Below are 262,120 nucleotides of genomic sequence, written 5' to 3'. Positions count from 1 at the left end.
GTTATTGTTGACTACATTTTGAATGGAAGCATCTTACTTAGGGACCTTGGAAAAAAATTAATCTGTGTGCCACAATCATGTGCCATGATCAAATTATTTAAAAAAACCCAACAACAACAACAACAAAAACCAAAAAAAATATGAAAACCTCACACTCTGGGCCTGTATACTAAAGAATAATTACCAAACCAGTGTCTGACACGTTGACTGCTTGATCATGCAGATTAGGACTGAACCAATTTTGCTATAAGAAAATATGGCAAATCTGGAAATTAAAAAATTGGGAGTATTCAAAGCTGATCCATTGGTTATAATGACAGGTATTATAGTCTATATGGGCAGGCAGATGAAGGATAAGCAATTGTAAAGAAAAAGAGTAGCCTATGTCACTAAATAATATAAATCAACAAAATACCATCATCCGTAGTGGAGCAGAACTACAGTCTGAGGAAGAAATAATGATGAAATGACTGTGCATCTCAAGTTGTTTCAGGTTATGAAATACCTGAAATTAGACTGGTTTTGGCATAATGTTGCCTTACAACTCACAATTAATTTCCCATAGCTCTTATGTGAATGCTATATTTGGTTACATGAAGAAGCAGCAGTTGGTACTACAGAGATAAGCTGAAATTCACCACAAATGGAAAGGCAGTGTCATTTTGTGACCAAGATCTTGTTTTCCTTTCTTTGGGCCCAGAGCTTCATATTAGTAAATGTCAAGCATTTCTTTCATTGCGCGTTCTTCTGACTACGGTTTATTATATTCATTTTGCAGTTTGATCCTGCATCCCGGTGAATTTGAAGCCTCCATATTTTGGCAAGGTATATTTTAATGTAAGTTAGTTTCTACCCTGAACAAAACCCAAACGAGGCTCACACAAAGACATGCTGACAAACACCAGAGGAGATATAAGATTGAAGATTTTAAGAGGAAAAGATCTTTAGTTTACACTTTTTCCATTTACTGTGTAGAATATAAAAGTCTTTTTTAAAGGCTTTTCCCAGGCCTCCTTTTCAGTTACCATTTCATGTTGGTTCCACATATTAGAAAAGTAGGGTTGGCTATGAAGAGCTTCATGAAAAATGCTATAGATAAGAAGCCAGTTAGTGAGAGGCTTCTCATTTACTCCTCCTACAAACTTGAGGAACACTAACAGATTTTGTCAATTACCACCTAGTGACACTTTCCTAATGTGATTATACAAAAATAGGCATCTGAGAGGCCTAGCTTGCCACAGATGGGTTTGCATTTGCTTTGTGGCTCACTTGCTAGTTTCCTTGTGAGGGGGCAAGTTCTTATCCTTCTTGTGCCTCAGGTTCTCCAGCTGGAAAAACTGAAATAACAGCACAAACCTCATGCACGAAGTACTATGAAAGCAATGATCATAAGTGCCCTGTCCCAGCTATGGAGAATTACTTTTTCTCATTCTTTCTTTTTTAACACCTATTTACAGTAATAGCTATCTGGAAAACTCCAGAAAGACTGAGGAGCTAGTAAAATGACAAGATACAATAAAGAACTGACACCTAAGAAACTCACGGGGGATGTGTTTTTCATTCAGACTGATTTAATCTCTTGATTTCAGATTGTGCCTTTTGAGGGGGTTTTGCCATGCATATTTTCTTAGAAAACTTTAGGAGGAAGTTTCTTAATTTTATACATGTCATGGTTTAACCCGTTCCCCCCTTCCTTCTTCTTCCCACACCTTTACATTCTGAGCGTGATGTCATATGGCATGGAATATTCCTTTGGTTGGTCGGAGTCAGCTGTCCCAACTGTGTCTCCTCCCAGCTTCTTCACTCTCAGCCTACTTGCTGGTGGGGCGGTACGAGGAGCAGAAAAGGTCTCAGCTGCCTAGCAACAACCGAAAACATTAGTGCACTATCAACATGGCTTTCATCCCAAATCCAAAACATAGCACTATACCAGCTGCTAGTAAGAATGTCAACTCTATCTCAACTGAAACCATGAGAACAGCACAGATCCTCAAGGTAAGAGCAGCTAAGAAAGCATACATCTTGCTCTAAGTTATTCAGTTTTCATTTTGCTTATATTAGTAGACACACAGAACAGAGGATAATTTAAGAAAAAAAAAATTAAAAGATAAAAAGCAGCCTGTATCTACACTTACAGACATACACATATACGGCAAGCAACTATGTAGGAAGGCAAAAATGCAGAGCTGTACAAGACAACCTTTTGTGAAGTGACCTAAAGGCTTGTCTGGAAACTTCCTAGGGCATTGGGCCAACTCTTGTTTCAGTTGTTCTTGCTTCACCATTTGGACAGGTGCAATTCATCACATCAGGCTTGAAATCTCATGAGCTAAGCACTATTCCATTGAAGTGAAATCTGAAAACCAGGGGCAGGCTTTTCACAAATACAGAGCTGAAGATTGAAATTGGGAGTCATACCAGTTTAGATTCTGTGGACATGCCTCCTGAGTGCATGCCCCAGATACCTTGTCTGACCTCCTTCATTCTCCAAAAGGCAGAACTCCAATGTTCAATTGCTCTCATTTCATATCCTGGTGCATTCATCCTTCTGTTTCCAGCTGTGTCAGCTCTCGGCATATATCTATACTGAAGGCATTATGGTGACAGTATTGGGTGAAAGTTATTCAAGTCAGGTTTAAAATATTCAGTTCAAATGTCCCGCTTGAGAAACAGAGAAATTTAACCCACTCTGATTTCTATTCTGCTGGGCTAATAGCTTTACAAAAAATAGTCTTCAGTGAAGACTTCAAGTGGGAAGCCCTGCTGCAAATATCTAGATGCAAGCCACTAAGACCCTAAGACTAAAGATTGAAAATTTTTTATTATGTTTTTGAGTCCTTACAGTGTAAAGGCTCCTTTTATGACAAGGTAACATTTTAGGCCTCTAGTAATTCACTGATACAGCCATCTGTAAGGGTCAAGCTTTTTGGTAGGCTTAAACCCATCAGGTTCCAGTCCTAGACTAATAGATAAATTACCAACTGCAAGGAAACACCTACTATAATAATTAAAGTAAGATGCAACAGCTTGTGATTGGTTGAATAATATAAATAAAATATTCAGCAAGGGTTTCTTAATGTCACTTGATATCACAGCTGTCTATGTAAAGAATTTGAGCTTTGAAAATAATTAAAAAAACAGTAACTAAGTAGAATAAATTTGAAGGTAACATCAGCGTTGTGACATTTATATACATTTTCTCTGGTATAAATAGAGCATTTTGCAGCAGCAGCAGCAGCATACCAGAACAGCAAACCTACAGTATAATGAGAGTACGGAAATCAGTTTTACCAAACAGGAAACACTTGAACCTTCACTTCCTAGCTCTAATCTTGCATTACTCTTAGCTTTTAATTCTCTTTTTTCACTGCTACATGATTTCTACATCCTTGCAAGTAGTTCAAACGCGTTAAAAAAAAGAAAAAATGCCCACAAATTGAGGCTTTCATATATTGAGGTTTCTACTCCTGCACAATGAAAAGACTTCATAACTGAGATCTCTAGGCATCCTTGGCCTTTTCAGGAGGCTGGATTTCAGTTGTGTATTCACAGTAAGTGGCAACCCATTATCTAGCCTGGCATACAAGCAATTAAGGTCGAGCCATGGTTCAGGTACTCACAATTCTGCCTTGGCTCCAAGCTCCCAGTCCTATGCTAGCCATTCTACCTCTGCAGCTTCATCTGTCACTGGAAGAACTCACCATCAGAGCAGCTGTGCAACTCACAGATCTCTCTGGTTTGCTGGAAAAAGGAAAAATAAGGTATTATTACTTATTAACCTGGACACATTTCGGTAAATCTGGAACTAACATTTACCCTTTTTTTCTTCTCCCTTCCTTTTTTCCTCCCATAGCATAGCTATTCTATGCATCTATGAAAATATGCATCTATTTCTGCTCTGATCATCATCTATTTGTCATCTGAGTATCTTCATACAGATTTAAAACTAAGAGCAACAATGCTACTGCCTGATATAGTATGAGTGTTAAATATATAACTGAACATATGCTAAGTGGTCACAATTCTCTATTCACTCCACATAAAAGGCTGAATTACTACTTTGTCATGAACTCAAGGTAAACATAGTGCATCGCTACTATGCTCCACAGGCTGTCCTGGTGGAAATTGTGAGATTCAGAAATTAAGTCAGAGGCTTCCTCTGGGCTCTCCCATTTCTTTGGAAAGAGACTGTGTGTCTACTTTCTGCAAGTGTCAATTCAACACACCACGTATTCTCTAACATATGAAGGCAACCACATAGGTGGCACACTGGATAAACCCCCTGCCTCATTTCACCTCCTTCTGTTCACTTGAAATAAGTAGATGAATCATAGAGTCATTATGGTTGGAAGACACCTTTAAGATCATCAAGTCCAACCGTTAACCTAGCACTGCCAAGTTACGACTAAACCATGTCCCTCAGCACTACATCTACATGTCTTTTAAATACCTCCAGGGATGGTGACTCAACCACTTCCCTGGACAGCCTGTTCCAATGCTTGATAACCCTTTTGGTGAAGATTTTTTTTCCTAATATCCAATTTAAACATCCCCTGGCACAACTTGAGGCCATTTCCTCTTGTCCTATCACATGTTATTTAGGAGAAGAGGCCAACCCCCACCTCACGACAACTTCCTTTCAGGTAGTTGTAGAGAGCGGTAAGGTCTCCCTTCAGCCTCCTTTTCTCCAGGCTAAACAACCCCAGCTCCCTCAGCTGCTCCTCATAAGACTTTGCTCTAGATCCCTCACCAGCTTCGTTGCTCTTCTCAGGACACGCTCCAGCACCTCAACACCTTTCTTGTAGTGAGGGGCCCAAAACTCTGACACAGTATTCAATGTGCTGCCCCACCAGTGCTGAGTACAGGGGGACAATCACTTCCCTAGTCCTGCTGGCCACACTATTTCTGATACAGGCCAGGGTGCTATTGGTCTTCTTGACCACCTGGGCCACTGCTGGCTCACATCCAACTATCTGTCAACTGGCTGTCAACCCCCAGGTCCTTTTCTGCCAGGTAGCTCTCTAGGCACTCTTCCCCAAGCCTGTAGCACTCCATGGGGTTGTTGTGACCCAAGTGCAGGATCGGGCACTTGGCCTTATTAAACCTCATACCATTGGCCTCAACCCATTGATCCAGCCTGTCCAGATCCCTCTCTAGAGCCTTCCTACCCTCAAGCAGACCAACACTCCTGACCAACTAGGCGTCGTCTGCAAACTTACTGAGGGTGCACTCAATTTCTTCTTCCAGATCATTGATAAAGATATTAAAGAGAACAGGCTCCAGTACCGAGCCCTGGGGAATGCCACTTGTGACCAGCCACCAGCTGGATTTAACTCTATTCACCACAACTCTTTGGACCCGGCCACCCAGCCAGTTTTTTACCCAATGAAGAATACACCCGTCGAAGCCATGAGTGGCCAGTTTCTCCGGGAGAATGCTGTGGGAAATGGTGTCAAAGGCTTTACTAAAGTCTAGGTAGACAACCTCCACAGCCTTTCCCTCATCCACTAAGTCACCCTGTCCTAGAAAGAGATCAGGTTAATCAAGCAGGACCTGCCTTTCATAAGCCCTTGACAAAGCAATTCCGTGCAGAACATTTTCCTTGTTGACCCACAACCCATGACCAAGTCCTCTATGAGAAGCCACTATTTGAACCTAGGAAACTGCTATTAAAAAAAAATTTTAGCATTTACTGTCATGAACACTCCCTGAAGATACTTCAAATAGTAGAAAGCTCCATTTCAGACCACAAACACAATAGTGTCTTTAAGACAGAGCTGCTAATGTTTGATATTCCTGAATCAAATGTTCCAATCACTGGCTCTAAATTACATTTACTTAATAGTTTGGAAAGGACCCGTGAAGTACTAACTAAAAATCTGATTCTTTAAACGTTATTGATTTTTTTTTTCTTTTAGAATCTCCTTCAATTTAGAGACAGCTTCTTCATTTCCTCCTTTTACATTCAGTAGCTAATTAAGAATTGGTAAGGAAAAAGCTTCACAACCCCCCTCGTCCCTGCCAAATTGCAGTATTCCCCTCCCCCTTTGAAAAGACAGTTTTACAGATGCAATGACCAATTCAACACCGCAGCTTTTACACCTTTGCAACAAGGATTTGCAACAGAGGTTAGCTCAGTTAAAGATTATTTTAAGATCACTCAGCATAAATAGCCATAACATTTACTTCAGCCCAGAAAATCAAGCAAATAAAGACACGAAGAGCCAATAGTCTATAACTCAAAATCAAATAGGCAAGTAAAATGCTTTCACAATTTCCAGAATTCCAGGGAAAGTCTGTACCTATTAAAATCAATGGCAAAATTCCCATCAAATTCAGTGCAATCAGAATTTCATGCACCGTCTCCTGTTAACTGAACATATTTAATCACAACATCATAAAAGCACATGGTGTTTCCCATACAATTCTTTGTAGCATTCAGCCATGCCTTGAAGCTACCATTCTTGCTAGGATAAATAACCACATTTTTCTTTCCCTTGTCCCAGAAGATATTCTTTTTTTCAGAGCAGTTATATTTTAAACAAAGGAAAACCTGCATCTCTGTTCTAGAGAGGAAATGTGTATTTCCTAAACGGGAAGGCCAAATCCTCTGCTCTATAATTTTACTGAAACTCAATGAATCTGGCACACACATTCTTTATTGCTATCTAGAACTATTCTGCAATTTAGAGTGAAAACTGCTAACTTCTATCGTCAGGCCAATTTATGTATTATCAGACAAAACTGATGTCTACAGTGAATTATGGGTATAGGAGTCATTATCTTCCAGGAGCACCTTGAAAACGAGATGTCTAATCTCAATAATGTAAGTTTCTTGGTTAAATAAATCCCCTGTGCTTAGTAATTCTATGCATTTATAGAAGAGATGTCGCCCCCACACACCTCCTTAGACTTTAAAAAACATTTTACAGCCTCAAGGGGATTTGAATCCTCACTAAACAGAATTGATTTCTGTACTTACTACTTAGTATTCTTAATCACACAGTTCATGCATTTTTGTTATGTAATGGATTGGGGAATTCAAAGAACCAGCCTGTTTTGCAAACATTTGGCTTCCCATCACCCTACTTGCCTTTTACTTTGATGGCTTTTTTTTAATATCAAGATGACAGTCTTATTAAGCACACCCTGCTTGAAACAGCTCCAAACAATCAACACTGCCCTCTAAGTTTGCAGCCACTCAGGCCTTGCATGAGCATTTAAGAACAGAACTTCGAAAGGCCAGCAGAGGTTTTCCAATCCACTCTGCAAGAAAGATTGCTTCTCCACGTTTGCCTATAAGAATTCAGGTTAAGGACTTTAGTCATCTATTTCTTCCTTGAGAGCGTGATCCAAAGATAAATGAAGCCAAAAAGAATCCATCTATCGATCTGGGCACTTCTGGCAACTTAATTCAGAGCTCCTCTACCAATTTACACACTAAGTTTGATACAGCCTGAGGACAGTCTCTCTAACCTAGCTTGCACCCACTCCCTGTGTCCATAAGCACCCACTCCTGATCCCACGCACCACCTTACCTCCAGGAGATATCCACAGATGGCTGCTGACAGCCCCAAACTCCAAGTGAAACAGAAAGAGACAGCTGGCTCACACAGCCCACGGCACCCAAACGAGTAGCCTCTGAGCAGAATGTACTATTGTGTTCATACCACCATCTTATCTGCAGTTTTCTGGGCTGGAGCTGGTTCCCAGCCAGGCAATTCAGACTTGCATCTGCCTATATTTGTAGACACAATACCAGATAAAAAATATTCTTTTGACCTTCAGGAGTCTATACTGAGACTCTTGGGTCCTATCTTTGCTCTCACTCTTATACAAAGTAATTCACTGGAAGACAGTGAAGCAAGAGCAGCATCTAGAAGAGAAAAACTAAAGCCTAACAATTTAATTGGTGAGTTCCTGGCTTATGCTTTAATTTTCTTCTCAGGTTTGTGCGTTTCTCACCTTTTTGGAAATCAAGATTAGGGACTCAGATATTCCCCACTCAGTTTTCGTACATTTCATGGATCTTTAGCTGTTTTAGATATGTACTTGCTGCCAGTATCTTGTTCTTTTACAAATTATTCCAAATAAATTCTCTACAAGCACCATATTTTGACCACACTAATTCTAAGTTAGACTCAGTAGCTTTTTAAAACCACCATCCTGATAAAAAAAGCAATTCATTATACAACCAGGGAAGACCATCAATCCATATCAGTTATACACTAAAAGCTATACAGTTGCTGTTGTGTCAAATAAAGCTTTTCTCTAAAACTCTGGAACTTAGGTTTCAATCCATACTTAGTAAAATACAGTGATAAAACCCAATATGCTAGACCAGTTCTGAAGTGTGAGTACCAACACATCCAGGAAGTACAAAATTTACTTAAAATACGAAGGTCTAAATATGTTAGGACTGCAAATATAGCTGTGAGCTGGAATCAACCACATAAAATAGATCATGTCACAGCAAGAAATACATGCTGCTGCACAGAGCACTTCTTCCCACCTTACTATTTTCCATAGTTTAACAGTTCCACGCTGTTTGAACAGACCTTTTATTTTCGTTGGAAGTAATTTTGGATAGACCCTTAGCTGTTAGATATTAGCAAAGCTTCATATTTTTCATCTGAGTTCCGCCACCTCATCCAGTGTCACAAAACAGTTACAGCCGTGTGGCTAATTTTTGCGACAGTGCTATTTTTTCAGAGGCAAGGATACATCAACTAACGCAGTGGCAATTTGAGCTGTTTACATCCTTGTGCATGCGATTTGCAGAGCCTCCAGCTTGGAGTGTCCTCGTTTTTGACTATCCATGACCCTGCTATACTGTTTTACTGCCTCTCCATGTGTTATAGCACTTCCCTTCACTTCTACAAACAGACCATGCCATGTGAGAGACGAACCGTATTTGCCTCTTAGGGCCCCTTTAAAAAACGTGGCAGTCCTCATGCCCTGTGGCGGCTCATGCCTTTATGTACCTGCAAAATATGCCCTGTCTTTACCCACTATTGCAGTAATTACTGGCTTTTCTTAAGGTAATCAAATATACAGAAGAGGCTGATGTTAAGGGTAAGAAGTCCATACACTGCTGTCAGGACATGTTGTAGGAACAACACGTAGGATATCAGTGTGTTCCGAAATATTTGGGGAAAACAAAATTTAAATTTGATTATCTCATGCCAGTAAAAAATTGCATCAGCTACACACTGTCTGCACCAAGCACATTAAACCCAGGCTTATACAGTGAGAACTGTAGATGCCATCTGCAGCCCTAGAATAACCTTGGCAGGATACCCAGCGCATATTCATTTCTGTCGAGAGCAGCCTTGCTTGCTGTAGCTGAGTCCTCATGGTACTTCAGACTGCCAAATTGTCTCAGAGCTAGTAAATGGATATTATCACTCATTTAAATCCATCCTAGTTAAACAAGATGCTTGGAGTTGGCAGTTCCTGAAACTTTATTAAAGGTTGAGTAGGTAACCTTTGCTGCCTCCCCCGCCCCGATTTAGCAGAAGATGGTTACCTCGGGCAACTCAGCAAAAGTCTATGATGGGTAACTTGAAAACTGGAATGTACATGAAGAAAACAATAGAGAAAAAAGCCAGAAAACCTGTTGAGGAAATTTTGGTGGTGTTCTGCTTTAGGTAGAATGCGGTCTTTCAACAGGAGAATTAGTATCATCTTAAGGAATTACAGACAGATTGAGAGGGGAGACGGAGAGGAAACTGCACAGCACTATTTCTGTGTTTGCACAGGAACTTCTATCTGGATAGCTTAACTTTTTTTAACTTATGAGAAAAAGGAACAATCAAGACAGTTCTTGAAGACGACTGGCATCCAGAGATCTGCAGAAAGGGTACAGACCACAGATACAGTTACAGATCAAAGACTTGTACATCAAAGTGACCCATCCTCCTGTGACTCCCCCTGCTCTTATTTCACTCAGAGTCTTCAAAGTAGGATTCAATGGAATAGATGACTTTTTTATCCTGGATAACCATGGAACAGCCAAGATTTACTCTAACTCTATTGAATCCAGATGGGGTTCAACATCCTGTTACCTTAATAATGCACAAAAGAAAACACTGCTGGATGCAGAAGGTAATATCCACAAATAAGCTCCAAATGTCCATCAGGAATAGTTTAGTGAATCACACATGTATTGGTCTAGTGCAATGAACTGCTAGAAGCAATTTTACCCATACAGTGTATAAGTAGGACTTCAAAGATGGCTCTGCCTACCTTCACTGTAGGCACTTACATAGTACCATTATTACCACATCTAAAACTTAAGAGTCTTTAGCACAGCTATCCTTTGAACATCCCTATGACGGGGAATGTGGTATTATTCCCATATATTCATACAGTTAAGCCTATTGTTTATATCACTAAAAAGCATAACCATATACATGTCATCCAGTAGTCACTGATGAATCCAAAACACTGATTTTTAAATCTTTAGTTGCTTCCTCACTCTTAAGGTGCTTAAAGACACTTAGAAATGTAAAGCCTGGCTGTGAAGAAATCCAGATACTGTAGAATTCTTGACAATACTGAGCAGCTAGACAGCTACCCTACATTTAAGTTAAATCAGGATCTATAATGTGCGCATTCATGTTCCTATGTTACCTCTGTGATTAATCTGATTGTTTTCCTCAGAGCAAACTTACCCAAAGAAGCTTTGTAGAGACTAAGGGTAAAGGAGTGGATAGGACTTGCCCCTCCTGCTGCCTCTGACCTGGCAGCTCACCAATCACAGCCCAGCCATAGGTGACACATCCTTTCTCACTGTGAGGCTTAGGGTTCAAATTTTATTCTTGGTTTCTGTTCTCCTCTTCTATGTGATTTCTTCAACCAAGTGAGAGATTTTCTTCTTTTCCAGAACCTTGAATTAGCTCTTCTATGTTATACAGACTAATTATATACCAGTTGAGCTAAGGAGAGTGGGGGGTGTGTGTGTGCATATGTTTGCACATGAATCTGGTCTGGTTGCCAGCGCAGTCACTTGAGAGGGGATACAATGGGTTCCCCAGTCCCAGCTCCAATAAACATTAAATATTAATTTAGTTCACTGGAGCAGAAATGGAAATTGTTGCAGCAAGTGAAATAAAGTATTTTGAAGGACTGGTTGTAGATGCTCAGCCAAGAAGTCTGCAGAAAACAGAAATGTGAACCACACTCCAGAGTTGTAGATTTGTGTCCTGAGAACCCAGCGAAGGTACTTGCTTGTCCTCAGAATGCAACTGGAAATAGTTTAATTCTCCAGTTAGTTTGTAAGCTGTGCAGTATACGTAGTACAATCGCCAGTCTCTAATTTTCTTTAACATCTCTAATGCGTGACCTCTGGAAGGACAAAGGATGGCATGAATCTTCTTACTCTGTCAGCTGCCTCTGCTCATGGCTTACCTCCTTCCTCCAGTCTCTGGGATCTTGCAGGAGAGAAACTGTCAGGGTGAGGAAGGAGCCGTTTCATAAAGGCAGTGGGAAAGCCAAACGCAATGAGCTGTGGTGTAGCATTAACCACAGGGAAGTCAGACCATTTTGTCAACGGCACATTGCTGTAATAACCCAGTTGGATTGAGTGAATACGGGGAATCCTATCTAAGAGAAAATTATGATACTATGTGAAAATTGAATAGGAGAGGGTAAATGTATATGCATATGTCCTAGCCCAGAACTGGAACCTCTTGCTGCTACTACAAGTAGTGTTAGCCAGAGCCATAGCTTTGCTGGGTGTCAGTTTACACTTATTTTAAAAAGACATACTATACAACTCGTATACAGCAACTGAGGCATAACATATTATTAAGGGATTAGATAGTCAAAAAGAAAAAACACAATATGAGGGCTGGAATTATTTTTCTGAATATGACTAATAACAAGTTCAGTCACTCTTGGAGATGGGATACTCATCCATTCCTGTCTAAACATGTCAGTATACTGAACAGTATGTCTGCTCATGTGGTCTTAAGTACTCCAGAGATTTTTTTCCCATTTTCAAAAGGTATTCTAGACTTGCATGTTACCTGTTGATTTTATATTAATTCTAGTAGCAGAAGATAAGCTAGGGTCCAGCCTACAAAAAAGCCAGTGGGAGCAAAGATTAATAGAACAAAAGATAGGAGATGAGAAACTGATCTGTAGCAAACATTTGCAGTGAAAACTGAGACAAAAAACCCACATAACAGAAAGATGCAGCGCAGTTGTCTATGAGAGGTCCAGGCTTTCATGCAGAAGTCCTACTGAACTTGACAGAGAAATCTTACGGAAAATTTTTAAATCAATTTACCACTTTCAGGATGAAATGTATACTCTTGAGGCAGAGAAGTATATGCATATGTGTGAATACTGGATTCCATAAACTGGTTTAAAATTATGTCTAGAAAACCTGCAAGTGTAGATCTGCTGCTCTCTTCCTTATTAAAATCCATGTTATAGTAATGGGCTTATTTACAAACAGAACAACTCTGTGATGTCATCTGTTTTACAGGAAATCACAGTAAATTTGCCACTTGAGCATTATAACTTTGGATTTGTTGAAACTCAGAAATCGTTGAAAAACTAATGCAGTCATAAAGCTCTGCTAAATCTAAGTGCACAGATTAAACAGAAGTGTCTAGAAAAAATACCAAAGCACACAAGTGAAAACAAACATGGGGAGGGTATAATTACAAGGGATAATGAGACTTTGGTTGTAATCTCTTGCATGTATTGGTATTATCAGCTGAATCTTTGGATAGGCCTGATGCAAAGTCTGCTAAATGTTAATGAGGGTATTTCTTCTGATTTTAATACGTTCTGAACTTAATCCTAAAACATTTTGGTTTTGTGATGTGAAGCACGGTGTATGAACACAACCCTTGTATGACAGGAAGTATCACAAACAGTGTCTCATTATTCTTTATTTGTAATGTAGCAAAAATAGCCTTTTTAGAAATAAAGACTTGGGAAAATAAATTTTTCAGCAGTGCATTTCTTGAGTCCATGCACTTAGATTTTGGCTTAGATGTACTATGATCAATATTTCCAGGTGAAGCAATTAATTTTCTCTGTTTGGCATGTGAATAAAACTCTTGCAATGCAACTTTGACTTTCATTTTAGTTGCAGTCTGTTATTGCTAATGAAAAAAAATACTTCCCAGCTTTTCTAATGTATCAGCTAGATAAATTGTTAACACTTAAGAACTCCCCAGGCAGTAATGAATGACACAGTTTTCTGTGTTATCCCTGATAAAGTTTAGGATATGGAAAGCAGTTTAATCCTCTTTCTATACTCTCCCATCTGTGCTTTAGAGCTGCCATAGTAAATTACTACATACTGAAGCACTGCTTCAGATGCAATTTCATATTTTCAAAGCTGAGATAATTTTACTCCGCAATGTATTTTTTAATCTTTGTAAAAAAAGTAAAATGTTTAAGAAAGCTGGCTCAGATAAAACTGTTGAATTTAAGAGATGGATGGTAGTTTTCAGTGAAGTAGACCTTTCATAGAGGTTGCTTGCAATACAGAGTTAAGCCAAACTAATCACTTTGTTTACAGAAAATCTGCAATGCAAAGTGTTAAGCTTTAACTCAATTGTAATCTTTTGTTAATTATAAGACACTCTTTATGGAGGAATAGTTGCTGACAAATATGGCTTGAAGCACCCTTTTTATTGTACCTTAAATATGCTATTGCCTACACCTAATGTCTTTGATTCTGCTTTCATATTGCAGAATGAACTTACTTGGTAGTTTTGCCGTTAACCTGTTCAATCACAGTTAGGGCTCATTTCTTTCTCTGGGAGGGAAGCTTAAGTTTTGAGTCGGATTTCTTCACATTTTATCAGATGTGCATTTTGCTGCTGCCTAATCATTATGGATAAAGGGACTGATTTAGTATCTATGGGAGTAAATTGACTGACTCAGTTCAGAGGCTGAGCATAAGCAGCTGCTCCAAGAGTAGAAGTGAATACAGAGAGAGAGAGAGACTGATTTAATAAACTTCTCTCTCTTGCATTTTTCTGCATCCACATAAAAACCTACATTCAATAACACCACAGAAATCCAGTCAGTACAGTGTCTTGCTCAGGTCACCATCTGGTCGTGGAACAGCTGGTTAATGTTAAACCTTCACAAAATTGAGATTATACTTACAGGAAGCAGCAGGTACTTTGAAGAATCTGCAGCCACAGTGCGACATCTGAGACAGACAGCCACAAATCATCAAAACACTCTGACAGAGAAAGAGTTCCTCTGCAACCCTTTGTTACTTTGAATTTCAAAACGGCATCTTACCACCTATCTCTCCAGGGACTAACCTGGAGAACAGAGTTCATCCCACCTGTTGACCTAAACCCAGCTAAACAAACTTCTGTCACCTCACAACTAGATTACAGCAAGCCAAGCACTTTCTCTGAGACTTGACAATTGCTTCTAAGACTACCGAATTGTCAGACCTAAGTTGAATCTCCTGAATTCAAGGTGGAGAAAAAGGGTCTGTGAAACTTTCTGTGGGGGCAGGTAACCCAGCTCTGCAGAGGATAGCCTGCTGACAGTGAAACAGAGCTGCTTCACACTGTGTATGCCCATAAGAAACTCCTCCTGTTCATTTTATTGTCTCTAGGTCTTCTTGCTGCTGAATGAGGCAACGCACCCACTGCTGGGATTGCTGGAAGAGGCTCCCATCTTCACCGTCCTACCCACACACATCTGCTCCTCTGGTGTGGTGTGGGATGGGCAGTGAGCAAAGAGCACTTCAGCGGGCAAACCTGTATTTGTGCTCACCAGTGGGAGAAGTGACCCATGGAGTTTGAGACAGCTTGGAAGCGATGGAAAACTATCCATTGTCATTAAATTATAGCTGCATACTGTTGAAAGAATAGTGAAGAGGCACAGCTATGCTACTGCAAAGATGGAAGTTTCAGCAAGCTCTTGAAAAAATAGAAATACCTGAATATAGGGCATTCACATGGTCTTAAGTTTGCCCCTTTGGGTACCTAGTGTGATGTTATCAATATTGACAGTAATCCAAGGGATCATGTAGGAGAAGCAGGGAGGGGCTCTAAACCCTGCCTCCGGGAGGGAAGGAAAGCTCACTTCAAAGCTGATGCCTCAAGAGGCAAGAGAATGAGTTACCTTGAGCCCGAGAAGGTCAGAGAATAGGGGGAACTGCTGGCCACAGCCTGCTTCTCCCCTGCTGCTGTCCTCACCCCTGTGCCAACCCCTCCCCGGGATTCCCAATGGCAGCCCGTGAGGCTCTGCCTCCCGCACAGGCTCGCTCCCCAGAGACACCCCTGGGGACTCTGAAGAACAGGAGGGCGAAACAAAAAATAGAGGAGGAGGAGGACCTGGATACTCTTCTGCAGTTTAACCTGAACATCATTTCATAAAATTAAACAACAGATGCTTCTCAAGGGCCTCCTCTACACATTGTAGAGGCCTCCTTGAAGTAGGGGAACTGCTAAAGCCTTCCACCTAAGGTTGACAGATTTTCTCATAACAGAAAATGAAGCAGTCTAAAAATATGCTCTTCCAGCTACCCCTACGATCAGTTACAGGTAGATCATAGCATGTTTCATAAATGCCAAAGCAAGCTGTCCTGACATCATTAGTCCTTTATTTAAGACACTGATAGAAAAAGATGAGCTAATTATTTACAAATATTCAAAGTGCTATTAGGACAAACAAAGCATGTAAGCAGATTGATATGAACAGTCTTAATAACCTGATCCGAAGATAATTCATAGTTTTCAGTCCTGGCTATATTTTTTTTACTTTTTTGTGGCTGATACTTCTTGACTGTGTGCTGTTTATTGTATTGCTGTATGCAATAATGATTTAGACGTATACAAACAGAAAGCAAGCAGGTTTTGAAAAGGCTAGGTAAAAATTAGCTAGTTTTTATAACTTGTTGGTAAAAGAATAGAAATACTGTACTTGGTATAGTAGAAATCAAGATTAGACCTTGGATACAAATGTAGAGCAAGACACATATTCTTAATGGAATAAGAAAATTAGTTACCCTTTTAGTGAATTTGTGTGTTAGGTTGGAAATCTTTGTAAACAAGGTAACAGGTATTTTGGAACTGAGCATTCATATAAACTGCTAATGAAGTAATACTGGGATTTCTGAGACATGCAAAGTTACTGCTCGAATAACACTATGACTCTGCAAACACCATAATATAAGAGAGATGTAAATAAAATACTAAGTATATCCAAAATATTAAGTATTCAAAGTATATTGTGGAGCACCAAGCCAGTGGAAGTAAAGTGCGTGATTTAGGCATATAAGCATCAGGAGGTCCAGTCACAGGAGGATCTGTTTCTATAAGACATCTTTGAAAAGTCTCATGAAGCCACAGCAAGATGTAGTGGTCTTCTTAATAATAAAGAACATTAATAATAAACAGTGTTAAACTTAAATGTTGCTACGTCTACCCTGCAAGTATACCGTATTTCCTACTAATATTTAAATAACATTCATGGAACTGTTTAGAAGGCATTCAATAGCCATCAGAGAGACTTACCTGGCCTACCATTATCTGACAATCAACATCTCTTCACTGGAGTTTGGGATACAGACAACCAGAGTCTCATTGTGAAACCAGAATGTATGACATGACAAGCTGGGAGAATGTTTAACAATAGAGTAAAATTACAGGTAAGAAGGTTTTGATAAAACTATGAAAATAATTCTTTTTTCTTTTTTTAAAGGAAAATTTCTGCTTCCTCTCAAAATGCTTTCCAGGAAATACTTATTTCCTAATCACTTCTAATCATAAGTTATTATGAAGGTCACTACTCATTTTTTCTCCCTCTGACAAGAAAAAAAAGAGCAATTAAATGACACAGATGTCACTTGCTCTCATGAGTATGTCCAACTGTGCCAAAACAGTATTACCCATAAAAGACAGTGAGCAACATTTGAAACTATTAGTGTAACCAGCCAGGGACAGATTACATTCGGGGTCATAAAGAGCAAGAGCAAGAAGAAGAGGTGGGTGGGAGTGTTAGAAGAAGCAGGAGCAAAGGAGGATACAAGAGAGCTCCATTCATTCCCTGCCTTGAGTTCACTTGCAGGCACAAGACCCAGTCTATTGTTTGCAGCTTTGTAGAAATGTCAAGAGTGTTGAAAGCAGCATCCATCATTTCACCAAAGGGGACAGGGATTTTGACCCTATTCACTCATGCATTGGCCCACAGAGCTGGTTGCGTATGTACACTGTGTATGTATATGCACTCTATTAAGAAGACTGTGGCAGAGGCTACCAGAGGGCCCTCAGGAGAACTGTGTAATATTCTCTGAGTGACTCCCTCTGTTCTTTGGAGATGAGGTGTCAAAGGAGTAGCTAGCCCAGAGAGGCCCAAGAACCCTTGCACACCTTCATCTTGGTTAATGCTGTGCTTTCCACATAGCATGTATAGCCAGTCTATACACTGAGTTAAATAATTGTGGCTAATCAGTGGCAGCTTTAATTAAACTTTTGCCAAGCAAATTTAGTTAATCGCTCAAAACACATTTGTGAGATTCTGCAAAATGAGCAGCTTACCCTCCACCTTTGTGAAATTACTGTTAATGATTCACTAATGTCTGCATCATCCTATTTAAACCTTCCCCCTGTGGTTTTAGGCTTCTTTCTGCTTGCTAATCCACCACAGGGGAGTGATATGTAAACATGCAAATACATTTTTATAGGCTTTGCCTATTTGTGGTGGTAGGTTCTATCAAGCCATATTTATAGCCTCACCAAGAATTATTTATAATTCATTCGTCTCACATTCAATTGAATTAATTTAAAGGTATAATTCAATTTAACAAACATGCGGCTCAGCGTACTGAGCAGTGAGACATACTGCAGTTGTTTCAGGCATGCTGCACTTCACCCCTTCTTTCTGTTTTCAGACAGCCTCCTGGCTCAGTGGTATTCTTACATATCAAACCAAGTACCACACCAGAACAATGGACAAGACAACAGCAGCTTTTAAACCTCCAAGCTGTGTAACTATTACATAGCTGTCCCAAATTTCTCTAAATTTTCCTTTTCCATCAACAGTACATCCTTTACTGTGCAGCTCTCTATTATAAAATCCTGTTGATATGAACTACTGCACTCTTGCTCCTGACTTTGCTGAAGTCCATTATAGACAACCCTTTCCTGTGATTTACGCCTCATTATAAAAATCAAATTTCTTGGTTGTCAAAAGTAAATTGACTGCAGCAAGCTGAAGGAACTAACTCCCTGACATACAGAGCCATCACACCAGTCTAAGGGTGTAACTTCAAATGTGATGGAAGGATATCCTATAAATACAAAGCTCCTGTAGAAAGGAAAATGAAAAACCGATTATCAGGTTCAGTGAAAAAGTGCAAACTGTCTCTCTGCTAACCTTAACCTTAACCACCAGGATGGGCTGAGACTTGGCCCACACTCAGAAGCCATCCCCCAGATAAAAATGCTGTCAGAAGAGAAATTGTTCTGCAGGATACCACTCCTCTTGCCAGCCCTTTTGCAGCCCCACTGCAGTTGGAGATCTAGACACTGTCTCTCTCCTAACGCTAAACCTAATCTTCACTGTACTTTTAACCATAAGCCTAAACTGTGTTGTGTTCTGAGCCATAGCCTGGGGCTCCAAGCCATGCCTGAGATGAAAAAGTTATTACAGAAGAAATCTTTTTGTAGCCTACCCTTTCCTTTGGCAGCCTTCATGCAGCCTCACTCCACCCAAAGCCCCAAGATTTGTCTCTCTCCTAACCCTTTGCCTAGTTATAATGCTAATCCTAATGATGCACATGGACTAAGCTTCATGTAGGGATGAAGAGCAGTGGCCCAGAAAAGAAACATTTTGGTAACCTATCACTTCCCTTAGCAACTTCTCTGCAGCCATACTGCAATGGGGGCTTTTTGCAGCCTACCTCGCTCACTGATATAGCTATTGCACATCCACTCCAATGAGTGCTCTAGGTTTTGTCTCTAAACCCAAACCCAACCTTAAACCCAACCGTAATCTCAACCTTATTGCTTAGCCTTTGATGAAGGTTAGTTAAGGACTTCCTGTTGCATGGCTAGATAAAAAAAGTCAAGAGATTAATACTCTTCTAGCCCACCACACTCTTTTTCAGCTACTTTGCAGTTTGACTAGGCTTTGTTGCTATCTTAACTATAACCCTAACCCTAACCCTAAGGGCTGGCCTTTGCTCAGCACTGGCCTGGCAACCTTGGTAATGGACGGAACTAAAAAATCAGGGGAGTAAGGTTTTTGTAGCCCGCCACATTACTTGGCAGCTACTTTGCAACCCCACTTGCCTTTGTCTCTCTCCCAGCACCAAATGCAAAAAATTTTAGGAAGTTCAGGCCTGCAACATGGCCCCTGGGCAAAGCCCAAATTTTAAAAAAATTAAGTAGACTAATATTTTTCTAATCCACCACTTCTTTTGGCAGAGCTTGGCCTTACCCAAGGACCCTCAGGCATGGTCCAGATGAAAAAGTTGTCAGATGAATAATATTTTTGTAGCCTACATCTTCCCTTGACAGTCCCTTTCCATCCAACTCCAACAAGAGCTCTGTACTTTATCTTTCACAAGCCTAACCCAAGAAAGTTTGGTGTTACACCAGGATTCCCCGGCATGGCCCAGATGATAAAGTTGTCAGGGTAATAATCTTTTCATAATCTACCACTTCCCTTGGAAACTCCCTTGCAGACACAGTCCAAAAGGAAATCTAGGCTTTGTATCGCTCCTAACTCTAAAATTACCTCTAACACTAAGAGTGATCTGAGTCTTACCCCTTGACCTCCAGGAACAGCCCTAATGAAAAACGTACAGGGGAGAAATCTTTTTGTAGCCTGACACTTTCCTTGCCAGGCTCTTTTGAGTCCCATTCCTACAGGAGTTCTAGTCTTTCTCTGCTTCCTAACTCTCACCCTATCTATCCCCAACCCTACATCTTGACCTTGGCTGAACGTCAGGGTAGGGAACCCCGGGGGGACCTAGATGAAAAAGTTCTCAGGAAATTAATCTTTTTTGCAGCCTGCCACTTCTTTGGTAGTTCTTTGCTGCTCCACTCCAAAAGTAGCTCTAGATTTTGGCTCTCTTGTAACCCTAATGCTCACCATCATAGAGGGCTCAGCCTTAGACCAGGACTGCCAGGCACGATCCATATGAAAGTGCAGTCAGAGAAGTCTTTCTGTAGCCCCCACTTCCTTTGCGAGCTCTTTCCCCACCCTGTTCCAACAGGAGCTCTTGGGTTTCTCACCTAACTGTGGCTTCAACATAAGGGGTGGGATGAGCCTTACTCAAGGATCCTCAGCCATAGTCCAGCTGACAAATTCTTCCGTAGGATAATAATTCTGTAGCCCACCACTTTCCTTGGCATCCCCTTTGCAGCCAGCACTGGACTTTGTCTTTCTCCTAACCTCTCTCCTAAGCTTAGGTTTCGGCTGAGCCTTACTCCAGGACCTTGTTTTCTGTCTCTTACTCTACATGATCCCATCTAGAGCGTCTCTGTGAAAAACAAAGGAAATTTTGTGTAACTATTGTAATTGCCAATATGATTACATTTTTGTTTTACATGTAAATCACTGATTTTTATAGCTAATTATTTGCTGAATTAAAATAAGGAGCGCAGTACATGTTCAACAGACCCTTCATTATATCTTTTTTCATTGATCTAATCAACCATTCCTCATCAGCGCTGAAAACCAACTTATATTCCAAACTTCTTTCCAACCATTGGTAATTCTAGCAAAAGAACAAATTTTACATTGACAAGGATAAATCGTATGGGCCATACACTTAAAATAAAACAAAGGATCCAGGTTTATGTTTTTCCTTAAAAAATATAGATGTAATAGTAAATTTGTTTTATAGGAATTTTTTCCATTAAAATTAATGACACTAACTGCATAAAGATATGTAGTCTTTCTTACACACATACATAAATATTACAGACTCTATCCCCCAGCATATTTCTTCGTATTTTCTTAATTTTCCTCAGCTATTTTGCAACGTCCTTTAAATTTTTTATTTTATTATTTTCTGTGTATTACCAGCTTTAAAACATAATTTTCTTCTTTTATTTACTTTGAGGGCATGTAAGTTAACTGTTTGAATGGACCAATACTATTAGAGGTCCATAGGCTGCCCCATATATCCTGGACCCTTTGTTTCCAGAGGATTAAAGTTACACCGGCTTCTCCAGCAAATAGCACTGAAGGTATCACATAGGTGAGTTGTGTTTCTGATTGACTTTGACTTTCCCTTGGAAATGACCAAGAAGCGATTGTCAGTAAGGTTAGCAATAGACAGCTTTGGGGCTGAATCAGGAACAAGGTATGAACTCACACATCTAGCTCTGCAAAGAAACACCTTATCTATCTCATCAAAAGGTCAGAGTTAAATTAACTTTGCTTAATATTTTAAATGGTATATCCTTGTGATGCATGTATTAAATGGTAGTAGATGACATGTAGAAGTTTAGAAATTAAATTTTTTCTACTATCTTTCTGTATGTAGGAAATCTTAATATATTTACATTATCTACACCATTCTCCTTTATCCTGTACTTCCTTTCTCTCTTTTCATGCACATACATGCCCTTACTAGTTTTAACTTCATTCTTTTTTGTTAATCTTTGTTGTTACCAATCTACCTTAAAACTTGGAAAAAAGCATGTCCTACAGTTACTGCTCTGTGTGTCCCATACCAACAGAGCAAACTACATCATCAAAACAAAAAAGCTGAATATGTATGTCAAGCACATTGCATGAACAAACTGAAAAAGAAGAAAGCAATTTCTCCACATTTCTCTGTTTCAATACTTTTAGACTTATTTTTTACAATAAGAGGGACCATATTTTAACCCTGATAGGTGATTCTTGAGTTGACATGCCCCTTCAAGCTTTAAAGGCAACCATCCTCTTAGCACAGATTCTGACTTTAGTAAAACGTGCAATTAACAACTATACCAGGCTTTGGACCAAAAGCGTTTATTAGTGGTCCATCCCCCACCCCCATCATATCTGAAGAATGTCATGGCCTTACAATGGCACACTTTTTGAACCCTTTCCAATTTCAGATATTTCCTTTCTCTTTTAATACCTCATTGCTTTTGCATCAATTACAGCCTGACCTAAAGCCACACTGGCAGTGAATGTGATATATAGTAGAATCTATTTAAATGAATTTCTGATGAAAGAATAAAACTGTTAAAAGAATAAATTTACTGCACAGATTTATACAAATCCTGTATATGCACTGAAATCCTCTTAAAGGAAAAACCGATGGAAGATTAAAATGTTAAATGAATTAAAACTCAGCATCCTAGTGAAATATAATGATTATTTGACCTATTAAATGAATAGCTCCACTGACCATATAATGGTAAGTATTCAAATATATGTCAATTTTAAATATATAGTGAAAAAATGTAAAGCAAACAGTGATCAATGGAAATATCCATTAAGACAATAAACTTACAGAATAGCAGTGAAATGTTCTTGAAAGGTCTTTGTTCACCCAGGCATGAAGCTAGCAAATCCTTCATTTCTGTTGAGAAGAGAGACTTTTAATGATTATTAGAAGTTATTAATTGCATAGCATAAATGTAATTTTTGCTTTGCTCAATTTCAGTATTTTAAAATCTCTGAGAAAGCCGTTCTCTTTCCTTCCAGGTGGATTCTCCACTTGTGGCAAATTTTTAGGGATCCGTTTTTAAAAAGATATTGACCGACATCTGCCGTTAGGGTTGTCTGTATTCCATTTTATGGAAAGTATCTTTTAAAACAGTGCCAAGTTTGTCATCACCAGTGAAACATACAAAAATATAAATGTGGGAGCACTGTAACATTTATTTAGCTTTCGTACTTTTAATGTGTAGTCAAGAACATAGCATATAGGCATATTTCCAATAAATACTACACACATGTATTCCAATGCTAAAAGAAAAATTAAGCATTCTGTCTTTCCCCATCAAAAGCACTATTTTGTAAACACTAAAACACTGTGAAATGATCCCATTTTGAAAAAATGTGTGTTTTATTTGTATATCTTGGGTTTGGCCAGCTCTTCGAGTAACTGGTTTCAGGTTTAAATCCCAGATTAAACCACTGAAAACGTGCACTCTAAATCCCCCAGCAATGAGCTGCAAATGATTTTATACATCGGCTTCCTACCTGAGAAGAGTTGAGTTCACATTCAGTTTAGGTCATAGGTGAAATGAGTTTGTCAGCTGCAATCTAGTCTGTAATGAATTTATATCTTGATCACAAAATTACTGTACCACTCAATTAAATATTGCCTGAAGGTACTGTTCATTAAAGATGGAGACCCAACAATGGATATTGGAGACTGAAGTGCATTTTCAGTGTATGAAGAACTGTAAATCCCTTGATAGTCCTGTCTTGGCAGCAAGATACTATGCATGGAAATGGTGTCCTTCCTCTTGTCAGGTCTTCATGTTTGCACCACTTTGTGTTTATATGACCTTACAAATTTCAAAAATTTTGTACCAAGAAATACTATAAAACTTGAGTCACAGCCTTCTCTGCAGAAAATTCTTTGTAGAAATTCAAGGGACTTTTTTAGTGACTACTTATGCGACTGTGATTATCCTTTTGTCTTTTAGCTCAAAGTCTATATTTTGGAAGGATGCATGGATAAAGCAAAACCTTTATTGGAGGGGTCTGGCTGACAGTGAAGCATGATAAAAGCTAAAACTTCCCTATACTGAGGGAACAAAGAGTACGTGAGAACTGTAGGCCACCAAAAGAATGCCCATGTAATGGTACAAAAGTATCAGTCCTTCCTTACAAAAGAAGATGTCTTCTGTCTGTACCCCTCCTGAAAGCAAAACCAGATGGATATGAACGGTGGATATATGTGGATATGAATGATACTTAGGCCTCTAGGTGAGGTCAACTTCAAGTCCTTTGAGTCTCCCTGTGACTCTCCCACGTGCTTCAGAAAAATTTGTGCAAGGGAAAATTTGACTGCTTGACTGGTGAAATGCAAGGAAAATGTGTCTTGGGAGATTTGATAGTGGAAATCTTGCCAGGGAGAATTTCTCCTTGAATTTCTCTTGTTACAAGGGTGATGTCCCCCCTGTCTTCCACTCACACTGAGACCTGGGACTACAGAGAAATTTTTAATTTACCAAAACTGCATCTACCGTTATGTTTTGATAATCAATCCACAATAACAGCCATAAAGAAGAAAGCTGGAAACAACCATGCAAACACATCAGTCATCAACAACATTGTGTTCTACTGTACCTTAGAGAGCAAAAATGTACACTGAAAATACAAATACATGATAATAGGGAGACACAGAACATTAACTCCCAGAATACAAACATACTGGGTCAAGGTTTTGCAAATTAGAAGTTTGATGAAGGGATAATCACATTTGAAAATTGATGGTCATGTTAAGATAGTCTGTGAGACTACCTTGTTGAGAAATGCAATCTAGTTGAAAGCTGGGAAATAAACAGCTGCTGTTGACAAGCTGCTAGAGACACCAAACACTGAAAAGAACAGGAGATGGCTGCATAAAAAACAGGGGGTGTCCAAAATGAATAAAGAGTCAGCGAAGTCTAGATGAGAAGCTGCATGAGAAATATAGTTACAGAACCCTGTTTTGGTAATGGTTTTACTGGGCCAGATAGAAAGAGCACTTTTTCCTAATAATGTGGTGACAAATAAAATGACATAGTTGAAGTGTGGAGCATATTCCAAGAAGCCCTTCAAAGCAAGGATGGAAAGGATGCTGCACATACATGCAAGACTTAAATAAATTTTGAGATATATATATAAATGTTAATAGTTTTATGGGACAGCAGAAAAATGTTAAAGTAAGGGAGATCTTGATTGTTCCATTGCCATACATAAATGACAGATTGCATAATCCAATATTCACAGTAAATTCTTTGGCCACACTCCAGAGAAACCCACCTTTCCATCCTCACCTCTTGGGACTCCTCTTCTGAAAGACTCTTCCTTTTTAACAGTTCAACCCACATCCCTTCCTATTAGTATAAAAAGGAGAGTCAGCTCACTACAGCTGATTATCCTCCCGACTGAATACTCAGATCAGGTAGCTGCAACCTGTCCTCTAACCCCTTCTTTGCCAAACTCTTCTCCCAAATCCTTGCTTGTCATAATGGTAAAAATGACTGAATCAACACAAGAAGGGCTTAAACATCTTTTAACTTCAGGAAACAAAATAACTGAATCAGGATCTGTAGCTATGAATGATGTTTAGTGGGTTAATCTGATTTAATCCAAGAAAATCAGACTCAAACCATGCTCATTGAGAGGACTTCTACTTTTGTTTTGTGTTTTTTAAACAACCTAGGAAACAGCTGACCTCCCTACTAATAATTTTTCTGTACTATTTATAAGCAATTTTGAAGGTGCTGATTACAGTGCTGAATGTCAATAGGCTCCTATCTACTATTAATGTTATTACTATTGCTGTATTACTTGAAGTGGCAGCTATGGAGCAAAGCCTGACTGAGCTATGGACTACACAGATACAGAGTAAAAGACAGTTCCTGTCACCAGAACAATATGAGTGACATTAATAGTTAACACGGATCTACACAAGGAAAAATGTGAAACAGTGCTGGTCAGCATGACAAAGGGGAGTTGGATCACCAATGCTTTCATTGACGAAGAGAATTTTAATGAAGATTTGAAGCATGATAAGATAATGAACATGATAATTTTTCAGATATTTATTAGGATCATTGCCAAAGAATGATGGCCATCATGAGAAAGGTTTGATATGTTTGATACTTGATATGAATGTTAATTGATGTGTCAAGAAGAATAAACCCTGAGTAACAGTCCTAGGCACTTCCGAGGGAAAAGGTTTTAGTAAGTTCAGGGGAAGAGGTCTGATGGAGCAAGAGGGGAAGAAAAGTGAGGATATAACTGGAAAAGTAGACCTTCAGATTTCTAAATAGCACTTTCAATTAAATAGAAATGAAAAGGAGAAAGAGAAGGGTGCATATGAAATTTGTGGTAAGATAGGAAAGACTGAAGTGTGATTGTACTGTGAAGAGAAAAAGCTCAAGAATAGTAAGAGAAAGGACAGGGTAAAGGAGGGGAAATATACAAATACAAGGCAGATTGAGGACAAAATATGATAGTATTGGGGCAAATGGAGGTGATTAGAAAAGGACCGTGACTCAGTAACTTGTACCTGAATCAAGGGAGATGATGACACTTGCAGTAGCATTACAAAGACTGTAAGGCAATCTGGGATGGGGCAAGAAGGTCAAATTGTCATTTCATGGGAGAAAGGCATATACAGTTTTCATTGGAATAAATTGCTGTCAACATGTGCAGAGAAGTCAAGAGTAGGGGTGTAGAAGGTTTCAAAAGGGGACACAAGGTGAGAAAAATATGACTGAGGTTGTAGGCATGGGGTTCAGCTGAGCTGGAAGAGAAAAACTGTTTAGTCAGGAAGACTGTAGAATGGAAACAGGAGATAAATTATTTTGCAAAGCGGGGAGACAGGTGTGGGGAAGCAGCTTTCATTGAAACACTGCAGTGTATATGCACAAGTGCCGGAAGTTGAATGCTGAAAGTGATTCCAAGTTGCAGCTTAGTGCGTCAGACCATGCAATTAGAGAACGCATTGAGAGAACTAATGGTAAAAGAGACTGGAAAGAAAACAACACATCGATGTATAAATTAAAAAAATCCAACCGACAAACCAGACCCACACCCTTAAAAAAAAAGCCAAAAAAAAACCCCAAACCAGAAAAAAGCCTGAGACTGGATGAGAAGTTATCTGCTTTTGGCTATAAGAAATGATGGGGAAAATGATCAAGCAAGAAGGCCCATGGGTGACACTGACCTCAGTATCTTAAGAATAAATACTTTCTTACCGTGTGTTCTCCAGGGTGGAGAAATTCCACACTTCAGATCAACTCTATTGATACAGAACAGGAATGTAGAATGAGTAAATGATTTGTGTGAGGTGACGCAGAAATCAGAGCCACACATTGACCCCAAGACCCCTGAGTCCCAGGTCGGACAGTTTGTGAGCTGTCCCTTACTCTGACATCCCCCTACGTGGCAGATCCTCTCTTCTTTTCCCAGTATAGGTCTATTAAGAGAAGGTCATCTAAATTAAGATGCTACTCAAGATAAATAGCAGATTATGTCTCAAAATACTTTGTCTTTCTCAGTTTTCTGTATTCACTATGAACTCTGAAATGCTAGGAACAAAGGCACACCCAGAAATGGCTCATTTTTTAATCTGCTGATAGATGAGCAGAGAGGAAAGCAAACTATGCCCCATTACATCTCAGAGTTTAATGCTTCCTATAGCATAGAGAAATAAAAGGTAAAAATTCACTACTCGTGAAGTATCTACCTACGCCGACAGCTAATTTAGGCCCAATATGCATGCTATGCAGAGAGAATAAATTCTTATGACACATCAAGTCTGGAATCCAGGGCAGCCTGGTAGTGATATTGAAGCAACACACCGTTTGCATACTGATTTCTGTGGTACTGCACTTTGTTTTGAAAAAACATTAATGCAGTTTCACTGGGAGCATAGGTGTCCTATACAAATAAATGAGGAAATCCAGACAGAGTGACCAGTTTGTTAACAGCTCATTCTATAGCTGGGGAAAGATGCCTTCTAGAGTTTTGGGGTTTGGATTCTGTTTGTAGAATAAAAGTTAGGGATATCCTTCTTGTTCTCCTTTCAGATTTTGGAGATTGAAAATATCTCCTTGTCTATTTTTATAAATTCTGTGTACCCTGCAGAATAATTTAATGTATAATTTTGATTTACCAATAGTTCACTGAACATTTAGAAACAACACAATTCACTAGTTTCTTAATTTTTATTTGAAAGATCTTTGAGACTTTTTCTCTGCTTCTTAGCTAAGCACTTCTTTAGCCCTGTGTGTTCAGAATTTTGAGACTTGCTTTTAATAGATTTGATCTTGCATGCACTTCATCTGCAGATCTCCTCAAGAAATCTACAGCACAATAAACAAATAAAAGAACTTCACCTCAGTGGTTTTACATGACTTTTACTTCACCACTTTAACCTCTTCAACACACTGTCAAACTGACTGTGCTCTCTGCTTATCTGAGATTACTTTCTCTCCAATGAAACGCAGTTCATTACTTTCTTCAATGGAATTCTAAATCTGTTCTCTAATAGATTTCTAATCCTTAGCAAGCCTGTGCATTATGAAGCAACCACTGTGCTCGCCATATGGTTAACCTGATTTTCAGTGACCCTGCCACATAATTTTCATTTAGAGCATGTTATTAGGAAAATACCACACCAATCAGAATGTGATTCCCCTTTCCAGCTTTCCCTTATGATTTTGAGGAGATTCTGATTATCACATACCCTCCAGTCTCAATGGAGAACTGTGGTGGTGTCCCCTCAGAAATCTCCTGTTCTTACTTTTAAGTACATTCAAGAGCATCGTAAGACCTTGCTTCTCAAGCTCAGAGTGATGGGTGCATTGTTCCCTGGACATTTGTTGTTCACTTGCTTGTAGAAGAATCAACAGATCAATAGACTTTTGATCTATTCCAATAAGGATGTCACTATAATATGAAGCATGTTTCCATACGAGCACACTGTTAAAAGAAAAATGTTGTTTGTTATTTTTATCCTATTTCTGACCACGCAAAACATTCTGACAGAGGACTTCATCAAAATGTCTTTGGAGAATTCCTGCTCATATAACCGTATATCACCTCACTATATCCTATCTCATGTCCCTTTCCAAGCTGTCCTGAGATTATACTGGATATTTTTCAATCGTAGCAATGGTTAACCTCCAAAGTACAGGAATTTCTGTGTTGGAAGGAGAAAAAAAATACATACACATGTCGTGGTTTAACCCAGCCAGCAACTAGGACCACACAGTTGCTCTCACACTCCCCCTGGTTGGGATGGGGGAGACAATGAGAGGAGTAAAGGTGAGAGAACTTGGGGGCTGAGATAAAGACAATTTAAAAAAATAATGCAAAAGCCATGTGCACAAGCAAAGCAAAACAAGGAATTAATTCACCGCTTCCCATAGGCAGGCAGACGTTCAGCCATCTCCAGGAAAGCAGGGCTCCATCATGCATAATGGTTACTTGGGAAGACAAAATGCCATAACTCCAAACATCCCTCCCTTCTTTCTTCTTCTCCCAGCTTTATATACTGAGCATGATGTCATATGGCATGGAATATTCCTTTGGTCAGTTGAGGTCAGCTGTCCTGGGTGTTTCTTGTCCCAACTTTTTGTTCACTCCCAGCCTACTCGCCGGCAGGGTGATATAAGGAGCAGAAAAGGCCTTGGCTGCTTAGCAACAACCAAAACCATGAGCGCGCTATCAACACTGCTTCCCATACCAAACCCAGAACATAGCTGCTAGTACGAAATTCTACTCCACCCCAGACAAAACCATGACAACACATCAGACAATAGTGATGCTTAAGTATCTGTTGCAATATGAACAGAGTAGTCAATATGGATAATTTGTCTGCTTAGTATTCAAAGAAAATGAAGTATTTAAAAATACAAACAAAGGATATTTAGAATGACCACATTTAGCAAGGGTTTAGGGATCTTTGGGTGGAAGATATTATATAAATGTTGAAGTTTTCATGTTTTGTGTTATATTTTCTTTGTTGGTTTATTATGGTGTGGAGGATTTTTAAGTAATTATTTTAATATTAATTTTAAAGATACTTCCCAACGTTAGGCTATACCAGGCATCTTGGGAACGAGTCCTGCTGAAGAAAGACATTTAGAAAGCAATTATTAAGTACTCAGGTGAGTGAACATATTGTTCTTTTCACAATTAAAACAGACAGAGCTTGTTGTTTTCAATTAATATTCTGTTCCCATGACAGAACAACTCCCCCTTTATCTTGTATATACACAGGAGTCAGGACTAACAGCCCCAGAGTAGCAGTGACAAGAATCAGTCATGGGGAGTGCACAGGCAGTTGAGAAGAGGTACGACAACAGTTCCAAAGCAACGATACGAACATGTGATGATGCAGTGCTTGAATAAACTTCTGTCTCAGCATTTTTTGCATCATCACCTATTCATTTCAATATCCTGTATGTCATCAGTACTTTGGCAGACAGCCCATTTTATTCATTTTAATACTCCTTTTGTATAAACAGCACATATAAGAGCTCAGTTTTGGAATAGCTCATTAATCTTCACTTGTTAAAGCCTGGTTTATCAACACACACTTGGTAGCTGCATCATTTGTGTTATGACATCATCCCAACTTGTGAGGGTAAAAGAATTCAAATAAAAGTGTTATAAATCTTACATTTATATGTTTGACCAATAATTTCGCAGTGGAAATTTATCTGGGCCATCACTTTCCAGAGACACAAGTGTCTGTGTTTCTTTTCCTTGTCAACATTAGAATGCGTTCCAGTGCCTGCTCGCGTGGTGTTTTCCCTGCTGACATAACTAGCTAGACAGGACAGAACTACAAATGTTATGAGACACAGTGATTTCCACGTGTGAGTAGGGCTGATAAGCATACACTGCACATTTTAGACTGTTTTAAACTACCCTCTTTTGGCTCAAAGAAATCACCAGTATTTTTATTATACCCTCTTGATGTAGCTGTTTTTGTTGAAAGGGGAGGCTCTGACTTGCTACGACCAGAGGTTTCAGTGTTATAAACAAGCTGCATTTTAAATGGCTTTTAAAGATGCTCCCAGTTTGGGAACGTGTGCCAAATCTATGTCAGCAGCTTGGTTTACCTGTAACTTCAGTGGGTAAAAATCAGTCACCAACCATTTGAAGTGGCTTGGTTCCATATATTAAAGTGAGATAGAAAACTAGCAATGACACATTTCTGTCTGTGCCTTTGAATTGACTATCAATCTCAGCAAATAGCACTGACTGTAGTGGAGGAGGTTCTGGCACTAAAAGCTGGTTATTGAGAACCACCTTCGTCAGAGAGACAAGAACATTCTTCTGTCCCTCATTGCTTCATTAACATTTCAATGAACCCATCCAGGACAAGGGCTTCCAGAGCCCCCTTGGAAAAAGTTTTGCCTTTCAGGACCTGACATTTCCCACCTGGAACTGTATCTGTCTCTATGAAAATCAAAAAGCAAGTGTATCTCATGGCTCTTAAATCTTAATTTTTTTTATGTGCATTCATCATTCATGCTGGTGACCTAGTCCCTGTGTAGTCAATGTAAGAGAAGGAAAAAAGACAATTCACAGACCCTGAAAGACCCACACACCCATTCAGAAGCCTTCCACTATCCTCCTTACAGATGACTTAAAATGTGAATTACTTGCCAGAAAAATTTGACAAATAATTTAAAATAAAGAATAGTTGGGAAAACTGTGACCTCTTCCACAGACAGTTCATGAAGAAATGAATGAAAGAGAAACGTTCATAACTTACATTATTCATGAATAACTACCTAACCAGCTCTCTTTTCTGTCCATCCACTGCCAGTGAGGAATATGCCATAAACACAACAAAATGTTTTTCTCTTGTTTAATATTTTTGTCTCCTATGTTCTTCAGAAATGTCAGATTTGCAACCAGTGCAAGTGGGTATCGCTCACTGACTTCATTTGAGTTACGTGATTTACACCAGCCAAGGACCAATCTCCAGCTCTGTTTCTCTCCCTTTTTTCTTCCTCTGCTTGCATGCAGTTTGTTAACTCACAAACACAATCCCACTGAATTATTCACCAGTGTACGTAAGTGAAGGTTATGTGATTAGGGTCTCTGAATCAGACTTCTGATGTGACTTTAGTTACAGACTTTTTTTTTTTTTTTTTACAAAAAAAGTGTATGGAAAAGAAGATACACAATGCACAAGCATATTCTAAACAGCCGTAACCAGCTGTTTGTCCTTCCTTTTTCTCCTTTTGATCTATATCCAGCCCTCCTGACTGATAGCAGCTGTGTGTGTGGAAGCACTTAGATTCACCTAGAACCTAGGAGGAAAAGAATAATTTGAGTTCTATATATCTAATCTGAGGCCTTGAGCCTCAATAAACACAAACTGTGGTGCACTCTGGAAATCACGACTCGCCTCACTTCTCTGTATCTCTGGACAGCCAATACGTACATGTAAGTCACTCACAGCATCAATGCTGCTTGCAGGTCTTTCTTTCACTTTGCAGGGAGTGTGGCACACCTAACGTTCATTAAATAAAAGCCCCTTTCCCATCATGCCTACTGACACCATATCTGCCAGTATATATCATTCAGACCCATAGCACTGTTGCCACCTGACCCCTGAAGGACCCACAGCAGCCTGGGTTCAAAATGCTGCCAGCTGCAGTCAGCTGAGCTCAAGATGTATTTCACCTGCACTATTTGATGCCCTTCCTCCTCATTTAAGATGCATAAAAACTCCTAATCAACGTCACAACGAGAGATGGGGCTTTTATCTAATGCTCTTGGGAGAATTATCCATCACTCGGAGTCTCTGAAAACAGCCTGTCCTTTGAACCTGTAGGCACAAAGAAGCCCCAGGTACCAGGGTACTAGATATTCATGTTCACAAAAGCTGAGGCCAGAAAGAGCCATTACACTTAGGAGGCAACCCCCTACTTAGGTCAGATAACTATCCATGATTATTAAGCTATCCATGTAATGATCTCCTCCATTAAAATATTTGCATAACTGCCAGAAAGGCACTAAAATGTGAAGAGATAGTGAGCCTATTGTCCATAGGTCTTGCAGCAGTTACTGAAACTCACTTCACCAAGTTGTGACTTGTTTTTTTTTTCCCCTCCAGTGGTATTGTTCAGGGAAGAGGATCACTGGATTAACAGGTTATACACCCAAGAGCTGCTTGGAGAAACCAAAATACAAAGCTGAGCTCCAGACCCTGAGTTGCAGGTGAAGGCTCCTTATCAAGCTAGGGCAGTTTTAAGATCTCTTGAAGCTATGCTGAGTTTTTTTTCTTGTCAGTGTATCTCAGAGCTATTTTAAATTGGAGCCTGTCAAAACCTCCAAGGGTCCACTATGACAGCTAGAGATTACCAATGAATAAAAATTTCTTGTATGTCCCCTAAGTGATACTTGCTGCAGGGTTGCAGGATGAAAATTAAGGACGCTATCTCCTTAAAGCTCTCCCACATTTTCTGACTTTTCAGATAATCTTTCTCTTCTCCAAATCCCTTTATCATTTTATCTTACTTCCCCTGGCTTCTTCCATTGGCCTTGCCCCTGGTTTTTTCTATAATCTGCATCCTTCCCTTCTCATCCTGCCCTCAGCAGCTCCATTTCTCACTGAAAGCCCTCTCCAATACTAGCTTTCAGCATTGCCAGGTATGCTTTAGGCCACTGTCATCTTTCCTCACGCTCAAGGATCATCTTTTTCCCTGCTTCTCATATCTTCCCCCATCCCCCAACAAGTATGATGAGCTGCTATAAGTTTTCACATGTGTGTTTTTCCCTCATAAGCTTCTTCAACATATGAGCTGCAGTTTCTTTCACTTTATCCCTAAGTATTTTGAATAACCTGTATTTCCTCTTCCCAGACCGTTTGCACCAGTAGATGCTCTCTTCATCCATCTAAAACTATTTCTCTTCTGAATTATTCTTTGTCTCTTTTCTTCTGTAGTGATCTTTGAAATTACCAGTTCTCTTGAAACACTCCATATAGCCCTGCTGTCTTCTGCAATTGCAGTTTTCTTTAATGGATGAGTTGTTGTTGGTATAGTCTGTATAAACCTTTAATTTACCAGTACCGTTCACGTTTCAGTGGCCTCAGTTCCTTCAACAGCACTGTTTACAATAAAAAGTAATATTCTGAAGCGTGCACTGTATTTACATTTTCCTTCAAATGTAATATCTCAGCTGTAGAGCCAAGTTTGACATTAGAGAAACTTTCACTTTCATTCCCTGTTCTATGATCTAAAAGTACTCTCCCTCTTCCTCACTTTTTTTTTTTGTGTTACTTTTTGTTTGGATACAGGTGTCCTCGCAGAAAGTTGACCCAACAAACACCAAATAAACAAAAGTCACACCAGCAAAAATAAGAAAATAAAGCAGACAAATCTCTGCTTAGTTAGATACCTTAAAAAAAAGAAAACACTAAATGTCAAAAATACCCAAGGAACTCTGTGTGCCTCCTGTATCTTAGCTCCTCCTGAAGCCCTCTCTCATTTCCAGTGGTAAATACCTTACAATAGTTTCCCAAAGGTTAACATAATGCTGCAGTAATATTTTATTTCCTTCCTTCAGTGGATTTATTTTGTCAATGATTGTTCTCTGCCTCAGCAAAACAGCTTCATCTCACTTCTCTACTTAGCTTATGTGGGGCTGAATCCTGCAGTCCTAGTCCCAGTGAAGTCGGTGGGAGTGCTGACTCTGTAAGAACCAGATGTATCCCATTGAATAATTATCCAGGGCTGAATGAACTCCCAGAAGCTGTGTGTTCATAGAAGCATTCGCATCTAAAAGCTATTAACCAAAGAAGGAACCCAACTAAAACAACCTTCCCCACTGCATCCCAATGATGCCTTCACTGACTTCTTCAAATAAATATTTCCATTAAAAAAACAAAACAAAACAAGATAAAGATAAGATTTCAACAAAGATAAATGATCCAGTATTATTCAACAAAAGATTGGAGTGCTAAACCTTTCCCAACTGTAAGTCAATTTAATTTTTAAACAGAGGTCTGTTGTTTTTTATCTGCATGCAAAAATCACTCGAAGAAACTCACTTTCTCACTTTCTGAAGTTTTAATAAACCAAAGGGTGGAGCTCTTATTAATGTTGAGGAGTATGTAGTAACCACAGCATTTAGCAACATAGCTATTAAGTGGTTTCTTATTGCTGCCAAGTTGCTGCCTTATTGCCCCCTAGTTTATAGCTTATCTTCCACATTTCTCTTTCCAGCCAGTGCAGACATATTCTACAAGAAAACAAGGGAGAAAATTTTTTCTCCTGGTGAAATCACTGAAGGTTTAGTGTCCCATTTTAGTAAGAATTTAAAATTTACAATCAAATTGGGTGTTAAAGTCAAAAACAGTCTTCAAATTTTAAAATGTCCTTTTTGGTAAAAAAGAATACGGAACTATGCAAAACTTAAAACAGTCAGAAAATGTTTCAAAGATACTTTGACTAACATCTAAGTGATGATGCAACTCACTGGTAGATAAGGATGTTGTTCACATTTTTTTCCCTTTTTCTCACAAGAGATGAAAACCAACAATCTAGCAGAAGAACCCTGTGCCACTGGTGGGTAGGGGAGCATATGGAGAGAGAAGATCTAAAATTCTGGAGATTCATCCAAGGAACAAACTCCCTTTTGTAGCCTTTCTGGACAGGACACACTTTCCCAAAGCATGAGGCAGAGGGCTAGTCACTTGTGGTTGAATATTGGTGCACCAATAAACTTGTGCTCAGAGCAGAGGGACTTTACACCTGAGAATGCCTTTTTCCAAATGAGAAACAGGGCAAAAATACGGTGTTCTTTAAAAGACTCTCTCTGGGGTGGTTTCCTAAAGGAATCTGCTTGTAAATTAACATCTTTTGGCTCTGACTTGCCATCCTGAGCTCAGCTGGACGTTGTGCTGCAAACCAGAGGTTCCTCCAACTGCCACAGCTCAAGTTAAGCTGAGGCCTCCTGAGTAACAGCATCAAAGAAAAATGATGCAGGACAACAAACTCATGTCATCAGAATCTCCACACGGCAAGGGAATAAAGAAATATTTTTTTTCTTTGCACTCAACTTTTTTTTTTCATTACTGACTTTCCTGCTAAGCTCATCAGGTGTATGGCTTGGAGCCTGCCACAGGTTCTGACTCAGCTTCGGCGAGGTACGTTGGATTCATTAAAACCAAATATTTAGGCCTATAGAAAACCTGTGAAAGCTCAAACTTATGAATGCGTTCATAACTTGGGAGCTGTCTTGTTGTGCATGTCAGGGGCCTAAGGGTGCCTCCTGACCCCCACCAGGGCTCAGGGCTAGCTGAGAGCCAGGGCGGCCTCGTCCCACCAGGGCAGCGTGGTGCCCTCCCTCTGAGGTCAACCAGCCCCATCCCACAGGTCTGCTAGGCAAGCCGGGCCGGGGCACGGACCAGTAACCAGGGCTGGCCACAGCCCAGCCACCCCCAGGCACCACCTGAGGCCCCAGGCTCAGCTGAGAAGGCAGCCCCTGGGACTGGAGGGGCTGGGGCACGGCTGTGTTGGGGGTCGGAGCTCAGGCCTGGCCCCAAGCTCAGCTGAAAGCCTTCCCAAATGCTGGGGTCGGCCCTGGCCGCATCCTGCCCGCAGCACAAGGCTCTCTGGCCACGCTGCCCCATGTCCCCAGGGGAAGGGGCCTGCCCGCTGCGGCATGCTCTGAGCTGGCCTCGAGCCCCAGGAAGGGGACACTGCCGGGGCCCCGACAGCAGGACCCCAGGACAGAGCGTAATTTATTATCAAGTGGAAAAGTCATAGAAGCTATGACAATACAACAGGGCAAGACTGCTTTTTCTATGTTTTTCTGACTGGAAGGAAAAGAAAAGGAAACAAAAAAGCATTCCTGAGGGATCGTTAGGCAGCTGCTGAAGCAGGTCGTTATGTTTTATGTCTATCACTCTGACTTCTAAAGTGTTGTCAACACGAGGATGAGGGGCAGCTCTCACGTTGGTGCCAGTGGTGTCCATGCCCACCAGGACTTTACAACCCTCAGTGAAACCTTCCTGAGTCCTGTGTCCCTCTTACACCAAGGACGGCAGCACACAGGGATCTCGCTCTGTGGCCAACAGTGGGGACACCCAGCAGCTAAAAGTCCTTAGAGCTGCCACCAGCAAGGACAGCTTTGGAAAGACAACGTTTTGCACCATCAATAACCCTGCCACAGCCACCTTCTGACCAGTCAGTGGACTGACAGTCTGTAATTGCACTTGAGTTAAAACTTCCAGGAGCCCTTTGATTTTTTTTTTTTTTTTTTCAAAAAATCTCCATAGGGAAGCTGAAAAGGTAAAAAGCAAAACAGAACAAACTCTGCAGGGAGACTCAAATTAGCTCTGCTGAGAAACCCAAGAGCTTATTACTCCCAACCCTGTCAGATACTGCAGTGGGAGGCAGCAGGAGGTGGTCCTCTCACGTCATTAACAACACACCCCAATGCGATTCATACTGGGACAGGTGAGTTATAACTAGAGCTTGGTTTTCAGATGAGACATTATCAATCTTTCTCCAGCTTCCCTGAAAATCGGGGCTGAGCGCCACACTGACGTGGAGAAATAGCTCAGTGTGGAACAATAAGGCTTTGATGTTATCCTGACCAAAATGGCATCCCAGCCAAGGTGAGCAGGGGAAGGGGAAAGCTAGGTGGCTGGAAAGAGTGGTTGTGACTCATGTTCATTCTCCGATCTCTTTCTGGGGCAGGACTGGTATAATCTAGCCCTTAGTATGCAAGTTACTGGTGGAGAGTACTATAAATATGGAACATCAAAATGTCATTTGCACAGTCACTTTAAACAGATATGTCCTAGCACTCTCTTCCTTCTGTGCAGGAAAGATAATAATCTGTTAAACTCTCTCCTGGAACCATATTTTAGCATTTTAATTAGAGACCCAACACATGCACTAAACACACTCTCAATAAAGGGCACGCCTTAATAAAGTCAGTACAGCATGCTTCTGTAACCCAGCAAGGTCACTACCTGAGAGGAATCACCAACGAGGCGACTGGCTTACTGCCAGGACAACCGGCAAAGTTAGCCGGGGCCATTTCAGGAGGCCACTGCTGCTGTTGGCCAACAGAGAAGTGCAGGGAAGCAACATGCTGCCACTTATCCACACCAGTGTTCATAATGGAGAGCAAATTAATTTACATGTAATTTTTATTTCTTTCTTATAGAGGGCTGCTACTGGTTCTGAACATTATTCACTGGGTTATTACTGGTGATGAGTGGCGTGGGGGAAGCCTATGCCTTTCTTCCTCCTTTGAGCAGCATCTCCCTCTGCTGTCCTGCCAGAGCTCTGCGCTTTGATTCCAAAAGGTGACCTCTGAAGCGTAACAAAAATAAGTAAGTAGAAAATTTGGACAAATACCTTGTAAAATGTTTGCTTTACACTATTTAGTTTCATCAGAAACACTTTAATGTCAGGAAGGGTCAGTCTCGAACACTGGAGGCTTTCCAGTGGAAAATACATAAATGAAGAACATCTGGGAAATACATTTTCTCCTCATGGAGCCACCCAATCAGGTTTCCATTTCTAGTAAGAAGTAATAAGCAGTAATGTCTTTTTCTCTGTGAGGGAAGTAACATGAATTTCTAAGCAGCAGAGATCCTCTGAAGAGAAGTGAATGTGAAAAGTGTTCTCAGCTTTTGTTTTTTGATGGAAAGAAAACACGGGGCAAATGTCTGACCAAGGCAGGGGTAGTTCTTGCATGTCCCCGTATCCGTATGTGAGATATCAGGACTCAGAGGGCCAGTTCTGAGGATAGCCTATGAGGTGAGTGGTTCTGGATAGCACCTTTATTCAACATTTATTTTAGGTTTCTCAAAGGCACTACTCTGTCAGTTTTCATTGGCATGGATGATTAAGTCCTCGTGAGTTTGGTGATCTTCATCACTACTTCAGACAGCAGGCTATCAGCCTCTCCAAGAGGCTCTGGGTGCTTCTTTGTTTATAGATTGGCAGAACTCTTAAGTCAGTCTCAGTCCTGACAGGTAAAGTGCCAATGCATTTAGGATTTTTCTTTAATTGATATTTTTCCAGCATTTCCATGAGAAAATCCGAAAGTTCATTTCCTTCCATAAGCCCAGAATGAATATAAAATTCTTGAAGCAGTAAGGTGAGCTCACACTAGGTTTGCAGTGTCAATAGCTATTTTTATGTTCTTTATACCAATGGTGGATGAACCATGACAATAGTGTCCTGAGGGATAAAATGCTTATTAAATCATGGATTGCAAGCATGAGGCTACAGTCTTGACAGTTTGCTTTTCCAAACCCAAGTAAGACAATGATTTGCGATCGCACTGCTTTGAATTCTTGCAGGCAGTGTCTTACGTTCTACTGCCATTTAATGGTGGCCAAAATTTATTCTTATTTGGTTGTTAGTCCTTCAGTACAGTCAGTGTATGCATGTGAGGGCACATTTTTCCCCTTGCTATTTAATGTACACATTACAGTTCAAATTCTTCTCTTAAACGTACTTAGTGCGAGACAGTGAATGATATTTTATTTACACTAACAGTGGGTGAGGTGTCAAAATTTTCATTATTCCAATTTTTAGTAGTGTTGAAAAAGGAGTGTCATGTTTCTCAGCACCATGGTTTTTTTCTACGACATCCAAGTAGAAACACTGGGAGACTCTTGCTCTGTACAAATTAGGACAGAGACTGGAGCAGAGGTTCAGCACCATTCTGTAGCTCTGTGCAGTACCTTGTGCATCCAATTACCTAATGAAATCTGAATGACTGGAAAAAAAATATATCTTTTTCTCCATAACATTCACAGTTTGTAACATACGAGTGCGTTCAGTCAGCAGTGGCACTGCCCTGTTGTAGTTACAATGTAAAATTATAAGCCGGGGTACAGTGTCAGACTGAGAAACCTGACCCACAGATACTAAGCTGTCTGTGTGGATCCAGGAGAACAAGGAGTTTTCAAAATCCTCTGCCTTTTTATGGATCCCATTGGCTCATTGGCAGAGGTCCAAACCCACACATTAGCCATCTCAGAGCAGCTTGCTCATGTTTCTAGTGCCTAAATAACCTGATAATATTGTGCTCTTTCTGACACTACAAAAAGTCTTCCCTGAAAATAATATGGCTTTTAATTCAGGTATTGGTTAACTGGTTTAGCATTCCTACTTTTACTCCAGCTTGCACATAATTCCAGAAAAATATAAACCAAGCAACAGAAACGCAACACTTGCAATGTCTCTGATATACATGGACCCAACATCTACACACTACTGAATTAGTATACTAATGATGTTACTGCTTTAATTAACCATGCTACTGAGCCTGTACTGGAGGCTTTCCCAAGAACTGTTCGGGTTACTGCATAAGGCAAGGACACTGATTTTCTTTTAATTCTTTTTTTTTTTTTTCCTTTATTGACAGGGCTGCCAAGTTCACGGAAGAATCAATAACCAAGGATATTCACATAGGATAAGATTTACAATGCGTGTTTCACACACAGTAACAACCGGGACCTCAGAGCACTTACTGAAACCAACAAAATGACAACTGATATGTCCTCCAGTGAATCTGTGTTAAGATGTTCTGTCTGCAGTAATTAAAAACTAGGTAATCTCACCTGTGTGAAAAGCCCACTATAAAATCAGCTCCATTTAGTAGTGTAACTTGACATGTTGACTTTTTACTTCAGCAGCTATGTCCTCTAAGCCAGCCTCTGGCCTCACTATGCTAAGCAGCAGCTCCCGTAACTCAAATGAAGTAAAGGAAAGGAATGCACTATCCAGTGTGCATGTTCTTCTCAAGTGATCCCTCTTGCTTTTCCTACTATCTCTTTCCTTCAGTACTATGTATGTGATGGGCTGGTAACCCACTAGTTATACCTGACCAAATTACACCTCAGCAAACACACAAAATATTTTTTCACACTGTTCTTTTGTCATACATAAATTTTGTAGTATTTGTATCTCTCTCTCAATTCTTTGAGCTTATTTAAGCAAACGTGCCTGCTGTCAGTAAAATATCCAAGTTTTCTGTTGTGTACTAATAGCAGTGCAAGACCTAGATATCATTGAGCACAAGGATTCCCTGGGTATTCATCGTGTACAGTATAAATTAAATTGATTCTATTTCTTCCTATACTCCAGAAAGACCTTTAAACTTCATGCAAAATCAGAACACAGACTGAAACAAGGAGTCTTTTACATACTTCTTTCATACACATATTTGTACTGACTTCATGCAGCAACTTCTATGCAAAGAAATAATGAAGAAAAAAAAAGGAACTAACCTTATCATAGGTTATTGCATGTAGGAAATATTATAAATATTATTAATTTCTTGGCTCTCTTCCTTCTCTGTCATATTTCCCTCAGGTCTCTGTTCCATGCTCAAGGCCATTATTTGATGAGGGAGGTATAAAGTCATAACAGGCTGATGTAAATTTCCTTTGAGATGGCTTATATATCACAGATACCACAAGGGAGATGAAACAGCAATTTTGTTCCTGTTCATAAGTAAGGATGGAGGAAATGCTTCATCTGAAGAGAAGTAAACTGATGCCCATTCTCTAATTGAGGCCAGTATAGTATATTATTCTTCAGGTAAATCTTTGATAACACTTACTGCCTTTTTCAGGTAGATCTTTGATAATACTTATTGCCTTTTCCAAGAACCCTTCTGGAAGGAGGGCTTGTAATTCTCAGGAGGAAATGAAGAACTCCAAAACTGAGGAAGATAAAGAAGATGTCTGTGTCAAGAGTCTTAGATGTGCTCCATCAGTGTACTGAATTTTATGTTTCTGCTAAATTAAAATCAGAAACTCATTACAGAAATTGAAACAAGAAAGTAGTCTGGCAGACACTTTTTAAGATCACCATCAGCCTCTGAACAGTTCAGAAACCTTTTGTCGTTCTAGTGTAGATACCTGGGTTGCTGGTTTGAAAAAGGTGCAGATCTACAATTCTGACAGGGATACTTTTGGCATCTTGGCTTTCCTGAGCAGGCCAAGAAAACCACTTATTGACCTTAAAAAGCTTAATTAGGATTTCACCAGGGCAAATTTGCAGATGATGATGAAAACCTGGGGAGAATATTCATTTCACAAACACTATAACGAGTCCATCCAGGGAAATAAAACAGCACTTTAGGTGAGCCTGTTCCATACCATGAACAAGTCTATGTCCAGCAGCCATTTCATTCTCATACTGCCTTTAGATAATCACCCATTATTTAACATGCCAGATGACCTTTTCATAAAGTACCAATGAAGTTATATTTTAACATATCTTAACTACAGCCTCCATCATTTGATCAGCAGCACATTTGTGCCGTTCAGCTGGTAACCTGATTTCTGCCCCCTCCCCCCAAAGAATTTCAACATCCACATTAGTAACAGAGCAGATTCTGTGCAGATGCAAGTATATGTAAACCTACTGCAGACAAGGGAGGTACTGCGTTTCCTTACACCGTTCAAGGTTCTATTCCAGAAATAATTTAGGCTTTGATCCACTTGTAACTGTCACAGTTATGTTTTCAGATGAGCCAGTTCATTTGAATAAACTGGAAGGGAGATGTGACACTGTTTGTCCTACAGCTATCTTCAAAACTGGGTGACAAATACCAACTTTGCTACATCAATAAACCCTGTTAAAATTGCACAGCACAACCCAAGAGGAAAAGAATTTGATGAAATCCAGCTCTTGTTCAGAGGTGGCCAAGAAGCTGTTTTTACACATAGGCTTCGCTCGCAGCAGTTTAATTGGTGAGGCAGCAATATCTTCTTACTCTTGATGGGAAGGATTGTTACCTATTCAACATATAGATATAATCACAGTATTTTACCATCAAAATCAATGGCAGCACTTTATAAGCCGGATAAACCTAAGGATGAGAATGAGCGTCAAAATTTAAGTGGGTAAAATTGGCTGAAAAGTAGGAGGGAGGGGAACTACACAATCATTTAAAATAGAGCATCAGGAATTGATGAGGAATGAGTTGGGGAGCCAGGAAAGTGTCTCAGTAGCAGAAGCTGGCATAACTGATAATTGAGCTACATAGTCAAGAAGATAAAATATATGTGTGTGTTTCCTGGAGAATGGGTTTCCCAGAATTTTGTGTGCTATTGATTTTTTTTCACTTAAGTGACATATTTGGTTTCCTAAACTCCTTTCACAGAGAGTCTGTAGTGGTAAAACCAGAACTGGCTAAAAAAATAAAATAAAATTAAAAAAAATGAAGTGATGCACTCAGATGTGACAGAGAAATGGACCATATAAGAACTTGCATAGGCAGAAAACGGTAATGTTGTAGATATTCTTAAAATTTCAAGGGTCAGGGCCCACCAACACACCTAATCCTATTAATTTCTGTGGAAGTCTTCACTGATAAAGATACTAATCAATAAAACTATGGAGAATAGCAACCAACCCTTAAAAGGGATGGCATCACTATGAGAATTCTGCTCTTCTGAGTCTGTTGCAGGGCCATTATAACATTTCTAATACATTTATCTTTCTCACTATATAAGATTTTTGAAATTACTTTACCTTCTATTATCGAGGTCTTAACCCTATATATTTGGAATCTCAAAATTTATCTTTCGTGCTAAACATTTTTTGCTGTCTGATGCTGAACTGTAGAGGACTATTGTATGTCCATCTTCAAGACATACTTTCAAAATGTTGATAATACTCTATGATAAGACTGTCATATATAATTACCAGGCTAGCGGTTATGAGGACATTGGTATCTGATTCCCTTAGGTCTACAAATATATGACCATAATGTTGCAAACAGCTGTCCATCAACAGCTCTGCTTATCAACATCTATGTGGAAGGGTTTAAATATCTTCTCTCAATGCTTGTGAACTAATATTCTCTGCTGCCTTTTCTGCAGCATGCAAGACCAGCCTAACTGACGATCCATGCTCAAATCCCACTGAGACCAGAGGAAAAAAAATGCCAACTGCATGCCAAAACTTACTGCACTGTCTTTAGAAAGACAGTGAAGGTCAGACTAATCAATCTCAAATAAAAATGACACTTCGTGAAAACACTATTTTATCTGAATCCATATTAATTCCTCCCTAACAGAACATCGTTGTCCTGCTCTACAAAGGAAGTCTCGTTGCTGTTTCTGGGAAAGTACTTGTGGCTCTTCTATAATCAGCTGCCGAAACATCCTATTTTATTCAGTGCCTGTGCTCATTCATCCCATTCCATACAAAACATTGCATTTCCTGCAGTGTCACATAGCATCATCTATTTCAGTCACATTACTAACAACATTTTCTCCATTTTTTGGAAGCCATGTAAGTCTAAAGTCATGTAGGAATATGATCCTGCTGGTGTATAGCAGATAGGCAGCCCTTCATTTGTCAGATTTTTAGTAAAATAGTTACTCAGAACAGTAATAAGGTCAATTATTTTAGAATTACGTTTTTAAAAATGTTACATTTTTATTCTAATTCACACCTTAGCTGGTGTGAATTAGGAAATATTGACTGACTTTGTGTTAATTCAGCCCACATTGGCCTTAGTAGAGTTACGCTAACTGGGGCCCTGCCCCTGACCAGCTGATTCTCTGGAAGCTGTAGAATCACATTTGAAAAACGACAGCACCCTGAAAGACATTAAGTTTAAAAAAAAAAAAGCCACAAAAGAAGATAGTTGGGGGGAGAGAGGACTGCCACAGCGGGGCAGCTGTATCAGAATTTACCCATTAGCCTACAGCAGAGAATGGGAATCCCTTTTCACATGGGAAACACTACAAGTGTTTCATGCCAGAGCAAGGCTTTCGTTAAAGACCTTTTTAGATCCAAGTGAATCCAACCACCAGGCAGAAAGCCCATGGAAACCAGGCTTCATGGGTTTTATCACCTGCAGATCTGCTTTTTATGTTACCTTTTCATTATTTGTTTTGATCAATACAGTTTAGCTTATGTTAGTTACCATGAAAAACAGCTATTCAAGTTCTTCCTTACTGTTCTTTGAAATATTGTTCCCTGTGTGTGTCTAACATCTTCCATTCCTGTTACAGTTGCTTACAAAACTCTTTCCTGTTTTCTGAATTTTTAGTGGGGTTTGAAATCCATTTCTGTAATAACACTGAAGTCCCGGCTTGGCAATTTATGAAGAGCTTCCTTAAAATTCAGATAAATTATGAACTGTCAATGTCAATCTTGAGTGTAATCTTATCAAAAAAACTCGAGGTTAATTAGGAAGGATCTCATCCTTCTAAATCCATATAAGCTTAACATAATAATTGAGAGTTGAGATCAATTACTCATGGTATGTCAAGGGTATGAACTTATATGGTAATGATTGAGCGCTTGGCCTGAATGCTCAAAAGTCAAGGTCAGAAAGCATGCCAAATGCACATTTAAAATTTCTTGAAGTCACAAGTGGTGGGGTGGGGGAGGGAATGGGATGAAAGTCTTATGTGTGGAACTAACAGCTAGGGTGCATACTGATCTGAACCTTTAAGGCCAAACTCAAAAGACATTGTAATAGTACGTACAGAGAGAAGCTGGGAGTTACGGAGTCTGAAAATGGGATCAGCAATAGCTTAGAAGCATTTTCATTAATTCATTCAGAAATTTCATTTCACAAACAGGTATCTAGCTTTCACAGTGGGTTTAATAACTTTAACTAAAGTAACAGTGAGGTGCTCTGTCCCCTGCAGTGAGACATACATTGTGCCACAGACTGACCTAAAGATGACACTGACTGTCCCTTCCAAGCATGATCTCCAGTCCTCTGGAAACACAGTGCCACTCCTACTTCAATCATATCAAGACAAGGAGAAAAGGAGAGTCCTAAAGCAGTCCTGCTCACCCTGGAAGGCAACAACAAAAAAGGCTGGAAGAAGACTGATCTTGGTTTTCTTTATTTTTCACTTTTTGTTATTTTTCACTTTTTGTTATTTTTCACTTCTTTTTTTTTAAAAAAAAAAAAGAGAAAAACCCACAGCCTATGAAACATATTGTCACCAATACTCTTGAAGGAGCTGCCTTCCAAGTGAACCACTGAAACAGACACTGGCCTAGATGTGTACAAGTGTATCTCCCTCATTGCACCAGAAGTCAAGAATAAAATCTTCAAGAGGATGCAAAATTATAACAAATTACTTACAGCCCTGGATATGGCACTATATTGGAACTGGGATTTTTACTGTCTAAAGTAGGCTCTGTAGGCTTACTCTGCAGGTCAGAGGAGGTAAGGACTTGCAAAGAATTCATCGGAAACCTCTCAGGCACCGTGGCATTGATAGTTCATGCATAATTCCCCCCATCCTAAAAATGGGATGATCTCACAGTGACATTATGAGACTAAGCACACTGAGAGGATCTCTCCACTGATACAAGGCAGTGTACTGTAAAAGATTAAAATCAGACCTGAGCAAGCTAGCTTAGTTACCAGGAGCAATAGAAATGCGCTAACACACCGTTCCAGCAGGCTGGTTTGCACAGTCAACAAATTCCTGTTCTGCAGAGCACTACGCAGGCAGGGCTATACAGCCATGGTACCAGGCTAGCCCAGTGAGGTGCACCGTCCCTCCCAGGTAGCTCAGGACTCTCTAGTGGCAATGTAGCACTGTCATATGCTTTAAAGAGTGAGGAGTTTCTGTTCTGCAGCATATGGGTACCATACGGCAAGATGAGTACATGCGAGACTCAAAGGAACATTTCAAATCTTCTGCAACCATATTCCAACCTTTCTGCACAAGATGACTTCTGGTGAGCATTCCCTGGAAGGTAGTGTTTTTCCTTCAGTATGCTCACAAAACCCGCACCACCTGAGGCCACCACCTCAGAGGACGTTATGGCTACAGAAAGTTCAGCAACTGTGTTACTACGTGTAGGCTACTATGGCTAGAGCTGTTAGCTAACTTCCATATGGCACATTAGGAACACAGGCTGCCACATAGGAACCCAGTACTCCAGGCTTGTGACCAAGTCACAGCATGCGACTCCTGTTTGTGTGCTCCCAGCCATACAGCAGGGGTTTACCTTTGCATTTGCCGTGAGCTAGGAACACACGGTGGTGGCACAGCTGGTGCCACGTAACTTGTCAAGCCGCAGTAGCTTCATCATGTGTTTACACTGTAGGGAACATGGAGAATGAAGGAAATCTGTGGTGGAGAGAAAGTGGTACAAGTTTGAGAACAGGAATCAGGGATAAATGAGGAAAGGTATCAAAAGAAGAATGCTGCATCAGAAAAGTGAAGGGGGGGAAGTGATGAAAACTTCCTGGTAACTGCATAAGGACCCATTCTGAAGCAATATCTGAGGAGGTCTTTGTCCTCAGAATAGGCTTGCAGTTTCTTTTTGCCCTACAAATCTAGTCACAGCATTAAATTCATGTCTTCGTTTCCCAAACCATTACTTCAAACCATATAAATGCTTAGATATTTACAACTCAGACAAGGCAAAGCTCTAAAAAGGCTTTTTGGATATTCAGACGATAAATTTATCAGGTTGCTGTGTGAAAGCCTTTTTGAGAGTTTATATCCTGCTGGTATCATTACAAATCCTCAGTCTATAGCTTGGCTCACTGAAGACCTCGAGCAGGTCTTTGTTAATATACTTCCCAGACACCCAGGTCACGCTGTAGAGCAACTGTATTTTCTTAGCAGTCAGCTATTACGTATAACATCATTATGCATATCCTTTGCAATTAGGCTGAATCTTTAGTAATCACCTGTGGCTTGGTCCCCTTTTTGTCAGTTCCTCAAAGTCAGGTGGATTTTTGTCATCCACTATCTCTGCAATTGCCAACCCATAGCTTGATTGGTTATTTAATCCCTGCAAAAAGAGTTTTTGAATGCTGTCCCATGCTAAACCTTGACAACTGCAGCTGTCATGGCTACTCAGCACCTATGTGAGGGCTCTGTGGGACAGCTATTGTGTTGATTCCCTGGCATTTACCCTAAACATTAGTATCACTGCCTCAAAGTCTTCTCCTACAGTCTCTAAGAGACCGGACACAGAGGCAATCTTGCCATCCAATGGAGGAAGCACTGCAGTGTCAATCTGAAGCTGAACACCGTGCCTACCCATGAGGCTCCTGTGGGCATGGCACTGTGCTAAATGACATTTTCCTGGTAGAAACACAATGCAAAGCCCATGAACCTCCCTGAGAGCCCATATGCCATCTCATCTGGTCTGACCAGGCCTACCTGCCATATTTAGCATGCAGACTACTGGAACCAGGGAGAGGTCACAGTACATCTCTGCAAACTTGCCATTCACACTACAGGTATGTCCCAGTATATGTCAGTCAAGTTAGAGGCCTATTATGTGAGGCTTGCCCCAGAAAGATACAGCCCTTCTTATTTCCTTTAATAAGGTCAGTTGCAAGATCATCACAACCCTTCCACGTATTCTTTCCCCAGCATCCGTTCCTATCACTTCAGAAACCAAGCCCCGTAACTCACCCCACAAACCCTACCCAGGGATACACCACAGTACCAATAACCTTTGGTTCAAGATTAATATTTTGATGCTAGAAGTAACAGCAGAATTGTGCTCCACTTCATTGCTTCTAGAGCAGGTTTTGACACTAGCTTAATAGTGGTTGACTCACAAATCAAAGACTGTCTTTGAGAAAACTTTCTGCAGGGTTGATAGACAGCTAGCATACTCTAAGGCATTTTCTTCTGCATTACTTGGCAGGAAGCCTGAGACAGTTTGAACAACACTGGGCACAACGTGCCCAACTCAGTCAAAACTCATTAAGGGTCTTGTCTTCTCTTGTGCGCTTTGTGAAGCACATTACTGCACCCCTGATGGGCAGCAGTTATGCTAAGATTAAAGATCACCAAATACCTTTAATGTACCAGTCAAACTGCATTTCTCAGCTGTGTATACATAGGTAAATGTTCTGCTGCTTTACCAGATGAAGGATGAAGATGTAATGGCTGTTCTCCAGCTACTGAGCATGGTTAAGGAACTGCTCTGAAAGAGGTTTCGTGGGATGATAATTTCAGCAAAATGTGATACAGTTGCTGAAAGATGCTCACGTTCATGACTGCATTAACTCTGGTTGCTATTGAAAGAGTCCTCCCTGGTGAACAATGTAAGGCATATGCATCTTTGATCACTTTGAAATATATTTTTAGAGAGTTGCCATGGATTTTGCCCTGGGAGTCCCACTGATTTGTGAGGCAATCACTTTAGTTAAAGCTCCATTCTCAGTTAGCTTGAGAGCACTGCTGACTCCCAGCATTACAGATTGAAGGGAGAATGCACTGTTGTATTTCTGCTAAACTGGGTCTTACAAATACCCTCTTTCCTCCTTCATGTACTTTCCTTTCTCTCTTTTTCAGCTTGTGGAAGGGTTCAGTTACTGTAATATTTGCTAACTTGTTTCATTGTTTTAATATTGCCAAACAACGATCACCACCACCCTACTTTCAGATGTTTACAGAGGTCGACTTACCTATGTCACCCAGTTCAGGACAGGGGAGTCTTAAGCACAAACTGCCTTCTTGATGAGGATAGTTGCCAGATCTTGGCATGATAATTTGATTGCTTTTTTTCTAAATGCAAGAAATAAAGGAGAAACACTTCTAAAACTGGCAGTTTGTGATACCTTCCTTGGACTTACATGTTTCTGCAACTTATAGCATCTGAACCAGAAGCGTTTGTATCCACAGATCAACTGAGCAACCATAACAATGATGATAAGAATATCAGAACCTAGTTAAAGGTGGTGAACACTCAGCTCAGCAGATGTAGGTAGGGATAATAGGTCACAATATGGAGTTAAGAATGAAATAAATTTCAAAAACAGAAGTGGATGGATTTGCCTTACGTAAACTCTGTGCCTGCTAATGCACAGGACGAAAGAGCAGATGAACTGGGGGAGTGAAGAGGAGGGAGTACATTCTGCCAGTGGGATTTGCTTTACCATTCTTACCTTTCCTATTTTCACTATTGCAAATTCCCTCTCCCTCTGCCTTCCCATCTACAGCTCATCTGGGGTGAGAAGCAACTACAGGAACCATCACATTCCTAACAAAAAATATGATTTTGGAGTTATCAAACTAAAACAAGCCTGGTCCTTCACTTAATGAATCTATATTAATTAATATTGCTTAAGGCCATCCCTTAAGCATCATTCACACACAATGATGTTATTAGTGGTAAATAAGGAGAGTAATTCAATGAGTGCTTAAATGCTATGAAAATGACGATGAGATGAAAGCAGCCTCTGCTTGAGGTATCAGAGGAAATATTTTTCCCTTGACTGGCTAAATCATGGAACAGAGATATGAAAAACAGCTACAAGGCACCTAAAGCAAAACTTGCCAAGAGGTGGACAAGATTCAAGAACAGACAAGTCAAGGGGATGTGCAATATGAAAAGGATTTCAGTAAAATATGGGTAGTTCAAGAAGAGCCAGAAAGCATAACAGAGATTTTTAAGAACAGATTTGACAAGGATCTTCAGTGCACACCGCCTTTGTCAGTAGCTGATAAGAGTCCTGTCAAAGCCAAGCAGTGACAGGCTTTCTTCACCATTCAACCCAGAGGCACCTCAATCCCAGCATCAGCAGGCTGAGACAAAGTGCCTGTAAAGCTTATCAGGATAATCAACCAGTTCCAAAATGAGTCAGGTTTGAAGGAAAAAACAGCTGGGGAAGATGGTCTTACTAAAATTGTTCTAAAGCAACCAGACTAGAAAAGGAAGAGAGGAAATGAAAACATAGTTGTTTTAAAGATAAAAGCATTTTGTGGGGTTTTAGACTTAAGAGACTTTCCCTGTATTAGAGCAATTAATTAACAACAGAAGGTAAAAAGAATTAGTTGGGATTAGCAGTTGAGCTGCACTCACCAGCCAATTTGGAGTTGTGCACGAAAGCAACAACCAAGATGCAGTTTAAAAATTGTACACAAGATGGCATGAGGATGCTCCACCAGAATTAGCTTAGTATTTGGTGCACCAACCTCAGTGCCCTTATATGACTCTTCTGTTGGAAACACACGAGGACAGGAGCTTAAAGAATAAGCTGTTTACTCAGAGCTGTACCACGGTTAACAAACATACATACGGTAACATCCTGAATCTACCTTGACCTTTAACCAAGATGCTCTGTTGTGTTTGAGAAATCCAAGCTCATCTTTTGCAAGCACAGCTAACCCCAACTTGTGTTTAGTCTATAGGTTTTAAGAATGCCCTGCTGAAAGCAGAACCAGGGGATATGTTAAGCAAAGTCTTGGATGTGAAAAGCCTTAGTTTCTATATTGCACAATTATTAATGGTCCCATGAAATCATTTTGAGAATCAAGTAGAGCAAAGAGGACACGAAAATAATTGACTCCTACACTAGGATTAAACTTGGAAAATAAAACAATGAGCATCTGGAAACACGAGCAAATTTGCTGGAGCAAGAAAAAATATGTACAAAAAAAATCAGCTTTGACCACAGATAGAGCCTCCAGACAAAGCCTATTGTAGTCCTTCTGCTAAGTTCATGCAAGAACCACAGATTCACACAGAGCAGCTGAGGGAGGAAGGTACCTCTGGAGATCATCTAATTCATCCCCCACTCACAGCAGGGTCACCTACAGCTAGTTGCTCAAGGGCACGTCCTGTCAGGTTTTGAAAATCTCCATAGCCTCTCTGGGAAGCCTCTTCCAGTGTTTGGCCATCCCCACAGTAGAGTAGTGGTTTTCTCATGATAAATGAAGTATCCTTTATTTCAGTTTGTGCCCATTGACTCTCATCCTGTCATGGGGCACCACTGAGAAGAGTCTGTCTCCCTCTTCTTCACTCCTCCTGCCCCCATCAGGTATTTATACACATTGATCAGACCCTCTTGAGCCTTAGGAAGTACCTCTGAGTCTTCTCAGCTGCAGGCTAAACAGTCACAATTCTCTCCTCATATGACAGGTGCTCCAGTGGACTTGCTCCAATACGCCTGTCACTCTTGCGCTGGAGAGTTCAGAACTGGGCCCAGCACTCCAGATGTGTCTCACCGCAACTGAGCAGAGGGAAAAAGGTCACCCCTTTTTACCTGCTGGCAATGCTGGTCCTAACGCAATCCAGGAGACTGATGGCCGCCTTTGCTGAAAGGATGCATTGCTGACTCATGGTCAGCCTGGTGTCCACGAAGGCCCAGGTTTTTTCAGCAGAGCTGATTTCCACCTGGTTGGCCTTCAGCCTGTACAGGTACATGGGGTTGTTCTCCCCAGGTGCAGGACTTCGTTGAACTTCATGAGATTCCTGCTTGCCCATTTCTCTAGCCTGTCATGGACCCTCTGGATGGCAGTACAACCTCCTGGTCTATGAACAGCTCCTCACAGTTTTGTATCACCTAGAAACTTGCTGAGGGTGTACTCTGCCCCATGAATCTGGATCATTAATGAAGATGTTAAACAGTATTGGACCTGGGACTGACCCCTGGAGTACACCACTAAGGACTGGCCTCCAGCTGGACTTTGCGCCATCGATCACATGAAAGAAGAACGCACCAGTGAACAAGGGTAGGTATGTCAGTCAGTGTTGGAAAGCCAGCATTAGTGATACTTCACAAGCATTTCTGAAAGACACTTGGTTTTTCCAGTCATTGTTTCAGGGAGGAAGACTGAAAAAAGACCTGAATGTAATGCCCTCAAATATCACTTATTTTAGATCAGATGTGATAAAGGTAAACAACAACGTCCGGATTTGTTTAAAAAAAACAAAACCAAAAAGACACAAATGGATTGTGCCAAAAATACTGAGTAGAAGCATGTGGGGACTGTCTTTTATCTCAGAAAACGCTAACCTTTCAACAGAAACAAGTATGTCCTCTACAGTTTTAGGCAGTAATAAATTTGTTGGTTATTCACCAGATAGATAGTCGTTTTCTCCAAAAACGATTATTACTATAGTCAGATTAAATGACAAGACTTGGAGACCTCAAGAAACATATGGATTTTATAATAAGAGCAAAAACATCAAGTGACTTATTCACATTTAATTCCTGGTAAGGGTTATAAATTTAATAGAAAAAATAAGGTTATTAACTACAGCAACATAATTTTCCTTGTGCATCAGTGAACTGTGTAAAACATCTGAAGGGAAACTTGCTACAGAGGAGATTGCAGGCTAGATACATTGAGAAATTTTGTGCTGTCCTTGCCTACCTATCCTTTAATCAGCTCTGCTTCACATCACTGAAACATAAAATAGAAGTGTTGTTATTTAATCAGTTTGGAAATATTCGTAATCGGAGATGAAGGAAGAGAAAATTTGTAGGAAGATCAGTACACCAGAAAAGTCAGGAAAATAAGGATGAAAATGAAACCATAAGGCAAAAGCACCTTGACCTACATTATTTTCACTGCCCTTAATAACGTAAGTTATTATGAACACCCTGTACTTGCGTTGTGTTGTGAAATTTGGACATCCATGACACTTGGACATCAGTGACAAGGCCAGTTTTTGGAGCACCCACCCCCCTCACCCCTTTCCATCACCCCTGTTCTCATCCCCAGTTCAGACATACTCCTTGGGTACCTAAGATGTCCTGATACATGGGTATGTTTCTAAGGCCTTTCTAACCTGGAACTAAACAGGGTCATTTCATTTGATCCTGAGGTACTGCACATCACTCCTAGCTTTACTGAGGGGTCAGAACCAAGGCAGAGACAGGGAAAAGCAGTGACTTCTTGAGCTAAGACTACGTGTGTGAAGCTACACCTTAAGCATCAACAGGTTAATGTTGGTCACAAAAATCTGGTCAAAAAGGACTTCAGCTAACAGGTGTCAGCTCAGATCTAAGAGACTGAGCTACAATAAGACTTAACCTAAAACCTGAACCTTGCAGATGTTGGCAGTAGGCATTGGACTCTCTACATGGAAGCAGGGCACACTGAAGCAGGAAACATTCCTGAAAACACACAGGGACTTAGGCATCCTGCTCTATTCCCTTTCAGGGAGTGCTACACAGTCCTTCTTGTGCTGCTGAGAAGAGTAGGAATTAGCCCTTATTTCTCTTGCCCTCAGGTAGCTTGACTGGAATACAACTCCGTGATGAGGGAAACCCCTGTTTGAGTCTCATCTCTGACTGGAGTGGGGATTGTAACCTCAATGATCTCCCTGAAGATGACATCACCACTGACCTTCACTTATTTTTAGACAAATTGTTGTCAGTCTCGCTTGTCTGTTTTGTACAGAATACTCAAATATTTCCTGAGCCAAGGACATGTTTAGGTTAACACAGTCACTGGGCCGCTTGGAATCCCAGTCTCTGCCCAGTGTTTGCCTCAGACAGGAAAGTCCCTCTGTAAGTCAAGCCTGAAATGACACAGGCTCTTGCCTAACTGTTTCTGTAGCTTGAAGCACAGGTATTGCTACCAACCACAAGCTCCTACTCCTTGAAGATTTCCCAGATTGGGAGTACCACTGAAGAATCTGTTAGTCTTTACTTTGATTTCATACTTGGCTGAAGATTAGACATTACCCAATGATTAGATTGAGAAAAGTAGCAATCCAAAACTTGACAAATTTCTGTATCGTACCTTTACCAATCAAAACAGGATGACAAGCCAGAACTGGAACAAACTTTTCTTCAGAGTCAAACATTGGATTTGAATGAAGCTGTACTTTAGTGTGATACTTTAAACTGCTTATGATACTTACCATTATCATTACTCATGCATAAAAGCCTGCATAAAAGTGATGTAAATAAGCAGAACCTACTTCTATTTCTGTTGAGGGATAAAAAATTATCAATTGGAGTTGATGGCAGTGCAAGAACACCTGAGTTGGATCAGAATTACCTACTCTCACATCTAGGCACGTGTAGTTGCTCTTGAATTTGCTGTCTCTCCAGAGAACATCAGCAAGAAGGAATGAGCAGGGGTTTGACTTCAGCTCACACTGTCTGACTAATATATTTGAACCAGGCCAAAGTATAGTATAATTGGCTAAAGATATAGGTAAGCAGCACCACAGAAACAAGGGGGATGGAGGGGGGAAACATAGAAAATGTTGTACCTTAGAGTCATCTCCCAGAAACCACTATTCTCCAAGGCTGCCCCTGAGGGAAGATGATGTAACTTGGAGTTCAGGACAAAGGTATTATTGTAGGCTGGTTTTCCTTCTGTAGCATAGGAGAGCCCTTCAAGTATCATGCCTCAGTTTTCTTCTAGTTATCCTGGTAATTCCAAAACTTTCAACTGAACTTGGTTCAATTAGTCCTCCAGCTCTAGCATGAAGTTCCCCTGTCTCCTCACACCCTTTCCAGTCACTCAAATACAAACTCAGTGTCTCCCATTCCTCCCTGACAAAGCACATTGTGTGTATTCCCTCATTTGCAATCTCTGTCCCAGCTCTTCCTTTCCAGCAGCTAGCAACACTTTGAAGTCTATATAGTCTAGTCTTCTGCTAATACTCAGAAGTAGGAAACAGCAGTTCCGAGGAAATTCCTACCTACTCCTCTTTATGGCTCTTCTGACATGGGGACTAGGTAAAATAGGATCACCCTGATTGTCTTCCTAGTGCTAAATGTCTGGCTTGTCTCCTGCTATCTCCACCAAAGCTGTTTGTTAAGTCCTCCTTTATTTTGCTCTCCTTCTCTGGAGAGTCTTTGAAGGTCTCTTGCTCTTACTCATTTTGCTTCTGACTCTCTCCCTTTCTCTTTGGAAAGAGATAGGAGATTTCTCCTTGCTGTAACTATGTTTCACCCATGATGGACTTCTCCTCGGGTCATGCCAGTGTCAGGTCTTCCACCTGCTGAGCATTAATGCCATACAACTCGATTCCCAATGACTGCTAGTCATCTTTTCAGTGCTTTCTTTATAAGAGGCCACAACATGGACTTTCTGCCATAGAACCTAGAGGCTTTAAAGAAAATCCCGTTAAGAGACACGATTGGCAACTTAGGCAGAGTCTACTCATTTAAATTAGTCACCTAGACTTAGTAAAAATTAATGGAGTGGAAAAAAACGGTTCAGCAGCAATTCATCTCATCCAGAAATAGATATCTAAATATGGTTAGGTGATGTGCACCCTAAAAGCTCTTATTTACCACTCAAAAAAGGCACTGTACAGTGACTAGGTTAGATTAATTCCTCAATACTGCAGACATCTAAAGAGGTAAGAAATGAATGGCAGCCAAAGTAACCCTAAGAGAAGAGGAGCTCTAGCTCTGTCGTCAGCATTTTCTCTTTTGGATGACTGATGATCTTAGTTCATATTATTTCTTCATTCAGTTTTGCATATACTTGCAGAGATAGCAGAAACATTTAAAATATCTTAATTATTCAAGGAGAATAGGGACACATTGTTATAATTGTTTTTGGCCGCCTTTTCAACTAGCTCTGTACACTACTGTGTATGCAACATTGGTTGAGTACTTGTAAACACATTCACCGCTTTATTTTATGTCTTTATAGCAATCTTTATTCACCAGCAGATGTTATGTCATGTGAGTATACTAGATACCCATCTGTCCCATGTACATTTCTAAAACAGAAAAGTCAAAGGGTGAGTGCTCCCACCAGTGTGGGTACACAAGGTCATTGCTAAGATGTACTATTGTTATTTTTTAAGCAAACACATTTAGACGTAAAAGCCAATTACAAGGCACTTATGTAAAAATGCCTATATTAAGTCTAGATGCTTTGCAAATACAAGATTTTTACAGTGCAGATATAACTCAGTTCCCAAAGTCAGTGAGAGTTTCACCGAACACTTCTTGAAGGATCAGAAGTCTGAAAAACATGACCCTTGATAGAGTATAGAAAGAACCGGGCTTGTTTAGTCTAGGGAATTGAAGACTAAAAGGTGACATGATAACAGCTTTCAAATATGTAAAAGGTTGCTATGAAAAAGGAAGGAAATAAACTGCTCTTCTTAACCATTGTGGAGAGGACAAAAAATAATGGGCTTAAATTGCACCAAGGAAATTTCACTTTGACACTAGGAAAAGCTTTTCTAAGTGTAAAGACAGGTTGCCTGGGCTGGCCATGGTGTCCTCATGCTCGCAGTTTTTTAGAAGAGGCCTGACAAACATCAGTCAGGTAGTTTAGGTAGGACTAATCCAGTGTTAGGGCAGGGGGAATGACCTTTCAAAATCCTTTCCAGCTCTGTTTTCTATCAATTTATAACTCGTTGAGAAGCAGCATTAAGCAAAACCTGATTATCTTCTTGGAAAATCTTACTGGTTTTTATTCATATATCAACAATATCACATTTCATTAATTACCATATTTCATCAGACAAATACAAACCTGTCTGCAATACAAAATAAAAACAGTTGCCACAGAGGAGCCACCTGTTTGATGAACATGGAGCAACCCATGTCCATGGAGCTCAGCAGCTCTGAGACAACTTGCCTCCCTTCTGGGAATGCTCAGACAGCTCAACTAGGCTGTCAGACAAGAGCTGCTGTCTCTGAGAAGGTATATAATTCTCAGATATTATTGCGAGATCCCCTTCTTTAAAAGCCATGCGATGCTCTGCATCTTTATGCTCTGAAAGCATCCATTGTCATTTCCATAGCAAACTTCCCTAAAAGTGAAAGCAAATACATAGTACAAACCAGACTATTTACACTCATATGAATATCAGTTTGTAGTGTTCTTTGTTTTGTAGGCATCTCTGGTTTTGTAACGATGAATTTGAAGGGTAAAATAAAAACTCTTTATGCCAGGCACAGCAAAGTGCTCTGAATTTAGAGCGAAAGTATTCTACTGTGTCTTTCCTTAAGAAATGGATCACACGTAATTCAGTGATAGAAATACTGTCTCTTAACCTAATTTTATAATGCAATCAGACTGACCTCTCCTGCACACAGTAATTGAAAAAATAGAAGAGCCTTCAACAGACTAAACAGAAGCTACCCTAGTTTTTAATCAATAGTCCTATTCCCACTGGCTATGTATTTCAGTTCAGAACATTGTAATTAAATATAGTGATGAGCTGTATTTCTTTATGAATGAAATCCCTTGCTCTCATATATGTATATATATAAAAATACACTATAAAGTATTTGCTGCTAAGATCCAGTCATGATGAGTCTAAACAAAATAAAAATTTTAGGAGTCTTTAAATTTGAAGGTGGAAATCCCTTTAATTCTATCAGTGAAATACTTTACTGTCATGGGTTTTTTTGTATTTTCAGAATACTGGAAAGATATTAGTAGTATTGTTCAGACTCAATGTTACATATTATAAACATATATTATAAAATGCCACTTGAAATGAAATTCAAAAGCCTGTAGATAGTTGATGTCATATTTAACCAAGTGGTTCCACTGATTTTCTGTAGACCTACATACAAGATTATGGAGAATGGGTTTTCTGTCCCACGTAGATATTTGAACTTATTTTCCTTTGAAATATGTAGGTTTAAAGTGATTCATAAGAATGTTCAAGCCTAAACAGTAATGCTGGAAAGTTCACATACAGCCTCCCTTTTTGCCCATAGGCAGTTTATGAAATTGTAATTAGAACTACTATTGCTTAGCAATCACATGCACAGAAGTACTAAAAGATTTAGGATACATAATTGCATTTCTAATAAAGTTTCACTACTTCGTCTTAATAGGTGAAACTATGATTTCTTCTTAGAAGTAAGAGAAAAAAAATCCTTGTAATTTTGCTACTTAAAAAAAAAAAAGGCTAAAAACCCATATGAAGGTGCTATGAGGACAGAAATACACTCATTCTAATCCTCAGTGATTAGTAGCGTATCTACAGTGATTCTGCTTTGCATAAGAATATCCTTTTGCCCTTGACTTTATCGCAGGCTAAAGTTAATGGGCCAAATGCATCCGTTGACTAAAATGGTCTTACTCCAAGGATAAGTTTGGCTTACTACACAGAAACACGGTTGAGAGCAGCCTAGAGAATTATAAGCATGAGAAATAAAGCTACATCCTGGCACCCTGTCTTAAGAATGTTGCTTGCCTTAGATACATATTCAAGGTCAAACGTGCAAATTAGAACACAATTAGAAATAGTTTTCAATAGTTTTCAAACTATTACTTCTTGGTTTAGTAAGTGATATATTGATTTACTTAATTTTTCAGCTCTAAGGCTTTCAGAGCCAAATATTTCTTACTTAGAGATCAATTCTTTAAGTATTACATGCACAAAGTATCCTGTACACACACATGCACAGACAGATTGCATGAAGGAAATGAAATGGGTAGCTCTTCCCCAAATTAGACACATCGTAGGCTGGTTTCTGACACACCTAATATCACTTTAATAGTACTGCAAATTAAATAGCAGTTTGTTCCAGATGTGCATCCCATGAGAGAATTTATTCAGCCAAATCTGCCTCTGTGTTCACAGGTAACTCCACTGAAAAATCTGCAGGACTCTGTCACAATGGAAAGTTCAAAACACTCAAAGTGATACCAGCAACAGCTGCTTGTACTTTAGAAAAGAGAAGGGAAGTGTATAGAATATTTCTTTCCCCACTCTACTCATAACAAAGGAACCAATGGATATTAGACTACTTATTAAAGAATAATGTAGCATTTAAATGGGTATCTAACTTAGGACACTGAAGCCTCTATTTGCTACTTATGAGTCAGCTTAAGATTTTGTATGAAAGACAGGAAGTTTGAAGGAAGTGTTTTCTTCTTTAGAAGGAAGAGAAGCTTCTGGAAAGAGTTTGCAGAAGAATGCATTACATGGTAAAAGCACCATCATGCAAAACTTTTAGTTATGTGGGTAAGGGCGACCCTTTGCTCAAAATGCAAGGGTTCAGTTGTAACACAAAATATGCTATGTATCTCAGAGGGCAAGCTGACATAGAGGATCACCATATGCAATAATCAGCTTAGCTGAATGTACAACCAGCAGACTCTTCCAGGTGTCTCTGAGATCTGGAAAATCAAACCACCAGAGGCTATGCTCTGCCATAATAATGCAAATTACATCTATGCTTTTTTTGCAAAAACAGGTTTATATCAAACAACAGTAACATACCAAAGCTCTCGGCAAAAGAAAAAGTGACCTACCACAATATTTTTTTTTTATAAGTTTATATAGAGTTTATAAACTCTATACAGCTTGTTTACTATACATAAAAAGAAGTTTGATAAACTACCAAAACTTTTTATAACAATTAATTAGTTTCTTGAGTAAGAGGATCAAGAAATGAAAGTCACACATAGCCCTCAGAGATGCCACACCCTGGTTGTGTCTCTATTAAAGACACTGGATTACAGTGAACAGCAGTTCAACCTGATCTCCTTGGAAAAAAAAGACTTATACAATCTTTGGATGCACCTAAGAGAGGTCAGTCAGCAGGAGCAGGGCTAATGAATGTACCTTGGTGAATCAGACTGATGAGTTATATTCTAGGATGCCACATACAGGTCTAATGCTTACATTTTAAAGCCAAAACAGAGAAAGGAGACAAAAAATTATATGAGGGAAAGAGAAAGTATCTTACACTAATTGACAATTTCATCTCTTTTTCCTAGCCAAAAGATCAGGAGATGATTTGATTTCAGTTAAAATCACTTTACAGAGGAGAAGGTACTTTCAGCTTAGGGGCTTGCCAATTTAGCAAAGAAAGTCATAACAACAAAACCAAAGGCTGAGGTCTTAAGCCTAACTAATTCCAGACAGGAATAAAGAACATACTGTTAAAAGTGAAATCAGTCATGAGTCTGTGCAGCAATATGATAGATTTTCCTCCTTCTGATGCCTTTGGGAAAACACTGATTGTCCATATGGAAGTTATTTTTCATTTAATACAAACTATTGGGCTCATATCAGAAAGCACCATGGGGCCCAAGCCAGACAACAGCATTGAAGTGAATGAGCCTACTCCTTTCAGCTACCTTAAAAATGCTCAAAACCCCCAGGTATTATTAAAATATAAAAAATACAACAATTAACTTTTGAGACAAAGAAAAGTCTCAGCCACTGAGAAGGCTACGAGAAGTATTACAAGGGTGTTAGAAGGGCAGTAGAATTAGACAAGCTTGAGAAGCGGGCCCACGTGAACCTCATGAGGTTCAACAAGGCCAAGTTCAGGGTCCTGCACATGGGTCAGTACCAATACAGGCTGGGGGATGAAGGGATTGAGAGCAGCCCTGAGGACAAGGACTTGGGGGTACAGGTGGATGAAAAGCTGGACATGAGCCAGCAATATGTTCTTGCAGCCCAGAAAGCCAATCGTATCCTGGGCTGCATCAAAAGATGCATGGCCAGCAGGTCGAAGGAGGTGATTCTGCCCCTCTACTCCACCCTGGTGAGACCTCACCCAGAGTACTGCCTCCAGGTCTGGAGAGCCCAACACCTGAAGGACATGGAGCTGTTGGAGTGAGTCTAGAGAAGGGCCATGAAGATGATCAAGCACATCTCCTATGAGGACAGGCTGAGAGAGTTGGGTTGTTCAGCCTGGAGAAGAAGTGGCTTTGGGGAGATCTTATTGTGGCCTTTCAGTACTTAAAGGGGGCTTATAAGAAAGATGGGGACAAACTTCTTAGTAGGGCCTGTTGTGACGTGTAATGGTTTTAAACTAAAAGAGGGTAGATTCAGACTAGATATATGTACAAAATTTTTTACAATGAGGGTAGTGAAATACTGGAACAGGTTGCCCAGAGAGGTGATAGTTGCCCCATCCCTGTAAACATTCAAACTCAGGTTGGAAGGAGCTCTGAGCAATCTGATCTAGTTGCAGATGTCCCTACTCATTGCAAGGGTGTTGGACTAGATGATCTTTAAAGGTCCCTTTTAACTGTAACTATTCTATGATTCTAGGTGTTTACCAAGCACTCCCTCTTCCTCCTGTGTTATCTTTGCAGTCAGGTCCCACTTTCAATCTCAGTTTCAGTTACTAAGTGATCTTCTGAGTGGTGCAAACCCTGTGCAGCCCTGCTGTTGCATGGGAAAAACGTTTCTACTCCTCTAAAGAGAGCTCAGGGGATGCTCCCTCTCCAGCCAGCCTCCCTGGGACTGTCTACCCCTGAGCAGGTGCAACTGCTCATACCATCAAGAGCAAACATACTTTTTCTCCCAGGCTTTCAGTCCAGACAATTAAAGGAACATAATTCACCTATGAACAAAGTAAAATACATACATGTATGTATACACTCACACATACAATGTATACGGATATTAGACTACTCGCCTAGTTCATATACGACTATATATGCGTGTGAGGGTGTGCATACGTATACATTTGCAAGCACACACTCCTTTGATCACCAAGAGATAAGCCAGACGAAACATGTCATTCAGGTCAGACCAAATGGCCTAAGGGCTTCTTCTGGCTTCTGTTGTTGAACTCTATTGTAATTTTCCTCCCTATACCTCAAAACTTTCTGGAAATTGTTGTAGCTTGAGTGAGGGAAGAGAGGTTTTTCTTCTAACAGAATGTTTAAAAAAAAAAAGCCACTTCTGCAAACTTTTTTCTTTAAACCAAGGACTCTAAACGTTATTGCATATTGTTACATGGTATTGGTGTGGCAGATCTGCCAGAATTTCAGTAGACATATCTGAATAATTCCCATGTCATCAGACATTGCTTAAGGCACGAGCAGGCTTCACCATGCCTTCTTATTGTGTATTTTAAATCCAGAATTAAACACTGATAGTCTCTAGTTCATAAGTACTAACTACAGGAGGAGGAGAGGGTAGATCATCTGAACACTGCTACTTGTGAAGTGAATTAAAAGAACCCCTCTGTTAGTGAACAGCAGGAGTATGCAGTCATTCCTCAGTGGAACAACCACTAAATAAAAATACTATGTACACTTAGCAGGACTATTATCATAATAACATATCTAAACTTGTATACAACTATCCACCCTGGAACCCTGAACTATTTTTGTTCCCTTGTCTGATCAGAGTGCTGCCTCTTCTGCTTACTTCCCCATCAGAAGATGGCATTTCCACTGAACCATGAACCTGCTTTGGCATAACAAACGTTCCTGGATGTTTCTCAAAATGTGTCACAAAGTGAACATCCTTTGTCTACTCCAATTATATCAGCATTGTTCCCTTCTTCTAGCTGTCATTTGAATATCTTCTCTTTTCAGCCTTTCTTCTAAGCATTAAGACCTTTCTTTCTGAATCATTACATTTGTGTCTGATCATAGAAAAGAGTCACCATGCTGCATGATGAAGAAAAGGGAGGTTGCCATTTCTTTACCTTTTGTTATGTCTTTCACCTGGAGAGAAGATCTGATCCTGCATTACTAATGGATCAAATGTCTTCCAATGACTTCAGTCAGAATTTTTAAGTCTAAAAATGAATACAAGCTGAGACCACGAAGCTGCCTATTCATTTTGAATCAGCCAAGCAGAGTTCGATATTCAAGATACTTGTTGGAAGGGTATTTTCCCCTAGTACTAAAAAGAGAGGACCTGGAATAGTGCAACATTTCTATATAACTGTCATGATTTAACCCCAGCTGGCAGCTAAGCACCACACAGCCGCTCGCTCGCTCCCCACTGGTGGGATGGGGGAGAGAATCAGAAGAGTAATGGTGAGAAAACTCATGGGTTGACATAAACACAGTTTAATAGACTAAAGCAAAAGCCACGCACACAAGCAAAGCAAAAGAAGGACTTCGTTCCCTGCTTCCCATGGGCAGGCATGTGTTCAGCCGTCTCCAGGAAAGCAGGGCTCCATCACGTGTTAACAGTTACTTGGGAAGACAGACGCCATAACTCTGACTGTCATTCCCTTCCTTATTCTTCCCCCAGCTTTATATGCTGAGCATGATGTCACATGGTATGGAATATCCCTTTGGTCAGTTGGGGTCAGCTGTCCCGGCTGTGTCCCCTCCCAGCTTCTTGGGTGCCCTTGTCTTCATATTGGCAGGCCAGTATGAGAAGCTGAAAAGTCTTTGACTGCTTGGCAACAACTGAGACATGAGTGTGTTACCAACGTTATTGTCATCCGAAATCCAAAATACAGCACCATACCAGCTACTAGTAGAATATTAACTCTATCCCACAAGAAACGAGGATAATACCAATGGAGCCTTATTTACACATCCATTTCAGTCTCATTTACGTTGAACTAATTCAGTTAACTCTGTTACCAGAATATTTTATTATTTTTTTTTAATTCAAAAAGCAGGCCTAGCTGAGGTAGTACTGCTCAGGAGGAAAGGCTTTGCGACTCCAATGCCACGACTATTTCAAATTATTGGGGGCTCACCTATATTGCTGACACAGAGCTGGAGAGCAGACAGAAGGTGATCTGGACACCGCAGCAATCATTTTCCTGTATAGGGGATATGGAGGCTAATTGCAATTTTTCTTCTCTCTCCCTCTACACACCTGCATTTGGACAACAGCTCTGAGACAACTCGAGAGTATCATTGTATTTTTCACTGTAATGGTTAGTTAGCACACATCACTTCAGTGTACTAGCACTAGCCCCTGAAATCCCCTGCTGTGGGGATAACGGCAGTCCTCCTGGCAGAAGGGCTGCTGTAGCTTGCAGGCTCACAGAGCTCTGCAGAGCTATGCGACAAAGAAGGAGAAGAGAGAAGCAGGAATAACATTGCATACATTTTCCTAGTCCATACCCCTAATATAAGGAAAGCTGAATAGCACACTGCGTTTTAGAGTCATCCCACATGGCTGCAGCCTAGCATGGACTACCTCCAATGTGTGGAAATCTCTTTTTCCCTGACCCTAAGATTTTAAAGTGAGACAGGACCCTTGTTTTTACGCAGGGCACAAGCACCATGTAAGGATGCCTCACCACCCCCATAGGCTGAGAAGTGGTCCATGCACCGCCGTACACTACAGAGAAAGACCTTTTCCCGCACCAGCCATGGGGAACGCTTCACAACCCAGCATGTGGCCACACAAGGCTTCAGAACATCTGTGAGGACTTCCCAGGGTCGCTCAGTAAGGCACTCCCACCCCTCCTCTGTACCTCTGATAGCCCGAGCCCCTCAAGCTGCAGGCTCAGGCCCTCTGTTTCATCCTGGTGCACCTTGACACAAGACAGACCTGTAGCAAAACAATGGGAAGGTTTATTTAACCTGGTTTGAAGCCAAGGTTCAGAGGTACGCATGAAGGGTTGGAAACAAAAAGGCTACAGGAAAAAAAAAATAATACAATCTTGCTTGCAATACTTCCTGCTCATTAAGGTTATTCACCCAAAATGTAGTCCTTGGGCTGCTGATCACCCATTTCCATATGCTTCCCCCATTCTCATCTCCTAGTCTAGATGATTTCCTTCTGTGCCTTTTTTGACAGCTTTTCCTGGAGACTTACACTTCAGAGACTCCTTCACGTTCTTTCCCTTTTTGCTTTATTTCAGATTAAGTGCCCTCCTGCAGGCTCACATGACTAATACACATCCAGAAGAACCTCTGAGCTCAAAAGCATCTCATATATCACGTACTATGAACTGTATGTATTGTCCCTGTATTTTGTCAAACAATTCCAGACATAAGAACGAGAGTCTTGATGAGACATATCTCAAAGCAGACGGCTCCCTACGGCTCCAATTTCCTGTTAGTTTTTGGAGATTTCTAGAGAAATCAAGTAGGTAGTAGGTACTGCATAAATTCAGTTATTTCTTTTTGAAATAAAACTATCTGCTTGAGACAGTATGTATTTAATAATACTTCAAGTTTAAATTGTTTTCATTTTTAATTTATCTCATTTTTAATTCCTGTATTCAGACAGCTTCCCTGCACAGCTATGAGTTTATTTCCTTGTTTTTTAGAACACCTGAAGCATCTGTTATATTCAATTACAATAAAATGAATATGTTAACAGCTCCTCTGTGTGACATATTTCTCTAACATCCCGCTTTAAAACTAAAGAGTAATGGCACATACTCAATAAAAGACCTTTTATTACTCAGTTTTGCATTATAAACTCTGTAAAACATTTTTAAACGAAAGTAGGAGAAATTGAAATCTCCAGAATGTTAAAGGTTTCAGGCTTTCTAGAAAAGGGGTTATTTCCTGGAGCCACAGGCTTAGGAAAAGGCCCTTTTCACCAGCAGATTTAGATGTCAGTGCAGCCAACCCTGCGTCGCATTTCCTGTACTGCAAAGGTTATGATACGGCAGCTAGAATCAACACAGAGTCAAACTGCAAATTAGATTACAGAGCTGAAAATAATTAAGCAATAATGATAGAGGAACAGGGTATTTCCTGGGGCTTAATGACCTGCTGGGAGGAGCTGAGGTCCTTAATGTTACTTTCAGCTAAACATCAGGAAGAAAAGTGCTACAGCATATTTTTTCCTGGCCCTTGCATGTACAAAGGGCAATGCCACTCTCTTGCTACTCCCAGAGAATTAATGTTCACAGCGCTAGTCAATCAGATTTATTTATTTGCCACCAGACACAGTCTGGGGCACCGCAGGTCCCTGTCTATGGCAAAGTAATTGGAGACAAGACAGCAGAAAGACGGCTGTCTTGACCAGTTTCTCTTGGATAGGGGCAGAGGGATTAAATCAGTTGTCCACTGAAAGCTTTCCTGCCACACAGCATGGGTGACTCCAGTCATCTCTTCTCCTCTCTGTACCAAAAAAGTACCACTGTCCCTTCCCCAGGCACCTCATCTGACCTTTCTCTCAATCCAGTTCTTTCCAGAAAGACTCTAATTTTTCATATTTGCCTTCCCAGCTAGCTCTACGCCTCTCCCCCATGCCTTTCTCATGCTCTCCCACGCTGAAGGTCGGCAGTTCCCTGCTCAGAGTCCCACCTGTGCAAAGCAGACGGGGCTTTCCAGTCCCCTTTGCCTCTTCCCACCTCTCCCGGCAGCTCCTGGGGCTGGTACCCACACTTGGCCCTCTCTTTGTACCTCCTCTGTGGTGTGCTCGGGTGAACATATCCCTCTCGTATGCTGTTCCATACCCGGTGCTCCCAGCTCAGAGAGGAAGCAGTAAACCAAATGGACCCAATGCCTTTCTTGTGTTTGCAGCTGAACTGTATTTTCAGTAGAGAATGGTATTACAGAGGAGGACACAACTATGATATTTATTTTCTCTTCTGATTTTGTTGTCATTTACAGTCTTACAGTTATTTCTGTACGATGGCTAGAAAGCAGATAAAATGTATATTTTTTCTTTTTTCCTTTTTTTTTTTTTTTTTTTTTTTTTTTTTTAAGTAAACTACGTCTATTCTGTCTTCAGTTAACGTCAATGAAAAAAACCACCTGGCATGCCAGCAAGAATAAAACTCCACCCAAATACTAATTTTTCATCCATAATCAAAATAGAGTTATTCTGTAGACTTAATGAGCTATAGTCATCTCTTGTGCAACCGTGCTGGAGTCAAGGGAGTCACATTGGGAATGGATTTGGCCCATTCTGTGGAAAACAAAACTCAAAGGGCAGGGTGACCTGATTTGCAGCAAGAATGTAAATACAAGTGATAGAGTATTTTTTTTTTTATTTTAATCACTGAGCTGCAGAATAGTAATCTAATTTCTAGGCCCAGGGTTTTGTTCAATGAGCCCAAGGTTTTCTGTGTATTATATAACTAATCGGTAGCAAATTGCATGTCAAAACATGGATCATAATGTCTTTTTACCAAATTATTATTATTGTAAGATCAATATTATTAAGTACTTTTTACACACCTGGATCTACAAAGTGCTTCACAAACTGGTTGAACAAACTGTAGCGCAGAAATCTCATTGCCTATTCCTAAAATGCAGCCACTTCTGTAACGAAAACCAGCAGCTGTTAACACTACACAGCTGTACCAGACAAAAGCTTGGGGCATAAAATGAAGATGATGACTCTACTTATCCAAAATTGCAAGTGAAGTGTAAGTAGGTAGAAAGCATGGTAATAATCCAAATATAGACAGTAATACACTGCCATTCCCTTGCCAGAAGCGGGAGATTGTACTTACAAGGACACCAGTCTTATCCAAAACCCCTGCAGATCTTCGCCCACTAATGTCAAAGGCAATCTTCAGCTCTGTGCTGCTGTAAAGAGAAGGTCACAGCATCTAGCCTGCCAACTGCATCTTCTTGGAGCACCTCAAACTTTTGCCAAGAGGACCTCCTGAAACTGGTCCCCTTAATCTGCAAGTTCTTGCAATTCAGTTATCCAGCAGAGCACAAAAATTGAGCTTCTCACGAACAAATTGTGTCTCCATCCCCCTCTTACCACCAGCCTCTTCTTTTGTTGGTTAATTTGGATGCTTAAGATGGGACGGAAGGAGACTGCTTTTCATATTGCCCAAGACCTCTCCCTCCACAGGAAAACGAATTGCTCAGCAACAGTGACAGCATAAAGGACAGAATCTGCCATCTTTCTTCCTCGTGAAATCAGTTATCTTAAAGTAACATAGGTAGAAATTACATTAAATATTGGTATGCAGGTTAGCATGTATATACTGTAAATGCCCAATAAATACACAGTGCTTCATCTTCCAGCCAGGACTGCAGGCCCTACTTCTGATATCGGTAGTGTCATATCAGAAAAGAGGATTCTCCAGTAATTTCCATACTTTCAGATTATTATTTTTTTTAAACTGAAAAGTATTTTTCAGCTTCAGTTGAAATAGCAGCCTGCTCTATGATTGACTAAATTTTGCACTAGCACGTGCCATACCCAGATGCAAATTACATAACACAGTATTTTTCCTGTCTCTCTTCAGATCACAGTTGTCATGAAAAACTTTCAATAGGCTCACAAAAGGAGAAAATACAAAAGCCCAGTAATGTTTTCATCATCAGAAGCACAAGCTCCCTAGATGCTCCTGCAATGCACAATATTCCTTTAAGTTCCCTCTTCTCCCGTCCCCAGTGGCTCCGAAGCCCCCAGAGAGACCCCGTCCTCTCTCCATCTCAGTGACAGACATCCTCGCAGTGGGGGGTACCTAGCCATTGAGTAGCCTGTTAAAAAAATCCGCCTGCCACGATAACAAGAAGAAGAAAGGGAAAATTTGCCTAAGATCCATGCAATAGATGAAAATGTCCTTGGGTCTGTCAGGGTGCAGTGAAGAAAACACCTTACAGCCAAAAAGAGAAAAAGGGGGAGCAAGGATGCCACGCCAGCAGGTGAGAGCAAAGGCATTTTGCTTCATGTCTCCTAGGGACAGGATAGAAAGATATACATTTCTCTATGGGTTTTTTTTTCCTCCTCCCTTGTTTATGCACCTCCAGCTGACCTGATTATGTCAATGCCTCCTGAAACTCGTTACAACAACTTCTCCCCATTGCAGTGACACTTCTGATGAAAGCAACACTGAGCTGACCCGGGGAGCGGCGGCAGATTCCTGGAACTGGCTGTGGCTCCTGTGCCACTGTGAACTTTACAGATCAGGGTTTGCTACCCTAAAAGGAGAAAATGGCAGTACGCTCGAGGAGAGCACGGTGCTGTGCCCATCGCCATCGGGGAGAAAAGGCAGGCTCGGCGTTGTCCTAACAAAGTTTTCATACGGTGCTTTCTGCGTTCTGACTTCTCCCCTTCCTTGGGGAAGGCTGTTTACTTTGGGTATATCAGCGTTAGAAACAAAACGTGAAGTTTCTTATGACAGTAAAATTGCCTTTCTTCAGGGAACAAGGTACTTGTAAACAAGAACATCTTATGGCACAACATAAATGCATTTTGTTAAATGTAGTGTGTATCGGCTAATAAAGCAAGCATGTAAAATTTACAGCTGTGACTAGCAAAGACGAAGGGGTTTTTTTGCTTAGGTGGTAATGTGCTTTAAAAGGAGAGTGAATCTGCATTTCTTGGGAGGGAAAGCTGGGGTACAGCCAGAATTCAAGGCAGATGATGACTGCTGATGTTCTTGCACTGGGTCAGACTCTCAGTTCCACTTTTTGATTTTGTTGAACTTCTGCTAACTACAATTTACTTTGATTTCCTTAAATAGTGAGAAGTTAGAAAACTCACCAATCCTTCGCTTTGCTGCTTCTCTGACTTCCTCTTGGACAAGATGTGATGGTGAACAGATATTAATTCATTATAATGATATACTTCCAGAACATAATAAGGGTCCTTTATAAGAGGAAGAAAGGCTATTCTCTTATACCTTAAATATCAGATGTATTTTTGTATTGATGAGACTGTGAAATTAAACAAAATTTTATAAAAAACAAAAACCTGGTCAGTTGTGGTTCATTCATTTTCTATTTCATATGTCTTAATTTGAAGATAGAACACTTCTTTTGCTATTTGTTTTCCTGTTCACTGGCACCTCTCATTTAAATTAGTATCTTCCCCTAAAATAAATTTACGTGTCTTTTTGCCTCACGGGTCTTCACCAAGGAACATAAGGAGTAATATATTTTATTCTCTGGCTTTGGTTAGGCATGAAGCATGAGACAAGAACACACTTTGATCTTTATTCTGTGTAAGAAGTCCCACTGCTGAGAGTAAAAAAATAAGCAACTAATAAGCAATTTGGTCACAAAGATGAGAAAGACTATTAATGTGACCCTCCTTTTGTGTAGTTCTATAATTTATCCAGTGGAGAGTCAAATGGTCTCTCTTCCTGGCAAGAAAATACAGTCCAGGGGAGGAAGATTTCTCTGCCAGTAGCCAGCTTAGCCAACAAGGTCTGAAATGTAATTGTTAACCTGATTGGGATGCTCTTCTGTTAAACTGTTGGAAATGCAGCCACGGCACAAAGAAGCAAGCAGGAGTGAAGTTACCTACCCTGGTGAGCTTCAATCTTAAATTTAAACTTTCCTTTGATTTGTACACCAATATCTGCTTGGCCACTTCATAAACTTCAGGCACATCCTTCTTAACACCTGTAGCAACGGATCAGCCCCACAGACTTACTTACATTGAAAAAAGCCAAACCAAAACAAAATCTTTTTCCATCTCACCATAAAGAAAGAAGGCTTTGATGTGCATGCAGTCTGTTTTGCTAACAAAACTCCTGCTCAGCCTACATATATTCACCATTTTGTCTTGCCATCCTTCACTTTCAAGTCTCAAATTTGATTGCAAGCAATTTTCAGCAAGGATCATGTCTTCTTCATCCCTGTGGACACTAAGACGTCTTCTCTGCAGAGTCATAAAGTAATAATGAAAAATAGACACGCACATCAATCAGCTAACCTGGCACAAGTAGTAGTCACTACACATAAATCTTTGCATGTTATTAGACTTATGTATAATCTAAGAGAGCAACAGCTGAGGAACAAAAATGAGTCCAAGGTGAGATTTTTCAAGCTTTCCTTTCAGAAACACAATGAGGGCATGAACATACATACACCTCATACATACACCTTCAGAGAAGACTGATTTCAGGCTGTCAAGGAATCATTTTCTGGATCTCCGTTATGGCTCCTCTTGTTGGCAGAGCTTTCTCCTTGCGCTTCTCCTTGCAACCACTCCTCCTGTCTAGCACTTTAAATCAGGGTCTTCCCAAGGCTGCACGATCCATTTGGAGTGAGGGGTGAAGCAGGTGAAGTGGCCCAACAGCAAAAAAAATGCTGCAGGGGAAAGTTTTCATATGATCCAGCCCCACCTACAGACGTGGTGTCTGGCTCTCAAGTCGTCGGTCAGGCACTTGCAGCCATGCTCAGACCAGCCAAGGGCAGCTGCAGGCAGGGCAGAGCCGCGCAACGGGAGGATGGATGCGTTCACTGCCAGTTTTTACCGCTGTTACTGTTACCCTGACTAACTGCACACGTTTAGACCTGGGCTTGGCCTTTCCATTTAACTCTAGTAAGTAGGGTGCTACCCCTGCTAAATGCCAAAGCAGGATTTATAATTCAGTTATATCTCCTTTCTGTCCCTCACCTTGACCAGAATTTAAGCTGTAAGTATCCCTTTGCAAGGTGGAGCAGGTTTTTAATTCCTCTTCCTTCCTTCCATGCAATACATTTCAACCTTGATCATTTGGCTTTGAAGGACCCAAGGGCAGAGTGTGTGGGATGTGACATTTACCAGGATTCTTGTTTCAATGCGCGCAACCAGGTAAGAATTTTGCTTTCCAATTTTTATAAATTCTGTCTATCACATGCCCACGCAGAAAATGGAGAAAAGAAAAGCTACCTACATTCAGCATGAGAAAGGTAATGGCATATGGGCTGGGTGCAGGACTGAGAACAAGGCCTTGACTTTCTAATCCTTACCCTGACATGGTTTCATCCTGAAGTTCAGGTAAACCATTTAACTTCTGCTCTCCATCTATATACAGGCGATAGTAATTACTGGGGTTGTATTTTATCTGTTTCCATAATACCTGTATGCTCCATCCAGGAAAAAATACAGTGCAGTTTTGTCTCAACAATATTTTCCTATATCATACAGTTACCTCCTGAAGAGCCCTATGTGCGTGCTAAGTATCTCTATTATTAAGTTTTTCTGCTTGCATCTCCATCTCCGCTAAAAGCTGAACATATTCTCCATGCTCAGGAGGCAAGTCTGCAAAAACAGATGAGACACCCCTTTGCTCTGAGGGACAGCAAATGTCGATCAGCAGAGCCGAGGGTCTTGCCCCAGAGAACAGCCGGTGCCGGTTCACCAATGCTGAAATCTAAGGGAAAGCAGAAGTTCGGTGCTTCCGCATGCACCGTGGGGCACAAGGACAGATGAGTTTGCAAAGGTCTGAGAGAAGAAGGCACCCCCATTGTCTAAGCATGTGTCTAATTGCCTTCCTTAATCCATGCCTAGAGACAGGCACTGGTACTTACTTTCTCACATGAGCAGCTCTGCAGTAGACAAACTCATGCGCACGGTGACACTTTCCATCCATCCACACCCCCCCATGCATACACATTCACGCTGATTTTACATATTCTGTCTCTGTGTATGAACTGTGAGATTGCAGGAGGGGCTGGTAGCGAGGTTTCCCAACGCTTGTTATGATAAACACCCTGCTATCAATTGTCTGTAACTTTGCCAAACTTCTCCTGTCCAACTCCAGCTGAAATTTTCTGTGCCAACTACATACCACAAGCTGAATGCTTTTTGGGAAACCTCTGCACTGAAACAGCTCAGACACCTCAGTGATCTGGATCAGGGGAAAATGCACTGTTGTGTCTACGCTGGAAAAAGAAAAAATCTGGGTAACCTGCTGGTAGAGATGCTCTTACTAACCCCATACCTTGCAGCAGGAATTTAAGCTTGTCTGGAGGACTTGGGTTGTTATACCAAGAGTGCTTTTTGCCATCCACGTGAAAGATTGCCCACATTGGCCTAGTGACCAGACTTTGCAGCCTCCTACCTTGCAGCTGAAAATCTGGAAAAGCTTCAGAGCTAAAAGTTGCAAAGGGAGTAGGGGAAATCCTGCCCAGTCTCCAGATTGCTCAGTGCCGCTGGGGCAGCAGGAGGTGAACCAGCTCAGCCCAAGCATGAGACTTTGCCATGGTTTTCATGCTCTCCTCCAAGGCCAGGGCACAATTAAAGGATTCACCCTGTTCTGCAAGCGGAGCAGAAGGAAGCTGGCTTTCATAAGCGTATCTCTCCCTCTCTTTCACTGTGCCCCAAAAAGGAGGCCATGTCCCCATCCAGAAGGGAGGCGCTTGGCTGGCCAAGGCTCAAGAAGACACACTGCTCAGCTGCAGGCCCCACCTAAGAAAATTAATGTTTAAATCTACTTTTGAGGAAAAAGAAAAATTATGAATTTTCTTATATGTAGCCACTCAAGCATTCTTCCCTCCACTATGGTTTTCGACTAATAGCTGTCTGCTCATAATTTCACTTTTTCAGCATATAAACAGCAGCCTTAGCGCTTCCCTGAGTTGGGACTTCATAGACACAGGGCGACACTTCTTTCAGATTTAATACAGCTTGTTTAATTCGGACTTGCTGTGACAGTCCCACCCCAAGCAGGAAATATCAGACACCTCTGTGGAGGCTTCTGACCACTGGGCCCACACAGTCATTCAGCATCCCTCTGCTCATAGTTTTGGCCCTCACACATCCCAGTGTGGGTCACTGTGAAAACTAAGGGGCACAGACGATGTCTCTAGATGGTGGTAGTGAAAGATCAATACTAAATGGCCTCTTATTATTCCATTTGCGCATCGACCCTTATAGACGCAGCTGTGGAAGGAGGTCTGCGGGTGGCTCTTTCCCAGCCACCGGATCCTGCTGCGGGTTTCCCAAGGGTGCCCACTCCTCCAGCCCCGCTGTAGACACAGCCCAGTACACACATGCCCGCACCCATGCAGGTGCGGGCGTGAGCCTGCGCCTGCATCTCCGATTACAAACCATGAGGATGCTTTCAACGTAGTATGTGATCTGTTCACAGGGGCCAACTCCTGCTCCCTGTTGCAACGGCACCAGGTGCACCTACATAGGCATTTCGGTCCAGAACAGGACGGTGGTTTGGATGTGTGTTCCTTCATCACCTCCATTTCTTGCCCTCTGGTTCACACAGGGCACAAGAAATAGATTCTTCCAGGTTAAAAACAGACCAGAAAATAAACCTTAGGAGTACTTACGATGTGCTCCTGCCACGGTGGGTGTTTAGCCCATGGGATCAGACCAGAGCTAGTCTGAAACATGCCCTCCACCTGCATTCAGCGTGAATATCAGGTCCTACCATGCTAACTGTTACACTCTACAGATATATTTGAATTACATCACAATATCTGGTAATGTAGCCAATATTTTCAAGCAGTGGAAAAACAATGAAAACCAATAGAAAACCAGGCTAATCTGGTGCCTTTCCAAGCAAAGGTGCATTTTTGCCAAAATTTTCAAGACTTGTGTCTTTCAGAGTTCTTTTCACCAGGACATATAGAATGATCCCCTAAATAACTAATTGATTTGTGTATTTGTTTTAAAAGGGATTTTTTTTCCAGTGTTCAGATGGCTTTAATCAAGAGGTTTGAAATATCTTCCGTATTCAAAACTTTCAAGATGCATGCACCCATACTCACCATAACATCTAGCCAGCCTCAAGATATTTCTGCTAATCTTCTAATAATCCTAACACAGCAACTTCAGTCTCTAGCACATCTGCTTCCAAAAGATATTTTGCAATTTTTTCTGATTGTGTTTCTGCAAGTAAAGAAAACTGAAATTAACGTTACAATTTACATTGAACACTGTCGAGTTCCTAGTGGAGAAGACAAATGATTGCTATGATTGGGAATACCATGATATGCAATAAACATTTAGGGAACCATAAGGCATAAATCCACTTGCGTTCTTCCTTTTCTTATGGTGAAAAAATTGAGAGGACACCAATTATTGACATTTTGCCCCGGAAGCTTATAGCTTTCTCTTACGGGAAATATTTTCATTCAACATTCTTTGTATTTTATTTTTCACCCAAGTTCTTCTGTCTCTGACTACATGGATTCATGGTAATTCCGTTTTACACTTCAATAATGCTAGCGCTAGGAGGTTTAAATGAAGCTTTACTGCTTCACACATTGTTTCCCAGACTAGTTCACAGCAAATGGTATCCCTGACAAACAACTGACCACAGATAATCTTCATCTTGCTGAGACAAGGAGAAAAGATTTTTTTTCTTTCATTTATGTTATAGCCATGCGAAGGTACAATTTATGTGCTCAAATACAGAATTCAGCATGCTACTTGTTTGATTATTTCCTTGTTAATAAATCCATAATCTCCCAGGCTGCTGAGTATCGCTGTGTTTAATGCTTGAAGAAGTAAAGCCCAGTTGAATAAAGAGATAAAATACCTTCAAAACTTTGCTAAGGGGCAACACTAAAATATTGGTGTATGTCCTAAAGGTAAACCCCAACGTAGTCTGAATTACAAACCCTGCTGCAGTGTCTGGCAGATTCATGGCTGCTTCTCCCTTTTGCTTGCCTACTGTACTTGCCAGTTCCTGGAAAATAGTTGTCTCTGTCACTTTTTGTATCCAAACAATATCCCCCTTGAGTCTTAACTGCTGCACAAATAGAAATATGACATAAAGGACAAGGGATAATTCTGGCCTGCTGACATTTTTTGTGTCCATGGGTTAAAGAAAGTTAATAAGAGAGTTTACTGTGTGTACCACTTGCACACTAAAAACGTTCCTCAAGAGGTTAAAAGTTCAAAGTTGAGTCAAAGTCTGCACTGCCTCCACTCTTCCCTTTTAATTATCTGAGGTCAGGAAGTTAATAATACCAGAAATCCCCAGTAGAGACCTCTTGCTCAGTGTATGAACTTTAAACTTGTTCAGCTTTTTTCAAAGGGTAAAAAGTTCAGTGAAAACACAGTGGATTTTCCCTCTGGTCTCCACCAATTCAACCTCAAGGGTTAAAAGTTTAACTGTAAAAGAGGAACCTTTGTTCTCTGAGCTACATTTACAGAGTTCACTTATTAAAAGGTAAAGATTTCAAACAGCAGCTAAAGTCCAAAGTGATTCTTTTCCATAATGATGAAAATAACGCAATAAAAGAAAGTCCTTTGATCTGTTATCACTTCCCTTAGAAGTGACTGTCAAAACTTATTTTTCTCTTTATTTTGAACTTTGGTCAAGTAATGGAGCCACATGGGTCCCTAAGGCCACGTATATCTGTTAAACAGCAACATGCTGCATTTGTGAATTTGTCCTACGCTTTTCTGCCAGACAATATCTTTTCCCTACTGAAACATTTACGGCAGATGTTTCTCCACCAGGACTTTTTGCACAGTTTATTTCACACAAGCTCAGGTTCACCAGTTCTGTCAATGGTGAACGTGTCAAGTAGAGGTGTTTTCATTATCTTCATTCTCTAAAGAATAAGATCCCCGTGCTGACCTTGTAGCAAATGTGTTGCTAGAAAATATACACAACAGTTAATCTAAAATATATCTGGTTTTATATAACACAGTTCAGATTTGTGCTGTGGGTGTTCCCTGAGGGGTATTCAATAGGTGCGAAGAGACTGATACTAATTGGCATGGGTCAAAAGGTTTCCAAAAAGAGGAAAAGTCAACAAAAATGTTACTTTTGTTTTCAGTATTTGTCCTGTGTCTGATGGCCAGGATAAGCATTTATGAAACTAAAATAGGAAATGCCCTTGGCTTGGAAGATAATAGATTGCTATGCATGAATTCGGGATAACTGCAGTCTTGAAAAACAACAAATTCTAATTTGGGCTATCCTTAGGGAATTTCTGATCATGTCTGTTTTGGATTGCCATGGTGTGAGTGGTCTTTTTATTAAAGACCAGCTTATTAAAGTTCAAATATTCCCAGAACAGTTCAGTCTTGCTTCATTTATAAGGAAGTTGAAGCTCAGCATTTCAGTCTTGCTGTATCCACAAGCAAAAATCTCTCACAGCGTGCCTGAAAGTATTGCTCTGACCGATACCTGTGACTCCATTCTTTGATATAAACCTCAGCAAAATCAGTACGAGCTCTCACTTCAACATGCTTTAGATCTGACCATCTCACTCTCAGAACACAACTGAAGATTTTTTTATTTCCTCATTTTGCTCCACCCGACCCATGCTTTGGAGGACAACTCAGTTCTGAGATGTGAAGTTTTAAATCTATCTCAGCTCTAGAATTTCTTTCACTGGGATGCAACGCACGCTTTGCATTTTCATAGAATAGTGTTCAGTACTGTGTCTATAAAATAATATGCACTTCACAATAGACCTGCAAATCTTCACTATTAGGAAGCTTGTCCTAACTTACCCTTTTGATTTTTAGTTCTCCTACAGATTTTGCATGACCTGTTCCATTTCACCTATCATTCATCAAGCACTTCTACAAGCATCTACCCTTTATCATTTTGGTCGCTTGTTTACACTCTCAGATGAAGACTAGAGCAAAGATAAGTTTTCCTTGAATATTCTGAGAAACATTTTCTCTCTCCTTTATGTGATCAGCAATTGACTCCACATGAGCAGTTTCAAGTTCAGTTCAGTAGGAAAGGTTTGCTATTTTGGCAGAACTACTTTACTATGTCTAGCGGTCCCAAAGTTAGCTAACGGTGGTGACCTTACGGGCGGGTCTAGTTGGGCCAGCCCAGCCGTATTTACATCAGCCTCTCCGAAGAGGGTGCTTGGCACTAAGTCTGCACAACCTTCTCAGCAAGCTCCGTTCAAACCCCAAACTCACAAATTAACAACAGATTCGATAGGTTACAGGGCATTCAGATAGAGGAAAGGATGACTGAATCTGATTATGAAACCATTTACGAGACTTGCAATAGGTAGCATAGCATAATTTCTTATTGGAAGAGGTCCCTTTTGGACATAACTGTCATTTTACTCAAGTAATTATAATTATGCTTAATACAAAAAGAAAAAAAAAGAAAAAACAGACTGTTCAATACAGCTGACACTGACAATATTTGTGCAAAGCATGACTGTTTCACAAATATAATCTGAGTTCAAGTGATTCCAGGACCAAATTGAATACCTGGCAATCAGACCTCCATAAATTATCATTTTAAATGGTGCATTTTTTTTCAGCTTCAGTGAGACACGAACTATTCTAGTTCACTTTTGCTTCTCTATCAGTCTCCACATACGCCCTTTTGACTTTAACTGTAGCTGTTCCATGTCTCGGCTGTGCCTTTCAAACAGGCTTTTACTGCGTCTTCACCTTCAAGCTGAAAAATTAAGTTCGGGGTTTTTTTTCAGAAAAATAAACTTATGGGCAAAATTGTTAACACAAGCTGGGTCGTTGACCTTTTTTTGATAGTGCAATTGTAGCCACAGAGTACAAAAACAGTACTTCAGAGGCTTTCTTTACTCATCTCTGACACCAGCTCACCCCCTTCACACACATGCATTTACACGAAAGCACTTCTGAGTGCAAAACTCAGCCTCTGACAACGAGGATAGGATAAGTCCTTTCTAGAACAAGAGATCTGACCCATGAGCGTCATCAAGTTGCAGTGGGTAGAGGATTACACTTCCCACCTGCCCTCCTGGCTGGTGAAACAGTCAAGTGTTTCCACTCTCCTGTTGTCTCATTCTACTGCTCTGTGTATTAATACATTTAAATTAAAACAAATCAGCCACGAGCCGTGGTTAACTTATATCATTACACGTTCAGATCTGTTGCCTCTGCACCAAGGGTGATGACCTCCCACTGAGTAATGGGGAGGCATGCTAACCTTTGAAGTTTCACCAAAATGAGTCACTGGCACTTGTGAGAAGAGCCCCGAATGACACACCACACTGGGGGGGTGCGCGGTGAGGGGCAATTACTGGATGTTTTCATCATCTCTGCACTTTGTCATGACTCTATGGTTTGTTTCACTTGCAACTCCTCCTTTTAATTCTCTGCTAAGTCATTCTGCACCACTTGTGCCCTTTTACTGTAAACCTAACTGACAAAGCTCTGTCCCTTGCCCTGCAGGAACATACTGCCATGATAGATACTAGGAAAAATCAAAGTAATTTGAATGTCTTTCCTACAGAGAAATCTCTTCTGGAGGAGCCGCTCCCCATGACATATTCTGTATGAGAAGTGAAGGAGAGAACGTAGATTCAATCACCATATGCTACAAGAAGCCACCCACAGATAGCACATAATCTGAAGATATAGCCCCTAAGTTTAGACCTAATGGGTGCCTTTGAACAAATGGATCTTTCCTCATAATGTTACCCCTGCTCATCTGAAATGGAAACAGCCAAGAAAAGCAGCTGGATGCCAGCTGCCCACAGTACATTTCACATGAAACTTGTAAAAAAAAATCAGTCACAAGGCAGTGAACAGCAGACTGCTACCTACAGACAGCTCTAACAAGCACTTTGGGTTCTTATTATTATTTTATTGTAGCATTTTCATGGCTATTATTTTACTAGACTGGACTCACTTAATATAAGGATAATTTATCTTGTGAGTGGATGATCAGATTATCTACCTGACAGCTGCAGACAAAGGCGATGTGAAAAGGGAAAGAGCCTCCCTCTGCACCCAGATCCACCCGCGAATGGATCTGCAGATGATTCATTTGCAATCTCTGTGGCCACAAACAACAGATCTTATAGGAAGGGTAGGATTAATATTAATTTAATTATTCAATAATTCAGAGGAGAGAAAATTTCTTACCTCTTCCCTTATGAGTACAAACTCTATTCTGAGCTCAGAGGCTGGTGTGCAGACCACCATCAGGCCCACAGTTACACTTGCCAAAATTACGTCCCATGCAACCAAGAGGTCATAAAATCAGAGTTTTCAAATAATCCCTCAAGACGCAGAGCCCTGAAGCAGTGAGCCTTTTGTCCTTGCAAGAACAGCAACAAATGGAAATTCCTCAGGGTGTGAAAAAAGTCTGAAGTAAGCTTTGCAAATGAAAACACATGGCACGGTCCTTTTCCCCCATGCAGTGAGCACGCATGTAGGGAACAACTTGGTCCAGTTTGGAACGTACTGGCCATTGAAACACAGTTTCTTCTAAAGACACAGCTGAGTTAAAAGAGTAGACCTCAATTAAAACAGACGGATGAGCACAGAACAATGTCAAAATGGCTACATACACTCATCAGAACCAACTGTGAGACAAGTAGTCCTAAAACAATGGAATCTTTCAAAAAAACCCCACAAATTAAGTTAAACACAGCTTTTGCAACCAGCTTGTGCGTTAGCCCTCTTATTCCTTTTACTGACAAAGAACATTGAAGGTCATTACAGCAAAGAGCTCCAGGCAAATTTCTCAACGAAGTTCACAACCCCTCATGAAGACAATTCGCTTCCATAAATTATTGGGTGATAACTAGTACGAACATTGAAAAGATTTGGGCAGTACCCAGTGGAAAAAAAAAAAAATCTGCTTTGAACTATCCAAAAATACGAGCAAGCCATGTAGAAATAATTAATCATATACAACCCATTACAATTAAAAGTGTATTCTTAAATAGCTTCTTGATTGAGAACAAATGCCTCATTAATCTGGAACATATCGATTTAGGAACACAAGAAATGTCAAACAGAGAATGATGACCGACATGACATGGGACTCCACATGCTGCATGTGCTCCATCTCAAAGGCTCACAGAAAACAGTCAATGCAAAGGTCACTGAACATGGTGAGTTGTGAAAAAAAAACACTGACTTTTGATTTCTTTAAAGTCAAATTATTTCACTGTAGGCCACTAAACATTATTGGAGTTCTAAAGTGGCCACATTACCATCCCATCTGCTATTGTTTCCAGACATGCCTTCTACCCTAGTTTTTTCTCTGGTAATGTTTCTACTGGTATTATGGCTTTTTTAAAAAAATGTATTGTTGCAGCTGAATCTTACTATATGTCCACATACCACTTTCTAGGCAAATGTGAGTTTGCTCTGCCCATGATACGAGTTAATTAAGAGGGGTGCAACCACACTGGAACAACTCCAAACCTGATCCAATACATCTTACCTCCAAGCAGGGTTTACTGTCCTGGGCTTGGTACCATGTCATTCAGTTGGCAAGTACGTTGTTCAACACAAAGGCAAGCTCTTGGAAAGCTCCTTTCTGGATTGAAACATATGCTTTAAAAAGGCTTCCCCATTTCATTTTATAAAACTTCATTGCTGATTTTCAAAGGCCATACTCTAACATAAAAATCTTCCACTGTTACAACACTGTAGTTTAGAGGCGACATTTTCACTTCAATAATATTTTGCAATAGAATCTCTGGTGAAAGTAACATAAGAGCATTTTTCCTTGCAGATTTAATTTTGTTGGTAGATTTCATGCAGGGAATCAGAACCGGCCATCGTGGAAAAAACAATCTTTTCAGCTCTTAACGAAACTACCACCAGCAGGACTTGGTAGCAGAGCTGCATCAGCAGACCCCTTTCAGCTGTGAATTTGGCCTAAAACAATTAGGCCATTTGGTCTCAACACCAGCTTGAAATGAAGAGGGTTTATACAGCTGCTTTGCAGCTTTGAAAGCTCAGCTAGCACCTCTTCTTTCCTGTAGCCTACAGAAGGAAGGCCCTAAAGTGTCCATTAGTGGCTTGCCCTGCCACCATGTATATGCAGACATTTTCCTTCCACGGCAAGATGTTGCCTTTGACAAAAAAATGCAGATTCATGTCATATTTCCAGTTTGTCGAAAGACAGGGAACTTTCTGTAAAAGCCAAAAGATTTTGGGTTTTGCTAGAAAGTTGTTTCCTGGTTCAGAAATAAGTCCACTGTACTAACATTGTCCCTCTGGCTGAAGTGCAGCAGCAGAGCAAAGGAGTTATCTGGTGAGCTGTTTATGGGAGCCGGTGATGATTTGTCTCATATCTTTCTTCTCCTCTATGTCCCAGATTGTATTTCCTACTATACAGAGTGAAGTTCAGGAGACTTGTTGGACAGGGGTTAGACCTGCTACTGTTTCAAAATGTTTTAAAATTTATTCCAATTCGATTTCTGTACAGTGTAAACTGTACAGATACTTGTGCAATCATGTTTATATTGCCTGAAAAGGAAGAGGTTTATAGAAAAAAAAAATAAAAATTTTACAAGCATGGGGAGTGTCTTGCCTGCACCAGCTGTCCAATCAGAGGATAACACAATATGGCATAATTTACCTTTAATACGTAATCAACAGGACTTCAGAAACAACTATTAAAATCAAAATCTCAGTGAGAGTTAAGTGACACATATTGAAGTAATGCTTTGTCAAATAATTCCGAACAGCAAATGCATTAAAGAACATCAGAGACTTCACAGAGCTATTCCATGAACAGAGAACAGCTACATTTATCAAATAAAACACTAATAGCATGTAAGTCATTCTAACCTCGCTGGATATTGCGGTAGGAAGCTTTTTCTTATCACTTTTATTTTTCAGTAACATACTTAAAAATGTTTTAAAACATATTCTGAAAATAGTACTATAATTAGATCATGCTGTTTATTTTACTGAAGCTCATCTAGTTGTCCCTTATGCTTTCCCAGCCTGGCAGCTCCCTTTGGGGAGAGGCTTCGCTCCCAGCTCTCGCTCACCACCATAGAGGTTGCTGTGTTTTCACTGGTGATCGGAGAAATGGGAAAAAATTGTCAAGAATACTGTATGCTGAGAAAGCTGGGTGTAGGTGAAAACATTCTCAGAAACAGTTGTGTAGTTAGATACTTTCAGGTGAAATGTGGGACCACCACAGAGGCTAGACAGCTATTAGTTTATTGATCATATCCTCGCACTCCAATCGGTACGAGGAGCCCCAGTAACCATGCGGAGGACTGCAGGGGAAAAGTGGACAATTGGGTCAGGTGTCCAGTCGGGGCTCAACGCAGGGATGTCCCTGCCTCAATTTATATATTTTTTTCTTTTTAGCAGCAGATTACACGTATCACTCCCACATGGTTACACAACAAAGGATACACCATTGCAATAAGTAGAAGCTGGGGTCACCGTGACCTGAGGATCATCAGCGCTGGCAGGTTGTTCACTTTGTGAACTGGGACAAGATTCCGCACGCCGAGCCATGTCCTTGACTCCTCGCCAACCTTCCGAACCCTCCCCTTGCACTGGGTGCCATTGTAGAGGATATGTTTTCACATGCAGGGTAAGAAAAGTGCGCGAAATTCTGTGACCTGTTCCATATATCTTCATCTGTAACAATCCCCTCTGTGTATTGGATCAAACTCTCTTGATCAAACTCTCACTTCTCTCCTTGCAAACAACCTCCAAACATTGTTTGTCCTCTTACAGCACTGTATGATGCCCAGTGGATATGTTTGGTTTGGCTCCATTTGTTCATCCCCATGAGCTGATCAATTATCTGCCACATGACTCCACCAAAATCTAATAACATTTGTCACTAATTTAAATATGTAAGCATATTTTAAAAACACACTTCATTTTTACACATACAAACTTTACTAGGTTATAGTGAATTACAGTTTAAAATAAACCCTCAGATAATCTATTACTTCAATTAAATTTAATCCTTTAATAAAACTGCAGAAAATCAGAGGCAAAGGTGAGAAGGCTACTGAGGTAGAAGGAAGTCTACAGGGAGACGATACGCAAAGAAACTAGTAAGAAAACTTTCTCATGTACTGCCCACATGTGCCATCTGCCTGGCTATTGAATCAGGGTCTGGGGTTTTTTTCTTCTGTTATTTGAGTTTTAATGAAACCATATTTGGCAAACTTCAGAAATGCTTTCTTCTCTGTACATAACAATGCTGGGGGTGGTCCCTGGGTGGATCCAAATTTGGTCCTGCTGAATACACATCTGTGAAACCACGCAGAGTGCCCCTCAAGAAACACGTATGCCTGCCTCACCAGAAATGATCAGGCTGCAGCATTTTTAAGAGAATGGTCTGGGCTTTTCAGTTTTAGTCAGATCCTTATCATTTTGCTAACATGAATTTTATGGGGTGACACTGATTTTGTTCATATTGAACATCATTTTGCACTGAACTATCCTCTTTTGGTTGACACTGTCTCATAATTGGTCTAATCTTTATTAACGCCTTTGGTGTTCATCATGGTAGCATTAATCATGAAGGTCTCATTTGGTATTAATCTAGATGTCATATACACATTTGTAGGAATTCCATTGTAACCCAGCATTAATTAGTTTACTGTTCCTGCCAATTCTGATTGAAAATTCAAGCAGTACAGCACAAAAATAATTCTGAGAATTGTTGAAGTCTTTGGTGCACTCTGTGTACTTGGTAAGAAGTTTAATGACTATTGTTATTGCTTTTATTAAAATATTTGCTTAAAATTTGTTTCAGCTGTCTCATAAACAAACATTAAAATGTTTACCATTACTTGCTTCATAGCAACGTAAGTACAATAGCTGTCAATTATCTAATGCTTAAATCGCTTTGAACAGCAGTTTAAGCTAATCCAACTAACTTTATACTGAGGCAATTTAGAATTCATACCTCTTCCGAGATACCTCTGCTCTTCTCACTCCGCCTGGGGGGGTGGCCATGTGGTGGGCAGGAGCATCTTAAGCATGCGCGGTTGTGTTTGCAGTCATCGGCTGACCACAGCCTTAGGCTCCCAAATACTCAATTTAATTTTAAGACTGAGACTTCGAGCAACATTCTAGATGTCTTTCAGCAAATCAGGGTCTTAATGACTGATGGGCTGAAAATGGTATTTATAATTTCTTACCTTTTCTCCCGTTCGTAGCTTGCCCCTCCAAATATTAAACCTCAACCACAATTAACATTCTGCTTTAGCTGTCTCTGATCTGTTGTTTGCTGTCAGCTTCATATTCCTTGCACTACGCAGTTTATCATTTGATGCTCCGAATCTGCTAATAACATTTCTCAATAAATCCAGGAATAACATGTTTTTTAAAAAACTTATGGTATTGGTGTTATGGTGTCTCTCACTATCTTTTATATGAATTTCTAACAGGGATAAAGGAGAAGATTTCAGTTTTCTAATTAGTTTTCTTTCATAATGCCATTGTATCAGTAACAAAGCCTAGATGGCACATTATGACAGCATCACAGTAGAGTAAGGGAAGACATATCCATGGAGTAGGAATCAGGAAAAATAGATCTCAGTTACAGACTACTTCTAAGCTATGATTCATTCACCCATACAGCCCTTTCCCATGTCACAGATTTTGCCATCTAAAATGAAGAAGAAATTATGTTGAACTTGTGGAGTTTCCATGCATCAGAGTAGATGATCAAGCTTCTGCACCTAACAGAGTCCATAAAATTCAAGTGCAAGCTCATGTGGCATCTTGAAAGAAGCATGCGCCGCCTATGTTTTAATAATGCTTCTAAGAAGTCACCCAGGCTTAAATAAACCACAGTATTTCACACATAGTCCCACTCAGCATAATAAAACTCGGCACTGCATAGAGACAACAGTCCAGATTCTACTTTGTAACTTTAGAACTTAACTCTGTTGTCCTGAATTGTGCCATGTTCTAGTCTAGAGACACTAACAAACAGAACAGAGCTCCCTTTTCGACCTTCTGCTACATGATGCCCTTACAAATTAAGCATCTAATCCACTACAGGCTCAAACTTCAGAGCAAAACTCAGGTAAAAGCTTTACGTCTCAGAAAATACATCTAAACCAAGCTGTGCTTAGTAATCTCTCCAGCTCTGTGAATTAATGCCACTGCAATTTCAGTTATTTATAGCTATGTAATAGGGCAGGAATAATTGTCTCTTGGCTAGACAGATTCTTGGTAGCAACAAACTGAAATCACAAGAAGAAAGAATTCTATGCTCTTGACCTCCCTTATATTACTACTTGTGATAAATTATTTCTCCTACTTTCAAACACACTTACACTTTTTAAATACAGAAACTTGTACACCCAGGTTAAAAAAAATCACAACTCTGAAATAGAAAGAAAACTCATTTCTCTTCATGTATGAAAATATGCATTATGTTGGGTTGACAAATGTGTTTCTACAGCAGGCTCAAAAAGAACAACCAGACTATGAGGAAGACTGATATCTGACTTAGGTAGTCACTAGAAAAATATTTAGCTACACAGTTAACCTTGACTGGACAGCAAACTTCTAGATAGCCAAACAAAAAGAAAATTTTTCCACCCTAAAACTCTTCTAATATAATTCCAGATTGTATGCATTTCATGTGACTACCAAGAAAAGCGTGCTGAAAGAGAAACCTTTTCTCTTTCCTTCTGTTCAGCATTGGTTGAAAGTCCCCAGCCAGAAAGACAGTTAGAGCAGAAAAATCATGCTGTCTCGTAAAAAAAAAAAAAAAAAAAAAAAAGAAAAAAAAGAAAGAAAAATCATAGCTTAACAGGGAAAAGGCTAATGAATGCTTCAATAGCATAGCAATAAGATTTTTAGGAAGTATTGCATGAAACCATATATTAAAAAGAACAGCATTATCATAGTAATAATGTATAATTATCCCTTCACACTTATCTCACCTCAAATAGGCTTACTAAAGAAGGCAAGAACTAATACCCTCATTTTACAGCTAGCACGCCACAGAGCAAAATATCACTCTCAAATTTGTGCCGCAGAGCACATAATGAGCTGAGGCATCCAGCACAACTTTGGCTTTACTACATCACTCTCTTGCTGTAAAAAAAAATAAATATGAGATTCTGTGCAGAAAAAAATAGTGTTTTACAGATCTCTGACTGCACAATGCATCGAAGCCTTATTACAGAATTCTGCAACCTAGACTACCTGTTTGCCACTCTTTAGAGTCCAGGGAAAAGAAACAGTTTAAAAATGGTAAGAGATGAGAAGAAACATTGCATTCAATTTCTAAAGTTGTTTCAATACTAAAATTTTATAAAAGAGCACACACGTACTCTAACACTTGTACGTTAACTTAGACTTTATGTAACAGCAATGCTGGAACCCCGTTCTTAGTGTATATTAGGATATTCAGATACATCAATCTGCATGCTTTATTTCCAAAAATGTTGCGTAAAGATTTATACTTACATATTTGTTGAAACCTTAGTAAAAATCCCAGCTAGATAAATACAAACACATACATACATACCTACCTACCTACAATATTACTGAAGTAAACGAGAGGGCTAATAATCGGCTACATTCTGTAGGATTGCAAAATGCAACCTGTTTTGCATAGGACTTTGCAATTTTGGGTACTGCACCAGGGCATAGCATTATTGTTGCAATGTCTCAGCTGAGGGATGTGGGAAAGTGCCATCCCTGGGAGCTAATGCCACATCAGAAGGCATGTGCCTCACCAGCCGCCTGGAGACCCATTAGATGGCCGGGTACGGGATCAGGTCACAGTAGACAATGGACCACAGGGTTACAGGCCTGGGGAGGGATTCTGGCAGCATCACAACCTGCAAGGAAGGGCTTGAATTACTACAAGCAAGAAAACTCTAAGACTGAAATACATTTTAAGCATGTAATCTCCCATCATGTGGCATTATTCAGGAAGCTGCTTGAGCTTGGAGGTGACAGGGCTTATTCTCTTAGTCAGAGCTGGTGCGTTAGCAGGAGATTATTGCTGTGCATGTAACAGAAAAGGAAAAGGATTGCAGCGCTTGTGACGTAGGAGAGAAAGGAGGTTACGCAGCACGAGCCAGAGAAGGGAAAAGATCTACAGGCACAATGGAAGGAGCACATGACGATCCCCGTGACTAATAATGAAAGGGCTGGCAGCCTCTCTGACAAGAAACATCAGTTGTTTAAAGTTGAAATCACAGTAATGGTACCTCAGAGCAAAAACTCACTGAACATTCATTTTGAGAGAGAGGAAAAAAAAAAAGTGTTAATTGTGAAATGTATATTAGATTAGTAGCTTTGAGCTTAAGCTAAGCATTTTTGTATGTTCCTGTACAATTTGCTGTACAGGAATGATTCATTTGGATATGCAAAACTATGAACTGCTATGTTCACTTGATAGATGGCTGAAGTCCTCAAAAGCAAGCTGGATAACCTGACTCCATTGCTTTCACTAGGGCTGAACCTCTACCATCTGTTTTTCAGAATCAATACCTGGAGACGCTTCCAAGGCATCACAATAAAATTTTGGCATTGTTACAAATGAGAAAGCACCCTCTTCAGATCTGCATGTGTGTGCGCTGCCTTTCGGGTAGACTTGAGATTCTAAATCTTTCATCCCTCTTACAGCAACAAGAAGGAACTACTGTGCACTTAAGGCAACCAGTGGGGATAGGGAAGGCATTTAATAAGGTTCACTGCAGTTTCAACACCCAATTTATACTTTTCCAAACAAGATAAAAAGTAGTAAGGTTGCAAATCCCTCTAGTTAAGACTATTACATCACTGTATGCATATAAGAGTAAGCAGCTGGTAATTCAAGTCACTGATTTACATTTACCGGACGTATGAAAGGCTAGAATTTTTTTCTAAAAAAATAAATATATGAAGTAGAAAGGGTTTGGGGCATATAGGCTCTTCTCATAGTCATTCCAAGTGTTTTTTTGTCATCTTGTCAGGTGGAAATCAACTACAAAATGGTTATTATTCTTTTTTATTGGAAAAGGCAGCAACAGCAGCACCATGCCTGTTTCTTCTCTAGGGATTTTCCCACATATTTTCTATCTCTGATATTTGGTCTTTGGCTTTTGCACCGATCTTTCCTTGTAGTTCTGCTACATTCTCTGCTTTATGTTCTTCTGGGCCCAGTAAGCATTATGACATCCAGCCTTATCTTTTTTAAGGACCTGCAGAGTTTTTAATACTGTAGGTGGGTTCCAAAACTTCATTATTGCTTCTTTACTGCACTAGACTTATAAACCCAGATCATTAGCTAGATGGAAATCTGTTACCAAAAACTGTTTGACCTTTTGCCCTATATACTTCCATGCTCTGCTGCCTCCCTCTTCCAGAGATGCATTAACCCTACTGTGCTCTGAGACTGCTCTTGGTAGTTTCTCTGTACACCTGAGCTTTTATTGTTCTAGAGTTGAAATACTAGCATAATGCCACTTACTGCCTGGCTCCTGACCAGCTGGTTTTTCTTGGATGCCATGTCTAACCAGTCCAGCCTAGGGTTATTTTGGAGACTGTAAAGAAAAATGTAGAGGGGCAGGACAGCAGGGTACCATAAGCACAAACAGGAGAAAGTACGGAAGAGATACCTAACAGAGAAACTTCAGCTACTGTAATTACCAGAGCCTCAATTTAACTGTGCTACACTGATTTTTGCAAAACGAGCTTCTTATCTATTAAAGATGAAGCTGAGAGCTTCAGTACGTTGTCCTAGTTCCTTGCTAAGGCTATCTCCAGAGATGCAGCCTTCCTGGTGACTTTAACAGCATCATTCCATCAGAGTTTCTTTAAACCTTGGATATTTCATTTCATGTTACCTCCATTATCAAGTTGCTTTGTTCAGCAGCTTTGAAACATTATATAACACCAATCTCTCTTGAATACAAAATATTGCTATTAATCCTTTTGCAACCATGAATCCAGGTTATATCATTTCTTCTGTAGACTTTCGCTAAAGTTGATAGAAAATGCAGCAAAGGTCTTTTCCTGATTTAAATTTTAGAACTTGTTCCAAATGTAAAACTACTCTATAGGCCTTTAGGCAGAATATCAACTGAGGCAGACACATTTAAGCAAAACATTGGATGCACTGAAACTGATAAGGTGCTGATACAGTCTTCTAGGCATTTTCAAATGTGTAGACTCTAAATCATTATAGAATTTAGACATGCATCAAAAAGGTAAGGCTCAACTTCTTTGTGATGAGGATCTTGGGGGTTTTATGTCATGGTATTTACAGATTCTAACTTCACCATTGTATCTCTTCTCACAAACTACTCGGAAGTTACTCAGGTAGGAAAAATATACATTCAGCCTAGTTGTCTCTAACACATGAAATACATGTTAAGCTTTTGTGAAATATTGTGAAATATATTGAGAAAGTTTGTAACTACACTCTCTGCATTCACATTAAGAAGCATCATAATCTAAGCAATTAAACCAGTAATGATAAAATAAATTATATTCTTACTGACGCTGTGCATCTAAAAACTGCTAAATGAGAAGTGACGACTCAGTGGGCAAAGCTGCTAGAAGAATTTCAAGTTCTGTGGATAAAAAAAAATAATAACGTCTTATCTTTCTCTGTGCATTGAGTTTAATTCAGATCCCTGTTCAGGTCTGAATAAACTCAGCGGGCATTCTCCATTTATCTTCAGTGAGCTACAGATCAAGCCCAGGAATCATGTTACAGGCAAAGAAGAGATACTATTGTACTGCCATTGTCTCTGCTGATGCAACAGGGTCCTGCAACTGAATAAGCTTCATTTCTGAAATTTCATAGACTGAGAGATAGATCAACTGCAATACTTCTAATTTAATAACTGAGAAAAATGAAAATCAGAAAAGACCATTCTTGACATGGAAAACAAAGTGCTACCACTTTTTTTTTTAATTATTATTTATCTTTATTTCAAGGGACGTACTGTGTGAAAACAAACCCAAACTTCCGAAGTTTAACAATACAAGGGCTGTAAACATTAAGAAGGTTTACACCGATTTTGGTTTTGTTTCTGTCATGGAGCTTAACCAATATTTTATTAGTTGTCCAACAGAACTGACAATCACTGTTTGCCAGCAGCTCTAGTTGTTTTCACTTTCACCATCTATACATACAATAACAACAACACGAGCCAGTGTGGGATAAGCAGGTATGGGTTACATAAGCAGTTACAGGGTGAAAATGCAATTTTTAGGTGACAGAACATTATTATGGTTTCTCTTTGATTAGCCTTTCTTCTTTTCTGGCCAATGGCTTGGCTGGGTCCTTCATCGCAGAGACTGAGGCTCCATTCAAAAGATTTGATGGAGATACCTGAATTCAAAGTCTTTTCCTAATACTCAGTGGTTTTAATCTTACCAAATTGGCTAAAGATTTTCAGGGTGTCCTTAAAAAATTCAAGTATCATCCTCAAGGCTCTTTATACTAACAAGTTGTGGAAAAAGACAAGTTTGAAGATGCTGCAAGCCCAGAAGGGACCGCGCCATGGCAGTTTTGATACATGTAAAGTTTCTGCAAGTTAGAAGCTCAGTGTTTGTTACAAAGCTATGCTAGTGGACATCCAAAATTTGGCATTAGCAGCACTGATGGAGCTGTTTGACTGCTGGGTGTTTACCGTACACCATCCCAGAGCAGCACCTGTGGAAAAGAGCAGAAATAAACATCAGAGCCTCAGCAGAACATTGGATACATCCTTCGTTCCAAATATGATTTTGCTGATGATCAAAATAAACTCTCTCCCCAAAAGCAAAGAGATGTTGCATCCTCAATTTTTGTTGACCTGGAGAGAGTGCTACCAAGGTAAACATGTCAATCACTTGAAACCTTGTTTCATCAACTGTGGCTGTGAAAAAGATGAATAACTGCCTTGGGTCAGCTCATACAGTGACCTCTGTCTTCCATATACTAATGGTAAGACAAATATCTCTGGATGACAACAAGGCAACTGAGGACAGTCTGATGACTTCCAGTGAATAGGCACGCAATCCTGCAGTCATCAATGAATGAAGACTTCTGGATGGTTCCTCCCTGAGCTGGGGTCTCACTCTGCGGAAGTTAAGCTGGTGACCTTCAGTTCTCTAGCGAAGGTGCATTCCTTTGTCATGCTCTGGGAAGCATTGCCAAGGACAGAAATATGAATAGGCCAGGTGCAAGTATAGAGCCTTGTTTGATTCTACTGGGAGAAAAAAAAAAAGTACTCTAAAATGGAGAATTATGGGCTTCTATGTCATTATGAAAGGAATAGATGAGGTTATAGAGTCTATCAGAACAGCCTGAATTGCTGAGGACTTGCAGATCACCGAGTCTTGAACAAGAAAATTGAATAGTTTAGTCTAATTAGTAACACTTAAAGTATGAATTCTGATTCCAAGAAATACTAAGATGCTGTTTGACAGAAGCTGAGGACGTACTGGGAGAAGTAGTAATGTATGCTTTCCCTCTTACAGTAACCCTTAAACATGCACTAATAGCCACTCCAAGCCAAAATACTGGACTAAGATGAATCTTTTATCCTAGATCTAATAGAGAATTCTTCCTAACCTCTCTGTTTTTCCTAGGTTTGCCAGTCCAAGCATAATTATCTAAGGGTTACCACACACAGTCCAGAAACTGCCTGCTCATGAGACATCACTATCAGAAGGATAAACCTGAATTAATAATGTCAAGAGTATAAACTGGGGGAAGATGCCAGACAGCACTCACATAATGGACAATCACATTTCTTTTTTTTTCCATGGCTATGCAATTAAAGCATCCTTAAGGTCTTCCACCACTTCTCCTTTTCCACACGTTTGGGTGAATACTGAAAGGGCAACACACAATAGCCTTCTGCTTCCACACGTAAGTATGCTAGCAGCTATCTCACCATCCTCGTGGACATATCTTCTTGTAGCATTATTATATGTAAGATTTCCATTTGATCACATTAATCCTTGCATGAAGGAGATGAGAGGTGGATGACTAAAGACCTTATTCAATTGCCAAGATCAATTTCTTTTTCAGATAAAAAAATGCTACTCCAAGATCTGTCAAAGGAGTTAAAGCTAGTAATGGTGGGACCCTATACAGAGATCTTTGGAGAAATGTATTTGGTGTTGTATGTATTAGTACAGGAATGCATGTCCTCAGCCTTGCCTTTCTACTATGCATCTTGCGTTTCCCAAAGGTGTAATGTAACACAAGGATTTAGAATGTTCCTGCTTCTTGTAAAGTTTAACACGTGAGCTGTGCTAGTCAGAGTCTGTTTAATCTCTTCAGAATTTTAATCGGCCCATCTTGATGTCTGTTTTTAATATAGCTGATCAGTCTTTTGGATAAGGCAAGTGAGGCATCTTTAAGATGCACTGGCTTGAGACAGAATAGAAACTGTGTTCAATGTCATGCATGGGGGCTTCCCTCTGATAGCAAGGAGACAGGATGACCTGGGCAGTGGCAGGGCCCTGCCACACAGAATTATACAGAATGGTTGAGGCTGGAAGGGGCGTCTGGAAGTCATCTGGTCCAACCCCTCCTCTCACATAGGGCCGTCTAGAGCCTGCTGCCCAGGACCGTGTCCAGAAGACTTTTTAATATCTCCAAGGATGGAGATTCTACAACTTCTATGGGCAAGTTGTACCAGTGCAATGTCACCCTCACAGTAAAAAAGCTTCTCCTTTTCAGATGGAGCCTCCTGTGTTTCAGTTTGTGCCCATTGCTTCTTGTCCTGCTATTGGGCACCACTGAAAAGAGCACGACTCTGTCTTCTTTACACCCTCCTTTCAGATAATTAAATACATTGACAAGGTGCCCCTGAGCCTTCTCTTCTCTAAGCTGAACAGTCCCAGCCCTCTCAGCCTTTCCTCACAGGAGAGGGCTCCAGCCCCATAAATCCTCTTAGTGGCCCTTTGATGGACTCTCTTCAGTACACCCATCTTTCACTTGCACTGGGGAGACCAAAACTGGACTCAGCACTCCAAGTGTGGCTTTGCCAGGGCTGAGCAGAGGGGAAGGGTCACCTCCCTCAACCTGCTGGCAACATTCCTCCTAATGCAGCCCAGGGTGCCCTTAGCCCCCACTCTCCAGCCCCTGAATGCAGCGGGCAGAACTGGGGGCAGCAGCTGGACTGATTGGCAACCCCTGAGGCAGTGAGGGGCTGGATTGGGGCCAGAGCCTGGCTGGGGGGTCCTGCCAGGAGCAAACGGAGACTGGACTAGGGACAAGACTGGAAACAGGTACAGGTACACAGAGGTGGAATGGGGCTCCCAGGCCCATGGGGAGAGTGTGGGTGCCCCATGTGAAGACGCTTAAGGCCTCTTGATGCCCTCAGGGTTTCTTTAAGGAAGGCCAGAACAGCAGGTTTGTACTCATTTTCATGAGTGAAACTACAATTTTGGATTCCCATACATATGAGGTAAAATATAAAATGGATGTTATACATTTTTCTATTCCCTACTGTAGATAGTGGTGAGATCCCTATTGAAGACGCTCAGTCATGAAGAGGCTGCCAGAGTAAGTAGGTCCATCAGCCAGACAAGAAACAATCAAACTCTTCACTCACCAGTGTGCAAATTAGTTGCTATGGTTCAACTGCTTCTTCACCCTAATGTGCCATTGAGTAGGTAACCCTGGGAAAAAGAATCACCCTTCCAGGAAAATTTTCATAATTTGTTTTCTCTCTTAGGATGAACAGTCTTCAAAGTACACAAAAAACATGAGACAGCATGAAAAAATATCAGCCACAGCTAGACTACATATTCTGCTGAATAGGAAACCTTAACCTGTAGGCTTCGCAGCACCTATCAGTGTGTTGATACCGCACAACAAATGGGAAATAAGTATTTGTCCCTACCACCTGCACAGCATGGCTCACTACCCCACTGCCTGGGAAGCATGAAGGTACTTCTGGCCTTTTGCTGCTGACCTTATTATAATCCTCCATTTTCTAAGTTTTCACCTCTAATCCTGATAAATGAGATCTTACTGGGTGCCTCCAATAAGTCTAGTAAGAGCCATGGCTAATCAGGGCAAAAGTAACCTGTAAACACTAAAAATATCTCTCTATTTTTTTTGTTTTCTCTTTTTTTTTTTTTTAAAGAAAAAAATGAGATTGCATTTTCCCCTAGTATACAGGGTACTTGCTAGATATTTTATGCATCAGGCTTACTTGACGTATTTTGCTATGACCTTGGCTTCCGATAGAATCTTTCAAACAGTGGCAAATCCTTTTATTTTTTTTTGTCTGAAGATTTTCTTATTTTCACCCATATTGATAATGCCAGTGAACAAATGCCAGGCAGCTATAAGAAGAACAGCAAATGCCAATGCTTGTGGAGATCTAGAAAAGGTACATTTGTGATTAAAGTATGAATCAGGACTTTCCATACCAGGAAGGTGTGACTGGAAGTATCTAGGCGAAAGCAGACATTCTTCTCCTGAGAATTCAGTGTGAAACATATGGAAAGTGATATACCAGGCTGAATTTTGAAATACCTATACTGAAGACATCTACAGAATAATGTGAGAACCAACCAGCTGCTGTTTAATTTATACTGTGCAGCAGATAACCAGTATCACCTGGCTACAAGAGGGAAATAAAATGTTAATAAAACTCACTACAGCAAAACATTACAAGAAGGAAGCGTTCCTACGCTCCTCTATCATTGTAAATCTTGGTTATTTCAGCCCCTTTGCTTAATTGGAGATTTCACTACTGCTTTTATCAAAATACACAGGTTTGAACCAGTTCTAGAAATGAAAGTCTAACACAATGTGAACTGAAATAAACAGCAACCTGGCCCAATAGCAGTTACAGTAACTTGCCCACAGTCATAATGAGTTTCAGGAGACTATCTGAATACATACAAGTAACTTAAACTTAATAACTTTCTCAGTTACTTGAAGACTTAACAATTTTGAGAGAAATGTGTGAACACGTTAGAATTCCTCACTCTTAGTTGAATCAGTGGGCTGCACGGACCCTGGAAAACAGGTATGAAACACAGCATGAAATATTTTTTACATCTATTTGTTGAAAAAGTAATGCTTTTAAGAATCTCCATGGAAAGTAATTTTCTGGCATCCAGAACCATCAGACATCATATCTCTTTGCTTATGAGGGTATTTTCATACCAAGCTTTCACATTTGCTGTGGTTTATTGCATCCAATCCGGCAATTCCTATTGACTTCTAAGGGCTCTGGAGAAAACGATCAGTGACCTAATGTTTTCTACATCTTCTGTTTAAGTTTCTTTGAAGTCAGAAACAGATTTTTCAGTAGAACATCTTTCCTCCTTATACGTTCATTATATTCAAGCCAATGATACTTTACATTGAAAACATATACAGCTGAGATACTTTGAGAAGCTCTGGCACTCTGTTAACACAAACCTTCAGTTTCATTAAAGACCTTATTAAAACCTACACTGATTTCTCAATGCTGAATGCTAAGCTGCCTCTACAAGGCAGAGTTCTCAGGTCTATTCTAGAAAATGTGCTTCTGTAAATAGAAGATGACTGATTATTTTCCAGTTATTCTGAAACTTAGAGCACTACTAATTTCTGCAGACCTTCAACAAACTCAACAAAACAGAGCGGTTTTTGTTTCTATCGCTAAGGAGCCTATGTTGTCAACAGCAGGATAACTCTGGGAAGAAGGTTCGACGGTCTCTGTTTTAGATATATACTGACAACAAAGATCATGGTCTTACACTTACAAACTACTGATAATCTGAAATAAAGCAGACCAGCATTAGATAGCATTTGACCAGTGAATTCATATGACACATGCCACGATGCTCTCTACATAAACCGAACTGATATGCTCTGAGGATACAATTACACTTACGATCCTAAAATACATAACCTTGGAGAGAGTTCCTATGAAGGAAAACAAGAAGAATGAGTAATTAACAATTCCACTGGGAAAACGATCCCACTTTAGGTTACAGTCCCCACAAAATATTCTTACAACCAGCTTTAGCATGCAAGTCAGATACAAGTCTAAAAAGTACTTTTTTTTTAAACAGATATTTATTTTCTAATGACAAGCACTAGTACTATGTTGCTTCGCAAAATCAGAATGTATTTATAGAACTGTGAAGCACAAGTGTCTTTCTTTGGTCCCAGGATTTGGGTTTTGTTTTAAATTGCTTCTTGCTCAGTCTCAAGATTCCATTCAGACATATGGAATTGGAGAATTCATTTTTGTTTGGTCTCTAGTGTGTACAGGTGTGCTTTGAACCATCCACAAGAAGAGAGAGCCAGAAGAGCCACATGGGTGGCTAAAAGAAGTGGTCTTGGATTTGACCAAGAGTTTCTTTTGCTGGAAACACGGAAGAGGAGATGTCACTCTTGTATCCCATTCTGCAGCAGGCGACATGCAATTATTTAAAATCCTTTGTGGAAAGCCCGTGCACAGTGACTTTTTGGATGAAAACTGCCCTAGGACTAAGCAGCACAGGACTCATCGCATCCAGACTCACAGTCATAACTCAAAGGCCTTACTCAGCCACTTTCTGTCAGCCGTAGTTGAAGCCTAGGACCTGAGGATCCCTTTCTCTCCTTCTGCCCACCCCAGCAAGCAGCTGTCTCTAACTGGGTACTGACTTGAGATACATGATACAGCTCACGCATCTCTCAACAGCAGCAGTTTTGGGAAAGAAGTTAGTATCTCCATAGCCAACAGAAGCTGCAAATCTGCTGAAGTCAACCCAGGTGTGCCTGCCTAGTAACAGCAAGAGTACGTGGCATTTCTACTGGGGGCTCTCAAGTCACTCTATATGAACGAAACTACTTTTCCAACACACCAACTATATATATGCTGAACTCTTTTCATATTATACTGAATTTCCTGATCCACACAGAATTGTGATATAGGTAACAATTAATGGAACATAACATTAAAATCCAGTTTATGCTACCGTACATATCAGAGTTTGGAAAGCTTCCATCTTGGTTTCCAGCAAATTTCTCTCCTAACATTTGCACAGCAATATTTTTTTCCATCCATGAACTGTCTCTCAGAATTTTCTGCTTCTTCACTCTTTTCTATTGAGAAGTACATCTAAAATACTTAATCCAGATTTGTTCCTTGTCAAATTTAAATCTTAGTTTTCAACTGGTGACAGATTTAAAAATGCTGATTTTTTTTTCTCACAGTAAGACCAAATAAATCGCTCCTTCAATATGGTTGTTCAGGCTCAAAGTGTTTTTCAAAAACCTGAGGCAGTCTTTAGCAGGATTAAAAAACTATAACAGGATAACTCCTCAGAAATCAATAAACAAACATCTAATAATGTAATGCACACCACTCAACTTTTCTATAGCAGGTGAAACATTTCTCAGTAATTGAATTTACCTCAGATCCTTTAGGAATGTTGATGATCCACATAGCTGCCTGGAATTAAAAATTGGAATATGATTCTAAGTAATTTTATTTAATACACAATAGAAATTTATCACCAAAGGACTTGTGTCAAGGGTTCTTCAGCATCCTATCTAAAAGGATTGTGATGAATTTTCACTTGATTCAGCAGTTGCCTATATTTTTATTACTAAAGCCTCCAGAATACCTGGTAAAAGCATCACTGACATGATGAAGTATCACATGGGGAAAGTGGTGCTGCATACTAAAAGAAACCCAGACTGAGGTACGTCCCCAGTGGAAAAATCTCAGGCCAATTCTCTGCTGACCTACCACTGCTTTCACTGCACTTGAACATGAAACTGAAAAGGAGAAGCCTGCTCTTTAATTCCAGGCCTTACAAGTGGCTCCGAGGTGAAAAGAAAGTGAAATGCTGTATTAATAGCATCTCTCTTAGGAGGAAAGACTGAGACACCTGGGTCTATTTAGCCTGGAGAAGACTGAGAGGGGATCAAGAGGTGTCAAGAGGATGGAGCCAGACGCTTTTCAGTGGTGCCCAGAGACAGGACAAGGGGCAAGGAACACAAACTGGAACTCAGGAAATTCCATCTCAACACGAGGAAAAACGTCTTTCCTTTGAGGGTGGCAGAGCACTGTCACAGGCTGCCCAGAGAGGTGGGGGAGTCTCCGTCTCTGGAGACATTCAAAACCCTCCCTGGACGCGTTCCCGTGCAACCTGCTCTAGGTGACCCTGCTTTGGCAGCGGGGTTGGACTAGATGATCTCCAGAGGTCCCTTCCACCCCCTACCATTCTTGTGATTCTGCAATTCTGTGACTTTGGGTTTTGACACCTCAAGGAATATTAATTTTTTTCCTATGGAGTAACTATTTTGAGATAGGAAACCATGAAATGAACCTGGTAGGATTGCACAATTAAGTACTGTCCATTGAAATAAATCTATGCCTTTGTTTCATAGAAAATGCAGTCTTACAAAAGCTCTCCTTTCACACAGCATCAGCTTTTGGCTGGCTGCTGTATAGGATATATTTTCAGAAAACTCTATTTTAGCAAAAAGGTATATTATTGTAATTACCCTGCTAACTGAAAAGAGAGGCAGCAGAGGTACCAATCAGCTGACGTAAATCACCAGAGCTGCACCAAAGGAAAGATCATGATGCCAGTCTATTAGCTATGACTTTTATCCCAGTAAGTGTATTTCGTGACTGTGTATACCTTTGGCATACACAGAGCGAGCTGTTTAAGAGAGCTGTTCTGTGAAATTTGAAATGATTTTTGCTCGAGGCAGGAGGGATAATAAACAACCACCCTTTCAGCAGCCAGAAAAAGGAAGGGGTGGACACTGCACAGTGAGGAGCAGCAGCAAACCGGTGCAGTGGCTTCCTACTGAAGATACAGTCTCAGGTTCAGCTACTTACACGGGACGCATGTGACCGCTGTATTTCAACACAAGAGTTGACCAAAACTAACAAGGAACAAAACTGAATTTGATGTTTTTAGAAATGAAGTCATGGCCTACTTTTACTTCCTGACCCCAGGCAAATGATTGACATTGGAGCAGACTGTGACCTGTTTAGACTGGTTTAGTGTGTCAACTGCCACCTGGTTTTATGTCATTGAACATGTAATGAGGCTCACTAAATAAGGCAGACCTAACCTAGAAAACTGCATCAGTCTTCACTTATATTTTTAGGTTGATTTCTTCTCAAATAAATTTAAATACCAACCTGAGTCATTCACTGTGAAAGTCTGTACAAGCTTTCCTGTGCTATCAAGAGAGATTAAGGATTCTAGCCAGCTACATGGTGTCACTTTATTCTGGGTTTGGTTTTTTCTCTTTTTTTTTTTTTTTTTTTTACTTTTTTTTTAAACCAACACTCTTGTTTTGGGCTGAAAACCTGCAGAGAAACAGCACGCCAGAACCAGAAGTTTCCATGTTTTCAGGAGAGAAGAAATACCAACCCAAAAAGAGAGAAGTCACCTGCCAGCCCCAGTAACTGGCCAGTGCTGCTGCTCTTCCCCAATAGCAAATTAACATTAACTCCATTTTTATTACTAGCAGTGGACCCATGTGTGGAAACAGTGATCCTGCTACATGCTTTCCTAACAGCAACCGGTACCGTTGTTTCTGATAGGACTGCCCTGTCCTGCTGTATTTCTGGGTGCCCTGCTGGGATCTCAGAGAGGCATTATCTCCAAGGTACTAACCTACGTTGCCTGGGAGAAGCTGAAAGCTTGCTACCTTTTCTTCTCCACGCTCTAACACTGAATCAACCTTGTCACGTGCAGGGAGGTTTTTGGTAGCCCAGGCTGTAGGTAGGCTCTGCCCTTGCATGAAGCAGCCCATGGTGGGCAGGACTGAGCTGCAGGGAAGGATTATGGCACCCACACAAACCTCAAAGTGGGCACAACGGTAAGACGCGAAGTCCAAAACCAAGCTTCATGCTTGGCTTGCTCTCACAGGGGTGTATTCCTACCGCCGTTCCTAGTAAGCTCATAGGAGAAGTAGGGTGTGGGTCAGCTGAAGCTTAACCCTTTTAAATTTTTTTTCCCTGACTGAATGCTTCTTAAAAAAGCATGATGATTTAGTCTCATTTTCTATGTTATTGCAGCATTGGAAGGTCTTGGATCAGACTTTTGGATGTTCAGTCGACTTCTGGATCTGCTGCAAAGCAATGGCTTTAGGCAGTGCCTATGTTTTGAAAAATATGCAGATACTTTCTGTGAGTTATTCAAACTGCAGTGCTGGGTCTAAACTCACTGACCTACTTTAACTTGCTTTTTGAGTGGCTGAGTTTCAGACTTATCTTCATTTTATCTGGATGTTAAATATTGCTTGGTTTTCAGAACTATTGAGCATGGCTCTGTCTGTAGTCAGTCTCTTCTCTAGGTAGGTGGTTTCTTGTCCTAAATTTCCATTACTAATTGTAGTTGTTCCTAATGCACACAGAAAGCACTGTAGTTGTTCCTAATGCACACAGAAAGCACTGTCCCAAACTACAATATCACCAATGCATACTCTCATACCCAGGAGACCTTCAGACATCTAGGGCATTATGCAGTTAAGTACTTCCACAACTGAACGTATTAAAACATGCAAAAAGAGAATAATTGCAAATTTTTTGTTTGTTTCCTTAAAATTCTAACAGTTGGCAGGCTATCAGAGCACCCAGTTAGTTTGCAGCAATGGAAACCAAGTGTATGGGGAAAGATTAGCCACCAGCAGTATCACACACGGCTGGGCTGTCAAATTGCAGAGGAGAGATGCAAATCTTTGAGGGCTCCACATTCAAAGGCAGCTGCCCAGCCTCTGTCAGTTGTTGGAAAACGCGGCCCCAGTGCTCTGTTCCTGGTGGGCAGATGTTAATATTCTTGTGCTGTGCTCCCATTCACTTCCTGGGAGCTGTCTGTCGGCGTATCTGGTCTGTGAAGCACACCAACTGTTATCACAAGTTTTTCTTGCAAGGAATTTTCATGCTTCTCTGCAAACACAGTTGTGCAGACTGAAGTTTCACCAATGTGAAAAAAGAACAGCAGTTTCAGACACAGAAACTTCCCCTCTCTTCATTGGGCACATTTCGCTCTCAGTCAATCACTTGGTTTGTGGAGTGACTGAGATTCCTCCCTGTACTGCCATTTCTCTAGACCCCACACATCACCCCTCACTCTTGCGGAGAGAAGCGCAGTGAAACCTTTGGTCAGAAAGCCAGTATCAGCTTGTGTACCATTTCCTGTATTTCGATAGTGTCTTACTCCAGATTTCTCTGTGGCAGCTCTAGCAGTCATCAGGTTTCCTCAGATTACCTCAACTCTGTTAAGATCTGGGCACAGCAGAGATACCGTACTAGCCTCAGTATTCAGTTTTGTCCTAGCAAGACCTAAAGACATGGTGTCGGTGGCGATTCAGCTGGCTGCGAGATTTTATCAAGTTGGCAGCAGAGAAGAGCCACCATCAGCAGAACCAATCTCCTCAAGCCCCATGCCCTGCTTTCTGATCAATCTCCAAGTGCCCCTGCGAGCTCTGGCCCCCGGAAGCGCTCTCCTGAGGGTGGCACAGTGAACCTCTCTCTCCTGCTCTCAGGATAGGAGGATTTGGGAGGAAATGGCAGCTGCAGCACATTCCCACACTGGGCACCTGCTTTATTTTTACGTCTGCATCATACCTGACCTGGTCAGGGCAACAGCATGACCCAGCCGGAGCAGCACATCGGTATGCTCGGTGCCAGAATAAGAGGGTGCGAACGGGTTTGACATGATCCGAACGAGCCCAAAATAATCTCAGCTCTTGGCAAAGCTGACAGAATTTCTATCAGGAGACTTCAGGCTAGTCAGCACTCATCATAAGACACAATAGATCTGCTGCATTTTTTAAAAATGCGTTTGAAATAAAGGTTTGGAAAGTTCTTCTTCATCTTGGGGTTGTTACTTTTTTCACCACTTTCAGGATTTAGAAAAAGACATCAGTGGATGGTGCAAGTCTTGCAAGCAAATTCCATGCACCTTCCAGCACTCTCAGATACCACCACCGGACATACTGCCTGGGCCCCTGCCCTCTGCTCCTCCTAAGCAAGGAAAAGCGCCTCACCATAGAGCTTGACAGATGTTATTTTTCCCTGCGCCTGCCAGGGCACAGGGCTGCTGGGGACATAGCCTGGGCCACCCTCTCTGGCAGGTCCCGGCAGGTCCCACCGCCTCTGTAGGGAGCAAGGGTGGCTCGGAGGCAACCCCAGCCCCCACGGCCACTGTGGGGTCAGATCACAGACTCACAGAGTGGTAGGGGTTGGAAGAGACCTCTGGAGATCATCTAGTCCAACTCCCCTGCCAGAGCATGTTCACCCAGAGCAGGTTGCACAGGAACACATCCAGGCGGGTTTTGAATGTCTCCAGAGACGAAGACTCCACCACCTCTCTGGGCAGCCTGTTCCAGTGCTCTGCCACCCTCAAAGGAAAGACGTTTTTCCTCATGTCAAGATGGAATTTCCTGAGTTCCAGTTTGTGCCCGTTGCCCCTTGTCCTGTCTCTGGGCACCACTGAAAAGAGTCTGACCCCATCCTCTTGACACCTGCCCTTTAGCTATTTATAAGCATTAGTGAGATCCCCTCTCAGTCTTCTCTTCTCCAGGCTAAACAGACCCGGGTGGCTCAGCTTTTCCTCCTAAGAGAGGTGCTCCATTCCCTTGATCATCTTTGTAGCCCTCTGCTGGACTCTCTCCAGTAGTTCCTTGTCTTGAACTAGGGAGCTCAGGATGGGCCCTGCCATGAGGGGGACAGGGAGAGGTCCGCCATGGTGCTGGCACCTGTGGCCTGGCCCGGCCAGGTGGGGGTGGTGCCGAGGGGCCGATAGGGCCCTGCCCTCCCGAGTGCTGTGCCTGCCTGCTGGAAAGTGGTCACCTACACCAGAAACAGATTGTTGCAACAGCCCCAGTTGCATGGACTTTTTAAAAAAACAACTGAATGGAAGAAAACACTGGAAATTTAGGGTCAGCAAGAACTCAACCAGGTGTATAACCTGTCAGCCAAGACAAACTCTGTACAGCAACAGAGCCAGCTCCTGTGCTTCAAGCTACACCCACGTGCTTGCAGATGTAGGAGTTAATAATAAGTTTTCATCACTTAAAATTCCCCTCCTGGTAAAAGCCTTGTCAGCTCCAGTGTGTCAGCCACCAAAAGCTCCTTACAGCGTAACTGTTGCATCATGCCAGACGCCAACCCTTCCTGCGCAGCAGCCCTGATTTTTTTCTTTTTTAAATCGGGGGCTTAAACAGAGTTTCTTCAGCAAACCGCAAAGTTTTAAAAATACGCAGGTTACAAATGCATGCCCACCGCGCTCCCTCGGAGAGACGGCTTCCCAAAAGGGCAGCGTGGGGCAGGAGCTGGCCGGCTGCCAGCTCTCCCCCACAGGGAGACAGAGCCCGGTGCTGTGCCTTCCTACGGCTCTGCCCCAGAAACTTCGCCTTCTGCACTGGAACCAATTGCTTGTCTACAAAAACAGATGATGGCCTGAATAAAACACAGGTGTTGCTCAAATTCTGGGGGAAAAGACTGCTGTATGTCCCATGTGTTAGTGTAATGACCCCTAGAGGGTGAGCTTCTCTCCTGTAGCAGACACCCAAAGGACAGGACAAGAGTATTTGTACTGAAATTAACTTACACTGCTGGGCGCAAAACCAAAAAAAAATAATAAAAAAGCCTGTGGTAGCATCTGTAAATCACAGTGACAAGAAATGTACAAACATAAAAAGAAATATTACTCTTGCTTCACAACATTTGCATGCTTGCTATGTTCCCCAGTGCAGTCACTCTAAACATTGCTTTAAAATAATCTTCTCCCATATGCTATATGATGCGGATCCATTGGAAACGTACTGGATTTAGATATGCAGATTCAAAAGCCCACAGTTTCTTTTGCAAGAGACCTCTGCATCTACCTGGAATGGAGAGATGGGCTCAGGCAGCTGCCTGGGCAAAGCCACATGCAAATGCCAGGAGCTACTCAGAAGCATGCCCGAGATCTAAATTTCATAGACTTCATACTGGCAGCATGGTTGCATGCCTGACCTCTTTTAAGTCGATAAGAATCAATCACAATCATAAAATCATAGAACGGTTTTGGTCAGAAGGGACCTTAAAGATCACCTAGTTCCAACCCCCCTGCCCTGGGCAGGGACATCTCCCCCTAGACCAGGCTGCTCAAAGCCCCATCCAGCCTGGCCTTCAACTCTTCCAGGGATGGGGCATCCACAGCTTCCCTGGGCAACCTGTTCCAGTGCCTCACCACCCTCACAGTAAAAAATTTCTTCCTGGTATCTAATCTAAGTCTACCCTCTTCCAGTTTGAAGTCATTACCCCTCATCCTATCACTACATTTTATCAAATAATTTCTTGTTTACAGAGCCATAATTTACTTAGGTATAAAATTGTGAGACCCAGAAGTGTTTGCAAGTTTAATGCTAAGTGTGCTTTTCTCTGTTTAAGTTGGGACAGAAACAACTTGCATTAAAATCCATAGAAGCAATTCAGAGTGACCCTGTACCATTTAAACAAAACAAAACAAAACAAAACAACAAAACCAAACTAAACCATGGGAATTATAAAAGTTGGGGCTGGCACTGGGAGTTGAGGTTGAAATTCACAAGCACGGCTGAGTTTGGAGTTGTCATGGTACCAGTGCTACTATGTGTGAATCACAGTACCATCAGATCACACTCTGAAAAGCAGCAGTTTCGCCTGCATACAAAGCGAGCAAAACCTTGGAACAAACTGTTCTGTACCTTCAAGGAACTCAATGTTCACTCCGATCTAGCAGCCTGGATTCAAAGTTTTGAGAGTGGTGAGATTTTGGATAAATTGGCGAATTTCTGCAAGCTAGGCCTGGCTCCACACTGCCATGGTTATCATGGAGTTGCAACTCTGCAACCTGTGGATTAAGTCAGAAGCACCAGAAACATTGCAATTCTTCTCACAGCGCTGCCCCTCACACAATGCTTGCTTAGGCAACTTCATCTTGGCCATGGCAATAATAAAGATCAGCAAAATCCCTGTCTGTAATCAGTGCTTTTATTACTATTAGCCCTCTTGTGCTCTGCAGAGATCCATGCACATTGTAGCACAGATAATCCATCACTATCTCATTAAACTTATTTTGCAAAATTTTCTTGAATATGTAGGCTAAGGTTTGCTCCCTTTATTGCTATGCTCCTAATAATAGCGTGCAGCCAAGTGTAAAAGATCTTCTGTCTTCTCAATTAACAGACTATTAAGCTTTCCCCTAAGAGTAATAAACTCCTGTAATCTGGCAGGGGCAGCAGTCCACAGTTGCATTTTTTTTCCCCAAAGTGCACGTTTGTGTTTCCAGATCTGTGTGGGTTGTTCTAAACAGATTTTGCTGAGGAGACACACAGAAGGTATGCTCACACTAACTAACAGGCTAAATAGGTGAGAAGTCACCTGGCATACCATGAAATTGTAATTGTTTCAAAGTACTTCATTTCAAGAATTCCTGCATCTTTTACTCATCGTACATGAATAATCTTTAGAGACCGTCTCTCAACAGCAGACATTTTTCAACTAGGACCATAGGGACTCTGAACATCCCTGGAAAATGTCTAAGAAGCCTATGAAAGACAGCTGGAAAAAGCAATTTTTTTTGTCAGGATGGTTGAATTCACTGACTTAAAACGATTCTGCCCTGTTACGAAATAAATGCAGGAGGCCATAAACTCCAGAATCTCTGCTCCAAATCAAGGAGTTGAGGAATGTAGAAACTGAAGATAAGGGCAAATCCCCCTAAATACATAATCAGATATCTGGGGAACAACACACAGTTCACCTACGTTTATACCTAAATGCAGTGTTGTTTAGTCTAAGTCTCAATGGTGTCCACAAAAAAGGTAAGTGAGGTCAGTCTGCAGAGGTGAGATGCTACCAACGCTCATTAAGTTACACCAAAGGAGAGCCAAAGATCACACCCAAAAGAAACAAGCCTGATTTGTTTTCACTTTGGAAAAGCAAAAGCTAGGCATTCATAGCTTAACAGATCCAAGACCAGAAGCTGTTCCTAGGTACTTTATAAAAAGGACAAAGAATTCCTTCTTGAAATTTATGATCTTAAGACTTGAAGAAAGACCATCTGCCCCTTCTCTCCACAGTTTGTTGTAGAGAACAACCAGGCTCATCTTCTACCTCTAGCTGTTTGGCTCCACTCTATGTGTGCAGCCTCAACGAGCGCACAGTAATATTATGGAACAAGAGAAGGTGTAGGTAGGTTCTTCTGCAAATTAATTAGAGAGCAGGTAAGGTCATCTGCTTCATCAAACTGTATAAAACCATGGCTGGTTTCAAACCCTCCCAATAGCTATGCTATATCAGCCGTAATTTGTTATTTTCTTGTCCCTTGAAACCAGAAATCAGGAAAATTCACTAAAATTCGCTACTAGGAAAAAAATATTACAGTTTTTTCAGCTTGCAGTGATAAGATAGCATTGTCAGCACTAACCTTTAACTAAGCAAAGACTAGCCTCGGGTTGCAGCGCAGGGACGACCCACACACCAGACTATACTTCTGTGCTAGTTAAAAGCCACTAAGTATAAACAAAGGGAGCATGCAGGGACTCGGAGTCAGCTCTCTCCGCACAGCCTTTCCTGTTTTCACCTCGCTACTGCTCATTTTTCTGATCCAGATGACGCTTCACTTCTCTGCTAAAACCTCAAGGCCAGTCTCCTGCAAAGCGCTGAGAGCATGTCTGCACAGCCCAGCACGGCTCTGCCGCTGTGGCTGCGCAGATGTACCCACACGAGCTGCAAAAGGAGTTGGCGTGGACACAGCAGCATTTCCAAGAACATCAGAGCTTTTAGCCAAACACCTCCATGCATGTTTCAGATTTCTTAATGTATTAAACAAGTGGGGTTTTCCTTTTTTTCTCTCTGGGTGATTTAATAAGTAACTTCTTTCTCATGCCCCTTTTGATCTTCTTCATTTTTTTTCCTCATACTTATTTCTGGGTTGATAGAATTTTTTTTTTAAGGGTTCTCACACCTTTTCTGATTACCTCCATGACACAATCCAGAGATAATCTTTCGTGTTTCAAGTTAAGAAACAACACACTCCCTCTTGAAATAAGGAATACCAATGCAGAGGTAGCAAATCTATCAGTTAAACAAATCTTCCTCCTCGTCTACTCTTATTTACCATTTTTGTAAATTTCATAAGATATTGAATGATCTGGCTTGACTCAACTCCTGAAAATCAGCTCAGTACCATCTGTGACTAGTGTTTCTTGATGAGCTACAAACCAAGCTCAGTTGTTATCTTGTAATTGTACACGTCCAAATTCTTCCCTCTTTCCCTTCCTGCTCTCATCTTCCCCTCATTACCTTCAAAAGTAGCCTTCAAGTCCCACCATAATACCTTTCCCTCCAGTTTAACCTGTTTCCCTTTTCTCCTCCTCTCATCTACAGCCTCTTCAAATGGGAAGTCATCTTTCCACAGCGTCAAGGATAAAATCCACCCCATGCTGAGGAGCCGGTGCCAGGTCCACTTAAGTCTTCCAAAGAATTTCACCTCGGATGACTTTCCCCTCTCCTCCTCCTCCAGACTTACTCTTTTCACAATACTTTTCAACAATGACCTCAGCCAGATTCCTTCACTACTGCTAACTTGTACCAGCACTTAATGTACTTTATGTGCCTGCAGTGTTTTTTCTGAGTTTGTAATAGGCTGCAAATTCCTTGAAGCATGTCTCATTATATTTTTGTATAGCTCCGCTCACTCTGTCTCTACTTAATAAATAATGGCTACTCTACAAGAATGCTCACTATACACCCCTACTGTTTTAAAAAAAAAAAAACCCAGCCCTTGCATTGTCAGCTTTTTTAATTTTTCTTCTGTCTGCATGAGTCATTGAACCCATCTTCTGCGTGCGTTTATGTACGCACGCTCATTCACGTTTCTCTCCACAGAAAGAAACGCTAAAATAATCCCCTGCACCAAAATTCCTTGTTTTGCACATAAATCCAAACATTTTGGATTAGCTGGAGACACAGGCAGCTTTAAAGATGGTCTACTTTTTTATTCTTCCTAGAAAAGTCCCTCTTCCCTCACAAAAAAACCTAATCAGAGAGTGTATAAGCACTGTTTATGTTTGTGTTCTTCAAGAAAATCTACTTCAGACATAAGACCCCATGTTTAACTTGCCCTGCTGTTGATATGAGAAATATATGGCAGATGATAAACAAACAACATGCTAAAAATACACTGAAATCTTGAACACTGGAACTAAGCCTAAGTGAAGGAGCTTTATGTTGAGGAAAACACACTGAAGTGTGGCCCAGCTGAGAAAAAACACTGTCATCAGGCTCCCACAAGCATAGTCGCAATAAGGCACTTTCACTGCTGCAAGGACTTATTTACTTGTCCAAGCCTATTAGGGGTTAGACCTGCTACACAATCGCAAGCCTGGGGTCAGCTTTCACAGGTTCCAGGTACAAATCATAGCCAGTGCCCTACTTCCACTGAGGTTACTCTCTGACTTCAGAAATCTTTCTTCCATTTTCTTCACCCTCATTGTCTTTTAAACTTGCTTATTTAATGCATTGTAATTGAGTTATACTTCCAAAATATTTCTCTTGCAAGTACATTTTAACCTAGTTTTACTCAAAGGTCCCAGGTGAGATGACCAAAGCAGGGGCAGGGTTAGAGAGTGTGATTTAAATAACCGATGCAGATAGGAAGCAAAAGAGACCAGAGTTGTGGAATTTACCTTTTACTTTGTGATCCGTCACTTCCAAAGACATTTCTGACAGACAGGTTACCAGATCATAACAGTTCCATCATCCCCAGGTGTTTTCCCATCTGATGGAAATCTTCACATTTAGGTAAATGGGAAGGCTAAATTGCATGCTCTGCCTTTTAACACACCAAAACTTGATCGAGGACCAATGATACTCTGTGTATCTCGGGTACATGTACAGTTGATATTCGACTGGCATTAAAGTCTCCCTAAAACAAGGAGAAGTCTTTTCTGGTCTATTTAACACAGAAATCCTGACATGCAGTATGGCCATATGTCCCACCTGAAATCTCATGGAACCCCACAGTCAAGTGCAATGCAAACCTAGGGTTCCTCAACTGTAAATTGGGGACCATCCCCCTTCTGCTGGTGAGGATGGTGGTAGGAAATACAACCAGTCATGACAGGCTGCAGGCACCACCTGATAGTAATAGAGATCTACGCCATGTATTTCCAAATACCGTGGCAAGAGCAACCCTTGCTCATGGCAGGCAGGCTGCAGTGATTGCTGCTGAACTTGAATAAGCATGATGATGTAGCAGCTGTAACTTTCCCTATGGAAAAAGAAAACATAAGAAACAGGGACTTCTGCTTTTATAGAGGTTAAAGCAAGGCATCCTGGTACCACAATACTCCTCCCAAGGTCATTTTCAGCATCTCCATCTTATCCTGGACTCTTTCGGCAAGCCCAACCCAGTCACCATCCCCTCCAGGCTCAGGATACTACCTACCATCTTACCCAGATGGCCACTGTGTATCCCCCACCCCATTGAACAGCAGTTGCAGCTGTGGTCAGCAGGGTCCCTTTGTGGCATCTCCTTTAATCCTTGCCAAGTCCCAGGTAACACCAGGAATTTGCATACTAGATAGAAAAAAGCATCTTTCCAAACACTCCTTTGACCAAACTACTTCTGTAGCTGTCTCTTTCTGGACAGAGGTCTCTGTGCTTCACCGCTTTCCGATCTGGTTCCTCACTCCATGGACTGGATTTAGTCCCGTGGGTGCTGTCCTCATTCATCCCATTCTTCCCCTCTTGGTTCCCAGTTCAGAAAAATACATGCAATAGTGCATCAAGCAGAAGAGGAGACCAAACTCCAAGCATCCAGCATGGCTCCTCAAAAACAAGGAGCACTGCCCTGCCCTATAGATGTTTTGACAGTTGTCAAGAGTTTCATATCATATGCTGAATCCTCTGCTTTCCTGCAAAACACAGGACTCCACGCCACAGGCAGCCAAATTCCACATCAAAACAGACAGCACCATCTCAGCTCCAGTATAATCATGTTTGCTTTGGGCCAACTGGGCACATGCTCAAAGGGTGACACTGGCACAGCTGCACCATTAATGCAGGGTAACATGAATATAGTAGGGACCTGGAAAACTGTCTGCTACTTCCGCAGCCCATGCTCTATGTACTGCCAAAAATTTCTGTATCCCCTCGGTCCAAACTGGTAGATACAAAAATGGAACTAGGCAGAAACATATACTGTGCTCGGTACCTCACATCGCTAACGTTACCACTCACCGCTCCAGGCATCCTAGCAGTGAGGAACGACAGTTAGCCTGGGTCAGAGGAGACTTCTGTTCCATGCAGGAGGTTCCTGGTACTGTCAGGAGACGTTTTGCAGGCAGAATTGCACAGCGTTACACAGTTTGAAATCAAACAAGGGATAGCAAGACATATATTTTCTAGTGTAAGCACAACATAAACGCTTCTGTAAAAATGGAGACAAAGATGACAGGAAAACTGGAATAGCACCTTTCTTACTAAAGTGAACCAAGTTTTCAAGGGCTAAGCAGATGTGGGAAGACAATGAAAAAAAAATCTGTTGAAGCCACTTGATATAAAACCAAAACCCAAACATCTTTTTATGTAACTAGCTTGATCCTTAGACCTTCTATGCAAGTTTTAGAGAGTGGGATGTATTCAATACTGCTGTCTGTATTCAATTCTGCTGTCTGTTTCTAGACAATTATTCCTGCCACTTCTAATTTAATAATTGCAAATCTATGCTATGCAAAAATACAGGATGATTCTTTGGGCTGTTAACATTTTTCAGCGGGGGATTTCAATGCTTTCTCTTCCTCTATCAGCAGCTGCCCCTGTTTTGTCAGTGGCAAGTGCAGCCGCCACCAGCTCCTTCTTAGGCCACACCTTCTATTCTGTGTCATTTTTAAAAACTCTTAAGGAGCATTTTTTTGAGGGAGAGGGAAGGCTTTGTGACATACACTTTGTTTCTTTCTGCCATAGCAAGCAGCATTCTAAAATAAAGGAAAGAGGTACTGGGGGTAGGTGCTGTTAGAGGTCATCACCTCTCTGCACAGTATACAGGCACTGTGCAATGCCTTGGGTGAATAATTTCAGCAGGAGAGACTGATATAGGCAATGCATAATGTGCCACTTTAGGCAAATATGTATTTCAAAGCATTTTTTTTGTCCAGAAATATATGCTTTTTTTTTTTTGCCTCCTCTGCCCTTCATGGGTGATGACTGGGCTCCCATACAGTTTAAAAATGAGATTAAAGGACTCAAAATAACAGGGAAGAGGAAGGGAAAAAATGGGACGAGAGTTAGCAGTTGCTCACACAAGAGATGGACACATCCCTACATGCAAGGATTAGCTAAACTAATTCCTTTCAGATTTGCAAACATATTTACAGGCTGATCAACCGGCTATTGGTAGTTCTGCATAATGAAATGTAAGGCTTCTTTTGATTTTAGACTAGGAAGTAAGTAAACTTGCTTCAGTAACACTCTGAGATTTAAGCAGTGACACTGAACTATAAGTCAGTCAGTGTATTACCTATGACATGAACAGCTGCATGAAGTTTATGTTTCCTGGATGTACTCAATTCTTGCTGCCGGTGCTAATGGAGACTTTTCTCCCTGTGACCATGTTGAACAGAGGAAAATGTGGTGGGATTAGAAAGCAAAAGGCACTTGAGAGTAGCATCTTTGTAGCTTGCTACCCTAAGATTCTCCTTCCCTCTCTTTCTTCCTCCTTCCCTTAAACTAATTGTGGCCCAAGGGGTGAGTAATACCCCCCAAGTCGCAGGTTCGCCACAGCAAACAGGCACCCAGATACATACAAGCATGGAGGTAGCATGTAGCAACTGAAGGAACACAGCCTTCCTAGAAGACCAAAGGCGAATCACATGCTGAGCCATTTGTAAGGCATATGAGAGTCACTTAGGTTTCTTAAAAAAACAAACAAACAAACAAAACAAAAAACCAAAACCAAACCAAAAATCAAGAATTTCTTTCAGAGCCAAATCTGAATAACACATCTGGAAAAAGAACTGCACAATTCTAACAGCTAATAGAGGTATTAGAAGAACTTCCTTCTATCTTCCACAGAACCCCTAGAAAAGCTTTTCCCAAGTCATGGCATATAAGAGACAGAACGTCAGGGCATCCAGCTCCAAAACATGCTTGAATTTCACCTCTTTCTCTCAGTACCAGTGATGAGATTTGGACATGGGTTCTAGTCAGGCGGAACTTAGAAAATGATGACGTTTTGCTGGAGTTACAAAGGAGCTGACAGGCAAATATTAAGAGATAACAGCAACAGATTGGATCTATCTATGTCCTAGTGGCCACCCGCAACTCATTTGCAGAAGTCACCTTTGAGGTGACTGCAATTTTCAAAAGAATTTCTGAGCATGCAAAAGGGCATGAATTTAAAAGTCAACACCAGCTTCAGTAAAGACTGGGGCCAGGGAGCCCCCACGAACTTACAGAATAGCCCAGTTTGCCTCCCATTTAGCAAGTAAGTATCCCCACCTCACCAAACTAGACTGGTCAAAGAGAATCAAGATCATCTAATACTGCGAAGGGGTCACATCTCCCCCCAGCACACCAAGATGCACCGAAGGCACACGCCGAGTTTAATTGCGGGGGCAGGCATCAAGCTTATCTAACTGGCACAGTCACAAGCTAATAATGTTCATTTTGCATTCAGTTAAATCCTGAGTAGTTTAATCAGAAGAGTAATCTGAAAATAGTGACAAATCTCTTTATTCATTAAGAGCAAGCAGTCCTTAAAAAGGCAAAATTAAAGTGGGCTGCTGTGAGCTCAGATCAGCATATGCTCTTTCATTAGCGGCACTGATATTTACCAGCAGAGAGGATTTTCATGCCCCGAGTTTGCGCCATGCTCCCTTTGAGTCATTCTGACAATCAAAAGGAAATAAAAATATTATCAACAATTATTACCTGCATGTTGTAGCCACTGCTCGAGGCTTATATCATGTCCCTACAGACACTCCCGTGGGTGCATTACACACACCTAATGCGCCGAGCTGTGTCATACAGAAAAACGTTGTCACTGTCTTCTTCAGTTTCAAAAATCCCATTTTTCTTGACAAAGTTTACAGTCAATGAAGAATGACGGGCTCTACTTTTCTCATGTGTGGCTGTGTTTGTATTACTGCAACAAGTTTTTTCTACCCTGATAAAGGCTTCCACAATGCACAGGCCCACAAATGATCTATCAGATTACACACCTGTCCTTGATGCCCACCATGCTAGAGTTAATTTCATCGAGGAGCATAACATTGGGCTGCCAAGTCCCATGAACACAATTGCCTTTTTCTTTCTCCCCACATTTCGAAACCTCTGAAGCAGAAACTTTTCATTTCTTTATCCAGCAGCTGTTTTGTGAAAAATCATCAACATCACATGCATCTTTCATTTTGTGAGGAACAAACTGAAGATCAAGAAGATTCCTCATGACCACAGGTCTGTCTGTAAAGAGTTCACTGGCGGTTTGAGGCATTTTTGAGTGAATTTATTATGAATCACTAAGCAAATGTTGTTAATGTTCACTTGGGGTGAAACGCTTCCTGGAATATTTACACCCATTCGACATCTTCGTCAGTCCACAGACTGTTTAGCATACCATACAACACTCAACTCCGCAGGCCTGTTTGCTCTGGTAGACACAAAGCAAGTTTTACTTGGTGTTACAGCACAAAAAATTGAATAAATATAGGGAAGTTACATAAGCCTAAAATCCCCCTGAGTAATAAAACAAAAATCAGTGACATAGAGGTGCTCTAAGGAACTGTCCTAGGGCATCAGAAATAAAGGCATACCCTGTTGGTTTTGTTTTGTTGGTAGAATCAAAAGCAAAGGAACCAAGTCAGTGAGGAAGCGTGTGTTTCAGAAATTATTTCCAAGCTGCACAGCCATTAGATGACTAAATTGGCTCCTTAGGTATATTGCTTTTTTGTGTGGCTGTATTTTGGCTTAGCCATTCATCCCTCAAATCAGCGTCAAGCCTACTTACAGAGAGAAGAGTCCATGCAGAAGCTGGGTCAGGGGTCTTTTCCCTCTGAAGCGCTGCTGAGTATCACTGGTGGCATTATATACACACTTTAAGATGACATATCCAAAGAGCCAGTATTCCCAACCCCATTCCGTTTAGGATACCAATCAATCAAAATGCTCAGCTATATGCTTCATGAAGCCCTAAGTGAAATCTATGGATTTGGAACCGTTTTGAAGTTAACTTTATGGATTATGATTTACGCTTTCCAGAAAGCTTCCCAAGAACCTCACGCATGCCTATTTATTGCTAAGAGATCAGAAAATGTAGGATGATTCATGAAAATAGCTGTTACTGTTACCCAAGACAGTCATGACCCAAGTGCTTGCTTGCAACTGTACAGCTCCAGACACATCTATACACCTTGGCACAGAAATTCTCCAGAGAAACAGTGCTTGCACTGATGTTGCAATCCCCCATTTGCACTAATGTCGTAAGCTAACTTAAAAGCTGCAAAAGATGATATAAATGCACTGTTAAATCTTTGTATAGTCTTCACAGGCAAATTGTGTTCACTTTTCTACACGTTTAAGAACTTAAATTGAATGCAATTAAAAAGCGTTCCTTGTGATACCAACCAAAGTAGATTTTAAGCAGGAAAACACACCTTTCCTGCCCTGCACAGGGGACCTGAAAAATGTTTCAACGTTTGTTTAACATGATTTTCACATGAAAATTCCCATTTAGAGGTTTCCAGTTTATGGTCACTGACTTCCAATTAATAAGCAGACGGGTATTTGAATAAAACATAATACAGTGCTTTGTAAAGTAAAGCTGCTAATCTGATTTAGATGGTTTCATTTCCAGCTCCACGACTCCCCGTTTCCAGTCAGTAGCCTTGTTGAAGGCTACATGTCCCTAAGCTCCTTGAGATATTTTCGTTGTCAGAAATATATATTAATAGCACTGGTGCAAAGAGCCCGCTAACGCTCCAATAACGGAAAGTACACATGAAATAAAGCAGATTTAAAAACCATCAAGACAATGCATTTTTCTCATTTATTCAAATCTTCTGCAGGAAGTAAACACTGAAAGATTTAAAAAAACTTCACACTGCAGTATGTACAGTTTTGTGACATCACATGAGGAAATTAATTTCTAATAAAAAAAAAATGAGACCAGTTAGATAAATTACTGACGACACATCACAATAAAATTGGTTGTGGTAAAATTCTGAAATCTTATGTATGGCAATGAAAATCAATATTCCTTTGTTTTACAGGGATGGAATAGTCCTGGTATAGTATTTCAATTACGCAAAATGGAGTCCTGAACTTACGTGACTGATTATCAATGTACGAATACTTCATGTTTTAAAAGTAGTTTTGCGTTTGTTTTTTTTATTTTTTATTATTTTTCCCCAGACCCTTTTGATTTGAAGCACATTCTTTCACAAAGCTAAAATACCACAGCAGAAGTCATGTCCAGAAGTGGAATACTGTTGTGTTTTGAACTGATCTGACTTGTTAAGACATTATTTTTTTTTGCCAACGCACAGATGCACAGGGTCCCCCATGCACTTTTCATGCAGCAGGTAATCACAACTTTAAATAAAAGTATTTTTCTATACATTCTTCCAGACTTGCAACTGTATACATACATGCAAAAGTTTTTAAACCTATGTGATCATATTTACACTTATACATGGAATATACATAACAAAAAAGATTAAAAGGGTTTTTTTTTTCCTTTGCATTAGAACAATACAAAATATGTATTTTTCATTAAGGAAACCACTATTTACATCACCTTTTAAAAACCAATTTCAACATATTATAGGTGTAACAAGTCAATATATTTACATTATATATAAATATATATAATATATACTTACCAGTTTACTCCTCTGTAAGATGTGGCAGAGAACAAACTGGTAATATCATGTCACTGACGTCAATGAGAGCTGTTATACTTTCACCAACATTTAACAGGGAAAATTTAAACCATTCGTTTCTTTCTTTTAAAAACATTTGTAAATGAAAAATTTAAAAACATTACTAAGAGTAAATGGCTAAGAAAAGTGAAAGTTATGGCTGAATTCCCTTTTGATCTCGTAATGTTTATGAACTCCTCAAACTGAGCTGCCCGGTTCTGTGGTACCAGTAGAGAAGCCCTCCAGCAAAACACCTTTGATTCTGTGGTCATGCGTCACCCCCCATCGTTTCCTCAAGCTTTGGCAGAGGAGACACTAGAAATCTGGTTCTCTCAGTCCCGTACGCTTTCCTCCGGAAAGAAAAGGCATATCTGTGTGGCAATCACAAGCCAATCCCCAAATCTAGCTAGGCTGAGCACTACACCGCCCCAGTGGGTGAAGCAGCACAAGCCTGTAGATGCCCCCTCGAGCAAGGCACCGGGCACTTAGCAACCCAACTGCTGCTGCTGCAACTGCTCTGAGTTAAGCAAGGTTAAAATTAATTCAGGTATAAGTCCCAAGGGACTGCAATTACAATTTTAAGTGTAATCTTACATCCCTAACTTACTTCTTCACTGCTCCACAGGTTGGAGGCAGCTTTCTCCCAGCAGTCTCACCAGCTACAACTGGGATGTGATCTCCTCCCCTCCCGCCCTGCTCCATTGACGGCGAGATCACACAACAGCACCCACCAATCCTGCACCTCTTCGCCTACACAACTACTGCTGCCAATATCTGACAAGGCCCAATTTTCCCCCCAAGTCTGTAGTCTAAGGACCCAGCTGAAACTTCAGCCTCCTCAGTTCGCAGAGCTATCTTTGAAGCTTCCGCTTCCACAGGCTGAGAAAGCGCATTGGGGACCGAAATGCATATCCTAGTAACAAATGTTACTGAACTGAGGAGACGAGTTGTTGAGAATACCAAGCATTACTCAGATGACCTTGGTTTATCGTTCATCTATAGGGACTGGTGGAAGTCAAGGATCTTTGAGTTGCTTGGGGATACATGGCCAGCCCAGCCCTACCGGTCCTTCTGCTGGTGCAGCAAACCCAGCCCCCCCACCCCCTTTTTCTGATGGTAAAGTCCCCAAGGAAACCAATGGTGACTCCTTTTTACTCACCCACGCTACAAGATAAAAAAAAAATTATTAAAGAGCTTTTGGTCCTCAGGTTTAAAGGCTGTAAATGTGGACAGGGCAGATTTTAAAGAAGACTTCTCTTCCGTAGGGAGGGGTAACATCAGTGATACTGGAGAATTTCACAGAGGAGACTGTTGCCCACTTAGCAGCTGACTGAACAGCATTCAGTTGGCATGCCCTACCCTCTCTGCAGGGCCTCATCATTACCTTACATGCTGCTTGAGACTGCAATGTCTACAAGAGGTAAGATACTTCCATGAACAGCATGTCCTAAATTTCAATTTTTGTGTATTATTGTTTACTGACGTCCGTGAGAATGGTAATACCCTTTCATTAACATCACCTAAAAAGAAAGCTAAATCATTAACTGGTCAAGTTCTTAACGTTTTAACTTAAATGTTTTATAAAACTTTAAAAACTAAATGTTCAAAAGTATATATTATAACAATAGACTACCATAGAATAAATACATAGGTAAGCACACTCCTAGACTCCAATATTACTTCTTGTTAGGGTGAGACTCTCCTCCCTACTTTTCATCCCAACTTTGTTTTGATGAAGTTTTTCCAACCAGATTATTTCACCTCCATTCAAACTGCATTTTTCTGTGGAGCCCTTCAAGTAAATTATAGCCCTGTATTTACTCTGGGGACCATCTATTATTCTATATTGTATATATTTCCTAGCTATATACATGTTGTTTCAAGAAAAATAATCAATTAAGACTTTAAGAGACATTTAATGGATGGAACAAATACCATCTTTTTAATATTTCTGCTGGGTTGACTCATATAAAAAGAATTCAGTTCCACTGTCAATCCAAAATATACTTTATCTCCGTAATGATTATTCTATGAGACATCTGAATTGTCATTGGGCCACTTATAAATGCAATATTAAAGACAAACAAAATTTTATTTTTATATTATACTTCAGACAATGACATTTAAAATGATATTAGATTTGTGTGAAGGTTTTAAAATATAAATCTTCTTTGTACAGCCCATTAATATATTACGCTTCACCCAAATAACATAAAAATATATCTTTAAATCGCTCTGTTATTTCTTATATAAACCAGGGGGAATGTTTTATATCGGATACTGCCAAATATTTGTGTTCCCTTAAAAGAAGGTATCCCCCAGGGGGGTAAAACAGAATAGTGGTGCATTTTCCAGCTGGCAGACAGGAGAAGTCCCTCTTTCAGTAGGAAAGAGGGAGACTGATCCCAGGCAGGGGGTGGAGGACGAGAGGGGGACAACAGCTCGCTCTGTCTCAGCAAGCCAACAGTCCGGGAAAAGGATCTCCAAAACCAAACCAGAAAGGAAAAGAGCAAAATGCCTCATCGCTCATCTCTGCTACACAAACGTGATATGGGCAGAAACAGCGGTTTTGTCATATCCTTGGTTCTCAGTGGTGAAAACTGTCAAAATTAAAGCAGAGTGTAGCGTTCATTATCTGTGGAAGCCAACTATTTAGCTGTTTGCTGATAGCATAGGGGATTATCAGTGAAATTAGAAGCTACAGAGAACATTTTTTCCAGGGGAGTGAGAAGTTCAGCACAATTTACAGTTGCCAATAATGCATATAATTTAGAAGACCTGGATTTTGTCCTCCTCGTCCCCCATGAGAAATAAGGGCTGCAAATGGAGTTAACACTGACAGTGTTAACAGGAAAGCAGAGCCGCACAGCTCTTCCCCAGCCAGCAATTCTTTTAAGGTGTCTCAGCTTTGACCGCAATTTTCAGTGACTCCCATCTCAGGCTGATATTGCCAGATGTTACAAATCACAGCACAGGTGGGGATTGAGGAAAAGGGCAGAGGAGGATTTCTCAGACATGTCCCACTATCCATTACAGAACATGACAAAACCACAATTTTATCCTCAGTGCAACCTGAAAAATTATTCTAAAACCAGGTTTTCTGCAGTGAAAGGGTAGTGCATTAAATCATGCATCAGCTGTTCAGAGAGTAATAAATATTGGCAGAATACAGATTCTTTTCCCTGGTTGTAGGAAGAGGCCAACACATTTTTCATTAAAATCCTATCCCATCTTTGAGTGGAAGCCTGACGTGCTGCTTTAGCACAGCTGGTATTCTTCTGCAGGGGAAGCAGGATGGCACTAAAGAGACAATTCGCTCATCTGCTTCACAAACTTTCTACCATTTCCCTCACCAAATACATCTACTAAGCTTTCTTAATGGCACTACTCCAAGAGGCATTTTGGCTTTCCCCTTTTAAGCAGGGAAGCGACAGGAATGCGCCAACTTACACAGTACTTGCATGGCCTACGAAAAACCAGCCTTTTGTATAAAACCCTAGAAAAAACCCTTAATCGTAACTAGTAACTCACAACTATGGCTAAGGATTCTGAGGAAGGCATTTTTCAAGTGCAGGGCAAGGAAGAAAAAAAAAATAGATTTTACACCACTATTCTGGGAGGACCACAAACAAGATTTAAAAATAACAATAAAAATTTTGGAAGCACTAAAAAATACATTTCAGTGCATTTCAATTATTAACACTGACACAGGTTTTCCAATATGATGAGCTAATACCTTGGACGGACTGCTCCATTTCTTAAAAGTTATTCTTAAAATTTCACAACACATATTAAACATTCAAAAAAAAAAAAAAAAAAAGGTACACTGTCTCTATGCTCAGGCTTCCAAAAAATAAGGATTATTTTACAGGGAGGGAGGAAACGCAGCATTACCACCACCTAGGCTGTACGCTTACACTTTATGTTATACCAAAAAACTTGTAGATCCAAATAAGACTCTGATCAAAGAGTACTCATAACTTAATCTGATGCATACAGAAATGCCTTGTACAAATTACAACCTTTCTAGTTTCCTTGTGACAATCTATTGTAAAGCAAATTTTATCTACATGTATTTTAAATAACATCACCAGAAAAATAAAAAGTTTATCAAATGAAAACATGTTTCAATTAGACCATGCTTTTCTAAAATCATGCTCAATTTATACAGTAGTCAAGTTCGTATTCATTTTTATTTTTTTCTATCTCTTTTTTTTTTTTTTTAAACAAAGATTCAAAACCACTGATTGTAAACTCATTGAAGAGGCTGTAGTTTATTCTGGCTCTTTTTTGATTGTTAGCACTTTTTCCAGAAGTCCATGCACTTCTCCGTTCACACCATGTTGATGAGAGGTCTTACTCCCCATATGGCTGTTGTAAGGGCTTCTTAAGTTTCTAAAAGGAGTTTTAAGCTCTGCATCAGATGTCAACTCCTCTTTGATTGTAACGCGAGTTGAACTATCAGTAAATGAAGGTTCATTCCAGACTTCTTTGTCATGTGCTTCTTGGCTACTAACAGAGTTGCCGCCTTTCTGTAACATGTAGTACAATATTGGATTGGTTTTGGTCAGTCTCGGAGAGTCTTTTTCATAGTCATTCTTGTCCATGCCTGTGATCACCCATCTGATGGGCCCTTTTTCACTGGGCATGGGACACACACTAAACTGGTCGGACTCGAGTCTAGATACTGTACTTCCCAAATGTTCAGGGAAGGGGGAACCGGCAGGACTTTTTACTGCTACGGGATACTGAAATGTTCTATGATCCACACAACTGTTTTGCTGCACAGGGCTTCCCATTAACGCACCTACTGAAGAAATGCTGAATTCAGGTTTATTAATTGTTGCACTGGTTTTGTTTCCTTTTTTCTTGCCCTCTGTTAGTATGTTATTCCTATGTTGTGACAGATCTCTCTCACAGTTTTCTGAGAGAAGCAGCTGTTTCAACACATTAAAGCCTTTACTATCTCTAGACCAACTCCTATTTTCACTTTCGTTATTTGAACCATGACTTACAGCATATTTAAATTCAGCATCACTTCTGCTGAATTTCAGTTCTTGCTGGTTCAGCAAAGGCCCGTACAGTGCCTCAGTAGGGGAAGCGTGATTGTTTGCAGCATCAGACACGTTACTTTTCATCTTTTTTAATGGACTTTCCAAAGGCTCAGCATGAAGCTTCCTCTTCTTCGGTAATGTGCAAAGACTCTTTGATTCAAGGTGTGTCAGGTCATTGTTTCGGTGACTTCTGTCCAGCTCATCTGCAGGGTAACCGTCTTGACTCTGTCTCAGCAACCTACTTAGCAGGCCGTTTTTGGAAAAAGAAAAATCTTGAGGCGAAAGAGGCTCAGATTTTAACTCCTCGGATGCTGGAGAAGCAGCTGTGTTTCTCTGCAGTGAATGGACAAATCCTTGAAATTTGTTACTCTTGCACTCTCTTACTTGTGCATTTGAATTATAAAGAACGTTTGATTCTTCAGATGGTTCAGTTTTTATTTTCACCGTCAATATTTGCTCATTCAAAGCCTTATCCGTCTGTTCTGGAGAACTTTCATCTCTTAAAAGCATCCTCTCTTTCTTTTCACTTTTACCTTTATTGGGAGTTCCCAGAAGCAGCTGAAGGACAGTGCGCCTTTCAAGGAGATTTTCTATTTCCGAACCTGGAAGTCCTTGTTCAGCGGGTGCAGGCTGACAACTGAATATTTTGCTATTTTCTTCATGCGTACTCAATTTATTCGTAAGCAGAGGGCTGTTCAATCTATCAATCAAGCCTACAGGTTTATCTGCGTTCCCTGCTAGCAGCTGTTTGCTGGCTCTTTGTTCTTCACTTGACATGGAAGTCTGCATGCCGCACTGAGCGAGGTTCTGCAACAGCTTGCTGGCACTGAAAGCCGAAGAGTTCTGGGGACTATCGTTCCTGCTCAGCTTGGCTCCTTGAATTTCTTTGCTTTTAGAAAGGTCTATCAAATGTTTAGACGCAGGATTCACCAACCTGTCTGGCTGGATGCTGCAGGCATATGGTGGCGAGCTACGCTTGATGGCTAACGACTGGTGTGAGAGATTTATAGGAGAGTCTGCTTTTGTAGACGCCAGCAAAGGTGGAGTGCTTAACGGAGTCATTCGATTTGCACTGGGACTGTCAGTAACAGGAGTCCTTTTACCAGTCTGTACAGTGAATTTTGCCACATCAGCTGCACTGTGTGGTCCCTGAGGGTCATTACTCTTGTCTACCTTTTCTTCACTCTTATGCCCAAGTAACAGCTGAAGTAGCGTTACTTTCTGGTGAGGATTCAGCTTAGAAGCCTTCGGAGTGTCTTTGTCCTCCTTGTTCTCTGTACAGGAAACTTTTGGATCCCAGTTATGAAGCAAGGACTGGGTCAGGTTATCCAGTGAGGCAGGCGGACCTGCATCTGGTTTATCTGTCCTCTGTTTAAAGGATAGGTCGATAGGAAGACAGTTAGAATGGGAGCTTTCATCATCACTGCTGTCATCTTCTGTAAAACTAGGATTGTTGTCTGAATACTCATCAATAGTTGTTGGCGTGCTGCTGTCTTCAAAAACGCTGGCTCTCTCACTCTGTTCATGCCCTTTTACATGTTTGGTGGTATCCTGGCTTTTCAGGAGATGCAAGAGCAAACTGTTGCTGGGACAAGTCTTCAGGTTACTCCTTTCCAAAGTACTTTTGTATCCCACGTTTTTGGGAGGCGAATGCATGATTCCCACTGAGCTCTGAAATGGTGCCATATTGCTTTTGCTAGGTACAGTTTTGGTTGATGATCCTGTCTGACCATTGAGATGGCTTGTCATTCCTTTTGCTAAACCAAATTGGCCAATATCTTTCTGAGTGCTTTCTTGTAATCTGGCCATAGCTGCAAGTCTCTCACTTGCTATTTGATTTGCATTTTGTGCTTTTAAAGCATGTTCCCTGGAGTACTGCTGCAAGTGAGCTTCACTTGAAAGGAGTAAAGCTAGCTGGCTGCATGCTACGCTGGGCTTTGGGGAGGCAGCAGGACTAGATCGTTTCTCTACCATGCTTGCAACAGCTTGTAATCTTGCAGCACATGACAGTGGCTCATTTATCACTTTAGGTCCGCTCTGCACCGCATGAGGAGATTCTATAAACCTCTCCTTGGGCAGGTTCTTTGTTATGTCAGGCAGGCTGTTGTCCAGCTTCTGATCTTTTGCTTTGCTCTTCTTCAGTAGAGTCTTCAGGTGACTGGATGCGACACCATAGCACCTTAAATCTTTCTCCACTTGTAAAGAATCATGGCTAAGGGAATACCCTTGCTCCTTAAGGCTCTGCCTAATCTGCTGTGACAGAGCAACACTCTGCAGCCTAGAGCTGAATGATTGAAGCAAAGAGGCAAGTAATGTGCTATCCTGTTTGCCTTTAGGCACATTTTCAACCATGCCAGCTAACAAAGCTTCCTTTTTTCCATCTAAATCCACAATGGAATCAGACAACCGCCTTCTCTTTGCTGCATTCCAGTCTTCAGAAGACTGCAACAGTCTTGCTTTTTTGAGGTGCAGCATGCCAGATCCCTGATATGTATTTGTGTTAAGAACTGGACCATTACTTTGACAGCTGGGAAATATATTTCCAGAAATCTTAAAGTTTTGATCCTCTCCACTATGCTCAGTAGACTTTTTGTCAACTGCAGTACCTGAGCCTCCTGCTGCTTGATGCATTAGTAATCCCTCTAGGTAAGTTAGAACAACAGAATCCTGGTGCATCTCAGAGCCAAGCTCTTCTCCATGAGTCATGTTCAATAAAAGTTTCCAAAAGGGCTCTGGTTCTATTTACTTTGAAGACTAGTTTTGCTGGAGCTAAATCGAGATCCAGAGTTAAGAAATAATGGGTAGATGTCTATAGCGTTTTCTCACAAGACTTTCAGAAACAATACAAAACCGTCATATTCCAAGCAGGCTTCTTCCAGTGTATACTGTTTGACGAGCCAGGTTTCCAATCATACCAATCTGCTGATATCTAGAATATTTCTGAAAGATGTCTAGGAGGAGCGCTCAAAAGTTCCTTTAAGTATTTGCCGCCTTCTTTCTCCAGGAAGTCAGCTTGTTTTTCATCTTTTTCCATCTCCACCAAGCACATAAAATTCCTAAGTGAAAAAATAAAACAAAAAAAAAACAAAACAAAAAAACAAGTGGTCAAGAAAGAAAAGATTTAGGATAAGATCTAATTGCATAAGACTTTTTTTTAAATACATTGTCTTAGACGTTCAGAATATATAAGCAATAACCACATTCCAGAAGAAATTAGAGGTCAAATAATGGACAAAGTACATGGTAACTAATTTAAAGGAGTTTGTGAAAACAGTTCTGAGACAGAAAATTTTATATGAAAAGTAAGCTTAACTATATTAAGTATAGCTACTACAAGCATTCATCGAATTTCTCTATCCTACAGCTCAAAATAAGGAATAGCAACCATGAAAGGAAAATCTTAAAGCGCTCTAAATGTAGTTTTGAAAAAAAACAAAACAAAACACATTTGATTTTACTTCACAGTTGCATCAACCTTTCTCATTATGTAAATACACGGGACATGCAGACTACCACTTTCAAAGAGAATTAATGGGAAAACGCATGCTTAAAGTCAATGTTTAGGGTCACGTTGAATCTGTTTTCAAATAAGAGAAGAGGTAGCATCATATATGAGTACATTTTTGTTTGGCAGGTAGATGATATCACCAAAAGTAGAAACCAAGTTGCCACTGCTGCCCAGGACTATTTAGTAATGCAAAATCTAGTATGATAACACAACAGGGAGGAAAATCTGTTGTTCTTACCAAATCCCAACAAACACAAGGCATTAGAAGAGTCATGTGACAGTAGTGGTGAAAAGGGTGCTTGTGTTCCTGATAGAATATAAATCCTGACATAAAAATCCTCCCTTTGCTAGAGGATTTTTAACCTTTACATTCTTTCCATGTGTTAAACATGGTAAAAAAACCCCAAAACAACCAGGTCTTCCTTGAGGTCTTGATATTTTCAAAGAACGTAGAAGATCTCTACTCAATACCTCCTTGGATGAGGCAGTGTGCTATAAAAAGCTGCTTGAAAATGCACAACAACAATGCTTATGCTTGATGCATCTCTTCAGTTTTAGTTATATTACTGGGCAATGATAGCATGAACACTTCAGACAGTCAACACAGTTCAATATTGAGATCATTACACTGCACATACCTACTCCTTCACTCATTCAGTTCTAAAGTGGCATAAATATTCAACATGAGCAAAGCTAAGTGTCCTTCCACACGTCTAACTCTGCAATTTCCTTTCACAGACTAAAAGCCCATTGAAAACTTGTATTTACAAGTTTAGAAAAGATGTACACAGATGAAATTCTTGCCTCCTTAAAGTGAATGAATATTTTATGATTGATTTCCCAGAGGCTGTTAATTCAAAAGCTACAGGCAGCTAGAAGTCAGAAAAATACCAGATCTGAAAAAAAGTATAGAATCAGAAGAACAACTGAGTAACCATAATGTCAACAGCCCGTATAAACCCCCTGTGCAAATACTCCTTTACTAGATTTTAAGTCATTTAGAGGAAATTCTGAAAACTGAGCTATCTCAAAAAAAAAAAAAATACCAGCAATGCATTGTAGTGTGTGTACACCCACGTAGCTAAATATCAAATGAAAAGTTTGTAGCTATTGCTGGGGTCTCAGTACTTGTCTGAAATACATGTCTACATTAACATAACTACCTGCAGAAGGCACAGTGTTCATCCAAATACGTAATTACAACTTAAATGTGGATTCATCTAATCAAAAATTACCAATCATCTTACTGTTCCTTCAAGAACTTGTGCACCTCTGGGTGGACTTTTGCAGAGTTTCAACCCAAAATAGACTAAAATCAGAAATAACAAATCCTTGGGGGGGAAAAAAAAAAAAATAATCAAGGTTTCCAGTTAATACATCAAGTATCCAGCAACTGATACATCAATACAGCTAGACTTACTTCCTCAAATATTTGGGAATGCCCTTTATCCAGAAAATAGTTTTCCAGCTTCCAAAAATAAACTGTTTATCTGCAGCCACAATTTCATATTTCAAAAGGGAATTAAGCTGACAGCTTGCTGTCTTAAAAAGGAGTGAGTACCATTTGATACCCTGTGTTTTGTGTTTAAGGGAATAAAATTGAAATTTTTTCGAAGTCTTATTACTATCTGATAAAAGCAAACCTTGCAGGTCACCTTTAAGATAAAGTCACAAACAAATGCACCGTTAAGCCAATATTCAGTAAAACTTCACTCATTACAGCTCTGGGTAATTCAAAGAAGACAATGCATTTATGCAAATCCTTCGGGTACTCAAAAAGCCTCTTGCAGGAGATGACACTTGTAGCCAGTACAGTTTACATCAATAACTACTCTAAGAAGTGTTTTGTCACCTTTTTTTTTTTTTTCTTACAAATTAGTCGGGGCTAAGGAAATATTGATAATTTCACAGAAATCGGGTTGATGCAAAGGAGCCCTCATTAAAGAGAATGAAATCTGAAAAGCACTTAACACATAAGGAATGGGACATCAACAATCCTTCTAAAAAGCCTGTTCTGATCTCGCACTGCAACGGGTATTACAGCGTTATAAAGCCTTACATGACCTAATGTACAACACACAAGCGTGATGAAGTCATCTGTCAAGAACTGAAATTACATTTTAAAAAACCATACACCTTGGAAAAAAAAAAAAAAAACAAACAAAAAAACCACCTACACCTCATTTGTAATGGAAAGCCAAGCAGTAAATTTCAGTGTTTGCAGACAATGCAATAACTAAGCATTTCCAGTGAGTTTTGAACCAAGTACACTTTTCTTCCACTATCGGAATGTGGTCATGTGGAAACCAAAACAGCTTTGGAAATTAATGTTTAGTTGTACATTAAGGTAACTATTCAGTAACCTTTTAAAAACATAGAGACCGTACCAGAGAATTTCCCTAGACCCACTGAAATGTTAATAACTTTTCTCACTATTAAATATTATTCCAGAAATTACCAGAGCTGAGGAAAGAAAAAAAGAAAATACAGAAAAAAGGCAGAAGGAAGAGAAAGGAGAAGCCCTACAGCAATACATCTCATATTTCCCAGTATGGGCTGAAGTAACTTTATTGCAATGAGCCTCTAACAATAACCCCTAATGTCTATGAATCTCTAGACCTAAAAATTATTTTTAACTATTGTGAGAAAATTAGTTGATAAATTAAAGTTGACATGCTTTATTGACCACGTAACTGCTGTATATGCGCTATTTTTGATTGCTTCAACAATCTTTTCCCAGACCTCTGTATCCTAACAAATAAATAAAACACTTGTTTTGCAGAGACTATTTTCAGAACCTCCATGAACGGGCACCGACCACAGCTCATTAAGCCATGTTTACCTAGACAGAACTAAAGCAGCAGCAGGATTCACAGCACAAATGCAGTAACCTGGGGAGATGCTCCCCAAGTGGAGCGTACCATGGGAAATCAGTCCTACAGCTTTTGAAAAGGTGCCTAGGGAGAAACTGTGGGCAGAATAGGGAAGACAAGAGAATATTAAAACGTACACTGAACTATAGAAACTATGTATGCCCAGAATAGTAATTCTACTTTCGGAGTTGTTGGAGATTTATTTTATTTTTTTGCAAACTACAGATATATTTAGCCCACATGAAGATCTTAAAAGAATGATAATAATAAGTTTTAAGATCCTTTGCTTACCATAAAGTATTACTGCTGTGAACGATAATGAAATTCAAGAACACATCTTCTAATAGGTTAAACCACAACAACATCTGAGCCAATGGCTTTTTACTCCTGAATATTAAAAAAAAATAAATTCTTTGAATTAACAAATGCCTCAGCTTTAAAACCTAACTGGAGACTCTAAAAAGCCAGCAGCCTCCTAGTTAACCCAACTCCAAATCCACCAATCGGGTGCTGCCATAAGAAATTAAGAACAGTTCACAATTTAAACTAGCAAAATGACATCCATAGCCACTTTTCCAATATCCCAGACTAGTTACATCTTTTTTGCTAATGGATGCAAATGGAAGAGAGCCACAGTAAATTAACAACATTAGACTAGTATTATTTGAGTAGGAGGGCTGCACAACCTAATGGAGATAACTCATAGAACTTGATATTATCAAGGTGTCTTCTTCTGTAGGATTAATTCAAGACTTTATTAAAAAATCTTATAGAAACTATTAAGGTACTTGTTTAGGAAATCGGCAATGGCTAGCAGATCACCCACACGAACACTTATTAAAAAAGAGATTATCCAAACACATGCACATTGCTAGAATGATTAATAGAGGTTGCAATGTGTATACATGTACACAGATAAAACATTTTTATTAACCGCATTTCAGAGTTCTTTAATGACTATTAAATTCCTGCAGTAATTTTATGTTCCATTTTTAAGTTGTGTCAAAGCACGAATTTGCAGAGCTGAAATCAAACCAGTCTGTGAAATTAAAATCTTTAGTTATTTAATAAATTCAGTGTTCTACTGGTTAGAAACCACTGGAAAAGACAGAAAAAAAGTCTCTCACTAGCTCACTGCCTTCCTGTTCTCATATTCCCAAATGTAAAGGCCACAGCCCACCACATCAACCAATGGCTCAGACAGTCATTTTAATTATTACAGATTTGAGGAATGCAGTACAGTGATTACAGTGGCAGCTTGGGATCCAGGGGTCCAATTACTCGCTGTGCTGCAGACAGGCTGTCTGACTTCTGGTTTTACTTTTCTGTATCCTGTCTTCCCAGATGGAGTAATAATAGATGCAAGCTTCAGAAAGATAATTGACAATAAATATATTAAAGGTTGTGTGTTGCTCAACAGCTACAGAACTAGTACTGAGTAAGTACCTAAAACATAGTATTTTAAATGATTCCCCATCCTTATAACTGTCTGCAGTGAAACGCTGCAGAGCGCAATGAAATTAAGGTCTCCAAAAAAATTCCTAGATGCACTGGAAATTGCAGCAGAACCTCACAGTGAACTAAAACGATTCTGGAAAATGAGACTAACTGTCCCAGAATTATTTTGTTGTTAAGCTCAATTTGTACTACTTTGATTTTAGCAGGCAGGAAGGATGTGTTCAGAGACGTGGTATAAGCACGTCAGTTGACTCTCTTTGCTAAGGTTATAAGCAGCGAGACAGGCCTGATTCAACCACCCACGGTACCAAATCCACAGAACTACACAAACGTGCAGGTACTTCAACGGCACTTAAGCATGTGCTTTAAGAGAATCGAGTATTGAAGTGCTTTGCTAAATCCCTGCTTTATGTCAGAAATCCATTGAGATGAATGGAGCAGCTGAGACCTCTTCACAGTTTTGATTCAGGCTGTCAAGACATTTTGAAGGTTCCCTTTGCAAATGTTATTTAGAAGACAAAAAAAGGCAAAAGTGATCAGATGGTGGAGCAAAATTCAGCAATAAATGGATGAATTCTCCCATGGTGGCACTCAAAACAACTTGGGAATCAACATGCCTTTTTTTACAATAAATTCATTTAAAAAAATAGATCAGGCTCCCCCCCAACAATCATAGGATATCACTTTGAGAAAGCAAAAATGGGCCTCTTCCCAGGAGCTTAGCATGTTATTCACTCCTTCTGTAGGCCTACTGACTGACTCCAAAAGACATTTTACCCATGGAGAGGATAACCTATCACTTTTAAGCAGCTCGGTCAGGAGAGGGCACACAGGGAATCGTGTTGCAGCAGCAGGATTTCTGGAGGGGCTCCCGAGGCCCCAGCCCTGCCTGGCAGCCAGCATCCCCCAGCCCGGGAAGGGGTGTTCCCTCCCAGTTGGCACGGTCCTGCAGTACATGGCAGCATCCCTCCTCACCCGATAAAATACACCCTTTTTGGGGGGGTATTTGATAGCGGCAGGGTTAGCAACAGCCACAGCTTCATGGCTAAGTCCTGCACGAGTATATGGAATGGAAAAGCCTTTTCCCTACTGTTTTGTTAAGTTGCATACTGCCAATCACAGTCCTGACCTCACTGTCTGAAGTTTTAGAAAACAGAAAGGGGTGTTGAGTTTTTTCGGGGGTGGGGCGAGGGTGGTGAATGTAAGACCCAAACCAGCCCAATCAAAACCTTCTGATGATTTTAGCAGCTTACATGGTAGGATTTAGAATCATAGAATCGTTTTGGTTGGAGGAGACCTTTAAGATCAAGTCCAACCGTTAACCTCACACTGCCAAGCTACCACTAAACCACGTCCTTCAGTCCTTTAAATACCTAAGTACCTCCAGGGATTTTATTTTTTTCTTAGTTCTGCAGAAAACCCAATTCCATAACAGCTGATGCAACAGCTTGAAGAGATGCAGAATCTACCATTTTACGAAAGCACGCAAGCACTGAGTAACCAAGAAGTCCTAAGTCACATAAAATTGACAGGAACACAGAAACAACAGCACAGCAGGCAAAAGAAACCGTTTTTCCTGTGAGAATAAGGTTTGACAGTCCACTGGACTGAAATGTTAGCAAACCAACAACCGAGTGGGGAAGAAAAAGCCCCAACTGTTCTGGTGGTAGAGACTACTTAGATTTACTTTGGTTTTTAAGAGACTGCCAAGATGTAAACGCTAAGTACTGTCACTGTTAATCATGGCCCAAGAGGCACATAAGGAAGGGTAGGCTGTTCCTGCATATTCCCTCTGGGGCGTGGAAAGGGAGATTTGGACACCTCATCTCCCAGTCCCTCCGCTCCTCAGATTTCACATGGGGTTCTCCACCGTCCGGGAATCTCTGACTCACCCAGCCCATGCAACACCACCTCACGGCAACGAGGGGCTTTGGGGTGATACGTAATATATCACGGGGGGAATATAATATTTCCACTGTCTGCTTAAATGAGGTGTGGAAATGTCAGAGAGATTTTCGTGTTTATGCAGAGGGCCTTTCGGGGGTGGAGGGAGGACGGGCAGCGGGGAAGCGGCAGGCAAGGAGAACCCGCAGGAGTCAGAAGGCCTCAAACTCGGCAGCCAAGCTTGTTCACATGGAAGAGGGAAAGCCTGAGCAATGCTGGCCGCATCTGGCAGCTTTTACCCAACCCTGGGGAGGCACATTGCAAAGACGACGTCCATCTAGCTCTGGCACACGGCTCTCCCCTGAGAGGGGACAGCACGAGGCCGAATGGCAGTCACCCACCATCAGCGGCACTGGGAGAAAAAGCCATGCCCGTGCTGCGGGCTGCCGGCGTACCGGAGAGAGCCAAGACAGCTCAGGTGCCACCGTAAGCCCAGCCCAGCGGAAAGGGAGGGGGATGTCCTGCCCCGAGAAGCAGGGGATCTCGACACAGCGCTGGCCTGCCCCTGCCGCCGCTCGTCCCACGCTGGCACTTGACCCCAGCCCAGCTGCCTCTTGCCGAGAGCAGGGCACAAGCTTGCACAAGGCCGCAGGCAGGCACTTCTGCTTCACCCACACGCGACTCGTGCTTTTGAAGCTTACCTTCACAAACCTAGCAGTAAGGAGGGGGAAAAAGAAGGAAAAAAACCCCCACAAAGACACCAAAAACCACCCCAAAAAACCCCACCCAAACAACAACCTCCCCCCCCACCCAACAACACCCAAAAAACCCAAGCAAACCCCAAACCCCCCAAAACAGCTGAAGTAAGCATATGGGGAGGGGGAGATGGGGGATGGACACATGTGCCATAAAAGCTGAGTTTGTGGAAGCCTTAGTAGCAGCGCTCAAGGTTTACACAAGTACACTCAAGCACAGCTTAATCCAAATCTGGCCTACGCGTCAAAACCTCCTGCTAAGAAGTTCCGCTAAGTTCAGAGCCGAATCACATGTGTGACCATTTTCCATGCTTTTGGCACTCTTCAAACAATAGCTAGTTTCAGCCTACCTTAAATTAGTATTTGTTATTCTAACAAGTATTGAAATAATCACTCTTAGATGTGGAAAACCCCACCCTGTTCATATCAGTTACGATTTAGCCTTGTACCTGAGTACTCAGTCAATTCCTTAGCACGGACCCACACACATGTATTTGTTCTTACAAATACTACCAGAGGAATATTTCTATTTTGTTGTGTAATGTATTTGTCATGTAAAGGGCATCTTTGAGTTCATTTCTTGATCAGCATCTGCTAACACTCAGGCATAAATTTAGAAACACACTCACTACCAACTCTTTGTTAGTTGTAGCATGAAGAGGAACAGACGTTCAACCTACAAATGCCACCTGTGAAGGAATTGAGTATTTGACATCTCAACCTGCCCCATGAGTTGCTGCTCGATGATCTTCTGTGACTGAAGACAAGAAGAGCCAAAGCTAAATGATAAGGCAGAAGAGTTACACCCCACCCACAACAGGGCAGGAATCCAGAAGAAGGATGTATCACTAGATCTCAAGTAACTTGGGGCAGTGTGCTGATCAAAACTCAGAAGTACAGTGAGCAGAAAGGTTTTTGGTTAATTGAGTCATCTTATTCAGAGACTGAGAGCAAACAGGCACAAAAATATATACCTAAATCTATTTTCGGGATAGAGGGGTGGATAATATACTGGTAGATACAACAGAATCGACTGAGGTTACATCTTTCCAATCTTTGTAAACCACTTGCCTATAAATAAGCAATTAAAGGGAAACTAACAACCAGATTCCCATTCCCTCCAACACCTACAAAAACAGATCACTGATTATGCATTTAACTCTCTGTCAGCTCCCCAAGAATGAAGCTTCATTAATATACAGTGAAAAAATCAATGGCCTGTTCTGGACAATGATGCTTTTGAGTTACGATCAATGCATGCAGATAATGCATTTCCACACAACTCTGACCTTCTGCTTGTTGGAGGGATCTAAAGATACAGCCATTTATCCACAGTACTACAGTAAAATTGTGTATTTCTTGGATTTGTTGGAGTAACCATACAGTTAGGTGATCTGTCATATGGTAAGTCACTTTATGTTATTTTAACCAAGAGTTGGTTTCACAGAGGCTAAAATGCAACAAAGTAATCCACAGCTTTTATTGACATCAGTAGTTGTGTTCCAATTGGAATCAAGCATCTCATGGTTAGTTACGAATGAGAGCCACTTTCTAGACTTTTTAACAGAATAGGTTTCAGCTAACTGAACACAAATACACAGTAAGGTGATGTATAGGTTCAGAGTCCATAATATTCTATTATATGTAAAGCCCTATATATCCATGTTAAAGACCCAGATGACTTTGGGGTTTTTGGGTTGTTTCAGGTTGGGTTTTTTTGTTTGTTTGGGTTTTTGGGGTTGTTTTTTTGGTTGGTGTTTTTTGTTTTTTTTTTTTTTTTGAAGTGAGTAGAAGGACAATATAGTTTCTATTGTAATACGAGATTTCAGTTTATTGTAGATTATGTTTCTAAAGGGTACGGACACAGAAAAGGCTCATATAATTTCAGTTAAGTGGGAAAGGAAAAATCTGCATTAGCAAGAAGGTCTCTACTAGTTCAATTACAATAAAAAAATGATATTTTTTTTTTCTCTCCAAAGCAGCAATAAAACCAAGCAGAATTAAAGGTACGACATTAAGAACCAACTTTAGTGAAATCTGGGGAAAAGAGGCTAACAACATCCTGTACAGAATGTCACAGAAAGTCCTCATCTTACCACCGTGCCAGAATTATTCTGAAAACATTCATAACATAAAACCCGAAGTAAAATACTAAAAGCCTGTTAAGTCATATAGATGTATACAGAGACGACCAGTTAGTTAATAACACCCTCAAACATTAGGAATTGGGCTGCAACTCAATCTTAGCCGTAAGTCAAATCAGAACAATTAGAATACTGACTTCACTCAAAACAATGAAAACTGTACTCATTGTCACGAAGCCATGGCAGGAACAGTGTATGGTTGGCAAGAGGAAGTGTTTAACTACCCCTCGATAGAAGGGCATACACTTTGAAACAATTTCTCAAGTTTTATGTTGATAAAAATGACAAGCATTTTAAGAAGAAAGATAATATGCTGTCAGAAGGTTGTGGAAAAGAGTTCTTACTAATACGTTTTATATCTGTCTTTCATGAGTGCTGCATGAAGGAAATAATTGCAAATTGGCAAGAAAAGACTATTGTTATTGCTTGTTCCATTAATGTCAAGGAAGTTGAAACAGGTGCTTACACCCATTTAAGAACTGTATAAAACAAAACAACATGGACATGTGATTAATTTCTGAAGAAAGTATGTGATTTTCTACATATAATAGCATTACCCCAAAAATAAAAGACCTATTAAAAATAAATCTATTACTCCATACTTGTGCGTATGTATTTGCTAATTTGGGACTATCTTTCATAGTGCCTATCAAACCAACAACCTCACTAAGCCTTTATAAAGCCATATGCCCAAAGTGTCAGTTACACCGAACAACTTTGCTGCCATGTTAGCATATGTCTAAAATTAAGTCTGTGCTCAAGAGCCCTGCTGAACGCAAGCGGCACCAGCGCATCAGAGTCTAACATCGAGCTCCATCTCGACCTCTAGAAGAAAAAGACCATCTCAGTTGCCATGAAGAACAATGCTAGTAATAAATAAAATAAACTAGTTCAGGAGTTGCACGTTCAAATGTATACAAAAACATGGTTCCACCAGGATTTTTGTCTGGTCTATGTGTGAAGCTGCTGTCAAATCGTGCAGCCTTGTCTGGGTGCACAGATCTGCAGCCGCTTGCACCTGCCACCTTCCCTGCACTGACCCAAGCATTCCTATAGAAAGCTCCTACAAGGCAAGTCAGACTAAGGACCTCATCACCGTCAAATGAAACCACAAAGATACTGCCGAGTGGTTATTTCACAGTGTGACTATGAGAGCTGTGTGAGGAAGGACAAAGAGCAGGGTGCTTAACTGCACTTATGCCAAATGAAAGTGAGAGGAGCATTGCCACCAGTGAGCTTCTCTTCAAGCGTAAACCTCACCTTCCAGGCAGAAGGTCTGTGCTGAATTTAGAGGAGTTCACGGGTAAGATAAAGATGCCTTTTTAAAAAGCATCTCTTAAACAGATTTTAAACAAAAAATAAAAATAGTCAATGTGTTCTTTTCAAGCCCAACGAAAAGTGAAAAGATGACTGTAAATAGAACAATTGATTCAAATATTTTAATTTTTATATTTTACTGAGGCATCCTGTGAAGCTGGAGTATAAATCCTATTAAACTGAACTTAGTTTGTCCATCCCTAAAATAGATTTGACATACAAACACAAACACAAGGTCAAGGTCACAGATCAGCAAGAAAGATTACAAAGAGGACTGATGTAAGAGCTGGCATTTGATCAAAGCTCCTGGATATTTTTTTTTTAGTGCACTTACCAGAAATACCACTACATTTTCTTCACATTGGTACGCTACGTTTTAAGTATTCCCTACCTTTAAGGGCAGCTGCCCTCTCCTTACTTATTTTAACAGGAGATGTTAGGCAGTGTATCAAGTGAACTATGGAAGAACACTTACTTTAAATGAAAAGGAAGTGGAAGACACTTTTTGTCATCCTTGTCACTCCATTCAACTATCTGCTGGTACATATTAAATCACAAATCCAAAAGGAAAACCAACTCACAAATACAGGACATGGCAGTAAGATCACTGCTAGAGAATCAGGACCTCGGTTTTAACTTCATGCAGTCCAAGTTGCTTATCTTAATATAGCAATTGTATATTTGGACGTGCACTTCCAAACACAACGCTTGCTTATCTATCCTAATTATCTGTGTGCACAGCATATATTTCTCAATTAGAAAAAAAAAGAACTCTTAACACAAGGTCTGTGCAGAACACAATCAAACTAACCTCTTCTGTAATCAGGACAACATTTACCTCCTAGAAAGCTGCTTTAATTCTGAACGCTGAGTAAGTGAGCAGATTAAACACAGTAGCAACAGTTGAAAGACTCATTAAAAACTCAGCTGCTGAAAATAGTTAGTAATGAAAGTCATTTACTGATCTATCCATCCATCCACCCACCCACCAATACATTCTCAAAGCTTTAAACACACGCTGAAGAGTATTTAGCTTGCAGGTCACGTCCTCCAGACGTACCTTCTGACACTTAAACAAGAGGAAGCAAAGATGTCTTGGGTGACACAACATCATATGACATTCAAAGGTGTACCACTACCACGAAGTTTAGATGCTCGTTATAACAAGTACTAATTTAAAGAATAGCGTGGCGTGTACTCTTACTTTTGAACCCCCCCAGTTTCAACACCAGCACAGCTCTGATGTTAGTCTAGACATGACTGGGAGCAGTTTATATTTAGACAGAGAGCTATGTCTATAAATAGGGCTGTTCGTGTTGGTATAAAGCTTTTATTGGACCCCATTTGGGGTGACCTGCGTAACTCACTTGTATGTGGGCATCTCGGTCACTGCCAGTAAAACCTTCATGCCATCACACACCCTCCCGCATCGCGTTTCGGCTGTGTTTCAACATTTGTTTACTGATTTTCCTCCATTTAATTTTTGTATAGGTATTACATTTGCAGCACTCCACCTGCATGACTGGGTTGGTTCAGCTACTCATGAAGAGGCCTTAAATGAAAAAGACCAAAAAAAAAAAATAATCCAAGTTTCCAAGCTTAAAAAGATGCCTCCTTCTTGAAAACATCCTTCACAAGAATTAGATTGTCACCCTTTTATGCTGTAGTATCGCCTGAGCTACTAGAGCCAGATACAAATCACTCCTGAAGCCTGGGATGTGAGCTTTTCAGCGCAAGGCTGTAGGTGTTTTTAGGCCTGACAGTGATTCACCGGATCTTAAAACAGTCACCGGTTTAAGATCAAATTGAGTTAAGTTGTAGACCTCGGGGCAACACAATTCTGCTCTTCCTTAGTCCCTCTTTTTCTTTCAGCAAAATGGGAGAGGAGTGGAAGGTTGGTGGTTTTTTGCCTTTTTTTTTTTTTTTTTTTTTTGGTGGAATTTCTATTCTTCCTACTTTGTGAAATGCTGAGAAAGCTTCTCGCTGCACTGAAGTGTTAGGAAGAAAAGAAAAAGAAAAAAAAAAAGTCAGGCAATTATTATGATTTAAGATTTTTAAGAAAACAGAGGTTCATTCCAGATCCGCAAACAAATCAGCAACTTACTCTGAGAACCAAGCACACACGAAAATCTGCATATAAGACATTTCACAACCAAAAACATTTTAAGAAACAGATTAGTTTATTAGCAGTATAGCTACCCAACACTTCAAACTCTAAACCAAGTCTGTTTGGAGTCATATGGCTCATTTAAGTTTACTGACTAATGCTTGAAAACTCTAATGCATGAAAAAGCTTTTACTTTAATTGAGCTATATTACAGTGAATAACCGTTCATTCAGCATCACGTTAGGTCTTCTCTCATGCTTACGTGATAAAAAAATAAAAAAATAAAAAAAACCAACTGTCTTTAACCATCACAACCAAACCTTTAATAAAACAAATCAGCAGTTGTTTGGGGTGTGGTTTTTTTCCTGTTGAATATGAGTTCACACTCTTTACATACATAACCTGCAGGAGCAGGGGGTTTCTGCTAGTTCTGCATTTTGGATCAAATCCCCCACTTTTCAATCAGCAGGGATGTGCCAGGCTGCTGTCAGTGGGCAGTGATGGTTTTTGGTCTCTTTCTTACTGTGACACCACAGAGTAAACATCTGAATCCCAATTCTACGCAATTCCTCTTTGGGAAGCTCTAACGGGCAGAGCCAAAGCTTCCTGCACAGAGAGCCTAACATAAACCATTTCAAGCGTGCTTTCTTTGAAAAGGGGGTAATGACAAACTGCAACAAATGACTAGGTAATATAGCAACAAAAATGAATATGACAGCTAGGACAAAGAAGAGAGTACTTCTGATCAATTCAGTAGCCAAGTAGTCCACAACAATGGATTATCTTGAAGCACTTGGAGAGCTGCCAATCCCCAATCTGTAGAGGTAATATTTATTTATTTTAACAAAATAAAAAAAAGTATTGTCTGTGGTTATACTTACATGTGTGAAATGTCAAATCAGCATGTTTTAAAAAAATGTTAAAATATCATTTTGATGAATAGTTTATTAGTAACTCCTTTAACTTTGTATTTTCTTTTTACTTATTATTTATTTTTACTAACATAAGTAGATCTATGGATTTTAATAGGACAATGAAATAATGGCAAGATTATGCGCAGAAACAGATTTGTAAGAAAGAGGCATCTCATTGATGCAACATACATTAAGGTTGCAGAATTAGGCAGGTGATAGATGGACATCTACCATACCGAAAAACAGTAATACATGGCCAGTTTAAGCATCATGACTATTAAAAGCAAACTGGTTCACATTCAGAATTTGAATATTCTACTTTTATTCAGGATACAGAATAGTATTTCCTTTTCCAAACAAGATGTGCAAGATCAGTTATTCCAGCTTTCCCACTCCTCAAATTGTTCAACACGCACCAATTATAGCGGGTGATCTGTTTTCCCACATGCTGGAAGTCTGATACTCATTCATCATCTAACAGAACTGGCTAGTGGTAACAATGAAAGGCAGTGGGAGGCAGGTGGTGAATTTCCCTGTGTAGATCTTGTCTCAGCTTTGGCGGGGCAGGGGGGGGGAACCCACAGAAATAGCTCAAACTACAGTTTTAATCTGTTTACTTAATGCCTACTGATAAAGTATGAAGAGAGAGGGGAATTGTCATACAAAAAACCGAACTAAAAGTCATGAATCTAGCAAATAAACACGTGAAACTCCACTGAAGTAGCTTAAACTATGTAACACGTAGTACAAAGTCATTATCTAATAGTCATTATCCATAACCACAACGCTATTGATTCAGCTGATCAGGCTAGGTATTATTTTCAGCTTAATCTGCCACAGCAGAGATCTGAGCATGGCAGACAGGTCACAACCCATGTTCCTTTGTGTTATATAAAGCCATCTTTCCTTGATGTATCTGGAAGAGTCATTTCCCAGCTCAATATACCATCAATAAGTAACTCCAGCGTTTTCTGAATCAATATGTAGTAAGGCATTGTCAATGACCCCAAGATAAGTTTCACTGACTGCCTGTATTCTTACTAAACTGTACATTTTTTTTTGTTTCTTCTCTTTTTTAGAACCTTTATAAGAATTCTGTCATAAAGCTAAAGAAGGTGGTTTTCATTCAATGCCTGTTGCTAAATTTCACCAGTGAACGATACCAAAAGAACTTCACTGAAGACTACGTTAATGTGGTATCATTCAACAGCAGTTCAGTTCTGATATGCACTTGCACAATCTTACAGAACCACAAGATGACTCACACACACCAAATCAATGCAGAAGCGAATCATACTGGACAGGGAGGTGCGAGCCAAACAGGGCAACAAAGGAAGACCAGAGGGGGGAGGAAAAAAAAAAAAAAGAGAAAAAAAAGAAAAAGAAAAAATCCAAACCAAAAAAACCCCAAAGACCAAAGTCCACTCTTCTCAAAGAGACTTTATGCTCTAAAAACATACAGTTTGCAAAGATCCATTTGCTGAGAAAAGGCCAGAAGTTCTAGCAGGCAGGTGATCACATCTCCGGCTTCCCAGGAAACTTTCGCAGATTGTTAGCTTGGCACCCTAGTTAGCAATGTCAGGAGACAGAGATCAAAGACTATCTGGGGATGTGAAATAACCCACCCTCTGACTCAGAATTCTTAAGAGGGATAAGGACCAAAGCTAGTGTGGTAAAGTTACCACTCCATGCCTGGGGTGAGAAAAAAAAAAAAATACAGGTTCAGGGGGAGAAACGCATACCTTTCAAGTGTCAACGCTGGATCTTTGTGAATCTGCTTTTCACTGAACCCTGCCAAAAATAAATATTATAATCAGGATATAGAAACTTATGGTGGAAAACAATGTTATTTGTACCGTAGCAGGAAAGTCATTCTGTTAATTCAGTACTAGCTCATGAAAGGGAGCCTGTCTTACTTCTTAACAAGGTATCAACAGACTAAAATACAGTTTTCCCCTGAAGCTGGTTACACTTGTGGTCAGTTTATGACAGTATCAGAGCCTGACCACTGAAACTGAGCTGAGCAAGCTGATAAAGGTAACACGCCAGGAGAGGGGGAAAGGTCTCCTTGCCCAGTTAATACTACCCCACTTCGTCAAAAAAAGCTGTCATCAGGAGATTACCTTTATTCTGACACTCCCACTGTTTACCCATGATGACTTAAACCAAACAAACAAAAAGAGAAAACCACCACACAACACACCCTTGCCATTGCATTCTGCTTTTCTAAAATTTTACTCATCTTCTCTCGCTCTGATCCTTGTTACCCTCACATTTAGTCTTTTCTCAGCTCCCTACTTCCACAGCCCAGACTTTTGTAACGTTACTGACACCCAATGACCCCTCCACACTACACAAAACACAGCTGTTAGTGTAATCCTTCCCCTCAACCCTTTACTTCAAGTTTTCAATTGTTTTTCTCTTGCTCGAGATTAAGTTTAAAATTTCTCATCCGAGTTCTACAGACATTGATAACTCTTTCATTTTCACCCACATAGCCTAACCACTTATTGTGTCCTTCTTCCTTACCCTTTTGTTTCCACAAACACTCGTTTTTACTGTAATACTCAGGCACCTCTCACACAAGAAATTCCATTATGCTTCTGCACTGTTCCCCAGGCGAAGATCATCTACACTCTGGAGGCTATTTCTTCATCTCCTCCAACAGTAAATCACCATGGCAAGAATTAATCCAAATCCACCAAAATACCTCCTGCAAAACCACAAGCCAAAAGACAAAATGATGTATGTTGCTTGCCTTTCCTCACGCTGTTTGTTCCCTTTCCCTCATCATAGTCTATATGAAGTTTAAAATAAATATATCGGCACCTGTGAGATGATGAGTACATACATAACAGGAGTTCAGCTGGGAAACAATTAAATGAAGCCCTAGAGCAACACTGGCCTCCAGAATAAGTATGCTTTCCCTTCCTCTTACAAAAGAAAAAGCGCATTTATTGTTTTTTGCAGTATGACAATGCATGTTGCTGTTACGGTCTTCAGCTGATACCTTTCTTTTTCTACATATGATTGGAGGGGAAGGAAAGAGCGGGACACACTAGAAGATCAACAGAAGACAAAGATTAATGATAGGGAGAAAAGGGTACAAAAGGGCTAAAATATAACGTGAAAGGGCTCCCCTTCTCTTGAGCTGCTGCTATTAAAAATCTAGTGAACGCTCTTTTCCTTCCCTGGCTGGTACAATGACAACCTCTCTACCTTGATGCAATCCGTTTTCACTTCAGAGGGCCAAGATGGAAGAAAGACCCAAGAAGGAAAGGAAATACTGCTCCTAGGAAAATTTATTTTCAGAGTAACAACGTTTATTTGTTCATTTTTAATCATGACAGCAAACGGTGCCAAAGACGACATGAACAAGGAAACTTTTGAGGAGGAAGGTGAAGGCAGAGAAAGCACCTGTCCCAGGGACTGGTTAAACATAAACCCAGACCTCTTTCAATGAAACAAAGGACGCTTTCTGAGTCTCAGCTGCCTTAATGAAACAACCTCCTGAGCCCAAACAGCAGAATTAATTCTGCAAGTTCTCCACTTTTTCTGAACATAATTTCTCCTCCTGCTCCTCAAATCAGAGGGATTTGATTCAGTGGATCTACCTCTGATTTCAGTTTTATTGCAAATAAAACTTAACCCTTCCTTCCAAAGTCCCTTTGGTATCTCTCTACTAAATCACATAACCTGGGGCTTGCTTGTAGCACTTCTGAAGGTGAACAGTTTGGCTTACCAAGAATAACCTACTGGGATGCAAATTCCACTTGCCTTCTTTATATGCTGCCACGTTTATGAGAGCAAGTCTGTCTGAACTTGACATTTGCTGGGAAACCCTGCATGGCATAATTACTATTGTAAAACATTTTATATTCCCATAAATTCAGACTACAACCCCAAAGTGCTTACATACTAAGGCAAGATACAGGGATAACCAAGCAGAAAGGAAGGGTTGTAGGGGAAATGGAGGTATAAGGAGGAAAAGTAGCAATGGTAGCCGAAGACAGTGAGGCTTATTTAAGCTTCCTGGGACACCGTCTCACAAGCTTGAAGTCCTGAAGAGCAAGAAAAAGAAGGGCAAAACCAAGATAACGTAGGATACTGCTGACTGTTAAGGGACATAAGCAACCCGCTTCAATGAAATATAATGCCTGAGGTGAAATTCTAGGTAGCCTGGTTTCTAAAACATCAGCTGTATTTCTCCACCATTGTAGGAAGTATTTCCACTGAACTGCCATAAACACCATGTTATGATGCATGTGGATGGGAAGTCAAAATCTGCAGGGGTTCCATTGGTCAAGATCACAATAAAAATAATGTAACAAGGGGGAGGACTGGAAGATCTAAAACATCTTGGCTCTATAACCTGTTGTTGAGAAAGGGGCAGGAGGAAGGGAAGGAGAAAAATCAGCAAGATACTCCCTTATCCATCACCATTTAGATCAAAAGCTCCGCTTATACTGGGGGTCTGAGGGGGGAAGATTACAAAATTGAAAATTAGTAGACTAAATAATCCTTGTAACTCACTTCTACATATAAGCAGCAAAGTGTGCACTGAATGCAAATTATTTTTGTCTGCTGCCTGTTAAGACATGAATGACTGTAAGGAACACGGAATAACAACAGCCTCCTTTTCACTAATACATCTGTACATAATGTATTACTGAAAGCACCTTTCTTGAGTTTTCCATGAATTCTTATGTTCACCTTTAACTATCTTACTTCAAAGTAAACGGATATTTTCCAAAAGCAAGCATGATCCATGTTCCTCACAGATATGAATCATGAGAAAGGTAATAGTATTTACGACAGTTTTCCTAATGCACATCAAAAAAACTCAGACTATTTGATAGGGATATGTAAGGAAAAATCTTTGCTGCTCTAGGTACTGCCACTAAAACCTCTCTTGTTACACACTTCTCTGTTCATTTGACAAATTTGAGTCTGAGTTTAATTTTTGCATACTAAAGCTCATCCAGCCATTTTTAATTTCAAATTGGTTTGCACTCCATCATGACTAGCTGAATGCTACAAAAACCTCTGACATAGCGACCTCATAAATTGTGGAGAACAGAAGAAGTGCTCTTAGGAGTGGGGAACTGTTGATAAAAGACTTCTTCCTCCATTGACTGTAGTCTGTCAGCTGTAACTATGTGCAAGAGTCCACACTTGCACATTACACAAAACATGCATCTGAACTACCCTTCCATGAAATTATTTTCTTTGTTAAAATGATAGTCACAGGTAGAAAAGCTGAGAAGAAAGTGTCTGAAGTTGACCAAGCATCCTGGATTCCTTCGATGCAACATACAACCATCACTTAAAAACTCTGTAATTAAAAAAACCTTGATATACTCCACCACCAAGCTGAAGATGGTAGGCAACATTCCTAAATATAGAAGGGATTTTCATAGACTATCCCTCCACTACATGATTCTGGAAAAGAAAATACCAAACTATTTCAAGACTTGAGCGAACTACAGAATTCAATTCTGTATTACTTATACATAACATGAGGTCATAAAAAAAAAAACCCCACCCACAAGCTAATGACAAGTAAGTGGTATTTCAGTTACGAAAGACCTATTTTGATCTGACATCTAAATATCTGATGTTAGATGGCCGCTGCTTTTTACTGACGGATCATGGTAATTTCACTCCTCCGTTGTTCACCAGGACCTCTCATTACATGCACTGCGCGGGTCTAAACCACGCTGGAGGTTACTGAGCACTGTCAAAACTACAAGAAAAAAAGTTATCCTGTCTTTGAACAAAGCAGAACACTTCACAAACACCAATGAACACATCACAGCAGTCCTTTGGAGCACTCCCACTTTACACATGAGGAACAGCAAGCACAGGGGGAAGATTAAGCAACTTGACCAGTCACATGAAGTCCATATCCACAGCAACGGAAGAAAGATTTTCTAAATTTCCGTTTAGCCCTTTAGTTACCAGATATTCTGTGTCTACAGTCTGTGAGTGAGTTTGTTGGGTTTTTTTCCTATTGGTGAAACAAAACAACAATTGAATACACTAAACTTGAGGAAACAATGGGGTTTACTAAAGGAAAGGACCTGCACACCACAGAAAACGCCTTCTTCCAAAATAAGAAAAGCTACCAGCACTGCCATCACCCTTAGGGAGATGTGTGTCAGTTAAGTACAGTCTATACAGGTTTTCCACTATACCTGATGAAACTACATTCTCTCAAAGAAAACTCTGTCAGTACTGAACTGAAAAGTTGAATGATGGCATTAGGATCAAAAACGTAATTCCAACAACTTTTCCTATTTCTTAGAGAGCTGAAATGCTGAAACAGTCCTAATGAGCTGGGCAAGCGCTATTTAGTTGATTGGAGCTGGAAGGACCACTGCACAGCAGGAGCAAAGTTTTGCAGCAGTGGCTCTTGTGATCCACTGCCCACTTTCAGTCTCTTTCCTAACCAAGAACAATAATATCTTTTTTATTCTGAAGCAAGGATCTTTCATAATGAAGTATGTATAAACGTGCATACGCATATCTAACGACTTCCTTCCCAAACAGGTCCATTTTTATTTCCTTGCTTTAGAAAGTTGTCCAAAACCTGCTTTTTACCAGTCCAATTCAGCTGCAAGACATCCACAGCACTGGATTGCTTCGATGCGCTAGAAAACAGGATGCGCGTTCATCCATACATACACACCAGTGTATAAACAAAACTCCAGCAGGCCATGCTAGGTGCAGAGCTATGAAGGAGAGGTGACTGAAGCTGCAGTAGCAAGTGAATCCAGACAGGTGGCTTGTTTGAGTGAGCTGAACTGCTCCGTGGTGGCCGGGCTCCGGAACCCTCAATTACACCCAGCCTGATTGAGCATTCTCCGCAAGTCCCACCACCAGCTGGAACTAAGCCTGCAGAAATGAGTTTGCCTTCCCTTTAAACAGAGTCAAAAAGCACAGGAAGAATATTCATCCCTTAATAATCGACAGTAACATTTTTCCTGATGAGTTCTCACAAACTCAAACTCTAGCTTCAGAAGCTGGAAGTTTCCAAATTAACCAAACTCACTAAATAACTTGGTTTCTATACTTAGTCATTTGTAGAACTTGCAGATACCTGCCACACATAGTCTTTGCCAGAGAGAGATAAAATAGTTCAAGCGGCTGCCACTGGCTTTATAAAACACATAAGTTTGGGAGGAGGGGAAGTATCCCATACCTTGTAACTGGTAACAGTGAGTGCCACCTACGGCGATGTTGCAGAAGCGAAGATACAAACAAAGAAAAAAAGGCGTCTGCAACTTTTACGAGCCCCAGGTCTTTCAAATGGCTTCAGGAGAACAGATTAGACATAGAAGATTATTAACCTTGTCTACTCTCGATCATTCACCATGGTTGCACTAGGCAACGGTGCTAGTACCAAAACCAGGTCCCAACTCTTGCTATGATTTTACAATGAGAACACCTTAAAAACACACAAGAACTTGTCAGTTTTTTGCAACTTTCCACTTTCTTATCTTATCACACTCACCCCCTCAAGTAAGGCTGGTCACGTTTTTGTTAACGACTCCATTTCAAATCACTCAATTCCATTCTGCTGCTGCAGATGCTTTGTCCAGTGGTCAGGAAAAAAGACGCCAGAGCTTGCTTCATCAGGCCTTGTAAAATCCTCCCCCATCACCCCACCGGAGTATCAGCAACACTTTTAATTTTCAGGGAAAGTTAACGAACACAATAGACAAAATAATTCCCTCCAGAGGTTTCACAGCAGTCTCAGTTCAGTACACAAGGCCATTAATTACACAGCTGCCTTCAGCACTAGCAGAAATCTGGTTGAGTTAAGGCTGCCTGCTGTATCTGCACAGAAAATCTATTCACTTCGAGAAGTTATGCAACACCTCAGCTTCCTCTTTTCTTTACTATGGTAAAGCATGATAACAGAAGGAAGGGGGGTGGAGATTGTGAAATGCCTGTTCCCCATCTCAAGCAGGGCACAACTACCTTTCAAAAACGTACCTAAACTGGAATTTGCCTCTAAAGTCTGCCCAAATGGATGATACACTCAAGCACCAACTCTTACTTAAAACTCGACTAAATATTTCCAGAGGAAAGGCAGTGTTACACACTTAACCGATGCTGGAATCAACTGCATGCCTCCAGTGTAAAGTAAGAATGTTTTCTAAACACTGATTAGTTTTATTTGGTTGCTCTTTTGGGGTTTTTGTCTGTGGTGTCACATCTGTCCCTCCCCAACGATAGCAGTCCAGTCCAAGCCAAGTTGTATCTCAAAATTCTCATCAAGATTTTGGTGTTATCATGCATGCTCATTCCGTAAAGTTGGCAGTAAAAGTTTTAATTCTGCAAAAATCCTTCTACTTCCCATTAAAAAAAAAAAAAAAAAAAAAAAAAAAAAAAACCACCAACAAAAAAAAAAGAAACCCAGGAAAATCACATGCTCCCAAGCTGATATATTCCATGGCACTAGGAAAATCGAGTTATCAAAAAAAAAAAACCACACTCATCAGACCTCTTTTAACTGTGATCTAAAGAGTCTACCTCATATCTCTACTGAAACACTAATAATTGACCAAAAAAATAAAGAGAACAACAACAACAAAAAAGCCCCCACAAAAAACCCCCACAACTCCCAGAACTGGCTCTGCTCAAAAGAGGAATTATAAGAAGCCTCAAAGCAGTCACAGCAATCTTGACTGGTAAAATGTTTTCAAGGACTTGGATTTAATCACATGTCATTTTCTTTTCCTCTAATCATTTATTTAAAGTCATAGGTTGAATTATTTATGAACAAAAGCTAATTGCATTGAAATGCAGTATTGCTCTGTATTTATCTAACACCTCCTTCAAAACTCAACCGCCTGCCACTAACTGGTTAAAATCTACAAAAAGTCAATACAGAATTTAAGATAAGATTTAACCATTTCTGCAGTATTACTGCAATTAACTTCCAAAGTCTTGTTAGATACAGTCAAGTCTCTTGATCTTGCGATCTGCTGCATAGATTGTGCAGCTGTTTTTACTGAGTTTTGTTATCGTTACAACATGTGTTTATAATTCAAAAAGTAAAACCCGGAGGGAAGAATAGCTCACTCACAAAATATTTGCTTTGAATAAATAAGTTTTTACTAATTAGTTGTAATTAAAGTCATCATTATTTGAGTACAAACAATCATGTCACAGAGCCTCCCTATCCCAGGTTCTTCAAAATTTTCTTAGCTGTCAAAGGATCTTGAAGATCAACGACTTGCATGCGTAAGGCTGTATTCACACTCTTTGCAAGGTGTAAAATGTAAGCTCAAGGGTACTCTCATATAAATATACTGCGCATCTATAAAGTGTTAATCTTAAGTCGGCAAGGCCATACGACAGAAGTAACTATTACAGTGCATGAGTGCTCCTCAGCACACGGCATTTTCCAAGACCCTCATTTCCTTAAAGCAACTCATTTACTTGTCACCTGCCAGGACAAAGAGTAGAGAGAGGATTTCGCAAATACCTCTGTGGGTTGTGCATGGTGATAACACACCAGGAAAGATGGATTTTCATTTTCTCATCAAGTTATTAGATTAGGTTTACATGCAGATTTAAATGCCCAGGACGAGTCTGCCACCTGTCCTAAACTTAATTAGTCAGGAATGTCTGCATGACAAGAGCAGATACTTCAGATGTTTCGGAGTGACCACAAGCAAACATCCAAATAATCACCAACACAACTTGAGTGATGCCAAGAACGAAGCACAGCTCTCTGTGAAAAGAGCCTGGATTTTATTAATGGAGAGCTTCACACTTCCCATCAAACACACAACTGACACCAGCCCAGCGTCTATAAAAGCAGAGAATCAACTATGTAAAGTCTGCAACTGAGTTAGGAAATGAAGAGTAGTAGCTTTCTCATTAAAATATGGGTGTATGTTTACACATTATTGGGGAAGGGGAGGGAGTGGGGTGGGTGGAAAGGAGGGAGGGAGGGAGAGATGAAGCCTCAAATCCTCTAAGACTTTCCCTCAGCTTTGTTCATCATAGCAGCACATCTAAGATTTTCATATTTTTATACCTCCCCTCACATACTTCCCCCTCCCCCGCCCCTGTCATGTAGGACCAGCACAGCTGATTAAAAACTAGGAAAAAAAAAAACACATTTTCATTTAAAGAAGCAAACACATCCATGTTCAAGTATATTTCACGTTTAAAAGCTAAATCAAACCACCCCCACCCCCCCCCAAAAGGTTAATTAGAATTTTATCTGTGTAGGTACGCAGCAACTACTGGCACAGATATGAGTAACTGAATATAATAGAGAGAATTCAGTTATCCATCTCCTTACGTTGCCATTGGCACATACAATAAATTTGTCTCATTAGCAGGGGCTACTTAGTTCGTTGTAGTAAACAAAGCTGCCGATAACAACAGCCTCGCATACTTTTCATTCATTCACATATTTTTCTTTACTTAGACTTCTAGCATGTGCCATAGAAGAGCTGAATGTTAAACATTCCTGGAGTGTCACAATATGTAATACAATAAAACAGATTACAACCATACCTTTCTTTCACAGCAGTGGTGCCAAGCACAGGTACACTGTAGCAATCAATTTGTTCTGCAGACAGTAAGGCTTTCATAGAATACTAATGCAAAAATCTCTTTTCTTTCTCCTTCGACTTGACTCCCCAATGCCCAGGTCCCGACCAATACAAGGAGGAGGGCGGAATGTCTTCTGCTGAGATAACCACAACTACTAATCAAGTATACGTGTACAAGGGCACGGGATTAAACCTCCACCAGGCTTGACTCGGGCAGCGAGAGCAGCTAAACACATGCACAGCAAGGTCAGAATTAAACACACACACACACGCGCGCACGCATCTACTTGAGTGAACTAATTTATCACACTTTACCACTGACGGCTTTTTACCTCGGGGGAGTAAAATTACATCCTGGTGAACCGACGAGGTTCAGACACAACAGCTTCCAACAACAAATCAGATCTCGGAGAGACAGGAACCGCGCTCTGAGGTGAACACCCCTCTCCCGGCTTTACCGCCCGGTTCAGAAACTTGGTGTGTGCCGCGCGCGTCCGTAGGGGCGTGCACGTGTGCCTGCATGCGTGTACATGCGTGTGCGCACACGCGCGCGTGCGAGACGCACCATTAGGCACCAGCTACAGCAGAACAACAGCCTCCAAAGTTCAAAACCACGCACTAACTCCCTTCGAGAGAGTTTTCTTTTTGATTGTATTTATCTTTACCTCTTAACGTAATCAATCTATCAAGTCTAATTACTCCAGAAGAAAGCATTTTATTATTGTCTAACATAGCAAATGTCAAACAAGCTGTTCATTTGCCTTGAAGTTTATTAGCATAGAAATGCAAGGTGAAGATGCTCTCAAAATATTGTCACTTGTATTCACAACATTTTTGAAAACCCACTCAGCAGGTTTTTATTGCCTGGCATAGCCGGATACTGTATTAGTTCTTAAAGCAGGCAAGGCATTACCTTAACTGTATCACCCTTGAGCTAATATAAGACTTTTTCTTCGAACCTTCAATTTAAATTTAACTTTTCTCTTTAGTCCTTGTTATTCAAACACTTCTCCCACATTCCAGCCAGCCATACATATGCAGATACATGTGTTTTCATACAGGTTCATACACGTGCATTACAAGTAGGGTGAGAAGTGAAACGCTGGAATTTAAAAGCAGAAATTTTTTTCTCCCTTCCCCCCGCCAAGTTCTGCCCTGTCATGCATCCTTCCTGGCATTTTCCCTACAGTACATGCAGATGTACATTTTACCAAAAAATGCCAAGATGAACCCTATAAGTTATCATCGACGGGGTTTTAACAACACTGCTTTGGCATGTGATCTGTAATGAGAAAAAAAAAAAAACAAAACAAAACACCACCACTGTACAGATACTCCCCAAAATAACCCTGAAAATAACATTTGGCACTTTCTCTAGAATAAATTAGCAGATTTATTTTTTTTTTTTAAATATCAGTGGCTTTGCAGAGACACCAGGCAAAAGCAGCGTTAATCAATACTGATGAGTTCGTCCTTGACATACTGACCGTGTCATCAGGCTATTGTCATGTGATATCATGTCATTTCCCCACCTGGCTCATGACCTTGTCCTTTAAATGACCCAAAGCTTCCCTCAAGTAGCAGGAGGCCCCTCCCCGCTGTCTCAGCAAGGTCGAACGGGTCAGCGTGTCCTCATCTATAATCCACCACCATTTGTCAGCAGGGAGGCTGGAGGAGGCAGGCTTGCTACAAGGGGAGAATGCCCAATTAGGCAGCTGTCACACAAAGCATAGGCTGCAAAATTATCCCCTGTCAAAAGAAAGAGCAGCTGCGGGTGCCAATTACAGCAACCTTTCAACCCTTTAGGTACTGGAAACTACACAGAAGTAAATGAAGTACAATTAGTGATAACAAATCGATGAATTAGGACAGTAAATTAGAAATTACTAGCAGGTGAGCTTAGGTCTCCCATAATATTAAGGGCACGGCACACCCCAGGCAAGGGCAGGAACGTACAGATTTCACCCAGCACATCAGTTCCGTCCTATCCATCTTTCTTGCGCGGAGCCCGCTTTCCTCCTCCATCGTTTTCTTCCCACAAGCTTTGTCCATGCCAGATAGCGCAGGGGAAGGAAAAAAAGCAACCCAAAGAGGAAAGAAGTTGTAGCGCCTGATTTTCCCTCTTTACCCTGGCAAATGCAGCTTCCTCCTTTCTCACAAGGAGGTCCTCAGTGCCAGCACAGTCTCCCAAGTAAGCATACTCCGTTTCAGCCCCACATTTGACATTTGCTGCCCCTCATGTTCCAGCCGAACAAGATTTACCCCAGCAAATGAAACAAAACAAAAAAAAAAAAAAAAACAAACCCCCAAAACAACAAGTGATAAACTCTCAGTAAATTTTATGTCATTTACGCTTGAAATGCTTAAATCTGAGTTAAGTGCTAGACTTTTGTCTATAGGGGGAAGACTTATTTCTCCACGTTTCAGTTCTCTGATGCATCACGCAGTGGCATCTCTGAGCACGCATATAGCCCTACGTTTGCTAGAAAAGTTTCTATTCAGTGCTTTTTTTGCCTCTTTTTTTCCCCCTTGGTGAACAATTTCACACCCACACACACACGCTGTTTTCTTAAGCAGCCAACCTGGGAAGTTACTGTGTGCTGGTACCAAAAGGCAGGTTCTGGAGCCCACAGTAAATCTGGCTTCTCCTCGGGTGCGGGAGCGCTGGGGTCGGACCCTCCAGCAGCAGGAGCTCAGCTCCAGGGGCAAGCACTGGCCACCAGCCTCTCGGGCTCCACACTCCTAAGGCAATCACCCAAGGGTGGCCACCTTACTAGCCCCCAGGCACTGACAGAACAGGTCTAGAAAACCAAACAAGAAAAGTAAAAATAAAAAAATAGGGGGACAAGATTAAAAGGATGGGTAATTAGCATACAACCACCCCAAACCATGGTTATGACAGCTGTGCCAGTGCCTTTATATTTCGGTGCTTTGAGTCAAAGAAACAAACAAATCCCAGGAACAAATTTCAAATTCCAAGATGCCTCCTGTAGTTAAGTCTTTCCTGCCAGCTCACTGTAATTTCAAACTAAGCAAAGTTGCCATTTATCTTGTCAATTCTCTCCTTTCATTCCACATTCCCTAGTCTCAAATCCACATTGTTCATATTCTTATGCCTTGCAACCACATCAAGTACTGAGGACAGTAGTCCAATTTCTCCCAGCTGCAGTCCTGAAATAATACCTGTATACTTGCACTGTAATTCATACACGTATTCACACATACACACACATATATATCCATTCTAATACATTCACCAAAATATGAAATGTGTTAGAAATTAAGTCACTGATCTCCAGGAAGCAATTTCCTGTGGCTATCTCTTGATCTCTAGCCAGTGCAGAACATCTCACTGTTTAAAAAAAAAAATAAATAAAAAAAAAAGTCTTGCTTTCATAACTGGTAAGAGAAAGCATAACACAACCTTAGCTATAAAAAGATGTTAAAAATGTTAATTTAACAGCAGTTGCAATAACGCTCATCAAGTTTGACATTTTCTTTTGAGTAGCATATGGAAACCGTAGAGTACTGAAAGAGTTAATGTGTTTAGAATTCAGTTTCCATCATACTTGGGTGACTATCTCTTTAAATAATTTAAATCCTCTCCATCAACTACAAAGCTGTTTTGAAGCCATTTAGCTTTGTTCTTTACATGTGTTCTAATTAAGAAATGACCTTGTCATCACACACACCAGAAATCCTGGATTATTTCCTGCAGCAAAAAAATCTACGAAGCCAAAAAAAAAAAAAAAGAGATGACAAAAAGAAAAAAAAAAAAAAATATATATATATATACACACACACTTCTTCCTTTAGTGAGGAACCGAGGAAGTTGTTGGTTGGCTGAATGCTGAAGCAGTTTCACCGCATAATTTTGTGTGTGTGTGTGTGTGCGCTGTTGAATGTCACAGGGCGGGTTAGCGTGACCTTGAGCTGCATCAGCAGCACAGCAAGGGTCGAGATGCCTGCAGGCGCCCTTGTACTGGATTTGCAAGACAAAAAAACCTTCAAACTGGCTGAAGGACATCTTAAATCTCTTCAAAGGTTTTTCCGAACTAATCTGGGCTGCTCTTAGCCGGATCTGTGCCAGTGTGAGAGGCAAAATTAAAAACAAGGTCTCTGACAGGATGTTGTCTCCTCTTAACCCTTGCCGGGCAGGCGGCGGCGCAGGGCGGGCGCAGCTCCGCGCGGAGGGGCCCGGCGGCTCCCCCACCGCCGGCGGCGGCCTTGCCAAAGGCGGCATTTATGTGAGCAGCCCTTTGCCAGCGACGGTGCCGTTACCAACGCCGAGAGCTCCGCCGGCTCTCCGGCCACACAGCCATCCCCCGTCCCTCCCCTCCTGTCGTCCCCCCCCCCCCCCAACTCGCAACCGCACCTCGCGTTTCCCCGCTCTCCTCCCGCAGGGGGAGACGGAGGCTCGGCGCCTGACGGCCACGGCCGCTCCGCGCATACTGTGGGTGAAGAGTATTCCCAGTGAAAGTGGTAGCACCTACCAGGGTATGCCGTGTTAAGGGGAGGCAGGTAGGAGGAGGGTCACAGAATCACAGAATGGTTTGGGTTGGAAGGGACCTTAAAGATCACCTAGTTCCAACCCCCCTGCCCTGGGCAGGGACACCTCCCACTAGACCAGGCTGCTCAAAGCCCCATCTCTAACCTGGCCTTGAACACCTCCGGGGATGGGGCATCCACACCTTCTCTAGGCAACCTCCTCCAGTATCTCACCGCCCTCAGAGTAAAGAATTTCTTCGTAATATCTAATCTAAATCTACCCTCTTTCAGTTTAAAACCGTTACCCTTCGTCCCATCACTACAAACCCTGATCAAGAGTCCCTCCCGGTCTTTCCTGTAGGCCCCCTTCAGGTACTAGAAGGCTGCTATAAGGTCTCCCCAGAGCCTTCTCTTCTCCAGGCTGAACAACCCCAACTCTCTCAGCCTGTCTCATGCATGTTTTATGAGAAGAAATTAAAGAGCGTCCACTCCTTATCTTAACCTCTTATTTCCTTCTCAAGTCTTCCCGAGCCAAGAAGGAAGCAGAGGAGAGGATATGAATACACAACAGGCCTACCGAGAGTTTGAGAGCATGACTGTACGCACTGGGGAAACAAAACAACAAAAAAAATTAGTCACCCAGCCTGCCTGCTCTTCGTCTGACAAGTGGCACAGAGGCTCTCTAAAAATTTGAGCAAGAGCGCAGAGACAACCTCTAGGAAAGGCCTTAGGAACACACGATTACTCTATGAAACCACAAGTTTACCCAATGGATTTGGCAGCGCTATTCAAATGCAACTATCAGCACATCAAAGGGATGGACACTTTCTCCAGAAACATATTTGCACACAAAACCTCCAATTCCAACTTCAGTACAAAAGAGTTTGCCAACGAGGAGTAGCCTTCTGTCCCTTAGTTATAAAGTAACATGGATTCCCACATCTGAAAGCGGAGAAAAACCATCACTACCTTTTCCTCATCTGTTTTAGTGGTGGTGCAATTGGTCAGATTAAACTATCAAATTTCTGCAGAAAAAAATAAATACAAATGGGTTAAAATAGTCTCAGCTTAATCAAGAGGAGCCAGCATTGCACTTCAGAACTGTCTTTTACTATTTCTCGGATATCAGCCAGGCAAGCCCTTGAGAAGGAGAGGAAGAAGGAGCCACTCGTACCAGCAGAGGGGGTTGTGATTCTCTGCTTGAGCACTGAGGGCTTCAGCTAGGCTGGGTTTCTACAGTCATTTTTTTTAAGTACCATAGCCTATTAGACAGGAACAAAACACATTTAAGTTCACTGAAGAAGGACACGGCTTTGGCAGTTATGTCACAACTGCTACAACGCTACCCTCCACCTGCCACTGAAATAGATTCACTCCGTCACTCCCGAGAACCGCGACTCTTCTCACAAAATACCCTCTTTGTTAGAAGGCTTTAACCATTTTAAGTGTTAGTTTTCAGCAATATCAGCGACACTGCCTTCTATATCAGAAGAGGAGCAACTCACACCCTACAGACGCTTTTCCACAGACCTACCAAGGTTTCCAAGGCATTTGTTATGCTTGGACAGAGGGCCACGGTGTTCCCGCAGCGCCTGGATGTCAGAACAACCCTCGTGTGATTACTCAGAGATATCTCAAGGCTTGCGCTGCCCTACGGACCCTCCACAGCCCTAGAGCCATGGGAGGCGAGAGGTGGCAGGCCACCACACATGCCTTCTCCACCACTTTGGTGCCTCTGGCAAACAGAGATTTAGCAGATCCATACATGTGGTTCATTGATTTTTCTGCACAAACGTGTACTTTTCGTGGCCTTTGAATGACAGGGTGCCATACAGACAGCCAACTATGGTTCGAATAAGAAAAAAGTTTGGTCACTTTGCCTATTACACAATTATTGCAGTACTGGATCCTGCACAGTATTTCCTAGAAAACTTTCCAGTTCACCCCAGAGTTACCAGGAAAAGGGATTAGGAGAGACCAGTCTAAGTAGTTCACATGTTACATGTTAGCCTAGCAGAAAATACCAAGAAGTCTTTTCACGGTATACCCAGCTGGCCATGCAGCATCTGCGGTTTCTTAAGTTTCTCCAACATGTAGCAAGACAGAGAGATATTATGGGTTTTCCAAACATTTAAGTGTTGTGAAAACCTCCAAAACAAAAACAAAGAACTCGTGTTGCAATGTTCCAGCTGAGCAGGGTGATTTAAAGACGCAACGAAAGCTTTCAAGCCAGGTAGTCGTTGCTGCCAAGTATGGGACACATTGTGTGGCCCTGCCAAAAGTAGAAGCCAAAACCCAAAAATACAAATCAGCAGCTTTCTTCCAGGGCCACAACAGTCCAGCGAAAACTTGCCAAATCAGACCATCCTAAGAGTATCAGACAGAAGCAGGGAGTGCAGTTACTCAGCACCGAGCTGCGACTCAAAAGCTACAGCTGCAAGCTGCGCGCCCACACGCACAACCACCGTGACACCGTAACATCTATAAAGTCGGACAGTCATTCATGTCTAACCATTTGATTTAAAAAAAAAAAGATAATTTTTTTTTGGCTACAATTTCTCATCACCAGAAAGTGCAGAGAGAGAGGCAGGTTGTTCTCCACCCGCTTGGCTCCCTCCATCGGGGTGCTCGCACAAGCACATACAAGCCCTGTAATGGATGGGACAAGCATTTTACAGCCCATCTGAGTTCAGGCTGTCTGCGCAACCTTAATTCTGCCATTTTCTAACCGCTGATTCTGACTGTACAACGTTAACGTTAAGCATAAGGCAGTTATTTCATATGCAGTGTATCTCTGTGCAGCGAAAAAAGAAAAAACTAAAGATGGTGGAATTCAATATAATGTATTCTGTTCCCACCTGGGCCCCATTATTAAATAAAACCATATCTGCTAAAGCAAAAGTGCTATTGACAAAAACATTCTCTTGGGAGCAAATGCAGATTCTCCTATCAGTACTGGTATTAACAAGGAGCAGTTGAAAAACTGTCCTGAGACCATGCCACCCAACGTTGCTCACCCAACTTCCCAGCAGCATCCAAAGCAGCCCTGGGTCTAGGACAGCACCTCAGAATTTTCGAGAGACAAGTGTTGTAAATTATGATTCTTATTATTTTACTTTCTGTTACGCTGTTTATGAGCTAGCTACAGTGCAAAGCAATGACAATTTTTTTTCAAGTGCAAGTTAGGTAAGGGGGAGCTACTCATTTTAAGTAACCCGACTAAATAGAAAATTTGATAAATTGCTCTTTATAGTGCTGATATACTAATATATTAGTAGTACTAATTCTGGAAAAATAAGTGTGTTTTCATGAAAAAAGAAGCATGACCAGATACAAATGAAGTATTGAAATAACAGCTAAAATATTAGCACAGATAAACCTTAAAATGGCTATAAAGAAAAACACACCTGGAAAATGAAAATGAATACTATTATGAAATGTTAGGTATATCTACTTGATTGTCTATACGAATTCTATGCATCTAAACTAAAGTCACGGAAATTAGATGTAAAGAAGCAAAGGTAGAGAAGCCCTATTATTAGCATACTAGTTTCACGTATACTTAATATAGCTATCATTCTTCTGCTAGTATGCAATACAGGGGTTATACTATTATGTAAGAAATTAATATTATAACTACTGCTTAAGAGTAACAGTTCAGGGCAAGAAGTACTGAATAATGTAGATTGATCAAATACAGTGATTCTTTCCATATCCACAGGGGGTGGAAAAAAAGGTTTAATAGATTTTCACTGTTTATACAGTTGAAAAGGAAATAACCTTATTCTACCAAGATCTCAATTAATACCAAGGCATCTTCCACACCTTGCTAGTAAAACCAGATGTTTGATTTTGGTCTCCCAGCAACTCTCAAATACTCACAGCAACAAATCTACAGATGTCTTGCCAAAAGCAGTAACTTCCAAACCTAGGGACACCTCTCCACAAGGTGCATCTCAAAAAAGTGAGGCTGAATACTTCCACAGATAGCACTACTCATTTTGGGGGGTTCACTTCTTGCTTCAGACATCCCAGATACCCACCTAAGGACGTTATCAACACTTCATATTACACACGCTCATGAATATGGTTTACCCCAGTATTTAATTTGTGTCCTGATCAGGAATTACGCGAGCAGCCACACAAGAATAAGGACTGTATCCATGTTTAAGATTAAGTGCGTTTTGCTGAATCAGGGCCCTGAACCTTAATGCAGGTTTTTCTCATTGCAGTGCCAGTTTATTCTATTCAGTACAAAGCCACCAACAACCTCTGAGTTCTTCTGCTCAAGGTCATTTTTAGCATTCACAAGCACAGCTTTTTGGCTGTCTGCAGAGCAGAGAATTTTTTTTTTAAGTGCATTTCAGAGCAAAGTGATGTCTGGAAACATCTTTAAATAGTGAAAAAACATCCTTTAAAGTTGCCTTAATCAGTTGTCTGTTAATAATTCTACTTGGCTACCTTTGCTACTGTAGGCTCTAATTTAGCCTTCAAACTCTGCAGCCACCCATATCTGGAAGGTAAAAACAAGATGTAAAAATCAGTTTCAACTCCTGCAATCTCAAAGTCTAAACTACACCTCCCACTCTTAGCCTTTGAAGGCATCCAGTACAGAAACAGGTCCTTGAGCTCCTTCCCCTGCTCTGCCAGACACAACGTTTTCTATGTTTGCATTAAAAAAGGTGGGTGGGGAGCTACCTACATTCAACAATTTGCATACAAAAAAAAAAAAAATGCCACAAGTTTGTTTCTATTATGCTATCATATAGTTGAGGAAGACTCCCTATTCCCTAGTTCGCTTTTTTCCGCCACCCCAACCAACCTCCTTAGGCTTCTCTAACCCTTTTTCCTTCTTACAATTAAGGACGTGGGATTGAAGGTGGAAAAGTAAGCATCTATTTTACACTTTTGATTGTGCTATATTATTACAATTATTAGTAATAGTATCTCGTCTGCACCTGATTGCTAAAGAGATACCACACGCTTGAATAACGTTTTGTTTTTTTAAACAAATACATTGGTCTCTGTGTCATCACTGAAACGTTACATTGCCGATATTCACCTTGAAATACTCTTCTGTTGTCTTTGGAAATCTCCGCTATCATTACAAAGCAAGAAGCAGCATACTGATTACCGAAAATCCAGCTAGTTATGAAAAGCTAAAAACTAGAATTGTCAGGCAGGCAACTATCTTTTGTATAGTTGCACTTTATTTCCACTTGTGTGCGTGTCTGTGTTAGACATGCATACGTGGTACCCCCAGCCGTTTTGAGAAGAGAGTAAGAAGCTGGCAACCAGATGGGCCCAACAAAAGACTTAATTACACTTGTACAGTACCAGCAAGGATCACACTGTAGTACTTTCGCCGTGTGTCCAACAAAATAGCCGAAGCCAACAGTAGTCAGCAGCGATTTCTGGTTATCAAGTGTATTTGGGTACTTAGTTGCCAACTTGATTTCCTTCTCCCAAACATGCTTTATTTTATCTTCAATGATACTAATTCCTAGGTCACACAGAAACTCAAACCTCTCCTGTTCTCCAGCTAGCAAAAGCAATCCATCTACCACACATATTTTCTTACTGTTTTGTTATTTCACTTTACAACTTTCTTAATTTAGGATTGCAGGTGCTTTGCCTTACACTCAAGGCACGGATTCCCACTTCGCTGCATACACCTAAATTTGCAACATACTAGGCTCCCTTTTTTTTTTTCCCCCAACCTTAGAAATTTGAATTATTATGAATCTTTAATACCTTTCTAAGTTTTAGACCTCTTGACTATTTCCTACCACGTAAGTCAGAAGTGGTATTAAATCTCACATTAAAGTCAACGGAAGCTTTAGTAGGAGCAAGTGAGATTTTTTTGTTTTTAAAAAGGGGGGGAAGGGAAAGAAAGTTCTTATTCTCTTTCCTTTGTGAGAAACACTAGATAGACCCTTTTAGAAACAAAGCCTCTCATTTGTCTTGTAGTAAACATAAACCCTCAAACCGAACACATTGCCTCAATAAAATGAATGCACAACAGCTCCATACTCATAACAATTTTTTTAAACTACAGCAGATCTTGCCAAACTACTGGTTTAGGAAAATACGGAGCACGCTAAAATTGGTCTGCTTTTTCAGAAGACACATTAAGTTTGTATTTAGTGCACACTGCAAAACATAACTCCAGTTTCTCAAAGTGTAAAACTGTTTCTTCAAGTTTGTCTAATTCTTAATATTTTGCCAGTAGTACAGCTGTCCGTCCCGTCCACCACCCCACCCCCACCCCCACCCCCCGGGTAATTGCTTTAAAGAATCAGAAATACAAAGCTTTCGCAAATTTTTTAAATGCACCCAAAGATTTCAAAACCTTTATAAGACCTTTGTCGCTTTTCAATTATTTTTGTTTGTGGATGATTAACAAGTATGTCTGCATGCCAAAGAGACACAAAGTGCACTCTTCAAAAGGCATGAATCTACTTAAAAACACAGATTTGCTAAATTAAAATACCATGAGAGCAGTTACTTTCTTCAAACAAAAAGCAACTTAAAATTAATTTTTTCAGCTTTCCAAACTTTCATTAACATCACAAAAATGGTTTGAGCTATTAGAAATATACCCAGCTTCCATAATCATGAAAGCCAACACTATGCCATTATTTCATCTTTCCTGCTGTACAAGTGAACTACTATTGAGAAGCCACGGATAAGCAGAACATGCAATATTGGAAAAAAAGCAAACTGAGAACTCATTTCAAAAAGATAAAGGAGGTGGAATGTTTTGGTCACTACTGTAAGTATAACTTAGATTCTTTTATATAAAAGTTGTATACATAAATACCAGACGTCATCCTACAGGTTGTTTGAGCTTTCAGTGGTTAATGGCTCATCAGGTGTATTAGGGAGAGAACTGACACAAAACACTAAACCTTTCCTCGTTGCAACATTTTGCGTGTTAGTACCAACAAGCATCAAACAAAGCATCACCAATCAATAAAGTATTGACCGTTTAAAAAATAAAAAGACCAAATGTATTTGCTCACAAGGGCAAAATTAAGATTATAGTACCCCACCCCCCCAATCTAACAGCTGTACACAGAGTGCACCTACACAGACGGCTGCACATCGTGGATCCCAACGTTACCCAAAGGATCTCCCACGCTCATGAAGCAGCCTTCTCCTCCGATCTGTCGTATTCACCATCAGAATATAAAGAACAGATGAGAAATGTCTGTGGGAAGAACCTCATGGAAAATTTCCTTCCCTTAATTCTCTTCTTATGTATGAAGTTTTCCACAGCAGGAGCAATTTGGCTCTGGAATATTCATGCTCACTTCCACCTGACATCAAGGTTCATTTCCCTGTGAAAGAGTCTCTAAAGGATAATAAAGTAAAAGCCTGAACACTTGCAATTGGCATGTAATAATGCAGAGAAGCACTGAAGACTACTCCCACCCTAAGCAAAGGGAATAAATAGATAATCACGGAAAAGAAACTACTAAGATCTTCCAAAAGCCGTCTTAAGAACAGAAAAAGAACCTTGTCTTTAAACATAACAAGTATCAACTTGTAATGTACGTGTCTTTCAAGGCAAGATGGGTCAGAAATTCATAAAAAAACTTTTTTTTTTTTTTTTTAATCCAAACTGGAATGCCCAAGCTGCAGCTTGCTGACCAGATCCCATCCACTGTAACAATTTATCTGGCCAGACGCCCACTCCTTGCTGTCCTCCCCAATGCCTAATTAGATACGGGAAGGAAGCAGGCAAGGGCTAGAGGAATTACTCTCACATCTGATTTCCCACCGCCGTGTTTCATGAAGAACCTCCAGCCTCCCCTCTATCAAAAAAAAAAAAAAACAAACACCTGGGCACAGATTATCGTGCAGTAGCGATGGATCGCGTTCACAGAACTGTCACATGGAACAAAATTCACATATATTAAGAGGCACATCTGTTAGCATGACCAGTCCTGTGTCAGCATGACTGTATATTACCCATACATTTCTGTTACAACATATACATGGCTCCATCCCAATGCAGTTACAACATATACATGGCTCCATCCCAACGCTGTCATCTGTGGCCCAGACCCTCTGTAACAAATGCTGCTCCCTGGAGAGGCTGGGCACTAGTTCTCCAAATCAACAGGTTTCACGCCAATCCAGGCAAGAAATGCCTTAAATTGGGGTATGTTTCTTCCTTCCAAAGCAGGTACAGTTCACTGAGGAAGGTTCTCCACGCTCACTGAGTAACATTTAACTGTAAGTTGAGAGTGACTGCTAGCTGCCACCACAACTCGATCAGGGCGTGCATACTAATGCTCTTGGACTGCTGCCATATTATCCATATATGTTTTATTATAGCTCATCTCCTTAATGTGCAAGACATTTATCTTTGATTCTTTCAAAATGAGAAAGAGAAAAAAAAAAAAACCACAACCCTGATACTGCAGAACTGGTTTTAGCACAGTTCAGACTATTTGAACTGGGTCACTGTAAGCTCTTCAAGCAGATGTTTCTTTGTCATCAGATACGAGTAACAGCACTGAGTTATTTTTTGCCTTATTAATAAAACTTTTCTGAAATGTAAGGGCTAGAATTTCTAATAACAATCAGGTAAGCTTCTAGCCACAGTTCTTCGATTTAAACAGCAGGAGGTCTCAAATTTAAAAGCACACAAAAATAATTTTACCTGGGGAATCAACCTGTATTTTACTGAACCTTACAACAAGCACACGGATTGGTAACTACAAAGACAACAGCGATTGAACCTGAGCAGAAGAAATTTAATCACATGAATCAACCTACTGGCTTCGACAGTAGTTAGTCACGAGGCGGGGGAATGACAAACAAAACTTGCAAAATTGAGTCCATAAATTGAAGAGCAGATTAAAGACCATGACTGATGGGGGGGGGAATAAATTATAAAAAAAAAAAAAAAAAAAAAAAAAACAACAAAAAACAACACAGACACCAACCAGTCATGACCGGAAATATGAAGATCTTCCCATTTCTTAGGTAGACAGTGAAATCAAGGAACGCAAATGAGGAAGAGCATAATTTCAAGAACAATGAAGGCTTACTGATACGTGCTTTTGGAACAAAGCTACTGGACTGTATTCTGTTACTTTAAAAAACAACCCACTCCCAATATTTTTTTTTTTTGAAAATGAACCTCCTCAGATGTCCTTCAAGAACATAATTAATTCTAAAAACCTGAGTATCAGTGGTGTGAAAAAAAAAAAAAACCAAAACCAAAAAAAACCAACAACTAAAACGTGTACTTAAATTAACTTGACCAATTACTCATAAAAATTTAACAACCCACATGGAAACAGGATTTACTAGTCTTTCACAATGCTAAAGAACACATAGAAAATTCTTTAATCCACCCAGCAAGAAAACAACTTTCCACTTGTCAGTTGTTTGCTTTATTCAATTTATTTCCTGTTTCACTTTAAATGTAAGCAACTACTAAAGTCGTACTTTCTTACAGCCACCACCATGACATATAAGTGTGACACAGTGTCATTCACCATCACAGAAACACTGGTTATATATTACATGCACTATATACACTGCATTACCAACTCCCACAAGAAAAAAGGCAGGAAAGGGCCAAAACCTCTGACTAGTTTTTTTTTTCCTGTACTTACACAGTTCAGCTGCTCCATCAGAGTAGTTACGGTTTCAGTTCCTAAGTAGTAGTCTGTATGGGATCACTAAAAGCACAGTACAAACCTGGACATGGATGTGAACTCTGGTTTCTGGGTCTAGGTCTATCGCTGTATGGTAGCAGTGGGTGAGCTCTTTTCCTCCATCAGTTGAACATGGCATTTACACCCTCCTACTTTGTTCTCTGCTCCTGCTGCCCCCCCTCAATGTATCGCAAAAAAAAAAAAAAAAAAAAAAAGGTACATTGGACAAAGCATTTCCACGCTCTTTTTAAAACAATTTAAAAGTTCTAACATGTCAGGCTTACGACCTGCTGAACTTGATAATGTCCCCGTAAACAATTTTTTCCCCTTTAGTCAGATGTAACACACCATAACTTTAGTTCTACGGATGTAAACAAAAAACACGGACTGAATAGTCAGTCTTCTACTGCACACTCTCAAAATACAACTCATTTCAGAAAAAAAAAAAACTTGGCAGTGTGTAGCTCGACGTATATATGATGGTTTTATATGCAGAAAGATGCAGAATTTTTTTTAGTTATGTCTCATAGGGATGCTCTTGGGTCAGAACACTCCTGTCCTCCTGTGTGATGTCTGTGATGGAGCCAGGGAGCTTAAGAGGCTGAACACTGCTGCTCCCCAGAGAAGGGAAGAAGTTGTTCCCTGGAGAGGGAGACTATGCGGGACAAAGAAGCTCGTTCCCATGGAGGCTGGCAAGTAAGAGGTGAGACCTGGGCTCTGCTGGTCCATCCCTCCAGAGCAGCCACCAGCACAGCTGAGCACCTGGGCTACTCTCTCCCCTTGTAACAGCCAAAGAGAAAAGCAGAAACCAAACCGCAGAGTTACAGTTTTCCATCAAGTTCTGTCTTGCACAGTAAAACTTTTGCAAGGGGCATACCTAGTTGCAAATCCTCAAAGAAATTCAGATTTTTGCCATGCCAAAACTTCACCAAATTTTTCTTTTTTTTTTTTTTATAAGTTTCTGGAAAAACTTACTCTGGGAGAAGGGAGAGAGCGTATTTTAAATAACCCACACTAAAAAAACCTGAAGGATACAGCTGCTGCAGGCAAGTAAAAAAAAATTGCTGGTTCTCATTTTTGATTTAAAGAATGATACCAATGTCAAAAGACCCAAAAAAAAAAAAAAAGTGACACATGACCTCAGACATTTATAATGAAGAGGTTTAAGGATTGAGGTTGATTTCTCACCAGGAAAGAAGATAGTCTGAGATGATTTAAAGTTTTTTCAAAGTTACAGAAAGCAACTGTTTGAAAATACAAGTAAATAGATCAATAGGTCCCACAGAAGTATTTAATGCTAAGGGTGGTGGAATAAACTACTACCGGTGGTGACTGAAGCAGAAACTTTAAATGAGTTCCAGAAAGATGAAAATTAGTTTCCAAGTTAACAATGGAGCAGCAGCTTCATATCAGTCACTTTGCTTTTTCTTCATGAAAGGTAAGTCTTAATGTTATGTGCCATCATTTTAGCGCATCTTTTAGGTCTTTAATATTGTATGCTATTTGCCTTTATTAAAAAAGTAGGTTGCACATCCATTTTATTAAAACACTAAAAGGAAAAACTGACACCATACCAAATGCGCGCAGCACTCATGCACGGATCGGACCAGCCTTCCCCAAAATCGCATTTTATGCGGACTCAGGCCACCACAGGCCTCAGATATAACTGAAAGGCATCCTGAAAAAGATGCCCCCTGGTACTACAGCTGCCCCACGCTGAAACCTGCACACACAGCCAGGTCTGACGTCTTTCCCACCTCATTCCCCCCCCTCCCTTAGCGACACAAGGGGAATCATTACGCAGTCCAAGGCTGTGAGACTATTTCAGCTTTAATCTGTGCCTGCAAGATGACCTGAATACACACCTCCAGGGCTACGCTGAGCTTGGGCACTGTCAGAAGTTTGTCCTAAACTCTCAAAACATTTGATGCTGCTCTTATTTTCAAGACCTAACTCAAGAGTAGACCTGTTTGAATATGCCTTAAAAGAGATGCACAGGATATACAGGAAAGTAAATACTGCTTAGGAATACCTGCCGGGCCAAGTAGTATAAAGGGGGGGGGGGGGGTGTCAGCAATTAAAGACTTAAAAGAAAAGGCAAGGATTCCACAAAAAAAAACACACAAAACACACAGGAAGAAAGCACATCATTCCAACCAAACAAATAAAATAAGCAATAATGAAATGAAAAGCAGGAAAGCAGGGAGATTAAGAGCTAAATCAGATTTAATCCAAATACTTTAGTCAGCCATGTTGCAACACAACTGTTGCGTTATTTCCTATATTTCAATCAGCATGCACGCACCCACCCAAATAGCTGTATCTTAATCCACATCAGTTTGGTTTTGCTACTCTGCTCTAGATTACATCTTTGCCTTCCCCGGGACTGAAAGACTTTACTAAGGTTTGGCCATACAGCATGGCTCCTCACCCAGTCCACTTTGTGGACCAAGAGAGCCACCACACCTCTCCAGCCTCCTCAGTAGCATCTCCATCACACGCTGCCAAGTCAGTGCCTAGGTCGCTCACAGCCCCAGTACAAGAGCAATTCCTCAGTGGCTGAAGGTCAGGACGCAGAGATGAGGATGAGAAGACGACACAGGGCAGGGTGGCAGGAAAGGGAAAAAAAAGAAAAAAAAAAAAAAAAAGGGAAGAGCAAAAAGGGGTGGGAGGAGGGGGAAGCGGTGTTTCCAAATACGTAGTGCCAATTAGAAAAAGAGAACCACCACTCTAAAAATGTAACTTTAGGCTTTAAAATACACTAGGTGAAGAATCAGCCGTACTGTTCAATTAGCTAGCTTTACTGGCTATGAATCCAGCTGCTAGTATTACTTCAGCTTTCTCCGCCCCCGCCCTCCCCCCAATCACAGTTTCATTGTGAAAGAATTTAATTATTATTTTCATTACCAGACGCATACATTATAAAATGAGCCTGCACAGAGACAATGAGCACTTTAAGGAAATAGGTGCAAAAATTAGAATGATCTGTTTATCCTTTTTTTTCTGGTAATAAAAATGAAGTCACTCTCAACAAGGCTACCTTTTAAAAAACACTTTAATAAAATAACTCATAATAGTCATAACACTAAATTTGACACCCCTCCTTTTCGTGAAAAAGGATTAGGCCACCATCTTGAATTTTAATACAACTTAAATCAAAACAGGTGGGGTTTTTTTATTAACTTCCCTATTAAAAAGTTCCTGAAAAAATTAACTTGGAACACATTTCACATTAACAGATTATTAAAGCTTTTTTGTTTTGTTTTTGTTTTTTTTAAAAAAAAATCGGTTCCAGAGACATCATTATACTGCGTACCCAGAGAAATAATACTGCAGCCACCATATAATATGCTGGTATCCCAAATAAACAGCAGGAAAAATTGAGAGAAAAAAAATTAAATGGAGTTTGCAAGTAAAATAAAGATACATGTATTTATTTAGGAGTTCTGCAGCATAAACAAAAAAAAAATCTCAAAGTCCTGAAGTAACAAAAGCAGATTTGTATGGATATGATGGAAAACAAGCAAGAAAATGGTAGCATCTGCATATTACTTATAGTCCAAATAAAAGATTAAAATTACTGACTTCTACCAATAACAAAACATGAGTTCTTGTGTTTTATGTGGCCCTATTTAACGATACAGCGCAACACTCCAATTTCACCCAAGAACCAGCTTCAATAAATCATCTGCTTTTCATGGCCCACCAAACATGTGCTAGGTGATTTACAGGTAAGCGCCAAGCCTGTCACCAGAATGTACACTCTGCGCTCCAGTAGTGGTGTCCCAGTGGAGTTCACCGTCTGACCGCTTGTCACGTCTACGCACGCTCACCTGTAAATCAGTCACTGCTAGATGGAGGCAATTCAACCAGCTACTACTTCCAGCTCTTTGAAGGTACTTCCTGCTCCAGAGCTGGAAGAACTATAACTATACATGCACTAGCTTCTTGACTGTGATGCTGCAGGACCAGGCCTCGTAGCTCGACCCACCACTGGTGTCCATGTACACTGACACAAGAGGAGCAAGGAGTCACAATGGGTTGGCTTCTGCTGCTCCGATACGCTTCCCCGGGTGGATGGTGTATGAAGACGTGGCAGAGAGGTGATACCCTTGCAACACTTCAGCATAAATCGTTAGCCTTACCTGGGCAGATCTCTGGAGGCCCTGGAATGCCAGCTTCCATTTCGAAAAGGTGTTAAGTCTTTACTCAACTAGGATGGAGGGCATCTGACACTTAACCACAAGCCATAATAACAGAGCACCCTTGTCTTTCCATTCTTAGATGTGGATGCCAAGCCAGAATGCACTTGACCAAAGATGTTTACAGTGTAAGTGCCTGTATCTGAACAGGTCATGTCAGTCTCCCTTGGCAGCCCGTGGGAAGAACTAGGCTCTTCTACTGAACTCATCCTACGGTACAGGTTAAAGGAGGTCAAATGAATCACACCCTAAGTGCCTATTTGTCCCCTGCCTGGTAAAGAGTTCTACAAGAGTTCTGCTTCTCTTTGCTGAATATATATAGGGTCTTCCTCTCACCTTGTCACTCAAGAGGCAGGCATCTATCACACAGGTGAGATAAATCCCAAAGCACCATCTTAATCCCCTCCATTTAAGAATCAGCAACTAAGTACTGCCCGTGTAAGTTCTCAGAGTTTCCTGCTCAATACAGTGGATGCCTCCTAGGGGTAACCCCAGTCCTTCACATAACTAACTGCCTTTAGTTACATGACACCAATTAGCGTGTTTATTTCAACATATTTGGCAGCTTGCACTTACTCCTTCAGTACTTTTCCCCCCAGATGTCACAAGAATTGCCTCACTCTGGGTAGTAACTCTTCTCATTAGCATAGAAAGTTCCTCTCTTCCTTACCAGTCTTCAAAAAAGACTTAACAACAGATCTTTCCCTTCAGGTGTGACCTATATATTTTCTTCTAGTTTATTTCCTTTAAGTTTTCCATTTCTTAAGCCTTTTTTCTTTTGTTCTACAGTATTTAAAAAAAAAAATATTATCCAAAATCTGCTGAAACCTTCAATCTTCAGTTGACTTTGAATGAAGACACCTGATCAGGTTTATCTTCTCTGTTACCTCTTATTTTTCCTTAGAGTCCTCATTTTTATTGGATAGTCAAGAACCAAAATTATAAATATTCTCGAGTTCTCTGACTCTACTTCTGTTTTATTCCCTAACCTTTTAAAAAAAAAAAAAGTAACTTTTTTCCTTATTTCTAATCTCTCTAATTCCTCTCCTAAACTGTTCCCAAAGCTCTCCAGAAGCCAGACTGACTGGAAAAGGTTTAAAACGTGTTCAGGAAAGGGAGGCAGTTAGACTTTTTCTATCCGGTCCAAAGCAGACACGCAAGCTGAACTCCCTCAGCCTGTAGGACCAGGCAGTCTCTCACCTGGACAAAGACAAGCATGACGCAGCTGTACTGTCAAAAACTGGTCCAGGCTCCCTGAACTACGGTTTAGGGCTTTAGGTCAAATTTATCTCCCCTCTTCCTCCATCATATCATAGAATGGTTAGAGTTGGAAGGGACCTTCAAGATCATCTAGTTCCAACACCCTGCCATGGACAGCGACACCTTCCAGGTTTACTCACAGCCCCATCCAACCCGGCCTTGAACACTTCCAGGGATGGGGCATCCCTGGAACAACAGCTTCCCTGGGCAATCTGTTTCAGTGTCTCACTGCCCTCACAGTAAAGAGTTTCTTCCTAATATCCAATCTAAATCTACCCTCTTTCAGTTTAAAACCATTACCCCTTGTTCTATCATTATGCTCCCTGATAAAGAGTCCCTCCCTCTCCTTCCTGTAGGCCCCCTTAGGCACTGGAAGGCTGCTATAAGGTCTCCCCAGAGCCTTCTCTTCTCCAAGCTGAACAACCCCAACTCTCTCAGCCTGTCCTCATAGCAGAGGTGTTCCAGCCCTCTGATCATCTTTGTGGCCCTCCTCTGAACTCTCTCCAACAGGTCCATGTCCTTCTTGTGTTGAGGACTCCAGAGCTGGACACAGTACTCCAGGTGGGGTCTCACGAGAGCGGAGTAGAGGGGTAGAATCGCCTCCCTCGACCTGCTGGCCAAGCTTCTTTTGATGCGGCCCAGGATGCGGTTGGCTTTCCGGACTGCGTTCGCACATTGTCAGCTCATGTTGAGCTTCTCATCCACCAACACCCCCAAGCCCTTCTCAGCAGGGCTGCTCTTAATGCATTCTCCACCCAGCCTGTATTTGTGCTTGGGATTGACAAGGTTATATCCTTCTATAACCACAGTCATCTTTGTTAGCTGTTGGGCATTTGCCAATAAACGTTCAGACATCTCACAGCAGTTGTCAAAGAACAGAGTTTTTCCAGGCCAAAGTTATGACTGTATTTATATTCCAGCAGTTCACTCCAGCTTTGGTGTGCAGTAGTCATGCAGCACTAGAGACAGAACCCTTCCTTTTCAAAACTACTCTTGCTCCTGAGCATTTTTTTATTTTTTTCACTGAAATGACCAACTTCATCAGAAACAGCACGGCTAGGAAAAAAAGGCATCAAACACCTTCTTGGGGGATAAAGCAGGCCCTATTAGCATCTGTTCATCTGCGAGGCTTAGGGAGGGTACTTTAAGCTTGAAGAACTTGGCAATGGTTTTAATGGTCTGACAAATCTCCCTTCCCAGCAGGAAGGAAGCTCTCTGTGCCTGGCAGTGAACTGTAGAGTCTTCCACAAAGCTGAAAGAAAACAGCACTTATCTAAATTTAACTTGCCATACTTTCAAACTGGTCTCTGTGAGAAAATGTCTTTTGCTTTCATTTCATGCAAAACGTTCAATTAAATTCTCTCAGGAAAAAAGCCCTTTTATGTATAAAGGCACGTATGCTATTTTTTCTTTAAAATGTACTTCACTTGTCTTCCCACGTGGCTGAAGTGGAAGATCTTAGTGTACTGATTATAAGCCAACATTAACCTGCCTTTTTTTCAGGGGCAAAGGAGAACAGGAGAAGCACTGAACAATTCCTCATCTCCATAGGCAAAGAAATAAGATCGGCCTGGCGCAGCGCCCGCTCTGCAAGCTGACTCCACCGAACCAGGTTGGGAGCGCATTCCACCGTCAGAAGTCCTTCTTGAAGAACTTCCTGCCAATGGGTACTTGACATTAAAAACTAGGATGATCTAGGTCAAGTATCCTGGTTGACATTAATTGCTATGTTGGATCAAAAAAGCAGGCAGCCACTCAGCCAGAGCTCAAGTCATGTTAGGCTTAAAAGCAATCAAGGCCAAAACCTTGAACTGTACCCAGAAGCCAGAAGGAAGCCAAGGCAGCTGTTGAAGAACTGCCCGAGCATGTTCTTACCACCCATGCCCTCTCTGCACAGGCAGCTGCCTGCTTCTCAAACCGAAGCTTCATAGCACTGATGGAGTGCAGCCGCCTGGAGAACAGGCTGGCCTCCAGCCTCACGCAGAGGTCACCAAGTCAGACTGCCTCCATGACATGGAACCCCCTGAAGTCCGCTCTCCTGTCTCCTGATGCAGAAGGCTGGGAGACTGCTGGCTGCACATACCTCAGGAAAAAAAGCAAATTACAAAACACGTATAAAAGGACAGATGAAACACTCCAGTTACCAGTAAACTAGTGCCTTCAGTGCTGCTACTTTTATCTCTACATACTCCAAAGGCAAAGAACATGCAATGTCCAACTGGAAAGATGACCTGGAAAAGCAAGTCATCTTTTTGTTGACAAGAGCACAAGACTGGATGACTCTCATTTATCCGGAGAAGTCCGGTGGTGCTTTACACCACCACGCATGAGAGTGCTGAATGAAAACAGAATTTAAAAAAAAAAAAAAAAAAATCACCAAACCAAAGAAAAAAAAAAACACCCAAAAACCCACCCCAACCACACTCCCAAAGAAAAGGATCGCCTTTTTTTTTTTCCTTTTCTGTTTTTTAAACAGAAAATGCAATTCTGTTGGACTACTACATAAAATAAAAATGACTGCAGGATGATTTTTTTGAAGGCAAAGTAGGTAACAGCGCTAAGGAAGAACCTGGAGAAAGAGAAAGCAGTAGCGAGATGGATCTGAACTCCAATGAGAGCCACAAAGTAACCTACATGAGTTTTTGGGAGGGGATGGACAGACACACACCACACAGTAACAAAGTACTCAAAGCTATCACTGTTGATGAGGCAAAGACCAGAATAAAGGATTTAAAAACCTGAAACATTGATCTGATACCAAAGACCTCAGATGATTCCCCCCCCCCGCCACCAAGGGAAGGTGATCTATTAGGAACAGTAGTAATTTTGAGAATGCACCTTACTAATGCAAACAAGAAAGACAGAATTCAAATTCACATTTTCAATCCCAGAGTTGTCACTATCGCCAATGCCAAGAAGGTCCGATTCTGGAACCACTGCTCATGTTGAAGGGTATCTCCTTCCACATATTCTGCTAATTTCAAAATGTTACTTACAGTAGATGAAAAAAGGTTTAAGGTACATGATGAGTTCATGTAAAGAAGAGGCAACTCCACAAGCCCTTGCAATTAATATATTTTCCAAAGCTACAACTGAAACAGAAAACAACCAGGGGCTCATCTTACCTATCCACACAGCTTGAACAACACGGCCTTTTATACAACAGACATAAAAGGAACAGATTAATTTTTAAAGAGTAAGCGATGAAAATATATAGTTATACTCCACAACTCATAGCAGGTTTCCAAATTGTAATCAATATTTTCCTTTGCATTTAAGCACTGCTGAATCTTAATGCTTTTTAAATGCCCAAGTGCCAGAAAAAAAAAAAGTAATTTTATTATAGAGTCTGACTGTAATTTCTGAAGTTTCCTGCAAACCCAATATGGGTTAAGTGCCCATTTGTATTGTTATAAAACTTCTTTACAGTGCTGTAATACAATACCTGAAGCAACAGACCCTGGGCTAATATTCAGCATACAACCCAATAGTTACATGTAGACCCAAACACAGCTGGAAAACCAAAAAAGTCTACAGCAAGTCCAACAATATTTGTATTACTTTATTCGAAAGTTTAAGAATACAGGTGTCAAAATATACTTTTCAAAGAAAGAACAATATTTGGAAGTAGTAATTTATCAGTCAAGACAACTATTTGGCAATTACAGCATGTGCAATACTGTTGACCATTGACAGCTCAGTTAGTCCAATGACGACACAAAAATACTCCCCTCTCCCCTCCCCTCCAGAAAAAATACAATCTCTTTAGTCAGTAAAGATACCTAACTCTTTGTCCAAGCTTCCTGAACGACAATTTTGGGCCAAATGTGAAATTGTGTCAAGAATCATTTCCTAAAAATCTAGCCAGTGTCATTTAAAAAAAACAAAAAAACCAAAAAAAACCCCCACCAAACAACCAACCGACCACAAACACACACCCAATCCAAACAAACATAATGAAAAAAACAACCTAAAACATAATGCCTTAAAACGTACACTTTCTTCCTGTCTATACAGCGCATACTGTTCCAGACCCAGGTAAGGCATAAAATGTTCAAATATGTCAACAGTCAAAACTAACCCTATAAGTACTCGTAGTAAAAACTAAGCAGCATTTCTCAACGTGAGCCAACGGGAAGCACCACAGTCTGCCTCTATTACCGGGAGAAATCCTGGTCGATCTCCCAGCGATTACAAACTAGAGCAGGTCTTTCGTTTACCTATTTGGACACTGGGAAAGGGTTCCTCACAAAAAGCGTGGTCGGCCACTGGAACAGGATCTCCAGGGAAGTGGTGATGGCATCAAGACCGTCATAGTTCAAGGAGCATCTGGACAACACTCTTCATCACATGGTATAGTTTTAGGTAGTCCTGCAAGGAGCAGGGAGGTGGACTCAATGATCCTTATGGATCTCTTCCAAGTTGAGATAGTCTATGTTTTTATATTTGCAGTCAACAAAGTGTTGATACCCTATTAATACTTTGCAAGAGGCTTTTTTGATTTGGAAATAACCAGTCATGCCTTTTCTGCTCTTTCATTCGTATAAGGACATCAATACTTTGTGACAGGACTCCTCCAGCCTTCCGAGCAAAGCTCTGGACCACTTTGTATTGAACAGGTATTACGTACGCAAATCCCTGGTGCAGACAACGGCTGCACAGATTAAGGATTGATGGCAGGAACCAAGAATACCAACCAGCAAGTCCAATGTCTATGTTGAAGGAAAGATGCCTCCAGAACTGCAGAACTCGGTGCCTTTGCCCTGTTACGTGTGGCAGCCAGCTACATCCCAGCCGTCGAGAGGGGAACCAGCCAAGGTTTCACTCAGCATTTGCACAGCCTGGAACTGTCTTTCTGCATCGCTAGGACTAGTCAGGGCCCCTTAAAATGGCTAAAAAGGAGGAAGGTGGAAAGGGCTTCTTCAATTCAGTGCATTTGGGCTGAACACGCAATGCAATACTGAAACTGCAACGCGCACAACTCCACACCTCCCTTTGTGAGGCACCTCTTTGGAAGCGCCCATATCTGCTCACAGATTTCCTAGTTTAGCGCAATCTAATCCTAGAGCCCCCTACACTCATCTCTCTCACTGCTTTAAGTGATGCCTCTACACCATACCCACATGAAAAAAAAAAAACAGGAGGAGAGCATTTAAGAGATGTTTATCTCATTTTGATTCTACAATGAGTTGTTCATAACATGTTAGGGTTTTAAAAAACAAAATGCCTTTTTTTTTTTTAGGAGGAGAGAAGCTCCAGTCTTTCAAAGCACTTTTCTATGAATGTGCTATCAGCACTTCTAGACAAATTTAACATATATGGAATTAACTCCTGTAGAGAGTAGAGACTACTTGAAAAACAGACACTTCTTGCTTTTGCCATACCTCCTTAAGAACATTACTTTAGTTAAAACAGCGTATGTTTTCTAAGCTATTAAATAAATTGATACACTCTAATATTAGAAAAAAGTTACTTTTTTTTTTTAAACACAAAACCTATAAAGTGGTAAACTAAAGAGCATAATTCCATTTTGCCTACTTACTGTTAATTCAGTTGGGCTATTAGCTAAGAATGTTTTCATGTTCCTGAGTCAGAAAAGTCTCATCAATCTGAACTTACGAAACTTGATCTGCTTCTTGTGATAGAGGCCTTTTTAATCCAAGTTATATTAACATTTTCATGTATACCTACTATTTCTGCCTACAGTGTACTTCTGGATGACAGAATGGCTTGTTTGTTGTAATGGCAGTTTCCTAAATTTATTCCACTTTTTTTTTTATCCTGTAAGCAAACTTGTAGGTAACTTAAGGCCTGTCCTCTTCACCTATTATTACAAAACCTACAGGAAATGAGTGGTCTTCATAAATTCAGAGGGGTTTGTTGATTTTTTTGTTTGTTTGTTTACATTAGTTTAGACCATCCAATGCATTCAGAAGTTACTGTGGTAATAGGTGCCTTTTCATAAAACACTAGGCTAGAATGGTCACTTATTAACTATAGTACACAACTGCATTTTACGATGAAAGAATGTAACACGTATGAGTCAGACTTTCAATTTAATAAAATTTCCTTTAGCAAAACTAGAGTAGTAGAATATCTCATAAGCCTGACTCAAAAAACATCCTCTACTTCAACATCTGATTATGTTTTTTCTTTACTTTGGAGAAGTGCATTGCCAGTGCCATGGAAAAACCAGGACAAAATGCAGGGGGGGATGCACAAAAAAACAAACAGAAAACTTCCAACACTAATACAGTCTCTTGGATAGAAATACTCCTGTTCAGAGAATCGCATAACATACGTAACTCGCATTTTGGTTATGCATCTCTTGCTGCTGTTCTTGATCATCTGCCCATAGGCTCAGGTGATAAAACAAAATAAATAAATAAATAAATCATCACTTCCAGTCACTCTCTTTCCTGATCCTGCAGTAAGCTGGCTCTGGTAATGAAGACAGCAGACACACTTATATTTTTAATAGGACAAATAATTGCACCTCCTTAAACTGCTCCCAGCAGAGCAATGCCACTATCTGTGCCCGTACCGGTGAAGTGGCAGGACTGATGGGCCAGGGGTAGGACTTCCCTGCTCAGTGAAACCGAGCTGTAATATCCGTCTGTGTACTTGGTCTTTATAGCGTATTTCCATACCTAATTAAGTGAATATTTCCAAGCTTTCCTTCACATATGCAATGTCACCCTTCTGTGCAAGCAAAAATTTCACATTATTTGACACTGAATTAAAAATAAAATTGATTAGCAGAGGTTAGACAACTCCCATCAATAACAACTTTGAATCCCAAGTGCATCGACCACATATACGGGTAAGGGAGCATTTGCCTCTGTATTAAGAGGTCAAGTAAGAGAAGTACTTCAATTCCTTAAACTAAAGCACAGGTCAGGTTCTTGCTGCCTTCTAATCTCTAAGTCTAGCAAAGGAGAGAAAAAGATGAAAGCCAAAATAAGGATATTTATTCTGTTTGTTTCTGAATGACGACTATGCCTGGTGAAAGGGTTACCTGTTGTCTGCCCTGGTCTTAGTTTTGTTCCTGACTAATCCACAGGCTGGTCTAATGCAGTGCACCACTAGGAAGATGTTGCCATCCTTGCTTATGTTACAACAGCATCTTTTCTTATATTCTATTGTACTCTGTTGTTAAATAATGCCTCCATGCAACTACAGCCAGGTGTTTTGTCAGTGCTAGACTCAAAATCCACCCAGGAATGCTGGCAGAAGCCTGCAGAGTTCTGAGATGGGGAATACCCTTGCCACAGACCTCCCTTCTGGATGCTCAGGCCAACTTAAGTCCTCATGTTTTGGTCCTGCACCTGTAAAATTTTAACAACCCCATTCTTACTCTGGTTTAGTGTGTACACTCCAAAACACAGCGAAGTACTATTTCCAGCTACAATTTCTGTGCTCCTGTATTACAAAACAATCATTAGCATAGGAAACAAAAAACACAGTTAGACTTGGGGGAGGGGGATGGTGGTGGTGGGGAGAGTCACGTTTTCCTTGGATATAACCTGCTCCTTCCAGCAAAAGTAAACTACAACAACCAAACCACCAGTTAGTTCACAGGAGACCCTGCAGTTTCTGCAATTTTCATGTTGAGCTCCCCCTGGAATCAGTGCACAGTACGGCGAAAGGACCGACTTGGAAAAGGTCCTCCTTGGAAAAGACACATTTACCGCAATATAGCTATTAAAAGGAACAACTAAAATAAATGTTAGTTAGTATATTAAAAGAGAGTGTTAACTGTTTGATCACAAACTCAGCCTTTACCTCTAAAAAAAAAAAAAAGCTCACTTTCTGCAGGCATTAGGCTATTTCCCCTAACTTTGGGTGTGTTCCATTTTAGTCTGATGTTCTCTCATACTCAGTAATGAAGCTTACAAGAACGGCAAGCAGTAAAAGCAAATAGAGACAGGCTTCCCTCAGAGAAATAAATATTTTTAAGCATCAGAAATGCGTAATTTGGCATATTGAAAGAGATGCATACAGCTATTCCTTTAAAAAGCCTCTTTTAGGACCAAAATCTTTTATGTTCTCTTTCTCACAGATATATGTTCACATGCTCTAATCTATTTTTAGAGTGTCCTTCCTAGATTAATTTTTAAACTCGAATCTGGATACTTTTTCCCCTTTCTCTGCCCAGATATCCCTGTTGAGCCTGTCTGTTCTGCTACTGGCGGCAGAAAGGACGTGGAAGTCAGCCTGCCACAGGTTTGCATCCCACCTCTTTCCCAATAAGAGCAGAAACACCAAAATGGTGATATTCACCCATGTATATGAGAACAGGGCACGACACTTACAGGCCAAGACCCATAACTTCTTACAGCACGCATACTATTATATGTACTTTCTGTCACAGTAGGTGACAGAAAGCCATCTAATTTAATGCTGCAATGCTTAAAAGGAGAAAGAAACAGCACTGTTTCCCCAAACTTTATAGAAAATAGAATACATAAGCATACCTGCCTGCATTTGTCAGCTAGCCAGCCCAGGCTTAGGTTTGACAGTACTTCTGTAACAGAACAAACCCACCACAGACTTCACAGTATAAATATACAACTAAACCTTCCAGCAGTTTTCTCTTTACAAGATATAATTCAACTTCCACAACTTTAGCTATGTCTGATACAGCTCACAAATGCGACAATTTTAACCAAAGTCTGTTTATATTTTTTTTATTTAGAAGGATCTTGCACCTGTCGTATAGACCTGTTGTCTATCCAACACACACATCTTTTGAAAGGAAAGAAATGCTTCAGACAACCAGTGGTGACAGTGCGCGCTATTTGAGGAAGAAGTAAGTTGCTTTAGACTAAGCCAGCTATTCCCATTCCTCTTGCAAACAGCAGGGGAAAAAAAAAAAAAAAAAAAAAACAAAACAAAATAACACACACCAAACCAAACTGTAATGGTTAAAAGGAGGTGGGGGGAGGAATTAAACCAGCTATTTTACATCAGCTAAGCAATGAGCAATACCTGCGGACCAAAATGCAAGCAGCCACTGATGGATGTTAAAGCCCCTCTCCTGGCTGGGAGGTACAGCATGGATCCATTCCTTCATTTTGCAGCCTAGAACTACGATGTGTTTTTTGGTTACACATCACATTTTGCCAGTTTTCCACTTGCGAGAGGTCATCCCCTAGACTGGCTACCAGGCTCAATATATATTTATAACATGTTTTTCTAAAACACATTTTAAAGCTATTAATGCAATGATTACATAAATAAAGTACAAAAAAAGGGGGTGCTCTTGCCTCTCAACTGCTTAACAAGTTGTAAAATTAAAGGATATTCACCCTAGCCCAAACGGATTATTCAAAATTCTTATCATCTGCACACACTGCTAAATAACCGATTCATTTTATGAATACTTTCCTCACTTGCCGAGAGACAAAGAATCAAACAAGTCACACAGAAGTTAAGGTGCCGAATCGTGGCGATATCCTTAACTCTGCAACAAGCGGTAGTTCCAGTGACACAAGTATTATGTTCTCCGAGTTTCAAATATTTAGGACTAGCAAGCCTCCACATCTCTACTACATTCTGTACTGCAGAATGTGTACCGCATTAGGAGGCTTTCCGAGGAGCTAAGGATGTTTGGTTTTTTTTTTTAAACATCTCTAAAGAATGCCCACTGCTAGAGCCAACTCACTCCTTCTCCCATTTATCCATCCGCACTCTTCTGTACATTCAGATGGAACAGAAAAATACTGGGTTCTACCACTGGACTAGGACAGCTCAGGTACCTTCTTCTCTACATACGCTTAAGGCAGGCCAAATTCCTCTTTGCATCTTTGCTTCCAATCACTTTGCTCCACCGGTATGCCTACTGATGGTGCCCGCAAATAAATGCCATAGATTGTACTAACACATGAATTACCACATTTCTCTCACACATGTGAAGGGGGGACATGTAAGTGAGTATTATCACTTAGGCACAAAAAGACTGATTTATTTTTTAAAAATAAAAAAAAAAATGTTTTCCAGTATATTTAGCTCCTCTAAGACAAAAATATTTAAATAAAATATGTTCACCTTAAACAGAGGTCTTCAAATAACTTCAAAACGGTAGCTGAGATTTGTTCAGGCTTAGATTACGTATGCATGTAGCCCCAAGGACTGGCAAACCGCACTTGTAACTTTACAGTACTTGTACTGTACTTCACCGTACTTGTAAACTGAGGGGAAGCAATGCACATACACCACAGCGTATCAAAATATTTAGTGCTGGTCAAATCCAATGGGAGACAAGCCTCCTGGTTGTACCATGGTCACTGAACAACACAATGTAAACCACTTACACATTTCCAGAAGAACATGGTTTATGCACACATTACACACAAGTAATCTGCAAAGACTAAATAGAACACACGGTAGCCAAAGAGAGCTAACAGAAGTATACAGAAGATACTATACCTTTTTCTTCTCCTCTAATCCCATTTTAGTAATTATCAGTTATTTCTACATATCTTAAGTGACTCACTTGTAAATAACACATACAAGAATACAGTGCTGGAACACACCATTACTACGCGTATGGGGAGTCAGAATTCAGAAAAGTCAGGTTACGAATATGTTTGTGTTTACATATTTGTTTACATAGTCTAGTGATTAAATCAAAAGAGAAAATCATAGGGATATCTGCCCCTACCTTAATTAGTAAGGCTATTTATGCAGGCTGAAAGGTAACCATGTATCTGTTTCTCCAACTCATTTTTATTTATTACATCTGAAGAGCACTATATTGTTTGTACTCTTCAAATCACAAGAAGCCTCCAAATATCATTTTTGCAGAAAGGGTTTTTAGAAGTGACTCATTTAGAAATTTCACATTTGATCCATCTGAGCGAGACCTGTTTCACCCAGAAAGAGTAAGGCACTCATTCACCAGAAAAATATGAAAGCATACAACACAATCACAACTCACCCCCTCCCCAGGACTTCTATCACTACTTTTTTTTTTTTTTTCCTAAAATTTATGCAAGCAAGCTTCATCACTACAATTTTAAATATGTCATAAGGTGGTCCTCTGCCCTAATTCTTCCTAATGAGAAGGTATGAGGTCATTTGAGAAGAGGTTTTAAATATGGAATATAAGCTAGGATTGTTAAAAAAAAAAAAAACAACAGCAAAAAAAAAAAAAACCTACCACAATCCCCACCACCACCAAATCCAAAATACTCAACACCTATAAAGCTGCCCCCACACTACGTGCTTCATCCCCAGGATGGCACGATAGCTGTTCGGGAAGCGTATCTGATGTTCCTAGTATCACCAGCTCTAATACACCCGTTGTCATACCCCTTCCAACAGCATTTCTCGTGCCTGCAGTTTTGATACTGAAGCACTGTAACTGCAGCATTCAGGAATTTTTCAGTATTTTACATTACTTTCCTGAATTATTCAAACAACCACTGCTATTTCTACAATCCAGGGCACCTTGTCAGAGTTCTCTGAATCCTGCAGCTGATCTCCATGTGGGCAAAGGTGTTGTTTGGGTTTGTTTTTGGTTTTTTTTTTTAATTATTTAAATTTTTTTTAAAATTATTTTATTTAAAATTATTTAATTATTTTTTTAATTATTTAAAAGAAAGTAAGTTTTCCACAGGAATAACTGTATGATGCACGTGGAACTGCTGCATTTCCAAGCGGCTCTTTGCTCAGCAAGGAAGGGCAGCAGGTGAGGAGACAACACACCCTGACTTTGGCCATTCCACCACAGGGAAGGGACCTTCTGCAGAGGAATGGGGCAGGTCACTAAGGTCAGCAGAACCGCCATGGATAAACCTGACAAAGTCCACCTGCCACAGCACCAAGCAATAAGCTAACAAGAATTAGATCAGATAGCAGGTCTACAAGTGTTTATAGCCCATGACTCAACTTTCCCTCCTGTACAGTGACCTTTAAGGAGGACAAGAAAAGAGACGAGCATGCTTATATGTTAAATTCATACAATCCATTATCCAAATGAGTAACTGATATCTGAGGCTCTAAATCTACTTAAGTAGCAGAACAGCAATGGCCTACAGTATCCCCAAAAGGCTGCAACAGAGGAAATTTGATTGTTTCTTGTGAAGCATGCGCAATTTTCCTCAAAAAAATAACAACAGTCATAAGGTAGGAGCCACACAAATACCGTGATCATCAGCACAAAGAGGATATTATAAGACCTGCTTTAGTGCTTAAGTTCAGATTCGCAGGGAAAAAATACAGCTGGTATTTGCCTGACAAGGCTCTGAAGGCATAAGAGCTAGAGGAACCATACAGTACTGTAGCCCAAAATACCCACCCAGTATTACCCCAAAAGTCATGTCCAAATACTGTTCATCTCCTCTACTGCATGTTAGAATACTTTGAAAACAAAACCAGAGCAGGGTAACGCAAAAGTGCAATCTCCTGGAAAGCCCAAAGAGCACATTGAATGGACCCTTTTTCCATTAAGGAAATTCACAGTAGAAAATGACTAGTGATATAACTTGCGGTCCAGAGGATAAAGTTTGAGAACACAACCTTTTATGCATTTCAGATCAAAAACCAGTTCAGTCATATGCATGCTGAGATAGCCTTGGGCATACAACAAACTAGCTTAACAAAAAAAAACAAACCACACACACACAAAAAGACAGAGTTTGAGAGCAAGCACTGAAGACAGCTGTGTTGAAGAGCCATATATCCAAAAGACACGATCAAACTTTCGTTCTTGATATTGCAAGCCAAAGACAAACCAGAGTTCAGTAAACAGTAAATGCGATTCTGCACAACCTCGTTATCTTTTCATCTCAACAGTTAAACCTACGTGAGGGAGTGCAAAGAGGTTACAGAATGCTATCAGCACGGTTTATTAACATTCCTTTTGCATTTATTTTGTAGCAGGATAAAACTTAAGGTAGCAGAGAATTAGACACCAGTAACTTGAGAGGACCAGGACTGATTCTTGAGAAATCATCTTGACCTCCAGCGGCAAGAGGAAATTTTTCTTCAAGAAACTCTTACGTGGCCACTGCTGAGCGGCTCGCAGCAGATACGCTCTTCATACGTTAGCTAAGCAAAAGTGAATGACAAAGGTGCATAGATTCTTCTCTTATTTCCCATAAATACGGACTGAAGTAATAGACAAGGGACATTTTCCAACTGTTTTTGCCTTTCCACCCCAATAACTATACACCTCTTCTCCATTATTCAGGGAGTCCTAGGACTTTAACACATGATCTTGGAATTCAGGTGAAATTTTGGCCTTACTGAAGTCAACAGCACCATTCCTTCCAATTTCAAAGGTGAAGGATTTCATGCTCATCTGTGGTGTTCCTTCTCCCTAATGCACCCCCCGCCCTTTTAAATCATTATATTCTGGTTTTGAACTTTAGCTTCTGATCACCCTTCTCGCATCTCATCTAAGAGATATGTTGCTCATCTCTCTTCTGAAAGCACCTTTAGATCACTTCAAGTTATGATCGTTATTATGAATTCAAGAAAGATCAACCTGTTGTCCTAACTGCATGTTTAGGAAACACAGACTAGAACCTGAAGCCTTCAGCTCTTTTAAGTACGGGAAAGGAAGGATGCTCTTGGGTATGGAGCTATAGGGTATCTCCGCAAGCCAGAAACAGTCAGGTAAGACTATTCATTGTATTAATCAGCCTTTAAAGGATATTCTCATTGTTGCATAGTTAGTTTAGCACATAAAGTTCTAGCAAGGAGAAGTTAACTACCTCAACAGCAAGGAGTCCACATACTACTCTTGTCAGATGAGAAAGAAACGATAAAAGCAAGTACACTGCAAAGTAAGGCCAACACAGCCAGCAGCCCTTGCTGCCTAAACGGTTCCAGAAGGAGCCGTGCAGCCCAAGTTTCAGGTAGCTTTGTCCTTCCCCATCAAACTCAGCCCCGTACAGGAGTGGCAGAACACACTTGCATGGACACCACCACCCACCGGGGACGTCTGCTTCTCCGGCTGGGAAAATGGCCGTGAGCAGGAAACGATAAAGGTGTGGTAAAAGAGGGGTTTGGGGGGTTTTTTTGGTGCTTTGTTGGTGGTTTGTTTGGAGATTTTTTGTTTTGGTTGGTTTTGTTTGTTGGGTTTTTTTGTTTTTTGTTTTTTTTTTTTTCAATATGATCCTTGTCACATACTCACCTTTTTGGTAACTACAAAAACTCCAAAGTGAGCAGAAAAACAACACTCAGGCAAGAAGTTTTTTCCATAAATGATAAGCAAAACAACTATGTTCAAACACAGTTGAGGGGTACAGACAAGGAAGTGGAGGCCTGAGCCCCCTTCTTTCTACTGCCTGAGAGACGGAAGGCAGGAACCAATAACTTGATGTTCCTTCCCTGCTGTTTTACACTGCTTTTTCACCTTATTTGGGCAGCAGCAGGAAAAAAGACAAAAGAAGCACCAAAGAACAAAGCCTGAATCCCATTCTGGCAAAAAGTGGGAAGGAGAACAAAAAGACACAAGTGGAAGTAGATGGACTACTTATAGCAATTATTGTCAAATATTTTTGCACTTCCTTCCTTAATGTAACTCCTTTCCTAGACAAAGACCTACAAATAATTTTGAAAAGGTTCCCTTTGTAGAACAAGGAGAACGGAAGACTGTAATAATAATATGCAATGAAGATAAATTTTCCCAATAATGCAAGCTACAGGAAACACATGGAGGTCAAATAAAATTATTTGATTATTATTTGCCTTTTCAAACACTATTTTCTTCAGCTGCTAAATAAAAACATTATGAAGCCATTTTACACAGTAAAATTTAACCTTATATTAACCTTCCATATTAAGTAAACAAACCTTTCTAGCCAATAAGCATCTCTGTGAACTCTCCAAGATGATAAGCAATACCTTAATTACATTCATTTACATGACTTTGAAATTGTTCCAGACCAAAGTCAACGACTACAAGGTCAAAGAGTATGGAAATCTAAAATAAGGAGAAATCCATAGTCGGCCAGTTTACACAAGCATGGTACAGCATCCTTTCTACCCAGTTTGCAAAGGGTTAGGGATGCCAACCTTTTCATCAATTACATGAAAAAAGCAAACCCTCTGAAACACCAAAGACTGAGTGTATCCCTTTTTTTTTTTTTCTTTTTTAAACAGACTATTCAAAATGGAAAACAATGGACACTTTAGAATTGTTTTTAATGCCTAATGGCAAAGTTGTATGAATCTTTTATGCAAATATTTTATAATATTCTAACTGAAAGGCATAATACAAAGGAAGTTATATTCAAAAAAAAAAAAGTGCAGCTGATTCACTGACAATTACAGAGTACTTGGTATAGGGCCCCGTTGTATTCAGTACTGCTGCACTGAGTAGTTCTGCTGAGATTTATCCAATGATGAAAGTGGAACGGTAGAAGAGAAGCCACCATACTGATTCCACATCACCATACTTCATGAACTGCACAGATTCAGAGAGAAGCCCAAGACAAATAAAAAGGAAAAAACAAAACAAACAAACAAAAAAGTAAATCATTGCCTAGAGTTCCACTCTCATCAAAGCTAGACCATATCCTTAAGATATGGGGAGAAAATATCCTGTGTTCGAGTCCTGAATATAATCTCTAGTATGCTACCTGAAAACCTTTATTAGTCAATCTGTGCTATGCTTAGAGCAGAAAATGCTAATTATACTCAAGCAGCAATTATAAATATTTTAATAATACTCACTCTTGCAAGAAACTTGATAAAGTATGTTCTGCCCTCAAACAGCAGAAAAGCAGACACAGCATCCATCCCATTCCCAAGATATTAGATAATGGCTCAGGTATGATCAATAGCAATCAAATTAGCCAAAATACAGCATATATGCACACCGCACTAATGGATCATTTCAGGATTATAGTTTGTGTATTATAACCATGAAAATACTACAAATATGCATATACAAAAGTCTAAACTACAGCTTTTGGATTTAGGCAATCCCATATCAATGCACTACAGCTGACAACATTTTCTTAGCATTAAATTAGATAAATCTCCCTGCACCCTCACTTTACTAGCCAAGCACTTTTTACACAACTCTCAAGCCAACAACCTTCTGCAATTTAAGTATGATTTAGTGCAAGAGAAGCAATGAGTATTATAAAATTTATACTTGTTCACCTTCTCTCCCCACAGAGAAGGGCAAGATGTTTTTTCATGTAAATATGTATTAGATCCAAATCATTTAAATAGATATTATTCCACAGAGAACATGATGCTGCATATGCCCACTTCAGCTCCATGTTACTAAATAAACTGCAAGATAATGATGCTGCCTTGCTCATCCTAAAGGACACTGAAAATATTTCTAGGCGTTTCAAACGGAAGTAAAAGGAAGGGACTTTCACAAGAACAAAAGAAAAACGAAGGTGGCTCTTACAAAGTTAGATAAGGTGAAAACAAGCTGCTCATAAATCACAAATTAGTAAGTCTCCTCAGGAGCAGGCCACAGCTGTGGCAGCAAAAGAATTGCTCAGGTACGTAGAGCAGTCTTTATAGTATGGATATCAAGCCATTACTATCTTCAGTAGAGAAAAACTATTTTAAACTTAATGTAGGAATGTTAAATGCAAGGTGCCAAATGTTAATTTCATGCAGTTTTACTTCTCAGTTATATTTAGCTACAAGTGTCACTGCTTGAATGGAGAGGAGACAGAGAATAGGAAAACCTTACACAATGTATTTTAAAAATGAGAGCTTTAAGCATTAATTTTAAGTGAGCGCAACTATCTCACTGCTTTTCACAAAGTACAACGGAAGTTAATCAGCACATTACCGTAAAATACATTATTTTGAATTCAACTCGTATTAAATAAATGTATTTATTTAAAGTGGGAAAGACTGTCACTGGTCTTGAAGCTATCACATATCATTTGGGCCACAGTCAGTTGTCTTACAATACCGTCTGACCTCTGCTTGATTTTAAAATAGGATAATCACCTTCAACTATGCATGAACCTTGAACATTATCAAAAACAGTTTTATTGCATCAACGATTTATTAATAGTCTTATATTAATAGTAATGTAACTTTGACTTTACAAAGTCATAAAGATGACGAGAAACACAGTCGAGACTCATTGTGCTGCCTATTTTATTTTAGGCTTACTAGGCAACTCCATGATACAATCAGAAAAAATAAAACCCATCCAGAGAGCAACAGCGACAAAGGAAAAAAACAACCGAATACGCACGTATCATCCCAGTTAAGCAACTGAGGGGGAAGGATACAGAGAGCTTCATGACGTTAAGATAAACACGGAATCCTTTTAAGTACTGATATTCTCCTCCAGCCAACTGCGCCGGGAACCGGCAAACTGCTCGTCCTGAGGCAGGTAACCTCTGGGCGAGCAACCTCTGGGCAAGCACGTGAACGGTGACTGCTATAACAGGCGAGAGCCTTACGCAGGAGCGCATTGAGCTCCGTTCCCCTTCCAAGCCAAGCACCGCAAGACGACCAAAGCCTACGGGCCGCCATTCAAAACAAACCTACCGAAGGAGGAAGTGCTTCTCCCAGACCTTTTGGGTTCAAAACAACTTGCCGCAGCAGCCCTGCTGCGCTCTTCGTATCGCACGGTCACTTTTATAGCTGTTAGCCCCATTACACCACAGTTGACAGTTTAAACAAAGAGCAACTAGGAAAGTACAATATTCTATAACTGGCATTTACAGCACCGGCCTTGGACTTGTAATCTTTACCAGACGGGCACACAAATCAATCTATCAGCTCGTAAAGGTGTGCTTTTTTAACCTCTAAAACAGATGGGATTGGCCAGAAACGTCTGGCATGTCAAACTGCTAATCACTGCTGCCCTTTGCACAAAATAACCCACTTAAGTTGAGGCATGGTTGCACTGTAACAGACATTAGTCTGTGGGAAACCCATTTAACTGTCACATACTCCCGCCACTCCTGCTCTCCCTTAATTAAGCCTAATGCCTTATGCTTTGACCTTTTGTTCTAGCCTATTAACCCTATCTAGTACAAGTTCAAATATGTTAAACTTAAAAGTTTAGTGTAAAATATTAAATGCCACACTACAGAAAGAACGAGGGACGTTTCTCCACCCTGCAAGTTACCGATCCCTTCACCAGATTTCCTAGGCTGACAAAATGGAAGCACTATGTTCATTCCCAAAGACAAAATATACCCAAACACTAACCAGTTTCACAGCAAAAAAGTGAAGTTTCTTCCACTTGCGTAACTACCTTTTCCTCTTTGGAGGAGAAAGGAAAAAAGTGAAACTGCTGTTCGCAACTTCATATCCTCAGGCTTTTGGGTTTTTATCCAACAAGAAAGCACATGCTATCAGCCAAGATCACACTACGCTCATTTGCTCTTCTCTAAAACCTGTCATTAAAAATAAGACGTAATTGGTTTACAGTGAACAATTCCTCCTCAATTAAAGGCTGCATCTGCAAACCTTGCTCACACTGAGTCAGACACCACCTTGTTCTTTTGACAACATAGTTACAATTACTATGAGATTTCAATTCTCATCTGCATCTGTTCATGAGTTACATCTTTTGAAGTTTCTCAGGCTTGCATGAACTTAAGATAAGGACATAATTCATAAATTTTAGCTCGCTGCTACAGAGTTTTCTTTCATGTAAGCTCAGCTTTAGGCAGCATGACTTCCTTCCCCTCTTGTATCTCTTACTTCACGAAGGTTGCAGAGCGTCAACAAGATCAACAGCTACGTTTGCAAAGCAGTACTCTTCTGGAGAAAGACCGTCCTAATGGTCCAGAAATCCAACTTAAAACAAGAAATCCAATTCCAGAGACAAAACCAAACCTCTGACCAAGAAAACTCCACTGCACTCCACGTTAAAGCTATTTACACTGGTATGCAATGCAAACTCATACACCAACACAGGTAATCTACAATTAGTGCCTGTAACCAACAGGCAAACCTGTTCCCCTCCCCCCCCCCCCAAAAAAAAAAAACCAACAACAATAAAAAAATAATAATATCAAGACATAGCCCATAACTGTTTTGTAATGTTGGTCAGAAATGGAAAAAAGAATGCAAACTGCATCAGGATTACAAGCCACATATACGCTAACACACACATTCTCTCAAATTCTTAGCTTAAACCACCTTACTGATGAGCTGAATACTTGCTGCAAGGTCCTTATTTACAGCTTACACTTTTGCAACTCTGACTAAATCGAATTGCTTTTAAACAGAGGTGACAATCTTGAAACAAAGCTTTAAATTTAATTATTTTTTGAAGATGTGAAACATTTCGAAAAGCTTGTTGCCACAAAAGCCACTGTCTACTAAATTCTGTTAAGGCTGTACAAGTGACAATCTGCTGCTGATCACAACAATTCTCAAGTTGTAAATAGCTAATTAATTAATTATGTTTTAATTCCAAAGAGCCTATCTTACTGATTCTGAGACCAGCACGCAACATGATTAACTTTCTGCAAATGCAGTTGCTCAGACAGCTAAGAAGCACTACAGCAACACTAGACTTCTATTTTTGAGGAGTCAGATAGGAAGTATCACGGGAAAAAAATGGATCCTTCATCTCAATTTCCCTTTATTTCCAAAACACTGATTCTAGATAAATCCAAATCTCCCCAATTTCAAAAGTATAGGTATTTTCTAATGATTTCACTTTGTTATATTCTATTGTGTTGGAGATAGTCAAACTCCAGTACACAGACCAATGCTATATCCAAACGAACTTAAGCAACACATGGATTTATTAAAAAAAGAAAAATAGATCCTTGCATCTGCAATCTGTGTCATTACAACGGATATGCTACAAGTTTTGCAGGCTGGGATTTGGCATGACTGCCTCCAGCTTCTAGACCTTCCCTACTAATGCTCACAAAAGTTGCCACTGGAGGCAATGCAAATGAGTCCTAAGAGAGACCAGAAACAAAACAACAACTGCTTGTCAACCATTACATGCCCAAATTGTATTCTTTATGCTCATCAGCATTCTCAAGTTCTTAGGCATGCATGTAGGCCCACCGAGTACAGTGGGGCTACTCAAGTGAATAAAATTACTCACAAACCAAAGTGCATATACATAAGCAATCACTGGACAACACTCGGGGAATTATTCCCCAGTATCAAAGAAAAATAGGATTTAGGAAATGGGAACCAAGGGAGCAGATCCAAACAAAATGACAGCGGTGCTAAATGTCTACAAGCCACTGTAACGCAATATCTAATAATGATTTTACTGTGACGGTCCCTTGCCACAGAAGCTCAATTTGGATCCGTTTCATTTAAAAAAATAAGAGATTGCAACACAGTAAGTTTTATTTAATCTTCTCTTTCACTCAGAAATTACATGTAAATCAGGTTCTTCTCTATTTAGCAACTACCTCCCAAACAAGTAGGCTAAATCTTCAAGACTTACCAGCAAATTCCACACAGAAAGTTCAAAGGCTACTAAAATACTCATTTCTCTTTAATCAGCACACACTAGAAGTCTTACACTGAAGGAGAGGGATTAACTTGAAAATTTATCACTTTAAAACATATTATAATCCTAAAAGATTTACACATGGCAGACAGTTGTATGACAGATTTGGCAAGACAAAGAAGAAACCCCAAACCAAAGAGACAAGGTAAATAACCCAAACAAATTCTTTACCTTGAAAGCGGTCCCATGAGGGAAGCCCTTCCTTCAGGAGTCCAAGGATGCGTTAGTTTTCTTCCTCAACAATTCCATGCTTGATCTGAAAAGAACAGCAGAAATCGCCCCATGAAATTCTGCATACCAGTTTTTCCTCATTCAGTAACCTCTCGCTACTTTCTTATTGTTGGTGTAACAGAAAGCCACGCTCTATTTTGGATAGTAAGGACTGCAAATAACATTTCTATTTAAGAAGAAAAGCATAGCTCCAACCTTCAGAAATCAAAATTTCCAGAAAGAAAGGAACCATCAGTAAAACAAGCATAAACAACTTGAGTAGTCTAGACTTGTGCTGTCTAGCCAGATAGTATTTCTGCAAGAACAACGTCAACGCTCAACTGCGATTCAAAGCTGTGGTCCTCTTTTTCTTCCTTTCATTCAAAAAACAGCTGTGGCATGAAAGCCCTCCTTCCTATTTAGCAATTACAGCTTAACACTTCAAACTTGCACCTAAAAATGTCAACATCATGTTTTTTTAAAAAAGCCCCTATTAATTTAAATATATATACACACAAAGAAAAGACAAGAGCATGGTGTAACTGGTGAACGTAATGCTAAATGCCACAAAATTACTTAGAAAAATACTAAATCAGTCGAAACGGTAACATTTGCTTTTAAGATGTTTAGGAATTAAATACTGTCTAATGTTATAGTTAGAAGATGCTATCCATCACAAGCACCACCTTAAACATTCTTCTCAGCACTTCCCTATTACTCCTAACTGTACTTTTGCTAGAAGAGGCAAACTCACAGCTAGCCCAGATCATTGTTATTTGTACTATTTCAGCCTTGTTCTCGTGACAAGCCTCATTATTAAAGGTTACATTAAATCTTCTGTCACCAAGTTACCACCCAAGCAGCATGCACAGAATCAAATTTGACTACAATGAGTTTTAAAAAAAAGACAGACAGACAAACAAACAAAAAAACCCGACTTTCTCCCCTGTCTGGCTGAACTTTCCCCTCCTCTTGCTTGGCAGAGGGAGAGTTCCTCTCCTCTCTGCTTCACCTTTAGCTTCTCGTCTCACAAAACCCGTGCACAGAAGCCTTGTAAACACAGAATTTCTCCAGCAGAGAGGACCCCACGGGTGGCTATGGGTGGGCAGGGCGGAGAGGGGCAGAGGGGGAAGTGTGCGCGCTGGGGGCAGCTCTCAGCATTTCCCCCTTCTGCAAAACCACTCGGGCTAAAGCCAGCTTAGAGAAAACACCTGACTGACCGCCGCAATGGAGGGGGGGAAGAAAAAAAAAAAAAAAAAAAAAAAAAAAAAGATGCAAGTGTTGATAGACGGCTCATCATCCAAAAAAGACCCATTCAAAGCTTTGAGGTATGTGAAACAACAGAAGCATGCAGTACTACTGCCAGCATTAAGACCCAACGAAAGCAACAGATCCAATTAAGATGAAAAATAAGTAAATACACTGAAATACTACAGGCAGACACTATTTCAAATCCTTCCCCTATATACATCACAAAATAAAAAGCCAGTGTGCATCACAAAACAGTAGCAAACCTCAACATTTGGATTCAATTAGGAGGGAAAAAAAAGCTACCATTGCAGTAAAAATAAACAGATAAATGACAGGTATAGTGACAAAGGTAGTAACAAACATAGTTCAAAGCCTTCCCAACCCCATTGCTCTGAAAGGACAAATAAGCTGGATGGGGAATCTTTTGTGAGCACAGGAAAAACGGGACAACAGGTCCCTTAGAGAAGAAGGAAGCAGCACTTTTAAAAAATTATAATCACCTTTTCAAGTCACCTTAATTTGAGAAAAAATAGTTAATTCCAGTATTTCTTCTCTATACTACAGATATAGCTAAAATCTTTTCCAACAACAAGTGGCATTATATAAATATTCCCATTTCCAAGAGAAGACAGATGTCTATCTAGCAGCGAAAAAAAACCAAACAACAAACACCTCACACTGTATTGCCATCAGGTTCAATGTATAGACAGGATTTCCTCTAGGTCAGGATTAAACAGCCTTTTCTGCATTGTTCCGAGTGACTACAAAAGGTTCAGAGAAGAGAGAACAAAAGAATTTGTTATTTCTGGGGAAAATTACATATTCCTTCAATAATGTTTTAAAAGGGGGGGGAGGGGGGAGAAGAAAAAAAAAAGCTTTTCTAGAATAATATTTTATTCCCAAAAACTTCACAGCTGGATCACTGGCTTTTCACATCTCACAGTTTTTTTGAACGTTGATTTGTTCCATATTATAAGCTGCTGAAAGTGGGATAGGTGATGACACAAACAATGCCAACAGGACAATCTCCTGGGGCAAGAACGATCATTTCTTTCTACCTTGGAGGCATGCCCCGCTTTCTACATCACTGGAAAAGCCTTTTCAATTTCCCTTCCCACTCCATTTTTGTAGTGGGGTGGAGCACGGAGAAGGAGGAGAAAGCCCATAGCTGTGAATTTTAAAGTTTGCCATGAAAAAAAAAAAAAAAAAAAAAAAAAAAAATCAGCACCAGAGCAGCAGTAGCAGCCTAGCACCAACAAGAACAAAAAAAGTGTTCTTCTGCAAGCAAGATGTACTACTTAGACACATTTCAACAGGGAAATTCATTAAGCACTTTGTGGGGTAAGTTAAATACTCCTTTATTTGTTTTCAAATAATAGTTTCGGTCAAGACTGAAACACCTTTTACATCTCCAGCGCCCACTCTCCCATGATGACTCCCTCACAGTTTCCTTTCCCAGGAGGAGGAAGAGCAGCCCACCTAAAGTCTTCCCCAATATTTCCCCATTTAAAAATAAGCAGTATGAAAACAGTTTCTCTCAAGACAGGCAGTTAAACAGGAGCAATGAGCTCCAGTAACAATTTAAGTATGAGAAGACTACGTCAGGAGGGTTCTGACCCAAACGAAGATGGCTAGAAACTGCTTCTTCTCCTTTCTACACGTGAATATTTATTTACGTGAGCCTTAGCTCCTATTCTCCTTCTTCAACCATCAAGCCAAGTGACCTGCAACCGACAGCCAAATAAATTACCAAATTAATTCTTTCAAGTGCTAAATAGGTCCGTTAACATTTCTAAGTATTCGAAATAAATAATCCAGAAACACTACAGTGCAGGCATTCATCTTTACCAAAAGAATCCCTCTGCCCGCTTTTCCTGAGGCAGATCCATCAGGGAACACAAAAAAGTTTTTACGTGATCACAGATGTCCACCCAAAGTACTGCCTGCCAACCGTAGCACGTTCTTCTCTAATTTGGTGTTTTCAAATACCACTAGCAAAACCCGAACACCATAATATCCAAAAGCAACGCCACAAGCCTTTTAAATATTTTCCTCGTATTTGCCGCAGACAGGCCAGCACAGTTCAGATAGTTACTGTTCTTATTGGTTTGGCCTCTTGGCAGGAAGAGCGAGCAAACCACAAATACAAGCCATTAACCTTTTTGTCTTTAGTTTAAGACTGTTCAGACAGACTGTCAAGTTCATGGTTTTTATCTTCTTTGTACATTTGTGCATATTCTTTCACACCTTTTCCTCCTGTTCAGGCTTCATTCCCTACCTACATTATCTTTCCACTTGCCTGTCATTAAACCCCTGCTGAGCAGTAATGATTTATACTTCAAAATTTGCACTTCTCATCCCTAAAGACTATTTATCCTTTTTTTTCTAATCCATAGGATAGTTATCCTACTTATGCCAGCCCAACACTCGGCACATGTCACCCAGCAGCTGGGAGATGAGCCTGGCTGAGCCCTTGCCCACAGGACCCCCCGCCTGGGAGGGGGGTAGCCACCAAAGTCCCCCTCGTGAAGGGGCTTGTGTCCCCACGCCAGGCACCCACTGGAAGCCACAGGCTCTCTTCTGGACTCCCTCTGCTCGCTATACGTTCACATACAGGAAAAAAAAAAAAAAACCTACAAGCCGTTTGGATTTTGAGGTTCGGGCAAGTTCTGAAGAGCTATTCTAAAATTAACAAAATATTACGGTCTTCATGTCTTCTCCGAGAGCCCTGCAAGGAGGCGTCAAGCACAGCCCTGGAGCAGGACAGCTGACTGGGGGAAATGCAACTCCCTGGCTTCGCCCTGGGCAAGTTTATACATGTGCTCGGCAAAACGCAAAACATAGTTTATCTTCTAATATAGTAATGCCCCGCACCGTCACTGTTAAAATTAACAGTGCTCTCGCTGCTAACAATACTACAAGCTGGTATTACAGAAACCTTTTGCCAATGTTCAAAGCCAGAAAAATAAAGTTAGCTCTGAAAAGACAAAATAAGCTTTAAGCAAGCAAGCCTTTGACAAGTCTTTTAAGCCAATCCCACATTAAGCAAAACCTACAGGCAAATATGATCACCATCAAGTTAATTCATGTTTGAGTTCTATAACCTTTACTGAATCACTTATTAAAAAAAAAAAGCTTCCTTGGTGCCTTTTATAGAACAGATTCACCCTAGACACAACTATCAAACACCGCAGGTGATATAGCCAGCATTTAAATTATCCATTTAAGTTTACGATATAAAAACATTAGTTCACTTTTACTTCTTTATCAACATAGGTTTTATGACCATAATAAATTTGGGTTACTTTATTTTCCTCCAATTTTGATTAGCACATCTTTCACTTTAGGAAAAGAAATAAGTACGGGGAGCAGAAAGGAAGAGCACGCTTTCATACAGTAATTTTCTACCCCAAGACTACTAGGGTAAAAAAATAAAATAAAAATCCATCCAGTACGGTTTGGCACTTGACAGCATCTTGTATTCGGTGCGTGCAGGGTCTGCAAAAATCTGAAAAACATTGACAGCTCTCGCTCATTAGGTAGCTCGGAACTGTAGGCCAGTCTACCAGGAGGTCAGATTTCACCCCCACCTGAAACACGCAATGGCTACTTGTTCCCTCTGACATCCCACTCAACAGCAAACGCACACCCCGACCTATGCCTTTCACTCATGACAAACTCGCTGTCTTGCGCTGGAGCCAATGTCAGCTCTACCTCAAAGGAACGCTGATAAAATAACAAGTCAGACTCCTCAACCACAAGTTGCCCCAGACAGCAGAAGCCCCAAACCTGCCCAAACGCTTTTCTGGACACGAACTTTTGTTCTCGGAGACGTCAACTCTCGCTGCCCGGGTAGCCACAATTACTCAGATGCCATTAAATCAGATTTTAACCACAAAATATGCTCAGCTCAGAAAGCTTTTTGTCATATGGCATCTCAATGTGTCACTTTCTAGTGTGTGCAGTCAGACCCAGAAACAGTAAATTGCAATTGAATATTAAAAAAAAAAGAGGTTTTCTGCCACTCAGTCAGGGACCCACCACCCCCTTTCCACAAGTGACTGCTTCTTCCCCACGGGTCTCTGCAGGCTGGATTTGCACTCTTTGTTAAATAAAGCTTTACAGTATCTCTGAACATTTATAGTGCCATGACTCAGTTAAATTTTAATCGGCCTGTGAGCTGTCAGACACTGCAGACAGGTCCCCTCAAAACAAAACAAAGAATAATACAGTCTCCAGATTCCAGAGACATGAGGCAGAGGGGGACAACTTCCACTTCAGCTTTCCTAACATCAACATAATCCCAAAGCCAGAAAACCCACCAGTTGTTTGTGGTTTGTTTTTTTTTTTCAACGTCTTCAACACGTGTCAAGCATTTTAGCTGAACTCTTCTTTAAATTAAAAACCTCATAAACCATCAGAACCCACGACAGAGGAGGAGGAGGTGCAGCACAGAGACAAGGCTGTTGGCATGTTACAAAGCTGTCCCTTATATCACCTATGCCCCGGCACTACCTGTCCTTAGGTTTCACTACCGTCCAACTTCATCACCGACTGACACTCACGAAGACCAGCCTCAAACATGTTCCCCCAGGGAGAAAGGGGGAAAAAAAATAATAATAAAATTAAAATCACCTTTAAAGGGCTTCAGGGACACAACAACACGTCTGGAAAAAGTAACCTTTAGTCTAGAAAGGAAACAGCGACGTCCCTTAGGAGCCCGAAGCGATGAGAAGGCATCTTTTTTTTTTTTTTTGGGGGGGGGGGGGGGGGAAGGAAGTAGGGAGCCGCGGGTCCGTCGCCCGCGGCAGGCGATGGTCTCGGCGCCCCGGGGGCCGGCTGCCCGGCGGAGGTTGGGGTGGGGGCGGGCACAACCGGCCTCGGAAAGGGGAGGCGAGGGGGGGTGGTATGAAGGCGAGGAGCGGGGAGGGGAGCGTGGCCTTGCCCGCAGCTGCCGCGAAGGCAGCCGGGCGGCGAGCGAGGCCGCGGCCGAGCGGGGCCGGGGCTCCCCGCAACCCCCCGGGCGGCCGCCGGCGCCTCCCCGCCCGCCGCAGCCGCTGCGCACCGGGCTTGCGGCTCTTTAAATAATTCACACGCACACCGGGAGGAGGAGGAGGAGGAGGAGGAGGAAGAGGAGGAGGGTGTCCCTCCGGAACGGGGACCGAGGCTGGCAGCCAGCGTTCGGGAAAACACTGGCGGGTCTCGGCGGTACAGACTAGTAACTTTTCCGTCCCTCCAGCCCCTTTCCCCCCCTGCCCAGACAAACTTTCAGCTCGCACCGGGGGTGGGCTGGGTGGTGGTGAGGATGCCGGAGGGGCGATCGCCCCCGGAAACGGCCCCCGCCGCCGTGGCCGCCCCCGCACCGGGCTCACCCCGGCATTGTTCCCTGCCGCCGCCGCCGCTTCCCCGGCCCGCCCCGCTCGGCCATTTCCAATCCCCCCCCACCCCGCGGCAGCCAGCGCGGCCGCCGCCGGTGGAGCGCCGCACTCACCCCGCAGCGGGGCCGCGCAACCCCCACCGCCGCGGCGGCTGCTCCGGGGCGGGCGGGATGGCTGCTGCCCGCAGCGGCTCCGGCGGCCAGTCCCGGTGCGGGGAGCGGCGGCTCCTAAAGCCGAGGTGGGCGCCTGGATTCCCCTGACTGGAGGGCAGGACGCGCCGCCTCCCCCCACCTCCGCGTCTGTTTGTCCGTCTGTGTCGTGTGTCCCCCCCTCCCCCCCGCGCTCCGGTCCCCGCACACATACACGGCGAGCCGAGCTCCTCCGCTCCTCTCCGCGCCCCTCCGCGTCTCGGGGCTCTGCTGCAATGCCTGCGAGGCTGACTTTCAAAGCCTAACCCGCAGCCGCGAATCCTCCCCGCCTTCCACCTCGCCCGCCGCGGCGCAGCCCGGCCCCTCCCCGCGCCGCGCCATTCATCTCTCCAGCCAAGTTTCTTAACCCTTTTCTAACCCCCGTCGAGGCGGGGGAGCGAAGGAGGGACGACCCCGCACCCCCCGCGCCGTGCGGGGAAGGGGCTGCGGGGCCGGCGGCCGCTGAACGCGTCGCACGTAGGCAAGTAGCGTCGCCTCCTGCCCTCTTTAATTAATCTCGCTGAAGGCGCAGAGCCCCCGGGAACACAAACTTACGAGCGATAGCAGCGGAGGACCCGTATTTGACAAAAACAGCGGTGCCTTAAAAATAACACCTTTTTCTTTTCGTCTCTAATGGGGGGGGGGGGGGAGCGCTTCCAGTGGTTACCATTTCTTGTCGCTTTAAAGCTTCTATTTTCAGCCTTTTCTCCGAAAAACACGCGCTAGAAACTTTTTTTTTTTTTTGGAAGGAAGGAAGGAAAAGCCGAGACCCCCCCACACGCACACACACCGCCAGCGCAGGGCGGCCGTCGCCTGGGGCGGGCAGCGGGCACCCCGGCACCTGCGGCGGCTGCCGGGCGGGCCCAGCCTCCTTCCTTCGCTCCTTCCCTCCGTTCCCCGGCGCTGCCGACCCGGCCGGCCCTGCCCTGACGGCCGCCGGCACGTCTCGTTATCCCCCGGCCTCTGCCCGCCCGGCCGGGCGCCGCGGGGATGGCCACCGCGACCCGGGGAGGGGGGGCGAGCATCCCAGCATCCCTCCCGGAGTGAGGCGGGCCCCGGCAGTCCCCGCGGAAGGAGTCGGAGAATCGGGGGCAAAACGGCTCCTCGAAGCCGCGCCGTTTGCCCATGTGGCAATAAATACAATCTGGGAGGGAAACCAGCCTTGGGCAGAGCCTCCAAGAAGAGTTATCCCTCCTCCATTTTGCTAGGTGGTATCCCCACCGGTCTGAGGACAACCTCTGCTGTCAAAAATGGCATTATACGTACAGTTGTTCTTTAGACTTCGTTCCCATCAAAGATGAGAGTGTCCAGAGATGGACGCTGAACTTGGCTGTGTAGGCGAAGCTACAAAGTGCACCTGACCTTCAGCACATCTTCTCTGCACCTGTGTTTAACAAATGTATCCATGCTTGGCATGGTGTTTGCCAAATGCATTACAGAACGCTTCATGACAATTCTTCTAGAAGTTAAAGACTGAGAAAAGAGAAACAAATTTGTTTACGAGTCGCTTATAGAACGTGTGATAATATCCGCGTTAAGATATACCAACATTTTAGTTCTAAGACTCAGGTAAAATCAATCATATAGGTATAAATTATAACATTTATAATAGTCATAAATTCAAGGGTTTTTTTTAATTGAGGACTAATATTGTTAAAGAACATATGAATTTTCACTTTAAAGAAAGCAAAAGGGAGGCACGCTCGTGAAAAGCCAAAAATTTTAACCCAGAGATACCATGAATGAAAGTAGATTTAGGAGTGTTAAGCAAAACCTCTTTCGCTTTGGAATGTACAAATTGTGTACAGGCTTACAGCGGAGCTAGTAATGTATTACTTGACCTATTTTTTTAAGCCAATGAAAGATTTAGGTTAACTTCATCATCGTGTGTTTTTAACCACTTTCTTCCAGAAACACAGCAGCATTTTCTAAAGCTACTGCATGTCACAGTGTCTATACAACAGTCTATTTTTTTGAGAGCATAAGTCTCATAATATAGCCTGATCATGCTTCCATTAAAACAATAAGTTTTACTCTTCACTTCCATAGTAGGCTCATTTAGCAAATTCTGATTATTAAAAAAAAAAAATAAAATCATTTTTAATTTTTTATTTCACGAAGAAGCTTTATCTCAAAAATGTTTCAATGCTAAGCGGCCGAATTATCTAGGGAAAGGGAAATTTTCTCATTACTGTAGCAATTTAGCTGCTATTTCAATCATGAATGTCTGTAGTAGAGACCTCTCTCATTCTTAACCTTAGGGAATGTATTGTGTAGCCGAGAGACCTACAATATGAGGAATCTTGAACAACCAACAGAAAAAAACATGCATGTGGAATATCTGTTAAAAATATTTTTGTTGGGTAACATATAGTTGGCTGAGGAAACAAGTTTCTCGGGGATACAATCAACTGAGATTGTATTAAACAATACAATGTCTGTGTTTAGCAGGTTATTTCCAGCACAATATTTGTATCACACTGAATTGTGCCACTTGCTCATATTTACGTAAACTATGTGAATTGAAACAATATGCGAAATCAATTGTACTCTGTACAAGTAAAGGAAAGATTTCAGCACACCGCGAAATCAGCCTCTCAAGAAGTATGAAATTACTGATGGGTATTTGTTGGTTCTTCCTGTGCAGGCTTCAACCAAACCTAAACACATGCACTCACTCTCCAAGCCTAAAAGATGTCCGTCTACCAATGTACCTACTTATCTGCCATCTGTGGGTGGTGTCTAACAGACACCACCTTCCTTACAGATGTTGCAAAAGGGACATTTTTAATTTCTTTTTTTTCTTCAAGGGGAATTTTTCACTATAAGATGCCTGTAAGTGGAAAGCCAATTACGACAGGAAAATGTAAACTACTTTTGGATGGTCTTGGAAGAGAAAAACACATTTGTAGAGGTTGTATTGGAACTCATTCCCAGAATTGCAAGCACTTAGGCCTATTGGTACCATACTTTGGTAATATCAATGAACCACTTCCTTTTATATTTATAAATATATATAATAATACACACACACACTTTCTCTCTTTAAAGTTGCTAAGCAGAAATCTCAAGACAGAAAGGTATGGTTTTGAGCTAGTAGGAATTCTATACAAATCAAAATATAATTGTAATTCTCACATTCTTGTAGTACACAACTAATCTGTGTGACCCTTTAAAAATGGTTAAATAAATTGTTGATTTACCCACAACTTTTTCTTTGACCCCTTTGATGATTACAATAATGCATTTTGAGATGATGAATAAAGCTACAGTTCTAGTAACAAAACTTTGTCTTTATCTTGCTGATGAAAAACACATAGGTCTGTGCCATGTGGTAACAAGACACATGTTGTTTTCAAAAAGAAAATGAAAATGCTATTACACATTTCCCAAACGTTTTTAAGCTAATGCTAGCCTATTTTTAAATCACATAAAGTGCTTTGAAGAGCTTGGGTGAACTACAGTTGCTCTTATTTTGATTTTCCTTCATGGCTATCTCAGCCTCTCAAAAAACTAACAAACAGCTCTGAAACTACCTTTTTCAATCAAAATAATTAAGGCCTTGCTTTATGGCATCCAATCATGATATGAAAGGCTTAGGATGCGGTTGGGAAGCTAGCTAACTTTACAGAAACTCATTTCCAGACTAAATCTTACTCTAAAACAGATTGTCAGCCTTACATAGACAAATAATGAAATTCCATCCTTGACTCAGCCTGGTTCAATTCACGTAATATTTCAGATTACCTGCTATTTCCAAGGTGCCTTCACAGAGGATTGAATCACCTAGTATTCCAGAAACTATGTAGACACACAAAATAAATGGGAAAACCAAGAATCATTATGATTTCTTATTTCTTCAATAATTGGCTTCTAAGGGGGTTTGCCTAAATAAATGATAATCTTCTAACAGTGTTCATCCATTAATCTGGAGTAGTAAGGTGGAAAAGTCTGCCCTTCTTCAGGACTAGTTCTATCTAGGACTAACTGAAATCAATGGGAACCCTACGAGTGTTATCAGAGGAAAAACTGGTCCAGGGCAAGGGTTTCTGCAGGGTGTACCATAGCGCGTATCCTGTTTTGCTCATGACAGCAGCAAGTCTGCAACTGTTGGAGGTGGAGTTGAATTACACAGTAACATGTAAAGGGAGGAGTAATAGGCTATATAACTGAAAGATATCAAGAGTACATACCACTTGTTACTTTATCTACCTACGTTTAAAAATATAAAGGCATTTGTATGCTTACATAACTCATACCATTCCCTAGTGGGGCTGTTTTCTGCCTTTTTTTTTTTTTTTAAATTACACAGTTTACTTATATTTTTACAAGTACTTCGAAGCAGTACTTCTGAGAGAAATGTACCCTCAAGTTTTTGGTTTTTTTTCTGCATTACTTAAAAGTAGACTTCAGCTCACGACTATTTGATCTAAGAGTAATAAGAAAAGGACCAGATGCTAGGGTCTTTTCAATTACAAAAACATTTAAAGACAGCTGTACCATATAAACTCTCATGGAGGAATCATATGCTGGCAGCATCTGGTGAGTTTTAGCCATGCCTCTTAGCGCGCCGTATCTGTTCTGAGGCATGAGCTAGGGTGAAGCTTGCTTTCCCCTACACATTATTGAGGCGGGGGTGTGGATTTTTTAACCATAGACAGCAACTAACACTTTGGGTCTTCTATTTGGTGGCAGGAAATAAACACTACTTTCTGCCCCTGTAACACCTTCCACGGAAGAATCAAAGCAGTGTACGCTAAGTTGATGTGACTACTTTACATTAATTGCTAATATTTTACCAGAATAAAATACTGGTGGTTTTAGCCAGGATAAAACATCCTGTACTTGTGAATTTTCTGCAATTTCATCCCACTCGCACAAACAAATATGAAAAATAGACTTCTGAGAACGTTGCTCTCATGAGTCACGTTCCTGGTAGTGCGAAGGCATGTCCAGAAAATAACTAGGCTGGAGTTACTACTCCCAAACTGACACGAGAAAGTACTGGTAGAGCAGGTACACCAGTGTGAAAATACTTGGTACTTGTGGGTCGACAACGATGCAAAAAGAACACACAAGAAGGTTATATGCACGTAGCTGAAACCATTCAGAACATGCATATTCCCTTCAGACTTCGTATTTTCCCCTTTTCTTTGACAAAGATGTTCCCCATGCCACCAATAATGGATTGGATCAGGACTGAAGAATCATGCCCTCTCTCACGCTCTGCATTTTAGAAATTACTCTCAATAACAATATTGTTTCACAGCCCCATTTTTCTGGCTGGCTATCACAAAATCTGGATAACCCTTTGTCGTGGTTCTCGTGATGACACAAGCCGTGTTGTTGAAACAGTATGTTCTAAAATAAAATGAACAGGACATACAAATTATACATACGGTGATCTGGCAGCCTGTACCACACTGCAAATGAATAAAGTTCTGGAAAGGACCATTAGGAAGCAGCTAGAAAGGTGAGGCTAAAGTGTGCTGTGTTTGCCCTTCAAAATAATACAGGTACTGGGCAAATGTTTTACACTTAGGAACTTTAATTACCTATTAAAATTGTAATAATATTCTTTAGTATAAATGATCTTAAAGTGCTCTGACTCAAGTAAATGAAACAGCTGTGTTAAGCTAAACTGTGTATCTCATGTATTTTTATTAAATATATTTACCTACTCACATATTAGCTTATGAACAAGAGAACCTTTGATGGAAAACCACAGTACAAAATGCAACATATTTTAATAAACAAGCTATGGTTCTACCCATTACTAACTTGGAACATTTTCTTGAGTTACATTAACTCAGGTTTCATGTCTTTATACTTCTTCTCCATTTATAAGAAAAATAATAAATAATAGCTTATTTTCTTTAACAACAAATCAAAGGAAAACAAGCAAGTCCAGGTTTATTTTGTCTGATTTCAGATACACCGGAGTGTAAAGATCAAATTTCTATGATGGCACGGGCCACCTTACCTTAGCCAGCTCAGTCCTCATACTTCGTACCTCAGAAGAATGGAATGTTTATTGATGAAATAATCCAATACCAGTGTTTTAAATGCCAAAGTAGCATCTTAGCTTTTCCATTTGTTTGTAATGTGGTTTTGTTGTGGTTTGTTTTTTTTCTAAGTTGCTGATTGTTTTCTTTCTTTCTCGTTTTCATTATGAGAGCTGGAAGGAGAGGTTAAGGAAAGAAGTTGGCCTCACAAGATTACTGGAATTCAAAAGTACTGAAGATCTTTATGATTTTCTTGTTTTATAACGAAAAGAAGAAAAAATATTTTGAAAAGAACTACACTTAACCATTTTCACAAATGCACAAAAACATAACGGAAAGAACACAGACTACTACACAATATTTCCTAACATCACTCATGAAAGCCCTCAGAAAAGTAACAACTAAGAAATTCTGAAAAAAATCTGGCTTCTTTGGCTAGGTACCTAAAAGATGACTGTTTGGAAAAAATGGTCCCAGTTCTAAGGATTAAATATTGTCAAAATAATTGATGCTTACCTACCTAATGTCACAGATTTAGTCACAAGTGATTACTGGTTCTGTTTACCTATAGGTGCCTAATGGGGAAATCCATTTAAATTGTGTGTCAAAAAACTTAAGGAACTCAAATCACTGGGCCATATAAGCTTAGATAAGTTTCTGTTTGATTGTATTTTATGTGATTAGTTTATCAGAATTGAATTAGCTGGGCTTTTATAACTGATCCAACTATATATCTTTGCATATTTTTATTACCATACAAATATCTAGGTTTTATTGGGAGAAATTAGCTTCACTAAATGTTAGATACATAACAAACCTAGCTTTGATGCTGTTAATCATCATGCCAGTATTTTACATGTGACATAAAGCTGGCAGAGGCACAGGAGTGATTCAGCTCACCATAAACCAGATAGCAAAAGTTATGTTCATGTAAGTTACATCCCTTCATAGAGCTGGGAAATTTCTCTTGCTACTTTTTTTTTTTTTTGCATATATTTTAGATAACGGCCTAGCCAAGATTGCTCTTGCTTTGAAAACCAAGGAGTAAGAACATGGGGATACTTCCATATATAAAAAGCAATACTATAATCTGTTTCTAAATATACGTAATTCTAATTTTGAAATAATTGCATTTCTTCTTTCTTGTCTGTTGTATAATTTTAAAAAGTATGTGAAAATGTTTTCTGTGGAGAAGAAAATTCATTCAGAGTTTTGATGACTTAGTACAGAGACTCTCTGGGTTACATTCTTCACTTGAACAGCATTCATTTTGCTGCATTACAATGGCCAAAACAACTTTCTTGAAGTAAAAGCTGGAGTGGAGAAAAATAATTACATTTTGTGAATACTTTGAAAGTTTTGTTTCATGTTTATTCGGACTGAGAAACAACATTTGAATTGCTCCAATCTTATTATTGCCCACTGTACAATTCATTTGGGAAGTCAGGACCTTAATGGTGTTGTCTTGATAAAATACTCCAAAAAGCCTGAACTTGGAAGCCCTCTTACAGAGGGAGGAGAAGTTTGTACTCCTAGGGATTCCTGCTTCTCGCTTCCTCCCCCATCTAAGGGATCAGATGGTCAAGCAGCAGAAAAAAAGAAATATTTCAAATGTTTTTGAGTTGAATTTTGTCTAACTTGATGCTGTGCCTACTTTTTGTTGTTGTTGCTGTTACTTTATCTAAGCAGAATACTCTTACCTAATACAAAATACAAATGGATCCATGTTTTTCTGGCAAACTCTATTTAAAATTACTCCATTCCCTAAAATTCCTTCTTTAATGGAGATGATATCGAAACTCTTGATACATCAGTTCTTTAACACTATTGCTAACATTCTTAATAGAAGGGTAAGGACTCACACAACTCTTTACAGGAATCTTCTAAAATATGTTGTGTTCTATATCCCTAATAACTTTTAAATTTTTACTGCCTCTGAGCATTGTCTACCAACAGAAATTTTTAAAAAAGTTACTTGAAAAAAATTAATTTTAAAAAATGAGGAGTGTGTGCGTGTGGTTTGTCTAGAACAGATTTAAGCTCTTGAAAAAGTGATCACTATTCACAATTATTTAACAAATAATTAATAAGCCGTTAAATTTGCCAGGTCAACACAATATAAGCTAATTAAATCCATAAACATTTCTTCAACTCTCCGAAGTCACTTTATGTACTAGTTATTTGTCATTTTCTACTCATACTATCTGATTGATGTTACTCATATGGGTGCTTAAAGACAGCTAGTAAGTGAAGCAACAATTCAGATGGATTCTTGGCTTTTTGAAACAAAGTTCCCTGTGTTTTCCAGAGTAATTCTTTCAATTGTAAATGGATTTTGTTCATTTGCTTTCTATAAAGAAAAAGAAAAGGCAGAAACAATTTACTGTGTTATGACTCTCACTATTCTTTACTGAAATTCTCTTTCCCAGTATCAGAGATCTACTGTGATTCCAGTAATAAGCTGTACTTGGATTTATGAGTAAAACACAGTGTAAATCATGGCGTGAAGACATGTAATTCTGTTTTCTATGACTCATCAGCTTTTTCCCAGTTCCCACCTTCACATAAAAAAAAAACCAACAATCTATTTTTTTAAAAAATTGTGGGGTAAATTTTATGGTCTGGACCATGCAAAAGAGGAGCATATTCAGCTTTCCCTCCTATTGTACAGCTGTTCTCTTACTTATAAGTTTTCCTTTCTTCTTTCCCCTATCTCTTCACTGAGAGCTGAAATATCAGTGAACATTTTCATCAATGTTTTACGATCCTGTTAGAATGCTTCTGGTAGAAAGAAAATCTGTAAACCAGAAGATAAAAAGTAACCTGTTGAATGTTTTCTCACATTCTTAAAAATTGATAAAAATCAGATTTGCAGGAGGTTTCACCCAATTATTATGATTAATTGTCTTTTTCTTGTCTCCTCTGGGGTTAAATGAAAAATAGTAACAATAAGCATCATTTAGTTGCTGGAATCCGAAAGAAAGCAAGAGATGCACCACCATGAAAAATTCTATTTGTTATATTGAAACATGAGCTATGTTGATACACAACACAAAGCATAAAATCCCTTTGTGAATTGCTATCTTATTTTACGTCCCCATAGTCTGGCATCACCAAAATACATAAAAGATTTGCCATTGTCTTCATGTCATGGTGTGTAATCAAATTCTATATTTTGGGTGGGTTTTTAACTATTTAAAATTTTCAGCAACACGGCAATGAGATGTAACCTTCTCCTAAAGACAGGTTCTCATTCTCCAGCTACTCTCATTTTGCTAGATCTTAATGTTCTTCTTGAATGCCTGAGGGACTTTATCTTCCTGTTTGGCACAGTTCTAAATTGGCTTAAATCATATTTATCCAACAGTTACCTGCATTATATTTTCAAGGGTAATTTGTGTCCTCCTCCTACAGCATTTATTTCTCATGCTCTGTAGGGTTCCATTTTGGCCCCGTCCTTACTCAGCAGTCCAAAGCTGCCTGTGCACAGGGTTGTTCATTGGCATGATGCTGGGTTTTATTTCTGTGCTGACAAGACACAGATCTATTTGTCAACCAAACCAGCAATTTCAAACTATGCTATTACCATATTGACAAGCTGGTGACTATAAAAGCCTCTACGAGCATCAATTTTCTTCAGTTAAAATCAGACAAAACGGAGCTGTTTATGGCTGGCTCTTGCCACCAACCCAAACCCACTTGAACTTCTAACCCATCGTTAAAATTCAACCCAGGTTCATTGGTTAAAAACCTTATGTGGTTTTTGATTGCAAGCTCTTCTTTCAGTATTGCAGTCAAAAGATTAAGGCTTCCTATTATTAGTTGAAATAAATGTGCTTTCCCTATTGCTCATTCACGCTTTTATGTTCCCTAGACTAGATTATTTTAATGCCCAGCTTGTTGATCCACCAGTGAGACCGATTATCAGATTTCATCTTGTATAGCAAGTTCTGTTTCCAGGGCAATGTATTGTACAGACTAATGCATGTTTCATACCTGCTGTTCTCTCCCAGTGGCTACGAATACACCAGAAAATCTATTTAAGCTATTACTGCTCTTGTCCTACCAAGTTTTTCACGAACTTTGAGTTATTACTAAGAGATACTCGTCAGGGGTCTGATCCTACCAAGTTAAGTTAGTGGAACCTTTATCACTGACTTCCGAAAAAATGAACTGTAAACGCACGTTACCTCTATTCACGTTGTTAAAGCTATTGCACAAACACTGGGTGATGGCTTTCTGCTCATATCCTATGTATTTTTCAGAAAGAGTTGGTGTATCCCAACTGGCAGATTCAGAACCTATTTTCACCTCCTGAATCCAGGTACTTGTGCACTCTGGCTAGATCCTACACATTGAAATGAAACCTAGGTACACGCACTACTTCTTTGCAAACTCTCATTTTCTTTTGAAGGAAACCCTCAGGTGCAATCACCCTTCTGTCAGGTTGCTCAGAGGACTGGGGCTGACAGAAGCAGCCTGGTCCGCTCTGCCTGGCGCTGGAGTATGCCACAAGCTGCAGGAGATTTGCATTGTTTTCTGAGAAGTTATGGCTTGTGAAGATGTTTGGTCTGTCAGCTGCCGAGGATTAAGAAGCTGTTTACTTTTATTTTGGTCCTTGTGGTCATTTGTAGGAATCCAAACTAACCACTCTTTACTATTAAGTTATAAATAAATAACGGAAAAGCCAAAAGCCTACCCTGGCAAACCAAGAACAGTAGTGTTAGCAGCCCATTTTTTCAGGCAACCTTATCCAAACAAGTACCTTACTTCTTGGGCGGTGCTACCGAAGTCAGCAAAAATTCTCCATGAGAATACGTATCATAACCTAAGTCAGAAGGGGTCGCATGGCAGAGTCGCTAGCCCACCTGACTGGCCTTCCCGATGGCATGCATTTCTGCTGGAGAGTTGATCACTGATTCTTGTGGTCACCCAGGTATGTGCACTCAGGTAGGGTTGCGCTGATCTGAGGAGGGATCTAGCTTTAGGACTAACGTGTTTTATTACTTATGTCCACTACGTCCCTATCAGTTAAAAAAAAAAAAAAAAAAAGAAAGGAAAACGTTAAGAGCTTTGTCCCCAGGATCTGGCTTTTGAATGACTAGAAATTAAACCTACCAGAATAATGTTATTAGAACCTTTCCTGGGAACAAAGAAATTAGAAAGTGAGTAATGGGGAAAGGGAGGATCTATGACTATCTAGCCACTGACAATAAAGGTAATTTCAGAACAGACTGCAAAAGTTAATTGTTTATAGAAAGTCCTTACAAGTGCAAGAGCTGCTGCACAAAGGAGTGCTACTGTTTAAAAGAAAAAGACCAGTTGCAGAACCCCTAAAGTTGTAGCTAAGAATATGGTCCTACAGGGATTATACTGAAGATTAAAATACTTTGGCTCTAGTGACTGCTGTAATGAGAATACATAGAGAGATAAACTGACAGAGCTGAAAAGTATTTAATTTAGATGACAGCCTACAAAAATTAATGTGAAAATGAGAATTGCTTAGAGGTAATAGATTGAGGGTACAAGATTCATTTTTTAAGTGTTAACCTTTTACATGACAGTGTGATGATACTGTAATTAAAATGGCAACATTCTTTGTTTGGGGAATTTATTTTACATTTCTAAATGCTTTGTAGTTCCTAGGTTAGAAATTTTTTCAAGCAATTTCTGACTGACACAAGTCAACGATTTTTCACAGCAATACAATGGAATGAGTGAGCTTCATTGTACTGAGCAAAAAGATTAAGCAACAACTTGTATTAATTGTTGTGATTAAACTACTCTTGAATATTAATATTTTTTCTGGTCCATGTTGAATATGAACACGGAAATTCAATGAATTTCTTTCTAGTAACCCAATCCTTAAGAACTTGCCCCAAACTTTGAGCCGCTTTGATGTTCAAAGGCTTTGGCTGAGATCAGAGATGAGAAGAAAAAGAATGGGGACCTCTTCACAATATTTTTACCTTTGAAGTCTCAGGTTAAAAGTACTATTACTGTTTGCTTAAACAAGCGAGAGAATGAAGGATAAGATCATGAATTATAATAACAGACAAATGACAAATGTTTTGCATGAAGTACATTTCCTTGTCAGGAGAGAGAACGTTCTTCTAACAGGTTTCCAAAGAGATTGGCAATTTCTAGAGAGTCGATTATAGGGAAGAAAGACATATATCGTTGTATTTTGGTTTTAACCATTTCAGTGGGAATAAGGAATTCATTGGGAATTTTTCCCTTTGTTTTCCTCTACATTTCATACTAGTGGTAGCAAACTTGCACATTATCCAAATGTCAACAAATCCCCTAGACTCAAGCCTGGAATAGTACGTCCCACATCTCCCCCATGAAAGTCTTTCATGAAAGCTCCTTTGTCATTCAAAATCATACTATTCCCTCCTCTATTTATTTCTAAGTGTCACTCAGCTCCATTCCACCAACTTGGAAAAACGTCAAGAACTTTTATCTTCAGAGTCAGTTGCCAGTTCTGTTTAGTGAAGAAGCCAGCAGGGACCTCTGGTGCCATCAATGCAGCTCAGTCAGCGCCCCTCTCTTTGGGGATGGAGTATATCATTATCCCGATGGCTGGACAGAAAAAAGATGCATTTTTAGAATAGTTCTCAGGGAGCAGTTACTGGAAATCTCCTCCCTTGAGACAGTCTATTGGCAACAAGTTTTGCTGCTGTGACATGAGGTATTGCATCGAGGCCCAATCCTGTCACTAATAAAGTTAGTGGGAAACGCGCCATTCTTTTCAAGTGAAGTCAACAGGATTACTGTAGCAAGTAAGAGCTAAAAAATATACCTTGCATCTAGAAATGCAAATGGAAAGTCATGTCACACATGGGAATGTCATTTTATGTCTGTTTGCAGAATCTGGCTTTGTTTCAAATCAGAATAAGCCCCTTCCTCCAATTTAAAATGGACAGTAAATGGAAATTTTATTTTCATATTACAACATTTCCATTTTTAGTTTTGGAGGTGTTTATTTAAGTTTGCACCTGAAAAAAGTCAAGAACAGGCTGCTTCAGTGTTTGAAATTTTTTTCCCCTTAAAAAAAAACCACTTTTTTGTCGTTTCCTCTAAAACAAGGCATAGACATTGTAGAGATTTCAATTTTTAAGAAAACTGTTTTCTGATAGAAAACAGTTTGCTTCGAACTTTTCCTTAACCAGCTCAAGCAGGCTCTTTTAATTGCCAACAGCCACGTAACACAGCTGTGCTAGAAAACGTTACTTAACCTGCTCAGCCTGAATGGACAACTGTTGATTTCAGCTGTCAGACCCACAGGCTCTTGATTGCGCTAACAGGTAGTGGTTAGTCCCACTGTCTTGGCAAGTGAACTTTTCCTGTACAGAAATAACATGGTGCTGGGATATTTTTTTTTAATTTTTTTTTTTTATATATAACTGTTGGTTCATTTTTTCATAGGATATTATCATACTTGGCAATACTGGGTTTAATTCCACTTAAAATGACAGAACTGAATTGTCATCATTTTTAATGGGTAAAATCTATGCAGTTCATCAGAGGTGCTGTAAAATCTAATCAGAAATTAGGCCGTAAAATTAATAGGCCTATATTCTATATAATGCTCTTTTATAAAACTGGAACTGTGGCAGATTTGGAGTTTCACATACGGTACAATTAGGCAGAGGCAGAATCTTCAGTTTAAACAAACAACCTGTGAAATAACTGGTACACCGCGCTAAATGGTTGATGCCTGTGTTTTACTTTGTGTGGCAGGGTACCAAATCCATTAATACCACGCCTGCGCTTTCATTTTGGTGCATTCCTATACCGCAGCCATAAGCCACAGGATAACTCCCCCCCAGTTTATTTTTATGCAGCAGAGGTTAAGGATGGCTGTAAGACTTTGGGTTTTGACCACACAGCCCTTGTGTGCGGCTATTCAGGTGACAGGAGGGCAGTGCTAACCCACCCCTTTTATTCGGAGAGTAACAGGGAAAAATTAAGAGGAGAGGTATGGGGTGAGCATGGAAAGGAGCCGGCGTACAGCCTTTCCTTAGCAGCATCCCTGAGGAAGAGGGGAGCGCAGCCAGGGGCTGCTCCCCCTGGAGCATCTCCTCACTCTGGGGGCTTTGCCCACCACCACATACCGACACCCGCGGCGGCACGGAGCCCGGACCAATATCTCCCATGCCCAGAAAGCGACGCAGGAGAATCCCAAATGGGACTCCTCGGGACTTTCCTCCCCATCACAGCAGAAGGGGGTGAGGGGGGGGGGTGTTTGTTGTGTGTCCCCCCCCACCTCAGCCGGCAATCTGGCGAAACATATGTAATGTTATGTAAGGCCGTAGGAGCCGCTGCTGTTGATGGTGAAGGATGGGAAGGCGGCAGTAAGCTGATAGCTAACCTTACTTCCCCGTGCTGAAATGATTCACTTCTAATGGTAATTTGCACCATTTTAACTCCGAGTACCTCCCACGTAATGATTATACAGTGTTACTATAAAACCTCAGGGTTCATCTGCAGAAACATTTCTTATGCTGGAGTTCTCTGTGGAGACATACTTATAAAAATTGGTATGAGGGGAAGATTAAATAGATAAGAGCATAAAACCAGATTATAGAATAAATACAGTCTTGTAGATCAGCTTCAACGGGGAGGCAGGAGCTTACACTCCTGATTCTCCTACCGACTTCTGTAATGCTGGACAAATCACTTCATCTCTTTGCACCTCAGTTTCCCAGATTTGAATGTAGGGCAATGCCTTTTTCAACACTTTCTCTGCCTTGTCTAAGCACGCTGTAATAGAGCAAGAATACCTCCATTAGAGACACAGCCTGTGGAATCTGGATCTCACTTTAGTCTTCTAATTTGAAAATAATAATTATCAACATATACACATTTTTCCTTATCGTTTTGGTTTGTATTTTCTTTTCTTGAAGATCCTGCTATTCATTCCATCTCTAACTCCATCCCAAGAGAAAATTAGGAGTATTTGCCAAGAGCAAAAGAGCAAAATCAGCAGGGAAGTAATTTTTATTCTCTTCTTTTTTTTTAAACAACCTGATAGAGAATACCACACAGCGAAAAAGATTATTTTTTTTTCTAATCTAGTTTTAAAAAAAAATCTTTAGCGTTGTTACTTTGTATTGAGGCCATTCACCAAAGTAATCTTGCCTTACACCATTGGTGCATGGCAACGCAAAACAAGGTGAAAACCTTTGAAAAAGTATTTAAAGGAATAAATCTGTTACAAGGAACACACTTTCTCTCTATCATAATTGCACATTTAAGAGGCCTCTGCTTTATCAGTGAGAATTCAGAGCGGCAGTGCTTGGCTTAGTGCTGTCATCTTGTAGCTACTATTACAGACATGGTAGTTGTACAATTTTCAAAGTGAGCAATTTTAAGAAGTTAATTGTGTAACATTGTTTGTGAACTTAAACCACACAATTAATATGTTATTCACAGGCACGCATAATGGACTCTTTGTATTGAATGATGGTTTAAGAAAAAAAATGTAACTGATTTTGGAGCTACAATGATTGATTCGTGAGGTAAAATTAAAAGTGCTAAGTATGTATTACTTGGCTACTCACCAGCTAAGTGGATGGGGGTAGTATGAAAAATATCAATATATAACTAACTGCAATGTATGAATATCAAGGAATCACAGAAGTTATTTAAAGCAAAGCAAGAGGATTAACCTAGAAGTAAATAGTGAAGATTTAAGAAAGGCAATTGGCTATCAAGGGAAACTAGGCAAGAATTAGATGTTCTTGCCTATAAAAATCTTCTCTGATGTAAGGTAATGGAAGATTTATTCTTTGAAACTTTAAAACAGCTGGATCGAACAATATCAAATTAAAAGACAGCACTCCAGTAACATTTCTCATTAATATCTTGCTTTTTAAGTAATGGTGGGACTTTAAATGAAATGTTACCTAATATGAATAATGGAAACTACCTGCCTGTAATGAAGAAAGGACGTCTGTGGTACCAAGGGATCTGACTTCTTGGTACTTACCAAGAAGTACTGGAAGTACTTTCCATTTTTAATCCATTTTAAAAAAAAAAACCAACGGATGTCATTACACATGGTGAATGTCACATGAGTTCACAGGCAGTTCCATTAAAGAGCTTTACACCATGTAAATTCTCAGTTTAGATAAGAGCTATGCCCTAGCGTTCTGCTCTAGCTTTTTATACTAACAAATTTTAACCTAACAATGAATTGAAGAAGTCGCTTGGTTTATTTCAGCAGATGTCTTTCTCTGAACTGATAATGTAACAAAACTATGTAAAATCATATGAACATACATGACCGATTTGGAAGAAACACACCAAAGCAATACACTAAACCTGCTTCTTCCACCATCCTCTTCCCTTATACTAAGCAAAGGAGAGTCTCAATGAGTCACCATTAGCTCGATTCCACAAACATCTCACTATCCCTTATTTGAGCTAGCCTGCTTCAGAATAAATACATAAATATGTATTTCCATGAAAATTACTCTAGTAAAGGACAGTTCCTCTTGTCAAAGGGCAGAAGGAGATGGGTTTAGCAAGCATATTTGTATAATTTAATAAAAAAGTTAATCTAAGTGTCTCCATATTGATAGGAGATATTGATAGGTCTTGATTTAAGCTCTAAAATTAAGGAAGCTTCGCATTTGTATGAAACAGCAATGAGCAGCGGGCTATAATTTGTTTTTAGGCAAAATAGCAAGTACACTTTTCCCAGATTGACAACTGTCACATATTTTGACATAGAAGCAGGACAGATGGGTCCTATATTACTTTGATTTTAGATACCTAACTACATCAAAATATTACAAAGCAAAACCATTGCATCAACACAGAGGTTTTTATCCCTGAATTGCTGATGAGCAAAATTAAATAAAATCCACCCAGATCTTGTGATTTTTATTCTTTGTTGAGCATGTGTATATAAGTGTCTACGTTACGTTGTTTACACCCAAAGATTTTGTAACATATATAGAATACATAAAAGCATGTATTTTCACTCAGATCCACTTTACCGCCTATTCTGATTAAGTATTAACTTAAGTTCGTTTTACAACTCAGCTTTGTATTCCTTCTCCATTTATTCTCCTGCCAAAGCAACCTGACCCTTCTTCCACCTGAACATTAACACACATTATAAGCTTCAGTTCTTCCTCTTTCATCTGAAAATTTTCCTTCCTACTTTGTCAACTTTATATCTCATATTTTCGTCAAGTTTCAGTCACGAGACTATAACAGGTCTGAGTGACTACGTTTGAATGTATGTTTACATTCTTCTGTCGTGTTTGATGGAATGGCATTATGAACTCTCAGAAGAAAAAGCAGACCATGTGTACAGTATATCAATAATGTTTGTAATATTTCACATAAAAATGAAATGGAAATTCATAATAATCTGGCAGTATTGCCTTTTCTGGTGTAATTTATTAGACTTGTAGCCACCGATTTGAAATTTGTATATATGCTAACAGTTCTGTTCACCCACTCCACTGGCTGAGGTATGATTATATTCTCCCCAAAGAAAGAATGGCCATTAAGCGCAATATGATAATGGAAAGAAGAAGCTCACATTTAGCAATCTAGCGAAATATTAATAGAAGACCAGGTAAGAAATAAATAGCTGCAGTTGTCATACAAAATAATCTAGATTTCATTTGTTATTGAAAAAATTAGAGTACAGTCTACTACAGATGACCTGGTGGCCCTCTAGGATTACAGATTAGAGCATGGGCTATTCAGCCCAAAGGTTAGGGCTTGTGTCCAGAACTGGGAAAGGAGCCGAATGTTCATGGCCAGAAATCAGGAACCAGAAAGTCAAACCAAGGGTCAGCAGACAGAGATAGGAATAAGCATCTGCCCAAGAATCAAGAGCTGAAACTGGAAACCCACAAGAAGAAATTACAACCCCAGGGCACAATGCAGAGATGGCTCTGAAAATGCACAGTACGACACAGCCAAAAGACGCACTTGGGTTCTGCCTCGGAGACCTGCTTCTGAGTCACTGGCTGACGTGCTCTGGCTAACCCCTTAAAAATGGGTCCAAACTGCAGAGATTTACTACTACAGCGTGTTTTATCCCAGATAAAAAGCTTAAAAACCTCTTGGTGTAAGAGAGGTTCATAGTCACATGCATTACACGTATCTACAAGAATATCCAAATGAGCAGTAACACAAGAGCCAATAGAAGACTATCTTGCTGCATCAAGATGATTGCAGCCAGAGAAAAATTTTCGATGAAAAGTATGGCAAATAAGCCAGCCTTCTACCCTTCCAAATTGTCTGAGAGATGGAAAATCTTTTCTCAGTATCATGCCTGTTAGGTAGATTAATAGAAGGCTACCATTTCTGCTGCTGCTGACCCAGCAAGTTCCAGAGGCATCACATCTACATTCCACTTTTAAATTGTGTGCTAACATGCAACTTGTAAATCTGTTAAAAGCAGGAATAAACTAAAACAAACAGATCGAAGTTGCACTAGTATGAATCTTTAGAGTTTTGATAAGCCTTCGACCATCCTAAGGCTTTTTCTTAGTATCACTGCAGAGAGCAGTGCCAAATGGTCAGACTGCACTTCCACTTGTAATTTTGTGTGCATGAAGCGGCAGTGGAGGAAGTCTGTATGCAATAGGACCTGGTGTGAAAAATACAGATCAAAAGATAAAGAATAAATCCCAGCCCCTTGGATTTTCCCTGTTAAATTTCCTTTACCTTGGATTGATATCTTCATCCTGCCAAATCAGACGCCTGTACTCTGCTGGACTACTAGCACACAAGAGAGGGCGCATCTCCATTCTTGCACAGTTTGTGCAAGGACTAGGAGAAACGAAGGCCTTGCATGCTCAGGGACACAGTAACTCCCATGACTCCTTACGAGTGCAGTTGTCCCAAGGAAAGAAGCAGATTCTTTGTGGAACAAAATTGATGGGGAATATAAAAGCAGTTTGAAAATGAAACGCGTCTCTGGTGTGTTGGACTAGACCAGGTTCAGAGGAAAGAGTCACTGCTTCATCTGTTTTCTAGATTCACATGTTTAAAGTATGGAAGTGAACTGACTACAGAAGAAAAAGTAAATCTAAGGCAAGTAAAGAAGGAATTAGCTGTGACTGGAGTTGGAAGGGTTTCTGTGAAGGAGAACAGGTGACAGTACAGACTGAAGGATGGCTTTTTTGAGGGCTGACATAGTGACCAGCATGAAGGACTACTGCCTTGGTGAACAGATGGGGCTGAGGGATGCAATAGTCAATCACTGCCAGGAGCATGCAGCCCAGCAGCAGGGCATACAGGGCTGGCCTGAACCCTTTAGTGCACCATCATAGAATCACAGAATAGTTTGGGTTGGAAGGGACCTTTAAAGGTCATCTAGTCCAACAACCCCTGCAATGAGCAGGGACATCTTCAACTAGATCAGGTTGCTCAGAGCCCCATTCAACCTGACCTTGAATATTTCCAGGGATGGGGCATCTACCACCTCTCTGGGCAAACGTTTCACCACCCTCATGTAAAAAATAGTTTTATAGCTAGTCTAATTCTTCCCTCTTTTACTTTAAAGCTGTTACCCATTGTCCTATTGTAACAGGCCCTGCTAAGAAGTTTGTCCCCATCTTTTCTGTAGGCCCCCTTTAAGTACTGGAAAGCTGCTATAAGGTCTTCCTGGAGCCTTCTCTTCATCAGGCTGAACAACCCCAACTCTCTCAGCCTGTCCCCATAGGAGAGCTGTTCCATCCTTCTGACCGTTTTTGTGGCCCTCCTCTGGACCCACTCCAACAGGTCCATGTCTTTCCTGTGCTGAGGACTCCAGAGCTTGACACAGTACTCCAGGTGGGGTTTCATAAACGCGGTGTAGGGAGGCAGAATCACCTCCCTCAACCTGCTGGCCACGTTTCTTTTGATGCAGCCCAGGATGCAGTTGGCTTTCTGGGCTGTAAGCATACATTGTTGACTCACGTCCAGTTTTTCATCCACCAGTACCCCTAAGTTCGCCTCAGGGCTGCTCCCAATCCGTTCATCCCCCAGCCTGTATTGATACTGGGGATTACCTCGACCCAGCTGCCAGACCCTGCACTTAGCCTTCTTGAACCTCATGAGGTTCACATGGGCCCACTTCTCAAGCTTGTCCAGGTCCCTCTGGATGGCATGCTGTCCCTCAGACATGTTAACTGCACCACTCAGCTTGGTATCAACCGCAAACTTGCTGAGTGTGCACTCGATCCCACTGTTTATTTCACTGATGAAGATATTAAACAGTACTCGTCCCAGTACAGTCATAGGCCCTCGTTCAAATTCCTTCCTGCCCTGGTTCCTCAGGACTGGTGCTTCACATCCCTTTAAACAGCACTTCTGCTTTGTGCATGGCTGTGGGTCAAGACTTCTTGTCTGCACTACATTAGCACGAGAGTTTGGAGAGTTTGTGTTGGTGAGATACACAGGCATGGTTTGGTGTACATGTGAGGGAACCGTGATGGACACTTGTTACCATCTGTACTGGTTGGGCATGCAGTTCTTGTTGGAAGTGGCAGCTATGAGGTACCTCTCTATGAGAAGAAAGGTGGAGTGGGCCATGAGCTTCTCTCTACCCACATGCACAGATCTGCTCAAGCAAGTTTTGGAGCCACTGCCTCGGTGCTGTGCATCCATGTACTACTGGAGTGTTCTCCACTACAGCAGTACAGCCCCTTATCTTAACAGTTCTCATTAAACTCTTCTAAATGGTTAAATCCAGCTTAGATATATAAAATAACTTAGGCATATAAGAACTTAAATATGCAAATATTGTGCAGTGGGTCAGACCACCAACATCTTTCTTAGAAAAAATTGTGTTGAGGATTTTGCTATGACCTCACCCTATTTTTCTACATAAAAGAAAAATATTGTCTGACTTCCTTCATAGCATATTCTACATCTTATTGACAAATCACTTATGACACTAATTTATTAGCATAAAAATATTACTACACTCAAGACAGCCTGCTTTGATTTACTACATCAGGGTTTTTCATATGCCAAGGTCCTATCATCTCTGCTTGATCATTAAAAGTCCCTTGGCTTTATTTTTTTTTTTTTTTTTTTTGCGCGACAGAAGAGTTTTGCCCTGTTGCCTTGGCTGAAATCCTGAGTATCTGAATGGCTTTGCAGCTCAAAAGAGCATTCACTGACCTGATGCTTAAGAAATACAGGATGGGTTTTTCAGAACCTGCTGCTTTACGTGAGCTCCTTGCCACAAAAGTCAATGGCAAAGTAGGGAAAAAATAGGGGTACTGTAAACACAGAAAAGTGAAATCTAATGACAATTAGAGACAAGGTGCTTAAACTGCAACATTGTTTTTATCCTCCTTATGTGAATGCTACCTTTATTACATGCAAAGGGAAGGAATGAAAGTAAATATACATATCCTTTTTGCATACAGGTAGTGTTTCGGGGGTTGATATCCGCTTAGTTTTGTGAAAACATCAGCACCCCTTTCTAGAAGCTGCACCCTCTGACTGTACCCAGAGGCACCTGCTGAATTCCACAGAAGACAGAGATATGAAGAAACATAGGAATTAAACTCTTTTTGCCGACATCATTTTATTATAAGAAGATGCTAATTTAATAAGTAGCTGGTCCAGGATTTTTCCTCTTTCCCAAAGATGTACCCTTCCCTCCCCACGAGTTTCGTTTCAACTACGGCAATCATGCACAACCAGTGAGTGACTACTGGTACTAGTCAAAGGAAGCGAGCCCTGCATCACTAATATTCCAGACTACAAAAGTCCATTCAGAAAACATATTAAAGACAGAAGACTAAGACTAAAATTAAAACTTACACTCTATCCTTCACATAAATTGATTTGGTATTTTGAAAAAGAAATCAAAGTCTCATTGACCTAAAGCTTGTGGCTCAGATGAAATCCATGAAAAATCAATTGGCTTATATTTAATTCAAGGACCTTTTTCTGGAAAAAGAAAAAGAAATATATCTTAACACGTAACTGAAGATAACCAATTTTTTCATCTTGTCTCCACTTCTTCGGTCAATAATAACTGAAACCAAATATGCCAAAACAATCTCACTGTTATTTAAAAATGAGCTATCTAAATGGGATATGAGTAAAAAAATCAGACACATTTTTAAATCTTTCATACATTCTCAGAGATTTTTGTATACATCTTTCAACAAACGATATTTTAGCTGTAGCAATAAATTTGAACACCTGTTGTTTGCGTAATGTGTACCTAACAGTCTCTCAGCCAGACCAGATCGTGCTATAATATATTTCCAAAGAGCATGTTCTTATTTTGTCTGAAAAACAAACAACTCATCTGCTTACAAGGAAGCAAGTTTGCTTGTGAACACAGGAAATAAAAGCCTGGTGATGTTATATATTCAGCATAAAAAATAGTTTGGAAATATGAATAAATATGTCAGAATACTATATAGATCTAAGTTCAATTCATGTAAATAAGCAAAAGCTAATTAGCGATCATTCAAATTGCATTACAGAACATACCCTACACATGCAGGCACACCCCTTAAAAGCTGTGAGGAGTACTCTCGCTCCTTTTTGATCTTCATACCGCCCACCAGGATGGCTGATACCGTACTGAAATGCCCCAGTGTTTTCCCTTCCCTCTCCCATCTCCAACAGGTATGAAAGCACGGTATATACCCAGCTGCATCGAACTCTCATTCGGAAGCAAAATCTTTAATGGGAACTTTGTACACGTATATATCAAAAAGTCAGCACATCTCATTGTCACATACGCCGCGCATTAGAAAGCTTATTCTGTCCTAGGATTGCTGAGATGCTTGGCAAGACAGACGGCCAGTCTCTCTGGCTCCCTGATGGCGTCTGCGTTGCTGCAGATTTGTCATGTAATTCATTGGACTGAACTTAGCACATAAATTTTCAGTTATGACTAAAAAGTTAGAAAACGCTCTGCAGATGGAAACTGCGTGTCGGTACTGATAGTCAAGCAGGGAGCACTTTGGGGAGGCAAGGGCAGGAACAAAGGATCAATCCCAGAGTGCGCGAGTGACTTACAGAAAGGAAGAATAAGCTAAAAGAAACACTGACAAGAAATAAATTCTGGGTTAACTCTTAAATATCCTTCTACTTTTGTTAATTTTCCATCAAAATATCACTCAATATTTAAGTCACTCCCACCCGAGATGGCAATTTATTGAGATTATTTTTTTAAATTGAGGCCCCAGTAAACCAAATTCTTCTACCACAATCTAAATTCTGAATCTAAAACCAGCATCTCCACAATAAACTGCAGAGCTCCATCCTTAATTAAGGCAAACCAGAGCCCAGATCCTGACAACAGATGAGATCGTGCAGAGCCTTCCACTTAACACACAAGCAATACAAATCTGTGTTTTCGTTGGAAATCTCGTGTCAGACAGAAAGACCAAAAAGAACAAGATACTTTCACGATAAAGATTTGAACCTTTCACCACTATTATGCCAGAATTAACAAGTTGTAAGCAAGTCTCATGATTTTACTCAGGGTGTTGTTTTTTTTAGAAAAGAAGGCATTTCAATCATTATTTTACATAGAGTAGGCTGTGCTATAGGACTGAAGTGCAAAAGCCTGAGGTTCTTTCCAGTGAAATATTTAACCTGAATGGCAGGAAAAAAACCACTATTATTTCAACAACTCTTTTCAAGAAGTTTGTCAAAGCCCTTACATAGCATATACTGTATACCTATAGCATATATGTATACCTATAAAAATAACTTCATTTTAATTCACTCTTTCCTCCTAATTTTGTAACAAGGTGTCTCCCCTACTCTAAGCAAAGCTGTATTGGTTTCATTATTACCAATGTGTAAAGTAGTGAGCTACCCAGAGATCTCTTCTGCTTTTAACATTTACTCAGTATACATTTTTGTTTTATCTGAGATATGGTTTTTAAAATTAAGTAATTATATTACTAAAAGTCTCAGCGTACAAATAGTTTTACTGCATAAATGTAACATCAAATAATAGACGTCAGTTGGCTTTGCAGAGCATCGTAAGTATCTGTACAAGCACCATCTTACTGATATAATTCAGTCTGTGTTAGGAAGAAGCCAGAGGTGGTGGAGAGTTTGCCTTAACTACACCAGCAGAATAAAGCATTAAAACTTCAGCTGCAGACCCTTGCTCTACCACTTCAGCGTGGACAAGACTGAATGCAGTACACATGCAGAAAAGAATATTCCCGAAGTGGAGAAGAAACCCAAAAAATAATCAGAAACAAATTAAAAAAAAACAGCCAAAGGGCATCTGTGACAATCCTATTTTGCACTATTCTTTGTTTTCTTCCAGTATTCCTGCCAAAGGAAATTCCTCTGTGTTTTCTTAAGACATATGAATGTGAATGAGAAGAGGGAAGCTAAATTGAAGAAGGGCTTTCCTGATAGCCTTACCTGAAGAGATGAGAAAACAGGGGCTGTGGAGTGTGTAAACTGAGAAGAAAACAACTCACAGGCACAGATTCTTAGTGGAAAGATACTAGCTCAAGATAAAAAAACCTGCAAGTCATAGCTGCATGAGCACACCCTTTTCCTAGGATTTCTTTTTCAGAGAGGGACAGATAGCAGCAGCACTCTTCTCTTCTATTGGCCTCAGCCCCTTGAATAAAGTGATTTTTACTTACCTGTTAGGCCTCTTGATACTAGGATGCCAGTGCATCTGCAGCCAACTAGTAGCGGCACAGTCCTACTCCAGGGTCTGGTTCTTGGTTCAGGTAGGCAACAGGCAGGATGATTCTCAAACTCTCTGCTGAGAAAGAAAATAAGTAATTTGAAAGAAAAGCAAATAAACCAAGGGAATGAAAGAAAAAGAAAAAGAGCGACAAGAAAAAGAAAAAGGCGAAAAGAAAAGGAAAAAAAGTGAAAAGAAAAAGAAAAAGAAAAAGTAAAAGAAAAAGAAAAAGAGAAAAGAAAAAGCCTTGAGCTGCAAATTATTTCTCTTGTATTTCTAACCAAAGACAGGTGACATGGGCACAAAATACTGTCATAAAAAAGGGGGGAGGGGAAGGCAAGAAAGGGAGAGATAAAATCATTCACCCATCTACTTCAGTGGAGCCAACAACCAGAATAGTTGCCACCTTGCAAACCTGGTCCAAGTTCCTGCTTTGCTTGATTTGGGCTATGTACCTGAACTTCAGCCTACCACCCTAGCCCATGCAACCTTCCTAATGACAGGGCTATAGGGACTCTTCTCCTTCCTCCCATTATACCCTTCCCTACAAATATTTTACTGATAATATGTGGTCAATGCCAAGAGAGAATAACGAAAGAAGCCAACAGTAGACTGGCAGGGCCATCTTTTTGGACGAGGCAAGCCAAGGCTCAAATCTGTAGTTACCACCCGGCAGGGCTGTGTCATCTGAAGAACTTCTATCAGTACAGTAAGCAATGTTCCTGTTGTACACCTGTTAATTTCATCATCTTCTCCTCACCTTCTCTATGTTTTCAGTAATCTACAGAGCTGGGGAGAACAGTGGCACTAGTCAGAGCTTCTTAGGAAACAAAGATTTCAAGGTCAGGTGATGCCAAGAGACGCCAAAGAGGTGACAGACTTGAGTGGAACTTCAGCAGTGGGAGCAACAGAAATTGTTACTCACAGGGATGAGTACGTCAGGGATTTGCCTCAGTGCGGACCAAATTAACTAGTTATGGATGTGTGCTGCCAGAGTTACTGCTTACTACTAGTCTCCGTGATTTGATCTGTTCACTACAGTGGTTGCATGGAGACAGCAAAGAGTAACAGGAAGAACCCTGAATACTCACAAATTTCCACAATCCAGGACAGGAATGGAACAGCACAGGTGCAGTTCCTGTTATTTCTCCTTCACCATGTCCTCCCAGGAAGGGCTCAGCCATCATAACACATTATTTTGGCTCCTTTGACCTTGGCTGCCTTTTTTTTTCTGGACCTCCTGGACCCCCCCCCTTTTTTTTTTGTTTTTGGAACAGTAAGTAGCTCACATGCCCTTCTGAACCATTACAAACCATGGTCTGGAGTGTTCACTGTAGCTCCGTGGGCTCCTGTTTGGTCTCTGTTACCTTCTAAAGTACATTGCTCAGAAGTGGAAGGTTAGACCTAGGGTAATAACCAATGGATGAGACTAAATTGTCAGAGGAAGGCTCCTCTGGTGTTTGATGGACTCATGAATGTTTGCAGGAAGGGAAAAAATTGTTGTATCTAAACACATAAATCTTTTGGTCCAGAACTCATGGCTACCAAAGTCCTTCCTTGAATCCTGTTTTTAATTGTGGCTCTCAATGATTAAATTTACTGAACCAAGAGAAACAAAAGTTGTGATACAAATGGGGCCTCTGATGAAAACTCTGAGAAAGTTTTCTGAACATCCACATTCCTTTCCGTGAAGTGAGATGACAGCAGTCTGCTCGCACCTGTGGCACGCCGTGGGCACTGACCCCTGATGACTTTACCACCTGTGGTTTACCATCCTTTCCTTGAGAAAGGATGTGGCAACAGATAGGAAACTTTTCTCCGTCTGTAATACAGCTACAGCATTGCCCGAAATATAAATTCCTCCAAGGGTGTTTGTACCAGCCTTTGCTCTCAGCCATCAGCCTCTGCTCCCACTCAGGATCCGTGCCTGGGAAGAGCAGCCTTTGATATGACCACAGCTAATCAAAAAAGCTGCACAGGTGGGGTTTGCAGCCCTTCTGAATAAGAAAGTTGGGGTTAGCTTCCTAAAAAGCCTTTGAACGAGGAGAAAAAGGAGGATTTGAAAGCAGGATAGCCAGATGTATTAAGTTCTCTTCACCCCCCATGGTGTGGAACACAGTTATTGTGACACAAAGGAAACGCGTGGACTAGCTCCTTTTCTTTTCTTTTTCCTTTTTTTTTTTTTTTTTTTAAGAGAGTTCAGCTTTATCTCTTTGTATGTGGAGAATTAGTTCTTTTACTTCATTTTTCCACATTTAAATAAATCTCAAAAGGAAGGAGAATGCAACCAGGCACTACTTCCTGCGTGCATCATTTTCCTAGTCTGTTCCTTCTGTGGGGTTCGGTTAGGTTGCTCTATTATACAGCACATTATCTTTAAACAGTTCATTGACTCCTTCCAAAATGTTCCTTCTTTAATGAAACCTGACACATCAGAAAAGAGAACGGGAAGTTTTTTGGGTTGGTTTTGTTTTTTTTTTTTGTACTCATAATCTTAAACCAAGTATTGCTTATCCCCAGCGTGTCAGATAGGGCGGCAGACAGAGCCGAGCAAGCCTTCAGACACTGAACTCCGAACTTCGGCCGGACCTTGCCCCGGTCAGCGCTGCCCCAGGAAAGCAGGCAGACTTTGAACCCAGGGCTCTGGGGCTGCTGCGGGGTTGCCAGCAGGGAAACAGCTGCACTTTGCAACACGAACTTTGTACTTAGACACATGCACATTTAATCTCTATAACAGAGCCTTTGTTCCATTACTTATTAACATCTCCTCCTTGAGTAAAGTTCTTTGTCAATGAAGCTTTAAAGCCTGGGGTGGGGGGTGTTCCACCTCCCCCTCCCAAAAGAAACCAAACTGAGCACCACCCAACTTGAAAGGGTTACAATAACTATTGATAAGTACTAAAAAAAAGTTACAACTTCATGCACCTTCCTAATACTGTGGATACTTGCTGTGCGCTCTCTTCAGAGAGACTCAGTTGTAATAGCCAGAGCTAATTATGGAAATCAAGCAATATTCTGGGACCTGTCTTTGCAGAGATCACTTCTTGAGATGATACCCACAGCAATTCAGCCTGCAGCAACATTCAACCTTATTTAATAAATCAGATTAAAAAAATGAAATAGTAGAAGAGGGTCAGCCCACTCGCACTAAAAAGCCATACTTTAAGAAAGTGTCATGGGATGTTTTAAAGTTGTACAACTTTTTGCTACAGCTTTTACTCTGGAGCAGTGTCACTGCTTGGCTTCTGTGTATTTCACCATAACGTATGCTAACACGCGCAGCACGGCAAGTTCATAGAGAAGATACTTAAGGCCTAGATGCATTTGCGCAGCATCTGTTCATTAAAATAAAACTTTGAACAGGAACAGAAGCCTACCTAAATAAGGACCAAATGAAACCCTCAAGAGAGGGGCCAAATAAGATGCTTAAATCATTTCTGTGCCAGAAGAGCTGAAGATATGCATTTACTGTAACAAAAACTAGTACAAGAGAGGTACTGGAAGGTCCCAGTGATGTCTGTGTTGTCGTAACAATATGGAGTGGCAAAGAAGATTAAGAAAGTAAAGGTTTCCTGAACAATTCTTCATACGCAACTAGAATAAAACAAATACTTGAAGTATATTTGTCTTCAGCTACCACAAGTGTTTATCACAGCCTGTTTGAAAGAAATTATCCACAGACAGAGGCATCACAGTTACGCTCTTCCTGTTTTCCATCACCACCGTCTTTTCAACCTGAATTTCTTTCCATGCCTCTGTGGTTGGCTTTTTTCTCTTCCTATTTTTCTTCTTCCATTAGGCACCTGCACACATGCACCCGACCCAGCTTTCCTTCCTTTTCATTAACCGAATGATACAAAAAAGGAAATTTTCAGCTACTCTAGAAAGACAGGAGGGAAAAGAATAAACCAATTCAAGACATTTCAGACCGCACCCCTGTGTGAAGCCAGGCTGGCAGGACTCAGAAGCAATCAGGTGAGGGTGGTCAGCTCTTGAGCTGCCTTGTAAAAAGCCCATGACTTCTCTTATTTAGATCTATTTGCTTACCCACCACCTTCAGTGCGCTGCTTTGAAAGCACCATCATTTGTCTAATCCTAGAGTTCCACTTGCATTCTTTGCAGAGAGCAGACTGACAGAAAATGACAGAATTACTTTTCTTGTGTCACTACTATTTTGGGTAACAGTACCGCTAGCCCTCCACTGACTGCAGGAATGTTACACCTTATTATTTTCCTTTCTATATGCAGAAAGCCGTATTTTCTCCTCCTTGAGGTGGCCTCCATTCACATTATGCGTGCCTTATCACTTCACCCCTGGAACACGGCCCTCCCGTCACACGGGTCTACCATGATGATCATAAGATTTAGCTGTTGCTAAGAATAGACGCGATCATTTGGAATAGATCCTACTTTATTTCTGGGTAGGGTTTCTGAAGGGTGTTAGACAATAAAACCTTTAGGTTGGATTCTGGATAACTCCCGCCTGCTCTTTCCATCAGTTCGTGAAGGGCGTCAGACCTTCTCTCTGTGAGGGCAGGTAGGCAGAGCTCTGCCATGAGATTAGCTAGGGACAGTCGCAGACAGGAATGCGAATGAAGCCAAGCAAGCCATAACGTCTCTGTGAACAAAGCAGGCAAGCCTCTGGGAAATTACAGTCCTTTAATTAAAATAAATAAATAAAAACAAATAAACTTGGAAAGAGTGCAGAGAAGAGCAACAAGAATGATTTAGGTCTGGGGAAAAAAAAAAAAAGGCTCCTTCCAATGAGACACTGAACTAAATGCGTTTTGCTTCAAAGAGAAGATTATAATCTTTAAGGGACTAGACAAGGAGAAGATATTTCAGAAGACACTAAATTAGTGGGCAAACATAGAACAGAATCCAATATTTGCAAGTTCAATCTGGAGATAAAAAGCACATTTTAAGTATAATTAGCTTCTGAGATGAATTGTCAAAAGGTGCAGTAAATTCTCCATCACTAAGAAACTATTTTAATTATTGTATGCTTACTTTACACTAGAGCCCAGAAGTCTCAGTCAACACAGGCTCAATAATCTTTAAATTTATCTAGCTTCTAGCACAAGCCACCCCCTCTGTCTGAAAATTGTTCCTGCTGCTAATTCCAAGTTAGATTATTATTTCCTGAGTAATCCAAGGTGGGAGAATCGTGACAAACGGATAATTAGTGCATACAACACCAGGTCACGTAGACATTATTTATATAATACTAGCATTCCTCAGTCCAGTGCTTCCAGGGAGGGTGGTGGGGGGAAGAGATTCCCTAATCTCTAATTCAGGCTAGAAAACAAAAATAAAAACAAAAACACAAACAAAAACACCCAACCAAACAAAAAGGAGTATTGCTTTATATATAAACTTAAAAATATACAATGTTCTGTGTAGCATTGTAGTGTGTTTTATCAGATCCAGAATCCACCACAGAGAGGAAAGGTTTCAGACAGGCACCATCAAGCACTCTACCAATTCACTCCCAGAACACTTCGGTATCGTTCCATACCCTAAAAGAAAAATATAGCTAGCAGAAAATTATTTCTCTTTTTGGTCCTCTAGGAGTTTACATGGATAGCTCCTATTAACACTAATCAGAGTTAAGGGCAGAAATCCCCCATGGACAGCCATCTTGTCTGGGGATATGTCCATAATTAATACGTTCTAAGAGTCTAATTTTGAAACAAAGTAATCAGGCTTAAGATGAGTTATATTAAGACCAATAAACCTCTGACTGCATATTTGCCTATATATATATACTGTATCCAATGTCAGACCAATGTATAGTTTACAGCACAACTTCTGAAAAAACAAGCTATATCTTATCTGTACTTGGAAGTATGAAATACGAATATACAAGAAGGAAAAAAAAACCACGGTGGGGTTTGTTTTCTTTTTTCTTTTTCACTCTTCTTTGTAGCACATCATTATTATAAATTTTAACGCTCATCATCATTGTTCTTTTTCACAAAGTAGTGCCCAGGCTGAGCAAAGCTAACATAATCCTAACACTTCTGATGTTACAAACTAAAATTACCATGCAGCACCATGGGAATATTTGTAATATGAAAGATGGGGAATGGGGACTTTGTGACAAGTACATGGAGGAGAGAAGAGGAAGCTAGATGGCTTCGACATGAGCGGTTTTGCGAGTAAGAGACGTTGTAATGGGACACGGAATACAAAATAAAATTATGCCGACGGAAGTTGGTTTCAGTATTATTTAGGATTTCTGTCACTGAAAGAGACATTTTCAAGTCTGTGGCTGCTGATGCTCCAGCACAATTGACACCCAAGTCATACATAATGTATTATACAACACACTATATTAACTTAGCTTCAAAGTGTTAATATGTCATGAAACTTAATTCAGATATCAGAGATTATGCAAAGGAGAGAGATGTGGAAACACGCTCTCGTTTGTCAAAGGTGTCAGCCGGATTTTGCTTTGTGTCCCCCAGTCCAGGAGGACATAGCAGCAGCTCTCTAAACTCCTTTCAGAAGGCGAGGGCTGTGTGGCTCTTCACCCCAATATTTTTAGCAAAGAGATCCCATACCAAGGACAAAATGACGCATTCCCAAAAAAAGCAGAAGCCTTCAAATACACAAGGCTAGCCCAGGTTTTGCAGTGCCACAGCTGCACATACATTTTATACTATAGATGTGAAAATTGTATAATATAAACAAAGAAGAATTTATCATTTTCTTTATCTACAATAAACTGAAGTCCTAGCTTTAGTGCCGTATGGGTAAAGCATCCAGCTGTACTCCCTGAATGCCCCTGGGTAGATGGCAGCAATGGACATGAACTGTTTTCTTGGTCAACAGCTGGGAATAAAGATAGCAAACCATTAGCTCAGTTGGGAATGGAGTTGCATGGAGACTCATCTGCTACCTCTGTCAGCTGGGAACGGAGCCCGTGACAAGCCACAGGACTTAAAATGGAGGTGGAGACCTTCTCCCATTTCCACACACACTGTTTTTGCGAGTCTCTCACTAACTGCTCTCTCCCTGAGAACTTCCAGACTTCTTCACACAAGCTGCTACAAAAGGAGACCACAAATAACATCTGCCAAAATTGCATTGCAAGCAGGAGAGGGAAAGCATCCATAGGAAGCTTTTGCTTGTGATAGGAAGTTTTCCAAATCCCCAGTGGAGGCACTTCAGCTGAGGGAAGAGGAGTGTAGTCCACTGTCTAAGCCTAAGAGTGAAGTTTAGCTCCTGACTCTGACCTATCATTCTTGCATGACCTTGGGCCCTGATACTTTTTAAAAGAGGTTTGAAGAGATAAGTCTAATTGTCTCTGTAAGTCACTTCATGTGTAGAAAAGGGAAAATAGGAGAGAATTTTCTACCAATAAAGATGATAATATTAAGGACTGAAATATTAAGATACTGAAGAGACAAATTAAATATTTAATGTGGAGTGTCCACTAGCATTCATTTTCTTTTTATGTGTTTAACTTCAGGTAACACAGCCAAGGCTTTTAAAGCATGTAATTAGAAAATATATTTATGCAAAAAAAAAAGGTTTTATTCAGAAATTCTATAGGATTCCCATGATTTGAAGCAGGGATTCAGAACAAATCAAATATGGTTAGATAAGAGTCTTTTTCTTTGTGAGGAAAAATCCACATATTTTAAATATAATACTCAACTCTCTCAATAGCCACACACACACACACACACAAAACCACAAACCCAGAAAAACCACCCTAACTCTTGAAATTTTGAGGAGTCTACTTTCGGTTAATGAACTGTGGGGACTTAAGCCCTTATGAATATCTAGGCTATGGGGTTTTTTACTGGTTTGTACTACACTGAGAGGAAAAAGGGATGCTTCCATCATTCAGACTTAATAAACACACTCACAAGAATAGACTCAATTTAGACTAGCTAGGCAATCCAGTGGACTTAGAGACAAAGAAAAACAATCTGAGACAACAGAGGAATGGAGGATTCCCTGGAAGAAAAACCAGCTAACAGGCTCATCACAGCCTGTACACTAGCTGAGGCAGAACGTGTCCCTCAGTGACCAGTTTGGGGAAGGTGGGAAGGAACGAAATAAAGCAAAAAGATGCTGTCTGCAGGAGACGGCTTGCAGGGGAAAGCCATATGCAGGAGAAAGTCCCCACATGTAGCAGAGAAACCTTGCTATTATTTAAGAATACTGAGAAGTACCAAGGAGTTTTATTCTGTATCCTATCGTAATCTACTAAAAATGTTCTTTCTCTAAGATCAGCATCCAATGACACCAATCCCCCGAAAAAGAATTTCTTTGAACATACACCCAAGAAAACACCATTCAAGGTGTCTGACACACACTTTGGGAGCCTGTTAAGCCATCCTGTTACAAATACACACCACCAACACAGAGTTAAACATTTTAAAAAACATTATAAAACAGCACACCACATCACGAGACCATACTTAACAGTTGGCTTCTCCCTCAGCTACTTTAGGGGCCATCCAGCTCCGGCCTGTGCTCACCGACTTATGTCTGTCCCATTCCTTGGTGGCAGGAGCTCCAGGTTCTCCGCATCTCCCCTTGGCCAAGTCAGATTGTCCTGATGTCTCTTAGGTGCTCCTCACAAGGGGTCACTTCCTACTTTCTCCTCTAATGGCAATATCATTCCGGAGCACCTGCCAAATATGGCTGTGAAGGCTTAGTTTTCCCGTCCCCTGTTTTCTACAATTAAACTTAGGGTATAATAGAAGACTGAGGATATATAATTAAGGCTTAGGTTGTAATATAAGGGACGCTCTTTTGTTTAAATTCTCTGCCCTACTGTGGCTGTTTTAAATTTGTATTTCTATCATTCTCTAATTAGTATCTGTCTTCTGTCTTTAGGCTGGCTTTTCCTGTTTATAAGACTGTGGTAAAACATCATAAATCATTTAACCTAGAAAAAGTGATCGTACTAACAGTTTACAAAAGCTACAATTATCAGGTTGCTCTCAATATTACCTAGAGAATAAAGACGATGATAATTCTAACAGAAAATGGATATCAGAAAGGGGTTAGTTAGATGATTTAAACTCTTATTCCGAGACAGACAGTACAACTTCTGGGGACTTCCTCACAGTAAATAAAACGATCTCTGTGAGGCTAATTAGTTCAGGTGTGGCGGCAGGCTGATGAGTCGAGAAGGTGGTTCACTGGAGTCAGTTCAGGTATTCACCCACTACCAAACAATATGAACATATTTTCCCCATCTCTCATGCTCTTAACCTTGTTTCAGCAAGCATCCTAGCATGCAGGAAAAGCAAAAGCATGGGAGCCAAGACAGCAGGCTCACCAGGACCAAGGGCAAGCCAATATAGAAAATACAGAAGAGTGTGGTAATAAGGAACACATAGGAGTCATTTCCCTCCAATTCCTCTAGCCCGTCCATTTTCCCACATCCCTCCCTTCATTCCTCTGTGACAGCTCTTCGCGTTGTACAGTCTCTGTCCTGGTTTACTCTATCAAGTGCTTGGATTACAGCTGCCTGTCAACATGTTGCTGCGTGGTTGCACACCAAGCACAAACCTAGGGAGAACCTAAGTCTGTTTCCCCAACATCAGAAATAGCGAAAGGAAGCAAAGTCCCAAAACAAGTCAGCCATCAACTTTACAACAGGGCACCGCAAAACACTAATTCCTTCTTCACCCTTTGTTTCAGTCTGATAATGCTATCGTACTTAGTACAGTCTTCAAAGAAGTAAAAAGAATTACTGTCAAACACACACAAACTTTTTCCATCTAAAAAGCACACATTTTCAAATTCTGTCCTCTTCTGCAACAAAGAAATTGTGTGAAGCTAAGTACATGCTAAAACGGGCTTTCGATTCAAAATAACCCAAACATAGAATATATACCTTCAGCTTTATGATAAGCCAGTCAACTATGCATTAAGCACTGCTCAACAAAACCAGTCGCAGCAGAGCTCTGACAGGCATTCAAAATAGATTACACAACAAATCAAAAAATCATCATCGACTTCTGCGTCATGATATGACTCCAGGTTCTTTGAGGCTGGTCCATGCAGTAATGAATATGCTATGCATCTTTGATCCTGCACACCAGCCCCTGCCAGCAAATCCACTTCGAGGATACTCCTAATGTTCCAAGTCTCGAGAAGCTTTAGTCTGCATTAATTAATTAAAAAAGAAAAAAAAAGTAGAAAGACATTTAAAAGATATCTATGTGCCTTAGGGCAATATTCAGCCTGATCCCACTGACAGCTTTCCTTATGGCTTTGAAATCCATTACCTTCTGCAAGAATAGGAGCTTTATGGCAGCCTTCAAAAAGAAGCTTCTACCTTCAACGCAGGAACTGCAGTTGCTTCAGTGGCAGATCAAGGTCTCCGTGCGGTACAGAACAGCAATTACCCACTGAATATAACAAATGTGCCAGCAAGCATGTACGAAAAAGAGTATATGTAAAGACAGAAAGCCCTGATAACAGCTCGTCAAAACTCATCCCAGAAGCACTTTGTTGAGCACCAGTTCCTGCGAGAGGGGAGGGGAGAATTAAAACAAGTCTGGCTGCACATCTTGCAGTTGCTGAAGCCTGAAGACATTTATACCAAACACAGTAATTTACTCACAGGGGCTGAGTTCTTCACTTTGTTTGTACAATGGTTGGATGCAGGAGGAACGGAAAATTCCTGCAAAGAATTTCGTCTCCTGGGTCAACAGGACCTAAAAGGATTTTCAGAGAAATTGGATGCCTGCTCTAAGGAAAGCCATTAGTACAAAAGCGCTATCAAAATGTAGACTTAGGAGAGCTTTGACCCCATTTACAGATGCTAGACCAGAACATTGGACACAGATTCCTTTGTAAACCTTCTGCTAGAAAAGGAATCACCCCTTTAGCTAGGTAAAGATATCTAAAACCACAGAGTCAATGAAACAGATGCCAAAATCATGCCAAAATTTTCCCAGAACTTTTCATTTTTTCAGAGGAGGTGGCGATTTAGATCAGGTCAAACCTAAGCATGTCTTCTATTCATTCACTATGAATATTCATAATGAATATTCAATATACCTGTCAGACTTTCTTTCTCTCTGAGTTAGAGTGCCAGTCGTGGAGTTTACACCTCACGGTATGAATCTGTGCAGTAAGGATGAGTGGATCGCTATGGCAGCCTTCTCCCTCTGCCCATCATCCTTTCCAAAACAAAAAAAATGGCTGTAAGGTCAGTTCTGAAAGGTAGTTGATAATTACACAGACTAATTATTAGATTTTCATCTTAATAATTAGCATTTCAAAAGTATTTTATTAATCAGCCTTGTTACAGTTAAGGACATTGTACACTTTGGATTATTTTTTTTTTTTACTGCTTTTAGAGTCATTTTCATTATTAAATCACTGTTGAGGTCTCCAGAGCTGCTGTTATAGAGCTTGTAATAGCTTGACACTCCCACCCCTCGTTGAATTCCAATTCACTGTCTAGGTGAATCACTATCTAAAATTATCAGTATACTCTCCAGATATCACCATCTAGAATAATCAGGCTCCTACTGCTTAGCAGATACAGTAATAACATACCTAATTTTTAACTTTCATGATAGGGTCTCTCTGGGACAGAACAGAAGGAAGATTGATATATTATTAATGTTATAAATAATTAAAATGAATGAAATATACCAAAAGTGGAAAGCATGGACTAGCACACAAGACTTAAGGCAAACTATTGGCTCTGTGTCTGTATGATACCAGCCATATACATTCTGTACTCTTTTACATCCCTGCAAAGCATGGATAAAACCTTACTAGATCAAAATGATATCATTCCCCACTCATTTTCCACACATGGGAGTATCTACAGAAGGTGCAAGGCAGGGGAGAGAGTGGTCAGTCAGTCGTGTTTTAATTTATAGCTATTTTTGCCTAAGCCCAGAATGGCCTGCCAATTATGAATAGTACCAGCTGGGCTGTCAGGAGAGCAGGCTAAGAAGGACACCAGAAGAAGAAAATAATAATAATGTAAAAAAGAAGCACAGGAGAAAAGTTTGGAGTGGGGGAGACCTGATGCATATCCCAGCTCTGATGTTAAACTTCCTCACTATGGTCCTATCTTCCCCTCCCTCCCCAGATAAAAAGATGACGATGATCGTCATCATTATCTGGACACAGGCTTATGACACAGCTAGGACTACATCCCAGGCTTCTTGGGGCATAATCCAGATACCTAATAAGTATAAAAATTGGGAAATTTCTGTGCTTAAATAAGCAGCAAAAATAAGAATTGCCTATGATAAAGAGAATCAGACTTTTTTGAAGGGTCTTCTTTTTATTTTCAAATAAGTAGTAATAACTCACTAGCATTGTTATGTTTTTTATTTAACATAATCATTTCACATAAATTTTATATGAAATGCCAAAAAAAAAAAAAAAAGGTTTTCAATAACATAGCACCCCTATTGTTTTTAAGCCCTTTCCCTAGCCCCTGTCACGGTGAGAATATAGAAAATAATTCTTCTAAACAAAACCTGATGGATGTCTCGTGTCTTGAGCAGCTATTGAGGGAACAAAGAATAAACACTGGCATTAAAAGACAAAGATTTTGGTTCCATCACCATCAGGATGTCAGTGCTGAATCCACACTCGTGGATAAATAGAAATATTGTGTTTGGCAAAGCAGTAGTTCTGGAAACTGGTCTGCTTTTCATGACTGCTGTTATCCATGAAAAAATTAAGAGATTTAGCCTGTGCTTTATTGTAATCTGCTTATTTGTGGATGTAAATCAGTTCAAAAAGGAGAAGTGTATTTATACTCATGCATTTCACTGTATATCAGCATCATACTGATAAACTCTACAATATCCTCCCCTCCTTTGGTTTTCATAGCCTTGTAGGAGAGGCAAGGTAGACAAGCCAGTATGAAAAGCCAGCAGGCCATAACTCCTCTACTACAGACAAGGGACAATTAATCACATTCACCAGCTAGGCAGGTAGCTCTTGTCCTTTAACACTGAAGGAGATATAAAGCTCCTCTCTCTGAGCACTGATTGTCCAAGTGATATTGGAGCTCTCAGAAGCAGCTACCGAGATACTTAAAAACAAGGTAAACCAAAACCTAAATATGCCAGCTTTCTGCAATTTTATTAATCCTTATTTTTCAAGGGAGTATTAAAAGCACGACGTAGAGTGGACCTTTTATCACCATTTTGCCCTGCAAGATTGTAAGTTGCTGCTCCTGTACCATGGGTTCAAGGTCCCCGGGGTTCATTCAGGCTCTGGCCGCAGCAGCCCTGCTCAAAGGAAAGCCTGCCCCAGCTCAAGGCTGTGGGAGTGCGGTGCTGGGGACAAAGACACTCCCCCGCCCTCCCTTGGGACAAGAAGGAAGAGAATAAGCCATAGCACCACCAAATATGTCTACTGTGGGACTAAGAAGAAAAGGATTATTGCGCTTTTTTTGGTTTTGCTCTCAAGACACTAACCTTTCTGGTTTAGCTTTCTGCATATATGCGTAACTCATTGATTCATTCTGACAATTACATGATGCTTTTGAAGTGCAAAGAGAGACCAAAAAGCACATCCGAAATCTGGGACACCCATAACTCATCTGTTTCTTATGGTTCTCTAGCATAGGTTTTATTTCCAAGTGAGTCAGTCACGTTTCAGTGAGTGTAACGGAGTTATTTTTGTAACCCTTCCAAAAACCCTTCAACTAAGATGTGATGATGTACTGACCCCTTGGAAAGTGAAGGGTTTACAGATATAATTTCATGAGACCACACAGAAATGTTAAGATTATCTGTGGAATCTCTCCTTCAGGCACTCAGCAGAACTTAAGCACTCAGAAACCCACCTTTTTGAAAAAAGATATGGGTCTTATTTTAGCTGCTGAAGATTATTTAGCCCAGGACAGCTAAATAAAAAAACCTCCATCTTGCAACTTGATCCCCAAGTTGAGGGAGCCCCACGTTGGCTTTGCTAACTCAACCGAAATCTCCCTGGAAGAAGAAAACTGCATCAAGGAGGTGTGAAATGAGAAGTCCTGTTTGTTATGGAAGTACACTCATCTCACTTTCACGCAGGCTCCAGCCTCCTGTCGACCCAAAAGCTGACGAAATGAGCATTTCAAGCATGTAGGCCGAAAGTGTATGCAGAAATGGGTGATGATCAGGGCATGTCAATAATGTCACACAGCTGGAACGCTGCCCAGTCCGTGGTGAACAGCTGTTCTCCAAATGACTAATCTCACAGGAGGGGGCAGAACATAAAATTCTCCATTTTCAGAGAGGAGAATACTGCCTCTCCTGATGCCACCTCTTGCAATTAGTTTCTCCTTTTCCTTCTAGTTTCATGTTGGAATAATCTAGCCACAATGTGTACAGCAACAACGTGTCTCATACATCTAAGTGTGAACTTTAAGCGTGCCAGTGTTTTGCCTTCTACAAATCATCTGACAGCAGCGCTCCGCTCCAGATGTGGAAGGATTCGGTGAATTAACTTCCGAAAGTCTTTGAAAACAAAAGCAATTTATAAGAGTAAAAAGTCCTTTCTGCTACTGTTCAGTTACAGACAGAATACAAAGCTGTTGCTGGTTTCTAAAAAATCCAGCTCAAAGTTCAGTGCTTCACTTCACTTCAATGAAAGACTCACAAAAGCCTAGAGCCAAAGAGACCACAAGGTGGGAGATACATTAGAAACCAAGCCATGAGGTACATCAGTCTGGATGTACCTCACCTGTGCAGCCACAAACACTGGGAGGAAATAAAAAAAAATTACAAATCCATAATAAAATGCAGGAAATTTTTTATGTTATTAATAAACCTGAGTTAGTCCATCTAAATGCAATATTATTTCCCAGATACTTAAGGATAATAGCAGGCAGGATAACATCCATAAAGCAAAACAAAATATAGCTTTCATCATATCAAAAGTGTTTGAAAACCCAGCCCCTGCCAGGACAAAATGCCTGGTATTTGCCTCTAACCATTCCAGTCCTATTTTTGAGGATCACAGTGATAAACAATTCCCTGAAGTATACTGTAATTCTGCAGCACTGATGAGCCCAATATCAATGCCTGTGTTAAGGGCAAGTTCAAAGACTATTCAGTATTTGCTTGATAAGCTTCTCAGAGAGGTCATTAACTAGGATAGTTAGTTATCCTCTTCACTAAAATTTCCTGTATTTTTTTCTCATCAAGATTCCCATTTTAGGGAACCTTCCTCACCCAGCTGCCTAGGTACATCTAAAGGGAAAGGTACACATTTAGCCAATACGCAGATATTTTAGCCTGTACGGCTAAAGTAGCTTTGTGATTAATGACTATTAGCACACACGAGACCAGGAAGTGTTTTTAACTGGCTGCAGAATAAAGCTCTTACAGGACTGAAGACAAGACAGGAATGCAGTGGAAAACATTTGCAAGGCTTAGGTCTAGTGAGAAAGTTATTCCAGGAGATGCTTTGGGTAGCTCCTGGTGATGCTCATCTCCAGTATTTAGGCATTAGGAGTAAAAAAAGCCAACCAGATGAGAACCTTGGCAGTACCTCATTCTCCAGAGTTCACTGCTGCTGATTACACCTCTAAAAACACTGAAGATGTGGTGTTGTCGTACTGGCTGTGCACATGGAGGGGTAGTGGATGTGACCGGCCTCAGCCCCCCAGACGCAATGTTGCATGGAGCATTCATCTGGACAGCTCTGATTGTCACAGTCAACTTGAGGTAACTGCCCTTCAGGCAACTCCTTTCCGCAAGCAATTTACAGAATCTAAAATAACACCAAAATATGCCCATGCTGATATAGGAATACTGCTCTACCACACCATCAACTTTCACTTAGAGGAACAAGACAGAAGCAACTTTTCTGTCATGACCTCCACCCTCTCAGTTGCCACTGGCAATGAACTATTACCAACAAACTGCTCCCGTAAAGTTGCAGCTGCATCTATGCAAGGTGTCTGCCAGTCGGACAACACCTGTACAAATTCCTGTAACCCTGAGCAAGACAGGCTTGCTCAAGTCCGTCACGTAGACATAGCTCCACAGGCCTGAATTAATGGCAGCTTTGCACTGGATCGGCCACTGTCTAATGCAGGACCCAGAGGCTCCCACAAACATCTTTAAGCAGCTCTAAAACCCAGAAGCAACCAGAGTTGCCCGAGGCAAGCGCCGGACACAGACTATTCATCCTGTCATGTCTCAGAGAGTACCTCGGGTGTCTCTGAACAGCTGTCGGGTGTTCCCCAGCCCTGTGGAGCAGAGGCAGGAGCATGATCCAGAGGTGCCACGAGTCAGAACAACCGGGAGAAACAGCTATCTGAGTGGATGCTCAAAATACGAAAGACAAAAATTAAAACCAGAACACCTTCAGAGCCAGTTTTCCAGTTTTATAGCAGAAATAACTCAAGCAGGAGGAAAATTCAGCGACAAAACCAGCAGGATAGCATTAAAGAGATGTGAAGAAAAAGAAGGAGGCAGGCAGCTCGCTTCTCCCCAGCACTGGGGGGAGCGGGGAGGGCCGTGGAAGCCGGGAGAAGTGGTGGCAGCTCTGCAGGGCCTGGGCAGCACACCTGCAGGCCTCCTGCCAGCACTGATGCCTCACTGGTGGAAATTTCAGCTTTAGGAGACCTGTCAGGACACACACAAAGACCACAGGGCCCGGAGGAAAGCCCTAATATAAGTCTCTTCCTTCTTTCATTGCTCTTCAACAGCCGCTTTTAGACTACACTCTTTTTTCTCAGGTGTAACTTCCGAGTAACCGTACGGAGCAAATATAGTTGATCTCACGTGTAAATGCTATTTTTCATCTCAGGAGATCCCACTTGGGTAACGTCATCAAGTGGCTTAGGTTTTGGCATGAGAGCTTTACCCTCCCATCCCTCGCGCACAGACACGCAGGTACCCACGGGCAGCAGAGGGGGCGCCCGCCTTCCCGCCCCGCCAACCCCCGCAGGCACTCAGATCACTCAGATAACACTTGCCATTTCAAGAATCACATTTTCCAGCCACAAGGAAGTGAAGTACAAGGGAAAGATACCATAATCTTATCTCCTGATAAATGCCATCTTCTTCACGCCTAGGCTTTTGTGGGCTTTTTGGTTGGTTGGTTGGTTGGTTGGTTGGTTTTGTTTGGTTGCTTCTTTTTTTTTTCTTTTAAACTGATTTCTGCAGTCCCAACTCCGCTTTAAAAAAACCTGCTCAAGTGTATGTTTAAACCAAAGTGATGGATCAAGAGCTATTTGAAACAAGCTATAGCTACTCTGGGCAATCTGTTTAGCTTAGCTGATCATAACTATCCTGAAAGCTCAGGTTACATGTAGATAGTAACTGTTGATATAAAAGTGCTGTGAGTCCCTCTCATTCCTTCAAACATCCCCAGTCCCTGGGACCATCAGATACTCCCTTCCAGGAAGAAAAAATGAAAACAAAGGGAGGGAAAGGAGGGTAAGGGCAAACCATCCAGAACACACACTTCTTTTTAGACTTCCCAACAGAGAGGGGCTGACAAAGCCTGAATACTGGAACAGCCCCACACATCCCCACCAGTCATTAGAAAATACGGATCCAAAAGGAACAAGATTTCTGCCCAGGAAGGCAGCATCTTGACCACATTTTTGAGCTGTGGAATATTTTTAAATGTGCAAAATTCCAACAGCGTGCATATTGTGAGATTTCAAAACAAAATACTATATTCCCGTTTCTAGAGAGACACTGACTACAGCGAAAGTTTAACCATTTGAAAAAAATATATAGTCAAAATTGAAACACAGTAACTCAAGTCCCCTGAATTTTACTGGTGGGTAGAAGAGAAGGATTGAGAGAAGATACACTGTTGATTTTTTTCCCCCACAGCCTTTTAGCTAATGCTATGGAAGAAATATCTTTTTGAAATCTCCAAGACTTTTCACAGTAGGGAAGGAAAAAAAAAGCACAACCAAATCCATGACTGCCCAGCTGATACTATTGCAGAATAAAATCCATTCAGAGTTATCCTAGAAGTAGAACAACACTTCTGAGTTGCAGCAAATCAAATTTGGCAATAATAGGGCTGCTCTCGCACCTCCCCTCCGTGAAAAGAAGAGGCACAGGTTATCTAGTCCAGCATACAGCTGAAGGAGCTTGAATTCAGCAAGTCAGTTTTTATTATCAGTCCACCTTCCGAAGGCAGCCAGTTTACACAACTGCCTGTGAAGGTGTTTCTATCCATTTGTCTGCCTTGCAAAATAACTCCCAGTTTTCCAGGGCAATTTCAAATGAGGCTTTGACAGAATCATAGCGGTTACAAAAACACTGAGTCTGATCGAGTTTTGTACATGTATAGATAATGCTTCTGCTGGGGAAAACTTGCCATGTTAATTTATTAGAAACAAGAAAATCCACATATTAAGCACAGACCTATAGGAAATCAGTCTTCATAACTTTTACTCCTTACGGCACTACTTTTTTCATACACTTGTGAGATACCAAAACAGCACAAAACCCCAGGCAAACAGAAAGATGCATTTTGCGATGTATCAGCACTATCTTTTTTTATATAAAATAGCAACTGTGTAATATAGAAGTAACTGGGCTAATACAATAATTTAACAAATCTGCAATGAAAGCACATATACCTGATGAAATTAGAGGAGGGTCCAACAACAAAATCTCTACTCAGATTTTGTGGCCTCCAGTTACTCTATATATGTTTTTATACAGGGATTTGGCTTAGAACAATCTTTGGTATGTGTATAGGATATCACAGGGGATGATTATGGAATGTACATCAAAATGATGACAATAGTCACATCTCTGGCAGGTGTCACTTGTCATTTACCAACATGTTTGCTTAAGCCTGTTCAAATTTTTATTCTGAGTGAAGATTTTGGACACTAAAATGGAAACCATGCTTTTTATTAGGTCTTTTGCCTCCAAGTTAACACTATTCTACTCGGTCTCTGAATACATTCTAAGTAGGGAAAAACAAGCAGAAACAAATGCATTTTTAGTATGCATTTCAACCAGAGAATCAGATTTCCCAACAAGATTGTGAACATTGTGCTATTATAGAAGGTCAGATTTTGTTTTATTTCCTCTGCAGGTTACTGGGTAAAGAAAAAAAATAGTTGATTTTTGTATTCCATCAATAATTGTATTATGTCTGCTGAAAAGACATCAAGCTATTTTAGCTAACGGCAAGGTTATCTAGCCATCCTTGATTTGGGGCAATCAGCCATCACAAAACAATTCCTGGGAGTAAACACTATAGTTAGAGACATGTAAACAAATACTAGAATTATAAATGATAGTACTACACATGAAAGAAAAAGAAATCAAAGGGATTGCTACAAGAAGCAAGTCTGTATTATGCCTCCTACTGAGTCGTTATATTTTCCATGTGGTCTGCTTTGGGGGGTTAATGTTTGTATGTTTTTGTTGCTGGTTTATTTTCTTAAAGAAAACCCCATGTTCCAACAGGGTAAATCAGGTAGAACCATTTTTTTAATTTTCATTTTTGGAAATGACATACATTTCCGTATCTACCTCTCTTCCAGTATACCAGTGTAATACATGTCTCAGAGCTTAAGAGGACTCAATAGAATTTAGTATTAAAAAACCCAACCAACAAAAAACAAAAACCAGTGCCGCATACAGTTTAATATATTGCCAAATGGTTCCAATTCATCTAAAAGAAAAAAGTCACATAACTTCCCTATTAATTTGTGACAAGGTTGCCTTTGTGCAAACGGTCAAAGCCTTGGGCAGTGGGAAGTGGCATTAGTCTGCGACAGGCAGTGGAGCTATGCTGATCTGCACCAATATTCGGTTTGGCCAAATATTTGGAAGAGACAACTAGTGCTTCAAAACATGAGGTCTCTGCTGAAAGGAAGGGGCCCTCTTGAAAAGTTCTCAGCTGAGCAGCACGTCAATTCTAAGTTTTATGCACGAATCAACATCAGGGAAGATTCACAAATATAGCCTTAATTAAATATTTTTCCAGTATTCCACCACTCTAAAAACATAAAGAAAGGAACTAATTACATAGGGACAGGTCTTAAGTCAGAGCTACCATTAACTGCTAGGGATGTCCTGTCTATCAAAGATTAGACATACCAATACATAAAATAGCATTAATATCATTAAAGCTTAAAGTCATTTCAGCTACTGGTAAGAGTTAAAGAAGCTGGAAGCATTCCCTGGGAAATGTCACTGTATTTGCTTTTTGAAAGACTGGTGCGAGTCTATAACCAATGACCTCACTTGCTACAACTGCACTGTCAGAAGCGTAACAGTAGATTTACTGTAGAAAGGCAGTGAGAAAAAGTCATGACAATGACATGCAGACACATAAGAAGCTCTTTTCCCCCCCCCTTAAGGTCTCCATCAATTAAAACTGCAATTCATAAACAATATCGATAACAAAATAACACACCTGAACATTGAGCAGTAAAGTGGAACACAAAGTGGATGCTGTAAAATGAAAAGCATCAGAGTAAAGAACCCCTTTGCAGCCAGGCACAGCAGCCCCATAAAAGCTACAGAGTACCAGGGACTGCACTGCTGTAATTTACTCATCCCTTCCTTTCTTTTTATACTATCCCAGCAAAAGTGATGCTGTAAGTTATAGAATAGGCAGCGCAGGGCCACACATTGAGGTAGGGAGCAGTTTCTGTGCTAAGGTAATCCTGCTTCGCCCAATTTAACATTGCAGGGCCTTATAGATGGGACCAGCTGCAGAGGAGTAGATAGATAAAAATAAAGGTATCCTAGATGAGATCAGACCATGCCTCAGTGTACCCAGACTTGCTTCCATCCACCCAGAGTATCAGGAACTATAATGTAAATTGGTGTAAGCTACATGTCGGGCATACACATGAGAAATGTATGTTTCTGGCTATGGGATAATCTATTTTATGATATGTGCTTATGTTCTCCAGTTTCTTCTTTCCACATCTGTTCTTTTTGGCTCCATGTGTAAAACAGCTGCATATTTGGGGAGGCTGATTTCCAACAAAGGAAAAATATTCCTTGCTTTTCTAACAAATCACTCTTCAGATGGCATATAACTGCAGAAATTCAGAGAATTAGGTCAAAATATCTGCTATTTTTTCAAAACAAAACAAAACAAAACAAAACTGCATTGTTTCCATACTGGTATCCCCCCTCTACCTAGCAAATCAAATAGATACGTGCCCCATAGAAAACCATTTGTTTATATCTACTTCTGTCCCAAGAATTAGTGTCCAGCCTTTTATACGTACAACCCATACATGTTTATCATGCCCTGTTATTACACCTTTCTGAACTGTAAAGAAGCTGAACAAACAACCAATGGGAATTCTGGTCTTTAAACAAAAGGAATGGAAATATGTAGCAGTCCATAGAGATGATGGCAGGATACAGGTTCCTTCCCTGAAGAAGGATAAAGATATTGACCCCAGAGCAATTTCAGCCAGCATGAGGCTTTTGCTTCTCAAAAGACAATTCTCAAGCACAGATAGTGAACATGACAGGAGCATGTCACCGTCAACACAGAAGAGCGGACAGAGCATCAGCTCTTCTGAATCCCAAGCCTGTGTATTCCTCATTTGCTGAACCCTGAAGTCTTCATTCAAGTCACGTTATTGTTCCACTTAAAAGCAGTTACCATTAAGGAGATATGCAGCAAGGTTTTACTGATCAAGCATAATATGCAGACACCACATCTGCCATATCATTAATAATTCTATAATAGAAACCAAATAATGTACATGTTTACATTTTCTTGCTTAACCTTTTCATATTTATGCAGAAGAGAAGATACTGAGAAAGCATTACACAAGAAGTTTCTCCTGTCCATTATACATACATGAGACAGTTAAGAAGCGAACCAAGAATGTGAAATTAAAACCAATAAGCCCTGTGCCAAATGTTATGGATTCCATAAGTTTAACACCCTTTTCATAATCTTTCATAAAAATCACAGTGCAGCTTCACACCCAATTCATTAATTGCCTCTCTTTAGTTAAACACCAGGCAGCCTGCAGGCCTTTTGTTTGTTTGTTTTAATTCAAAGGCTGACTAGGACATCTAAGGTGTTTTAACAACAGCCCTGTGCACTACCTAATTTTTCCAGTCTGTAGTTTGACCTTTTTTTTTTTTTTGGAGGGACTGAATAGTGTTGTTTGAGTTTATGTATAATAAAACATGGCCAGTGCTCATTAGACAAGGTACAGCAGAGTATTTGTTTTTAAAAGACAGTACCAACCACACTATTTTCTGCATAAAGTGACTTGCGCATATGGTAACATCAGAGCAACAGTACACTATAGCTGTACATGTCTGACACGCAGATTTTCAAACTGCGTACATCAATTAGAAAGCCATGTACAAGGAGCATCAGGTGAAACCTCATAATCTGTCTGAAGAATACAATTTTAGGCAACCCCTGCAAGTGTATGCTCAGCCCAGTGCATTACTGATCCTGCTGTAACTTAGAGGAGACCATACTTTACCACAAAATCCCATGATGCAGCATCAGTTGTCTCCAACTCTAACTTCTTGAGATGCTAAAAACTGTTTGCAATCGGGTCTGCTGGCTCCATTAAAAAAACACAAACACACACACAAACACACCAAACAAAGCTAAACCTTCTGGTACCATCAAGACAGGCCCAGAGAAGTTCTTAACTAATGCCAAATACCAATGGCCTTTGCGCTACACAAATTCCCAAAGGCAACGACAAAAGCAGCCCAATCGCATTTAAAAAAAAAAAAAAAAAAAAAAAGAAAGAAGCCCAAACCAAAACTTTCTTGGCAATGACACTGCAGTGATGGGCTGGAAAGGAGAGGGGTTTGTGCTCTGCCCTTTGCCTAACCCTCATTCCCACTTGCCAGCCGATGGCTTTGCCTTTCAGTATGCCTAGTACGTTTTGCAGCTGCTCAAAGAGAAATTTCCCTCCCCAACTAGCGCACAACAACAGTAGCTGGGAAATTCTGTGAACCAGCAGCTGGGGAGATCAGTGTTGGCGGGCTGACCTGAAATGCTGAAGCATCTCTCATCACAACTGCGCAGAGCCAGATTCCAGAGTTGTTAATCAAGCACAACTCAATGGGAGCTTTGCCCAATGAAGTAACGGAGAGTTTGGCTCGTTTTAGCAAAGGATTATACCACAACAGCAGAAGCCCTTTGGTACTCAAGACTGAGGTTAGCATCTTCTTTTACTGTACTGGTAAACTCCCTTCCCCTGTCTTCACCTCTAGTAGTCCCTCTGAATAGGAGATTTTAAAGGCAAACTGTGAAGCGATGCTGAGAAAAACAGGGATGTGGTCAAAAAGGAACACAAGACAGGTAGACGTGATGCCTGGGGACATGGTTTAGTGGTTTTGTCAGTGTTAGGTTGATGGTTGGACTCAATGATCTCAAAGGTCCCGTCCAACTTAGACAATTCTATGATTCTATGATTTGCTTTTTAGTTCTCTTTATCTCAGTTTAACTACCTGTCCCACTTGCACCATGAAAATCCCTCTTCTCCCCCTCTCCTCAAATAATTAGAAAACAGCAGCATTTATGTATGTGTAACCTGGTCTAGTGGGAGGTGTCCCTGCCCATGGCAGGGGGTTTGGAACTAAATGATCTGTAAGGTCCCTTCCAACCCAAACCATTCTATGATTCTATGTCCACTGTGAAGCATAACCTTAGTATACTCAGGTATACATCTCCAAATCCCCCTGCGTAGCCTCCCGGTCACTTGCAGCTTGGATCAGTTTGCATTTCTGCTACTGAGATCTTTCTGTTCCCCCCTCCCAGGAGGTCGGTAGCTAACCTCCTGAAGCCTGGTGCGTCTGCTCTTGTTAAAATCGAGTCTCTATCTCTTTGCAGGGTACAGAAACTTAGTTAAGGGAGGGAAGGAATTACTTATTGAAGAAATGAAAATATTAACAAAAAAGAAAAAGTGTATATTAATTTATCCAAGCGAGTGGGTGAGGTGTTCAGAAAGCATCCCAAGCTACAGAGGACATCATGAAAAAGTATCCTAGAAAGGGAAGCCTATACTGCAGAAAGAAGTGCTATCCATGCCATACTTTGTCTAATTCCACATTACTATCTTGGGTTCTTCGTTACTGAAAAGACTACTTTCTTTCAAGATCCTGAAGATCTGATCCTGCAAGACAAGACAGAGGGAGGCAGTGGAATTGGACCAGGCTGAATGAGAAAGCAAGTCAATAGTCCTCACAGAAATAAACTTTTTCTTGAGGTTTCTACCACTAGTCATCGAGGAGTTAAGACCTAGAAACCCTTATGATCAACTTTATTTTGCAATGAAATTTATTTAAAACCAGCTCCCAATACCAGTTTTGAAATAATGCCTGACTACAGAAGGATTTTCAAGCTTCATACTATCAAGAGAAAATGTTTCTTCTCTCCTCCTCCCTTAAATAAGAGGGCTGCATAACCAGCTATATATTTAAATCTATTTTCTATTTACACTGATTTTTCAGAATCAAGTGCTGCAATGACTTATGTTTACACATTGCTTGTGGTCCCACTGAAACCAGTGAGATTATTCCCAGAGTACAGAATTAAGCATGTGCATAAATCTTTGCAGGATCTCAGCCAGAGAGTCTGTTTTATTCGGAAACAATAAAGAGATGTAGGCTTGTGGTAATTTTGTGAGCCAAACCCCATCCTCAGAAACACAAGTTCACTTTTCCTTGGGAATGTGCAGTTGCAAAACCCCCCAGGATTACACCGAGCCATGGGAAGCAAAGTAGAGACAAGCGAAATCCCTGTACCCCTCCACCTGCAGAGAGGGGAGTTGTTATATTTCCTGAAGGAGCTTATCAGTGTGAAGATATGCAGGCGCTTTGGTGCAATTAGATGCATTTTGGCTTAACACTCCCGTCAAACATAATCTTGTCTGGTCTCTCCTGCCACATAGCATTTGGTCTTCCATTTGGCTCTCATTGCTATGGGGGTCACATAACAGGAATGTATCTAGATACGTTTAAGAAGCACGTGCAACTTTTTATAAAGAATCTAATGGCTAACCTACATTATTCATAACATAACTGATTTCATTTGCATTATGCTTTACTTTCCAGATTTTTAAACAAGGACATCCTAATAGGACTGTACAGGTATATTTCTTCTGAGATTCATGCTCTACACTAGAATTAGATGTCTTCTACCAAAATCATTATTAAAATTAGCATTACACATTGTTAGATTGTCGCCTAAAATGACATGGTTAAAATATTGTCTACAACACCTGCATCTTTTATTTCTCTAACACAGAGAACAGATGCAAAACTTCAAAATAATGACAGGAACAAAAAAAAATGTCAGGAAAACAAGAAGCAACACAGATCTAAAAGCTCTTATAATATAATGTTTGGTGGCTGCTAAAAGAAAAAAAAAAGCCTCCAAGTTGCCCCAACCCATTTGTGATACAGTAAAATGGAAGGAAAAAAGCCCCAGACAAACCCAATAACAGAATAGTCAGAACGATGGAGAGTGGCTTGCAGCAGATAAGAGTTGATTCTCTCCCTTAAAATTCATAAGCATGTTTTTCTTCCCCAGAGATATTCCTCATGTGCAGTGGCTTCACAACATTTCCTTTAGAAAAAGAAAACCTTGCATATAAACACACTTGCATTTGTCACTGTCTACATTGGGACTCAGCTAATTCAGGTGGGTAAACCTGTTTCAGAGACTATAATTGATAATCCAGTGAGAACAAAACACTGATCTTCATCTTGAACAGAAATCTGACATGATCTTTTACCTCTTCTATTGGATAACAAACAAACAAACAAACAAAACCCCAAACCAGGCAACCGACCATGGAAATTACAGACCCACACACAAAGAGAAAGCAGAGCTGACTGAATTCTTCATTCTGGATACCTGAAAATCTGTTCCCTTCCCCATATTAATGTAGAATTTTCCTCAGAAGACAAAGCAGAAGGGAGTTGTCTTACTAGGTGTTCTCACTTGCTCCTGTCATCTTTCAAGAGCTGCTGTTTTAAAAGACTGGCAAATATTATCTTTTTTTTCCCCTTGCATTCACAAGACAATATTTGATGTTGCCTAAACCCAGTTCAGTCAATTGGAAATGGCCCGTCAACATCCGCATCACAGAATCAGGCCCTGAGAGCCCATTCTGAAGTGCTGGAGAAGAAAAAGAAACTCCTTTAAAATCATCCAAGCAAAAAAAGTGTAAAAACAGGCATTCATGAAATGTTATTGTCCAAGATAGAATAGTAGAGGCTGAGGAGAACAAACAATATAAATAGAGAACATGTTTTTCCTTGCCTGCTTCACAATAGCTAAGATTCTTTAAAAAAAGAATAGGTGGAAAGATAAGACATGCATGCCTGATATTGAAGAAAAGACTGTTTGTACCCAGCACGCTGGATAAATTGTTCAAGAACAGTTCAGCCATGTCAAAAAATGACCCTCTCATGCTGCCAAGGTCAGTCAGACCCATAGTCAGTGTTAGTCAGAAAGGTCATCACCACTTGCATATTTAAAATATATTCACCTGATTTCTCCTAGGACTTAGCAAACTCAGTACAGACCAGTCGGGTGGGGGATTTTAGCTGTGGTATGGTATGATTGGCAGGTGTTTTACTGGCGGATCAAGAGCTGTAGGCTCCTGTAGGCCTACACCTTGTAGGCCTGAATAATGTAGGCATTATTCAGCCCGGTGTTGAAGACTATCAGAAAGACTGTAGGGATCCTAATTGTAGGCCCAAGCAGGACTGTGATAGATATGTGCTGGGTGTACGTACGAGGTCCGCTTGCTCACTCATACACATCACTGCAATAAACTACCCTGCTGGGGCTCTTGCTGTACAGCCAACACATGAGCTTTTAGGTACCAACCAAACCCATTGAACCCCCGTGTATTTTTAATACCAAGAAAAGGAGAGGGCTGACCCCTAAACTCCAAATGCCTGCTTAAAATTCCACTTCGCTCTCACTGTTCAAGGCAACGTTTGTTTTAATCTCAGCCTGATCTCTGGAAGACCCTCTAATGTTTAACATAGCAAGGAAAAAATTCATATAAGCTTATTCCCATGGAAATTCATTATACAGGTGCATCCTGCGAAGTAGTTTACTTGAACAGGAAAAACAACAACAACAATGCATTAAGATGTAAATTAAATGCATGATGGTAGTTAGTCTTCCACTCAAGCAATTCCCATTGTTATTTTCACTCACTGATCATAAGAGGAATGCTGGAAAGCAGCAGCTTTTAAACATCTGCTAATCAATTCTATTATTTCTCTGATTCCATAGTTTTGTTTAAAAATACCGATTTCAGGAAAAATTGGCGGTAAACTTATAGCTAAAATTGTCTGACTCTTGCATTGAAATTGTGATGGAGCTACATTGTGGCAAAAATTAGATAAATTGCTTTGTGGTCCTTATCTGTGTGTGTAAAGACTTAAGAGAAATAAATAAAAAGGAACAGTTGAACTATCCACTGGGAGCTACTTTGTGGAATCGCCTTCTTTCCAAATTTATAAGCTGCTCTTTTGACACAGTTGCCTTTCAGAGCATACGAGGAAGAGAAGGCTACGCTGGAATGCCTCACACCCAACGCGAAAGAAACAGCGTTCAGCTATACCACAATCCCCAACATTATTTCATAACAACTCTGGCAAAGACTCTCACAATTCTTATAGAATTGTTGCCTTCAGACAATAAGATTTCTGTTTCTGTCATTGTCTTATGTTTCTAAAGGAGACCTATGTGGAATTACACCCACGCTTCCATTGTGCACAGTAACTAGGCAGGATCCCTGTCCAGTGCAGATGAAAACTTGAGGGCAGGCGGTGGAATTACGCTATTTTAAACTAACCCTAGCTCTGTCCCATGATGTCTAGTCAACAGATATGCATCGTTGCTAATTGGCTGTCCGGTCTCATCTGTCCACGGTTGAAAGATAAAAGTGTGAAACAAACTCCTCTAGGTTTTAGGGCCAGAATAGACTAAAGTTCAATTCATTTTCATGTGGATTTCCACCCCCGCCCAGTGTTTTCAGAACCTAAATACTGAGCAGATTTCCCCAGTACCCTCTTAAGAAACTTCTGTAGGAAGTTTTTTTCCCCCTCAAATGAACTCACAGCCCCCCTCCCCACCGCCAAAAAAATATATATATAAAAAAAGCACCCTGGAAATCACAGGATTTTCTCTTTTGTGTTTCACAGTATGCCAGCAGTTAATGACATTACAGTGGCTTAGGTGAGAGGGTACCAGCATATGCAGTAGTCAATACAGAAACAAAGAGAATGGAGACGGAGGGAGAAGAGCCTTTTTTTCAGTGAACATCAACAGAAATCGAAGTGAAATGAAATAAAAATGTGCTGAGAACTTCTAATATTTGCGACTATTGCAGAACCCAAGTGCTCCTCTGCTGAAGCCAGGACTTTTGCTTTTCCAGATTTTCTATTAACTGTACCTGCCAATGATTACTCACCAAGAAAGTTTTTGTATATATACTGGAACTAAAGTGATTGTACAGTGCAATTACTGTCCTAGAGTGGTCTAGTAGAATGCAAGACACGAACAAGCAGTGCTGAGACTCACTCTACCTTCCCATGGCCCTTTCATCAGATACGTCCTGAAAGCACCTTCCTGTGCGGTCAGAGCACAATGATGCAGAGGGTGCTTAACACCCCGCACTTGTATTCCTGCGCTGCGTGCACGCAGTTCTTGTTTACTTTGAACAATGATTTCTAACTTAAAGGTTTAGAGCCAGCCCGTGCCACTTTCTGCTCCCAAGCTAGGACACCCAGTTCTCTGCAGCCGCCTCAGCTAGCACAGGTATTATGCCATTTCAGAAGTCCTTTTTGTGCTACCCTTCCCACCTCCTCTCCTCCCAACATCTGCGGGCACACAGCTGTGAGTGACCCTCACTGAACATGCGCTAAGGCAGGACAGGCAAAAGAGGTCTTTTTTAGCTGATGAATAACTGAGGGAACTGAGAGGGTGCTGAAGAGCTGGCATTTTGCTCAGCCCGGGGAAGAGATGGCTGCAGGAGGACACAGTGGCCACCTGCCTGTACCAACAGGGCAGTGATCAAGGAGTTGGAGCCACATGCTTGCATCGGTGTATGGCAGGTTGAGACACAATGGCTGAAAGCTGAAACAAGAGAGATTCAGGCTGGATATAAGAAGCAACTTTTTCCCCATGAGGACAAGCAAACAGTGGAGGAGGTCATCCAGAGAGGCTGTGAAGGCCTCATTGCCAGAGGTTTTCAAGAGTCACCTGGAAAAAGACTTGTGCAACCTGGTCTGGTCTCACAGGTAACCCTACTTGGAGCTGGAGGTTGGACTAGAGGCCTCTCGACATCCCTTCCAACCTAAATCCCTCTATGGTCCCTTAAAAAGAAGTGAGTAAATTTGACAGTTTGGTTTACGTTAGTTAACGCCTGTCTTTGGTGCATCAGAGCTGTGATCTCAGGCCAAAGCAGATATTTGCTTCTTCCAAGTACTGCTGTTCATGCGTGCTTTGTAACAGGGAGAACGCTGGCAGCTTTCAGAAGCCCAGGTCATGCCATTTTGAAACATGGGAAGCTCAGGCTGCTGTCAGATGCACACTGACCTCTCTGTAGCTCAATGCAAGATCTTCTTGTATTTGGCAGGCAGTTATGTCAATTGTTGCTGACAAAACAGAACCTATACCAGCTACAGGCAAAAGCCTTAGAGGCTTAATTGTTTAATGGAGAGATTCTCAACAAACACCTTGTAACGCAATAAAAATGCATTTTTAAGACACCTTTACAATACCAATATTTAATAATGGCCTTCATACAAAAGGTGCTTGCAGATGCCTACGTACCGTTTCAATTAAGATATAAACAGACATAAAACTATTTAAGCAGAAAATACAATGTATTTTTGAACAGCTCATAATTTAAGATCATAAAACTGAGAGCGACTGTAGGACTTGCAGCCTGTCACTGGTTTGAATTCAAATAAATGCTAACAAAGTTGACTGTCTCAGTTCAGTAAGTCTCATGCTATTCCTCATCTACCTGATGGAAACCACCACTGCACTTCACATCATTGCCATGATTCTCCACAGAAAACCTAGAAACCAAAAAACCAGACACTCTAAAAGGCAAAATGGTTTCAGGACCAGATCAAGGCTGAAACAAAACCAAAATATTGTCAAGGGAGACTTGAATTCATTTTCTGTCCACTTTGTTTATTCCGTGAATGAACATACGTCTTTGTTTTCCAGAGAGATGGACTCTGAACACAAACATGTTCTTTGGTAAGCCTCAGAATAAGTGAAGGGGCTTTCCACAACTCAGGCCAGAAAAATATTTTATACTTCAGACTTCGAAAGCACTCTTTAGGAACCATCTTCTTTTTAAGGCCTCAGATCAATGTCATTAGTGGTTAATAACAACTATTACCATTTGTGACTCTTCATTCTCATGTGTGTAGATATATATATATATAAAAAATGTATTTTAAAGAGGAAGAGGGGGAAGCGATCCTATACAAGCACATAACATAATCACCAGTTATCCTCAGGGAATGTATTAGTCATTTCTCAAAAGCCAAACAAAAAACCCCAGTACCATTACATCCATTGCATTAAGGATGGTTGTGGGTGGGTATGCTGCCTACCGACACCCAGTGGGTGGTCAAAAGCCCTTGCCATCCCACCTTCCCTCCGGCAGCGGAGGGGCTCTGGGCGTGCAGCTGGCTTTCGCCTCTCCGTTTGGAGGTGGTGGGTGCTGGAGGCTGGTGGGGGGATGCCTGTCTGGTACCCGCAGGCTGACTGCTGGGCTCCGAGCCGGCTCCGTAAAACTCAATCAGATAAAACCCAAGCTTTTCAAATATGCGCCTGGGGATCATACAGAGCAGCACAACTATGTAACCGAGTTAGGTATAACACGTAAGGGAGCCTAATACCTTTGAGGATGAGAAAATTACTGCTCATTATGCTAAGTAATGCCTTATATCAGCATGTAAATAACTTTTCTTTGTAAGCAATCACCAAAGCATTCTCAACCGAAAATTAATATATCTGATTTGTTTATGTATTCATCTAATTTAGGGCAGAAAGATTTTAAACTGAAACTAGATATGAAAATGTTTCTGAGCTGCATGTTAGGATCTATATATATTCATACTTACACACACATACACAATCGCATGCTCTGTCTCTGTGATAGGCTGGATCAGATAATATGTTAAATATACAGTCCTATGCTGTACATTACAAGAAATTTCACTCATCTCCCTATTTCTGACAGCCATAGTTTTGGTGGGAAATTAAAAGTTAATTTTGTTTTTTGTCCTTTTGTCTTTTTCCTTATCAGTAGTACCTCCGAGGCATGCTAAAGTACGCTGAAAGTGACCTTCAGTTTACTCATATCATCCTGACACAAGTGATTTAGCCTCCATACTTGTAGGAGTAAACGTAAGAAACACCCACTGACTGATAAATATTTCATCAGAATTCAGCCATACATTCGCTCCCAGGCGTAGAGGGGAGGGTGTGTTAGATGATGACCTCATTTAATAAGGCATCATCATTTAAGTTCACCACCATTATAGGCACACTACTATTACCTTTTGCACTCTCAATCCGTATCTTCTTGTCTTCCTTTAAATGTTGCTATATTTTGTGGCCTATTCCACACGCAGCTGCCACACGCTAACGTTGCAGTGCTGCGATTTCGAAGATGGACGCAGATCTTTAACCAAAGCTGATGAGGACAAGAATTTTCCCATTCCTCAAAACTGCTCCCACAGCAAGCAGACAATCAAATTTTGAGCACTTAAACATATAGAAGTTAGACAAATGAGGTAGGAAAGAACACAACTCCACAAACACCACCCTGCAGAGGACGTGCCGATGCACACCACGCATCCAGCTCCGCTGGGGCTTGTATTTTCCAGGACAGTAGTTGTACCAATGGTCAAAAACTCTGGGCCAGTAAATCCAGTGGGACTGTGCAGTCACAAATATTCTCGCATGGAAGTCCTTTGCCAAACTGGAGTTTGGAAGGTAGTTGAAACAATTTTTATTATGTTAATTAGTTGTTGATTAGTTAGTTGCAGATGTCGAGGTCTGTCCAGTGAGGCAATGATGGTAGCTTTATAGATACAATGCAAATGTGAAAAGCAACAGAGATGAAAAAAATGATGGCGATAGGGGCTTTAGTCATTGACTAGGGGAAAAAAAAAATCTTAAAAAAGGAAAAAAACATCTGGTATGGAGAAATAAACTGAGTCAAACAGGCTCTTGAAGATATAGGATAACTGTTTCTGAAAGAGTTTAATACCCGGAGCATCAGAGAGTATATTCTGGGTTTTACAAAACAGAAGTCACGATATTATGAAGAAAGGTGATTTCAGCAATAGCATATCACCCAGACCCAGGCTGGAAAACCATGTTAAAAACCGAAAGACTATTGTAGCAGACACAGCAAAGGCCATGAGGGTACAGATACGGAAGGAAGAACAGATGCAGTGGAGAGGCTTTATGAGTGCTTTAGTATAGCATGGAAAAAATAAAGTGTATATAAAAAATAATAAAAAAGACAACCTCAGAGCCACCACATCCAAGAGAAGCTTAAGACCGCTCTCAAATGGCAACCAAATGAAAATTCAGGTTTGACTGCAGATGACACCCCCACAAACCTTTATCTGGCAATGGCCGTTTGACGTAAGCGCACACCCGTAGGTGCACTCCTGGGCATAGTGCTGCTGCAGCGTTCATCTGGGTGGCACCAAAATGACCGGATTTTTCAAGGGACTTTATCGTGCCCACAAGAGAATAGGCAATAGCTTATTCTTCCATTCGGTTTGGTCATTTAGTAGGCTGCTTACAGCTGCCCCTGATGTTTCAGTGTTGTGCCATAATTCCATGCATTACCTCCCCCGATGACTCCACAGCAGATAAGGAACTAAACCAGCTGGAAGTGCCTGTTTGCTCCTAACTTACCAAGCGTGCCCCAGATGACTCTCTGGACATGGAGACCAAGCACGAAGCTCACAGGTTTGACCCACTGCCTGTTTAAGTCTAACTCCTCTTTGCTAAGAGTATCTCCCATCTTCTTGTGAAAGCTTTGACCGAGGGTGCAGAGTTTATGTGTCTTTCAAAAATACCTTGTCATGTAGCACCTTTCTATCACATACAATGAAAAAGAAAAATCCCCTAAGTTCATGTGAACCTCTCTTTCTGACTCACATCTACCCACTCGTAAGCCTTTGCATCCTGTTGTAAATCTTGACAAGCTATTTTCATTTTCACATCAGATCTGTGTTTTGACTCAATGCTAACAGAATAAAAGGCCACAGAAACATGACCTGGCTACTTAATCCTTTTAAAGGAGATTTCTCGTTTAATTTTAGAGGAAAAAAAAATATTAGGGTGAGACATTGACCATTAAAAAAAAAAATTAAGAAAACATCCTCCAAACAGCAGGTAGCTATTGGTGACCAGTTACAACAAAACCGATGTAAGAAGAATCAGATGACTTTGATTTAAACTTAGTTTAGCACCTTTTGAATAAAGATCTACCATACAAGGGAGGACTCTTCAATGCAAAATGCAATGACAATTTTATCATTCAACAATATTACATCTGGTTTTTTTCCCTTATTATCAAGGAAAAAAGACAAGTTTGTGAAAAATATATTTTGAAGAGGTTATACCTACAAGAGCCATCTCATCTAGCATGGTGAGAACGGATTCAAGACCTGGCCATGTGCACATGACAATTAGGAACACGAGGCAACTTCATGAACTTAAAGATCCCACTTCAATGAGATTGCACAACTGCTTAAAACATTTGCAGGACCCAAGGCTAAATCAGCTGATCCCCAGAAAACCTGAACTCTTTAGTCACAAAGCCTGTTGTTACTATTTTGACATCGATATTTAGAAAGAAAGAAAAAATCCTGAAAAAAACCCCAAAAAAACAATAGGCATGTAGATGCCAATTCAGACAACGTAAGCATGTACTTCAATCCTGCTGCAAGTGTTTCAGGCCCAACAACGTATGAGAAAGTCAGGATGACTTCAGACTATGAAGGTGCTTTCCCAAATCAGGGCACAGAACGTGCAGGCAGAAAACCATCTTGCGTTTCGATACGCAGCCGCTCCCTCCTTCCGTGTGCACTCCCCGTTGACACAGAAAGGTCTTCTACAGTAACAGACCTTTCAGGGAAAGAATGAAGTTGGAGTTTGGGGAATTTTTTTTTGTTTGTTTTTAAAACCAAAAGCTAGTCTACACTTGTGTACTTGAAGCGCAACCCATTTTCTATTAATCCAGTCAGGGATCAAAAATGTAGCCTGTAACTAAGCTGTGTAATTTAACTTGTAGCTTTAGTTTGGAATATTATATTCCTATAACAAATAATTGTTTGCAGAAACTGTTCAGCAAATCATGCTATGTAGCACATAAATCAAACAGAAGTGGAAGCAAAACTAATGAAAGACTAATAGCCAGCAAATTAGTCACCGAGCTCTACCCAGTGCCTTCTCTCCAACACAACAAGGTCTTACATCTGAATAATGGTGATACTCTTCCCCCCCGCCCCGCTCTTTGGGTTTTTTCCTTAAGGGAGGGGTTTGCTTGATATATCATCATTTCACTAATAAAAACATCTTCAATTGCATTTTATACACACTGCATGCATACATGTATATAAAATATAAGCACAGACAAACATACACTCTGCAATTCCACCTCCATGTTGAAGACATCATCTACAAATCATCATTTTCTGAACAGTTTAATTTCTAAATGTTTTCTTTTCCCTTTCTATGACACCTGCCACTCTCCTGCAGGGTTTATGCTCTGTAAAGGGCCAAAACAACAGCAGAAGCTATAGGTTGGAATATTTTGTCAGATATATAACAGTCAAATCCAAGTGAATCATATTTAAAAAAATAATCATATTGACTCCCTTAGGAATTACTTTTTTAAAAAATTAGATTCAAATGTGAAAGAGCATATTAAATTATATTTAAGAGCTCATCTAATACATTAAAAAAATCAGCTATCCTTATTGAAAAATTATATTTAACAGCTCACGTAATAGATTAAAAATTCCAACCATCCTTATTAATGCTTTTATTCCAGCTACACAGTTTTTCCTCTTCCTTCCATATTTCTTCCACTTGCTTTATCCATTTTGTGTCTGCTCCTTTTCCCCCTTGCTGACCTTCCCTACATACCTCCGTACATTAAATATTTCCCTTCTTAAAAGCCTTCTCTTCTTGCTTCCCTCTTTCTTTCTTTTGAACTATTTTTGGCCCACTTTCCTAGGCTCCATCTTCTCTTGTCTCTCACAGGTTAAGGACTACGCTGCATGGGGTGGTTTTCAGGCTCCTGCTCCTCTACCGGCCATGAGGCACCACAGGGCAGGTGGCCTCTGCAGAATGCCCTGGCCATGGCACCAGGCTGGCTTTTCGGGTCAGGAGCACCACCTGTACACACCAGTTTCCTTCAGCACAGGGGCAGGGAAGGAGCCCTTCTACTTGACCCCAACAAGCAGAGGAGCACCACGAGGGATGATGTTGTCAGCTACCCCGGCCTTGCAGACACAAGAGTTGAGTCCCAGGGTCCAGTTGCAAGATTTATTCTTCTCATCCTTGCCCTGTCCTAGCTCTGGTTTAATTTCGTCTTCACAAACTTGTTCTGTACCTCATGGATTGTCTCACAAATAGGCTCAGGCCCTAATAGCAGCTTTAAGCTGCAAGTCCTCTGTTATTTTGTGACCCTGCAGGGACACAGGAAGCATCCTTCCTTGGCCCTTTGGCCAGGGACTTGTCTCTCTCATGGTCTGGCACATATCTCATACATGGGAACTTCAGCAACTTGTTAACGGGGCATGCTCGGAAAGGGGGGCTGGGTGGTCATATCGGCATCTGAACTCCGGGCCCACAAACACCGCTGGCATTAAGGCACCATCTCTGCTTTGCAAAGATACAGAGACACCAGAGCTGGCACTTGCCTACAGAGCTAAATCCTGGCATAGCCTTGATAGGTTGCAAAAGGTTGCCTGGAACCGGGCAGAGGAGGTAAACCTCTCTGCAGCAAGTTGACCGGAATTAAGGATCCTGTTTCTTATATCCAGCCCTCCCTGAAAAAGATCTGGTGCGCTTGTGAATGCAAGCACCAATGCTATTTGCCGCACAGGCTTTGTAGGCCACAGCCTGAAAAGTGGCAGTTTGCACAAGCGTAGGCATAAACACGTGTGCACCAAGCCAGAGGACTGTCCTCATGATCAGGCTCAGTGAAAGCCTTGCTAGTTTGTCTATTTATGGTATGTCCAAGTAACCCATCACCATGGCAGCTAAGCAGAGAGGAGAAAATGCTGCAGACCAGAGCAGACCAGACAGCAGCGCTTGTAAGACATAACCACAAGTCTATATGTCACATCCTCCCCTGGCTGCTGCCATGACCCATTTATGGTTTCTACCTGAAAGCTGTACAGTATGCAAAAGGTTTTTTTTAACAAACCCAAGCTACGCTCTTCAAAGATCTTACATGAGCAATAAGGGGAAACATGAACATAAAAGCCGGACGGAAAATGGCAAAAAAAAATATTTAAACTAAAATAGAAAAACAAGTCTCATTGAAATTAACATTGTAAAATGCACTGCAGTGAGCCAATCCAAGAGGAATGCACTCAGCTCACAGAGTGCCTTAAGCAACTTCAAAGGGGAAGAAATTATACATTTAAAGTATATACAGAAGCAGCTCAAGGTTTGTCATGAGCACAGAAGACTGACGAGTGGGAAACCACAGGTTGGATGGCAGGAGAGGTCAGTCTGTCCTGGGCAGGTGGAGGTCACCACTGAGTTTTGCCACCTGGGGCTGTGGCGCTCAGCCTTCTCCTTCCCTCCTGTGTCTTACTAAGCCTCGTATAATCCACCCCGACTCCCCACAGCAAATGTGCTTCCCTCATCCTGCTGTCTGCCAGCGCTGGGTTTTGAAAGCCTGCAGTACTGCAGGAGGTGGCTTTTTGGGGGTTCATTGCGTGGATGCAGCAGCCTGCTGCCTCAAGCAGGGTGTGTCACTTTTAGTGTTTTAATTCAGTTTAACAAATCTCCCAACTGCCCACACTTACTGCATATTATTTCACACTGTGAGGCCATCTCAGAATAAGAGAGCTGGGGTCCTTTTAGATGAAGTTTAACTGGAGGATGTATCCCAAAGGCTCAGCTGGTGTGCTCCAGCCGCTAGCAGGACTTCAGGCTGCTAGAGCTGGTCCAAGGCAAGGACCCTCGCAGCAGGACACCGGTTCCTTGGCACTACTTGTTTTCTACAGCTCCAATCCTATTGCACTGCACCGCTTGCCTGAGTCCAAAGTTTGGGGTCCCCAGCATATGTATCTTAAGCGAAATAATCACGGACATCACTTGTGCTTCATCGCTGAGGCAGTTAGAAGAGAACCCACTCTCTTCTCACATACAACAGTGCCACTACTATGAGAATTTGGTCCAAAATCAAAACCAGAGGTCAGAAGGCAGGTGCATCTCATGAGAGAGAGAAATACCCTGGGAGCTTTCAGGCTCTCTCCAGTTTATTGACTTAAAGTTGCACTTCTTCCTCCTTTTATATGCATCGACAGTCCCACCAACAGAATATTAAACATGTTACTGTTATTTAATATTTTCTTCGGCCATTTCCCACAGAGAACACACGATCTGATCTCCAGACACTTGGGTAAAGTACAGAACTGTAGTGACCTATTTCTGTAAGAATCAACACCAGTGACCAGAGAGGACAATGCTAGCATTTGTGAACAAACAAGTCCGAAAATGCTCCAATATGCCTTCTCAGAGATCTCCTGGAAACAACCAAAGTTTAAAATTATAATAAGGTTTTCTTTTTCTGCAGGACTGACTTTCCCCCATGCAGCAGCTAAAGAGAGTGATCTCTGTTGGTCACACAGTCACATTAAATTTGAGAAAGACGCAGCACACGGAGCCTGAGGTGCCAAGGTCCTGGGCAGTTCCTATGGCCTGTAGTACTCCAGTTTCCTAAGCAGATCCGTCAGACCAGCCCTCTCTGCCTCAAGTAGCTATGGGGCTTTGATCACAAACAGGAGATATCCTAACCCCGATCAACCCCTCTTTCTGCCTCTCTTACTAGGAAAAGGGATTAACTGGTGGGATAATCAGACATTGTTTACTCTTCTGTAGCCCATGCAGAAAAAGATTAAGGCCAAGATTTCAGTAAGTGGGAACCTAAAGTTAGTAAACCCATACTGAAGCTCTTAAATAAATGTCCTGATTCTTTTTTTTTTTTTTTTTTTTTTAATCACTGACCTCCCCATTGCTACCAGAGGCTTGACTGTTGCTCTGTAAATGCATACCCTCTGATAATCCGACCTTTATGTCTTGAGCCAAGATTAAAAGTGTTATTGGAGTAAGAAAATTATCCTAAGGAAGAATTAAAAGTTTGGAAAGAGTTAAGAATAGACAAAGGCACTCCTATAATACCAACTATGACAAAACTCCAAGCAAAGCAAAAGAGCAAGGAGAAGGAATAGTGAAATATTAAATGCAGATGCTTCTTCTATTTGCAGTTTAATAATTCAAGACCTATATTTATTTATTCATACTAATTGACCGACAAAGTTATGCTGTGGAATAGCTGAAGAGAAACTAATTGCTGTCTCATTTTATTTTAATAGTATATTAAAACGCAGGCTAGACTTGGAGACCTCTTCTCGACTTGTGCTGATGTTATCTGCCCTGAGACACTGGCAACCATCCAGGGACTTGCCTACACTGATATTTAGGACTAACCTTAGGAGTCAGATTAGGTGATTGTGCCTCTGGCTATAATGGACCACAAATGTGAAGCTCATTTCTTTTTGAGATCAATCTTTCCTCCTTTCCATTTATTTTTTCCACTTAGGTTCTGTTATCATTTGCTCAGCCTGTGCAAAGGGGCCTTAAAGTGGATGTAAATGAATTTTGCAAAACCCACACAGGACCCTTTAATACCATTGGAGTAATTGGGGCTTAACTGCAGTGAATCCTGAAGCACACTATCTAAATACAGGCATTCCCAAGCATTTCTACAGTTTCATAATTAACACTCCCACAAGCGAAATGAGACAAAAAACGCGCAATACGTGTTCTGCTCTGACAAGTCCTCCATCAGTTCCTGGTCCTTCAGCGTTTTCCCTACACAGCTTCCATGCTCTCCCAATAACTAAACTGATGGCTGTCTCCGCGGCGCAGAGAGCCCTTTTTCCTCTCCCTCACGGTTCTCGAGTCTGGGACCCCCCAATGCACCCTGTTCCCTCTCTCCTCCTCCCTCCAGACCAATTCCCACATGCACATGGCCTCTTTCATTAGCCAGAAGGCTAACGATGGCGACCGCGGGCACAGCAGCTCTTCTGCTCCCACCTGGGGGGATGAGTTGCCCTCCCCATGGGCATCGCCCCCGCTGCCACAGCACGAGGGGGAGCAGGGCGGCAGGGCAGAGGCACGGGCGCCACGCCACCGACCTCAGCAGAGTAGCAAACAAGCCAAACCAAAAATTTGTCAGTCTTCCAGCACCTTGTCTCATGGACATTTGTAGTCGCAGTATTATGGGTACACCATCCAAAGTGCTAGAGAGGATTCACCCTCGCTTACCCGAACAGCACGTACACGGCACCATCAGCAACACGTGATGGGATACGAGAGTCCCCACGTACTCGGAGCGCAGCGTATAGGCTTGGTTCATCCTATAGAACTAAACAACCCACCAAACTGGAGCCCTGGCAATTTACATACCCTTTGCATAGACACAAATAAGCTCAGAAGGTGAAAGGCAACAGAAAAGCAGGTCCTTTGAGTGCAGATCCTTTCATCTTCCACTTTGCTAAGGACAGATGTAAAGGCAGCTTAGATCCAAGTTGTGCACATTCCTCCTTTGAAGCTCTACCTTTCTCCCAGCCCCAACTTTGCCATTTAGCACTCTCATTACCTCGTAAGGTCTGCTCCTCCCTTCAGCGCTGAGTCCCTCTGCGGAGCGGCAAGAAGTTTCCCTCCCTTCCCAGGAATCTTAATTAACTTTTTTTCCTGTGTGTTTCTTTCCCCCTCACCCCTTCAGAGTTAGGTTTGTTTCAATGCTTTCAAAATTATCTTTAATTGCATTTTTATTTTGTATAGGTCACCAGCTGACCTTCATACAAAACATAGTGCATATCAGAATTTGAGCATCCATATCGTGTGTGCAGCGTAACATGCAGAGCTGTACCCTTACTGTGCTATTTTTGACAGAGGTGGTGCCTGCTGTTTTGAGCTACATCGATTCTCTGCATACGAGAAACTAGCAACAACTTTCATCCCTCTATACGTACTTGCATGATGCCAAAACGTCTTCCTATCATCTTTCCAGCCCCGATACTTCACCAGCTGGGCCAAAAAGATTTCCCTGCTTCTTCATCGCGGTTTGATTTCCAAGGCCAACTGATTCACATCAATCAAAAAGATCATTTGTGTAGGACTGCATCTCATAATTTAAAGATACAGGGACCTCTTTTTGAGGTCCAAATCGGACTTGGGAGAGGATGGATGTACATGGGCTAAGCAAGGTCCATGGCTCTGAATTTGAGCTTGCTCACTTGGTAGTGGCTGAGAGAGCAGGCAGAACAAGTGCCGAACAGCCTGTACTCCTTCACGTAAACTTGCTTTTACACATATCTTATCACTCTTTTATTTTTACGTATGTCTTCCTGCTTTTCTCCTTTGACCTCAGGGAACCTTAACAACCTTCCTGGGCACTTGCTCTGACGGGAGAGTTGCCACCTCTGCCTCCAAGGTCCCGTGATATCACCCTTTTGATACCAACAATGGGGTGGAGGGTCCAGAAACTCACCCAGGAGGCAAATAAATAACGTAAAATCCCTCCTACCTGCTAGATGTCTTAGCAACAGCTTTTCCCCAGGACTCCAAAAGACTGCTAAGTGAGGCGGGGGGAGGCTGTGGACCATCTCTGGGACCTCCCCCGGGGTTGTGCCCTGTCCTCCCACGCTGCAGCTGACCAACAAGGCCTCAACTCCCGAGTCCCCGTAAAATCAGCCAACAAAAAGAAGTAATTAGGGGTATATTCGCTCACAGAAAGCAGATTACAAATTACCCACTTGGAAACAAGATTATTTGTGACATAACAGATTGCCACCATTGTAATCCAGAGCCTGTAAACACTTGTTAGTTATCCACGGGCAAACGTAAATCTGTGCCAGTGTAGCTGGTTTTAGGTAGAGGTGATCACAAATTATCAGATGCTAACAGCTGAACCCTTGTCTATGCCACTAATACTTTTTCCTGAATGCTTTCCCTGCTAACTTTAATCTGAATGTTGCCTGCATCTTCAATGGCCCTAGGACTAGGTCTTTAGGGAATTATTTTATAAACCAAAATTAGGTGCTATAATAGTAAGAGGAATTTTATGGGGAAAAAATAATTCTAAAATAATCTTAAGTAGCAGACCTGATTAACCTGGCCTTTGTTCCAAGAATCTGTTGACTATTGTTAAATGATTTTTAGAAAAAAAATAATAAAAGTCAGAAATCAACATTTTATGACACTGACATCAGGCACCTTCAAACAGCTCTTCTAGCACCTCGTTCCCAAAT

The 262,120-nt window shown here is 40.7% G+C and overlaps 1 protein-coding gene across 10 annotated transcripts; it reads right to left on the bottom strand.

Moving 5' to 3' along the window:
• Window positions 1–90,249: 90,249 nt before the first annotated feature.
• On the bottom strand, window positions 90,250–220,646 carry NRIP1 (nuclear receptor interacting protein 1). 10 transcript variants are annotated; one of them, XM_054206975.1, is made up of 5 exons: window positions 196,069–196,191; window positions 189,038–189,122; window positions 140,731–140,914; window positions 139,944–139,992; window positions 120,365–124,297 (listed from the first exon to the last, which is right to left on the bottom strand). In XM_054206975.1, the coding sequence occupies exon 5, from the start codon at window positions 123,945–123,947 to the stop codon at window positions 120,462–120,464; it is 3,486 nt and encodes a 1,161-aa protein (XP_054062950.1). In that variant the 5' UTR covers window positions 123,948–124,297; window positions 139,944–139,992; window positions 140,731–140,914; window positions 189,038–189,122; window positions 196,069–196,191; the 3' UTR covers window positions 120,365–120,461. The 10 variants fall into 10 exon arrangements, 9 of the variants coding, with proteins under 9 accessions (XP_054062950.1, XP_054062933.1, XP_054062924.1 ...); XM_054206958.1 differs by lacking the exon at window positions 140,731–140,914 and adding an exon at window positions 139,662–139,766; XR_008467141.1 differs by lacking the exons at window positions 120,365–124,297; window positions 140,731–140,914 and adding an exon at window positions 90,250–90,975.
• Window positions 220,647–262,120: the final 41,474 nt, after the last annotated feature.

The sequence above is a fragment of the Rissa tridactyla genome, chromosome 1 (genome assembly GCF_028500815.1).
Source record: "Rissa tridactyla isolate bRisTri1 chromosome 1, bRisTri1.patW.cur.20221130, whole genome shotgun sequence".
NCBI lineage: Eukaryota > Metazoa > Chordata > Aves > Charadriiformes > Laridae > Rissa > Rissa tridactyla.
The sequence above is the reverse complement of the archived record's forward strand: the minus strand, read 5'-3'. Positions and strand labels throughout refer to the sequence as shown.

What these genes read in the sequence shown, in the direction of transcription:
- NRIP1 (XM_054206949.1), bottom strand. Translation starts at nt 123,947, where the DNA reads ATGACTCATGGAGAAGAGCTTGGCTCTGAGATGCACCAGGATTCTGTT.